The sequence below is a fragment of the Rissa tridactyla genome, chromosome 14 (genome assembly GCF_028500815.1).
Source record: "Rissa tridactyla isolate bRisTri1 chromosome 14, bRisTri1.patW.cur.20221130, whole genome shotgun sequence".
In the NCBI taxonomy this organism is placed as follows: Eukaryota; Metazoa; Chordata; class Aves; order Charadriiformes; family Laridae; genus Rissa; species Rissa tridactyla.
Genome location: NC_071479.1, coordinates 1,942,674 through 2,222,998, shown reverse-complemented (window position 1 = coordinate 2,222,998; position 280,325 = coordinate 1,942,674). Strand labels below are relative to the sequence as shown.

The following is a 280,325-nucleotide window of genomic DNA, read 5'->3' as shown; positions in this document are numbered from 1 at the left end:
CTTCATCCCAGAACGCCAAACTGCCCCAAACTGTCCCATCCCTCCACCTGCCTGGCTTGGGTACCTTCACCCCAGGGCATCCCTGGGATTCAGCCCCAGACTGCCCCATCCCCTCGCCTGCAGCAGCACCCTGAGACCTCCAGGGCAATGGCTGTTACTGGTTTCTCCCATGGCATCAAAGCGGGGTCGCGTGCCGGTCTGGGGAGCAGGGATGGAGCACCTCGCAAGCTCTTGCCCCTCCATCCTTGTCTTCAAACCCGGTTGCTGCTCTGCAGGCAGGGCCGTGTCCTAACTCTGCACTGGGCAAAGCGACAGCTGAAGCGGGGGGTGACCTTCCCACGACAGAGGCACAAGTTGTCCTTCTCCCCAACGCCGCGACAGCTTCCCACGCGTGTGCACATGCACGGACAGAGGAAAAGATGGACATCAGGTGTAGATGTGGTGCGGAGGGATATGGTTTAGTGGTGCCTTCGCAGTGCTGGGTTAACGGTTGGACTTGATGATCTTAAAGGTCTCTTCCAACCAAAACGATTCTACGATTGTGTGATTAAAAGAGAAAGTGTTACTGCTTTCTGGCAGTGAGGCCCTACGATATGAGCGAGTCTTCCTAATCCTTCGTGAGCTGTAAATTCAGCTTTAACCTCTGCTAACGAGACTTGCTTTCCCTGGAGTTTTCCTGCCTGACATCTCCTCCCCTCTCCACCCATAGTTTACCTGCTAGATATAACACTGAAGTATAAGTAAAATGGTCTTAGCACAGGCGATCCGCTCGCGGCCAGAGGGCTGAACCCTCTGAGGATGCAGAGCATCCCTCCCCTCCGCAAATCTGTGCGGACGCCCCAGAACAGGCTCCTGGTGGGAGGGGATGGGGTACCACTGGGCAGCGTGTCCCGGGGGGGCTGCTCGGGGAAGGGAAGCGGACGGGCAGGTGGGAAACGCTTTACCACCTGTGGTCGGAGCAGACGCCCGGGGGAGGGATGCTGAGAGGAAAGGAGAGAAAGGTTTCACTTCCCTCTTTTTAAGGCAAAAAAGGGGGTTGGGTTTTTTGAATCAGCATCTTGCTTCAAAGGTCGCTAATGGTTTGTTTCAAGGGCATCAACGTTGAGAACCTCAAAAGCAGAAGGAAGGGGGTTGGTTTTTGAAGTCAGCAAAACATTTCGGTGGGCTTGAAATGAAAAGGTTTTCAACATATTGCTTGGGAAGAAATTTTGGAAGTTTTTTTCAATTCCAGTCGACCTGCAGCAAACGCTTCTTCTTCTTCTTCCCAGTTGTTTGGAAATGGCAGCGTATAAAAAAAATTCCATACATAGCTCTGTTTTCTTTGAGCTTTAAAAAGACTCCCTCTAGATATTTTGCATATAATCTGGTGAGGATGTGGGAATGAAACTGGGATAAAAAAACTTAGCCAAGACTGGAAAATAATTAAATGAGCGTTTAACCAAGATCATTATTTTCCACAATTTTTATTTATATGCTAGATTGGATACAATGGTCTTGAATATTGTTCCATGCTATTACTGTGCTATAAATTATTTGAGCAAAGCCCAGCAAGGCGTCATAATGTAATATATTTTTATAGTGCCATAAAGTAATTACGCACCAGACAACAAAAATCCTACAGAAGTGACATATTTTATGCTTAAATTATAATTGCATTAAAAGTGTCTCTTCCGTTTGATGATTATAGAGCGCACATGACTGCTGTCTGCCGGCCGGCGAACAAAGAGGATCTCGCATTGAGAGTGGGGAGATGCAGCTAGGAAATATTCCTCCAGTTTTGGTGTTTTCGGAATGTTTCTGACAATCTTTGCTACCTGCCAGCAGCCAAGCTCAGAGTAACGGACCCGTTTCTTGGGTCGGTTTCTCCTGCTGCCTGGGGGATACAGTCCCGCCCAGGAAAAGCAATGTGGCGCGGTGCTGTCCCAAGAGCTGGGGTGTTGGGTTTTTTCCTTTGTTTCACCTCTCCTGCATATGAGGAATGGGCGAATTACCCCAATTAGCGTTTGTACCCCTGCCGCCTCAGCCACAAGGAAACACGACAACCTCCCTCAATAGCGAACTCAAGCCATCTTCTTCCAATACCATTTTTCTACTAATCTTGCAATGTTCTGGGGAATATTCGGTCCAGAAGAGAGAAGAACATTGTAAAATTTGCACTTGGAGACAAGGGTGCCTGTTCTTTGGTGGGAAGAGCCTGGAGCCTTGGATTTTTTCACCTGGAAGCCGGAGGGGTTGTAGCCCACAGGAAAGGTCCACTTCCCTCCGAATGGGACCTAGTGATTTTTCTTAGCGGGTGGTGGCTGGTTTGGGTTAAAACTGAGCGAGAAGCTTAGGGCAGCAACGCAGAGTGGGGTCGTTAACCCAGGGAAGCTGCAGGAGTGAGACGAGCAATGAGGCAGCGATGGTCCCATGGTCGCCCTCACGCCAGGACGCCCTTCTGGGAGCAGCCCACAGGGTGGGCAAGCGGCAGCTCCGCGGCAAGGAGGTGTGGGAGCAAACCTCAACCTCGGGAGGGCTCGGCATGTGCAAAGCAGTCGTTTCTGGTGGGGGGATAATGGCTCGAGACGGCAAGGAAATGGCTTCTGTGGTTTCAGCCCAGCTTTTCCTGGAAAGTGCCCAGCTCCCACCTCGCGACTCTCGGCTCTTCCTGCATGACTCATGCACACACAGGCTCCCGAAGGTGGGTGTTCACCAGCCTTTAAAGGAGGTGACATCTTCTCAGAGGCATGACAGGGATCATAACCAGCAACACAGCGAGGGGCAACGGCTAGAAGGGAGGATGGAGGATGCCATGCCTGGCTTTGCATCCCACATGTCATGGGACCTTTAGAAGTTACTTTGCTGCTACGTGCCTCAGTTTCCCCATCTGGCTGGGGAAAGGAAGGGAAGGAGTACAGGATCAGGCCTGAGACATTAACACTGTGCAAATACTGCCACACTCAGGAATGGTGTGAAGATACATGAAGTCCCCTTCCAAAGGCATCAAAGCCTACAAAACCTACGTTATAAATGAGGGCAGTTAAAACAAGGTTTTGTGAAGGCTGCGTTTGTCTGCCTCTGTTTCTCTCTCTGCCCTACACACCATCTATCTATCTGCCTACCTATTCATCTGTTTGTCTGTCTATCCGTCTTTGCACGACCTGCTGGTGAAATGGCTGCACTCTTCCAGAGCTGACAACTCTTTAGAGCAAATCCATACAACGATAGTTGGTGTTTTGCTAGAGAAAGGTCACTTGGGCTATTTGTACGACAGAGCCGAAGCCAACTCAATATCCTTCCTGTCTTGACATCCTTTTTCAGGCTGAAGTCCTTTCTGGAAGCACACAGAGGAAAAGCACAGAACAATCATTAGAAATATCTGCCTTTACTTCCCCCTCCTGTGCCATATCCTTCAACGTCCCACTGACCAGGGGTTATGCCAGCTGGACTCCACGCTGAAAGAAGAAGAAATGGCTCTTAAATCATCTCTACACATCGCTGCTCTCTGGGTTTACTCAACAAATAGCAATGATGTCTCCCGGTGCGCGGGCACACTCCTTAAGAAGTTGGCCAACTCAGGTAGCTCAAAGCAGAGCAGCGATGGTTTGAAAGCCTTGCCTGGCTGCTGCGGCTTCCTTTCTCTTGGGTCTTTGTCGTGACATGCCCAGATGAGGTGACACACACCTGCACGAAATGGGAGTCCCTCCGGTCCGTCAGCCTCCTTGTGCTTCCTCCTGCATCAAGCTCTTCTCGGGAACTCACGCAAGGAGCAAGAGCAGCTATGCTGCAGGCTCTGCTGGAAGAGGAAGGAGGGAGGAGAGGGCAGGGGTTAAATTCAGGCCTTGGAGAGCCAAAATATTCCAAACACAAGGCGGATGTGGCACTTCCCAGACTGCATGTAAATCAGAGACACATGCTCCCTCTGGTATGGCAGCACATGTGCACTGTTTCTTTGGAGGACCCACATTGTCTTCTTTTTTCTGTTTCAACCCACCCGGACTGAAAAGAATTTGCTCCCACCTTACATTGCATTATAGCATGGGGTCTCTCTCCCCCAAGGACTGACGGCACGAAAGCTACCTTCAATTTTTGACCAAAGGGACTCAATGGTGCCCTTTTGAAATGAGCTCCAGATCCCCCAGCAGCCCTGGAGCTTTCTCTCCCTCTGAACCCTGCCAGCAGCAACTCAACATCAGGAAACTATTCAAGGGACTGTTCCACATTAGCCGCAATCCATTTATTAGCAGCAGCCTGATGATGTCTTCCTGTGCCCCTTCCCAGGCCATGACATGTCGTCTGGGGCGCTGGGCAGGTTGGAGGTGGCCAGCCCTTCCCCAGCCCTGGGGACAGCCCGGCTGGTGGGCAGCACGCCAAGGGGCACGCATGGAGGTCCATGCCTCCAGCTGTTTGCACAAGCCCAAGTTTGCATCGTCTCGCTGGCAGCAGTGTCCTCGGGGTGAAGTCCAGTGCTACGCTGTCAGCGGGCAAAGGGCACGGGCACTGTGGAGTGTTTTAAGCAGGCAGAGGATCGATCGGGGACAGACGTCCAGGGAGGACAGACTTAACGGCCAGGGCGGTGAAAGGGCTTTCATGCACAGGACGTGGGTAGCTCCCTGAAACCTCCACAGTTCAGCTCTGCTCAGGGCTGGGTGCAAGGCTGGTCTAGCTTCTCTCTTGGGTGTCTCCTCTGGGTGTTTTGCAAGCAGATACTCGGCCCTGGCTGCGTGCCGGGACCTGCGGCTGTGGTCCATGCCGTGCTGAGCCACCGCTGACAAACCCAGCCTGCTGAGCATCTGCCCCCACACAGCCCCCAGCAGCTCGGTGTGACTTGCAGGGCACCTCACCCACCACGTAGATCTTTCTCTCATCCTCCACGTCGCCCTGGGTCCTTTCTTGCCCCATTGCAATTTAGCTCTTGCTGGAATTTTCCCCTCTGCTCAGCAGCCAGCCCCGCGACGGGGAAGGTTCTCTGTCAAGGACCACCACGCGGACGGCAGCCATCTGTAAGTGGGATCTGGGGTCCTGGGGAGGGTCCTCCCTGCCATTCTGCCGTGCATCTTTACTCTGAGTTTTGCACTGGTAAGGCAGGAAAACACCACTGCAGGCAGTGCATTTCTGCAGGGTGATTAGTCTGCTCAGCTGGTTATAGTCACTTACCCTCCAAACCTCCGGCGCTACAGCAGCACTCGGGGCAAGCAATAAGCTGTCAGGAGCGCAACATCTGCCATATCGCCCTGGAAGCGTGTCTTTTTGACTAGCATCTACCACACAACCAGAGCAGAGAGTGAGGATTGAGCCAACTCTAGGATGAAGTGGCCTTGTGTCACCCAGGAGAGGCTGGGACGTGTTGCTGTTGACTTGTCCAGTGATGCATGAGCGCCTATGCTTAAGCTTTCTTGGTTTTCCTTCCTTCGCGATGCCCCCAGTCTAGCGGAGCCGATGGTGGGGATAGAAGAGGTGGCTGAGATGCTGGGGATGATACCTGTTGTCCCCTGGCATGTGAGTGTGTGTCCCCAGGGACTGGTTCACCCTGACCCCACTCCGCCCCAGGGCAGCCCTGAGACACTGGAGGCTGCTGGAGCGCAGGTGAGGTTTGGTACCCAGCCGTGTACAAGCCCCCTCTTCCAGTGGAAGGAGAAAGGCACGAAGGCAGAAGATGGACCTGAATCCAGCAGCCTATTCCCACCAGACCCAGAGAGGCAGAGGGACTGGGGTTACTGGCCAGCTTAACAGGTGATGGATGCTAGGAGGCTCACACCGGGTCAGTACGGGCAGCAAAAGCCACCCTACAAAGGATGCAAAATGGTATTTGCAGCCAGCTGTGACGGGCTTTTCCCTGCTGGATTCACACTGAGGTTTTGCCCCCTGTCGAAGCCAGGACAGATAGAAAAGGACCCACCCAGCGCAGCCCCCGCTGCATTTTTTGGCTCTGTGATGCCCGTGCCCATCACGCAGCCGAAGCCCACAGACAGACCCAGGGCGTGTGGAGCCGCCGGGGCTTGCCCAGCTGGAGGGGGTGTTTCTGAACCCACTCACAGCATCGCGCTGCAGGAAAAACAGCTGAACCCCAGGAGGGCTGGGATGGAGAGGGCTGGGGGAGGCGAGAACACCAAAACAGAAACAGAGCTCGGAGGGAGGGAGGGAGAATGGGGGGGTCCTTGTTTTTCATCCCCAGGTGAGGCAAGGCGAGGAGGAGGAATGCTTCCCTCTCAATCCATTGGGCCCGGAGCCACGAACGCACCCACAGCCTGAGTCCCTGGGGGGGCTGCCTTCGCCCCCGAGGGCACAGGCTCGCACGGTTTTGGCTAGCTCAGTGTCTGTGGCACGTCCCCTTGATCCCTGCTCGTCAGGTGGCTGGAAATGCAGTATCTTTGGAGAGAGAGCAGCAGGGAGGTGGGGAGGAGGGAGCCGGGGGGTCCCCGTTCCGCAGCCTCCCCCATCCCGGGGAGCTCTGCAAACTCGCCTGCCCGGCCCAGCAGCCGCAGCACAAGCGGGCGACCACGTACCACGAAACCTGGCAGCCGCACAGCCCATGCTTTCCTCCCACTCACGACAAATCAGCCTTTATCTCCCGGCTAAGTGGGCAAGAGGTGCCTCTTCCGACGATGGCTGCGCGAGGCGCGCCACGGGCAGGACCCACAATGGCTCTTTGTGATGGGCTTTGAGGAAGCTTTGAGCCTGGGGAAGCAGAACAGGTTTGGCTCGCAGGCTGAGCAGAGACCCAGATCCTCTCAGGAGCCATTATCAGGGGATCTGAGTGTAAGAAAATCCCCAGCTCCCTCTGGCCCCTGTAATTTGGATGCAAGGACAGCTTCACCCGCGAGGACACAGGTAAAAGAGCGAGAAGCCTTCAGTGGGTGCTCCTGGGGACGCTGCCGGGGGCAGATTTGTTAATCGAAAGGCCTGACAGAGCGGCCTTTCGGCTTCCTACGGCAACACAAAAACATGTTGCGGGGAAGGACTAACTTCTGCTTAATTTGGAGCTGGAAAAGATCACACTCCTTTAGAGGGCTTGGAAGCATATTGATTTGACTGTCATGGTCCTAGGCGATCGTGCTGTGTCAAAGCAAGATGTTTTGATAAGACTGAAGCAAAGGAAAATGTTGAGTTTTCCCTTCAGAAAAGGAATTCCCAGGACTGTGATTTTCATCCTGGCTTGGGGGTGAAGGAGTCTGCCCTGCCCCAGCCTTTCCGGGGGACAGGGATGTTTTCTTTTCTTTGCCAAGCCCTTGACATCAAGACCTTACTTCTGAAATTCTGGATTTAGTCTTCCCAGAAGGGTCAGGTTTATTCATAACCGGGGATGCCAGAAGGCCTTTTTACTAGTATTGTAATTGTAATTGAAATGTCTGTACAATCAGGAGTCCAGAGGGAGTAGAGACTGAAGATGACCATCAAATGCCTCAGGACCCTTGAGGAAATGGGGAGATGTGGCACACATGTTTGGAGAGCCATGGATAAACTATGAAAGCCCTCGTTAGTGCTATTCTGCATCGCGCTTATGACCGTAATACCAAACCAGAGCTCACACAGGGAGGCCGTACAGGAGCAAACGGTGGTGAATGGAGAAACGTCAAAGGCTTTTTCTCCTGTAAGTGCAGCAATATGGACTCAGAGACTGAAGCCGGTCACTGCAGCTCAGCAGCTTCAGCTAACGCACACGTCTTGAGTCACAGGATGGCTTTCTATTTCTAGTTTCTATTTCTTTGCAGGCCAGTTTGTATTGCTACAAGGTTTTGTCACGCACACTCTTTAACAGATGTCTGTGTTGAGGCACTTCGTGGCCGCGCCGCCTACGTCTCCTGCTGTGCGGGAGGTTTCCACCACGCGCATGAGTGACGAAGCAGGAGGACACGCACAGCCAAGTCCAAGGCTTGCTCAGGTTGGTGCCAGGCTGCAAGAAAAAGCTCCAAAAAGTGGCATCTCCTGATGGAAACCCAAAGCAGACTATTTCCAGAACATGCCTGCCTGTTTCAGCATCAGTCCCCAAATTTTGATCGTTCAACCACCCACATCAATACCCATGAAACAAGTTTCCTAGTCCCCTTCCCAACTGCCTGTGATGTATCTGGTACTGGGATGACCTCAGGCATAACCAAGGGAATTGGGATATCTGGTTGCTCTTCGTAACATACTCACAGCCCAGAAATGTGACGGGACTTTGCTCACGGCATCGGATCCACCACTGGACCACAAGAGGTTTTGTGGCCTTTTCAATCCCATGCTCAGATCTACAACCCAGTGTGCGGATGGTTGACCTAAATGGTCATGAAGGACTGACTTAGAGATATTTGGTACAAGCAACGTCCTGGCAATGCTGAGAACTAGCTTCACTCTGAAATCTGCAAAACCTACTTCTGTGTGACTCCTGCCAAGAGAGCAATAATCCCATCTGCAAGGCCGTGGTCAAGCCAGCCCAAGCCAGGGAAGCTGTGGCCCTGTTTTGCTCCAGAGCAGCGAGAAGGTTTTCCGTTAAAGAGGCAGATTTCAAAATGAATATATTCATAAAAAAGAACATGCCACTATGGGAACCCACTGCTCAGGGCGGGTGAAATTTGCCCACGTGGCTGCCCCAAAAGGGGTAAGGTGCCAAAAGGGGGAAAGATTTAATGTTGCTTCTTTAGAAACTGAGGATTTGCAAGTGATCCTCAGTAAAAGTAACCTGGGTTTCTGTGTGTGCTGCCTCCGTTATCAGTGAAAAAAAAAGATGCAGCAAATTAGGGGTTTGTTTTACACCTTATATCCTGGGTCTTCTTCTCCTCCCTCAATAGAGCCACGCTCCTGATTTCCACCATTTCAAAGATAACCTTGCTCTTGGAAATGGATCTGGAACAGCTTTTCCAGATTCCCTGGTGGGTCAGGTCCTCTAACCGGAATGAAGCCCTCTCTTTCCAGAGGTAGAGTGCAAACATGGGGCTCGGGCTGGGAGGTGGGCCTGGGATTTGGCTGTGGAATATAAGCATGACTTGTACGTGGGACCTACTCCCTGCTCCCTGCCTGGCTCCTGCCTGGAAATGAGCTGGATCCACGCACACAGAAACTGCTCAGTCCTCCTCTGGCAGCCTGCCCAACGCAAAGAAAAGGATAAAAAAGGAGAAAAATATTTTGAAAACAGTCTGAAGGGAAAGAGCTGTGCTGAGATCAGGTTAAATACGTATTTCAGGCTCCGTCCTCCTCCCTCGCCTGGAGCCATCAGAAGGGCTCCCATTTTGGTACGCAACACAGTACCTGAACACATTCAGAGACCTCCTTTGCTGGTCCTTCCTTCCACAGCTCCAAGGTGGCCTGCATGGAAACCGTCATTGTTCTGATGTTGCCTGGATCAGGGATCTACTCAGTCAGTGCGAGCCTGCTGCCAGCCCCACCACGTGTGTCCCAACCCCTCCAGAAGCAAGGGGAAGTGCCCTCAGGAGGCAGAGCCCTGAGCTAGGACATGGCCATGGCCCTTCCCACCACCTCACCAGACCATTTCAGGTGACCCTCTGCAACTCATTTTTCCCACCTAGGAGAAGTCAACATTGATGCCGAGGTCTTTGCGAAGCGCTTTGAGTCCTACAAATTCACAAGTGCCACCGCAAAGGCAGGTACGAGTAAAAGCAGGGCTAATTTTGGCCCCAGAACTGCTCCTGAATGTTTGGATTTTGATTCGGCCCCTCATGCAACCCTCAGTTAAACTTTAAGCGATGTACAGAAGTCCTGCTGGCTTCCGTGGGACCAAAGGACACATCTGAAGTGAAGCGTGGGGTTAAATCAGGCTTTCCAAAGGAGTCTAATTGGGTTAAACATTCAACTCCCCACGAAACAGGATGTGGGCACCTGCCCGAATCCCTAAACCTTTTCCGAAAACAGGATGTGAAGGTAGCATTGCTTCACCTGGATAAATGACTTGAAGAGTTTTATGCTCAGCTTGGCCCGGTGTCTCTCCCAAAACGTCAGGTTTTCCGTTAAAGGGAGCCACTCAGGAAATGAGTGACTCTGAGCCTTCACAAACATCGGAGCTGTGTAAATAAGGATGGGTGCCCGACGGTGCCAGGAGTTTCGTGTGAGTGGCTCATCCCTGACAATGGTGGAGTGGCTCCTGATCCCACGGTGACATCAGAAGGGCCTCGTGATTTTGCAGAGCGTTTGAGACCTTGAGCTCTATCCTGCTTAAGCAAGCCTCATCTAGAAAATGAGGTTGTGGAGAATCCACTGAAAATCCCTTTGCGTTTCCTTCGCACTGAGGAAATGAGTGAGATCAACTGCAAACTCTCACAGCGAGCATGCCCTGCCAGAAATATTTGTGTTTGGACCAGCCAAGCCAACCTTCCCAGGCTGGCTTGGGAGACCAGACGCTTTGCTGTTTGACTCCAAGGGAAAATGTTGCCAGCTGCCAGCATTTAAACCAGCAGTATCTCTTGTGAGCATGAAATCAGCCGGGCGAGACATTGCGATGGGGGGACAGAAGGGGAGAAAAGGGGGCATGGACTCGGTACAGAAACCACCACGCTGAGAAACCCAGCTGTGGCACAGAGCTAGAGCGTGCCCGGGGTGAAGCCAGATGATATCAGGCGATGGGGACTGTGCGCTTCATATTACTGCCATCCTTCACCCGTTACTTGCCCTGGGAAAGGGGGCAGGAGCTTCTAAAAACCTTCCAATGCTGTTGCTTGTGATTGCCTGACCCTGCTCCTACTCCGACAGCCGGGACCAGACTGATCCATGGTGTGACCGTACGCTCTGTGCTGGATATTGCACCGGGAAGATGACTCAGTCTCGCCTGGGCACTGAGGATGAAGTTGGGTTGAATTACTTTGAAAGATGATTTTTTTTTTTTTTTTTTTTTTTTTTATGGGGTCCATCAGCGTGATTGCTCCCTTTTCCCCACTCCCCTCGGCACTTCCAGAAGCAGCAAGACGAAAGCAGATGTTGGCAGCTTGCAAGACTCTTCTTTCTGAGCCAGGCAAAAGTGACTTTGATTTTCCATCCTGTTGTAGCAGACTTTTCTGACTGAGCGCATGAGTGGATGAGGCTAATGGTGAATTTACCAAATGAGTTGGGAGCTATGGAGTCCTACGTGTATATGGATATCAAATGCCTGATTCAAACGAATATCCCATGACTGTTCTTCATAAAAACAAGAAGCTATACATGAAAAAATGTTAACATCAGTATGTTTCCTGCAAAGAGAAAGTTTCATAGAGGTTGGGTTTCGTGGGTGTACGTTGCCGACATTTCAAAATCTGCCCACAAATGTTTTCTGTCTTAAACACATCAAAAACTTCCCAGCAAAAAGTGACAGGGTGTATCTCTCTGCAGTCAGGAATGGGATTGCATCATACGTAGACATATCCAGGCTAGCTTTAAGCTAATTAGCTCCGATCCCAATAGCAGCGTTCCTTGAACAAAGCTGTAAGAGACCCAGGGCACGTATCCTGGTAGTTTCGTGGCAATCAATCACATCCATGGCACAGAGGCTGGGGTTCCCTGGAAGGCCCTGCTGATGCCACCTTGAACATTTCCATGTACCTCAGGGAAAATTCTTCCAGGTCCCCAAACATTAAAATATCAGTTGGGAATATATTCAAAATTTGTATTCAAAAGTGAAGAAAACCATTAAAAAACGAAATCTGGAAAGTCTTCCTAAATAAAAAAAAAAAAAACAAGAGCTTTAAATTTTATTTTAGGGGATGTCTCAATTTAGGGTTTTTTTCTGTTACTTGATGACGTGTCAGAAATTGTAGTGCATAATGGAAGTGTCATTGCTAACAAACGTAGTGCGGCATGGCAATCTGTGGTAGAATAAGTGGAAGTTTAATGCTCAGGGCACTGCTGCCCGGCGCTGGCTGAAGCCGCCTACCCCAGCTTCCTCGCCAAGAGGAGGGTGATGGCAAGGCAAGAGCCTGTGGCACTGCCAGCTGCAGCTGGAGGCTCCTGGCGCCAACGGCTGATGGAGATGCTCCAAAGATGCTGCTACGTGCGGGGAGTTGTGCTGGACCCGGGTATGAAACTCAGCGCAGCAGCAGCCTCCAAGTGCTTTGTTACGCAGTTAGTTAACATGAACGAGAAACTCCCGCTGTCTCCAGCCAATTGTAATTCAATTGCAAAAAATTTGCTCCAGGTGGCAATTTGGCATCTGCTTTCATTTCACCCCTTGCACTGGGGGATCGCGGGCAACGCTAATGAGTGGCTAATTTTACACATAGTGGGCCAGATCCTCAGCTCGAACAAACTAGACGAAGCACCACTAAATGCGAAGCAGCTCCATAAGCTTCCACCAGCCGAGGACCTGAGCCCTGGCTGTCCGTCCTTCCAACCAACCGCTCTGGGTTGCAACAGCGGCTTAAAGCTGCGCGTTTTGGGCTGCAGCCCGGGTCAGGTCGCAGGGTTGCTGTTTGCATCCGCAGCCCCTTTAAACGTCCGCTCTCGTGCCGTGTTATCGCTCTGGCATTCCAGAGTGCTGAGCCCTGGCCTCAAGCAGCCGGAGGAATTTGCTCCCTGAGTGCTAATTCCTTCTTTTTCCCCAGAAGAAGCCCAGGGGACGGCTCCTGTTGTGCAACGAGGATGGGGTGGTCTCCTGCCAGTCTCCAGATCTGGGCTCTGGGCTTGGTCTCCCCAGTGCATCCAGCTCTGCAGCGTGAGCTGGGTGATGGGACTGTCATGGTCCAGCTGTGGTGGGACCGGGACAAGCCCAGGGTGAAGAAGAGCTGCAGGACTGGGTGCTGTTCGTGGGCAGCAGCCTCCTCCACCCCTTCCACCCCACGGGTGCCAGGTTTGCATCAGCTCATCCATAGGCAGAACTGGGACCTGGTCTGGGGGACACGTGCCATGTCGCGGGTCCTCACTCTTATTATTCCCACCGATTTTGAGGACAAAAGGGAAGGTTTCTCCACACGGAGGGTAGCTCAGCTGCGGGACTCCTCGCGGCAGGACGAAGCTACAGCAGAGTTTCAACATGGACTGAATTCACAAGGAATAATAAGAAATTGTAGACACACAAGAGCAGTAGTTTCAAAAATAAAGATGTGGGGAAGCGATAGAAAAGCTTCAGGATGAAACCCAGGCTAATTGCTTGGGTTAGGAGGAGGTTCAACCACATCTGCTTACTGCAGGGGTTTTGTGCTGCTTCTTCCGCTGCAGTCGCTGTTGGTGGAGAAGAGCTTCGGGACTAACCGGGCTGTGGGGCTGGTGAATCATCCCGGGCGAGCTCCGAAGGAGCCAGCGAGCTTTTCCACAGTCTTTTTGTTGACAAGAACATTGTGCTGACAAAACAGCCCATTTTCCCCGGTCTAACCTCCTCCTTATCAGCCATTCGTTACAGGAGTGTTGGCTGACATGGGATCGTGGCAGACGCAGATTATTAAGTTGTTGACAGAAAACTCATCCACTTCGAACAGTTATCATCGCAGGGAGCATCCACCGCGCAGGCTGCTCCTGACAGACTCTCTCATCAGGCAGATGCCATGTGTCGGGGAGCATCCTTGAGTCGCACGGCCCCGTTTTGCCTCTTAACATATCTAAATGAGTTTCCCAGCAGCGTCACTGATGATTAGCCCTACAGGGCAATTTATGAGGGGACACAGCGACAAACGGGCCTGGCAACGCTTCTTACCTTTCCCTCCAGAGGAGTACATCTCTGCAAGGGGATAGCTATGGAAGTGGGACGGGGATTAATTTGGGTGAATGCTGTTGTGACTGTTGTGCTAATGAATGGGGAGAGGAAGGAGGAGCGCTGGACCATGCCTTCGTGGATGGGGAAAACCCACCGGGCCAGACCTGCACCTTGCCAAGGCTTCCATGGCTTTACTGACTTTGGTACAAGGCTACTGATTGCACCGAGGGGCTGAAGGCCATGCCAAAGGCCGGGATGAGAAAGCCAAAACACTCTTTAGTGCTTTTTTTCTGGACGTCACTAAATTTGTCCCCTCCTGGAAACGGTGCTCAGTGATAACAGGTTTGGTGGGTGGGCTGGGCCGGCTGGGCCACCCCTCACTGCAGGGTAGGAAGGAAGGAGAGAAAAGGGCAGGAGGAGTAAGACTTTGGTAAAATGTCCTTATTCCTGCTCCTCTGCCCGCTGGGGCATGGTGCTCCCCCCACCGCTGCTTTGCCATCCGGGCAGCTCGTCCGCTAATCACAAGGAAGCAGCAAGAACACCCCAAGCCCACGGTGCAGCGCTGGAAAACTCAAGGTTTCACTTTGATGTCTGCCTGAAAGATGAAAAGTCTTAATCAAAGCCAAGAGCATGTAAAACAGCAGACTCCAAAATAATTGAGCACTCCAGCCTTCTTAGGTAAGTGCAAACGGGAGGATTATTGTGGCATGGGTAGTCAAACGTGTATAAGCTTTAATCTAACTGGAAGAGGACGCAGGCAGCGAGACCGCGGCGGTGCAGGCTGGAGCACACACTGTACAAGACTTGCCAGAAAGTTCTACGGTCTCTCGCCTGCCTGGGATCGTGCTGGTCTCCGCTTTTCCCCTGTACTGGCTGCCTTAAAGCTGCCCGGGGCAGGGCTGCCAGGTTTGGCTGGCTCTTTTCCTGCAAGCTCTTTGCTTGCTTTGATGGTTGGACTAGATGATCTGAAAGGTCCCTTCCAACCCAGGCAATTCTATGATTCTATCATTCCCCACGAGTAGCTGGTTTTGCAAAGGGGTTTTGTCTACCCAGAGACTCCACCTCTTTTGCTTCATTTCCCTATGTTAAAGGGTTTGAAAAGGCTGCAAGGCTGAGGAAGACTTCAAAGGTTTTAAACTGGTCATTGCTGGTGGGATGGGGACAGCAGTGGACATAAGCTTCATAGGAGAATCGTCTTCCCAATGATCTTAGGACAATGTGTCTGGAATAAGGGACAACCAAGACATGCAGACGGGCCAGAGCAGTGCAAAGGGCTGCAGAAATCAGGAGGGATGGAGAGGAGGGGGCTTGCTGCAGGCCAAGCTCTTGCTGGGCTCCAGCCACATGCTTGCTCCTCGCACTCAGTGATTGAAGGGAAAACATCAGAGCTGGCCTGGCAGGGGGTGGCCTGGGCCACCGTCTCAGGTGACGACGTGGGGATGCCGGAGCAGAACCCAAACATGTCCGTTTCTCGTTGGGGCGTTTGTGTCGCGTTGGCTCCCAGCACTTCACAACCACACTCCACGTGCAAGGACACGCACTCATGGGCGAACATTTCTGGCGCGGGGAAGTTTCTGCCATCGAAAAAGTGCTTTTTCCCTGATTGGAAGAGCTAATTACTAATTAGAGAGGAAGAAGCATCACATCAATTAGATTTGCAGGTTCTTTTCTAGCCCATGGTTCTTGCAGAGAGCAAGGGAGCAGCTTCTCCTGCGAGCCAGCGGAGGGGAGCGGGGGGGATGGACAAAGGAGAGTCTTTAAGAATGAAGAGGACATGAGACAAAATGTTCTTGCTCAATGTTGTAAACAACCCTAAAGCGTTTTGAAAGACTCTGACAATATAAATTACTGAGAAACAAGAGGCTGGAATTGCAAAAGAGGAACCCAGCTGGAGAAAGGCTGCTCGCGGAGTGCCTCGCTGCCGTCCACCTCAGACACTCGACGGCCCCGGCACCGCTCCCCTCTGCCCTCACACATTCCTCTCTATTCTTCCCCCTCTCACATGGAGGACCCGCATCAAGTGCTCTGGGCGAGATGAGTGCATCAAAGCATCCTCCGGTCTCAGCTCCTGCAGCCTTGCGAGCAGCGGGAATTTAACGGCGGAGTTCTTGGCGCGGTGTTTTCCTGCTGCGAACGCTTTGGGATCGTTCCCCGCGCCAGCCCTCCCCATGTTGCAGCCAGACGAGCACGCTGCCACGGGCTGCCAGGTCCGCGAGGTTCGCCCAGCGGTGCCCGTGTCCCGCTCCTTCCCCGCGGGCAGCTCGTCCCCGTCCCCACAGGGCAGCCCATCACAGAGCTCTTTGCATTCACCATGGGGTAAACGCGCACTTGGGCCGTGGCCAGGGAGCAGCTGCTGTGCCGTAAATTCACACCTGGGTTACCTCGTGTTAACTTACTCATGTGGCCCAACCTTCTCCTGGGACGGTGGCCAGAAACAGCCACGGCAGTGCCTGCCTGACTCAGCTCGGACAGCAGGCAGCCCAGGCAGTACTACTGGCCAAAAAAAAAGCCCAAACCAGAGCAACGCTGTGATTTTAACCATGGCCTGGAGTGATTTGAGCTCGCAGGAAAGGTGATGCACGCTCCCCGAGTGCATCGGGATGCAGTGATGGCGAGAAGAGTGGTAACACCCCACACAGGCCATGCTGTGGTACAAGTTGGGGCCAAAAATCCCTGTTTTGGGGTGTGTTAACCCTCTCCCAAAGAGATCAATTGAAAAAAAACCATCCAGGGGGTGTCAGTGTGGTGAGCTGCCAGCCCAGCCCCAGCACCAGCCCTCTTCCCATCAGGGTAAATCTCAGGAGGATTTTAATTGTACCAGTGGGAGTTACATTTTCAAAACTTCCTTGAATCTGAGCTTAAATTACAAAAACAAAGGCTCCAAAACCCACTGCAGTCCCTCAAATTGTCTGTTTGCACCTCTGACATTTTAATCTGGTACCTAATGTGTAAGGCAGATGAAACGGATGAAAAATGTGAACTTCTGCACCCAAAGACTTTCTCCCAGTGCCCAATACCACCCCATGAATGGCATGAATTAAGGCTCTGCAGTTTTTCTTTGCTGTTTAAAGCAGGGGCGTCTAAGTAGAGCTGCAGGAGGAGAACGTGTGCAGAGCCATGGCATGCACATGGGGGTGGTTTAAAGCCACGTGGGGTTTCCACCTGCTGAACTTGGGCCCCGGGTTCAGAGCAAGGGGAGTCCTGCCACGTCCCTCGTCTGGAGAGGGGCGGCTGTACCAGCTGCATAAATAAACTGGAGCAGCTTCATCCACCACTGCAACACAAACAGGGCCAGGATGGCAGGAAGCCAAGCAGAGAGATAATATTTTTCTTAGATATTAGCCTAGGATGAAATCAGAGCAGAAGTATACTCAAAGAAAGTCTTGACGGGTACTAATGAGAGCTTCAGGTGAGCTTTTAAAATTTAACTAGAAAGTCGAGAAAATGATGAATTCCACCACTCCTCCCTATGATTAAAGGGTCTCAGCGCTACCCCCTGGAGAGGCACCAGTAGGAAGTGCTTTTCAGATGGATTTAGTGGTTATCTCTGCTGCTGCTTACATTACGGGAGGCTCCAGGAGAGCCAGACGTGTGGTGCCTGGAGCTCACCGCTCCTTTAGCAGCAGTGAGCCCGACTCTGCCGATGGCACCGGTGCCCACCGAGCCCTGTCCCGGCACGGAGGTCTCCACAGGGTTGGGGAACGGGGCAGGGATGCCCTTGGACCAGGCTTGTCGGAGCCGCAGGGCTTTGGGGCTGAGCCTGAGCATCCCCAAGGGGGAGAAATCAAAGTAAGGAGCGGAGAGAAGGTCTCCTCCCTGTGCATATCGCTGTCGGTCAGTCGTCTCTGCCACCCCTTGGGGCTAAAACTACCTTACGGAGACACCAACGAGGATCCTAGAGCAGAGCTGGGGTGACAGCCTGAGCGGGGCCGGGAGGCTGGGAGAGGCAAAGGGAAAAATAGAGAGAAACCATGCATTTTCGCTTCCACTGAGATGTTAGCAGTGATCCCGTGCAGGGGCATCGCTCCGCAGCCAGCCAGCGAGGCGCGTTTTGGCTGCCGTCTCTCCCCGTCAGCTTGCAGAAACATGAGCCGATGGACGGTTCGCAGGAGCAGAACTAACAAGCCAACAAATCAGGCCGCTGCCATCTCCTCCGCCCCTCTCTGTCTGGTTCAATAACAGCCGATGGGGGAGGCTCCCAGAACTGCTGAATGGCTCGATAACCAGGAGCCAAAAACATTCAAAACCACACGTCTAAATTAATTCATCCCAAAGCGTCCGCAGACAGCAAAGGGGAAGGGGGGTGGGGGGGGGGATGGGGAGGGAGGAGGTGGAGGAAAAGAAATAGAAGAAGGAGAAACAACTTGGCCTCTTTTCAAGCCCTTTCTAAAAATGCTGAAAGAGTTTGGCAATACTAATAAAAACCCTGTACAGCAGTTGCCCTAATTTCTCCGAGCGACATCACTGAGGCACAGGCGACAGGATGGCTGTGGCATGTAAAATAAGGGCTGAAAAGGATGAGGAAAGGGTTTGGAGGTGCTGGATGTCAAAATGACGGTGGCAGGATGGAGTCTGGCAGAGAGACGCCCGGGGTGGCCAAGCCTCCAGAACCCCGTTCCGATGGCTCCCAGCTCCATCTCTGGTCCCCTGCAGCTCGCCCCAAAAATCCCCCTGGGTTTTCGTGCCCTAAGCCGCTCTCCATGCACGTAGCTCAGCCCAGCGCGCTCAGCCGACCAGCTCGAGAACGGCAGAGAGGGATTTTAACATCGCCTAAAAGAAGCCTACGATGTAAGACTGTCTGCTGGAATGAAATTCAACAGAGCTTCAACGAGAGGCGAGCGAGCACAAAAGCGCAGCGTTAGTATTCCGAGCGAGGGAGCCCAGCAGCCAGGCAGGCTCCTTGCCTGTAATGCGGTGCAGAGAAAACCAGTGTGAAATCCATACAGGAGAAAAGTTTGAGACTACGCCAACTCAGCCTTGGAACCCCCTCCTGGGGAGGCGAGGGCTAAGGAAGCACTGCAAGACTCCTGCAGGCATGGGCGGAGGGGACAAGAGGTTTGGAAGTGCCACCAAAGCTGCATTTTGTGCTTAATTTCTATGAAAAAATGTCCGTCACTCCAGAGCGGCATGCTGTGTGGTCATACCCAGCTCCTCATGGCCAAAGCGGGATGCTTTGGGGCGCCCTTGAAGTTGACTTCATCAATTAGAAGATCTGGAACCACGGTCCCTTAGGAATTTCAGTCTGAATACCTTATATTTTAGGTTTCCAACATTAAACATTATGTTAGTAATGGAGTTTAGATGACTCCGTTCCTAGAGGTGTCATCTCAGACTGCTGGCTGGTTTTCCCAGCTATTCAACGATGGCTTTTCTAGGACATTGGTAGACCCAGGTACATGTTAGGGGTTGCTAATTCAAAAGGCTAGCATTGATGTTAACAACACAACATTTAAGGACATGCAGCCCGTCAAACCACCAGAACAACCAAGGTCGAAACCATTTTTGAGTCATCCCATCGAGTCTTACAGGGATATATATAAATAATTGTACAGGCTAAAGCTAACGACTGAGTGCAAACACTCCCACTGCTGCAGAACTTGGTGACATTCAGCCAAAAGGTCAGTTTTCTCATGATGGTATTTGCATTCTCCATCTACATACATTAGAAGGAAAGCAAAGGAACGGAAAGAGGCAGATGAGCAGCCTGGAAATGCTGGCAGGTCTCTGGTTTGAATACGGCCTTGTGTTTATTTTCATCCCTTTAACTGTTACAGCTGAGCAACAAAGCACCTCCTGGGGTGTTGGGTCTTTTACTCTCTCTGACCAAAAGCCCCTTTAGGGTGAGGACAACACACCTTCATGGGGCCAGGAGCCCCAGCGGAGCGAGGTGGGACACTGAGGCTACAATAGAAGACCATGCCCCGCTCCAGCTGGGGCTTGCGTTCTGGGAAGATGCTGGTGGCTCCTGTAGGGACCAGTAGAGAATGGTAAAGTAGCTCACTCAGGGCTACTTTAACTCAAGAGAGGGGGATCTGGAAGCAGAAAACTGTTAACTCGAGTTCTATTAGGGTATGTAGCGTTTTTAGGGTGCCCCTAATCTCGGTTAGTAGTCGAGGGCAATTAAAGGTTGCAGAGGAAAACTCACAGCCTTCGGGCAGGGGGCCACTGAATCCCCCTCTGACTCCAGGCCAGCTGTCTCCAGTCGGGATGAGTGAGAAACGGGGCTTTTCTCTTTTCCAGAGCTGATGTGTGTTATCGAGGGAGTGTGGGGAGGGAAGAGGTGTTAGGAAATCTCTGCGACTCACTCTTACAACTTGCTCAATCAAAATGTCCACTGCACGGAGTGTGCTACATCTGAGGGATCTCTTCCTCTGAGCCCTCCCCGAGTTGCAGAAGAGATGGCTCCAGAAGTTTCAATCTCCAGCTAATCATAGATGGACTGCCCTCTTAGTCTCCACGCTTGCATCGGTTAAACCTTGTTTCTCTGCGATACAGGACATAGGACACATCTGTACCAGGGGAGATAGGCTTAGTCAGAGCTTTTCTGAAGCCCAAGGCTTGTTCTACTAAATGGCTGTTCCTGGTGCACTTTCTGCTGATGGCTGAGGCATCTCAGACGGCAGAATGTATCTTTTGAATCAAGAACAAAAAGCGCACACGAACCCGGTGAACCATGTTCTTAAAGTCAGGTAACCCTCTTCATTGCTCCCCAGAACAGGCTGGCGTGTTGCGCTGCCTGCACATGAATTTGAAGTCCCAGTTAGGGTTTTAACTGCAGCAGGTGGCTGAGAAGAAAGCAAAGACCCACCAGAGCAGGCAAACCTGGAACATGGGCTGTGTTACAATAGAGGAGACCGACGGCGGGGTCCAGCTTGCTCCTCTCACAGGCTCCAGAAAGCATCTCCTGATGCATCTTTATGAGAGCGTGCGCGTGGGGAGACATCCCGCCCTGGCTTTGGGAGGTGTCTGCTCTGAGCCCTCAGCTAGGGGAAACCATCAATAAAGACTCAAAATAGGAAATGCCTTCAAAAAAAAAAAATTTAGGGGGAAAACTAGTCTTTGCTGATCTTATCAGAGGGGAAACGGGAATCGGGCTTTTGGGAGGAGACATTTCCCACCCCGAGGGCTGCCAAGCCCTCCCCGTGCTGCCGCAGAGCCCTGGCAGCAGCCGTCAGCAGGATGCAGGAGAAGGCCTCTGCGACATTTCTTTCAAAAATAGAGCAGGGGTTACCCTTTCTTTCCAAACTCCTCCCGGGAAGGAGCCGCCCTCTCCCCAGTGCCTCGCCGTCCCCTCGCTCCGCGCACGTTAACCCCAGGCTCGGCCCCGACGGAGGGTCCGGCTTGGCTTTTCCCCACACATCGGGGCTGTAGCCACCAGGCACTTTCGGGGGGGCAGGTCCCACTTCTCCTGCTGCTGATGGCTTCCCATACAGCCCCAAAAAGTTCAAGGTAACACCAGGGGAAAGTAGGGATGGGACCACAACGGGGTGCTCCTCCATGCTCCAGCCCCCAGCAGGGCTGTACACCAGCCAAGCAGGAGACATCCAGAGCTCACGGTGGAAGAGGAGCTGTAGCAGAAATTTTAGGAGGAATGCCAGATCCCTGCAAGTCGTCAGCATGAGACAGCCCCACGCTGCTCAGCTCTCTCAAGACAGATGTTTCCAGGTGTGGCCAGCCAAAAGCACCAGGCAGCTGGGCTACCTTCGAGTCAAAACAATGACACTTCCAGAGGTTTGGTGTCCATAGGGTTACACACCACTTCGGCAGGGAGACGAAGGGTGGCGATTTGGCAGATGACAAGTGGCAAAGTCCCACGAGGCCCCTTTAACAGGCTGAAGATCGTTTTGTGGATCCAGGCCATCTCTGCTCCTGGGTTTGCGCCTGTTTAAAAATCAATAAAATAATACTGGGCTTCTGGAGGGTGTTGTGACACTCCGTGGATGTGGCTGGAGTGTTTTTAAGTTCCTTCTCTGGAAAGAGCTCTGCAAGTGCAAATTGAAATTGCTGTTAACCTTTTCCTGGGTTGTGTACAGACCGGTTTCACTCCAGCATCCAGGGGATTCAAGCTAAGATCAAAGGGTCTCTCCTGCAAGATAATAAAATATAGTCAAAGGCCATGTTCAGATGGATTCATCACCCAAAAGAAAAGGAAAGGGGGAAAGAAGAAATCACGAGCATCCTCATTGAGTGGGTGAGGGGATGGAGGGAACCGAAACTGCAGCCAGAGAAGGAGCTGAGATTTTACCTCTGCTCTCCAGAGTCTCAGCCCAGAGCTCTGCTCTCCTGAGCATCCGTCCCGCTGCTGCCGCTGCTCCTCTCGCGGTGGGAGGGATTGCAGCCACTGCGGCTGCATCACCTGCGGGGCATGCAGCCTAATTACCAGCCGCGCACTCCAGCAAATGGCTCTGCCGGAGAAAAGTGTTATTGACTGAATAAGAGCGCAGGAAAATGGCCCGATCTCTGCGAAGGTAACCTCCTTTTTCTAAATGGTTAATCTCCAACATTAGAGCTAGTGTGTTAAAGGAGGTTTAGGACAATTTAATAGCTCATAAAACTTTATGGTCCCAGTTGAAATTGGAGTGATAACTCTGGAGCGTAAAGCTATACTTTGCTAAATGTCTCCCTTAGATTTTTTATTTTATTTTATTATTGGAAAGTTAACATCTGCTACAGCAAAATAAAACGGAACAATTTTCACTGTTGAGAGACGTGAGCATTCTGCTTCTCTTCAATCTGTTTATATGTTTATTGCTTAAAACTTTGGCGTCGATATTTTCCTTGATTATTAAGATTTCAATCACTTCAAGGAAGGGAGAGGTAAAATAAGCCAAAAAGGAGCCATGATCAATTTAACCTGTGAGCAGAATAGAAACCAAGAGGATGCTACATCATAGACATCAATATTGTCTGGAGTCCTTTTAAATTTCAATTAGTTATATGGTTCCTGGGCCAAATTTTGTCTGTAAGAATGCTACGTAAAGCAACACGTAAATCACCATGGGAAGGGAAATGAGGAGGATCTGAAAGGTGTTTGACCTCTAACAGTCCCTGTCTTGGCACAAGGTGAGGTGGTGCCTCAGTTTCCCCAGATGTCAGATGCCTCTTCTCCTCCTGAGTAGAGCCCTACAGCGGAAAGGCTCATCCCAAAGGCTGGGTGTCGTTGCTGCACTGGGACGTGGCAAATCCCTACATCTTTGTCAGAACACGTTCTTTATGAGTCCCGGTATTGAAGGAGGTATCTATAGTGCCCAAAATATTTTTTTTCCTCCAACAAGTACCTATTTGCTATTCTTTCCCAAGTGTTTTCAGCATAAATCTCCGTTCACACTTTCAGGCCACATATTTAAGGGGAAAAAATATGTTTCTAAAAGAGCCGTACAAGAAATGAACCGCTGACTTATGAAGCCAGAACAGCCAGAGCGTGAGCAAGCGATTCACACACAAAATGAAATGAAAATGTTAGTGAACTCCAGCGAAGGGCGCTCCGGCGGGGAGGGGGTCAGCGCAGCCCGGCACGGGTTCCTGCACCGCGGATCTTTTGTCCCTGGGGCATATGAAAGGAAGTTTGGGGTTTATTCAAAGGTCTTTGCGTAGAAGCCAGCTTAACTCGGTCCAAGTCCCAAAGCCGGGCTGCTGAGAGCCTGGGGGTCTGGTTTAAGCCTGGCTCTTACTTGGTGCCCCTTGCTCAGCGCATCGCCCAGTGCTTCGTCACCCACTGATGACTGGGCGCTCCTGGAGCGCAGAGGGCCAAGCTTTCCCCCTGTCGCCAGCAGTCCCCCAAAGAGCCTCCTCTGTAATTTTGTGTACTGAATCGCCACTTGGAGCGTAAGGAAGCTGTTTTGGCACGGACCTGACAAGAGCAGGACGTCGTGTACGGGCTTGAAAGGGCTCGTTCCTCCCTGACGAGCCCCGGCGCTGGTATGTCCCCGTGCGGGCTGGACGCTGCCTGGCTGGGCTCGGCATGGGAGGATCTAGTTAAAGATGTCCCTGCTCACTGCAGGGGGGTTGGACTAGATGACCTTTAAAGGTCCCTTCCAACCCAACACGTTCTATGATTCTATGATTCCATGACACAGGTGGGCAACCCACTCGCCCTGAAGAGTTGGTTCCTCCACCTTCCCCTGACGTGCTTCCCCGGGCAGATGGTGGCACGCACAGACGTCCACATTCCTTTTAATTCCTCCCCAATTTCTCCTTGCGGAGAAGCGCGCAGGTTCCCTGCCTGGCAGCCGCTTCCCGAGCCCAGGGCAGCTTTTCACAGGCTCTTTCCCAGCTGGTCCGTGATTCAGCAAATACCAGGGCAGCGGCTGAAGAGTTAAAGAGCCTCTTGTTAAGTTGCCCCCAGGGATCCCCTCCCCAGCTTCAGTCTTGGCCTTTGCTGAAAGATTTCCTCCTTTCCATGAGATGTCATTTAGGCCATTAGGGGATTTTTTGCAGGGAATAATGCCTATCCCTTACACATGGTCCCCTTAATTAGTAATTAGGATAATGCAATATTGAAAAAGCAAGGCACAAATTTAATTAGTTGTGTTTTATTAGAGTAACTAAGGAGAAGGCCCCCGGACTCCAGTGGAGGAAAGAGATCAATACGGAACATCTATTTTCACTAGAAAACAATTGCAGCTGAGGGCTGTCCGCGGGGCCGGCGTGGGTGATGGAGCGGCCGCCCCCCCGCCAGCCGTCCCTGCCCACCCGAGGGGAAGGGGAAACGCGGGGCCCGGTAAATAAATGATCGATATCTCCAGAGAGTATCTGCGTATTCTCAGCAAACACGACAGAGCAGCTAATAGGAGCTGACACATAGCTATAGGGAGATGGCTTCCATTGCTCAATTAACTAATTATCTTTTAAGCTCTTCTGACTCAAATGGGAAATAATGGTGGAGGAGCTCGGCTTTTGCATCTTTTTCCTTTTCAGTTGGTGTGTTTTGCAAGTGAGCCCCTTCCCACGGCTGCCCTCTCGTCCCCCGGCTCGCCCAGGGCCACCGACCCGGCACAGCCACACCATGGCACGGCCGTGTCCATACGGTGTCACGTCCCCACATCTCCCGGGAGCAGCCACCACCTTCATAGAATCATAGAATGTGTTGGGCTGGAAAGGACCTCTAAAGGCCACCTAGTCCAACCCCCTGCAGTCAGCAGGGACATCTGTAACTAGATCAGGTCGCTCAGAGCCTCATCCAGCCTGGTCCTGAATGTCTCCAGGGATGGGGCCTCCACCCCCTCTCTGGGCAACCTGGGCCAGTGTCTCACCACCCTCAGTGTAAAGAACGTCTTCCTCATGTCTAATCTAAACCCGCCCTGCTCTAGTTTAAACCATCGCCCCTCGTCCTGTTGCCACATGCCCTTGCAAACAGCCCCTCCCCAGCTTTCCTGGAGCCCCTTCAGGGACTGGAAGGGGCTCCAAGGTCTCCCCGGAGCCTTCTCCTCTCCAGGCTGAACCCCCCCAACTCTCTCAGCCTTCCACGCCAGCCCTCAGCTGCCAGAGATCCTGGCATGCCTCCGTGCTACCGAGATGAAACAACACGTTTGTTTGCTCTGCAAACCCTGCTCGGGGAGGGATCGAGAGAGATGTTTCCTCCTTGGCAGGGCTGGCTGTGCACGCAAACTTGCCTTTATTTACGTGCTTTCTTCTTACTCTGAAAACCTCCCATCTGGGCACAGCACATAGCGTGGTATATCAGTGCCAACGAGTCAATCAGCGGCGTAACTTTGCATGACTTAATAAAGCCGCCAGATGGTTTCCAGTCTACCTGCTCCTACCTCTGCCTCTGTTCCGCAACTGTTCGCTGCCCTTCCTGCATTCCATCAAGTACCCAGAGCAGGGCCCTGCTGTGCGAGGAACGGCAGTCGGGCACAGGGACGGCGTGCAGATACAGGAAGATAAGGGCTGGAAGAAAAGAATTATTCTTGTATCGTTTAGTTGAGGGAGAAATCAAAGTGTTGCTGGGGGTTGCAGAGCTCGGTGATGGCCACCACTCCGAGGGTCCCAGGCCGGCGGTGGTGGCCACGAGGGCAGCCAAGACCCGGCAGCACGATGCTGAGCTGGGCAAAAAATTAGACTCAAAACCACATGGGCTTGAGCGGAGGTCAGGCTTCAAAAAAAACCAATAGCAAAGATAAAACATGAACTCGCAGCCATTGATGGAGTGAAACCAGCAGATGCTGCCCCGGCCCTCGCCGGAGAGGGGAGGCAGCGACACAAAGGGAGAGGGGCTGTGAACCCAGCATCCCCGCAGGCCAGGGGAAGCGGAGCCTTTCACGATATTTAATGCTCTCTGGTGCGATTTCGTATATAGAGATCAGTCAGGCTTTGATAAGATCATAGCAGGAGGACAGGAGGAAATTGCAGTCTTGCCCAATGCTTGATCTTATGCTGCTGAACTTGCTGTATCTGGGACATTATAGTCCAGCCTTAATAGCATCATATTAAGCTGAGACAATGCAGCCCTGTGACCTTGCGATGCTTGATAGCCATACGTGCTATTTTAATGAAAAATTGAGACTTAAGTAAATGGCCGCCCATCGGCAGAGGGCTGTTAACGGGATCTAGCTCCGAGCACAGCCTAGGCCGGGGGGAGGGCAGGGGATGGGAATTGGGATGTAATAGCCATAATCATGCCTCAGTGAATGACCTTCAGCCTCCTCTGATCATGGTCCATGGTGCTCGCGGAGAGCGGAACAGGACCAGCACCCCCGGCGCTGCCGGGCTCGGACACTGGCTCTGCCTTTGGCGTCCCCCCCAGCTTGGTGATGGGCCTCGGCTCTCCCCCACCAGAGCCAAACACGCTGCTACCCCACATCACTTGGATGCATTAAGGACAAAGCACAACCGGATTCCCAGCTCCGCTCCATCCTCCCCAGTGCCGGCACCCACCGCTGGCGAGGAGGGACCCGGGGCGGCCACCCCTTCCAGGCACACGCACAGGTGTCCTCCCCCAAGGAACCGAAGCTGTAAATATTGATAAGCCTTCTCTTCCAGGGCTTTTTAATGCCCTCTGATAGTTAGAAACTATTAAGCGCACCCATCATTACTAACCTGCGAAGTAAATGCGTCCTAATGGGCAGGCGAGCTACGCTGGCCCCAACAAATCATTTCTAATGAATAGCACCTGGCACATCCATCACCCTTAAATGCCAAAGCAAATCCATCTGCGTTAGCCGCTGAAAAGAGCCAGGCAGATCTCGCCCTCCCTTTCTTCCCAAGGTAGGGGTGGGTTTGGCTTGTAACACGTAAGTGTGACTGTTTCCAATCTTTTCCCATTCCTGCAGTCAGGATCTTCAAGGCGCAGTTCTCAATAGCCGGGCTGCTCCCGCGCACAATGGCGAGAGGTCGCTGGCAGCGGCATGAAAGGTTTTAAATAGAAACCAGCGTTTCTCCCTCGCGCGCACACAATGCTTCCCTGACCCTTTCCCGACCTCACCCTCAAATCTGGGGTTCACAGCCCCAGCCTTGAACCCGGCTCTGTTTTTTCATGTTTGGCCTCTCTATTTCCTGAGGTCAGGCAGCCCACCGCTCCATTAGCATGAAGCAACTCAGGGCTCATTTGCCAAAACTGACATCCTGGGAAAGTCCTGATGAATTTATGAATTAGAGGCTACAGATGCCGGTAAAAGAATTAAGGAATTATTTAATTTTATATATATATACACATATATATGTTTTTGTTATTTGCAGGAAATCAGCTGGGATGCCGCTGTTTTATTTTTCTGGAAAGCGCCATCAGCCTTGAACGCTGCGAAGGCTGCGTCAGCAGTAGTTTTCTTTTAAAGAGGAAAAAACACATTTTTTTAAAGGTCTGTTGTTTTTTTGTTGAGGGTTTTTTTTCGTTTGTTTGGTTGGTTTTTTTTTAAAGGAAGGGCCAGAGGAAGACGGCCCGGCGAGCAGGAGGGCGAGGGAGCCGGGCCGGCGTCCCCGCGGGGTGAGGTGCTCTCACCTTGGAGAACGTGGCGATTGCAACACCGAAGCAAAGAGGTAAAATTTATATCCCATAAATCACATGTCAAGTGCCTGCAAGGAGAGGTCATTAAACAGATGTATGAGGCAAGAGGCAAAGTCCATCCATTTCAGAAGACGTTCCCAGTGTCAGCAGCTCTCCAGAAGCCTCGAGAGGCAGGGATCCAACCAGAGCAGCAGAAGCTTTCCTGATAGCCTTATTTATTTCTTCCTCTATTTATTTGATTGCATTTTCTTTATTGGAATGACTTCCTGGGCTTTCCCCCATCAGAGCCGCCCGATGGGGGGGATGCGGGACGGGAGAGCGGAGGGTAGCACATCAAACAGCTCGGGAGGCACGGAGGGATGGAGTGATGGATGGAGGCCGCCCTGCGATTAATAATCAAACCAAGAGCTTTTACTGGGAGTCATGTGGAAAATGTGGCTTTGGAAACATTTGTCTTCATCCCACAAACAACAAGTGTTGTTTCTCTCCCTTTCTTTGTTTCTCACCCCCCTTTCCTCCCTCCCTCTCCCTTTTTTGGCTTTTCTTGCCCAGATTCACTGATTAAAATCTTTCCCATCCTTTACCTGCTCCAAGTGGCTCCTGTTCTGGTTTGATTTATGCTTTGCTTATCTCAGGCTTCAGTGGAAAAATAATGACCAGATAATAAAGAGCACTAAGTAGCTTTTGAAACGACAGGGCATCCGCTGCGCGGGACTGGGTTTTGCAGGAGCGGGGAGGGAAAGACTGCGATGGCCTCGGGCCAAAGCGGAGGGAGGATAACGGAGAGAAACTCCACTCCCACCGCGGCCATGGTCCAGCAGCATCTCAGCGGGTGAAAGCCAGGGGCATCTTCCAGCGAGGGCCTCGCCAGTCCCTCCGCGACGTGCCGAGGGTCTCCAAGAGCAGACCCTGCGTTTCACATGGCAAATTGATGTTGTGATTTTCCCGGGGCTTTTGGCAGTGTTGCAGCCACTGTTGGTCCTCCTGGGGAGCCGCACGGATACACACGGTCCAGGACACGGGTTTCTCTCCAGCAGACTCACCAGGATGCTCTTTCCCACCTCCTTGTTGATGTCCTGGACAAACCCTGCCAGGGAGAGAGAAAAGCCCCATCTCCATCCTTCGGCTGACCGGGGGTGCTCAAACCCCGCAGTCTCCTACAGCCTCCGGGTCTTGCTGCTGACTCCAGATCCACGGGGCTTCTCCCACAGCAGTAGGTATCAGACTTTCCGATAGGGCTGGGACCTATAGGTTGCCCTGCCTTATTCCTTGCTGTCTGCAGGGACACAGAGCTTCACTGTTCCAGCTTTCCCCAGTCCCTGCACCAGCGTCATCTGGTTAAAGAATTGCCATTAATTTTAAGGTAGGAAGGACCCATTGTTTACTGATCGGGGAAAAAGGAATGTTTTTCTTGCCAATAAACTATTTTTAATTTTAATGTAGATCCCGCCTGGCCGGCAAGGTGGCTGCTGCGTGGGAATGGCAGGTTGTTTGCGGAAGAAGTGGGATGGCAGAGCGCGGGGAGAGGCTTGGCAGGGACAAACGCTGCTCGTCGTCCCGTCTGCCCCGGGCGACCGTGTCCCCAGCAGCGCTCGCCGGGACCAGGAGGCAGCGGTAGCCAGCCCCGTCCCTTCCCATACACATTTCCAACAAATCACCCCCCAAAACGCGCCACCCGGCTCAATCTGAAGGACAGAAGAGATGCACGCCGGGGCAGGATTTGCAGCATGAAATTATTGTAGGGGCGGGATAGCAGAGGTCCCTTCTGGCTTTAACCAATCCTAAAAAAAATAGCTGTTTCTGGGTTGCCTGCTGGCTCCTTCCAAGGAGTGAGGGGCGCGCGCGTGAGTTCATCGGGAGAGGGGGAGGGATGTCGGTTCATTTGCCCCCCTGCTGTGGCAGGGAGCCAGCCGCTTACACCTATGGCAGCACCGGAGCCCTCCCCGCCTGCACTGTACGCGCTATAAATACGTGTGCGTGACAGATTTGGCACCGCATATTCCTGTAAGTGATGTAATCTTTGGGAAGTTACTTAGCAACCGCGGAAAATGTTTTGGAAGGCTCTAATTTTTCAGTATGGTAAAATCGTATATTTATGCAGCGCGGCTAATCAGCTTGCTGGCAAGTCAGCGACGATGATCTCATTTTCTTCATCATTATTTTATGTGAATTGGGCTTTTAGCACTAAAGAGACCACAAAGATTTAATTCAAAAATGTGATTGCTTTATGTTTCCAGGGTATCATTAACATGGCATCTACGCAAATAACCATGGTAACAAACTGGTAATTAGTACATATATGGCACTTATTATTAATACAGAAACAGGACAAGTTCCAAATCAGCGCAGATTACAGTACATTATTACCATAGTAATTACCTGCAGTAACACACACAAATTGAACTAAATGGCCAATTGAACTAGAGTGAATGGCTTTTTATTCCAGTCCCTAAATAATGTGCATTCTTGGCTGAGTAGTTCAAGGTAAATAAAACTGTTTTAAATTTATTGCCAACTTTTTTTTTCTTTCCCCTTTGGTGGGGAAGGGCTGGTTACGGCAGGAGTCAAGAACTTTTTTGCCGTGCATACAGTATAATTATGGTACAGACTAAGCCATTCCTGACTGCCATAGAAAGACAAAGAGGGTAAAAGTTATTAGTTTCTGTTTTATTAGTGGGTTTATTTCTGTAATTTCAGCCGTGAAGTAATGTTCAACGTATCTAAAAGAGTCAATGCCAAATAATGTGAGTTCTAACTTCAGTTGTTCCTGCAGGGTCTTTTTGAGAGAAAAAGAGAAAGAATACCTGCATTTGGAAGAGACTAGAAAATTAGACATTTTTAAAATTATCACATTTATTCAACTAATGAAAAAACAAGGGTTTGACTTAACGCTTCCCCCACGGTTTGAGGCCTCACTATAGAAGTATTGAACGCACAAACCCCGGGTCAAACCCAGCATGTCAAACGCGCTGGGGGGAGCGGGCAGTGCCAGGACGAAGCCAGCCGCCGAAAAAGTAGAAAAGCTCCAAACTGCTTCTTGTTCTCCCCATTTTGCTCCGTTACATTGGTGCCCTGACACCTACTACAGCCCAGGGAGGGCCAGGAAGCCTCTTCCCAGGGCATTGAAAGACGCTGATGCCGCAGGGCTCGGCGGAGCCAGGGGCAGCCCTGCCGGCGGGGCGCTGCCGGGGACGAGCCCTGTCAAGGTGACAGCCATCTATCCATCCAAATATTTATCTTTCCCTTCTAAATGGAAATAACGTTTAGAGAGTGCCTTGCAAAAGAAATCTCTGCCTGGCCTCGAAATCTGCCGGTTTTGCAGCCCTGGGGGCGCGCGCCCCGGCTGCGCCGCAGGAGTGCGCACACGCGTGTCCAAGGCTCGCTCCGCATGCTGCCGGTCCTGCAGGTGCACGCTTCGAGACGTCTTTTTTTTTTTTCCTCTTTTTTTCCAGCTTTACCTCTTGAAACCGTTCTCCCGGGTTCCTTGGATGATGATGATGATATTACCATTCACTTCGTATTTGGAAGGGCTCTTTTCCAGATGATCTTTTTTGCTGTCCGGAGCCCCACCGAACAAGTTCTCGGAGTGCAGAAGTGGCCGCGGGCCAGTCAGATGAGGTGCCTCCCGACTCCCCAGCACCAGCAAGCAAGAGCAGAATTAAAATTGCAGTTATTCACAGATTTTTTTCCCCCCTTTTCCTTCTCTTTCCTCTAGACAAGCATTAGTATTTCCACTCAGACAATACCGTTCCCTGAGCTGTGCGTAGAGCAGCACTGGGCTGTGTGTCCGTGTTTTGTGATGGAGACAGGCAGGACGTGAGGCTTCGGCAGCCAGCGCGGCCGTGGAGGGCATCCTACACACGGACCTGTACGAGGGAAAAAGTGGAGAACTCTCCCCACCAGAAAACTGCTTTATTGTGCTTTTTACCCGTGCGCTTCTGCCAGGCACGCTGGAGAGTCATTGCTCTTTTATCAGGACCATCTCCCATTGTACTTTACCTTCCTCGATTCAGAAGAAAATTATTATTTTAGCAGGCGAGCATTTAATTAAGTTGCACTGTATTTGCTTTGGCTCTCACAGCGTGGAAAATCTTCTCCTTTTAACAACGATCCATTGAACGTGGTTTTCGATAAAGCCAAATTGCCTGTAACTCGGCTTTATGCAATCCCCTCTCTGTTCTGCAGGCGGATCCCCTTCTCCTCCCAAACGCCGAGCCCGGCCAGCCTCGCTGGGCTGCTCTCGCCCTGCCCGGCCATGCCAGAAGCGTCCGTAGCCCCTCCGAGCAGGCAGCGGGAGCAGCAACACTTCTCATCCCCGCATCCCGCCGCCTGCCCACTCCTCCCCCCGCACCACCCCCCCCCCCGCCTGACTCACAAACTTGCCACTTCAAATTAACACCCATTAGGGCTTATTTCCATCACGCTCTTCCTACGCGCCCACAGCAGAGCATTACCTGGGTTCAAAACAGGCTTTGAGCCTTGTTTTGATGCTGAGTTTATCCCAGTTTTGGGGGGGGGGGGGGAGGGTTTGGGGGGGTTGCCCTGATGGGAGCCGGAAGCATCGTTTTGGAGGGTGGGAGCGCAGCAGGGCTGCCTCCGCTCCTGGGCTCAGTTATTCAATCCAGAAAGCCCACGGCACGTCAGTCCTGAGGGGTAAAAGGCTCTTTTTCCTCTGCAGTGCCAACGGCCACGAGCAGCTCATTTTCATGAAGCGATTGTGAGCTGCTGTTGAGAACGGTTCCTCCTGTGCTGGCCATTTTTTGCTTTAATTTTCTCAATAGCAATGGAGGGGGGAGGGAAAAAATCCTATGGGCTTGGTATCCTCAGCTCCCAGCCCTGCTCCGCTGGTGATCACCAGGAGCTGGGACCTTTCTCAGCCCAAGCACAGGCTCAGGTACCCCTAGAGAACCCCAGCCGTCAGACCTGCCCTGAGGACAGCCCGGGAAATCATGGAATCATAGACTCATGGAATGGTTTGGGTGGGAAAGGACACTAAAGATCATCTAATCCAGCCCCCCTGCCCTGGGCAGGGACACCTCCCACCAGCCCAGGTTGCTCCAAGCCCCGTCCTTGAACCCCTCCAGGGATGGGGCAGCCACAGCTTCTCTGGGCACCCTGGGCCAGGGGCTCACCGCCCTCACAGCAAACAATTTCTGCCTCACATCTCATCTAGATCTTCCCTTTTTCAGTTTAAAACCACTCCCCCTCGTCCCATGGCTCCCCTCCCTGCTCCAGAGTCCCTCCCCAGCTTTCCTGGAGCCCCTTTAGGGACTGGAAGGGGCTGGAAGGTCTCCCCGGAGCCTTCTCTTCTCCAGGCTGAACCTCCCCAGCTCTCTCAGCCTGTCCCACAGCAGAGGGGCTCTGAGCATCTTCGTGGTCTCCTCTGGACCTGCTCCGACAGCTCCATGCCCATCACCACCACCCTGTGCCACAGCCACTGCCTCGCTGCAGCCCCTTCCCAGCTCCAGAGGCCAAACCAGTGCCCCCGGGATCCCCCCGGACCCTGGCAGCCCAGCAGAGCTGTGCACAGGACGGCACAGCCAGCCCCTCGCATCCACAGCCGGCCCGTGGACCATCCACCACCCACCTGGGATGCAACATCCCACTTTACCTTAAACACCCCTGAAAGACAGAGCTGGGCTTTATTTTCTCTCTCCCCTCCTCTCTTCTTGTTACTGTTTTGTTTTGCAGCAGTTGCTGCTGTTGCCATGCTATCTCCTTTTGTTGCTATGGATTAGTAGTGTTTTTTACTTATTTTTATGTATGTCCTGGGAACATGATTGCTTAATTTGCCCTGCAGGTTTGTAGGCCTGACAGGCATTTCCACATCGTCCCAGCGCTCACCTTATCTTAATCCAGTTCTGGGCTGCTCGCAGGGTAAATACCTGCAGAAATGCTCACTGGGAGGCTTGGGACCGGTATTTGCCCCAGCCAGCGGCCGGGGCGTGAGCGGAGGGGACGCGCTGTTCCTACACCCTGCGCTGTGGCCTCTCTGCTGTCACGGGGCTGTTTTTATCTAACCCAGAATAACAACTCAGAAGCCACCAGCGTAATGGTCTACCAAGCCTGGGCGGGAGGACGGGCTCCAGCTGTCCTCCACGGACCCCTAGAGCCCAAAGACGACACATCTGAGGGCTCCCATGAAATATGTTCCTTTATGTTGTTACAACGGGCAGCAGGATTTTGCCTCCAGCTTTTTCTGTCTCTGGAAAATCCCGGCGACTAGAGAAGGGCCGGGAGTGCCCAGGGAGCATCTGAGCTGTGCCATGGGAGAGCCTTTTGTCTCCAGCATCTGGTAGGAGCAAGGGTGTCAGAAAGAGAATAGGACCAAAGCGTTTTCCAGGGATTTTAGGGGGTTGGTTTGTGTGCTGTGGAGTCGGAACACTCAGCGTGGGGAGGGGTGAGTTCCCGAGGCCGTTTGCTCAGAGCCCAGGTCGTTGGTGCCCCACGGACCCCAGGGGCTGGTCCGTCCTTGCCGGCTGCGGCAGGGTTCGGCGGGGCTGCTCTGGGTACCCCTGGCCACCCCTGCAACGTCACTTGCCACCAGCCGGTCCAAGAGCAGGACTTGCATAAGGAAACCCCGGCAGATTTGGTGCTCCGTCGTGTCACACAAACGTGAAAGCACGAGGGGGGATCAGGAGGGATCTGCTCTGAGTCTGGCTCTGCTGCACGCCCCTCGGGGGACGGTCTGCTTTATTATGTTAAGACAGGCCTTTAATTGCTCTGCGTCTCCATTCTCCCCACATGAAATGGGGAAAACAATCCATCCTTTTGTCCCATTATTGAAATCTTCAGGGAAGTGACTTCGTCCTATTATTATTTTTGCATTTGGCTCACCACAATGGCCACGGAGCCCTAATGCGCTAATGAATATGGATGCAGGGATCGGTCTCTTGCCTTCTGTAATTAATCTTGCCTCCATCCTACTGGGTCATCTAATGAGCAATACTCAGACAAATATCCCCCTGGAGTCGTGAGCCTCGGCGGTTCCTCGGTTGCACACATCAAAGGGGAGCGGGTGACATCACGGAGATCACAGAAAACATCAAGTCTGTCTGTCTGGGGGGGAAAAAATAGCTTCTCGCAGATCCACAGCTGGTGGGGCTTTTAATTACACAAGGGCTGAGGAACATTCCAACCATAACATCCTGCAGCCTCTCCGCCACCAGACAACGCGTCTTTTATTAGCATAGGAATGTATCTTTAATAAACTGGAGGTTTTTAACTTGTCGGACGGCGTCGGGGACTGAATCCGCAGCGGTGTTTTTTGGCCGGGCCGTTGCATGGGCAGCAGGGCAGGTTGTCCCACGGCTGCCGTGGTCCCCTGCCCGTGCCGGTAGGATGCTCGCTGCTCTCCATGCACCCTCCGGTCCCAGGCACCCCGCGCTCGTACAAGGGGGTGGCTCACCGGACCCTCCACGGGCATCTCACAGCATCTTCCCTGTGGTCCCACCGAAATCCACCCCCACCCCTACGAAGACGGGGGCTGGCAGCACAGACGAGCTGTAAGCAAAGCTAAAGTCATCCAGGCAAAGGAGCGAGGCCATTCCGCAGCCTTAATTTTCTCTGCCATCAATCATCAGCGCCCGTGTGTTTGCACAAACTAGGCTATGGGGGGGCTCTTCCATGCAAATAAATTTGTTTTCTCCAATTCCAAAACTGTTGTCACCATCTTCCTCACCACTGTGTGCGCGTATATATGAATAAATGAGTGTAATTCAGCAGGGTTTGGATCTTTAGTTGAGGTTTTCCTTCGCCCTGCTTAAAGCAGCGCTGGAGGGAAGGTGACACTGAGCGGTTGCTCCACCAAGTAACAAATCTCCCGTATTGTTCCCTCTCCGTTATTTATCCTGAGCGGGTGGTAGGAAGGCAGCCTGAAAAAGCGGTCTGTGTTGCGAGGCGGGCAGCCCTGCAAATGGCTCTTTGCTTTAATCCGTGGCGGAGGAGCCCGTGGGGGCCGGGAGAGGTGCGACGCCGGAGATTTGTTCTATTGATTAACCCAGCGCCGGGACAGGAGGAATCAAACACTGGGAGTGGATAAAAGCCTGGGAGGTGAATAGGGCTATTGTCGGGTTTGGTTTGCAGGTTATTGGGTTTGGGGGATTTTATTTTTCTTTTCCCACCTGCGGGGCTGAGAGAAAGCGGAATAACTTTTCTAATATTCCTCCCCATTTCCCTGTTTCAACTTCCCCAGTTAACGCCAGAGAGACACCCCCCTCTGCACGCCAGCCAAAAGTAAGGTTTCACATTATTGCATCTGACGGCTCTCATTCCTCAGGCACTTTCTTTTTCCTTCCTCAAAGGAGGGGAAAAGAAAATATGAAAGATTTCAAAACTTGAGCACCTCCTGAGTCTGCAAAACACAGCCCCGTGTCGGGGGGGGATGCTCTGAGCGGGGGGGCGGGAGGGAGGGTCGATGGGATCCGGCGCAGCTTGGGAAGAGTTGCATTCGTTTGACATCCCACTTGCCTTGGGGCCTTGGAAGATGTTTGCGGTTTCCAATTAATCTTATTAGTTTGGAAGTAGAGGGAGGGGCGGGGAGGAGAGGCGAGAAATAAAAATAATTTCATGGGGAATTCTCTTTAATGACTTTTTAAAAACACGTAATTGAAATCGGTGCTGGTGGAAAATGTTTTAATAGTGCCAAAGACGGCTGAGGGGAAGCAGCTCATAAAAGCTCGTGTATGAGGGATGTGCTGGGACAGGGCTGAGCTGCGGCGGCACAAAGCTGCCGGGGGGGCTGGCACGGGGATGGGGACAGGATCGGGACCCACGGATGTGTCCCCGTGGCCTGGGCTCCACAGATGAGCCACCCCAGCTGCAGCGAAGCCCCGGGAGAGCCCTGCTTGCCATCACCGAGTGAGCATTTAGTTCCCTTTTGCTGCTCGCCTGAGGTTGAAGTCACAAGCCTGGCAACAGACGGCGACTCCTGCAGTTTGCCTTCGCCTCCCTCCCCGACGAGGTGCCAGACCCCGCGGGTGCGGGCGGCCGCTCTTTACCCGCTGTGGTGACACCGGGATGACTCAGGGGTGGCCTGGGGTGAGGACAGGGCTCGGTCTGGGCGGGCTCCAGCCCCTCCATCCCTGGAGGCATGGCCGGAGGAGGGACGGAGCCTTCCCATCCGCTCGGGGCGTAAAAACCTCTCTGCACAGCCATCCCTTCCCGGCCACCTCACCGGCAGAGGTGTGCCCTCCTCTCCAGCCTCCAGGCTGAGCATTTAATTGATCGGATTATCCCTTATTTACTAATTAGCAGCCTTGTTCTCAGACGGCAGGAGCGGGGGCCAGCAGCGCTTTGCTTTTATACCGGAGCAGTTGGTGTTTGACGGCGGCAGAGGCTCCGTCAGCAATTTGCCATGATTCATTTCTGCCGTGTAAAACTGAAACTTGGCACGGCGCTTTCTCAGGAGCAAAGCGACACCGCTGGGGAGAGGCAATGCCAGACTCTGCCCACCTTTTAACTTGCCTTATTTTTCCTTATTCCGCACCAGGGTTCGGTTTTCTGTGTTTAACGAGCTCCGTAATTACTGTCAGAGAAAAAGTCTGCTGCTCCATGGAGGTAGCACTAATAGAGAAGATATAACCCGAGGGGAGGGACATGACACGGACACCCAGAAGACCTGGCTTTTGTCCCAAAAGAGTTACCCACTGCAAGGACACATCCTCTCGTCTATCACCCACCCCCCTCCATCCTCCTCCACACTGCTGCCCACGCCGCGGTCCCTTGCTCAGAGAGTTCATCCATCCTCCCCCGGATCAACACTAGCTGGCTAGTGCCACTCAGGCGACTGAATTTGCGTCCCCACACCTGGGGAGAGGCAGACTACAGGATTGGGCCCACCGTGTCACCAGATGGTATTATTTTTATTCCCCCTGGCTCTTAATTAGTGAGAATTTGGGGACTTGGGGAAAAAAAAAAATCACACGGCGCCGTAGCGTCTTCCCTTCCTGCCACCCTACCAACCACCTCCGCTGAAGGACAGAAAGGAGCAAACTACGACAGAAATATCCACCCGCTGCACCTGTGAGGTCGGCGAGCGTGGCCCAAGGGTGTAAGATGCTAAAACAGCAGAGTGAAAGGAAAAGGCTTAAAGGTGTGCTGCCAGGCTGGATAAACCAGACAGCTGGGGAGGACGGACACTCGAATCCACTGACGATCCATTAGCAGGCCCTGTAAGGAGATGCGCGTCTAGCTTCTGAGCCAAAGAGCACACCTTTTGACCTATCAGCAGCCAAAACCTTCCGTGCATTACTTAGAGGCGTCCCAGGGGCACGTACAAACCAACGCCTTTCCCTCCCAGAAGCCAGTTACACAAAAGGAAAGTCTGCCCTGGGAGAACGTCTCAAAATACATGTCCGCAGGTCCGGGTTGCCCTGTGCTGGGGCTGCTGCGCGTGGAGGCTGCGAGGCAGGGATGCTGGGGCTGCGGGAGGCGCGTGGTACCCGGGACGGAGGACAAGGTGCTGCCGTGTGGCTTCATCCCGTCGGTCAGACACCGCTGGCTGCCGGCGGGCCAGGGGACGATGCCTGTTGGGTACAGCGGGGCAGGTCCTCCCCCCACCACCGCGTTCGCTCTCTTTCCAATGGATCAATTGTGTTGGGAGAGCTCCGGGCTGTATGTAGGTCAGGCACATCGCTGGCTCCAGCACTGCCGTGAGGGTATTAAAATGAACAAGGATCCCCCCTTCTCCCTCCATCCAGCTCCCCTTGGCAGAGGGCAGTTTTGGCTCTCGGCCTAAAGAAGAAGAGCGTTTCTTTGAGGCTTTGGGCTCGTTTGAGCAGAGCCAGCGTGTGTGCGGCTCCTGGACCAGCACGGAGGCTGTGCCCCGTACAATGAGCCCTGTACAATGGACAGACCCAGCGATGAGCTCCCCGTTTGTCCGCGCACGAGGAGAGCTCTGCGCCGCCAGCGGAATGGGCGACATGACCCAGTTCATGGGTTCTCCGTCAATACGGCTGGCGTTGCTCCCCCTCGGCTTTGTGGAAGGGAGGGGGCCGAACCAGCTCCCAGAGCAGGGGGATTTCTCTGCCGCGGCCCAGCGCAGCATCGCCGGGGCAGGCTGGGCAGCCCCAGGGGGGAGGGAGGGGGATACCCCCCCCCGTGGTCGCTCCCCTGCTTGTGTCTCCCCAGGAGGGGAGCAGATAAGTGAGTGACATCCTAACCTTCAACACCAGGACCTCTGGGTTTGGCCACCCAGCTTTGATTCCCCCCCCAGAAGCCTTTATCAGCCAAGGAGGAAACCCAAATCCCCTGGGAACTCAGGCTGCCCCCGGGCTCGCTGGCTGGAGGGAGGGGGAGCCGTGGTAAGAGAGAGAGAGCAGAGAAGACACTTTCTCACATAAAAAATTCAGTAGTTTAAAGCAAACTTTGCACTAGCTGAAGATTTGACCTTGTGTTCTCTCCGAAGAGCAAACAAGAGAAGAGCGAGGATCGTATTATTTTGCCTGAAATTTGGAGTGGATCAGACCCCTGCTGCTCCGAGCTCCTGCCACGAATGGCTATAAACAACACGCATTTCCGGAGGCTGAATTAAAGAGCCAGCCCGAGTACTGACTGTATTTTTAAGAGATGTTTATTTGTCCTCGCTCCCTCTCTATAAAGAGTTGCACAAGGACTTACTAAATTTTAACCCCACGTTGTTCTTGGGTAAACACTGCCCGTTACCCAACGCGAGGAGTGCTGGCAGCCCAGATAAGCTCCCGTTTGCTCAGCTCCCGCTCTCCGGAGCAGGCAGGGCTCCCGAGACGGCCCCGGCCATCAGCGCCGCACGCGCAGACCCCGCGGACCCCAGCGACAGCCAGGTCGCTCCCGGTCGCCTGCAGACCTCCAGCGGTTTTCTGCCAAAAAGTTGTTTGCACGAAGGTGGGGATGCCCTTGGTCTGCAGGAGCTGCAGCTGAGCCAGTCTCGGCTCCTTGTCCTCCTCATTTTACATTAGGGAAAGGGTGAGAAAACACGAACGCCGGCCGAAGGGCTGCGCTGGAACTCCCCAGGCGAGTCAGGTCCCAGGGAAGAGCCTTGTCCCGAGGTCCTCCTACCCCAGCTCCCACCACCACAGGCAGCTGCGGTGGGTGCATGCGCCACGGTCCATCCCTCCTGCATCCCTTCCTGCAGGCAGCGACGGAGAGCGAAACCCCGAGAGCTCCCTCCTCCCGAATCCGCACTGTCACAGCCAGGATCGCTGGTGAACACACGGAAAAGGCTAAGGGGGATAAGCACCGCATACTTTCTGCCGCCTTTGATTGCCAGGCTCCGAACAGCCTGCGCTTCTGGACCATCCACCGGCATCCGGCGGGGTGGGGAGCTGGGGCTGCACGGCTGCCGGCGTTGGAGCAAGAGCAGCCCGGAGTGACGGAGTTCTGGGGGGAAAAAAAGTGGTTTTGCTGTTCACCAGGGAAAGGCTGAATAACCAGCATGAAAAGCAAAGCCCGGCGCCTCGGCAGGAAAACCAGGCCAGCCCCCCCTGCCTTACTGGGAGCCCCCAAGAAGTCCCCACCTCCCGGTTTTTGGGGGCGTTTGGGGGTGTTTTCCCCGCCTTGGGGGGTATGTAGCCACAGGGCGCGAGGTGCTGAACGTGGTTCTCCAAAAAGAAGAAGGATCTGTGCCTTGTAGAAACATTTCTGAACTCGTGTTTGTTCCCTCTCCTGGGTCTGGGCAGAATGTCAAAGCCTGCTCTGAGCTGGAAATATTTTAAGACTAGCACTCACTGGAGACTGAAACAATGGCAATTCTTCAGCTACTGAGGCTCTTATAAAAGGGCTTTTGACACAGAGGCTGCTTAGGATTGGGATGGTTTAGGGTTTTTTTTGTAGTTGGTTTTTCTCCCGGAAAGCAGGGCGCTCGTGTCCGTGTCTGTGCGCGCAGTTTTTGCGTGTGCAAAGTAGTCTCTCGGCTTCCAGCCGGGCCATCGGTGCGAGCGCCCAGGAGGACGCCCGCAGCCCCGCGCAGACGCAGCCAGCCCCGGCGAGGAGGGAGGACGCGGGGCTGGGGCGGGATGCCACGCAGCCATGCAGGAAAGAAGACATTTGAGAGTAAATGTCAGCTTTTGCGTTTCTGAGTTTGGGTCTTTTTTTAAACACGTGGGTGGGACTTTTACTGCCCACACGAAGCTGAGACGGTTTCAGTCTCCGGGGCTTATCCAGAAGATTCACACAAACACTATGGAAAGTGTCTCTCTCTGCTCAGGAGGATGAAATTTGACGCTGCAGAGATTTTAACCCGGTATTCCAGCAAGGAGCCTCGGTGGTTAGTGTGTCATATCTGATAAAGGCTAATCAGCCCTCCTTCAGGCACCGTTCCATCCTTATTTTCATCTGCCTCCCATGCCTATTGCGTTCTCTGTGATATGTACTCACATCGCAGGCAAACCATTCTGCTCGGCGCTGGTCCTCCTTTGACACAAGACCAAAAGGCAAGGCAAAGGCTGAAAAAGTACACGACGGCCCCCACGACCAGAGCCCTTGCAAACACCCCAGGCAGCCCCCAGCCGGGTCTTCAGCATCACCTGGAAACCACCAGTGTCCAGCACCACCAGTTTGCGCCGGTGTGGGGATGGCATCCCACTGGGGAGCAGGTTTCTTACACAGACCCGCTGTCGGCTGCCTGCCCCGAGCCCGGCATCCCCTGGCCCCGCTTGTGCCGTTCCACAAAGTCTCCTCTCCTCTCTAGGTGTCTGAAGCCTCCTCACCAATTATCCCAGTCGCTGTTTGTTCAGGCGGTGTGGATTTAGCTCTCCAGCCTCGTGTGTAGTGTGTGTATAGGGAAAGATAGATTGCCGCTACTTTCCAGTATAAATCACATTCCTTACAACACTCCAAAGTAGCATTTTCAACCTCAGGGTGCTAATAGGATCCAGCAGGAGAAAGAAATGTCAGCTAAGTAGCAGGCGCTGTTTGGAGAGTGCAATGGAGCTGATCCACAGCCCCAGGGCAAAAGGAGCAATCCCAGGGCAAAGGTTAAAGAGTTCAGGAGCACTCCAGCCTACTTAATTGCAACAGGCCTCTTACACAGCGCAAGATGGATGACTCAAGCTGGGCAAGGGGCGCAGAGCGGGCCGGCAGCATCACCACCTGGAGGCACGCAGGCGGCCGGGGACCGCGGCCGGGGACCGCGACGGAGGGGACGGCGGCCGCTCCTCGCCCCTCGCTTCTCCCCAGGATGCTGCTGGATGGCAAGGTGGTCCACGCCACACCGGGACACCACCCCCGGCCACCAGCTCCGTCCCCTCCCCTGGGAGCCCGTCCCCAGCCTCGGCCGATAAATGGGAATTGATATCAGAGCGGGCTGGTGCGGCGGAGGTTTTGTTGCAAGAGCTCGGCACGGCTCTCGTGCAGGCAGAAAAATAACCGGTAGCGAGAATAACTCCAGCTGCCAAGGAAATGTTTCCTGCCCCCCTGAAAATCACAAGGAACATTTTAAGGGGAAAGAGGGGGAATCGGTTAGTGTCGCTGTTCTTGTCATTTTTACAGCATTTGTTCGCTGATTTCTTTGTATTTGGAATCTTCAGAACCTGAATGTCCCAGCCCCAAGGTGCTTCTGCTGGGAAGGCGCCTCAGATAATATTTTTAGTAGAGTTTTGACTTGTTTTTCTGACACACATCTGATAAATGTCATCAAAAGCTGATGTTTTGCATGGAAAAGGTCTTTTGCATTATTTTTTTTTTTTGATCTGAAGAAAAAAAAGATTAGAATAAAAATATTTCATTCTTTTCTCACCAATGAGGTTTATGCTGTTTCCCTGGTGATAAAAGCACAAGGCTGGCTCTTGAGACATGTGCATTTAATTCCCAGCTCTATCGCAAACCCCCGCGATGACCTTGAACAAGCCACTTAGGCTCCGATCCGCATGGGATGAGATTTTTTTCTGTTAAAGCTCCCGTTTGGCCTCTTGGGTTGGGAGAATGTCTGAAAATAAAACAGAAAAAGCCCCATTCGTTTCACACCGGCACCCCGTTCCCCACCCCATCGCCCACCCACCCCACGGGACCCACCCTGCCCTCCGTGGGGGGGGATCCATCCCCGCACCCCGAAGCCCACCCGTGGGGGTGCCGGGCGGCGGAGCGAGGGCCGAGGATGCCCTCTCGTGGGAAGAGCCGGGCTCGGCTCCCGGCACCCCGCGGGGACGCGGGCAGGGTCCCCACGGGTGGCAACGGCTACCCCTGCTCCTGTCCTCCCCCTGCCCCAGGCTGGTGGCCCCCTCCCAGCCCGGTGACATATCCCCCATCCTCCCCGGGATGCAGCCCCGCCACCGGGGCATCACCGAAACCTTTCCAGGGCAAAGCATCCGGCACCTTTTATTGAGGAGAGGGGAGAGGAGGGCGTCCTGCCCACCTGTGAGAGCAGGGATGGGGACATCCCTGCTCCCAGCCTCCCTGCCGAGGGTCCCATGTGCCACCCCCCCGCCCCCCGGCCCTGGGGGGCTCAGGAGAGGAGCAGGGCAGCGAGGACGCAGGGCAGCAGGAGGCAGGTGCCAGCGAGGCCGGGGGGCGGCCGGGGGGCACGGGGGGAGCCGTTGCAGAGGTCTGTGTCGCAGCAGTGGATGCGGACCCCCGGCAGCTCCTGCTGCTGGCAGTGACGGGAGGTGGCACAGCCGCTGGTCAGCAGGATGCCCAGGACCACTGCAAAGCAAGCACAGGGCAGGACGTCAGGGACAGGGGGGTGATGGCCGGGGTGGAGGGTGATGCTCTGCCAGCCTTACACCCGGGACGGGCCCCGTATGAAGGCTGCAAGGGTGGCTTGGATTTTTTTCAAGCATCATCCGCCCAATCCATCACCCCCTGCGGCCCCGGCCCCTCCGGGCAGACTCACCGCTCTCTGTCTTAATGCAGAACCGGTGTTTGAAGCCCTGGTGGGAGTGGGAGCAGGTGATCACCTCTGGGTTGGAGCACCCCATGTCCACATTTTTGGTGCCAACGATGATGTTGCAGCCATAACACTGGAGTCCGGACACTAAACAAGAATCATATGAACCACAACTGGATTTTTTTTTTCCAGGGGGAAAATACTTCAGCTCCATCCTCGCTGCTCTCTAACGACGGCTTTGCAGCGCTCTCTGCCTTGCCAAGTCGCATTAAGCACCGAGCCGGAGCCCGAAGCCGCCTGCCGCTTGTCTACCCACCGGGCACACGAAAATATAAAAGCATCTCCCGCTAGAGGTCAGTGCGAAATCAGAGATTAGCTCGAGCTTTCCGCTGGGATCAAATGGTGGGAACAAGGGAGCTTTGAAACAGGGTTTGTAAAGAGTAGGCGAAACCTCCCAGCCACAGCCATCACCCAGCCAGGGCTCCGTCGCTCTCCAGTTTTGCCTGTTTCACCAAATTCCTCCAGTTTCAGCTGCGCCTGCGTTGGAGGCACCACACCAGAGGGACGCTTTCACCAGCGTTGGTTTGGTTTTCTCCCTGAACGCGGCCCGGCTTTTATCGCAGGGTCTATCAGGGAGGCAAAACAACTCAGAAAGAGAAGGGAAATCCTCACTCAGAGCTAACGTGCCTGTGACCCCAGGACAGTGACATCTGTGTGTCCCCACAGCTTTGTGCTGGCGGCAGCTCAGTCCTTCCCTGCAGGGTCAGCGACTGCGTCTGAGGATTGCTTGCCCTAGACCGGCATGGCAATTAAGCCATTTCTCAGGTTTCTTTTAAAAAAAGAAGCCTTCAAAGGCTATTCATTTCCACCGTCCACAGTTTAAGGCAAAGGCGGTACCTGATCTCTGTGTTGGTTAATCACCGCAGCAAAAATCAGGTTGCATTACTATTGCCGTTACCTTTCCCTAGCTCTGAATGCCGACCCGGAGCCCTTCCCGAGGGATCCTGGCCTTCTCTGCTCCCCCAGGAGCTTCGGGGGTCGGGTGAGCCCCCTCGCACAGCCGGGCACGGCAAGGGGAGTCCCTGCCCCGGCAGGACCGGGGAAGGGGAGCCCAGGGGATCCCGGCTCCTGGTCCTCGCTCCTTACCCGCATGCCCTTGTTTTGTACAAAACGCGATGACATTTGCTGCGTCCTAAAACCCCCAGCGGAAGGCAACACACAGCTACATCTCTTGGGGCAGGAATGGCCCCAAATCCATCCCAGTAAGCCCCACTTTAGCAAGAGGGTGTGGGGAGGACGCGATCAACCGTAACCCCAAAGCAGGGGCAGATTCCACACCCCGGGGAAGGTGGCACTTACCCTCGGGAAGGACGAAGACCACGGTCATCAGCGAGAGGATCCCATGGGCGCCTCCAGGCATGCGTCCTGAGAGCATGGGGGTCGGAGGACAAAACACCGGCGTCTGGGGCACGGACCACGTCTCCTCCGGCTCTCCCTCCCGCCGGCCGTGCACGCTGCTGGCTTTTCACCTGCCAAACCCTCCTCCAGAATTCCGGGTGCAGCAGGGATTTGGCCGCTCCCCGCTTCTCCGGCCGGCCCCGTGGCCCCCAGCCCTGCGATGTCGATGCTTAATTTCTCCCTTTTCCCCTTGAGAAATTCTCCGAGTCTTTCAGTTCATGCACAGACGTGAGTGCGTATGTGCTACCCTCGGTTATTTCTGTCCTATTTCCTCTGTCCACGATCACTTCCCATTAATACTACCGTGCAGCAGCTCTTGGAGAGAAATTCTCCCTAATCAAGATTTAGTTTTAAATCCACTTCGAAATCCTCTAATTCAGTTGGATTAGGCAGAAGGGGTTTGGGGAGATGTGTGCTTTTACTTTTTTTTTTTTTTCTTCTTTCCCCTCCTCTTTTTCCTCTCTGAGCTGCCTCATCTTCATGAATGGACCCACCGGCTTTCTGTGACATATTGTGCTATTTAAAGAGAGCAGGAATAATTTTATTAAAGAGAAGCAGTCAACTAATTTTAAATCCACGGCTTGAGATTCCCTAAGGAAGTACAGCCCTGGGGATGGCCATGGGGCTAAAGGGAAAACCTGACGGAGGGAGGGGTGGCTTTGAATGTGTTATATGCATTTGCGCACAAGAAAACAGTTGCCTTAATAAAGCAGCAAGGAGCCAAACGGGGCCAGCCCCGGGTTTGCACCGGCTCTGGAGGGACCCGGTTGGGGTTGTTTGGAGGTTGGGAAGGGGGTCGGGGGCACAGCAGGGGAAAGCACTGAGCTGCGATGGCTCCGATCCTGCGGGGCTAGGGCCAGACCCGCAGCCACGCGGGGCATCGCAGACACCACCAGCCACAGGATCAGGGCCCCCAGACCCCTGCATGCTCCCCCACCGGTGTCCCCACAGGCAAAACCCCAGCTCTCGGTGGAGCTAATGGGACTTAGAGAGCTAATGCTTACTAATAAGAGAGCGTGACCGAATGCGTGGGATTAAAAAATTAAAATGACAAAATAAGCTGCTTACACAGCCCATCCAGCAACCGCCTGCTAGCAGCACCCAAAATCCCCCACCCGGGGCACCCCAGCTCACCAGGCACCTCCTCGGCCAGACACAGGGCAGGGGCTTGGACCTGATCTCCACACAGCATCTTCATTAGCAGGAACGCTTATTAATATTTCACTGGGAGGCAGCACAAACTTGTCCAAGTCCAGGCATCTACAGCTCAGGAGGGGCAATTAGCACCTGGGAGAAGTGCCTAAGTAACGCAGCTCATTTATTCAAATCACTTAAACCACCCACGGCGTCTCGCTTGCCTCCAAACAATGTGATTATAACGAATGTCTAACACAGCAAAGCCTGAAAGCCTCAGGGAGAAGGGATAAAACGCCGGAAACGGGATTGATTTAAACGCATGCATAAATCAGAGCATTCAATAAGGAGGGGAAACTAACTTTTAATCCCTTAATAAACTCATCGGTATCTGGAAGGGGCAGCCAGGAGCAGTCTGGGCTCTGGTGAGACCCCGCCTGGAGGACTGTGTCCAGCTCTGGAGTCCTCAGCACAAGAAGGACACGGAGCTGTTGGAGCGGGGCCAGGGGAGGCCCCGGAGATGCTGGGAGGGCTGGAGCCCCTCTGCTGTGGGGACAGGCTGAGAGAGCTGGGGGGGTTCAGCCTGGAGAAGAGAAGGCTCCGGGGAGACCTTGGAGCCCCTTCCAGTCCCTAAAGGGGCTCCAGGAAAGCTGGGGAGGGACTCTGGCTCAGGGGGTGTAATGCTACGATGAGGAGTAACAGTTTCAAACTGAAAGAGGGGAGGTTTAGGTTGGACATTAGTAAGAAATTGTTTGCTGTGAGGGCGGTGAGCCCCTGGCCCAGGGTGCCCAGAGCAGCTGTGGCTGCCCCATCCCTGGAGGGGTTCAAGGCCAGGTTGGACGGGGCTTGGAGCAACCTGGGCTGGTGGGAGGTGTCCCTGCCCAGGGCAGGGGGGTGGAATTAGATGGTCTTCAAGGTCCCTTCCAACACAAACCGTTCTGTGATTCTGTAATTCTACGGTTCTATGATTCTATGCTAGGGCGGTGCAGCAGCTCCGGGCAGCTGGTGGCCCTGGGGCCACGCACACCTCTGGGCACGGCACCTGGCTCCATCTGCAGACTTGTCCGGCAGAGTGGCTCCTCCGCAAGCGGCACCAGCTGGTCCTTCCCACAGGGAGCCAAGCGGGAAGCTCCTGCAGAGCCGGTTGGGCCAAGGGACAGCACGGTGCGCGACAGCCGGCGTCGGTGGGACAGGCAGCGGGACGCTGGGGTGGGTAAGAACATCGCTCTGGCCCCGCAGCATCTCCCAGGGCCATCTGAGCTGCTGACTTCGCCAGACATTTGCTTCGAGTTTATCCCGTTGGTGTGCAGAAGGCAAAGACCTTTAGAAAAGGGAAAAAAATACCCAACCTCTGCAGCCGCTTCCACGTCTGGAACCAGCAGACGTTTCTTTTAACTTGTCGTTAGCTCTGATGCAATTCAGAGAGATTTGTCAGCCCGGGGGCAGCGGGAACACGGTAGGAAACGGCCCTCCGCCCCTGCCTGAGGAAAATTTGATTAGCAAATCCGCCGGTACACTCGTGTTCCCACTTAAACCTTCGGGATACCCAGAAAGACAGCTAAACCCTGCGCGGATTAGACGGGTTCGCCCGCAAATCCTGCTTTAGAGCTCATCCCTGCGGGAGGCAGAGCTCAGCCCCCGCCCCGCGCTCCGACCCGCACCCGCCCGGGGCGGGACTTGAACCCGCGGTCTCCCACCCTCCCGCCGCCATTAGCGAGGCGGAAGTAGAAGCGCCTTCCGCCGCTGAACGCCCACGTTGGGCGAGGCGCGGCGCCAACGGCAGGAGGCAGTCCGAGAGGATCCGGCAGCTGCGCTCTGATTGGCTGAGGGCGGTGAATACATTAAGACGGCGGCAAGAAGGGCTCGTCACCGCGATTTTAACGGGGTTTTCAGGAATTTTCTACTATACAAGGAACTGAAATGAAAACATCGCATGGGGATCACAAAGAGATGTCGAAGGGAGAAGGAAGAGAGCGCAAGCTTTCTCTCACCCTACCCGCAATAAAAGCCTGACAGTGGAGGTTTAAATAGCGGTAGACAAAGCTAAGGTTCTGTGTTGTATGAAAGGAGAGAAGGTTAGCACTCCCCTTGATAAGGATGGAAGAGGCCCTAGTGGCCTATACAACACGCATACGGTTAAGGCACTGCCACCTACTTCGTGGCATCTAACCATGTTTTTCTTCAGGGCAAAAACCCTAAAAAACCCCAGCTCTCTCCAGCACCCTTCTTCACCCAGATTCTCCTTTTCCTTCAGCCTAAAAGCACCCAGCAGAGCAGAGGCCCAGGGTGACAGCTCACTTTCCCCACACAACACACTATTGGCCTACAAGCAAAGCTCCATCTCTCCTGCAATGGAGAGAGCTCCGGGACAAGCCAGCCCAGTCACCACAATTAGCTAATCCTGGCCATCAAACCACACCCGACACACCAGGCTGGACATATAGCTAAGACAGCTCATGCCAATTGCCTAGAGCACAAGTCTTATGAGGGAAGTTCTTATGAGGGAACAGGGTTGTTCAGCCTGCAGAAAAGGAGACCTAGGGGAGACCTTATCGCTCTCCACAACCTGAAAGGAGGGTGTAGAGAGGGGGATCGGCCTCTTCTCCCACAGAACAGGTGATAGGATGTCCTGGTTCCGGCAGGGATAGGGTTAATTTTTCCTGGTATTCCATGCCACATGAGCCATGCCCACCCTGAGCTGCCAGGGGAGGGGGCAGGAAGTGGCCGCTTGGAGTGGGCTGGGGCATCCAGGGTCCGGTCGGTGAGCGGTGGTTCCGTAATCATGTTTGTATATTCCTCTATCCATCTTATTGTTGTTTGCTTGTTCCCTTTGCTGTTCTGTTAAACTGCCTTTGTCTCAACCCAAGAATTTTGCCTTTTTCTTCTGATTCTTCCTGTATTAGGAAGGCCCAAGCGAGCGGCACGTGGTTCTTTGTTGCCATCTGAGGCTAAACCATGACATAGGACAAGAGGAAACTGCCTCAACTTGCGCCAGGGGAGGTTTAGGATGGATATTAGGAAAAATTTCTTCAGGGAAAGGGTTGTCAAGCATTGGAACAGGCTGCCCAGGGAAGTGGTGGAGTCACCATCCCTGGAAGTGTTTAAAAGAGAGGTAGACATGGTCCTGAGGGACATGGTTTAGTGGTAGCTTGGCACTGCTGGGTTAGTGGTTGGACTCTCTGATCTTAAAGGTCTCTTCCAATCTCAACAATTCTATGATTGTATTACTCTGTTCCCAGGTGGGATACTAGGGACTTAAACACCACCTTTACAAAGGACAGCTTTCTAGCAGATCCTTTACATCAGGGCATTTCGTTCATTTTAGGGGAAAAGATGACCCCTGTTCAAGAGATTTCCTCCTGAGAGCAGGGAAACCATCTCCCTTCCCCATAGCTCCTGGGCAGGGAATGCTTTAGCACCGCTGGACAAGCAAAGCCACTCACACCGACACCGTTACAGGGGAAGCACAATGCCAGAAAACGTTCTTGAATCTGAAGTAATACAGCAGCTTCTCCACCCAGCCACATCTTGCAACTGAAAAGTTTCACGGGCCTGGGAGAAAAAGACCGAGAAAAAAGAATCACGAAGAAATTGATTATTTCAGCAGTGACGCTCACCAAGTCTAGAGACACAGTGTCCTTTCCTGAAGGTAATGAAAAACCTCAAAAGACAGCAATATTATTAATAGCCACTTTAGCACCAGCTCAACATGAACTCTATTTTTATATTTTAAAAGGAAAAGCTATACCTCATGTCTTGCAGCTGTCTTCTCCGCTAAGGGTAAAGCAAGGCAGTCTCCGAGCAGCCACTAGAGGAGAGGTTTGTACCGTAATTGATTTTCCGTTATCAAGCACATGAGGTTGATACCAAAACAATGGATTTTTGCTTCACCAGGAACAGAACGTCCCCTTGCAGCAGAACCCTTTGGGTGCAATAAACGCTAACTCCTGGATCACCACTCGGCCTGCCCTGCCCCTTCGGCGAGGAGAAGGCAGCAGGATTCCTTTCCCCTTAGATAAAGGGCTCCATGAGGGTTTGTACTAATGTTGCCTCTGGTGAGGACACCTTCAGTTCAATCCTCTTACTTTCTTTAAACAAATTTTGACTTGAGTTATGCTCCTCTTTCCTCTCTCCACAACAGATGCAAAGCACCACGCTGCCGCTCCTCCTCAATGACTGCAGCTGCTCCACAAACACTTCCTTCTAAAGGTGTCTTTAAGGGAGGCGTCTTTGGACACAGACACTTCACATGAGCACACTCTTACCACAAACATACACATAAAATCCCACCTTTTTATTATGGCATATGGTATTTTTTTTGGATGTGTAAATACCACATGGGTATGACAAAAAGGGAAAGAAATACCAACGCTGAAATAGATACAAGAGTCATGCCATTATCAATACAGTTTCATACGATGGATTTTTCAAGATACAAAAGTCTGGGTTTTTTCCTTTTTACATTGAAATAACTTTACAGTGTTCTGTGAGCTTGCTTTATAACCAGAAGAGGAAAAAAAAAATTAAAGTATGCTGAGAACAACTACAAGCAGGATTCATTTTAATGGTTAACAGAAGAACTGTAACTTTGCTCTAGAACAGCATCTATTAAACACACGTAACAAGAGGTAAGCAACTATACAGAAGTTAGGAGGAGGAGATCTCACCACAGGAGTCAAGTCAGGGGCAGGAAGAGGGAAATCTGGAACTGCATGGTTTTATTTGGTCACAAAGTTTGAGCTGAGTGTTTAAAATGAAGCACCCTTAAAGATGCAGTACTCCTATTTAAAACAATACAGAAGCTTCCCAAGACTATAACCTACATTCTGGAAAAAAAAATAAAAATAAAAAATTAGACATTTAAAAAAAATTCCACACATCTCTAGGCTCGTGACTTAACTTACTGTTACAAAGTAGACTGGCAGCTCCTCCTTAAGCAGCAACAGCGCCCAGAAGTAATGCCACCGTAAAGTACAGTATCTTTGGGGTGTCCAATACAAGGCTGACACTTCTAACGCGATGTCAGAATGATCCATTTGTCTGCCAAAAGATTAGGCAAGAAAAGGAGACACTGCATCTTTTTTTTTTTTTCCACCACGTTGCCCGGTTCTAGCAAAGAGCTAAGACGTTTTCTTTGGGCCAAGACTAACAGAAACCACTTTATCAAATATTCTTCAGGTTTCCTGCCAAACTGGATTTATTATTCTCATGTGGTTTTTTAATTTTTTTTTTTTAAAAACATTTTTTCCTGACAGTCTCTAAAGTGATACTGGAACGTTTAACAGTCACTCTTCCACAGTTTAATTGTTTTGTCGTTTTCTAGTGCCGCTGATGCAATGATGTTTTCTGTTGGGTGACAAGCTGTTGAAATTACAACGTCTAGGTAAAAAGAAAAGAGATACAAATATTATTTACAGCAATGAAATTTGGCTCATAGCAGGCATTTCTGAAAATGCAGCATAGACAAGTTACTATTTCCTTGTAGCAGAATTACAAGCGCTTTATTCATAACTATTTTCCAACCATTGCTTCTCGTGTGAGAGGAAACACTAGCAAAAAAAAGAATTGAGAGTAAGTAGTTGGAAAGTGTTTGACAGGTTTCAAAATGCGAGAACTCTCCAGATTCTAGTTCTTTCTAACTTCACAGGCAAAACTCTCGGCATGTTACGTCAGAGACATCTAATAAAAACCCAGCTCAGTTTTTTCTTTCTGGGTAAGGTATTTCCAACATCCCATTCAATGCTTAGATAGCACTTCATCTTCAGAGCCTTGCCCTAGCCTGGAAATGAAAACCTGCTGCCACTGCCCCAACCTACAGCCCAAATCAATAGTCCTGCAAAGGAATAAGCACGCTTAAATTCCACAGCACAATTCCTTCTAGTCGGTACAGCGATAATGCCGCTCTCTCACGGGACTCAGACTCAAGCATCCATCAGGTGGCATCTCAATCCCTGCTCAACTCTGCCTTCAGGAAGAGTCACAAGCACATTTACGAACAGCAGGGCCACATCAGTCCTTACCCTTTCAAGAGCTGCAGCTTCACAAGAGGTAATTCACAATTATGAGTTGCTTAAATATCTCGACCAGTTCTGAACTCAAAGAAATCTTTTTTGTAAGCTGATGCCAAAGTTCTCACAGTGAAAGAACAAACACTTGCAATGCTCACAAAAACCCCTTCATAAAAAGGAGCAAACTCCTAGGGTTCAATTAAGCTTTAGCCAGTCAAGAATTTATGAGTCTGACAGCCAAAATTAAACATTAGAGAGAGAATGCTGAAGCTAAACCCTCATTACAAGCTGACATGAGGAATATTCCATCAATAAAAACAAAATCCTCTTCCACACCTGTGTGTCCTTGTAATTTCTGTACAATCTCTTTTGTCTGAAGGTTCCAAATATAAACCAGGTTGTCTTCTGAACCGGACACAATCCACTGGAGGGGCAGAGAAAAAACATAGTTATTTTAATCGTTCTCCTCATCTACATCTAATTGCTATTATTCATGAAACATTTCATTGTCATTATAGGAAAGGCAACTGCCAATATTATACGACTGCTTGATGCGGTTCATTCTCTCCCAGGCTCTGTTCAGCGCATACAGGCAGCAGAAAGCTTTGTTCCACCCTGAGTATCCTGGAGGAGGAAAACTAACAGACCAAAAGGTGCTAAGGTGGTTCTGCGTTAGGACTTAATCTCTGATGATCTGTTCTGTCATCCCAACCAGAACGCATCCACCTATCCTCTGATGGCTGACTGCGGTGTGGCTAGAGCAAACCGATACACAAGCAGCCACCCTCCTGCTGCAGGAAAGTCCTTTTCTACTGCCGCAGCGGCAGGAGCCTCCAATGGTACAGCGGGCCCACCTAGAGACACAGATACCAGAGCTGCTCACAGGGACTTCCTAGGACGCCCTCTTCTCCCTCCGCACTATGGCACCTGTGAACCAACACTCACCAAAGGAGATTTCAATCCCCAAACTACTCTTTCTTCTACAGGGAAAAGCAGTAAAAACTGTGCATCAGTAACAAGCATCTCAAATAAGCACTAACCTTTCCACCAGTAACAGAGAAATTTGCAAATATGCAGTACTTCTCATTTTTGTGTCCTGTGTACGTCTTCAGGCACTGAAAGCGAAGAGCCACAAGTCATTAATACAGCTGGGAGGTAGTTTTCTCAGTCACGGACAAACTCTCTTGGCAGAGCAGACTAAATATATCTGCCTGTGTTTCCCACCCTGCCAACTTATCTAGAGGATGCAGAGGGCATCTCTGCCCTACAAGACTAAACAATTCTGGGGGGGAGAAGCCCTAAATTTGTCACATTACCACAGAGAAAAAGAGCAACAGCAATTTATTGTTCAGAAACAGAAAAATGCAGAAACATAGCTTTACTTAATGTCTCAAGGCTATGCAGGTTTCCAAACATTTTTGTTTGTGTTTTTTTTTCCCCGAAAGGCATCTTTAGTCCTCTCCAATAAAGAGGTACTAACACTCTTTTCTATAGTATTCAAAATCTTAACCAAGCTGAAAAAGCACATACAAAATCCAGATCTTCCTATAAGCTTAGTTAAGTCTACAAAGTGAGACAGGACAGTTTTTACCTTTCCTTTGCTGTAGTCCCAAAGTTTAAGAGTGCTAGAAAACAACAGAAAAACAAAGATTTTGAGTTTTTAATTCTGACATTTTCCTAGTAGCAGCAAAAGTTTCTTCATAACAGAGTTCTTAAAGTCTACATGGATCACTTTAGCCTGGCTTCGGAATGCAGCATTAGTTAACCCCAAAGTATCCATTTTACTGCCATGCCATTCATATTCTCCTCCATAAAAAAGAACGTGTTTTAATATTTCCCTACACCTGCAAGTTTCTTTATAAATAATGACCAGACAACTAGGGAAACAACTGGCAGGATAACAGATTACCGTGAGAGAGGACAAGGTGTTTTGGCAACCCCCAACTCCCAGTGCATCCGAAAGATTCATAAGATTTCATTAGACATCATCTTCCTCAGGGTGAGAAACCCACTAGAATCGGGGATGGCCCTATAACTATCCCCTTTCCCTCAGCTGTTTTTAAAATCAAATCCTGCTGAAAGTAGATACAGACCAAAATACACGCATACTGCCCTAATTTTTCAACTTGCAGTCTTGCGCCAAGGTGTTTCAGGGGAGGAAGCACTGGACTGAGGCATCCTCAGCCCATTCAAGCCTAAGCCAGTGCAGGGGAAAGGAATAAGCATGCTACGGAATACAATTTGGACACTGAGTCGCTTGTTTCAGGCAAGCGCTACACTCTTGCACAGACACTAAGCAAGCCCCACGCAGGTCCAGATACAGACCATCTGTACTGATACCCAGGCTACTGCCAGAGCTCGCAAGGTAGTCAGGGAGCCTAACCTGGTTTTTCTCTGCTTTTGAAGTTTAATAGTATATAGGAACTTGTGTAGTATCATTACTACAAGAGCTAAACAGCAGCAAACTAAAAGTTTTATCCGATAGTCATAAGCACTTCAGAGTCTGTAGGGTTTTTTTGTTTGTTTGTTTTTTTAAAAATACCTACTTGTCCAAAGTTGCAGCTAGTATGTATTTGCCATTTGGGGAGAATTTCACAAAAGACACAGGAGGGTTATCATCATCTACAGTGAAAACAAAAGCAAGATTAAACAGCGCACAGTTGTATTGATAGAGAATTTCTTTTGACAATATTTTTTTGTTGTTCCACTGAAACAAGCTTTCAGTTTTGTTGTCCTTTGATACTCCAAGAAAGAGAGAGGCGTAAGGAAGGTGATTGTTTTCAGTAATTTAAGAAAAGGATATTAAGCCTTTTTCTCACAAACATTTTAAATAACCCTTTGTAACTGAACTTTCCTTCCTTGCATCAATACTTAACAGAACAAGATCATATCTCTACCTTTTAAAAATCATTATATTAGAATACATGCCATCAATTTGCAGTGCCATATAACTTGCCTATATAATGCTTTATAAGAATGTGAAGGTGTAGGGAACATATGCCAAACAGGTGGTTTCCTTTTATTAGCCATGCTCACAAGATGCCTCGTGCATCTTGCAATAAAAGTAGGCGGCTTGTGTAGTCACAGACTACTTGTTTCCATCATATCCAACAGCACAAAGCTGTAACGATAGAGTTGTTTAAACTGCTGCACAGTGAGCACCACACAGATGAATTGCAGAAAACTTTGGAAAACTCTCATTTGTCTAGCTATACTACACAGCTTAAGCAAGATTCCATTCATGTGATAGTTCCTCTTATTGCAGTAGATAGCAGGACAACAGATACTAAAAGAATGGTAAGAACACAGCAAAACAGAGCTTAGGGAAGCAACGATGCAGAATATCTATGTCACAAGTTAACAGCGAAGAACGGAACACAAACAAGAAGTATTCCTACTTACCTATCAGTGTTTTCAAGCACTGACCCGATGCTGTATCCCAGATTCGACTATTAAAACCAAACAAAAATCATCACTACCAGTTTTCAAGTCTCTGTTCTGATTTTAACATTACAAATACAAGCTTTTTTAAAATATTTTTTTTTTAAATGCAAAAGGTTTGAACAGTGCCGCAGACAAGAAATAACCACTTACCAGAGTCCATCATAGCTACTTGACACTATCAGGGATCCATCACGATTAAAATGCACCTGTAATATTAAAGAAGGGGAAAAATAACTTTACTGATGTTCACAAAGATCAAATTTTTAAGCCCCACTGAAGGTACTTCTCTTTCATTACTGACACTGCAACACGCGTATAGAAGCAGAAAGTCAACATGACATACGAGCAATAGGCAAGAGTTTAGATGGGTAACATGATTAAAATCAAGATTCTTTCCCCCACAGCTTGTCTGGCATAATTATAAAGAGGGGTGGATGTTAACTACAGCTGTTTATTTAAGCATCAGGGACCGGAATACATGTTTCATCAAAAGTTAAGAACAAACATGTGAACACACAGGTACACTGTTGAGACAGCATTAGCTGCTCAAATAATAGTATCAAATCTGGGGATAGTACCCTATAATTTTAAGCGCATGGAATTTAACCTCATATGTAGCCACATACATGTTTTAAGGTCAATTTATTCCCTTGAACTACACCTCAGAACACTGCTATTTTAAAGAATTAGTACCAATGTTTATTTGTAAGTGTGAAACATCTTCTACACACGGCAGAACCACCATTAACTGTTCCCCACATTAACACTCAAGACCTAAATCTGTATCAATCTTGCAGAAAACACTGTTCATCTCGTTCTCACTGAGCAACAAACACTGGCAAATCCACCACAGCCCATCCACTAAAATGTGCGAGGGTTCCATAATAAGAGTTAGAGCACAAAACCACTTCTCTACAGAGGTAGGAGAGGAGCTTTGCTAAACAAAATAAGTATGTTAGTGTGTTCATTTATTGGAAGGGACTTACAGCTGAAACTGGGTCAGAATGAGCAGGCAACGTCTTGAGGCACTTCCCTGTTTTCACATCCCATATCCTCACGCTTTCGTCAAACTGAAGATTGAAGAAATGCACAAGGTGGTTTAATGATGCACCTATTCAAGGCATGCAAGGTGTTACAGCTTGACTAGCTGCACGTGCCTTCCTCCAGCTGCACTGCAGCTGCATCAGAAAGCCTAAGACACAAGCACCACACAGGGCAAAAATAACAGACTGGGAACATAGCTCCCTAAACGCTTCCTCTCCGTGCAGGAAACCTACATGTTGAGGATGAGTTAAGGGCTTGATCATGTCCCCAAGCAAAGACAGCAGTGTCACTGCTTTAATTTGTTTGTGGAAGACAGAGAATCGAAATGCTAAGGGGTTGTGACTGGTACTCCCTGCTCCCGACGCCTGCTAATGTGGTTAGCATAACTAATGCTATTTTATAAGGCAAGCATCCTTTCTCTGTGACCAAGCAGGTCACATACTTGTTCCCTTTCCCTCTTTATCAGGCCCTCAAGGTCCTGTAAACCAAGTAGACAAACCAAACAGATTTCTTCTTCCCCTCCCTACCAGCCTCAAGATTCCTGGGCGCCAGGCCGATTACTCCCTTCCTCACCGGCCTTGAAGGTGCCAGGCACCCAGCCAACCTGGTGGTGGTGATCACACCATCCCAGAACATGGAAGTGTTACAGCACACAGAGCACTGTCTACAAAATCAAGCAGTTACGAGTCCTAAGGGGGAACTTGGACCAGAACTGCTGCTGGACAGTGAGACTGTGACCCCCCCAGGAGCCAGGGATTGAGTAAGTGACACGTATTCTTTCATATGACTTTCAAGTCTAGATTATGATTGTTATATTGATACAGCAAACCATGTGTTAAGATCTGACCCAATCTGCAGAGGGTCCAGTTGACCAGAAATCATACTTTGAGTTAAGTTAGAATCCAGGTGATTAGAAATTATAAGTTAAGTTGTATTAATAAATTCTGTATTATGCTACCTATAAATTGTACTACATTAATTCCGCTTGTAGAAATCATGTGTCATTCTAATTATAAATTCTGTGCTATGTTAATCGTAATATTCTGTTAAGAAAATAAAGGGTTATTTGTAACTATGATTTGGTGCTGTCATCATTCTGCCAGAGATCCCTAAAAGCACCTGTCTGTCCCCTTAATGTTGGGTGACAGGGGTGTGCAGCACTTGCTTCGCACGAAGTAAATGGGAAAATCACTTACTGATCCAGACACGATGAGGTTTGACTGAGGGTTGAAGTTGCAGCAGAAAACATAGTTACTGTGCCCTTTCAATGTCTTTAAGCACTTACCCTGAAATAAGATTTAGCAGAGTTAAAAATACAGCATCCTTTACAGACATAAATGCATTCAGATAAGCTGCATAAAAGTTAATCACTGTGCAGCACACAAAGAAACCATCTCTAACCCCAGATTTAGACGGGCAGAGGACCAGCTATAGCAAAACAACAGGAAAGAAAAAAATATATTTTTAATGACTGCAGCCAAGTTGCAAACCCTTTGGGTAACTTAAGAGAACCAAGCAGTTCAACATACCTAATCAAAATTCAACGAAATTACCCAGTTTTTATTGTAATCACAGAAAACGAAGGGGGAGAGAAGCAAAACCAAGTGAAGTTATGATAAGAAGTTACAAATAGGTTTCATCTGAGAGGCTGCTTCCAGAAACGAAGCTTGCAGTTGCATTACCGTTATAAGGCTTAAGCGCTCTCAGAAGATAACCGGGCTCCTCATGGTACCCATAAGCATCCCCCTCCTTCGAAAAGCAGACAGCACAACTCGCTCATCCTCACAGCCCATTCAACCAGCAGCTCATTATAAGCAGGTAAGAGTGAGTATTACCCAAAGGGGAGACAGTGCTTAAAACCTTACCTTCTCTCATCATAGCACACCAAGACTGTTTCTCAGAAGAACATGAGTTAATGCTGGGAAGAAGGAAGGTAAATAATAGTTTCTGCCCTTACCGAGCTTACATCCCATATTTTGAGAGTTTTATCATCGGAGGCAGAGACAAGAAGGTTGGAATCTGATGACCAAGCAACATCAGAGATACCCTAAAACAAAGGAAAACAATCCTCTTCTCAGCACTGTCTGTTCACCAGTACAGGAAAATGGAAAACACAGACTGCATATTATATTCACAGCCAAAGCATGAAAGAAAATTCAGCAGTGGGAGTTGGGAATTAATAGATTTCACTGGGTTAATAGCTCCTTTGGCACTTGTTCATTTTATGCCGAGACACATACTCCAAAAACATCAATGGCTTGTTCACATAGCTCTTACTGTGGCCACCAACACCCTTTCTTGGAATTCATAAACAGTATGCTATATAAACTAATCTGAATAAGTGGCTTCTCTTCATGACAAATGGCTTGTTTTTTATGGTCTGCGTCCCTAAGGGCTGGAGAAGAACAAGATTCTACTGGTTTTTCTTTTGGTAAATCTTCATTTTTGCTTACGAAACTTCAGCATGTAAGAAATATTAGAAAACAAAATCGAAGGGTTTGGGAGTTTGAGTTTTCTTTATAACTTTGCAGAATGAGTAAGTGTTGTATTTATGTAGGCAAACCCACAAGAAAAATTCAATCTCCTTAAAAGGCAAGCCACTCTGCTCCAGATACAAAGGAAAGAGGGAACAGGACAGTGTTACAGTTTACAGGGATTTTCACCCAAGAATGCTCCACTCAGCATCTGAGGTTGCTGTTCCCGAAACAGAGGGACTCAGAAAATGGCTAGGCAGTGTGCAAGCAGGTACTCCATTACCAGCCTGCACTTCACCCCTATTTCCAGCCTGACCCGGTATTACTTCAGCAATTCCAGTCCCGGGCTGTTGCAGAGGACTGTATAAACAAAGTAGTACAAAACGAGACTGAAGAACAAGCCTCCTGCACAAGTCAAACTAACCAAGAATGGAAATTTCTGGATGAGGAAAAGAAAGCAAAATTCTTTACAAGTAGATTGGATATTAAGAAAATATTCCTCACCGAAAGGGTTGTCAAGCATTGGAACAGGCTGTCCAGGGAAGTGGCGGAGTCACCATCCCTGAAGGTATTTAAAAGACATGTAGATGTGATGCTCAGGGACACGGTTTAGTGGTGGACTTGGCAATGTTGGGTTTGCAGTTGGACTTGATATCTTAAAGGTCTTTTCCAACCTAAACAATTCTATGATTCTATAAGTAAATTAATATTCAAGTGCACAGTAATCTCCTCATGCTTACCAGTTTATGACCAGATATTGTTTTTTCAAACTTGCCATCATACGCTCCCCAGATCTTAATGAGTTTGTCAGCAGCTGGAAAAGAATGTGCCAGTTAAAGAGATTAACAGCACTAACAGATACAGCTGTCCTTTCCAGGTGGAAAGAAACATGTTAACTACATCTCTGCAAACACTGTGTAGCTCTCCCTCCCCAAGCAGACCTAAGTGTATAAGGTAATATGTAATTGGTAAAGAATAGTTTCATACACGCCAAGCTGCAGCAGCTGAGATTACATAAACTGCCTGGAATGCACACAGTCTCCGGCCCCTTTAGTTTCTCCGATGACAACTTGGGTTTCTACTTTTGTTTCAGATAGTCAGTGGTAAAAGTAGTACCGTTCCATAGGAATGCTAAAATGCTTTTGCCCAAAAAGAACAAAAATTACACCACAAGCTGGACTGCATTAATGCCTGCAAAAATCCAAACATACTATCCATGTTAACTTGCAAAACATGCAGAGAAAAAGGATGATATTTGCCAGAGGTAGAGGTTGGAAAACCTGGATAGGGGAGAGGGGGACACTTTCAGAGGGCACTTGAACATAAAAATTATTTTTATATGGTACACTGCACTGGTCTTATTAAGGCTATCTGCAGTTAAGCCAAAGACCTAAGTCATTCCCACATCTGGAATATGTTCAAGTTACCCCCACCATCATATTCAGCAATGCTCTTCTATTGCCCTTTCCTTATATATGGATCCTCTCTGGATCACAATGTTGAAACACATTTTCAAAGGAAAGCTGTCAAACAATGTTGACTACCAAAATAATTTTAGGAAATACCAAAGCTGACGGGAAGAGGACTTGATCTACCACTTAAGAGAGCAAGTAGTGAAACACTATTTATAATAACCTTCTGCACATTTCACTGGGGTAATCAAAGGCTCTGACATACTAAACACCACAGGCACACAGGACAGAAGCACATGGCCAGTCCAACCATATCCCACTCTACAGTCCAGTCAATTAGCACAAAGCCACCTTCCTTATTTCCCAGAATTAAGCTTCTGCCTGCAGATGCTGTACACAAAGTTTAGTTTAAAAGCTTAATCTACGTCTAGCGATACAGAAAGGCACCGGGGTTCCCTTTGCACAGGAAAAGAATCCTGTGTTTGCTTTTGCCCATTTGCTCAGTAAAGAAACCTGAACAGGTGAGGGACCCTCCAACTTGGCAATGCATAGAAGATCCAGTGCTCAAAGTAACAGAACTTAAAAGCTTAAACCAGATTATATCTCGAAGACTGACAGCTTTGGTATTCCTCCTTTTAAGAAAATCATGACACTACATCCCTCCTCCATCTGATGAAGGCAACAGTAAAGACAGGCAGTTCTCCAAGGCCCACATTTGCATGTTTTAGATGAGACAAAAAAGAAAGCAATACTTACAGGAGCTGGCTAGCCACTCTCCATTAGGACTAAACTTTACTGATGAGACTGCCTTTGTATGTCCTGCTAACGTGAACTTCAGAGCATAGTTTGGTTTTACTGGTGCAGGCTGTAAGAAAAATATATATGAATGACTTGAATAAATTCCAAATTTAGTATCTCAGTGACAAGCTCTCTATCAGACTGGGTCAGTACACAGTAATGGATTGCATGAATGTTCACCATAATACAGATTCCAGCGTTTACATTTTTCCCCCCTCTCCAAATTAAAAAAATAACAGAACAAAACACAGATCCTTGCTGTCTGTGGCCAGCAATGCCTTACTGTTGCATGCACAACACCAAATCATCCTTGGTATGAATTCCATCCAAGCCAATAACAAACAGGCGAGAGTAATCCAACAGTCCAACCACAAAGTGCCTGGCAGATCAAGATCATACTCTTGGTACTGACCTGTGCAGCGCTTTTAAGCGTTTGCAGTTTTCATCCTTATCATGAATTAAATCACAGTCTAATTCCACCGTACCCCTAAAATACCATTTTTTTTTACCTTTTCACCCTTTCTGAAGGGTTCGCAGCTAGACAGTAACATCTCCTTTGAGCATTTGCAGGCTTCAAAGAATCTGAGTAAGGACTGCCTCCCCACTTTGCAGCTAAAATCACAGATTCTCCAATTCTCCATTCACCTCTAGGCACTCCAAGGATACACCCAACCTGTCTTTCTAATGCTCAAAGTGACGCGAAGTATCTCGTTAGCAAGACCTTCCACTGAAACAAAAAACCCCCTAGCATGACAAAAGAGGCTGTACTCCACTTTTTCCACAAAATCCTCAGCTCGAGACAACAGCAGAAGCAGAAACCTGGAGAAGCTCTTAATCTAAATGAGAATTCAGTTCTCTAATTCTGGTTTGCCTGTTGAATATGCAGGTAGTTGTATTTACACAGATATTGTTTGGAGCCCCACACACACACCTTGCTCTGATTGGTCGAGGAGGAAGGAGTAGATTGTGTTTTGGTGGATTCTGCATCTGGCTTCTTTTCTTCTGTTGCCATGGTTCTGAAACTGGCAAATGAGACTTATGGTGCTTGAAGGGGAGAATGAATGTGCTGCTTCAAAAGGCAGCCCTTGTCACGGAGAGGAGAACCGCACTGAAATGAAAACCTGGAAGAAAAACAGAATATTCTCATTAGCTGTCAAAAAGATTCTCAGCAGCTAGAAGAATGAGATTAGCCTAACTGCAGGTCACCAGAAACCAGTATGAAAACCCACATTCTGTATTTGTTTAGCGACACAGCAGTATTTTAGGCCTTCAGACCTACTAATGCGCAAGACCGAGAACCCAAGTCATGGCCTTTTACCACTTCTTGGAGAGCTTTTTTCCACCCTGCTCTGTTTCTAAATGGAAATAAAGCAGAAGAGCTTTTAGGTGTGGCAGGGTTTTCATATCATATTCCCCAAAATACTTCTAATAAGTACTTAGAATGTAGTAAATAGAACGGTTTGTATAAAAGGTGGAAGAAATGGCCCAAGGCCTTTTTTTTTTTTTTTTTTTTTCAGATTTATCAAGGTACAAAATACAAGAGCTTAACAAGCACAAAAAATAGCAGGCATTTCCACAGTTTAAGCCCCTACTAGATTCCTTTCACCTCGGAATTCAAGTATTTCAGTCTCGTATTTCCTTCCTAAATGGTTTGAGCATCAGATCATACCCTCCCCTGCCCGAGGCTTCCACCTGACTGAAAGCGGGCCTTGTATTAGCCTTGTTTTCTGTAAAAAAACCTGCCCAAGTGTGTACCAGTGTTGGGTAACCTCCACCACGGGTCGGCCCCATTTCAGCCTCGTAACACAACCCCCAGCTCTCCCTGGGAGGATTTGCCTCCAAAGCGTCCTCGCCACATCCCACCGCCACTCTTTTTTTCGGGTGGCAGCAGATTTTGGGGATCTTTCGCTCCTCCAGTGACCGCTGCCGTTCCCAGCATCTCCTCCCCGGGAGGGGACGGTTCCCTGCCCGCTTCCAGCCGCCCCCCCACATTCCGCGGAGAAACCGCTGCTCGCGAACACCCCGAAATTTAGAAGTTTTTTTCTAAGGGAGACCGGATTCCTCCCGCCCGGGCACACCCCCGCCCCGGGCCCGGCGGTCCCGACACACCCACCCGTTACAAACCCCCCGTCCCCGCCTGGCCACGATGGCGGGGGGGGGTCCCAAATTCCGGGGGAGGGCGGTCGAATGGAGGGCTGGGGGGGGACGCTCCCGGCCCGCGCGCGGCAGCCCCTCATGCACGCGCGGCGGCCCGGGGAAGGCGGGAGGAGGGAGGGGGAGCTCCGCGCGCTGCCTGAGGGGAGGCGGCGGCAGCGCGCGCGGGGAACGGCGGTGCGGGAGCCCGGCGGTGAGGCGAGGGGAGGCGGGCCGCCCCCGCAGCTCACGGTGACTTACCGGGGGAAAAGGGGGAAAGGGACTTGGGGGGGGCGGCGGCGGCTCCTCGACGGCGAGGAGGAGCGCGGCCGCGGTGAGGGAAAGGGGAGGGGGGACGCGGCGGCGGCGGCGGCTCCAGGGCCGCCAGGCGGGGGGGAATGTGGGGAGGGCGCATGCGCGGTGCGGGCCAAAGGCTGCACAATGCCGCTCTCTCCCGGGAGCGCTACGGCAAGGCCCAAGAGCCAAAAAGAAACGCGGGCGGCGCCTTAAAGGGGCCGGCGCTGCCTTCGCCTTAGCCTTTCTTCCCGCCCTCTCCTCCGTCACTTTACCGGGCTGAGCAGCGGTGGGGAGGAGGGTCCCGGCTCCCCGTCGTGCCCGGCCTCCGCCATGGGTAAGGCCCCCGAGCTACTGCCCCGGCTGTGGACGGCTCTGGGGGGAGCAAGCGTCGAGGGCAGCAGCAGCCAGGGCCTTGTCCGGCCTGTGATCTCCTTAGGGCCCCATCCAGCAAGTCTGAGTAGGGCTCCTCAGGTTTCCTCAGGGCCCTGTCTATCCCTGCAGGACGTGCCGGTGTGGCACAGGTTGCATCGAGCACTGGAGGACAGGTTCACAGCCACTTAACGGACAGGCATGGCTCTGCTCCTGGGTGTTGCCGTTGTTCGGAAACCGTTGAACCTGGCTGCAGTGGGGTTGGATGCCATTGGGTTGTAACGTGCAGGCCAGCACCGTTGGAAGCGTACAGCAGTACCACAGATACCGTTATGGAAAGACCAAGCTAATTCACAACGCAGTTGTGTATTTAACGTATGAGGCTGATGTATGTGCCATTTAACACTGTAGTAATTGCCTGGGTGAAAGTATATCTAAGGTGGTTCTCAGCGTGCCGCATACAAAGGCCCTGGCTCGGAAAAGTGTTTAACTGATTCATTAAGGCCAAACAGCCAATTTAAAGTTAGGCATGTGTTTAAGCACTTTTCTGGAGAGCTGTGGGGTTTTTTTTCTGAACCGCAACCCAACACCGCACAGAACACATTACAGTCTGCTTTCAGTTAAGAGGGAAAAAAAGGAGACACGTGTCATTTACTGGCCCTTTAACACAGGAAGATCTTTGGGCTCCAAAAATTCTAGTGGCAATTGAGAAAGGAAAGAAAGAAAAAAAAGAAAAAAACTGTGGTACAGTTTCTTCTCCTTCAGCCTGGAAACCCACGGCAGAATGTCTGGAGAATTAACCCTGCCGTCTAACCTCAGGGAGGTAAAACACAGATAGACTTAGAAAAGCTTCACAGTCCCCAGAACAGTGTTAGGAAACAAATCCAGTTAAGTTCCTGTTGACGATTCTTCCAGATGGTTTTGGATTAAAGTTTTAATTCTTCTAAAAAATAAATATGAAATAAAATGAGAAAGCATAATCAGCAGTATAGTGTTACATATTTATATAACTTTGCTGTGATAGGAATAGGGTATTTTTGTTTCTTTCATGTTGGAGATAAAAGTTTGTATTGTGCCCTGATCTTTTTATATATATATATTAAAAAAAACACATATATGTATGCATTAAAATCCTTATCTATACTGAGTAGTACCTCTCTGGAACATGAAAACTGTATCTTCAATGAAAAATTTATCATAATCCTAACCAATCCCTTAGCCTCTAAGTGTCCGGGATTTTTTTTAAACAAGTTTAAAGTATGATAAACTCTATTTGGCAAAGTACTTGGTCACATGCTAGATTGGGTTTTTGACAGCATGGCGCCTACAGAAAAAGGCAGCTCAGCAAGCAAGGGCATTCCTTTGGGACTGCATAACGTGAGTACCTGGAGATTTGCACGGAGAGCCTGTTGTCTTTGGATGAAATATAACTTGTTGGTTATGAGTCATCTGTAAGGGTCTTTCTTGCTCCCCCGGCCATGCCGCCACAGCTGGGATCAGCAGGATGTAGTATCTGTCCAAATTCCCTCTCTGGAAAAGAGTAGAGCTTGGCAGGCTTCTCTCTCACAAAATCTTTCATTCCATTTGGTTCAAAATAGCCTGAACTTGGTGACTTGCCAAGTACACTGGAAAAGACACCTGTCTGAGGTTTTTTGGGGGAGAGCAGCTTTCCGTAATGATGAAAGGGAAAGAAAAGCTCATGCGTGGCTCAGATTATATGGAAGTGACTGATTTCAGTGCTGCTGGGATCCGTTTGGATGGCATGAAGGATGTCAGGAACACAGCTGAGGCCATGGGTCCTGCTATGGCTAATGTATACAATTTTGTCACAGGTTCCACTGAGACCAGAACTAATCCAGTCCTGCAGATTTGATCCAAAGGACATTAATGTTTGTGAAAACGCTCCCACTAACTTCAGCACATGCTGGATCTGCTTAGACCTGACTGCTGCAAACAAGCTCGTGCTTACGTTTGCAATGGTGAGTAATAAGGCACTAAGCTTACAAGCTGTATAAGCCCATGTTTATGTTTTGGCACAATTAGAAATCTCAGTTAGGACTTTTATTTGCTTGGGCCTCTCAGCAGACAGAGGAAGCATGGAACAGACTTACCGTGTGTTACATGCTGGTCAAGAAACAGAGGGAGGAAGAACTCATGAGAGACCTGCTGCGTCTTTTAGGCTTTTAAAGAGCAGCTGATCTCTGACATATAGCTGTTTCTGTGTGGATGCTAATATGCTGCTCTGTTTTTTTCTAAATCCCAGCTACATCGCATTCATATGTTCCTTCTGGGATTTAAAAACAAACACTGAACCTGTTCCAGACTGATATTTCTACCTCCCCCACTACAGCGTGAACCTCGCTTGCATCACTGCCAACATTTGTTCATTTAAAACTAGGAAATCTTACCCCAGTGGAGATCAGGTAGATTCATTCTGCCCAGGGAGGGATGTGTACAAACACTTAGCCTGCACACAAGGGGCCTATGGAAGTTGAAGAACTTCTTTCAAAGTAAGGTCATTGTACATGGCATGTATAGAGCTCCATATTAGTAAAGACCTGTTGAGAAACAGGCCATGTTTTTGAAGAGAAAGTAGGACTTCATGCAGGATTGGAGTCCAGCAATGTGCTATAGTGTATCATTCAAAGCAAACTCCCCCCAACGCAAGTCACAGCCAAGGTTATGCATAAAGGCTGCTGATTTGAGAGCCCCAGACTGAATCATACACGGTCTGACTGCCAGACGTGATGACAGCCTGCCTCTCCCAGCCACTTCAACTGGAGCAGCAGGTTCTCAGCACTACTGTGAATCAGGAACTTCATTCTTGACTGGTGCAAATGGTTGCAGCTCCAGTGGACAGACAGGTCAATACAATTAACTCATACCCCAGAGGCAGTCTTAGTGAAATCTGAATATATTTATTACTCACTGTAATTTAGAAATCAAGATGTTTGAAAGTGTTACTATTTGGTTCAAGCATCTCTTTATCATTCTCTCCAGTCTTTGTAAGAGGGCAGGAGGAAGAGTAAGAAAACACAAAGGAATCCATTACAGCTTTAGCCAGCTGAAATCTAGCATGTTCTAGTATGTGTTAGTTTAAACTGCCAGCTCAGTAGCGCACACTATACACAAGCTTGCTCACCTGTGCAAACCACTGTGTTAACAGCAGGTGCTAGGTCACACTGAATGTGTAACAAAACCATATAGATGCAGCTATTTTCCAAATAAACATTTACTGTGGCCAAAGATATGTAGTCATATTGGCTGGGCAGTTTCTCTTCACTTCTCAGAATCTGCGGTCATGTCCCTTTCTTGTCTCCCACAATAGTTTAGGCCTTTACTCTGCTTCTTTCCATACATATAAATCTTAGACCACTGTATCCCAGCCTCCAGCTCCTCCAAGCAATGCTTCTTGCTACATCTTGATAAAAGACACCAAGGTTAGACAGAATATTTTGTGGGCTCTTCATTCCCTTCCTCTCCATTGCAGGGGAAGCCATTCATCTCTGTTTCTCTGGTTCGAGAACTGCCAATCTGAAAGGACATTATTAAAATCTACTCTGGACCTCCACTGAATATTGGCTGCCTCCAGACCAGCATTTAGGTCGTCATAAAACCTTATATTTGCAGATTAACACTTACGAGATCTTTTGGGTCTTGGATAGCTCAATTCTTTCCTGCCCTCCCATCCATTACCATAGCGCTGTGCCTTTTGGGGCTTGTAGACATCCTGGCTCCTGGGTTCCTTGTCTGTGGGCTCTGCTCGCTCTTTTCCATATGAAGAGTGAACACCGAAGAGACAAAGGTCCTATAGGCACTGAGTAGCCAGGGTGGCCTCACCGACTGCTGTGTGAAAACTCTCAACCTATAAAGTATGAGTCAGAAGAGCTGAGTCCCAGTTCTGGCTCTGCCCATGATTGTCTGCATCATCATATTCCTTCTCAGCTTCCTCTGCTGAAAAACAGGGCTCATAATATTTCCTTACCTACAAAAGCTGTTAGGAGGATTATTGCATTGTTGTGAATTCCACAGATGAAAGGTGCTACAGAAGAACAAACTGCAATTATTGTTTCAAACCTCTGCCCTAGTCCTGTCATCCTTACCTTACTGAATAACGCTTACTCAATCGAGGAAATCCTGCTGCTACAGTGAAGAAAATCATTGGTAAAGATGACTCTCTGATGCAATAAGAGCATTTATCCCCTTGTGTTCAACACCTTTCTCTGTGCCGCTGGGATGATCTGAGTCCTATTAATCCCAGACATTTACTACACGCTCTTAAGCAATCTGCTTTTTGGGCACTATTATGTCTTTATCCCAGACATGACTGTTATTGAATAAATTCTCTTTTTGTAATGTATAACAACATCCACCCTAGAGATAGCAGCTGCTGGTAATAGGATCTGGTGTGAGTTCACTGATATGTGAGGTCTCTTGTAGCCCATGGTGGCTGATGGCTGACAAAATGGTCAGAATCGCCAAATTTGCCTGCCTTGAGGCATGTGGAGCTCCCATCAGCCTTTCACATGCATGTAAATGTACAGCGTGCCTATGGTGGAAGTGCCCAGGGATGGTGGACAGAATGCATTGCCAATGCAGTATTCATACCCCTTCAGGAGCCTTCTCCACTCGTAATCACTTGGTAATTCCCAAGTACAAATACTAACAAAGGGCTCCCTTGCAGCAGGGAACTGTGGTTTTGATGGTGAAACAGGCACTGAATGGTGAGGTAAAGAATCAGCAGCTTACAGTTAGTACCTACAGCAAAGGTCAGAAAAATTGGTGCTCCAGGTTAGTGTTCCCAGCAGTCCCTGATTACTATTAAATGCTGTTGGGTGCAGTCATGCAAGGCACTGAGCGTGGCAAGTTCTCAAAAAACTCATCAGCCCCACAGAGACAAGTATCTTTTCTGCTTCCATCCACCCTTGTTTTCAAAAGACTCAAGTCCTACCCTGGACACAAAGAGTACAGAAGCAAAAAGTGTCAGTGTTTAGTACCCCTGAAAACCACTCTGGTTTTGCACAAATAATTTTTTCTTGTCCAAGCCTGTGCACAAAGCTTCCTAGAAGGATTTACGCACCACTGTGCATTAAGGGTTAAAAATAGTGCAATGGCAAGTAATAAATACACTGCAGGTGTTAGTTAACAAGGTACTAATTGGGTAACTGGAGGTGCAACATAAGACCACAGAGGCTAATCAAAAGGCTTTGGGTGAACCTGGGATGCTCCTGTGAGCTTAGGGAGGAAGAAGTAAAAAGCTACTGCTGTGGTCTTCCATTTTATGGAAAAGCTGGCATTAAGGTACCCTGGAACAGGCAGACTGTTTTATCTTGTCTGTAAAACTAATATGACAAAATCTGTTTGGAAATTAATTTAAAGATTGCAACTATCTTTTCCTCAGTCTAAGTGCTTTTACTTCGGGTGAGGTACCTTGTGCTTGAATCATTCTGATTTGATTTCCCTGTACTTCCTATGGCGCTTATTCAAACTGCATGAGCCAGCGCCTGTTTGGCTAAACCATTGTCTAAACTCACTGCCTTGCATAAAGGTGGCTTTAAGGATCCCTAGAATATGTTTGCTTTCCTAGTCCCTTGGAGGGTGCAGCTGGGTTCTTTGAGTGCAACTTCGCAGACCTACAGGTAGGTGTTTGAGTGACTTGGATTTTGCAGTTTGAAAGCTGATAGTGGTGAAATCTCTGGGGACAGTTTCCCATGTGAATTGTTTTGCCTGCTCAGGCTGATGCATAATGAACATAACAATTTGGGATGAAACTGTCTTACACTCACCCTGGGTGAGATAAGGAAGCACAAGGTGTAGTTGGAGACTGCATTTGGGTTGCAGCCTCTATTGCCAAGCTGCTCTTGGAAGTGTATTTGCGGTGAGGATCAAACTCCAGTTTTTAACTTGTACATATTCACTGTGAGGTGACTCTGCTCTACCAGCTCAAAGGGCTTTATGTTCTTGCTGGGACCCTCCCAGCTTCTCTTGTCTCTTCCCCTTTGCCTGCACTCACCCACTTTGCTCAGCTCTCCTGTTGTGGTCTCTGCGTGTCACTGAGGTTGCTAAACGCTCTGCGTTATGAGCCCCCCCTGCTCAGTTCCTTTAACTCTGCCAAGTCTTATATTTGAGTCAACACACTTTTTTTGTTGCAGGAGTTTGTCTCAAACTAAAATATAAATATCTTTAAAAATGCAACTTTCAGATTCTGGTTCAGCTGAAAATGAGTCTTCAGAGTGAAAGGCGTACATTTTCCCAAACGTCCATAATGAATACTCAGCTGATTACTCCCTGCCCCCTCCCTTAGAAAGCTTCAGCCTGCCAATTTTTCCCGGCCCCCATGCCTAGAGCAGCAGCGGGTTTCATTTAGGGGCTCTTTGGTTATGCTCATGATTTGTTGTCTGTGTATGTTACGGCATTCATAAATTTATACCTTGCATATCCATGTGGAACAGACACGTACGGGAGCAGGACAGTGTGTTCAAAAGAATTGACCTTGTACCCTTCAGCTCTCAAATGCTTTGATATTCTTTTAGAATCGGCTTGAAAATGGCAATACAGCAGATTAATGGTAAAAAGTGCCCCGCACTTAAAATCCAATCCTTCCTGATACCTCTGGTATCTAGGACCCTTTTAGGCTGGGTGAAGTTCAGGCGCCCTTTCAAAGGGATTTCCTTGCTCAGTCTCACAACATGGAACATATGATGACCAGACATGAGGCAGGTTTAGTGAACACCAGCTTGTGAAGTGTGGCTGTCCCCCTTAAGAAGACCCAGAATGTACCTTTTTCTTACTGCCTGTGTGATCTGTGTTCCCGCCAAGGCCGTGTGCTCTGGGTGCAGAGGGCACTGAAGTGGCTTTTAGGTACCTGATGGCCAAGTCAAAAAGGTCAACTTGCAGGTGCCTGTGGCAGGGGGAAGCCCAAGGCACACACTGACCAAGTGTGGGGTTTGGCTGTACGTGCAGATGCAACTTCAAATGATGTCTTACAAAGTAAGTATGTCCAAGAGCCATATGCTCGACACTGAGTGAGTTTCTAGTTCCTGAATTCACACAGGCCTTGAAGCCGGGTGCAAAAAAAGCGCTTTTTCTTGGGTTCGGTTAAGGTATATGCACAACTTTGGTTTCATCAAGGCAGCCACAAGCCTGGCTAAGTGGAATTTTCCTAGGCATCTGTCCTCTTGCCTGTGCAAAACCCAGTCTTGCTGTTTATATCAGACCTCCTGAGAAATTTTGGTCCCATTGGTCACGTTTTTCAAAAGCTGATCTTCTGGAAATAAGGTCTTCTACTAAAACTGCCTTCACCTTATGGTTACAATAAACTGACTTATTAATTGGCATCACCGCGTGGCTGTCTGTGTAACAGGCAGCGTGGCAGCCTCTGCTGGCATATGTGTCCACAGAGAAATCCCATAACTACTTATTTTATGTTGGTGCTCTAATGTTTCCCCTGGACTCGTTTATTTTCCAACAGTTCTATTTTTTTTTCCTTTGCTTTTGTGCTGCAGCAATTTAATCATATTTGGGGTTATAACAGCATCTTTTTTTTTTTAAAAAACTTCTGTTTGTATTTGTAGATTTGCTCTGGGATATAGGCTGTGTTGGTCTGTTTGGGAGTGTTTGTAACAGCACTCGTGTTTGTTGATGCTCTTATGGTGGGTGTGTTTGTAAAATTCATCTTGTTTTTATTGTATACATTAGATTATTTTCCTTGTTGTTTCTAGCAGTTGACAATATTGCAAAACACACTAACCAGTGCAAACTACATCAGGTTGTGGTTTTTCTTGATGATGTTGTGTTTTGTTTTTTTTTTTACCACTTACTACTCCAGCTTGCATCGGTGGCATTCTATTTTTATTGCGGCTCGTATTAGTTGTTGCGTAATAAATGTGAGAGCGCATTACCCAATGCAAACCGCGATTTAAAAAAAAAAAAAGGGGGGGGGGGGTGTTAAAAGCAAAGCAACTCCCGCAGTTGTGATTTAAAACTCGGTGTCCCGCAACACGCGTGACCCTTTGTGGGTCCTGGCGGCGGAGCGCAGTAGGATCCCCACCTTCCCAGTTGCACTTTTAAGGGCTCTTGTTGTACCTTTAGAGCCCGGGCGGGGAGAGGGGAAGCCGGGATCTTCCCCGGCAATGTCTGCCCGGGGAGGGGGGACCCGCCAGCCCCTCAGTCCCTGCGGGTTTTTATCGCGGTTCCCCCTCCCAGGCCACGCCAGGCGTTCTCCCCGCCGTAAGAAGGGTCTTTCCCCGCTGACCGGGGCATCACCCCCGCTGTTTCTCTCCCCTGCCCGCCGGTCCGGGGAGGGAGCGGGGGGACGAGGGGGGGACCGAGGGGGACCTGCCGGCTTCTGGGACTTGTAGTCCGGTGGCCAGCGGCCGCCCCTCCCCTGGCCCGGCCCGGGACTACCGTCCCCACATGGCCTTGCGCCCCGGCGCATGAGCTCTTGGGCGCCTTAGCGCATCTATTATACTGCCTTGCCGAGGATAAAAAGAAGAGCAACTGGAGGGACTATAAGGCAAACGTTGCTGGAGCTGCCGGGGCAAAGTAATCTATTTAATCTTTCCCTTTATTTGTTAGATGCTTGGGTGTGCATTGCTAGCACTGGGACATGGTTTCTGGAGGGAGGGGGGCTGGTGGAAAAGGGGGAGGAAAGCAAAACCCACTTGGGAAAGGCCAATGCTGATTTTTTAAATTATTTTTTTAATTTTTTTTCTTCTTTTTCCCCTCCTCTCTTCTTCTGTTCCTTCTTCTTGCCAGAGCCCCGTGTCGCTCCCGCGGCCCCGCAGCCTTTGTGCGCCGCCACAATGCAACAAAGCGCGGCGGGGCTGCCTGCAGCCTGGCCATTGATTTCCTCCCGGCCCCGCCGCTCCTGCCCACCCTTTTCTTCTTCTTCTTCTTCTGCCGCTTCTTCTCCATCTTCTGCTCCCCCCCTCCCCTTCTCGCCGACCGCCCCAAGACGCCCCGGACGGGCTCAGCCCCGGCCCCGCCAAGCCCCGTGTCCCCCGCGCAGGAGGGTGGGGGTGTGTGTTTCTTTCTTTTCTTTCTTTTTTTTTGGTTTTTTTTTTGGTTGTTTTTCTTCTTCCCCCTTTCTCGCTCGCTTTCCCTCGCTCGCTCTCTCTGCCCGCCATCTTTTGAAAGGGAAAATTAGGGGCGAGGAAAAGGAGGGCTGCAGGCGCCCTTAAAAAAAAACAAGGAGGGAAAAAAAAAAAAAGGGGGAAAGCGCCAAAAAAAAAAAGGGGGGGGGGAGGACGGCACACGGAAGGGGGGGACGGCTAGACAGCAGCAAGCCCCCGCTGCCGGCGGTGCGCGGCTCCCCGACTCCGGCAGTGGCGAGCGGCGGGGCTCGGGGCTCGGCCCCTCGGCGAGCGCCGGGCTGGTCCCGGCCATTTCCCTGGGCCCCCGCCGCCGCCCGGGTCGCTAGTTTGTGAGCTGGGAAAAGGTCTGAGCAGGCGGCATATGACGCGCTGAAAAGTGCGCGTTTCGTGCCTTGTCCGTGTCCGCATGCATATGTTTGTGTTTGTATGTATATATACAGCTGCTTTGCTCGTGTAAATATCGGGTGTTTACCGAACTTTCGCCAATAAATGGAAACCACGGGTTCGTTGCCTAAACTTGATATGCTTTCTAGGTGTAAAAAGAAACACAGATCACAGATTTATATATAGAAGTGTCACGCTATAAATAATGCTACCGATAATAAAATGTAAAACTTCAAAACTCGGCCGTACTTTTCCTCCGTTTGTACTACTTGTTTGCTTTTTGCACCTCCCAGGGCGCTGGGGATAGAGCATTATTTGTAGCCTGCTTGGTTTCACTTTCAAACAAAGCTGCAGTGTTCAGGTCGCAGATCTGTGCGCGTCTTTAAGCTGCGTGGTTCAGTCGTGCAGGGTGTTAATAGGGAATGTGTTTCCTACAGAAATGACTTTTCACAACGTGGAGCATGCATTCTGTAAGGTTCACGCTAAATGTTTTGTGACAATCCTGTAGTGTGGATATATCTTAATGTTGATGTCTTCGGGAATCAAAAGTTACTAAAATAAACTTTCTTGGATAAGCAAATATGATGGCTTCACTAATACTTTGAACGTTTATATATATATATATATATTTTTACATCTTTAGTTCCCTGACATTAGTAGATAGTTGGTTAGGGGGTAACACAATTAGCAAAGCACACCTGCTGTTCCTTGCTGGGAATAGAGAAGCACTTTTTTTAATATGCTTGTTAGTATTTTTAATGCATTCAGTATATGTCAGGGGTGCCTCTAAATTAAACTAGAAATTTAGATTTAAAGAAGAAACTGTTGTCTTTAATTCACACAGTGGTAAGTCAAGGAATTAGAGGACTTGGTGACTGCTGTATGTGCTGCAGTATATGGGTGAGAAGTGCAGAATAAATATGCATCATCAAAACAAACAAGAAATCCCCAAAGCAGTCTGGTTGCTGTACAAGCAAAAAAACCCGGTCTGTATTGCTTACAACTGCCCAGCCACTTCGGTGTACTGTAAATGCGAAGTCCTGCCTCCTAATCTGCAGATCACAGCACTGATGGGCTACTGTCTGTCTGTCTTTGCTAGCACAGAAGTTTACAGAGTTCTTAGTAATACACTGGGAGGCTCCTGCTGAAACAGAGTTAACTCCTGGTCTCCAAGCCTTTACTTTTGGAAAGAATAAATGCTAAGATTGTATATTTCTTTCTCTTTAGTCCACAGTGGTTAAAAATACTCACTCATGTATGTATTTAGTGCTTTGAGACAATGCTTAATAAAAGGGTTGGGCAGAGGGTAACAGTCTTATTCAATGTTCAGCATAAGCTTGATTGCAATATTGTTTTCTCTGCTCACTGCCTATATGGCGCTCAGTGCTGAGAGAGTAGCTATTCCAATGAAAGGCTTTTTAGTTTTAGTGACCTATGCATGCAGAGTTTAAATTAAGAAAGAATGTATGTGCAATGTAAAGGGTCTGAATTTTGTTCTCAAAACTGACTTTGGGGTGTTGGTTCCATTAACTTCAAATAAAAACTAGGTTCCATCACTTCTGGAAATAAAACAACTTCTGTCATTTAAGCACCGAGGTGTTTTAAAAACCTTTAGTTCTTGTCATTTAAAAAAAAATCAGAAGAAAAGCATATTGAAGAAGTATGGTGTTCCAGCTCAGTAAGCATGCTAGGCAGCAGTGCTCTTTCGCTGTCTGTCTCTGGAGAAGGCTGGTTGTGTTAGTGTCTGCAAATGTGAGTATCTCAGTAGGCTTCGTAGATAGTGTTTCTTTGCATTGTTGTAACTGGACTGGCTACAATGACTTAAATCACAGTTCTTAACAGTCCTGCAAAATGCTTATTTCCTGAGTTAAGAACCATGTGTTCAAAACTTTATCCTTCGGTTATTTCCTAAAATGGTGGGGAGTCTAACAGAGGTTCTTGCTGTCCCCAAACCATGTCTGCAGGACAGGAATCCAGCCTGCCTGACCTGAGGGTCTCATAGAATGGTTTAGGTTGGAAGGGACATCAAAGACTATCTTGTTGCAACCCCCTGCCCTGCCCTGGGCAGGGACACCTCCCACCAGCCCAGGTTGCTCCAAGCCCCGTCCAACCTGGCCTTGGACACTTCCAGGGATTGGGGCAGCCACAGTTTCTCTGGGCAACCTGAGCCAGGGGCTCACCACCCTTACAGCAAAGAATTTCTTCCTAATATCTCATCTAAATCCAAGTCTCTTCCCCTCTGAGCCTCAGTGGGCTGAAGGCAGTGCACACAGATAAAGCAGTTTGCCCTGGTGAAGGCTGAGGCTTCCTGTAGTTTTTACAGACACATCTTTTAATTGGTACAAGTTCTGAAAGTTGCTGTTTAATATTTACCTCTTAACTTGGGTCGGGGGGGCACCTGTGCAGTGGGTTGTTAGTTGCTAGCTAAGCCCTGCTGCACTCCTAGAATCTCTCTCCTTCTCCCTGGAGTAATCTGGGAGCCTCATCACACTCCTTGACAGTACAAACAACTCAGGAGTCAAATCCCTCTCCTCTGTGGTAGCTGAGTGATGTAGTGAGGTCTCATGTTTCAAAGGCTTAATTACTTTTACAAAATATATTAACTCTCTGTCTACTTTAGTAAGCTATCAGGTGCTTTCAGCACAGACAGAACTACACTTTGCTAAATAAATGAACAAAGAGTGTTTTGCATCTCAGTGTTGTTGATTGTTTCTGTTTAATCCTGGTTGCTCTTTCTTTGCTAATTTGCAAAATTCATTAATCCGCAGTGGGTTTCCCAGTCATTACCATGAACCGTATGTTTTGTTTTGTTGTGTGTGTTGGTTTTGTTTTGTTGGTTTGTTGTTTTTTTGTTGGTTTTTTTTTTTTTAAAATTGCCACATTATTCTCCAGTAACAGCCCAGAACACCATTGTAAGCAACAGAGTTCTGGGAATTAGGAAGGAGCCATTGTTTGCTGCACTGCTCAATGAGCTGTCAGGACATTTTGGAAGATGCGTGTGTCTTGAGCTTTTCATTCCACAATATCTTACTGTGACATAAGTGTGTTTTTTGTCAATCATTAGTGCTTGTTGGAGGTGAACAACTTTCTTTGGGGCACACTAACTCTTTAACCCACTTGTTGCTAAAGCCAATGTCAGAAGGATTTAAATTCTTCTGGAGGGCAGTGTGGAAATTCACTGTAATGTGCTGCTTTTTCTACCAGTCTTTATTCCTTCTCCCATTCTTACTGATAAGATACTGACTGAAGAAACACTCGCCTCTATTTTAAATTCCATTCACGCCTTTCCGGGCCTCAATCTCTCTCCAGCTTGAGTCTGATAAGTAGACACCATCACGCCTGGAAGTATTTCAGCAACATAGATAACCTGGGCAGAGGAGACAATTTCTTTGCCTCGCTCCTTTGCTGGGACCAGGGCTCAACACTCTCCTCTCCACCAGCAATGCCACAGATGTAGCAAAGACAGTCCAAGTTGAAATTTCTCTGCATGGGGGACCAATCTGGAACAAAATGCCCTGCCTGAACTGATTAAATTTCACTTAAACTTTGAGATTCAGACCCAGTTCTGATTGACACTGATCTGCTTTGGGAATGATCCTGTTTGCTCCTCTCGCTCTTTAAAAAGAGAGAGGCAGAGACAGAAAAGGATTGCAGTTTTCCTTCCTGGCCTTGAGAGCTGTTCCACTCTTGAGGTTTACACTTGGAGCACTTTTCAGACACGCTGGTATCCTCGTAGAGGATTTAATGCACTGAGATAAATATATGAGCGGAGATGCACTTTGTGTGACTGATTTGCCTGTTGTAACCAAACCCAACCTGTATCGAAAGAAAGGCACACTTTTTCCTTGTGTAACTTTGTCTTTTCAACTGCTCAACTTATCCTTGTGTAACATTATGGAGGGTGCCTGGTTGGGGATCTCGCCTTCTTGCCGAAATATGGCCATGCAGAGATAAGTCTGTTTTCTAAAACTGCAATGGTCAATAGTTTTGGCTATCAGCAGTGTGGAGTTTGCAGTACTGTGTGACTTTGCTGGGAGGGGATGTAGGACGTAGCAGCCTTCTTGCTTACCAAGGCTGGTTTATGAAGTGAGCTGTACTGTGGGCTCTAGAGAAAGTGATAGACTGAGCACACGAGTATTCTGTACGGTATGTGCAAGAATAGTGAGTATGTATAACAGGGAATGCTGTTCCTTATTGGAAAGCATTGACTTTTGCAGCTTCTGTGTTGGTGTGACAGTTCCATTTAACACTATCTCACAGATCATAAAGTGCAGCTTCTCAAAATGCCATGTGAAAGAGGGTACGCTCCCTCAGGTTTTTCCTGGAGTAAGTGCTTGTCTGAGTGTGGGTATTGTGCTGGAAGTGTGTTCCTTTCCCAGACAGGAATAAGCCACATGGGAATAAATTAGGATACTTTTGTCCACACTGTCGTGATCGTACTTCCTTTGACTTGAACTTCATCCATATGCAGGAGCTTTAAGAGAGGCTTAGGGCTTGTGTGTTGTCACTGGGCAGAAGGCTAAGCTGTGGGCACTCTCAGCAGGAGCTGTGCGTGGGGAAGCTGAGCTCCTCCTGTTGGGAGCCTGTCTGTCTGCCCCGAGCAGTCCATGGAGAGAGCAATGTTCCTCTGAGCGTGTGGAGGCAGACCACCTTCCTCCCTCGGCTGTGTTAGGCAGTAGGGAACACCTTCCCCTCTTCCCCAGATTAGCAGCCTCTGCTCCCTGCATAGGGAACGGTCACAGACTCCAAGATCCAAATTTTTCCCTTTCTTGCAGACTGTTTGGGAGTTTAAATCAGATGCATAAACTCAGGCAGTGGGAACTGCACTGATGCCCTCTCAGAGAGCGACAGCAGCTCAGCTGTCACAGTTTATTCACACTTTAGCTGACCTGCAACTTCCTTGCATAGCTGAGCAAATTTATGGATCTACCCACCCTTAGCAAAATCAGCGAGGCACTTTTCATCTGAAATAGTAGACCACATACAGCCTTTTGCGCTTGTTTGGCTATGTCTGCTTTAAGTTAACATGGAACGATGTGCTTGTTCAAAGACAAGGCACTGAAATTGATTTGAAAACGGATAAAGCTAAGTTGGTGCAAGCTGGTTAAGGGAATGTGTATAGGAGATGAGTGGTGGTCCCAAATGGGAGGGCTACCGCAGCGCAACAGTAACTGCTCCTCTGGCGGCTAAGCTGCAATAATTAACTTGGTGGGTGCGTGTACTTACTCTGCCCCATTACCAGGTATAACATTACTGTGGCTCGGTTAACAAGTAGTATATTTATGCCATGGTAATTCAATCACTTTCATTTCATTGTTCATCCCCTTAAACTGACTTGATTGTCATATATTGATTTAGGTAGACTTTGCTTGGGAAACTTGCAGTGCCATAGCTGTAAACCCAGAGCATGATTTAAACCAGTGGCAGCTCATCTGTTCTTGCTACACTTGTAATGTTTTTTGCCCTAAAGCAAATCTGTTCTTTTTCAAAATCGTAACTTTAATAATTTTAATATATAGAAATAAATTTAAAAACTGAGTAGGAGAAAGCGTTGGAGCACAAGAAGTGTGCGGGGAGGTGTCTGTTGATGGAGGAAGGTATTTTCTCTAATGAATCACTTTGGTTCTACTATGTACTGTGAGATGCTTCTAACAAGTTAACATACGGGTCTGTGTCTGTTTATTAGAAGTCTGTCTTCTCTGTCAATGCATGCATAGAGCTGCCTGTAAGGATAACATCTGTAGCACTTGGCTATATATCAACATTATTAATATCATTTACATGTAGTACTGGTGATGTAAGGGAGAATCGAAGTGTAGGTTATTAGGTACACAGAGCAGAAATCAATCCTTTAAATAGGTAATACATAGGAATTGAATGCTATTTGCAAGGGCTCTGTATTTTATACTGTGCTCAGAGTACTTTTTGTACTTAGTTTCATTAAAAGGAGGTAATCTTCCTGTTATGCATAGCTTCTTAAATTCAGTTGGAAGTGGAATTTGGCTGTATCTAAATCCCCCTCCCTAACAGGTGTCATGAAAGACCTCTTGGGTGTTGTGGTTTATCTTTTAGAAACGTGTTTAAAGAGCGCTGCAGTATGGGGAATGGGATAAAGCACATGGCTTTGCAGTTTCTTCAAATGACAATTAGCATTGTACTTAGTTAACTGTTTCCAGAAACCTAAGTTATGGTATTTGAACACCTTGTAAATATAGGTTCCTCTGTGTATTTGCTTTTTTTCCTTAAAATTTGGTATAACCATAACACTGAGAAGGAATTAATGTATAAATGCATGGGAAAAGACTAATGACTTGTAGACTGATGACTTGTAACTAATTGTAGATGGTAGTAGAAATATTCATATCCCCATTTTACAAGTGAGGAATTGACAAGCCTACAGTGTGGGGTGTCAAGAACTGAGCTGATGTGTCAGCATCCTGTTCTGTAGCTGTCTTTTTGTAATTCTTTTTGTAATTCTGCAGGTATAGCAGAAGCTTGGAGATGCTCTGCCCAGCAGGGAAGTATTCAAGCTCTTTGTTTGTTTTTGTTTTTCGCCTTTTCTTCAAAATGCTTCGTGTCCAATAATCTCTTTCTTTTTTTTCTTTTTTTTTTTTTTGAAATCAAAGTGCAGAGAAAGAAACAATCATAACAAACCTGTTGTGGAAAGACCGTGTGTAATTTATTCACTATATGCTGAATCAAACTGAGTGAGTTTGAGGGTTTTTTCTTACACTGCAGAAGTGTAGAGTACCATATGCTGATTAAAAAGGGGAAGGGCAGACTCTTTCTCAGAACACAAATGTTTAACTGTGCAGATCACATCCTTTAAAAAGCAGAAAAAGAGAACCCTGCGAGGGTGTAGACGTACAATAATCCCATTAGGAGTTCTGAAGCCTGAGCGGGTATTGCCATGTTATGCTTTAATGGGTGTACCTAAATGCTTCTGTTTGCACGTATCATCTGAAACTTGGGTCAGTGCCAGAGTATGTTGTTTGGTTTGTTTTTTGTTTTGTTTTTTTTTTTTTTTTTAAAAGAATTTAACTGAAATAGGGTTTGCTGACCTGAAATTGGCAAAACTGATTTCTGGGCTCACAAGATGAATCAGCAGTAGTGTCATGCTTTGGAGGAGTTTGGCTGTAAAGTGATAGATGAACTGAGGGGAATTAGGAGGCAGAGCCTTGAAGGAGATGGGTTGTGGTACTGACCTGCACAGTAATTATTTTTAGTTTTTCTTTTTAAGAGCATTGCCTCTTTCCCCCTTCCTTGGCCAACTCTCAGGTAATCATGGAGATTCCTTTTCTTGACTAAGCTGCCATTTATTTTTGTGTAGTGCTTTAGGAAACGTGTTGAAAGAGAACAAGGTCTGCATGCTCTTGCACACTTTACTTTTGTGCAATAGGACTTCTCTAGCTGGGATCACGTTCTGCAGCAATCCTGCAGTGAGAGGATGTATCTTCAGGGCTGGGTAGCGTTGACTAGATCAGCTATCATAGCTATTGTAGCTGCAACAATGGGAGCATCCACAAGTCTGATCCGTCTGAATAGACTCTTCAGCCCCAGATATCTAGCATTTAACCTCCTTTGTCATTTTATCTCTCCCTAATGGACAGCTAGGGAAGGGGTTGACCAAGGTAGAGGGGCCAAAAGGTGTGGAGAGCGTTCAGTTTGTTTCTGTCTTTGCCTAAACCTCCCTTGGAAAGAGATTTATCTTGATTGACCAATTAGTTGTATCTTGTAGGGGATAAGTCTGCAAAACCCTCTGTGGAGAGGCGCTGAGCCACAGAAACTGTGCAACTTATCAAGAAGGAAAAGTTGCTTAGCACTTTGCAGGATGGGGCTTGAAGTGGTTACTGAATCACAGAGGAGGACTGAGCTGCTGTCTGTGTTGTGGTTTATACCATACTTCCAATGTGCCTTCAGCCATGTTCCTGCCTCCCCTAGGTCTCCCGCCCCCCCTACTCCTGCTCCTGACATGTTGGGAGCTCGTATGGTATGTGGCTACGTGCCATATACCTTCCCAGCTTCCTTTTTGCCTAATGTCAAAGGCTGCAGCGCTTCTGCTGCACGTGGGCTTTTGGGAGACTGCAGTAACCCCAACAAGTGGTGGAAATTGCCAAATAAGCATTCATTCAATGTGTTACAGTGCACTAGATAAGAGAGGGTATATGTTCAGAAGCAGGTTCACCTGATCTCCTTTCTCTCTAAACCTTGACTGTCTGGCTTCTCTCTGGCTCTTCCCCTGATGATGAGGTGTTCTGGGTTCAACCCTGTGGGTCATGCAAGGTAATTTCATTGCATCTCCACCTTTCCCCTCTAGGAAGAAATGGCACGAGCAGACTCTGCCCAGGCATGTGATTCTCCCAAACACTTCCTTTTCTGTGCCAAATCTCTGTTATGAAAGTAAAGGCAGAAACAGCCCAACACTTTTTTTTTCACCCCCATTGCCATAAAGATATATTTGGTGTATCTTGTTGCACAACCACTAGCATTTTCCTGTGATGCACCTACCCATTCCATCCTGTTGATTTGACTCTGTCTTCCCAGAGTCTTGGTGTGCAAGCCACCAGGTGCTTTATGTACTCTGAAACCTGTTCATAGATGCTTATTTCCACTGCTACAACTAAGCATTTTTTAACATTTTCATTATAGGTCACCCAGTTAATTTGCTGAAGTACTTCCTGGAAGATTTTTTGCAAGTGCAGTTCACTTTGTTTCAGAAATCTCAGTCCAATCCTTACTGCAGAGTCAGGTCTCAGAGCTGGCTGAACTTCTCCAGTCAAGAATCCAACACAGAGTAAGCTCTTTAACCACTTGCTCTTTTTCTTCCTCCTGTAGCCTTGTTAACAAAACTGTGTGTCACTCAAGAGCTTGCAAAAAACCAACATATGTCCGAGTTAAAATTTGCCTCCATGTTTTCAGAGGACCCCAAAAAGTAAGGCTGCAAGAAATGTCCAGAGGTCATTCTGTCCTTCTCCCCACTCCAAGACAAGATCAACCATATCTAATCCGTACCAAGGCTGGTTATTTAAACTGTTCTTAAAAGCAAATTCAAAGCCTTGAAAATGAACTTGTTACAGTTTGAAACATCACTCCCTGCACTTAAAACTGCAGCCTTTAGAGAGCATTTGAGCCCCGTATGATTTGCGTGGTCCAGGAGGTATGTGACATGCATCTAAATTCTTGCTCAGACTTGATCAGAAGGTGCTTCCTGTGGCATTAGCAACTTGGTGACAGAAATACTCAGGCCTGTAATTATCAGAAAGACCATTTTATTTGAGGTGCCTAGAATAGTGCTTATAAGAGTCCCCAGTGCTTTTATAGTCAGGATAAAGTGACTTTTGGGAACCCGTGAGTTTGAAAGCATGATGTGAGACATCTTAAAGCAGCCTGATTTGCAGGGAGCACTGAGTATGCATCAGAACTGAAGGCCCTTGAAATTACCAGTTACTTCTGGCTGATTCTTATCTACTGGTTAGGAACCCACAGGCTCCTTACTGAGGAAACACCTGCTCTCACAATAGCCAAGGAGAGACCAAGGGTGGGAAATCCATCTGCATAATCTGATGAGCATTAAACTAACCAAGTCAAAAGCCAAGGAACTGACTTAATCTTCTGTGATCTTTTCCCCCTCCCTCATGCAGAGGTAAGTTAAGGACACAGTTGCATCTCCCATTCTCAGGATGTTATTGGGGCTGTGCTCAAAATAATATGCATGAAAAGCAAATCTCTGATGTGTGGAATTAATGATGTGGGAGACAACGAGGACATCTGAATGGACTTTTTGGAGTGCAAAGCTGCAGTGTGCCATAAGGGCACTCAAGCCAAATTCCCTTTTCCTGCAGTGAAGCCAGGTGCAAATGCTTCATCCCCAGGTCTTGAGGGGGTGGCATATTGTGTAGAGTGTGTGTGTATCTGCCAGGGCAGTGTTGGCTGATAAAGCAATTTGTCTGTCCTCAAGTCCTGGTCTCAAATCGCACATCCCTTGTATGTGAAGAGAACACCCTTGCTGACATGGAGTTAGTAGGTAGTGAAAGCTGCCTGAAGTTCAATTCCTGTATGGGTCCATGAAGGGAACAGAAGGCAGAGTAGGAGCAAAAGGAGGACATCCACCAGCTTTGTTTCTTTCTGAGGAGCCTGGAGCAGGGGTGGTGTAGCCCTTACTTTCTACAGCCATAGAATGAAATGAGTACAACCCTCAATTAATAATCTTATCTGACTTTAAGGTTGTGTTGAGGTGCAGTAGTGCACTAAACCTCTCCTGCAGTTGTAAGAAAGTCTGGGCAAGATGATCATGGGCCTACTGCTTCTCTGAGATATGGGGAGTAGCATATGGTGGCAGAAGCTTCCAGCTATTGCCTGTTGTCATGAAAAAGGGTCCAGGCGTCTGCCTTGGTGGCTGTAAGGAGCCTGTGTGTGGGAGTAATGCTTGGAGCAGCAGCCTGAGGATGCCTGCTCCAGCTGCCCTGCTGCCTCAGTGTGGTTCTGGCTGCTGGCTCCATCCAGCCTTCAGAAGGGCTCAGTCGCTGCCTTTCTCGCCTGTGAGAGCAGCACTGCTTCCAAGGTGCTGTTTCTCTGATGGGCTGGCTACTGAAACGGGGGCCAGGCACTGGCTGGGGCTCAAGACTCCGCTGCAGCCTTGCTGGGTGGCCCCGGGCAGGTCACTTCGCCATGGTGTGAAGCATGAGGTGTGACCATCAGCTCTTCTACCCTGTGTCTGTAGAGTGCTAAGTACTGAGGGATTCTGGTCTCTGCACAGCCTCCATGTGCTACTGTAATGTAAATAATTATGTGGAGGTAAAGATGAGGTCAAGGAACATCTCTTAAACTTGATAATTTTCCCTGATGGGAAGATTTATATTTCTCCTTCTGGCTGGGCTGGAATTGTGCCAGTTTTGGATCGGTGTCCAAGTAACCATGCAGAAATACTATACCAAGAAGGGGGGAAAAAAAAAAAAAGAGTTGCTGGGCTCACATGCTAACATAAAGCTTGCTACCTTCTAATTTTGCAATCAAAACAAATACCATCCTGCACTGCACGAACAGCAGCAAGGGAGTGAGCCATCCGTTAAATGTTCGGCACTGCCAAAGGAAGTGGCAGAACCGTTAGCTGAAGCAGCAGGCTTACTGGCACAGTGCACATTTCATGGGGCTTTATAGCTTTTTTTAAAATAGTCTCCACCACTGCAGACAGCCTGTGGGCTGCATCAGCCGAGTAAAATGTTATCCTGCTAGTACTGGGAATTATTAACATGTTTTCTCCATGCCAACTGTCTCTCCAGTGACTGACCCATGCAAGCAACTCAATGAAAGAAAAGTTTAAAAAAATAAAATAAAATCCTTCCAACCTAGCTGGTTTTTGTTTTGTGGGTTGTGTTGTTTTTTTTTTTTGATGGCTGGTTTGGCTGAGGGATGAGCCAAACCCTGTAGCTTTGCTGGATACCACACTGAGGTTGCAACTTAGCACAAAAGGACAGACTTGAACTCCAGAGAAGCAAGATTTATTTGAGAATTTGGGTTTGGGTTTTGCTTTTAATTATCGTCTCGGACTAGGGTGAATAAGAAGGAGGACAAATGCACAGTGTGGGAAGCAGCGTACGCTCTTCATGTGTGACAGCGAAAGGGTGTACTTTAATTTTGTAATAGCAGAACTCTACATGTGCAGCCAGAAAAATCAAGAAAACCTTCTGTTACTTGAACGTTACAGGTCTGAGAAACAAGATAAATAGCAATGCAAAAATTTAAATTTAAGAAGTTTCTACTCTAGGGTAAAAGAAGTCCAACCTTAGGCCCTCACTGGAAGATGCACATGATATCTGTGCCAAGGCTGGTTTTGGCAGCCTTTGTTCCAGGCTTGTGCAGTACCTTGTACAGCAATGCTCTGGTTCACAACTGAGGTCCCTAATAGTTTAAGTAGTTATTGATGCTAATACGGTTTCAGTAGATGCTGAAGTGCTTAGATTAGAGCTGTATGTTTTGATTCTACTTGTCATTATGGGACAATTTGTGTAAGCTTGCTTGTTTTTTGTGTGGGTGGCTACTTAACTGTTGTGTTGGATGATTTGTATGGTAAGTTGAGATGTCAGATGGTCATGGCTCTCACTTTCCTCATTTGATAAATGAGGTCTGACAACTGATTCCTCAGGCAGGATTGTGGCCTCTCTGGATTCAATGTTATATGTTCTTGGACATTTCCAAATCATTTGCACCCTTGGCTTCCAGATTCCTCGTGATCCTGCTTTTTACATTCTTAAAAATAATATTATTTTGAAACTTCAGAAATAAAGGAATGGATGAAGAAACAAATTTTTAGTTTTAAAAAATTAAGGAATGATCTGATATCAGACCAGCTTCCCCAGCATGTGATGAGGAAGCTGATGGACCAAGGGCTAAAAGGGTGCAGTGAGGCACATGCACATTAAAGCTGCATTTATGCTGGGAACAGATACTTCCAGTGCTGCTGAGATAGCCCAGGTAGCTGTTCCTGTCTTTGAGCTGCAGGATCCAGCGTTTAAATGACAGTGGTGCAAAGAGGTTTGAGGTTTGTAGCCACTTTTAGTTGTAATAACCAATGAGTTGGAGCATGCAAGTTAAAGAGGATCAGCTGTCAGAGGACTAGCTGAGTTGGCTGTCATGATTCTGCCTCTCCTACTTTTGGTAATGTTCTTAATTAAAATCCTTTCTGAGTTGTGTCACTGGTGACTGTTACATGCTTCTCTTATGTGGACTGTACGAGCCTTGTTTAAGCTTAATGATCAAAATGTGCATGTGAAGAGGCAGTGCGTGTCCCAGGGAGTTTGCAGGCTGACTGGGTGGAGCAGATGAAGACAGAAAGGAACTATTGCTATCACCATGGCCCAGAGGAGGAGCTGTGGTGTGAAGATACTGAGCACCTTGGCTAAGGTCAGAGAGGGAGTTTGGGAGAGGTAGGAGTTAGATCTGTGTTTTTTGAATTACAGTTGCGGGTTTTAACAAAAATTACCTTAAAAGTCCTTATCAAATGCAGTTTAGCATCAGGAGGAAATGAGGAAATTGAAATGAAAAGAGAATCGTTGTATTTAACCTTAGGTTATTTAAAGGGAAGACTTAAGTTACACAGCATAGTTTCAAACTTGTGACTGAAAAGCTGTATAGCAGTGGGAATTGCTCTCTGTGGGTGTTTTGTTTCCTGTCCATCGTTGCACTGGATTCAGTTTGTTAATCAAGAAGACAGCAAACAAAATGCTTCAGTGGTGGTCACCAGGGGCCTGCAGTCAGCGTTGCATACAATTGGCTGATGGCCTTGGGGTCTGAAATCCCTGCAGAGGGCTGTCCAGAACCAGACTTGAGTGAAACTTCATAGTTATCTTTTTTTCTCCTTTTTAATTCTTTGTCTATTCCCCCACCCCCAGCCTTGATATGAAGGTTGCATTTGGCAGTATTTCTGCCACTGCTTTGAGTTGATGGAACATCAAGAGAAGATGTTACCTCAGTTTCTTCCAAATCTAAAATCCCAGGTAGCATCCTAGTTTTGAAATTCCTTGCCCAGAGGATGCCAGCCTCCCTCTTGGCTGCTTGGTGATCACCAACAGCAGCACGACCAGCATGATCAGATGAGAGGGCTGGGGAACAGAGACTAGTCCTTTTTGAACTACTAAGCTGGGCTCTTGAGTTTTCAAAGAATAGGGAGCAGAGTCTGCTGCAGAATGTTTGTACAGACCTATTTTTGTAAAATTCCCCCAAATTAGGTATGTGTTTACTTTTTGCCATCATCTAATCAGCAACTCAAAGGGTAAGTTGATGTACTATATTTAGTCCACATATTCAGTAGAGATGATTAGGGGTGTATCAAAGAAGAGGTGTTTTTTTCCTGAGGATTTCTTAACACTCTCTACTTCCTGTATTACTGCAGCTTCTGCCTCTGCTCATGTTCCTTAGTGCAACCAAGAAACATATGTCAGTGAGAGTATTTGTGTGGCTTTCTGAACGTACTTGAAATAATTTGCCTCTAGAAAGTGATTGTGGTCTGTTTGCCATGAGAAGAGTAGTTGCAGTCCTGATGTGAATTGAAATATCAAATGTTTATGGAAGATGACATAGCAAAGCTGTTTACCATATGGTATACAAGACACCGTGATACTAGACCTTTTTTTTTTCCCTGGAGCTTGCTGGGAAAAAAATAGAACACAATTATGCAATTTGTGTATTCTTCTGCATTTCGTATGTGCCTTTAGGAGAGAGCATGGCAGTGCTCGCTTAGCCAGGTCATGGGATATAGATATATTATTATTTATATTGAGCCTGTATCTTGAGACTTCTGTACAAAACTGGGGGCTCAGTTGGGGACATGTAGTAAGGGTAATAGTAAGACATTCATGAGATTCACAGTGCAGATCACTTCAAGCTAGGATATTTCTGGTGACACCTTTCATTCACAACTGTTCAGAGCACCTCCCTCTGCCATTTCTTTTATTTCTCTGTATCGAGGTCCTCTGACAGCTGTCATCCACTCTTGATTATGGGATTTTAGATTAACCACTGCACCAGCGTAGAGACTTGTAAGCTGACTCGGTGCCAGCAAACATGGATCTAGTGACAGTGCAGTTAAGTTTACATGGAGCTCCAAGCTATGGATTTACTAGCATGGATCAGCACACTTCTAGAAATCTCTGCGTTACATCTTGACAGTGTTCCCTGACAGTATTTTTATGCTACCCCATGGGTTTTCTTTGCACAAAGATGCTCTCTCAGCCAGATAGAGCAAGAACTAGTCCTGTGAAGCTTACTGACTTTCTGCAAGCTTTGAATTTGGGAATTGCTGTTCCACGGTCTCTTGGGTCTTGAACCGTGCCCATCATCAAGATAAAGCGTGTTACAAGGGAATGAAGCAGATGGGGTAAAGAGCCTGAGTTAAGACACTTCTGCTTTTGATTGAACATGCCTACTTCAAGTAAGTATCTGAATTTATACGTTGTCCTCTTCCTCTCGTTTGATCTAGGTTGTATGGTTGGACCCTGGAAATGGGATGTCAGTCCCATTCAGGGAGCATAAAGGAAGAAAGAAAATCTCCCAGTTGCTGCCGCTGTGACAGCGAGTGAGAGCAAGAGCAGGAAAATGTCGACAGTCACATCAGCAATCCAGGCTCCTCAGGGCCCTGTGAATCCGCCACCTCCGGAGGTCACTAATCCTAATAAGCCTGGCCGGAAGACAAACCAATTGCAATATATGCAAAATGTTGTGGTAAAGACCTTGTGGAAGCATCAGTTTGCTTGGCCTTTCTACCAACCCGTTGATGCAATTAAATTGAATTTGCCGGTGTGTATCTATCATCTTCTGCTCGGTATTCTGTTCTTAGAAAGCTTTGTGTTGGTGAGATCAGTTTTCTGATCGCTGGATCAGAATGGTTAGGTTGCTTTTGGGAATTTCCTTGAATGCTCTTAGATTCACTGAATTAGAAGATGATATCTTTCAGAGCTGGAGAGGTGCAGGTCTCTGAAGGAAAAAACTATTTCTCACTTAGTGAGGGAAGAGAAGAGCGCACAGGCGAGCTGTCTTTGAGCATCTGAAGCATAATGCTTTTTTTGTGGCTTACCTCTGGTTACTTTTAAGTGTCTTTACCCCTTATCCTGCCTCTGTCCAATTTGAGTGAGAGCCTTGAAGCCCACGCTCTTCTCACCATTTGGCGTGGGGCTCAATGTAACTTGTTTTTCCTACACACATTGCTTGATTTGCCATTGAATTCTGTGTTGAGGAAGACAGGAGAAGCTAATTACCGAGGGTACTCTGGAGCTACATATTTTCAAATGCTGTGTTGGAAGTAGAAATAACAACAGTTGCATTTACCCATCTACCTCCTGTGTCTGATTATACGTACTCTGACCCTGTCAGCCCAGGTAGTACAAGATAAAGCCCGACTATTCATAAATGACTAAGTGCTAGCCAAAAGAGTACAGCACTTAACACCTGTATAATATTTCTCTCTAGGTCTGTGCTCTTTTGTTTCCTGTTTTTGTGAATTTAGTTTCTCAGTGAGGCATTCTGAAGTGGTTTTAGGGCAGGTTACCAGAAAATTTAGAGGAGGAGTCAGTTGGAAGAGTAGTTGTCTTCATGTGTGTCCTGCATCTGAACAAGCCCAGTAGCCAGCAGGATTGCCTTTTCGCCCCTAGCCTGCCTTGCCTGGAAATACTGCTGTCTCGAGTCGTGCTTGAGGGCTGGGCTCAGAGAGCGGCCAGTGGCCATACGTGGCTTTGTGCACACGTGTAGCAAGAGAGCTTGCTGCTCTTCTCCAGAATGAGAAAATGACAGTGTACAACCCGGCACGCCTGGAGCGTCTCCAGGCTAATCACAGCCTCTACAGATGCTCGAGACCAGCCCAGAGAGAAACTGGGTTAACGTGTGGAAGGCTTCTAAGGGCTGACATACCCTTAAAAGAGACACTGAATGTTTTAGCACAGTCTTAGCTGGTGCTGGCACTGATGAATTTCTACAAGGGCTAGAGACAGTCTTTTTAAAAGGGAGGCAGAAATGCTGTTTCCCAAACTGCAACCAGTTCACCGTTGAGCTGAACACCCTGCCAAAGCCAGCGCTGACCCCGCTGCCATGACTTCTGGTCCCATGCGAGCATGAAGCGCATCGCTGCGGCGTTAATCTAGCTGCCAGGTGTGACACCCCTCCACTCTGCGGCACCTACAGCCTCCTAAGAGGTGGCAGGGCTTCATACAGCTTCCAGGGACCAACTGCTCAGGAAGCATGTTTTCCTCCACATACTGAACTTACTACCTTCCCAGTCCAGCTGTCCTTATAAAAACCTGCTAATGTCCAAGTAGCCGCGTGTGTGTGTTTGAGCACATGTTGGGGGGGAATTGTGGAAGGTCAGTGGTTGTGGAAGGAGTTCTGGTGCTTTGTCAAGTCAAGTTCATAATAACGATAGACTAAAGGACTACAAATCAGAAAATAAATGAAAGCAAATATTTGCACAAAAATTGGGGATTGTGTTTTTAGGGAGGAGGAATGAGAAGAATGCTGGGACTAGAGGGAGATGCGAACACCACTCTTTCTGCATTTCAGGAGATGTAATGTCTTTCCTGTTTCTCCTACAGGATTATCACAAAATAATAAAAAACCCTATGGACATGGGCACGATCAAGAAGCGCCTGGAACATAACTATTACTGGAGTGCTAGTGAATGTATGCAGGATTTCAACACCATGTTTACAAATTGTTACATTTATAACAAGGTAAACAGCGCAGACAAGCATTGAGCTGGGGCAGTGCCTAGAAAAGACCCACCTATAAGCGTTCTAGTGCAGGTTTTGAACAGAGCCAGTGCTCCAGGCTCTCCTTGCAAGGATTTGAAATGCCACTAATTGCAACCACATTACTTGAAATGCACAAAGCTGTCTTTGTGCTGAGTCTTTCTTCCCCCAGACTAGTTAAAATGGCAAATGTGCCTTTTAATTATAGATAGATTTCTGCTTTGGAGTTATGTAGCAATTTTTAACTCCTTTTATTTCCAGTTAGGAATTCTTCAAGGTGAGGTAAAGTTTGTGCAGTGCTTTGTGGGGTATTAGTGCTGTGTATTTCTCTGGCTGTCTAGGAGTAAATACTATCTCTTAGCAGCAGAGAGCAGTTCAGGAAGTATAACTTTGTTCTCTGCCTGTGTCTCGTCCATACTTGCATACCTTTAGATTGCTTATTATTATTTTGGGTTTGGCTTGTCTGCTGTTTTGTTAAGGTTATTAAAAGCCTGTATTCTTTGTATTATGTTTTCTACAATGGTTTGTCATCATTGACCCATACTGGAGAACAAGCTGAAATAAACAAATTAATTAGTTTGAGCCACAGACTATGTGTTTACACTCTTCTCTTGGACCTGCTGGCAAGCAGAGGAGAACAACTCATCTGTTCCAGTTTGCTGTTTCCACGCTGTTGCACAGGATGCTAGTTGTCAGGCTCCTACTGGAAATCCTGATAACTCTCTGAATGCAGTGTACTCAGAGGCTGTAATTATTGCATGCTAGAGCAGAATAGAAGAGCAGGAGGGTAGCATGCAAGGAAGGAGAAAAGCCAGTCTGTTTATTGTTGGAGTCTGGATACCATCGTTTATTTGAAGGGCAGTGTCATTGGGGATTTCAAAACCTAATCTTGAACCTCTCTGCTTCAAATATGTGGATGATAAACAGCATGGGCTTATATTCTTCATTCTGTAGCCCACAGATGACATCGTCCTCATGGCCCAAGCCCTGGAGAAGATATTTCTGCAGAAGGTGGCCCAGATGCCTCAGGAGGAAGTCGAATTATTACCCCCAGTTCCTAAAGGCAAAGGTCGCAAGCCATCAGCAGGGACACAGAGTGCAGGTATTAACCTGATCCAGTGACAGTAAATGTTACGAGTCTGTTGCTGAGGCCTGACCCACCTTCCAAGCTGCCTGGCTTTGCGACTGGTGGAGAGGCTAGGGGTGGGGAGCATGTAGTCTAACGGTTAAAGCAGTGGAGGAAAGTGTGAAGTATCTAGATAGTGTTTACCGAGTGTTTCAGGACTTGTCTGTCTTAACACCACTCTGCATTTGTCATACAAACATCTTACCATCTGTGACTTGTCCATCCACTGAGCACTTCAGTGAGGGAGGGCAATGCTGTTGCTTCCCACATGCAAAAAAGAAACCAAGGCAAGAATAGGCAAGGTAGTTAGACAGGTCAGTCTGCTGGAAGTGACAGGCCATGGCGTGGAATGCCGTGTAGACCTGGATTTATACAGCTCGCCTAAGGTCCTGGCAGAAGTCTGACACAGCAGAGACTTGGACTTAAATCTTGTCCATCCTGTAAACACCATATAACATTTCTCTTTTGCACGCATGGTTGCAACATCACAGAATAAAGTTTGATCAACAGAAAGGATTTATTAAGCCATTGCAAAAGGCTGTGTAGACCATTGTTTAAACTAAGTTTAGTTCAGCTTACTTAGAGTTGATTTTTAAATGTATTTAGGACTAAAACGTCTGTAAGTACAGTAAAAGAGTTCATAAAAGAGCTTGTGTGGGTTGAATTAAACTGTTGCAATTTTTTTCTATAAACAAGGTCTAATTGTTGCTCCGGGAAAGTCAACTGTTCCTCTTTGTTTTCACACACCTCAGGTGCCAAATGGAGCTACAGCTTCATCTCAGCTCAGACAAATTTGTGATTATGTGTCTTTTCAGCATCCTTTAATAGAAGTTGCTATAAAGACATAGAGGAGTGTTGCTACTTTGGTTATTAGTTACTAGATTTGTCCCCCTTAACTTTACACTAGTTGGCAGTTCAGTTCTTTAACAGTGCAGGTCTAGCATAAGAGACATTCGCCTGGCTATCAGGAGATTTAGGCTCTATTCCCAGCTCTGTTTCTTTCACTGAATAACTTGAGGCAAATCTGAAGTGCTTTGGACTCTTGGGTGTTTAGCTGGCAGTAGGGGAGTGGTTGTTACCATTTGTCATGCATAATAAAAACACTCCCAGATTGAGGTCTGTGCAGGACCGCGGCTGTCCAAAAGAGCCGTCTCCCTCTGTTCGCTCTCCTTGAGCTCCTCTCTTTTGCTGAGCGCAGGGTAGCTCTTAGAACACCCGAGGGGTGAGGACTGTCCCAGAGCAAAGCTTGACGTATTTCGCTTGTATGTGGTTGGCCTAAACCTCATGGTACAAGGACTTAGGTCAGTGATTTCTCACTTCTTGTTGATGATCCCTGGGTAACAGCACCAAGCAGATCACACTGTGTCCTTTGTGCTCTTCTTGTGGCCCTGGACTGGGAGCCTTTTGCCAACCCCATGATTACACAGTCCAGCGGCACTAGTGTCACTTTGTTCCCAATGTCTTGTGGGCACTTGTAACCATCAGTACATTGCAGTGTGTTTTCACTTTGTCGTTTGAAAGGAGCGCAGCAAGCAGTGGCCGTGTCTTCCGTCTCCCCGCCGGCCCCGTTCCAGAACGTCCCTCCAGCCGTATCCCAGACGCCCGTCATTGCTGCCACCCCTGTGCCAACCATCACTGCTAATGTCCCGCCTGTCACTGCCCCTCCTGCCGCTGCTCCCCCTCCGCCTGCTGCTCCGATAATGCCCGTGGTGCCTCCTACGCCACCGGTAGTCAAGGTAAATGGAGAAATCCACCCTTTCCTCTTCAGAAGGCAATATTGCTAAACAGTGCTTTATTTTCATCCCCTCACTGCTGGTTACGTGCATTCCTTCTCTTCATATTTGGCTCCTTGCCTTTCTGGCCATTGTTGTCCCTTTGGGGTGTGCTCCAAGTGCTTGCTGTCAAGTCTGAGAGGGTTGTGAAAAGTTTTGCTAGTTTTATTGCACCCCAGCTAAGGTGATGTCAACTGTAATTGTTCCAGTTCAGCTACAAGCTCTCATCTGACCATAGCCTTAGCCAGTGCTGATGCTCCATGAACTGGAAGGCTGTTGGAGGCTTCCCCTATTTCGCACTATATAGCCCCAAGCATCTCTTCCCTCTGTAACTGACCCCCTAATTTCACTGGGGCTATTCCTTTAAGGTTTGCAGACTCCAGCACTAGGAATGTTCCTCTCTGCTATAAACCAGTTCAAGACAAGCCTGTCGCTCCAGTTGGAGGAGACTGATGTTGCCTGCAGGTTTTGGGTGCATTAGCTCTGTCTTCCTTACTGAGTAATCTTCTGGGAGTTGCCATTGGTGTTTCGCTATTTACTATGCTAATTTATGGGTAAATGAAAACATTGCTCTAAATAATTGGAATTTTCCTGGCAAGCTGTGTATTGCTTTAAAAATGATGAAAGTGTAGCTCAGAGAAAGCTTTTTTTTCCCGCCCCCCCCCCCCCCCCCCCCCCCCGCCTAAACTGGGAAATTAACTGCTGCAGTATCGGTGTTCTCTGATGTGAGGTTGCATGGGCCAGCAGAGCCACAGAATTGTTTTGCTTATTTAACCCTATAGTTTGGGAATTATGAGAGAAATTGTAAGTCAGATCTTCTTGCAGCTAAGCTGTCCTCTTTAGAAGTCTGTCTCATACTTCAATTTCTGTCCAAATATCTTGCTTCTGAGAATCAAATTTAATTTTAAAACTCAAGGATGAACCCAGAAGTGAGTTTGCCAAATACACGCTGCAAAGTCAATTCTGCTTGGGATTTACTTAAGATTTCCCTTAAATTTCCCTAAGGAACCTTTTGTTTCCTCTTTCTCTCTCTCCCCAGAGAAATAAATCCTTCATAGGAGCATGAGAGTGAGCTGACTGGACAGTCACGGCTTGAATTTATGGGAGAGAGGTTTTATTTGCTTAAGGCAAAATCATTAAATTCTTGCTCTTGTCCATAATAAGCGATCTACCTTAGCACACCCACTAGATACAAGGGAGTGAGGGCTCATGGGTCTTTGGTGATTAATATGCTTTGGTTCAGAACTTATAGCCTGATCCTGCCACTGGGGACTCAGACATGTGGTTAAGTTACTGACACTTACTAAGTCACGATGCATCAGCTGAGCTGCAGTAATCGACTGGGCGCACTCCTTTCCCTTGGCAAACATGAGGTAAGAGTCCTTAGTTTAAATCTCAGTGAAATACATAGAGCTAACACATTTTGCATCATGTCTGGGGTTGGGTTGGAGATGTGCAAATGGCTGGTTACTGTGGCTCAGATGACATGTAGTAATACATTGTGTTGTAGTCATTGAATTGTGTGTTGAAGCCTCTAGTCACAAGTCCCACTTATCCCAGTGAAATAATTGTATTTTCTGACAGAGGACAGGCAGATCTCAAAAACAGGGATGAATTGAGCTAGGTTTCTGCTACCGTAGCACAGGAGTTGGCCATGTACTCATGAGGCCTGTCCATCTGCTGTTTCAGAAAAAGGGAGTGAAGCGGAAAGCAGACACGACAACCCCCACCACCTCCGCGATCACTGCCAGCCGAAGCGAGTCGCCCACGCCCCTCTCGGACCCCAAGCAGGCCAAAATCATCGCTCGACGAGAGAGCGGTGGCCGGCCCATCAAACCACCAAAGAAAGACCTTGAAGACGGAGAGGTGCCCCAGCATGCAGGGAAGAAGGGCAAACTCTCTGAGCACCTAAAATACTGTGACAGCATTCTCAAGGAGATGCTCTCAAAGAAGCATGCAGCCTATGCATGGCCCTTTTACAAGCCTGTTGATGCAGAGGCCTTGGAATTACATGACTATCATGATATTATCAAACACCCCATGGATCTCAGTACTGTTAAAGTACGTCCACATTTACCACCTCTTTTGCAGGGTGTCACAGCCCTCTGGTTGCAGAGGACTGTCTCCTTCTGGGGGAGGGGGAAGGGACAAGGGTGGAAAACTGAACCTGTTGGATATCATCTGGATATTTTTTTTTTTATTTTGTTTCCTTCCCCTCTCCTTTTTTCCCATAACCTGGGACATCTTTTTTTCTGCGCTGCAAAGCAGACTGTACGATGGCATCCTCTCCTCTTTGTGGATAGTCCAGCTATTTAAACTTGTGTCCTTGGGATTGTGTTGCACTCTGAGAAGAAGAGGTGCAGTATTCCGTAGGATTCGATTGATAGTATCCCATTTCCAGAAGCTGCTGCCTGCCTACTTGTTGGCATGATGTGTTGTCCAGATAGGCTTACGCTGAGCAATTCCAACCGGAACATGATGATCGCCTGGTACTTGGGGAGGGGAGGAAATACAGCGATGCTTGTGCGGTTCATGCTTGGCTCTTCAAGAGTTTAGCTTAGTATGGTACAATATTAAAGGTGTTTCTCCCATTAGACTGGGAGGTTTCTCTGAAACCTAAATATCCATGGTGCAAAGCTGTGGCTTTTTTTCTAGTTCTCATCTTCTGCTTGTCAGCCGGCCATTGGAATCGGTGTTGGTGGAGGTGAGACTTTCTTCCATGTGCGGGAAGTACTTCTGCCAGCTTTCACTAGCATGCCAGAAGTGTTTTGCTGCCATCTGAGGCAATGCCTGGGACTGTCTAAATGCCCAGCTGACAAAAGGGCAGCTGCGTTTGTCATTCCTTTCATGTTCCTTAGCAAATCCTGCGTAGTACCTGGAAGCAGTATGTCGTGCTCTGATGTGCCATGCCATTCAGCCATGATGCTGCAAGGGTTCTTACTACAGCTGCAGTGTTTTTATGAGTATTTTAGTTGCATTATTTAGTGGTGAGAGAATAGTTGTCATGATCTGTGTGTTGAGGATTAGACCAGGAGTTACCAGTGTCTGAGTTTTAATGGCTGTTTTGATGCTACGATCCTGGGCAAGTTTCCCCACAGCTCTGGGCCATGGTTTTCCCAGTCATAAAATGGAGATAATAATGTTTAACCTACCTCACAGGACTGTTGTGAGGACAGATATCTGGAAGGCACTATTTAAGTAGTAATTATTATTATTATTATTGATGGGGTTTTTAGAGACAAGACTGTCTCTGAGTTGGCAAAATCATTGGAAGTGGGTTCTGGTGGAGCTAGGCTTGGAGACTGTTCTTCTGAGCTTGCAGTGCTCTTGCTTTGTTTACAAAAGCCAGTGCAACGTAAAGTATTTTTAACTTGCAATTAAGCTGGGCTGTGTTAAAGATGTACAGCAATTTCCTGGGAGGAGAAGGGGGCAAGGCAAAGGGTGAGCTGAGCTGCAGGCAAGAAGAGGGAGCCTGAAAAACAGTGGTAAAAGCAGAAGAAATGGCTAGGTTGGATATGGTAGTCTGCAAAACTGGCTACCTGACTTTAATGTTCTACCAACAGAGGAAGGTCCCAGTGTTTTCTTGCATAAGTTTCCGCTTTCTCTTGCATTTGAGTGTGGATGAGGAAGGAAGAAGCTCCCCTCAGTTTTGGGAGTGGAGTGCATTTGCCACCCTGCTGATTTTGGATGCCCAGCGCTGAAGGCTTACTTAGTCCTCGTACGTTGTCTTAATTGTACGACTTGCTATCAAGGTCTGCTTGCTTCACTTTGCATTGGAGTTGCTCTTCTCCACCAGCTTGGAGGTCCATCCACATGGCTTGGCCCATGCTTATCATAGGCTACATGTCAAAATCTGTTCTAAGAGTCTATAAACTGGCCAGTAGCTTTAAAGGAATTTCGAAGTATGTCTGATTTGCAGAAAAGGCTGAGCTGGGAAGAAGCATCTCTTCCTGAGTGCAGTTCTTCTTTTTGTTATCACATTAGAGTGATGAAGTGTTATTAATAGCCTTTGCTCTGGTAGTCTTGTGAACACAAGTTGTTAGATGATCACATCCTAGTTGAACTCATTCAGTTACTGGACTGACTTTAGTGGGACTGCCAGTAAACCCAGTCCTTTCAGCGCTATTATCAGTCATATTCCCTTGGCTTCCTGGAGATGCTGTGAGTCTCCAGAGATACCTGCAGCCTGGTGGATCAAGCCCTGGGTGAAAGCAGTAAGATTAGAGATGGAGAGAGTGAAATCGTGACTCTATCAAAGCAGGTATTTACACGTCTGATTAGGTGCCTTGTTATTGCAAGAGATTCTGTGCTGTGTTCTGCAAAATCTAGGTGAAAAACTGTGATTTCTTGGGTTGGTGATTTTTTCACACTTAAATCTCTTTATAGTCATAACTTCATTCTTTTAAGAAGCATACACCTTATTGCAATCTCTCTGCAAGTGCAGGTGATACTCTACCTCTGTACCTTACAGGTAGGTAGGACCCAGGTAGGAGAGAAAACTGTAGACTAGTGTAGGACAGAAAGCTGGTCTCCACTGGAGACCCAGTAGAGTCTTTTGCATGTAAAGACTCTGGATTTGTCTTTCCACATGGTAGTATTTTTCTTAATAAACTTGTTTGAAGTGCTGTCTGGTATTATTTTTTATGGAGTGTTTTATTGTCATTGCTCTTGGCCCGTAGATCATAGTGTGACTTCTCTGACATGCAGTCAATAATACGTTAACTGCATGGAACAGAAACTGCCATTTGCAGGCAGTGTAATTCTCCAGTGTCAGGGGTTTTCTGTGTGGCTCTGAAAGGTTTTAGATTTAATTCTGCACAAGTGACAATGGCTGTGGTAAAGAAGCGCATCTAATGGATTTCAAACTAATCTTAAAGGAATTATGTAAGAAAGTAAAACATAAGCATTGCTGCAGCTGTAATAGATTCCCCAATACCTGGTTGCTTGTCACTGGTTCTCTGGTTATATGAGGTTTGATTTTCTTCAGAGAATATCCTTCATGTCCAGGAGCATTTTTTTTCAGGCTGTGCACCCTGCAGAGGTGTGCTTCAGAAGGATTTGGGGATTGTTTTCTCTGTGTTCATGTGGAGGAGGTAGGTTGGCTGTCGTGACCGTGCTGGTGGCAGGTGAGAGGTAGAGGGGCTGAAGCTGAGCTTGTTGCAGGAGGAGCAGAGAGCTGTGCTGGAGAGCCATGCCAGAGCCAGGACTAAGAGGGGCAAGAGCTGAAGGGACAGCATCTGGGCACATCTCCACCTCCATTCTCTGATGGTCATCACAGAGGGAGAACTGCTTGGAGTGAAAAGAGGAAAGAATGTGAATGCCTGAGAGAGGGAGGCAGAGGTATGGATTACACTTTTAAGAGGCAGCAGCCCTAATTCTCCATAGTAGGTGAAATGCTTGCTATGAAGCCGCAGCAGCACTGTGCTTCTGCTGCCCTGTCCCCAGGCAGGCAGAGCCCACTTGCAGTACATTCACGTCCCCCTCTCTGATGCTGGGGAGCTTCAGCGTGCAGAGAGGCAGGGTGTTGTGCCTGTGATGGAGCTGGAAGGAACCTGGAGCACCTCTTCTCCCACTCTGTCTGCTGGCTGCCCGGTCACAGCAGCAGCAATGTGGGTGTCTCTACCTTTGGTTTGCTCAGTGGTGAACAAGCAACAGTCCTCGCCATGCGAGAGGATTTATACAAGGTGTTTACTTTTGGAAGAAAGTGCTTCCTCCAGGGATCTAACTGTGCTCACTGGTTCATTTCCTTGCAGTGAATTGATGTGGTTTCAGAGTGCCTGAGTTCAGGGTCTTGGAAGCGAGGAGACGTTCTGTGGTGGAGTTTTCAAAGATTTCTTTAGTTGCACCTATTTTAAAGTACAAACACAGTTTCACAAAGCAGCTGCTCTTATTGAGACAGTTTCTGTAAGGTACAATTAGGCCTCCAGAAATCAGGCTAAGTACTCATTACCTGGTAGAGATGGAGTTTTCTCTGCTAAAGTCACTGTACCTGTGTGGCCCTGTCCCTCGTCAGCACCTGCCTTGATGCTGTGCCCAGGGCATGTGCTTTCAGGACAGATTGATGTCCAGTTCAGTCTTGAAGATGAGAAAATGGAAAGAGGACATGTCAGGTCTTTAAACAAGTGAAAGATTGCTGCAACAAGGGAGGGAACAAAGTTTTCTCTGCATCCTCTGTGGGCAGGTCAAGGCTTACCTTAGGGCAAGAGACACATTACATATTAGGAAATTAATTTTTGCACATTAAAGAATATTAAACAATTGATTTGATTGCTGAGGGAAAAATGAGATTGCTGTGGTAGATACTGTGTAGGGCAGAGAATGGACTAGCTGGCCTCCTAGCATCTCTGCCAAGCCTGCTGGCTGACTCCTGATATGCAATTGTAAATGTAATAACTTTTTTTAAGCAGCTGGATATCTCAAAGTGAATTTGGAACCGAAAATATTCCAGCCCACCAATATAAAGTCCTTTTTTTTTTTTTTTCTTTTGATAAGTTAATTATTCTTTCTTTCTTTACAAGAAAACAAAACAAAGCAAAAAAAAAAAAAAAAAACAACGCACAGATTAAAACTGCTGGGCTAGAAAACTGTTGGGTTTGGATGAAAGCAAAGCCTCAGACACTGAAATGTATTTCATAGGTAGTGATCAGCCATTGAATGTGCCAAACAAATATGAGTGCGTCAAAAAGGTCTTTCATGCAGTAAGACATAATTTAAAATAAATGGACTCTTTTGTTTTAATGTATGCTTTGCTTTGGAATTGGCCTGAGATGCTTGTCAAACAAGGCCAGCTCTCCTTCAAACAGGAGAAGCACAAACCTGTTTCCCTTTCCATCTTTGTACTGTGGCTCAGAGGCTTTCTCCTAGTTTATTCACCAAGAGAATGAAGTTCCATGAGGAAAGGTTGACAGATGTCTGGCTGCAGTGCAGCAGGGAGCAATGCTGCAGCAATGTCACCACCCTGCATGCAGGTCCCTCCGAAACTGCATGCCTGGAGGAGAAATTCTGGCCTATTCAGAACAAAAACAGTTTTAGGAGTCATTGCCGTTTTAGGAGTTTCAAGATAGTTACAAGGTCTACTGTGTAGCTGTGAAATATCAGTAGCCTCCGTTAAACAAATGGGAATTTTGCTTGCGTTAAGGCTTCCAGTGTGGGTTACAGACCCAAAGCGGCCCTTGCTTTCTCCTTGGATGGGGGATGTGTCTCCTCCGATGATGTTTGCAGCCTGTCTGCCAGTCAGGCCCTTCCCTTCACTGGGGGATACAGGTGCACAAGACATACAAAAGGAAGGCCTGCAAGCACTTGGCAAATAGAGAATTTCTTTAAACCCAGCTCTTTTAAATGCAAATGAAATCTAGCGTTAGCTTCTTTTTCCTTTCAGTAGGAGTAATTGGAGCTAAGGTTTTATACATAGTAGTAATATATGCATAAAATCAATTAAGTTCTAGGAATGCTATGAAGTGTTCTCTAAACACAAGCCTTTCAGTCACAAATGTCAAAAGAAATGGATGAAAGTGAGAGCTGAAAAATCAGAGAATGCAACAAGGTACAAATATTTAGCTCCTGATACTTATCGTCACTACACTAGAAAATAACGTTATGAATAGGTTCATAAAGGGTGAATTCTGTATCCACTCTCTATCAGTTGGACTTCTAAATCAAGAGTAGGTGGTGTAGTTTAACTGTAAATGCCTGTCTTGCTGTAGGAATCGCCAAGCAAAAAAAGACAGAGTTCGATGGTCATGCTCTTTTCTGCCTTTTCAGATTTACAGTTCAAATATGCCCAAGCAGCACATAGAAATACACACTTAAGGTACTCCTGTAATTGTAACTTGGTTGTTGCTGACTCTTGCCCTTCCTGTCCATGATCCTTGTTTACGTTAGCTTCTAATCCAGCAAGCCGTTTTTCTAAATGACTATTTTCTAATAGAATGTGGAACCTGACAGATTTATATAGTACTACTTAGCAAATGAAAACAACCCAAATTTAGAATCTTAAAAGTGTTTAAACTGTTACGGAGCAATATCAACTTCTTTGGTTGTCTGGTGTTTGTTTGCTTGCTTGTTTTAAAAAGCCGAAACTCTGAATGTTATTTAGGAACCAATAAGCCAGATCAAACTACTGTTCTCTTAGACAAATGTGATTTTTTGAGGCTGTTCTGAGCTGTCTCCAAGATGCACGTGTCCTCCATGCAGTTGCTACAAATGCCTTTTGCTTATGGCTTTTTCTCCCCTTTCCCTTTGGCTTGTTTGTTTGCAGAAAAAAATGGACAGTCGGGAATACCAGGATGCACAAGGTTTTGCAGCAGATATTCGGTTAATGTTCTCTAATTGTTACAAGTACAATCCTCCAGACCACGAAGTGGTAGCGATGGCCAGGAAGCTCCAGGTAAAGGTGTTGGCAAATGCATCTTCCAGAGTACACTTAGTTCAGCTGCAAGGTGTCGATTCAAAGATCCAACTGTGGGTCTGCTCTTGGCACCAACAAGGGAGAGTCGGTGATTCCTCCAGCCCTCGGAAAGAGCCATGTTCTCTGCTGCAGAACTGAGGCGCTCTTCACATGGCATGGCCCAATGCCACGTCCTGCTCCTAAAATGTTATAATTATTGCTGTATAAAGTAGTGGGAGAATTTTCTTGGGCTTACAGAATATGTATGCCCATCTGTACATTATTATTTACTTGTACAGCACCTTGTGTAGTGCAGTAAGACCCTGACCCATGGTGGGATGTCTGGTGTGTTTAAAAGGCCAGTGTGAGGTCTTCATGGCTGAGGCTCCTTTTTTAACCAGTTTTTCCCCCTTTTTGTAGGATGTCTTTGAGATGAGGTTTGCAAAAATGCCTGATGAGCCTGCAGAGGCCCCACCTCCACCTCCACCAACAGCACCAGTGGTGAGCAAAAGCACAGAGAGTAGTCACAGCAGTGAGGAAAGCTCTTCTGACTCAGATAGCTCAGACTCGGAAGAAGAGCGAGCAACTCGGCTGGCAGAGCTCCAGGAGCAGGTATTGCAACGGCCAAGCTGTGTGTCTGTGTCTGTACAGTAGAAAGGGTTTAATTTTGTTCTTAAAAATCCCATCTAGGCTGAGATGTAGCAAAGCAATCGCCACTTCTGCCAGCGAAAGGGGAAAAATGCTTAACTGAAATAAGTGCATGTTTGATGTAATGTTAATTTTCTTCAAGACAGCCATTCTTGGTGCTGATGCTCTGTGCTTCCTTCTGGGATCCCAGAGTATGAATGAAGGTGCAGACAATACTAGGGATCTTGGAAGAACAGAGACCTCTGTTTTGTGTGAGAGCTCAGGCAGATGGAATCTGTCACAAGCTTCCTGTGCGATACTGTCCCCCTGTACCCCGTCTGTAGAAGTGAGATGGTTTGACTGTTGGTGGTTGCAGCTTAATTTTTATTTGCCCATATAAAACAAGAATGATGTTTTCATTTGAGTCAAGCGCTGCATACTTGCACTGCATTTTTTAAAGAATTTCAAATCAAGCGCAGTCTTCTGAGTTCAATCACTAGACTGCTTGATCACTGACTTTGGGATATACTTACACTTTGGGATCTAGAGGAAGGGTGTGAGGAGGTATCAGTCATCTTACTTTGAAGTCTGATTTGTTTTTTCACTGTTCTCTCCCAGCTAAAGGCCGTCCATGAGCAGCTAGCTGCGTTGTCACAAGCGCCAGTGAACAAACCAAAGAAAAAAAAAGAGAAGAAGGAAAAAGAGAAGAAAAAGAAAGATAAAGAGAAGGAAAAAGAAAAGCACAAAGTAAAACCCGAGGAGGAGAAGAAACCCAAGGTGGCTCAACCACCAAAACAAACCCAACAGAAGAAAGCCCCAGCTAAGAAAGCAAACAGCACAACCACAGCTAACAGGTAAGAGCATGCTTTTTGCAGGTTGCCTCAAGGGGAATGCCAAGAGCTTCCAGCCCCAGTTCTCCTGTCCCCATTGAATTCCTGGTGAAGCTTAGTTGTCAGAGCAGTTAATTCATATTTGAATAGTGTCCTCATTCCCAGACAACTCCAGAGAGTCTTTAAGTTAGAGCTGGCAGTGGAACCATCATATTTTCACTGTCCAACTCTCTTAGAAATCCTTGCCTGATCACTTGTAGATAAGATTTTGCTTTCTGCCTTTCGCACAGCCAGCAAGAACATGCCGTTTCATTGCTGCCCTCCTGCTGCTACATGGTCTGGTTGTCATGCCTCACAGGGCTTAAAATATAATGGGAATAGAACAGCTGATCTCAGATTTCTGAACTTTTTCAGAAGTTGTGGTGCTGTTCAAGCCATCTGGCTAGAGGTTCAAAGCAAAGAGGATTGGGAGGTTTGTTACAAGGGGGCTAGAAAAAAAAAGAAAAAAAGAGTTCATTGCTTGTATATACCCATGAATGTTTCCATACTTGCCAACCCCCTCAGGCAGCCCAAGAAAGGAGGCAAACAGGCATCTGCAACCTACGATTCTGACGAGGAGGAAGAAGGTCTGCCCATGACCTATGATGAGAAACGACAGCTCAGCTTGGACATCAACCGCCTGCCTGGGGAGAAGCTAGGCAGGGTGGTGCACATCATCCAGTCACGGGAACCTTCCCTCAGAGACTCAAATCCTGACGAGATAGAAATAGATTTTGAAACGTTGAAGCCCACAACTTTACGAGAACTGGAGAGATACGTGAAATCTTGTTTACAGAAAAAACAAAGGAAACCGTTTTGTAAGTTACCTCCTGGGGCACATGTTCCTCCACCAGCTCTTGGGCTCAGCTTTGGAGTCAGGGCATGTGTGTTGGAATTCTCTTATCCAGCTGTTGGGTGTGCGATAACAGGGATTTTTAGAGGTTCTTTTCTCCCAAGAAAATGTACAGAAACTTTCTGTTTTTCCTGTTTTCTTCCCATGATGTCATGCTGTGGAGACCTGGAGGACTATTCTGTTCCTCTACAAGACCTGTGTGATACCTTTATTACTTATCTAGAATCTAGAAGGCGCTATAAAGGTTTCAGTCTCATTGTGTTAGGTATTATGTACACACATCTGGAAGGATCACTTTCTTATCTTGAATAGTTTAGCATCTAATTAGGAAGGAAATAAAAAGCATGGTTGGGATCCAGAACACCCAGGGGATAAATAACTTGAACAAAGTTACCTGGGCAGCCTGTGGATTCTGGGTGTGAGTTATATATTCACCCCAAAACTGCTCGTCCTAGGTGGCTTGATCACCATGTTACCCTCAATCTCTATCAGATCAGAGGATTAACGTTAATGCGCTGACAAGTGTACGGTTCAGTATGGGACAGACTTTTCTCTGTGCCTCATCCACAGAGAGTGAATTGTTGTGGCCCCTTGAGAGTTCAGCTCCAGCTGAATAGCAATGGGATCACTTATCTGCAGTGGTCCTGGCTCAGTCCATCTCCTTGTGGGTTAAGAGGGAGTGGTGCTGTTAAGAGTATAGCACAATAGCTACTCACAGCTCTTGCAGAGCACCTCCATTTCCTCATCACAGGACTTTCAGGTAGGCCTGAGCAAAGTTCAGACTTTGACCCTTCTTTTTGCTTTTTAATACACTGCTTTGGTGTGTTTGGTTGTTTTTTTCTTCCTGTGTCCTTTGCTGTTGGAATAGCTCAGGAAGAGATTTTCCAGACTGGTTAGGAACAAGAAGCATCCTTTTCTTTTGGGACCAAAGCGTAGAGTAACGCAGATAACCTCAGATGTCTGTCCATTCGCTCCTCTGAGACTGGTACATGCTGGGCTGGCAGACTGGTGTGCCTGACCCCAGCCGGACTCTCCTGCTGTCTGCTCTCTATTGCAATGCTTTGTTTTCAGGGGCGCACCCTCTTAGGACTGTGCTTTCCAGATTATTATTTTTTTTTTTTAAATAATTTCTTTAAAACTGCACACAGACATGTAGGTATTTCCTTGCTGGATCAGGCAAAATGTCTGGCCCCTGTCTTGTACTTCTGATACTGGCCAACACCTGTGTTCAATTACTCCTTCGGAGGGATATTTCTTCTACTCAGAAGTATAAGCATTGCCGGTACTTCTCCCTGTTTCCATCCTAACGGATGCAGGTACATTCTTGTTGTCTGCCAGCCTTTGCCTCAGTTGGTTTTTAATTTGTCCATTTTGTTTTATACTTAAAGCAATATAAAACACAATAGATTGTTGTGTTGAGGTATCTTAAGTTATAACGGCAGGTGCTTACTTCTGACAACCTTTAATGGGACACTTTATTTTACAGGGCAGAAAACCCGTGTAACAATTCTGTAATTACAAATGTGTAACTATTGACCATATAACTGGCTGGTAAGTAACCTGTAACTACAAGGTTATTACATGGATATTTCTGTTTTCTAAAATACTTTCCAGAAGGTCTTTCTTAAAAAGTGCATATTACAGGATGATGGTGATTGGATGATCTAGCCAACTTCATGTGTTGTCCTCTATATGGGATGCGTAGTTGCTGTGCGGTCCCTGCAGAGTGGTTGCACAGATTTACATGCCCTGTAAAATAGCGGTGTCCGCTCTTTTTCGCCTGCAACCACGCAGTTTCAGAAATTGTACATTCCTCCTCCACAGCTGCAAGTGGAAAAAAGCAAGCAGCAAAGTCAAAAGAAGAGTTAGCTCAGGAAAAGAAGAAAGAACTAGAAAAACGGTTACAGGACGTCAGTGGGCAGCTAAACAACAACAAGAAACCTGCAAAGAAAGGTAATGGCTTTGGGCTTACTATGTTAACAGTGCCTGAAAGATCATGTATGTAGATAGACTTGTCACTGAGGCAAAACTACTGCCTTTTTCTAGTCTTGGGTTTGTCTCTGTGACAGTTACCCCAGTTGGTCACTGGTGTCAGGGCACAGCAAGTTACTGGTGGGCACCAAGGTACTGTGCGGGGGCTGCTTTGGCCCCTGTGGAAGCTCTCCTGGGTGGTAAATGTGAGGTGTCTTAGAGGCACTTCATCCTTCAGAGGGAGGAGGATCTTCTCCTCTCTGTTAGCCTGGCCAGGACTGTGCGTACAGGCCAGGACCACAGGGCATCTAACATGATTTTTGTCCTTTGTGGGATTAAAAAATGCCCAAGCCCCCATGTAATGCAATGGTGTGGAAGATGGTACAAAAGGTTCTTCCAGCACAAACTAAGCTGCTTCTGGCTTCGCACAAGTCACAGCGTTTTCTTGGATTCAGAGGTTGCACTGAAGCATGCAAGGCTACGGACATTGCTCTAGCTCTGCACTGTCTCATTATGAGCACCGCAGGGTTGTGGAGAACATTGACCTCCCATAGGACTCCTTTGCGGATCCCAGGCTTCCGTGGTCACTTGCAGCCTGAGAAACCTTGCCACCCACTGACAGGACAGGCTTCTTACAGCAAGCAAAGGCTGCAGGTAAAATAAGCTGCCCAGGAAAAAGGAAGCTGTGAATGAAGCCATGGAGGATGAGGGCTGTGGGCAAACCTTCTCTAGTTCAGTTCCTTGCAAGTAACCACATCGCTGCCTTCTTCCCCGCAGAGAAATCTGGCTCAGCTCCCTCTGGAGGCCCTTCCCGGCTCAGCAGCAGCAGCTCCTCCGAGTCCGGGAGCAGCAGCTCCAGCGGCTCCAGCTCGGACAGCAGCGATTCGGAATGAGTTACGGACATTTACACACAAAACACAAAATGGACATCACCCTCACCGATGCTCTGCAGTGTTCCTTTCTCTCCTTAATATACCGCTCTTGTTCCACGGTGTTCAGGTTTTTTTTTTTCTCTTTCTCTCTTTCTCTGACTTTTTTATTTTATTTTTTAATTCAGTGTTATAAAAGGTATCTTCCATTTTTTTGGGGGTCGCTCTTTTAATAGGTCAAAGATCTTTGCGTGCGTGTGTGACTAGACTTTATGACAAATAGTTCCCTTTGCATAAAGTCTCTAAAATACATTTTAACTGAAGAAGATTGGTTGGAAGTGGAAGAACTTTGAACTCTTAGCAGGAGATAAATAGAAAGTTCTGCGAGGTTTGTAGTACATTTCCCTCCCGCTCCTTCCCTCTCCCCAGAATGTTCTCTTTTACTAAGCCTGCCTGGCTCACACAAGGTAAAAAAGATCTTTTTTTAAAGAAAACTCTGTGAAATGGTACTGTATCTGAAAGATGTTAGCTTTTGAACTAGTTGGTGTATTTGTTATTAGCACTAGTATTCTTAATCTCGAAGTCTACAGTGTGATGAAAATGTCAGATGCTATCATCTTTTTACATAAAAAGAAAAAGCAAAAAATTTCTCATGTACTGTGGATTGCTAACATGCTTTTTTTTTTTTTTTTTTAATCTTGGTAGAGGTGTAGGCACCTGTTCAGGAAGGTATTTAAGCATGAACTTAACTTTAAGCACATGAGCAGTAGAAGTGGTTGCATTTCGTGTTTTTCCACTCAAAATTTTCATTTTTCTTAGGGACGCATTGGGAAGAAGGGAGCAAGGGACACTCACGTTTCTTGGGAATGTTATTTTTAACATCAAATAGATAATTTCCAGGAAACTGACACACTCTATGAAGGTTTTCATTTAATTGAAAACAGTTTTTGGCTGCAAGTTCTCAGCTGGACCTCAGAGTGATCCCTGTAGTGACCAAGGCAAGTCATGTGCTCGTTCTTAGACACATGCTTAAGTACTTTCTCCATGACAAGCACCTCAGTCTGGGCTTAAAATAAAGAAGCACTTGAGCTCCAGCTGAGGCTGAGCTGGCAGGGGAATTGGAGAGGGATGTTGTGTGTGTTTGGTTGGTTGGGTTTTTTTTTTCCCTCCTTATCATTTCAGTAGTGAGCTCCTAGAAAGGGAATGCTACTTCTGTGTCGTGCAGGGTTCCAGATGCTGAAATGCTTACCTCAATAAAAAGAAAAAAGAGGGGAGGGAGAAAAAAGAAGAAAAGAGACATTTTTTTTTTAAGGCTTGCAATTTTTTGATTCCAGCGTAGTATTTTGACCTGCACTGCTGCAATACACTCTGTTTTCACTGTCCCTAATTTCGTGTATATACAAATACTTTATTTATTAAACACCATTGGTCATTTAAAACTTACTAAAAAAAAATAACAAAAGCAAAGCTGCATTATGCAAACCAGCAGAAATTCAGACTTTTAGCGTGGTTTGAACCAGATTAAAAAAAAAAAACACAAACGCACGCAAAAACAAAACCACCAACAAAAAAGCAAATAAAAATGAGACTTTTTATTTAAATCCAATGGACTTTATAGCTACAGATGCTACAGTCCAGTCTGTTGTGTGTCTGGTGCTCTGTCATGTTCAGTGTGTTCATTTTTTGGTTTGTTTTCTCTCTTCTTTTATCTCTTTTCACCCCAGCCCCCTTTTTTCCTTTTTTGTACAGATTTGGAGACGTACAGGTAGATACAATTTCTTGATGCAGCACATTCTTATTTTCTCTGTAATATTTCCAGAGGTCTTTTTCCCTTTTTCTTCCCTCTTTTTTTTTTTTTTCTCTTTGTAGAACAGCAGCTTTTTTTCTTTTATAATCCAGTTTTAGGAAAACACCAGTTCTATAATGATATAAAATTTGTAATCTGAGGGGCAGAAATGTATTGTAAATTTTTAACTTCTTATTGTAAAGAAAAAAATATACAAAGTTTAACAGAAAGTTATGCTTTTCCCCCTCCCAGACCAGCCCCTAAGGCTGCCTCTCTACTGCGAGGTAGCCCTAAAATTCACCCTGCTGTGGTCTCTAATAATGGTTTGCCAGAGGCTCCGCGGTGCAGATTGCACCAGCTTTTATTTTTCGCGTAGGTTTGTGGCCCTGGAGGACTCCTCAGCCCCAGCACACGATTTTCGTTGCATGCTTAGCCTCCAGGAGCTGGGACGTGTGGTGTCTGGGTGATGTCCCTTTGCTGGAAAGCTGGGTGAGCAGAGGGACAGCCTGTTATTAGCACTCCATGCTTTGCACTTCTAACTGCATCCACACCCAGCTGCCAGTCACTTACTGCCCGGCGACTGAGGTTTTATTAGCTAGACACTTATGCGTCTGTCTTTAAAAAAATCTGTCTTTCAAAGATCAGCATTTCAGAGTGTTCAGATGTGCGTCTCCTAGAGCTGATGTACCCCTGTCCGTGTCTTATCTGTGTAGTGATGATATCACACTCTCCAGTTTGCTGTAGTGAATTCTTTCTTTTTTTTGCTAAGGGCTGAGAGCGCGATGCTGTGTTGCTGCAAGACACGGAGTTCCTCCTGCAAGTTGCTGGGCATCCTTGGCTCGTTTTGCAATCACCAGGGGGCTTGGTCGGTTGGCAGGAGGCTCTCCATTCTTTGCAGATAGTTCCTGTAGTATTTGAAAGTGGATGAACTAGGGTGATTCTTACTGAAATTAATGATTTTTCTTTTCCATTCACAATGGAGTTATTTTTAGTTCCTGTATTTTCTTTAATTCTGCCCTTAAAGTCTTCACCTGGACAGATCCTTAGTAATATATTTGCAGAATTTGCGATGAGGAAATGTATGTAATATACACCCAATTAAGATCTTAGGTTTGTTTTGTTTTGTTTTTAATGGGGTTGGGTTTCATCTGTGTTTCTCCTGTTGTCTGAGACTTGTGTTATCAAAGCCAACTAGGATTTTAATTAAAATAATTTCAACCAATTCAACAGCATGACAACTTGGATAAACAAGCTCCCAATTTTCCCTGCTTGAAACCTTTTCCTGCGTGCATTAACCTGAGCTGTGCCGTTGATGGGATGTGGTGGTCGCTCCTGTGGAGAGCAAACCGCAGCCAGTGTTGGAGGCAATAGCAGCCTGCCTGGCAGCCGTTCTCACTGGCATCACCGCCAGGCAAAGCCCGGGGACCTGGCTCTGCACCGTGCTGCTATCCTCCGACATTGGGGACAACCCCGCTGACCACGGCCCAGAGTACAGACATTCCTCCAGGACACGTAGGTCTGTCCCACTGAAATCAGTGGAGGGGTTAGAGCCAAAGGGTTGGGGACCAAGTGTGAAGCGATGGAAGGGACCTGGCCTGAGACTGTCTGCAGCGCTGGAGGATCCCTATTTTACTTGGCACACCTGTCCTAGCTTGGGCATTTGCAAGGAGAGCAAGCAACCAAAACCACCAAGGAATATGAAGAACCACCTGCATATCTTTGACATACCCAGCTGCGACCTGGGCTACCATTTAGCGGCAAACTTTGTGTTCGTGGAAAGTAAGTTGTTCCCTATGAAATGGCAGTTCACAGGAGAAATCCATTTTGGCATGACCATTTCAGGAAAGAAATTGGTGACTCTTCATTTCAAAATGTTCTTACGCTTTTTCATTTTCACATTGTTTGTAGTGCTCAGTATCTCCCGACATGTCAGTAGTGGTGCCTCTTGTATCTCCAGATCAGAGTGTCTCCAGGAAAGAAGAGGTGTTTTCAGTTCATAGTAAGTAGCAGCAGCCCTTAACAAGTTGGAAACTGAAACAACAGAGCATTTATTTAACTTTGTATTGCATGACATGTCAGTACAGATGTCATGAAATAACATTAGAATGATTAAACATATAACATTTGAAATAACATTTTTAAACTTAAGAATAAAAAAAGATTGACATTTTTATGGTAGAATTTTTCTTGAACGAACAAAGTTTAACTTTGTTTTCCAGGGGAAGCTTCACTGAAATCAGTATGATTTCGTATGTATACATACACACAAATAGTTTTATTGAAACTGTTTTTTCTGTGGAATTCCTGTTTTGACAAAACAATATCTGACCAGACCTATTATCAATCAACCAGCATTACTGCACCTTTAAAAACTGTGCTTAACTTTTATCTGATTGTAAGGTCAGCCTGTTTCTTGGCATACCATCAGATGTAGGCTCAGTGGGACCAGAGGGAGATCCGCATCCCATGGGCTCAGGCCCTGATCCATCTACTGAAGGAATCTGTTGCCTACAACAGTTTTCTGCTAACCAAATGTTGTCTTATACAAAACCCTTTCAGTTTTGTATTGATGTGATTTTAAACTTTCCTACCGACAGGGTTTGTAACTGTAGAACTGATATTTCAGGACGATGTAACTGTTGTTTGTGAGTGTGTGTATGAGATGCACGCACCCACACATACGCAGGCACGTGTGTGCGTGTATATATACACGTTAGTTACCCAGTGAGGTCTCTTTCCATGTTCTCTATGTGGTAGAAGCAGACTGCAGTTACCTAATCTAGTTCTTTCTCTGTTTTGGGGACTCTTAGACCAGTTTTTAATTTTTTTCCTTGTTTTGAAAGGAATGATGTTTTTTAAAGTCAGGGTTGGAGCTAGGGGGAAGGGATTGGGGCATGACAAAGAAAAACCACAACCTTTTTAGTACTGGATTTTAAAAAGACATACACTCAAACTCGAGCAGTTACCACTAGGGCTAACTGTGGACAGGCTCTGCGTTGTTGAAGGTAAATTTAGGGCAAGGATTCATTATACTAGCAGCATTATCTTGCTTGTAAAACAATGAGATGCATTTTTTTAAAGAAATGGTATTTGCATATCTTTTTAAATGTCATTTTTAAAAATAAATAAGCCACCAGCTAGGATTTGACACAGGCCACTTAGAACTTACCCCTGATACTGGCATAACCAATCCAGAAAGATTTGTTGTTGTATTTTTGTTTTGTTTTGTTTTTTTTAATATTTAAAAAAAACGTTACTTTTCTGTATGATGTGCATGCAAATTTACAGTAACTCTCTTTCTTAAAACTTTTTAGTGCCATTTCTAGTATATTCCTGTAAATGTCAGTTACTGAAAAGAAATGAGTCAATGTAAGTAGTTTAGCTTGTTTATTGCAAATTGCTGGCCTCAAACACAACAGAATTAAAAAGAGTTAGAAAGTAATCTTTGATGTTACTGGTAATCATGGACCCTGGTCCTGGGGCATTTGTTTTGTTTTCATAATAAAAAGAAAAATTGTTTTGTGTGTGCAGTTTGATCCCATATTTTCCCCTCTTCTCTCCCTTTCCCTTTCCTCATCTCCTTTTCCAGGTGTTGCACTTGCTGCAGTTGAAAACCTGTAGGGCTTTGATCGAGCGGGCAGTTGAGTAGCGTTGCTGAGAGACATACGTAAATATACGAGGAGTCCTAGTGCCATGAGTAGTGAAATAATTCGGAAGTAATTCTGCGAGTCCAGCGGTTAGTGCTGGTGGAGTGCCACGCTAAGGGGCAAACTGCCTTCGGAGCAGAAGGCAAGTCTGGGGCACTGTCAGCTTGGCCTGGGGTCTCTGAATCACGGTCCAGTACCTGGCATTGATGTGCTCAAAATACACTTTTCTGTTGGGGAGGAAAACACTCGGGCTGCTTTAATGCACCAGAACGGACAAGGAAGGACTTCTTGCTCTTCCTTAGAAGCCTACAATCTGAAGGGGTCTTAGTTTATGTGAAAACTCTGTCCAGTTGAGGTAAGTTCAGCTGAAAATGGAGATGGACGTTTCACCCAGGTTTAATGCTGACTACTTTCAAGCCGCCAAGACCTGAAGGAACCAGAAGGAATTTGTCACTGTGCTGGCCCTGCAGGTCAGCGAGCTCAGGGCAACTGGGACGGGGCAGACTTGCTTGGGAAAGGAGCGGGGGCAGAGTGGCTGGTTGCCTTCACAGCAGAGCCTTGACATTGTTGTATGGCGGCCAAAATCTATTCTGGTCCCTGGAGAGGGTTCAGGTTGGTTCTGCCATTCGGCTTCTCAGATGCATGACTGATGGTTTATTTATAAGGTAGGGGTTACAACAACCAGGTTTCCCCAGGGTTAATCTTTCTCTAACCCTGTTCCTTCTCACTGCGTTTAAAAGCCACGATCTCTCTAAAGTTTCAGCAAACCTGTTTGGCTTAGCTGTTGCATCTGTAGCTGTGTGTTGTAGCAATGATACCCCCAAAGGAACAGTCTGTTCAACCTATCCTTTAAAAATCTCCTGTGAGGCCATTGTGCCGCAGGAGGATGTTTTCTTTAGCGTTGGCTAGTGAGTTATTGGTAGGTGCATCAGGCAGTGCTGCTGCTTACAGACTTGGAGGAGGCTGAGGAGAGGCAGAACACGCACCAACACTGGTATGGATGGAGGTTACTGTGTGTGTGACAGCCAGAGGTTCTCCTCATCCCAGGGTTCACCGCTAAGACTTGACAAGGGCTGCTGGCCTGGGAACCTTAAGGAGCCGCCTCTGCGTGGGGCCAGGCTTCAGAGGTGAAGTGTGTGACTTTGGAGAGGCAGGTTAACCACAGCCCACCAGTAACAAACGTAATTCCCAACAGAGAGGAACTGCCCGTCTGCAGAGCTTTCCCTCCTCCCCCTGGGTGGGGACGGGGAGGGAGAACAGCTGTAATCCTCACGTGTGCCAAAGTGATTAACGTGCAGAAGCAAACCAGCGGCTTGCGATGATGCGTTCAAATCATTTTAATGCACTTTATCCAAGAGGCTACAACAGCATTTTAAACAAGTGCATCAACACTACACAACCGGCTTACGGAAAGCTCCCTCCTAGCAGCTGCTCCACAACCTGCTGTGACTAATAAGGACACACAGATACGGAAAACAATAGTGTCACATTGACAGAGAGATGGAAGAACAAGTCACGCTCCTCCTGTACTGTCATGTCTCAATCCTGGAAGAATTTATGCACATACTTTTTATTGTATAGTCCAATTAACACTCTTCAAATAACTGCATTTTGGTTTACCAGCCACATAAATAAAAACTGATTATACCCAAAATAATCAACTTTCTCACTGAAATTAAAAAAAAAAAAATTTACTTGTTTTTTCTATAAGAAAAGTAAAGAAAATGAACAGCTGGTTTTGGGGATGTGCTGTTCCTTAAACTCCCAGAGTTCGCCTGCTCCCCTGGGCTGCTGGAAAGGTCCTGAGCCACCTCTCTCCTGCCTTTCGGGGTTGCTTCCACCGGCAGTTCCAAGGGGAGCTCTCAGACCGGCCTCCTGCCCCTTCCTATGGATCATCACCCCTTCCCTGGGCCAGGCACTGCTGCCCCAGGTGGGTCCCGCATCCCAGCCACGCTCCACCTCAACACCATGCTCCATGCGGGAGCACCGTCGCCGCGGCAGCAGCTGTCGGAGTCCCGCTGGTTTTGTCAATCTCATTTGTTGGTTTTCCCCCCAGTTGAAATACATCCGTTCACCAAAATCTTTCCCACCTGGAGCGAGTCCTGGCAAGACGAAGAGGAACACGGCGCAGGTCTGCGAAACACTGCGGTCCATCAGCAGGTTTAGTTTTATGAGCACACACACGAAGGTACCAAACATCAACACATGCATAAATAGTACTACGAAGAAAAAAAAGAGCTGCCTATGGTTTGCAGTGCATACACGTGCTACGCATCAGCGCTGAGGAGGACGTCAAACCTCTACGATCTCACGTTAAAACAGGTATGTTCTGCTCAGCACGGGGAGTTCAGCGGACTCCGGTGCGTGTGTGGTGGCGTTTAACCCACCCGGGAGAGGTGGCGAAGGTGATTCTTCACTGTATTAAAAAAATAAATAAATAAAGTGCTTGATAAATGCAGAAGAGGTTTTAGATAAATGTAAGTGATGGATGTGCCTAGTTTTAGGCGGGTAAATAATCCATACTGAAGTCAACATCAAACACTGATTCGCTCAAGTGCAGCCTGTGCGCGGGGGGCTGCAGGAGGACGGAAAGGGCGTCCTTAAGCCCAATGTTGCACTTTAATGCTGGACCCTGGGCGCGTAATTAGCACCCCTGGAAGCGGTACTGCTGTGTTTTCAATACAGCTTTAGGTGCTGGCTGGGCTGGGTTTCTCAGATCGACCTTGCCTTGAGCAAGTTGGGAAACGCCCTGAGAGCAGTCTCTATTCCCAAGAAGCACAATCCTAGTATTTTTCCCTCCTAAAACCCTTCAGTTAGTTGAAACAAATGCTCCCAGATGTGACTTTTAAAATACACGCACCGAATCTACTGTCCAATCCGAATTAGAAGATAAAGCCTTCCAAGCTACCGCGTGCATTAAAACTCAAACGCAAAGCCAACGTCAGTAGGCTGTTTCCTTGCGTAACGCTCTCTGGGGGCAGGCAGGTGCTGCGCAGGAGTTTCCTCGCGTCCCGTGGCAGGAGATGGGTGTATTTACAGTAGTTTTCTTCCTGTTGCTCTCCTGGGGCTGTCCCTCCCTTTCAGGTGGCTCCTCGGCGATCCGTCCCCAGAGCACGGGCTGGGGATCGAGCAACATGAAGGGAATTGGCTCCATGACTCCAGAGCTCCCCCCGTTACTTCCATGACACCAAATCATGGCATCAGAGAGGGCCCTTTGCTTTGCAGGGAACAAAACTGCAGCGCGTCCTTCCTGCCTGGAAGGCTCAGATGAAATTCTCAATCTATTCTTTCCCCCTTATGACAAATCACTTCATTACCTGGTTGTAAGAGACCACTTCCAGGGCAGTAATTACAGGCAGACAGGGCGAGCGGAACAAGTTAACGGCCGGGTAGTTTTGTGGATCAACTTAAAATACTTGCCTCAATGGAAACGGATCCGCGCTCGCCTCTCCCAGCAGCATTCGCAGAGCTTTGGCAATGCACGAGGGCCAGCCATAAAAGCACCTGCTGGGGCTGGCTCCCGACTGCCGGCGGGTGTTCCTCACGGCGCACTGCCACTTCCAACCAACACACGGTCCAGCACGGACCCTGCCAAGATGCCAGGCAGCAAACGCAGGCTCAGAAGTTCCCTGGCGAGGCTGTTTTCGTTACGCACGCTCAATAACATGCAAAATCGGATGCTACCAACAGCGAAAACAAACGTAAACTCGCGGCAGCCATTCTGGGCCATCCCGTCCACGCTGCTTTAGCCGCAGGTCTGCGGTGAGGATGGTGGAAACCCATCTTCCCCCAGCTTGGTGCGAGTCTGGTTTGTCTCCACATGTGGATTTCTAGTGTGAAACCACCCCAATTACATAATAGCGCAAAACTTAGATTGCCCCGTGTCCCTGGAGACGTCCAGCTTGTTTTTGTCCCGCACCAGGATGGCTTCGTTGCCGTACTGCGAGTACCACATGCTCCGGCTGCGGCTCAGGTAGGTGTTGGGGGGGGCCGACTCCAGTTTCTGCTGCTGCTGCTGCCAGATGAGCAGCGAAGTGTCCCTGTACCGCAGCCGGGCATAGCCCTCGGACAAGGCTTTTTCGGGCAGGGGCACCCTCCCGTTCATCACTGCGTCAGTCATCTGCGCGAGGGGGGCTGCAGAGACGAGCGCTCCTTCCCAGCAGCTCCAAAATACGCCCCGCTGGGTCGGTCTGAGTCGAGGGCTGCTGCTTCGAGCTCAAGGGAGAACATCCCCAGGGCCCCACGAGCCGTTGGTGGGTGTAAGGACCGCTCAGGAGAGGGAGCAGGGACACGCGCGCCCAAAAATCACACCAGGCAGCCTGGGCTTGCTTAAATAACAAGTCAGGACTTCCGAAGGCTCATCCGGCGGTGATGCCGCTACTTGTTTCATCTTGCGAAGGGACCACATGCACGTGAGATGCTTCTTGTTGACAGTCCGTGAAGTATCTCAACAGGCACGAGGGGCAGCTCCGCGGCGGTGGGCTCGGTCTGCAGCCGTCCAGGACGGGCCGAGCGGCTCTGGATGAGTTTTCCTTCCCTGAAGACTGGATCCCGAAGCCGTAGGGCGGACCTAAGAGGTCACCAGCGCCCAGGCCCACGCACGAGCTCCCCACCTCTGCTGCCTGCCGACGCCAGCCTGACGGAGGGCAGCTCAGCGAGCCACGGCCTCAGGGATGCAGGAGAAGATGCCGCCTCCGGCCCCGGGTGTGGTACCCAAGCCGGGGTGCCCGTCCCCTCCCGACAGCACCGCTTCGGGGCTTCAACCTGGGGGGGACACGGCGGGGGTCACCCCGAGGCCTGGCAGCGGGGGTCCCTGCCCTGCCAGGGCCCCTTTCCCGGCACCACCGTGCCCCCCACCTCCCGCCGCCCCCCCCCCAGCGCCCCGAGCCCTTCCACCGGCACCGCGCCCCCGCCCACGGCCCCCCCCGCGGGTCCCCTGCACCCTCCTTGCCCTGCGCCCCCCCCGCGGGGCACCCCCCACCCCTACGGACCCCCCCCCGAGGGCTGCCTGCGCCCCCCCGCCCCGCTGCCCGGCCCCAACGTGCCTGCGCTGCCCGGCCCGGCCCGGCCCGGCCCCGGCGCCGTTCCCGGAGCAGCCGCGGAGCCGCCTCCCGAGCGCATCACGGCGGGAGGAGCCACAGCCGCGCCGGGGGGGCCGCAGGCCGGGGCGGGCTGCGCCGGGGCACCGCAGGGGGCGGTCCCCGGGCGGGGTGAATGGGTCCGGGGCACGGCGATGGGGGTCCCCGAGCGGGGCGGTGGGTCCGGGGCGCCGCAGTGGGGTCCCCGGGCGGGGTGCGTGGGTTCGGGACACGGCAGTGAAGCATCCCGAGGGGGGTGCGTGGGTTCGGGACACGGCAGTGGGGGTCCCCGAGCGGGGTGAATGGGTCCGGGGCACGGCAATGGGGGTCTCTGAGTGGGATGTGTCGGTGTGAGGCACCGCAATGGGGGTCCCCAAGCGGGGTGTGTGGGTCCAGGGCATGGCAATGAAGCACCCCGAGGGGGGTGCGTGGGTCTGGGTCACGGCAGTGGGGGTCCCCGAGTGGGATGTGTGGGCACAAGGCATGGTAATGGGGCTGCCCAAAGCGGGTGCGTGGGTCCAGGGCATGGCAGTGGAGCACGCCAAGGGAGGTGCGGGGGCCTGGGACATGGCAGTGGGGGTCCCCGAGGGGGATGTGTGGGTCCAAGGCATGGTAATGGAGCTGCCCAAAGCGGGTGTGTGGGTCCGGGGCATGGCAGTGGGGGTCCCCGAATGGGGTGAATGGGTCCAGGGCAGGGCAGTGGGGGTCTCTGAGTGGGATGTGTGGGTGTGGGGCACCACAGTGGGGGTCCCTGGGTGGGGTGTGTGGGTCCGGGGCACAGCAGTGAAGCACCCCAAGGGGAGTGCGTGGGTCTGGGACACAGCAGTGGGGGGTCCCTGAGCAGGTTGAATGGGTCTGGGGCACGGCAATGGGGCTCCCCACGCTGGGTGTGTGGGTCTGGGAAATGGCAGTGGGGGTCCCCAAGCGGGGTGTGTGGGTCCAGGGCACAGCAATGGGGCTCCCCAGGCTGGGTGTGTGGGTCCCACGGGTGTCAGCAGTTTGAAGGGACGCCCAGCCCTGGGTGTGCAGAGCCCCTGGCATTGTACATGGGGCGTGGGGCTGAGCGGGGGGAGGCTGCTGTTGCCCGCCCTGTCTGGCGGTGCCCCCGCAGAGCCTCTCTCAGCGCTGCTGAAGGTGCCAGGGTGGTCCCAGCCCTGGGGTTTACAGCCAGGCTGAGCGTGTCGCTGCCCAGTCTCCGTTCCGGTGGGTGACTGGGGTAGCAGCTGTTTGTGCTGGGAGGGCGCGTGATACCCTTTGTGCCCCTTCGCTTGCCGCGGGCACCCCAGTGGCTGCCCATCGTGGGCTGAAGGCAGGTGGGGGACAGCCCTGTGTGTCCTGACAGCCTCGTGCGACCGTCGCTGTGACAGTGGGTCCGTCTATAGGGTGGGCTGCCTGGAGAAGGAGCGCGACTGAGCAGCGCCTCCTCTGCCCCCGCTCATCCTCACGGCCTGCTCCTCGGCCCCACCGTCCCCTGGCAAGCGCAGTACGAAATATGTTTTGAAGAGAGCCGTGGGGCTTGTTCTTTTTCTGATGATGCTAAATTTAAGCTCTCAATCTTCTTATCTCCTGCGAGTGCAGTGCCATCTAATCTCCTGCTAAGGACCCGATACCCTTATCCGTGTCAGAGCTGCTGGAGGAGCTGCTGCCGTTCCGCCTGGCCTTCGTGGACACAAACAAGACGCGGTGGTTTACTTCTGTCAGATAGAAGACACGCTGCAATTCCCCGTTCCCAGGAGAGTTAGACCAAACACAAAGGAAAAGGAAGGAAGAAAGGGAAAAAAAAAAAAAAAGAAAAGAATGAATACACTGTTAAAATGTTTACTATCAGAAATGTCCTGACTTTGCTGCTTAATCCGCCTCCCGCTAGCACGGAGGAGCCAGCCCAGGCCCCACCTTATGGAAGCCGCAGAACAAAATGCAAAATCGTTTAGTGGAACCAGATTTCTGTTTTTGGCACGGATGAGGTGCCTCGGTCCCCTCTGAAAAGGTACCGGTCCTGTTATCGTCAAGCTCCAGAGCGTAACAGAAGCAACGGGGTGAGTGGGGGGGTTGCCAAGATAAGGCAGGAAGAAGGACTGGGAACTGCAGACCTGCAAAAGCCGAAAACTGCCTCTGACCGTCTGCTTGACCCTTTGCCACGAGTCCCCCAGACATCTGCCAACAGGACCCTTCCCAAATACACCTTGGAAGCAGCGGCAGTGGAACGGACGAGGTGAAACCCTGGCGCTGCCCGGCCGATGCTTAGTTCCTCTCCTCCTTCCTCCAGGGCAGTCTCTGGGCCTGCTTGGCTTTCCCCGTACCTCTGCTGTAAAACACGGCTGCAGCGCGGGCCGCGCTGGGCCTTTCACCCCTTGCCAGCTCCTCAGGACCGCGACACCCTGCGGGTCTATTTGATTCCGATGTGAAAGCTGCCAGGGGTGGAGCACGGCTGGGTGGTGAGGCTGTGCCGGCAGCACCACCATGGTGTTGGGAAATGGGTGTTGTTTGTATTTAGCACGGTGGGGGCATCACGGGCCCCATAAATGAGGCTCTTCCACAGAGAAATGCGCAGGGAAGTGCCGGATTTGCTTGCCTAGTGCCCGGGTTGGGAGCCCTTTTCCAGCGGAGCTGCGCTCTCAGGCGCTACCCACCAGAGTTAGCCTTTTCCAGGTTAAACAGAGAATATTTTCGGCCGCCTGCCCCCATCGCACCAGCAGAAGAAGAGAATCCAGTTCATCCCTGCTGCCAGCATCGGGCTGCGTCGGGTTGATTTACGCGGCGGTCACCGTCACTGCCTGCTCTGGAGGCGACAAAGGGGTAGGGAGAAGATGTCAGCTCTCCTGGCGGGAGCGCAGGGCCCTTAGCGGGAGGATAATTAAAACGACTATTGCAGGGTACAAGTTGCCTGGGCAGGTAGATCAGGGGTTTACAGCCGTACATGAGCCAGACAGAGAATTTTCGGCTGTACCCAGTTTAATAGGGCAGGGCTCTGCGGGGTGATCCCTCCCTCGCTGACAACCCGGCCGAGGAGGGTGTTTGCCGAGTTGTGACTTGCGCGGGTTTCCTAAAATAGTCGGTGAAAGGAGATCACGGAACCCGAGGGCGCACTGTAAATGGCACGTAGGCTGCAGGGGTAAGTGCCGACAGCTGGTGGTGGTGCCCGAGCTCCGCTGTGACACCAGCTGTGATGGCTCCGGCTCTGGGGACCCCGGCTCCAGCCGGAGACAGGTGTCCAAGTGGCTGCTGGCGGCCAGCAGCGGGGCTGGGACAGGCTGGTGCACGCTTGGTCTAATCCAGAAGGTGGCAATGGCAATCCATAGACGCTGGCTGGCTTGGAAATGGGGATTTCTTGGTGGCATGGCCCTCGTATTTAAGGGGTATTCACAGATGGCTGCTCCAAAGAGGCAGTGTGGTGGCTGCTTCTCTGCACGTGCTGGCCGGGGAGTCAGCTCTTCTCCTAGGAGCAATACCAAATGTTACAGAAAATGGGGAATTTGCTGTGAAATGTGGCCATTTCCCGGGTACATTTTGGTTGATTCGTAAGGTACAATCTCCTTGCACATGTTTGTGCATTTAAGTTTCTTCTTTCCCCTTTCTCTCTCTCTTTCTTTCTTTCTTTTGTCTTTCTTTCTTGCTTTCTTTTTCTTTCCTTCTTTCTTTCTTTCCTTCCTTCTTTCCTTCTTTCTTTCCTTCCTTCCTTCTTTCTTTCCTTCTTTCCTTCTTTCTTTCTTCCCTTCTTTCTTTCCTTCTTTCTTTCCTTCTTTCCCTCTTTCTTTCTTCCCTTCTTTCTTTCTTTCTTTCCTTCCTTCCTTCCTTCTTTCTTTCCTTCTTTCCTTCTTTCTTTCTTCCCTTCTTTCTTTCCTTCTTCCTTTCCTTCTTTCCCTCTTTCTTTCTTCCCTTCTTTCTTTCCTTCTTTCTTTCCTTCTTTCCTTCCTTCTTTCCCTCCTTGCCTTTTTCCCTCTCTCTCTTTCTCTTTCTTTCCTGAATGACTGGTTTTGCCCATTCCACACTGGACTGTGATGTTACGTTCCCAACTGGCTGCTGCTTCACCACCCATGTGTCCCCTCGCGCCCCTCCGCAGCGGGACCCCCAGGCTGGGGGGGCTGCCTGCTGCCCTGTCTCCTTCTGCAGCCTTCCCGAGACATTTGGGGATGAAAAAGCATCGCGTCCCTTCCGTCTCCAGCGCGTTCAGTCACCTCTCGGGCTGCTCTCAGCCAAGAAAGTAACAAAAGCACGTACAGCCGAGCCCGGTAGCGGGGAGGAGACGCTCCGCGCTCGGTCCCCAGCAGAGGGTAGTGTCAGCCTCTGCGTGAGGGTCAGCAGCCTCAGCCACGGCTGGCTGTCCTTTCACGGCTGGCTGTCCTTTCACGGCTGTCTGTCCTGCCACGGCTGGCTGTCCTGCCACGGCTGGCTGTCTGTCCTCCCATGGCTGTCTGTCTGTCCTCCCATGGCTGTCTGTCTGTCCTCCCATGGCTGTCCGTCCTCCCATGGCTGGCTGTCCTTCCACAGCTGGCTGTCTGTCCTCCCATGGCTGTCTGTCTGTCCTCCCATGGCTGGCTGTCCTTCCACGGCTGGCTGTCCGTCCTTCCATGGCTGGCTGTCTGTCCTCCCATGGCTGTCCGTGCTTCCATGGCTGGCTGTCTGTCCGTCCTTCCATGGCTGTCTGTGCTTCCATGGCTGGCTGTCCGTCCTTCCATGGCTGTCCGTCCTTCCATGGCTGTCCGTCCTTCCCTGCCGGGCTCTCCGTCTTTCCCTGTCTCTCTTGTCCTTCCCAGCAGTGCCAAGGGGCAGGCAAGGGAAGCACCAGCTTTAGCACAAAATTCAACCTCTTTGAATTTATGCAAGCTCCCTTTCAGCTTCAGGCACGTCCCGAAAGCAGCGCCCAGGTCCTCCCTGCGTACCCCGACCTGGTTCAGGACATTTTCGTGTTGCTTTGGCAGGGGGCTTGGACTAGACGGTCTCCAGAGGTCCCTTCCAACCCCTACCCTTCGGTGATTCTGTATCATCTGCAGCTCACAGCCCACAAGACTCTGTGCTGGATAATGCTCTTCCCTGAGCCTTGCCTTACAGGTTTGGTGTTTTGGGTCTGGTTGTTTTTTTTTTTTTTTCTGCTATCAAAATATCTCTGCCATCAGCTGCTTTGATTGTTGCAGAGGCAGGTGAGAAGTGTCCTGGCTTCACCACCTCCCACGCAGAGCCTGGCTTTGCAGCTGCAGTGATTGCTCCGAAGTGTCCAGGGGCCAAGTATGCTTTTTATTGTGCAGTAAAAACGCCAGGCTGTAGCTAGCAGCTTTAATTATACACACAGAATAAAACTCCTCTGTTGTCCTCTACCTACAGACCTGACCTCACACGGCAAACTAGCACAGAGTCAACCAAAATTATCCCTGGCAGGATTCCACCCCGGTCAGCAGCCTGGTGAGTCCTGCCCAGCGGGCGCTTTTGGGAGACCCAGCGGGCGGCCAGAGAGAAAAGCTTCGCAAAGAGCTAAAAGAATGCGAAAGTTATTCCCAGAAATCACCTCTGCAGGGTATGGGGAGCTGCGGCCTGAAATCAGCCTGCTCCCGAATGTAGCTCCCATTGCGGGATCCGGGCGTAGGGATGCTGCTCTTGCGTCACACCACACTTACCCATCTCTGCCAGAGGGGCAGCGGGCACACAGCCGGACCCGAAACACACCGAGAGCCAGCCACTGGGCTAAAAGAAGCGCTGCCTTAAAAAAAAAACCAGCCTACCAAACTTTCCTTGGAATATTAATTGTTTTTCATTCTTTGGAGGGATCCTCCTTCCTACATTGGAAATGAAAGATCATGCCAGTAGAGTCGCTCTTTCTTCTTTATCTCCACTTGGCTGCATTTGGAAGAGATTAGTGTTGCATTTGTTTGACATCCAGGTTAATAGCTTCCCTTCGTCCCAGTCTCGGCTTCCGGTTTTGGCTATCTGGAAAGCCAGGCTGGAAATTAATCGGCAAACTCTGGGGAGAGGATCTCGGAAGAAAACTCAGAACAGATTTGGAAAGAGGCTCTTCTAAACCGTGCTGATTTGGATAGAAGCCACCAGTGAAAATTAGAGATTTTTCAAGAGTTTGCTGCCAAGGAGTTAATGGCTGAGAGTTGAGGTTTTTAATAAATACACTGGTAATTAATTATAGGAGTTGTCTTCATGTTTGAAAGTCAAGGAATACGATCGCTTGTTTGGGTTAAACATCTCCCCTGCAGCATTTGCAACCCAAACATGCGATGTTGAGTGGGAGCGCGGTCAGACAAAGCAGGGTCTTGTGTGCGAGGGCAGCGGGAGGGTGCAGAGCCCCGGGCCGGCTCCTGCCTCTGCCCCCGGGCAGCTGGGGCTGGGGCGGTGGGGAGATGGGGGGTACCCGGGGGAAGCGGGGGGACACCCCGCTCGTGGAGTGGGGATGGCAGCCGGCGGGGAGAGCCAAGCAGCGCGCGGCGGCTCGGTTTTCCCGGAACAGGGAGTGAAGCAGCAGTGGTGGAAGAGAGCGAAGGGATACAAAAAGCGGGGGGGGGATTTTAAAAGGGGGAAAAAAAATCAAAAAAGGAGAAAAATAAAAGGGAGGGGGATAAAAAAGGGGGGGAATAAAAAAAGGAGGGATAAAAACGGGGAAGAATAAAAAAGGAGGAAAAATAAAAAAGAGGAAAAATAAAAAAAAAGGAAAAATAAAAAATGAGAAAAATAAAAAAAGGGGGAAATAAAAAAGGGGAAAATAAAAAAAGGTAAAGAAAATTAATAAAGGGGAAAAATAAAACGGGGGGGAAAAAATACTCGGGAAAAGAGCCAGGGCAGCGCGGACACAGCCCGCCCCCCGCTCCCAGCCCGGGCTCCCGCAGACAAAGGGGCGGCGGGGGCGGACCGGGAGCTCCTCCCGCCGGCCCGGGGCGGGCGGGGTGTGTTGGGGGGGTCTCACACCCTCGGCATCGGCATCCCCAGCGCCAGCCCCGCAGGTGGGGGGGCTCCTCGGCGGCAAGTTTCCTCGGGGCAGGGGGACGAAGTTGCGCGGGGGCGGCCCGGTTTCGGGGTGCTGTGTGTGTGTGTCCCCCTCCCGCCCCTCTCCCCGCTTTGTTCCCGGGAGGATGCAGCGCGCATAGCCCCGGCCGAGCCGGTGGGGCCGCAGCGGGGGCAGGGGCAGCCCTCCGCCGGAAAACTCCGCGCCGCCCCTCTTCCTCCTCCTTCCTCCTCCTCCTCCTCCTTCCTCCTCCTCCTCCGCAGAGCCCCGGCGCGGAGCGAGGCTTCCCCGGGCGGCGGGCGGCGATGGAGCGGGGCGGTAGCGGGGGGCCGCGGTGCCGAGCAGCCGCCCGCTGCCCCTGAGCGGCGGCGAGGAGGAGGAGGAGGAGGAAGGCCGGGTTGTGCGAGCGGACCGCGGCCATGGAGGAGTGGCGGCAGTGCGGCCGCTGGCTCATCGACTGCAAAGTTTTGCCCCCCAACCACCGGGTGGTCTGGCCCTCGGCGGTGGTCTTCGACCTGGCGCAGGCGCTGCGGGACGGGGTGCTGCTCTGCCAGCTGCTCCACAACCTCTCCCCCGGCTCCATCGACCTCAAGGACATCAACTTCAGGCCGCAGATGTCCCAGGTAGGAGGGGAGGGGGGGGGACAGGCGGGACACCCCCACGAGCACCCCCTTTCCCTGGGTGCGGGATGCAAAAGTTGGTGGGATGCGGGAGTGCGAGCGGGTTTGGGGAGGGGGTGCGTGTGAGACCGTCTGCTTAACGCCCCCCCCCCCCCCCCAATGACTGCCTTTCACGCCCCCACGACTGCTTTTCAGCCCCCCCGGTCTGTAGCTCCCGGTTCCCCCCCGGGTCGTGCCCCGGGCCGGGGGGCAGCGCCGGTGGGAGCGGCGGCCGCCAGGGAAAGGGCTCCGGGACGGAGGAGAAACCGCTCCCCCCACGGGAAAGAGGGGAAACGTCCCCCTTGTGTTTACTCATCGCGAAACAAAAGCAAATAATGGGGCCGAGAGCAGGAGACGGGATTACTCCGGGTTTTTAACGAGGCTTTGATCCGCTGGAGGAGCGGGCGGCGCTGGGGGGGTGCTGCCCTTGAGGGCAAAACTTTGCCTACGCAGACTAAAAGCAAAATAAGCAAGGAAATAAAGGGAAAAAAAAAAACAAACTAAAACCCCCAAACCCTGGTGCTCTTAAGGCCGCTCCGGAGCAGGAGCGCGGCCGTGCGGTGCCCGGGGCAAGGGGCAACCGGGGTCCCGGTTCGGTGGCCCCCGGCGCTCGCTCCCATCGCCGCTCCCAGGGCCGGGAACTCGGCAGCTTTAGGTGTTCCCTCCTCGGAAGCGTTTCCAGTTTCTGGTTGTTTTGGTGGAAGTAGGCTCAAACGAAAGAGGAAAAAAAACCAAACGCAACAGCCACCCAACTCAGGTGGGTCTGGGTTTAAATGCTCTGCTCGTGTTTTTTGCAAGCTGAGCTGCACCGCATTTGCATGGGAATCGGGAAGTGAAATCAATTAGAAACGAATGAAATGGGGTACTTTGTCCTTCCTACCTTGCAGCTTCTGTGTCGACAAGCAGACAGTTAGACTTGTCTTTTATTTTTGAGCAACAAGGGGTTTTATTGGTAAAAGGGGAGGGAAATTTCCTGGTAGCAAGGGCATGTGAGACTCTGTTTAACTTTAGCCAAGCATTCAAAGATAAATAATGTATAATGTTAACATGAGTTGTGGATTTGTGCTGTGCGAGCATGCTGCTTATCTGGCAAGTGCCTTTCCCTTCTTCCACCGGAGTTTTGTTCCAGGGCAGTGGTGTTTTTCCTCTGTTGGGCTTCCTCATACCCCCCTGTGCCAGGGGGGCTGCTGTGGCTGAGGACAGCTGGGAGCCCGGAGCTCCCTGTGAGGTGTTTGGGCCCAAAACTTGGAGCCACGCTTTGGGGGGCAAAACGTGTTTTTGCTGCGCGCACATGGGCGCGAGGATGTCGCCGCTCGCTTGCGGAGTCAGAGACACCTTGGTCCTGCAGACTGGTGGGGTGGGAAGTCCCGACCCCATGGTGAAAACCAGGCGGTGTCAGCTCTGGTGCTGGCGCAGAGTAAATAACAGCACGAACTGATGCCTCTTCCCGGGGTGGGACGATGCTGCGAGATTTCCTCTGAGCTTTCCAGGCTATAAACTGATCGGGCTGTCTTCCGTAGAAACTGATGTTTCCAAATATAAACTGTCACGCTGGAGCTGTAGGTGTGCGGGGACTCCCGCTTTCTCAGAACACGCTGAGAATGGCATACTATGTATTATTTTTTGTCTTTTAAGGAAATATTATAGTCGTACAAACCTAATTTCGCTTCGGTATTTGCCCTGTGGGGAACTAAGAATGGGGTTAAACCTGGTAGCTGCGATGTAGGGAAGATCCCGGTGGCAGTTTGGAAAGGGTGCTGTGGCTACCCTTGCCGAGGGCAGGTGTTGCTTGTTGGAGGTGAGAGTTTACAGCCCAGCTGTCCTTAATGAAATTGCTTTCTGGCTGCTTCCCTGGCCTTGGGAGGAGCGTGGAGGGGCTGAAGCGGGTGGCTTTGGGGGTCCCCTCTGTGCAAACCTGGTCGTTGGCGTGGGCCGGCGCAGCCTGAGCCCGTGGGGACGCGCGGAGCCTGGCGTGGGAGTGGATGCTGTGGCGAGGCTCAGCCGATGCTTGTCCTTGGCCAGGCTGGGACCCAAATCAGCCTAGACTTGAGTCTTTATTTCTTGCTCTCGTGTATTTGGTGTTTCTCTGGCAATTCCTGAATTTGGGAATCTGGCTTCTCCCCCTAAAGGCAGGAGGTTACTCTTTACCGTCTGTGCATCCGCGGCGCCGGCAGCCCGGGGTGGAGGGAGGACAGGGTCTTAGCCCAGCCACGGTGGGGACAAGTGTCCCCGCAGCCCTTGGTGAGAGGTTTAGTCTCTCTGGGCCAAATTTCAGGAGAAGAGTGAGGAACCCGTGTGTGTCACACAGCTGCGATGCGTTCAGGCACGGGGCGAGGGATGCGCAAAGGCAGAGTGTGCCGAGCAGCTTCAGAGGTCATTTTTGATGATAAATGCACATTTTGCCTGGCTGGGCTGGCTAACCAGCCCTCTGCCTTGCTACAGAGATGACTTTTTTATTTTTCAGTCAAAATGCCAGGGGGCAAGACACTTGTGCTAGACTTGAAACACCCAGTAATACTCTGTCATCCACCTGCCTCGGTGAATTAAATGGGGTTGTGCAGGTGTGTAATGAGAAACAGATTTTTGCCCGAGGTGAGCATCGTTTCAAAGGCTGGAGGTGAAATCGCATCTCTCGGCAAAGAAACGCCTGAAGATCCAGACACTGTTGGGTGTTTGGTGGGTTTCGGTGTTTGCTTTCTCTCCTTTTTTTTATCTCCCTCCATGCTGATTTGTTTTTCTGAAGGTGTGCTGCGTGGTGAGGCTGGAGCACCAGGTACTGGTCCCAGTACAGCCCACCCAGCCGTGGGGGAGGCTGTGGGGACTCGTGCTCCCTGCTGTGGAGGTGAACTGGCGTCCCCATCCTCCTAAAACCTCCCAGCAGGGTTTTAGGCTGGTGAAATGGCCAGGCTGGCCACAGCAGTAGTTTACTATTTGACGTTTAAATAAATAAATGAGCAAAATCGCCTCGTTAGGTTGGAATCTGAAGTTTGCTTCAGTTTGATGCTCAATTGCAGAGCGCCGAGTCTGGCCCTTGGTGGAGCCTGGCAGGGTGGGATGACCCAAAGCTACTGAAACTCCACGGAGACTGACAAAATAAGCAGGAAAAAAAAAAAAAGTCGTAAAGCCCAGTTCTCTTCCGAGAGCCGGTGGACGTGAGGACAGTTCTGATGAGCCTGGAGTAAAACTTCATTCCTGCTAATTGCTTTTGCTGTAGAGGCTGTTTCTGGAGAGGTGGGAGGCGGGATGCGTGTACTTGCCCTCGGTACTTATTGATCGTTATGTCTCTTACCGCGATGGGGTGTTGGGGGGTGTAATTCAGGCTGGTTTGCCGGCCAGCCGCGAGAGCGTGATGCAAAGAACATCTTTCCTTGCGGATGGCAGCAGATGTAGCACCGTGGAGGCTTGCGGTCCCCGTCCCCAGCTCTCGGTACAGCGTTTCTCCCCCATGTCTGTGCGGAGCCGTCTCCAGAACCCCGCTCCTCTCCCCGCTCCCCTGGAGCTGGCGCCGACTTCCAGTCCTCCGGCACCGCGTGGTACCCCTGCTCTGGCATCCCGAGCTCCTTTTTGGGAGTAGGGTGGGGATCTCCCAGCTTTTTTTCATCGATTATTAGGTTTGAATCGTAATTTTGTTAAGTCTCTGGTCAAATACAAATTAAATGACTCTTCACGTGTGTTGCACCGTGGCGAGGCATAAGAAACAATAAGTGCAATAAAAAAGTTGCACGTTTGGGTGAGGTTGATATTTAGTGGTGTGTGTTCTGTTTGTTTTTTTTTTTTCTATTTATTTTTGCATTTGCCTTAGATAAACTGAATCGTTCCCGATAGGGACTTGGATGTGTACTGACGTTGGCAGGGAAGCTCGGGAGAGCCCTGCTGGGGGCTGCTCCCAGCTCACACAACACGCTTTGTGCAGGCAGGTCTCCGGGCGGAAACCTCCCGGGGGTGGATCAGTTGTGCTGGACACCTTTGCGGGTGCGGGATTGATCGGGGAATTATCCCTGACAATGGCAGACTTGGGAGCTGCTTGCAGGGTGCCAGGTCACTGTCCTTTCACCGGCACCCTGGTGTCTAGGAGACCTGGTTCGACCCCGTGGTGCTTGTGGTGGTGCCGTGGAGGGCCGTTTAGAAACGGGCGCCTCTTGGAAAAGTGCTCGTGTCGCTGGTGTCTGAGAAGCAGGAGGGAAGCCCCCATCCCTGGAGACATTCAAGGCCAGGCTGGATGAGGCTCTAAGCAACCTGATCTAGTTACAGATGTCCCTGCTGACTGCAGGGGGTTGGACTAGGTGGCCTTTAGAGGTCCCTTCCAACCCAACACATTCTATGATTCTACAAAAGCCGGTGTGCAGGGTGCCACGGGGGCTGGCAGCATCGCCAGCGTGTCCCAGGGGTCTCAGCCTGCTCTCCAGCCCGGCTCCAGGAGCGTTTCTGCTCCTAAATCTCTGCAGCTGAAGGAAGTGTGGGTTCCTTCAAGGGAAAACAACTAAGAAAAAAGCAATAACCCCCAAACTCCTGTCCTGTCTTCCCATTGCCCCGTCCTGGCTGTATGAGCACCTGTGTCAGTGTTCTCTGCCGTGAGGTTGACATTGCTCCGTGTATCCAGGCGGATGGCGGTTGGTGCCCACATCAAAGCAGCTGTGCGCTCCTGGGCCTTGATCACGCTGTTTGGTGTAAGGTGAAGACTCCGTTGGTATCATGTTGCGTTCACCCATCCTTTAAGGTTGGCCTGGAACACTGCTAAATATCTTCTTTTTTTTTTTTTTTTTCCTGCTCCAAAATCTCCTGGATGCTTGAAATGAAGCAGGCACACATTTAACGTGTGTACTTGTGTGTGCGCAGGCTTCAAGTTAGCAGTAATGGTCAGCTCATTAAGGATTCTTATTCTGAAGCGTATTGACATCTCTCTGGAGATAATCCATCTCGGTCTGCGGTGCCTGGAGGTTTTATGGGGGCTCTTGAGACTGATGAGACTCGGCCAAGGTAATTGGCGTGATGCCGTGGCTGCCCACCGCTCCCTCCTGCTCTTATTAAGGAACGCCGCAGACAACCGGCGTCCTCGATTGATGGCTGGAACGCCCGACACGCCACCGAACTGTCAGGCGTCTTCGTGGCTGTTGTTTTCTCTGAAGGATGGCGATAATTCGGTATCAAAGTCCTATTTATTGATGATGTAGGCGCTCGTTTGCCATGACAACTGGGAGCAGGTGGTTTGTAGCGGCTGCTTCCCCCAGGTGTATGGGAGATGAAGGCACGCTGGCGTGTTTGGTGCTGGTAATTATTCACAAGGCTTTGGGACTTTTTAACGTGCCACTTGAAGGCTTTATAGCTACGATGCTTGTAATTACTTCCATATGTCATGATAGCAGTTACCTATAATTCAGTATTATCGGAGCTGACTGGGTAGGTGGGTTGTTTGAACAAGGTCTGTATCGCTGCCCCTGATTTACCCTGCTCAGGTCCTCTGGCTTCTTACTTACTCTCTGCTGCTTGAAACCGAGAGGTCCGTTCCAAAAACGGCTATAAAAAATGGCCTCATTACATATCACTGTTTACTGTGTCTCAGTGACTTCCCGTTCGGATGTGCTGAGCCTTACAAAGGGGAAAAAAGGTGCTCTGTCTGGTACGGCCGAACCCGTGAGCTCCTCACTAATAGGAACCGGTTTCAGTCTTCCTTCCCAGCCCCTCTTCGTACCTCCCGCGTGTCAAACAGCACCCTAAAGCTCTGTGTTAGCTAGAGGTAGTGCCCTCTTTTTTTGCTGTTTGGTGAGGTTTTAAGATATGACTGAACCTGCAGCTGAAGGCTCATATGTATTCTGTCGGGGCAGAAGGCGGCGGAAAGTGTTAGATGGATCCTGCTACTGTGCCAAGAAGCATAAAAAGCGGTGAAAACTTTCCCCCCTCCCCTTGGATGATTGACGAGAGTTAAATACCTGCATTAAATACCTAGCAGGGACAAAGTCTGGAATGAATAGATGCCTTTTAAAAACGCAAAGCCAAAAAAACCCGGTCGATTTGGTCGCTTTTCAAGTTGGGACCAGGCTTGGAAGCTGCCTTCCATCTCAACAGCATGTTGATGAGCTGTAAAAGAAATGTTTGGCTTCTCCATCCTTCCTGGTGGCGATGCCTCGCGCTGGGTGTACCGCCAGCAAACGGGGGGTGCCCTGTTGCTTGGTCCCTCCAGGGGGAAACGGGCAAATTTTCGGCAATGGCGCTTGCGATGCTTTAATTCCCGTGGCTGTGGTAGAGGCAGCTGGGTGAGGAATTAGGGCGGCAGAAATTTGGGCTACACCGAGCAAGGTGTGTGCTGGGGATGTGGTTATGTGGAAGGGTTGAGCATCACCACCTGGGCCGTGCCCTGCGGGATGGGGCCGACCGTCACCCTGTGTCGTGGCTGTGGGAGCCCCCGGTCGATGCCGCGGACCCTTTCCTTTCTTCAGCTCATCTGGAGCCAGAAGGGACCCGGTTCTTGGCGCTGACAGAAATGTTGCTTCAGACTGACCTGAGGGCAAATTTTTGATCTGCTTCTTTGTCACTTCTTAAAGAGACAAACTTTTTTTTTTTTTTCCCCCCCAGCCTTTGAGCTTTTTCCCTGCGATACTTCTCCGTTTGATTTCCTCCTCAGCCTGCGTTTTCAGTAGCGTCTCAAATACGCTCATGCCACATGTCCCAGCAGCCGGGGTGGGAGCAGCAGGATCCCCTCCGTGTGCGAGCGAGGGGGTGGAGGGCTTATCGCCCGCGCAGGGTGGGCGTGCTGGGGTGGAGAGGGTTAGCGCGGAGCGATGGTGGAGGCGGGTGGGTACAGCGAGCGCGTGGCAACACCTCTGGGAGGCAGAGACTGGCGCTGCTTTGGTTTTTAAAGCATGGATCCACCTTCTTTGAGTTGCACCCAGCTTATTTTTATTTTCCTCCTGCTTCCCCTTACCCTTGGCATCAGTTGGTTTCCCTCGGACTCGCAGCGATCTTAAGACGAGTCCCCGTGGCTGCTCTCCCAGCAGCCGGCCCGGCTTCCCAGGTCTCTGATCCCACCCGAAGACTTGCTCTGTTGCCGAGTCCATCTGTCTGCCCAGCTGTCCGTGCGGCCTCCCGGCACCCCCGGGGCTCACCGGTGCCGCTTGGGTGAGCGCTGGCCCCAGGCACAGCCTGGTCCTGTCCCTGCCGCCAGCCTGCCCCGAGTCACCCGGCTCTCCTGTCGGCGTTAGCCCCAGGGCTCGCATTTGGGCACGTCCTTGGGGTGTTACCCGACAGCAGCCTCCCGGGTTGTGTCCCAAAGCGTGTCCCGCTTCCTTATTCTGAGCTGAATTCCCACCGATCCCCCTTTTATGCGCAGGGGGAAGGACCTTCTTTTACAGGGCAACTGTTAATTACAGTCTGCATTTGACAACTTCGAAATCGGCGTTAATGAAATTACTTTTCCCAGTGTTGTATTTCCCCTGCAAGAAAAAGCCTGGAAAAAGGTCTGTTTCTAATAAAACTGACATTTCCACCCCCCCGCCCCCCGCCCTCCCTTCCCTTCGTGTTTTCTTTGGTTGCAGCTCAGGGCTGTGCTTCATCCGATGATACAACTCGGAGGCAACCACTCCTTGCCCTTCGCCCTCGGGGACGGCTCGGAGCCTCCCAGGTTTGCTGTGGAGGGGCTGGGGCTCTCCTGCCTGGCCGTGGCTCCGCGCAGGTGGAGGGTTTTTGGCCAAACCAGCCAGCAAAGCACGCAGCTGCCCGTGTAATTAACTGTGCTGCTTGAGCACCCCCTGCCCGCGTCTCCTGCGGCTTGGGTTCGTGGGTGACCTTGCGACTGCTGAGCCCCGTGATTGCGATCTGCTTATTCTCCCGGGTGTTTTGCGCTGCTGCTGCTTCTGGGTTTGACTGGGATCCCGCTCTGGACCAGCTCAGCCCTGTTGGGTCCAGTCCGTGTTAATGGTCAGGTTTAGCTAGGGTGACCTAACCTGGAAGGTTTTCACAGGGGTGCGTCTGTAACGGGTCATTGGACCATCCGAGTCCTCTCCTCTGCTGTCAGAGGACGTTCTTGCTCTAGCAGAAGCCAGGACTCCACCACAGAAAGAACTGGAAAAAATACGGGTGTGGGTGGGTCAGGTTGCTAATCTGTGTGTAGGCTCAGAGCCCTGTTGCTCTGCAAAAAAAGTCAGTTATCCCCAGGAGAAGTCACTGAAGTGTAGTTAGTTTATTGGCCATCGGATTTCCCAGCCTGTCTAACAAGTCCTGCAGAACAAGTTTTGGAACATCTCTAGTTTTAAGAGCCCTTTTCTTCTGAAATCCCCGAAACAGTTGTTTCAACCTGATGGGAGGGCTGCAAGCCCTTTCCCGTCAGGGAGCAGAGGACAAAGGATGCCGCCGGCCCATTGTCGCCTTTCCGTAGCAAGAATTAAGTGAAATCTCTCCTCCTTGTTTCGTAACCCCTGGGCCTGCCCCGGGGTCTGGACAGCGAGGATTCAGCTGGAAGGTCCTCCTTCGCCTCCTTGGAAAGCCACCAGCCTGAGTCATATCCTGACTGGCTCTGCTCCTTTGGCTCCTGGGTGGTGTGATCTAGCGAACTCCCCCGTCCATAAGGCTCTCCCGTGGTAGAGACCCAGTTGAAAATCAGCTTTTGTTTGCTGTGATGCCTCTTGACTTCTCAGGATGGAATTTGCCAGGCTTGCTGGACCTGGGGAGCATCTCCCACCTTGCACGGTGCCCTGCGCACCCTTGTCAGGAGCTCCGAGCTCCTCTCCCGGTCCGTGCTGACGGCTGACCGGGTGGTGAACCTGCTTCGGCGGAGGGGGATGCTGACGGCTGCCTTTGGATGTGATGAGAGTGACGGTGGCGAGGTCAGGAGGGATTCACGCCGCTCTGGGGCACGTTGTCCACCCTTTGGCAGCAAGCTCCGTGCCATCCACGGGTATGAACGTTTTCTTTGAAAGGCAGTCACTTTCCCAAAAGCCTAATTGAGTTGAAAATCAGACGCCTTATTTAAAAAAAAAAAAAATAATAGCGTAAGTGAAAATTTTAAGCCAGAACAGGCTTCAGAATTGAAGATTGACTTCTCCTCTGATTACCTGCTCCCCGCTACTCAGAATCGCTATCATTTAGGATGCGTACACACCCAGAATTTCTTCTGTAAAGCTAAACAGGGCGCTCGCAAATTTCCTTCAGGGTAAAAGAGCCGTGGAATACGTTCCTGATGCTGCTTCAGGTCTCGGAAGGGCAGGAAGGGTAGATTTGTAGGATAAAAAGGAAACCGTGGGGCAGCTGCCTGCGCCTGCCCGCTTCGGGGCTTAGCTCCCTCTGATAAACCCCAAACCAGCGGGGTTTGATAAACGGGGAGAGGGAGAAGGTTAAAAGGTTCCCATAGAGGAAATGTACTCTTTTTCCTCAAGCATACGCTTTAATACTGGCGGAGGGGGGAGTAAATTGGCCCTTTTATAGCATTCATATCTTTTGTTGTGTTTTATAGTGGTTTAGAGCTAAATGGAACATCTGGTATTTGAAAGGGGCTGTGGAGGGAACAGAGGAGGCTTGTAGATGAAGAAGGGGAGGAGCGGGAGAAGTGATTTGTGTTTACTGCTGCAAACACAGAATTATCTGTGAAATCCCCCGAACTCGTGTGCGTCTCCGGCCGTGGGGAAAACAGACGTGCGCTGCAGCGGTGAGGGGCCGGGAGCACCGTGTCCCCCGTCCTCGGCCACGGAGCCGGTGCAGGTCGGACCTGCCGATGGGACGAGCTCCGCCGTCCCTGCCGGAAACCCCCACGGCTTGTGCGGGGACCCATCGGCGCGTCCTTGCTGAGCACCCGTCCCCCAGGCTGCTCTGAAGGGGGAACTGCTGTATAAACTGGTTTTGCTTTCTAGAACGGGCCGTTTGGCTCCTTTTGGGTTTGTCAGGTACTTGGAGTGTGGGCTGGGAGCAGCTGTGTTCATGCAAGGATACAGGTCTTCCCTAAAGGGACCTTTAAGGGTCTCAAGGGACCTTTAAAAGTCCCTCCCAACCCAACACGTTCTATGATTTTTTTATATGTATGTGTGTGTATATATATATATATAAAAATATTATATTTATATATATCTCTCCCGTATTCCCATATATATATACACATTTATTTATTTTTTTATATATTTTTTTTTTTTATATATACACACATATAATCTCTCCCATTCTTGTTGGTTCTGCCAACGAGCCCAACCTCTCCAGAACAGGGCTCTGCTTTAGAATATATACAAATATATATATATGTATTTAAGAGCTGGAGTGTGTTAAACCCTGGGAATCCCAGGCTGGATGGCATGTCTGCCAGGCAGGAAACGTGAGCAGCGTCGGGGCAGACCTGTGTGGGCATCGAGACCCTTCGCATTTATGGGAAGCACTTTCTCATGTGAGTGACCTTCCAAGAAAGTCTCTGGTAAGCCTCGGGGAGGGGAGGAGACAAAAAAAAAATAATAAATAAAATAAAGACAAGTCTCATGTCAGCTGTGGTAGAACTGTGACTTTAAACAGAAAATGAAACAAACTTTTCTAGTAAACCCAGTGAGGTACTTCGAAGAGTTTTGTGCTTTTTCTTTTTTTCCCCCCTTTATAAATCGACTTCTACTTTTTTTTTTTTTTTTTCTATCACTGCAGCAGGGTTTTGGGATGTTTCCTGGGAGCTGCGGTGGAGCAGCAGCTGCCCCACACAGCCTGGCTCCAGGCTCTGCCCGCTGCCCTCAGGGCAGGCGAACGGGACGCGGGGCTTCCCTTCGGTGCCACTTCTGTCACCAGATGCTCCCTCTGCCCGGCGAAATGTGGCTTTGTAACTGGTGGTGTGACACCAAACGAGGCGGGGTTGGGCAGAGCCCCCGGGGTCTCCAGCGGGATGGCCACGGTGGTCGCAGAGCGCTGGGTTTTGGGGGACAAAGTGTCATCGCGGTGCTGGTGGCAGCCTGCGGCTCCCGGCTCCTGGGTGATGGCTGCAGGACCAGCAGCTCCGCTCCTGGGGACATGCGCGGTCTCGCAGGTGGATGCGGGTGTCTTTTAGCCAAAGTGTTGGTTTTCAAGCAGCAAAATAGGCCTAAGAACTTAATATTGCCAAGGGGTTGGGAGTGCGGAGCCAGCCCGGGAGGAAGGCTGGGCATGCCGTCTCCTTGCCCAGCTCAAGGCTCCTTCCGAAAAGCTGGATTTTTCCACGTGGAGTTGCAGGACATGAAATGTGAGTGTTGCTCTGAGGTTTGCCAACTTGCCCTGGCCGCACTGGGCTGGTCTGTGCCAGGAGCTGATATTCCCAGGGAATTATCCCAGTTCCACCTGCCCTGGCTCATCTCCCCGGGACCGTGATTCACCGAGCATCTCGCCGCGTGGGTCATCTTTTGTTTGTGAAACCGACGGGAGATGCAGGAGAATGTGTTACTTCAGCACAAATATTTTTACATTAAACTGGAATTTTTTATGTGCTTTCTGAAATAATTGAAAAAAACCCAACAAGACAACTAGGATCTTGCCAGTGCGAATGGTCTTGCCCTCTGCATTTTCACATTAACAGTGCCAGGGAGCCGGATGGCATTGGAGGTTTGTTGTCTAACTTCGACCTTTTGTCGTATGTCAGTTGAGTTCTGGTTTCTGCAGGGGTAGGGGATGGTCATCTGATGGAGTGAGGACATTTTCAAGGGGTTTCCCGGCTTTAATCCCTGCCGCTTCCCACCTGCTTTGCCTGGCGCCTCTCTGCGCGATGCAATCGGTGTCTCCCTGATGAGAACGGAGCCTGGGAAAGGGCGAACGTGGTCAGGAGTCCTGAGCTATGGGCAGCAAAACCTGTTCCCGGCACCGGGAGCGGCGGCTGTGGCCGGAGGCCGGCGAAGGAGCAGGGATGCAGCCGAGATAACGCAGCCCTGGCTGGGAAAAGCGAGCTGGGACCTGCAGAAGTTCGGCTCATCCCTTGCTGGAAGGCTTTACAGCCTCGGGGTGCGCGTCCCCAGGCTTTACCCCCGTGCAGGAGCATTTAAACGTTTTTTTTTTTTTCTTCGGGGTGACAAAGGTTAGAAATAAATTTCCCTGGTATTGACAGCTCGGTTGTCTCAGGGAGGATAATGAGGAAGCTTTAATGAAGCTACAGTATCTGCCTGAGAGTGGGGTTTTTTAGCCAGGTTGTTGCAAGAAGCATTTCTAATTAGAGAGAGATTTAATTCCAGATTTTTTGTTGCCACCCCCCGCCCTCCCCCCCCGCCCCCCTTTCCCTCTTAATTATATTTGCTAACGTGTTTAACAGCTTTCCCTTCAGAAAAGAACAATTTATTCAAAGGTCATAAATAGATTCTGGCATTAATTACTCCAGGAGCCACACTGGGCTGCACTGGAGAAATCAACTCCGTGGGGAGCGCTGAACCTTTCGCGGTTGGCTTTATCTGTGGTTGGAAAGACTTTGTTTGCACACACACCTCAACAGAGACACACACCCCCTCAAAAGAGGGGGGGGGGGGGAAGGTTATTGCATCCACGTTTGTGCCCAAATTTTTAAAACCCATGGGGATGTCATCGCTAATTTCCCCGAGTCTTTGGAACAAGGCTGCAAATCGCGCCTTCTCCCTTGGTCCCTTGTTTCACAACGTTTGGGGGGGTGTTTTTATCAATCAGTTTTCGATCCCGTCGCTGCTATTGATGGTTTGGGGCGCTGCGGTGGGGGAGCGGCCGTCCCTCTCCGCCGGCAGAGCCGAGCCTGCTCCGCTTCGCTGCCCGGGGGCTGGCGGGGCGGGAGGAGGGGACCGAGGCGTCCCCTCGCTGCCAGACAACCCCCCGACAAACCCTCAGCCCGGTGCCCAGATCAGGTTAATAGTTTTTTTTGTAACCTCCAGATTTTGGAGCGGCTGGAACATCTGTTCCAAGCGATAATAAAGCGGTGCTGAGGGGGAATTAGCATACAGCTGCCAGGGTGGGCGAGAGCCTCTATAGGAAAAAAAAAAAATAATAATGAATTTATTGATGGAAGATGAAGCCTCATTGCATTTTCATAGTTCCTGGTGGTTTTTGGCAGCGTGAGCAAAATCCGTTCCTTTGCAATGGGAAAGGACAGCGCTGTGATACGGGGCTCTGATGTACGTTTAAGCCTCCAGTGTCCTTTGTTTTATCATTTCAGCCCTTGCCCAAAGCCAAGAATATTTCTGCTGCCTTGGGTTCTTTTTGAACGTTTCTCTGGCAGGGTTAAATCCGCCAGATGAGTCCCGTTGCCCGGCTGGAGCTGGGCTCGCTGCGTGGGGGGAAGTATTGGAAACCTGCTGTGGGAAGAGCTCTGCTCCCCTGGGTGGGGGACGCTCCATGCGCGGGATCCAGAGACAAGCATCTCACAGTGGACTCCCACGGTGTGGGGTGGCCTGGCCCTTTTTTTTTAAGGTTGCCACCTCCGTCCAGGGCTGGCACCTCTCTGCATGCTGGGATTGTGGGTGAGGACCAGCTCAACATGCACCAGAAACCGGGGAGAGGAGAGATGTGAGGCTGGGACCCACCTGAGCAGGAGAGGAGCTCACCGGGCTGGGGACCTGCTCGGCCCTTCTCCGCCGCTGCTCTGCCACTCGCGGCTACCCAGGACACAGGAGGGGATCTCGTCAGACAGCAGCTCCGTCACAGCTGGAGCGGATGCAGAGACAAATTGGAGGTGGAGGATGCTTGGGGTGAAGTGGGGAGTGGGTCCCTGCCGTGGCCAGCGGGTACGTGGTACCCAAACCGGCTGCGATGCTTCAGCCCATCCTGCTGAGCATCCGAGGGCCGTTAATAAAGGTAATTTTGTTGTGACTTGGCTCTCACTGGGGTTATCAGGAGATGCGGGTCTGTGTTGGCACTGCTGGCCCCTCTCCATCCCTCCTCGGTCCTGGGGCTCGGGATCCCGCTCACCCACCGTCTCCCGCGCGGGTCCCTGACCTGCAGCTCGGAGCTCCCGCAGGTATCATCAGTGTTAAGTGATTTTCTGTGACTTTTCTTCCCTGGTGTTTTTCCAGAAGATCCAGCTCCTGGAGTCCTGTGATGGGAGAATTTAATTTTTTCCTTAAGGGAAGACAGACACACAGGCGTGGAAGCTCTTGCTTTCATGACTTCAGGGAAACGCATGAAAACACGATTGAAGTGCTCTCTGAAGCCTCATAGGCTTAAAAGCGAATTTAAAATGCCCAAGTTTTAAAATTTAAAAAGCAGAACGATTACTGACGAGCGAGTGGGTGATATTCTGAATTCCCCTCCTTGTAAAATAATACAAAAAATAAAGCCCAAACCATCCCACATTTGGCTTTGGGCTCCACCAACAAAAGCTGACTCGGTGAATAGTGTTGTCTTTTACATACGTGGGGGAAAGTAACCTTACGCAGGGTTAAAGAGCTGGTTTGGCTGGGTGTAACTAAAAGGAATGAGAGTAAAACTTCAAGAGGTGAAAAGCAGCCTCGTAATTCCGTGGGGGCAGAGAGGAGTTTGCTGAGGACGGGGCCGTGTATTTGCATGGGTGTGAAACCTCCCCGGCCGCGGCAGAGGGAAGGATTTCCCCCCCCACCCCGTAGCCACCAGGTTTTGCATGTTCTCATCCCGGGGAGGAGAAGAAAAGCCGTGTTTCACTGCGCTCGTGCAGACATGGAAGGAGGAACTGCTCAAATCCCCTTTCTGAGTGTTTCTTTTTTCCCTATGATTTGGAGTTGTGTGTTTTTTTTTTTTTTTTTTTTTTTTGAGAGACGGCTCTCCTAATAACAGTTTAATGGTGTGAAAATCCTTTATAATAAAGACGAGACATCAGGTAGTGTTATCGCTCCATAGAAACCCGTTATTCACCCGAGCAGGGCTGTTATTAGTCTGATTCCGGTAGAGCAGGAGCAGGAGGAGCTCCCTTTGACGGAGCATGGGAGGAAACTGGAGACAAAAAGGGGTATTTAACTTGTCTCTGTGCTCAAGGTAATTTAGTAACTGCTTGCTTTTGTCTTTGTCACGTTAGCAGCCAGGCTTTGTCATGGATTTGAGTGCTGGAGAAGAAATGTAGAACTTCTCCTCCCTCCGCCCACTTAGTGTTTTACTCGAAAAAACTGGGGGTAAAAAAATGCCTTTTGGTGATGGTTGGCCATCCCGCAGGGGCGAGGGCAGCGAAACGCTTCCTGGCTCATTTCTTTCTTCGGGATTTAGCGTTTTCAGTGTCCATTAGGCTGAAGATCCATCTCGGTTTCTTGGCTCTCGGTGCTTGTTGCGGCTGCGCTGGGAGGTCGCGGCGTGACGAGGGGTGACGGGGCCGGAGCCGATGTGCAGCCCAGGGTTTCTGTCGCTGCTCCGGCTCCAAGCTCTCGCTCCCTGGCTGTTTTGGCATCATTATTCCTGTTGTTCTTCGGGAAAAACTGTTGCAGAACTCTTCCGTGGGTGGCTTATGGAAAAACAAAAATAAATCACACACAAAAATGAGGTGTCGGTAATACAATTCTGTGGGTTTAAGGAAACCATTAAAAATTAAGACAGCGCTTGGTTACTGCTGAGGGCTTGTGTGTGTGCTGTGGGCTGCTCCCAGAGCCTGCCACTGTAGGAATCCCCTTTAGCAGGGGATACGAGTGCTCAGAAACCCCCCCAGACAGTTCCATGTTATTATTTGCATTACTTCTATGGATGGATGTTCATGGATATTGATGGATACTCATGGACGCCGAAGCATAGGCTGCAGTTGGTACCAGGCCGATTTGCAAATAGAGACCCTCATCCTTAGCAATAGGTTATCCAGATAATTTGGGAATAAAAAGCACTGAAACCTCATGATAAGCTGAGAAGATCCGTGGGGCAGAGTGGCTCGCTGCCCCTCCACCTCGCTGGTGGCTGGGGTGGGGCAGATGGGCTGTGATTTTTGTATTCAAGTATTTGGTTTTTTTTTTGTTTTTCCAAAAAGGACCATATTGCCTGGTTTATAGTTACCCCTCCAGCCTAAGCTGTGCTTTTTGTGCATGGCTGCGCAAAGGCAAGGGACAGAAGTATGTGTGCTCCTGCTCTTCCTCCTGGCTCTGCTGAGCTCCGGGGGCTGGTGGGCTCGGGGTTGGGTGGTGCTGGGTCCCTGCGCACTCCAGCGTGGTGGGATGCTGCACTTCCCTCTCCCATAGACAGTTGCACGAGGGCAAGGCAGGAGACGTGTCTGACTTGGGTCTGCTCTGCCCTAGGAAGTCTTGCTGGTCTTGTAAGGTTGACTTGGGGGGAAATGGTGACGCCTTTGTGTGAGCAGAAGCCCCAGGCTTAAAACGTGCATCCTCTTCCAGCTACAGAGAGCTTGGGAGAGCTCTGCACATCCCCACTGCGTGTGTGGTCCTCAGCATCCCTTGGCTGGATGCTGCCCCTTCTTCAGGCTTGCCAGCTGGGCCAGTTGGGTGGTTGCTCCCTGACCTCCCAGCCTAGTGGAGGTGGCAGCTGGAGAGGAGGTTCTGGCTGCCAGAAGAGAGCCGAGCTGGTTTTCTCAGCCCTCCAAAGGGTTTACGAGCAGATTTGTGGCTGGTTTGGTCAGCAGTGTGGGGCACAGTGACGGACCTTAGAGCTTCTCATGGAGGAAATGGTGTCGTTAAAGCATGAAGTGGTGTAAGGTTAAATCCAGTAATTTATGGATGCCGTGTGACTGTCTGTCCTGCTCAGTTTGCTAACTGAAGAAAGTGCTGCTGTTTTCCTGGCTCTTTTCCGTGTTGTCCGTGGCTAAGCGTGAGCATCGCTGTTCTCAGCTCTCACGTCGCCGTGTCTCCATCAGGTGGGCTGTGGGCAACGGGGAAGGAGGGTGCGATCCTGGTGACTGCGTAACCATGAAGTCCTCCTCTGTGGATAGGGATGTGTGGTTGACCAGACTCCGTGGCTGGGTAGGAAGCAGCTGAGACCTCCTTCCTTGTGGTGATGAACAGAGACCAAAGTTCAGAAGTTCAGCATCTGAGTTAGACCAGAAGCTCAATACCAAGGAACGGTTGAGATGGCTGGAAACCAACCTGGAGCTGCAATTTTTTTTTCTGACCGTGGGTGGATTTGCGTCATTTTTATTTGTTGTTCCTTGGTTTATTCAAGGCAATATTAAGAAAGTTTCTGAGGATTGAAGGACTTTGTATTTGGGACTGGAGGAGGACTAAAACCTCAATTAGGTCTCTTTGCTCCCTTCTGCCTGGCTGGGGAATGGTGCGTCAGAAGTGTGTGTACATCCCTGGGTGCAGAAGGCCAGGCACGCAGAGCGGGTCAGCTGTACGTAGGATCTCGGTCTGTGCTCCTTGATGGTGGCCCATAAATTGTTTGACTTCATGATTTTGGGGTCTAAGCGTGTGAATGTCTGGGGAGAGCCACCATGGGCCGACGTGGGGGGGTCTACCTCTGCATTTCAGTCAAGTTATAAAATCAAAGGTTGACAGGCTTTGTTCCCTGGAAGGCTCCGTTACTCATCCGACAGCAAGGGAGGCTGTGCGACGCCTTGGCTTCCCCATCCTCTTTGAGGTGTGAGCCCCTTGCCAGATGTCCGTCAGACAGATGTTGGTCCCTCCTCAAGTCCTGGCGAGCGAACGCTGCTCGTGGTGGAGCGTGGTCCAGAAAAAGTCACAATGTGCTGCTTGAATGCAAGCAGAAGTGCTGGGTCACGATGACTCCACGTGAAATGTTACTTGCGCTCCCCTCCCTAAGGGCACTCGGTGCCTGGGAAGCCTTTGCTCTCTGGCGCTTGGGGAGGCGCTGCTTTGAATAAGAGCTTTTTGCATTGAAAGATACACCTTAGAGAAAGATGTTTTATTTCCCTTGGTGTTTACGACCCTGTAAAATATTATGTAGCCTTCGTTTTTGTTTTTCTTTTTTTTTTTTCCTTTGTATAGTGTTGATTGCGGAATGCAGAGGAGCAATTTATTCCTAACAGCGCAGCCTAATACGTGCCACAGCCATTTTCACAGGAGCCAGACCCGTCTTAACGTTTGCTGTACGACTTTTTAAAAAGTATCGTGCTGGCTTCTAAACAAATGTTCTTAATAACTTCTCTGTTGGGCTGCGCAGAACCGAGTATACGTTAGTCTGACAAAAATCTGCGTGCTTGTTCTTGCACCTTCATTCAGTGCTTGAAAAAATCTCCGCAGGTTTTACACTGTGTATGTGTTATTGGAGGCAGTTGCTAAGAGAAGGATTAATTTAAAGCAGAAGGAAAGTCACTTTGCTTCAGTTATATGTGCAGCTGAAGTAGTAAAAATTAACTTAAATTGGGTGACGCTTAGGAAAATAGGATAGGGTTGCTGCCAAAAAAGGGGAAACGAAGAGTCTGTGTTTGACTGCATGTTGACGCTGTCTTAACCGTGTCAATAAAGTAACTGTAATTTATGGGTCAGTGAGCTTTTTTAGGGCCACCGCCTATTCGGATGTATCGATCCTCTCCCATTAGGAGCTCCGAGTATTGTCCTTTCATGTCCGGGTAATTTTCAGGCCACTAAAGCTGGGTGGGTGGCTTTGGAAGGGGATGGAGCTGAGCAGCTGAGCCGAGGGAGGAATCGGATGCTGCTTCCAGTTCCCCTCCTCACCCTCCTGCGGAAATCCAGCATTAATGGTCCAGCCCAACACCTCCCTGGGGCCTTATCTCCCTGCTCAAGTTGTACCAAATTAATTAGACCAGCACAGCAAAAGCAATGCGACCTGCCCTAACGCTCCCTCCTCTGCAAACGCAATTACGCTGTTGTACGGAGTTTATTTTAGATATTCCAATTAGAAGAGTAAGCTTTGCTCGTATACGCTGTCTGGTGTAACTGTTCATGTCTGGCTGGTAAATACGTCGTTAAATTCTGTTTCCAGGGGAAATGCTTGTCCTAGCAAAATACCTGCGTTTGCCTAGACACGAGTCAGTGCAGGGATGGAGAGAGGAGAAGTCGGGTCCCAGATATAACTGGCTTTTCTTGTTATCCCACAGTGAGAAATTCCAGGTTGGTTCACTTGATAACTGCAGAATGACAGGGGTGTTAGTATTTGTGATGACGTGCACGTGCTAAACTTTAAATGAAATAATTTAACAGGCCGTCGCTCGGAAAATAAACCACCCGCAAACCAACAAAATGTTCTTCCGTATTTTTGGTAGAGTAATACACATCCCCGCTAGCGCGTGTTAGCCCCTCAGCTGGCTCAGAAAGGAGGACTGGCCTTGGAAAAGACTGAGCCAAAGCTGGAAACTCTTTGGTCAAAACGCACAGGAGATTTTGGGAAGATTTCTAAAACCCTCTCTAGGCTCAGATGCTGGCTTTGAGTCCACCCCTGGCGTGTTACTGTAATAGAGAAATAAGCGGTATGAGCTGCAAAGAGTGTGATGTGGGCGTTAAAGGGTCCTGCTGATCCTCTTATACTCCCCAAGCGTTAATTTATATAAATATCCAGAGCCTCATTTCCCGTAATCTCTGGGATCTGTTCTCGGCGGTGGCTCTTATGAGCTGGAGATCTGACCTTTTTAAGCAGCTTTACAAATTAAGTAGCCGGTAGATTAATTTTCTGTAGCCCGCTTTCATCATGCGAAAGAGGGATGGGGCTGAAGTGCTGCAGGAGCTGCGCCGTGCCGGTAAAATTTGCCTCTTGAGCTTGGCAAGGAGGGTCAAATGTTCCAGATAAGGTAAAACAGTCGCATCCTCGGGGAGAGATTTAAAATAAACTGGGTCAGAAATGAAGCTCCCCTTCGTTTAATTCAGCTTAAGCCTTTCCCCGAAGGGAATAAAGGTCACGGATGGGGATGCACCCGAATCCAGAAAGGTTTGGAGCCCGTGCCGTGACTGCCAAAGTTTGATGCAAAGACATCTTTGAAACTTTCGGCGCTTGGGACTGCAGAAAGATGTCTTTAGTTCCTTCTGGCACCAAATCTTTTTTACACTCTGGGAAACTTCGCAGCACAGCGTTAATTTTGGCTGGAGTCTCTCATTAAATTGCACTTTGGAAAAATAACTTGAAATGGAAAGTGAATTTCTTTTTTTTTTTTTTTTTTTTTTTGTAACATGTTTTCTTCCCATGGTGTGAATTGGGATAATTGACAAGTCGTAAAACTAAAGCAAAATAAAAGATGGCTTTCATGGCACTTGCCTTCTCCCTCCTTTCTTTCTCTTAGAAAAAAAAAACAAAACAAATTCTGCTTTTTCCGAAGCATGCACGCTCTGGCGTTCGTTTTGCTGGGTATCCACCTAGAAATCCAAAACCGAGCCTGCCCTGGTGCTGAGGGAGACACTGAAATGAGGGGGGAAAAAAATAAATAAATCCGCTCTGTGTAATCTGTTGGAGGAAGAGGGAGATGACCGCAGAAGAAAGGCAGCGCCGGGCTGTGGGCAAGGGGCTTTTCTTGGTTAGTTCTTACCGTGAAGGTGGTTAAGGAAGAGCCAATATCCCCTGTGACGGTTTGGTTTGCCGGGAAATCTGGGAAGCACCGGGATCCCTTGGCATCGTGCAGGGAGCGTCTCTGGGCGGAGGCTGGCGGGGCTGGAGCATCGGCCCCACGCGGGTTCTGTGCCACGCTGTGGGCACCGGGGGGGGGATGCGCCGGGGGGTCCCCAGCCGGGGAGCGGGACAGCAGTGGCATCGCCCACGGTGATTTTTATCCACTTGTCCCAGCGTCTCGTAACTGTCCAGCTCGTTGCATGGGTCAAAATATGGATTAGAGGGGCTGTGGGTTCCATGTGTGCTAATGGATTTAAGGGACTGGCTCCTGCCGCAAGGGGTTTAAATTGGGTGCGTAGACACTTTGGAGGTTGTCCTTCTGTGCCGTGTCAACTGGATGGGTTGAGGGGTTTTGTTTTGGTGTTACTTTTTTTTTCCCAAAAAAGGCAAAAATATCAGTTTTAGCCATGGACCTGGGGCCGGTGAGGACAGGTGGCACCTGCCGTGGCTCAGAGCAGAGCATCCTTTCCAGAACTGGGGTTTCCTTTCGTTACCGTGCCAGCTCCGAGGAGTGAGGCCTTTGCTTCTGCTTTTCACCTGGCTTTCTTTACAAAGCTCGAGTGATTTGGAATGATGCTTGATATTCTGTAGTAAGGAATTAAACCCTTCTTTTCTCTCCAGCAGGGAGAAACACGCTTAATTGAAATCATAAAGGTAAAATATAGGCTCTAATCTTAAAAACCCAAAACAACCAACATCACAGTAACGCCAATGGCCTCCCCATCCTTCCCCTGATCGAAGTTAATTTTGATTTTTATCTCATGCATACACTAAATATGATGGTTAACCTTCAGATTTCCTGTCGCAGGCTCCCAAGCTTTGTGATACTTACAGTTAACTATTCAGTTAATTAATTTCCTTGCAGTGTTGAAAGGGAGAGGAACTGATACCCTGAATGCAAATCACAAAAGGCAGTACGAGTGCTTTAGGTAGTAAGAAAAATGTGTGTTAATGTCTGTGTTTGTGGATGGGTTTTCCTTTCCTGATACACAGGAATGGATTCAGTGCTATTATGGGAAAGCCAAGTGGGATTTTGGGACCTACTCTGAAGCCTGTCGAAGTCTGTTGAAGACTCATGGGGGCTTCTTCTGATGCCTGGGAAGTTCTGAGTACCCAGTTGTGGGTTTATCGTTTGAAACGCTGACATTTTCTGTTACTGGGAGGTAAAAAAAAAAAAAAAAAAAAAGTTAAAATGCAGAGGGGTGGGGGGGGTTCATCCCACCTAGTGTCTCTCCGCCTCAGCTTCCCCTTTACACTTCAGAATAGGTGATTTGTTAGCTATTTTCTCCTGGGCACGGCTGGTATGCAGGTGATACTGGGCAGCAGGGGCTCCGCCGGCCAGCGCGGCCCCTCGGCGTGGAAGGGAGGTGGTGTGTCACGTCCACGGCTCCAGCCTCCTCTGTCCGCCCCCTTCTTGCTTTATAGAAAGCCATCGGGTTGGACAGGCAGGGCCTGGTGGTGTTAAATCCGTGTTGACTGTTCCCGAATGCCCATCTTGTCCTTGGGAAAGGGATCCCAAGCAGGACGCGTTCCAGAACGGAGCTGAAGCTCATCAGCCTGTAGTTCCCTGGGTCTCTCTTCTTGTTCTTAAAGATGGGTTTAATGCGTGGTAGGTGGTACTACTAACAAATATCTTAATCAAAACCATGCAGGCGGTTGCAGTGTGCATGAAGCTGGAGGTGTCCCTTTCGATCTCATCTCGTTTTGGCGATGACAGAGGCTTTGTACAGCACAAGCCGCTCGGGCTGGAATTGGTCCGGCGTGTGCCAGCGCTACCAATGCTCCCGCTCCTTGTCGGGGGGTGTCCTGCCTCGCCTCTCGTGAGCGTTAGGGAAATGAGTCTTCACAGGGAACGTGCGCACGGAGCCCCAGGTCTGGTTTGGCCGTCCTGCAGGCAGCGATGCTCAGCAGAGAGCTCTGGGGGCTGCCATGTGTCTCTCGGTCCCTGGATCCGACACACAAGCACTAAAGCAGTTTAGCTATACATTATTTTTTCCTTCCATTAAGATTTTTTTTTTAAATAACCTGTTTACCCAGGGCAATTTGCTGTGCATTGCACACGTGTTAGCATCGTTCTTGGTAGGCTGTCACCTTGCAGACGGTGCTGCTCCCTGCTCCTGCCGCTCTGCTTCAGCTTCATTCTCTGCAGAAGGAATTTGGAGCTCGAAAACTTGATAAGCCTCAGTTAAACCATGGGTAAAAACAAAAACCCTTCCTGTTCTCCAGCTTGCACTGTCTGTTCACATCCTTGGTTCTTCCCAACACTGAAATGCAACAAAACGTATATTATTTACAACCGAGGAGATGAAGAAGCCCCGAGCGGCTCCCGGGGCCTCGGGGCTGGCCGCCTGTCCATTCTCCATCCCCGAGGACAAGCAGCCTCCACGCACTGGCCGGCCCCTTCATCGGGTTCAGCTCCTGCCTGTATCAGCAGATGCGATGCCAGGAGGCTCGAAAGAGCTGGTCTGCATTGGGTTACTCCCTCCAGCTTGTAGGTCCTGTCGTACAGAATCGCAGAAAGGTTGGAAGGGACCTCTGGAGAGCATCTAGAACCTGCCAGAACAGGTGGCACAGGAACGCGTCCAGGCGGGTTTGGAATGTCTCCAGAGACGGAGACTCCCCCACCTCTCTGGGCAGCCTGTGCCAGGGCTCTGCCACCCTCAAAGGAAAGAAGTTTTTCCTCATGTTGAGATGGAATTTCCCATGTTCCAGTTGCGTCCGTTGCCCCTTTTCCTGTCACTGGTCACCACTGAGAAGAGCCCCATCCTCTTGCCACCTGCCCTTTAGATACTGATGAGCATTGATGAGATCCCCTCTCAGTCTTCTCTTCTCCAGGCTAAAGAGACCCAGGTCTCTCAGCCTTTCCTCATCAGAGAGATGCTCCAGTTCTTGATCATCTTCATAGCCCTCCGCTGTCCCCTCTCCAGCAGTTCCCTGTCTTTCTTGAACTGGGGAGCCCAGAACTGGACACAGTACTTGAGATGTGGCCTCAGCAGAGTAGAGGAGGAGGACCTGCTGGCCACACTCTCTTTAATGCATCCCAGGAGGCCATTGGCCACAAGGGCACATCGGTGGCTCATGGTCAACTTGTTGTCCACCTGGACTCCGTGGTCCCTCTCTGCAGAGCCGCTCTGCAGCAGGTCAGCCCCCAACCTGTCCTGGTGCGTGGGGTTATTCCTCCCCAGTGCAGGACCCTACACTTGCCCATGTTGAACATCATGAGGTTCCTCTCCACCCAACTCTCCAGCCTGTCCGAGTCTCGCTGAATGGTGGCACAACCTTTCTGGTGAGAAGTTTTCTTTCTGAAATCCCTCTTGCATGGAGGGTTTGTGGTGCAGGTCTGTCCCTCCTACCTCTTTCCAGCTGCCTGTTCATCCCACCTCCCCTTGCTGGGAGCTTGTGCATGGAGGAGCACGATGCATGGCCAGCCCAGGAGCACCCCCACGACCCCGTTTCTGTTGCTTTTGGGGGTGAAGGTGGTGCTGAGCTGCTCTGAGACGGCCCCATCTGTGTGGCACGGTGCTGCTGGTGGGTGCAAAGCCTCAGTGTGCTGCCACAAGGCAGAGAGGCATCGGGAGACCCATTAAAAGCAGATTGTGGGCTTAATCTTGCGAAATGCAGCTTGATTTCATATGCAGGTCTGCATCAGTTACCCGTAATGTGAAAAGTAGTGTTCTGGTTCTAATTACTACTTTAGGAAGAAGCTGGAGGACATCTTTCAGCATCATTACCTGGTGCCATTAAGCAGACTTTTCTGAGTGTTTGTTGTCTGCTTCTAATAATGCCATCCCGGTCCCCAGTGTGACGTTTGGGAACTGTTTTTCACCGAACCCGTTGTGAGCCACTGGCCTGATAATTTTTTTTGTTGTTGTTGTTTTTGTTCTTAGCAAGGCTTTGCGAGTAGATAGCAACTTGGGCAACAGTCCAGGAAGGTGTAACGGTGTTGGGGTGTAACGGTGTCAGGGTGCATGTCAGCAGCCGTCACCGTGAGCAGGCTGTCTCCATCTTCTGGGGTGCGTAACTCTTCTGCCAGCACCAGCTACGGCTTCAGGTCCCTTCAGTACTGGTCTGGAAGCTGAACTATCATCTCCAGGTCTTGTCTGGAGCACAAGACTCTGCAAATCTCAAACCCACAGAAGTTTGCGATTGTTCTAGGCCATAATTTCCTCCCGTCGCCGATTTAAAAGGTAAAAGCCGCACCGAATGCGGCGTTATAAATATTTTTCATGGCTGAGTTTTTGCTTTTCAGTCGTGCTTTCCCCCTGCGTGCTGCGCTGCTTCGGCTCGGTGGGATGAGCGTGTCGCAAAGGTTTCTTTATTCGGTGCTTCTGCCCCCTGGCAGGTAACCCGGCACCTCTTGCAGTGAGCAAAATAACCCATTTGGTTGTAACTTCTGAGGCTTTCTGAAAGGGAAGTGAATCTAATTGGAAGCGGGTCACCCAAAAATCTTGACTGTATGGAGAAAAACTGCACGTGCCCGTGATGCGTGGGTAACGCGATGGCATCCACACGGGCTCTTGCCAGGAAAGTCTTCGGGGTGTTGGCAGATCGCATGCCATTGGTCAGATGGCAGAACTTTGGAAATAAGATTTCTTGGGATGTTTTAATACAGAAAAGCAAACGGTGTCTGCAGTGAGACTGGTGTGTGCCCTGAAATGAGGATGTGCTTCTGTCTAATGGTGGCAGCTCTTGGATCCAAACCATCCCCGAGATCAGCTCAGGCATGGTCTGGAGATACCAACGGGTGTTTAAAACTGTGGGCTCCTGTGGGACTCTTATAAAATTCATATAAAGGTCTTGAATTCGACATATGTGCTTTATTAGTTAATAATAGGTCTGTTTTGACAGTTTTTCGTAAATGAGATTGGAGTCGGCTATCGCAGGCGCCTACCTCAGATCCCACCCCGTGGTTCAGTTCTGCCTCCAAAGTCTCAGAGCTTGTCTCTTCAGCATTTCGATAGGGCAGCTTGGTTTTAAAGAGACAAATAAAAAATAAGTTCTGTGGATTTCTTGAACTAGCCCAGGCTCGCAGGGCGACCGCCTGGAGCTTCCTCTCTCGGGTCTGGCCCCAATGCTCGACGTGACAGGGCTTGATTTCCTGACTTGGCTGCTGTTTACTCATCTCGGAGACGTACCGTAGCCGTTCTCATCGCTGTCCTGTCAAAAGTTCATCACGGTCTGGTTCCCTGCGCCAGCCTGAAGAGCAGGAGAACAATGACTGCTTGGAAAGTTCTCCGTAAGCGTATCATTACAGTGTAATGCTATATAGGGTTACGCAATTCCTCATTTTCTGCAACAGCAGCTGAATTCTGTGTTATAATTTGATTGTCATGGTTCAGGTCAAGTCCTGTCTTAAAACTTTGGCCAAAATGTTTTGAATTTTCTTTGCTGAAAACTCAGTGCGTGGGAAGGTATCCCATTTCTTGATCAGCTATAATCTTTTTTTTTTTTACATATCCCTCCTTTTACCTATGGGCATGCTTTAAGAGTGATGAAGTGTGAGCCCCGGTGAGGCAAACATGAGTTTAGGACTTCATGTCAATAGTAAAAGCCAATATATCTCCCTTTTTTTTTTTTCTTCTCCTTTCTTAACCGAGTTCCCCTGACAGAGCTGCATGGCTTCCAGCGAGAGGAGAAAAAGCCTGGATTTAATGAGCGTGGAAGGGGACTCTCCATTAAGGGTGCCAAACGTGGGCAGATTGAGCAATCCTTCCAAGCTCTCCAGCTCCCAAGCTTCATGTATTCTCAGATCTTGTTGCTTGCTAAAGCCAAGCCTGGATTTGGCAGTCTGCTGGTAAATGCACCGCAGAGACAGCCCAGATCTGGGATGCCGGAGTCCAAGGCTGTAACCCTGGATTATGTGGGAAAGTCAAAAAAACCCCACCCTTTTGTATTTGCCTGTGATGCTGAGGAGCCTCAAAAGGTCCAGCTGGGTTTCTCCTCTAACGCATGGTGGTGGTATCTGGTGGTCTTCCCACACTGAGCCATAGCTTGGGCTGCAAACAGCCCCTGCTCCCTGCCCTGTTGTCCCCCGTCCCCGTGGCCAGCCCCATGCAGCTCTGGGACGGGTCAGGACCTGCAGAGAAGCTCTGTGTTTGGTTGTTTTTTTTTTTTTTTTTTTAAACATCTCGATGCATATGGTTATGGAGAGGGTGTCTGGAAGAGCCAAGTGTGTGGTCTGACTCTGTTGACTGGGTCGTTATGGGTTGGTCTCATCTGAGGGATGTAATGCAGGACTCACCTGGGCGTGACCACCACGCTGCCAAGGATGTGGCAGGTCATTGGAGCAGGAGAGCAGCCAAGGAGGGATTTTGGCATAACACAAGGGCATCTTTCAGCTCAGAGTTGTCCGGCGTCATTGGGATGTGTTGGTGTCCCACTGCCCTCTTGCTCTTCCTTTATTTAGTCTGTGACTCTGTATTCTCCACCCAGCTCCCGGAACGCGTCGCTGTTGGGGTGGGTAGCAAAGGAAAAGGGGTAGCGCTTCTCATGGATTCATTTTATATCAGCAAGAAGATCCATGGCTCAAAGGAGTGCTGTCCTCCGTACAGGGAAACCTGAAATTCCCTCTCTCAGAGGAGGAGTTGGTGAAGACCAGAGCTGTCAGAGAGAGCTGTGCCCACCAGTTTTTGCAAGAAGCTCTTGTTATTCCTGGGAATGGCTCTGCAGATCTTTCTTCGAGACATGCTAAAAGATAAATCTCTGAAGTACAATCCAGCCGCCTGATGCGGTGCAGGGAATTTGATTAGGGTTTTCTAAAACCTCAGTGGCAAGGGTTTTTGGTTGCACAAACCCCAAACCTGTAGTTGGGGTCTGGGCCTGTGCTGAACCTGTTGGACCTGCTGGATTTTGGGTGTTTGGGCAAAAGCTCTGGGCCGTCCAGACCTTAGATGTGTGAGCAGAGAATTTCAGACCCTGTAAGCATCTTTGATAAAGATACTCCCAGGCATGGCAATTAAAGCCCTCACCTTAACGATTGTTGCTTTCTCAGGAGAGCCCTATGTCTGCAGACCTCGGCGGGCTCCACAAAGGAGGGAAGTACTGTCATCGGCTGCAGCTCCGCCGTTTTCTTTGGGAAGTTCTGGCTTCCTTCCGCTCATTTAAAGCCCCCGCGCGCCGCTGGGTGACCCTCAGACAGATGGACACTGAGCGGCCGAGCTCTGCTGAGCCGAGTGCTCCCGGTGGGGCCACCCGTCACCATGTGGGCTCTGCTGGCTCGTTGCATGGGCTTTAACGAGCCTCTCCTGCTGTGCCACCAGGGAGGGCTCAGCCTGTGTTTTTAAGCTTCGCAGAATCATGGAATGGTTTGGGTTGGAAGGGACCTTAAAGAGCATCTAGTTCTACCCCCTGCCCTGGGCAGGGACACCTCCCACCAGCCCAGGTTGCTCCAAGCCCCGTCCAACCTGGCCTTGAACCCCTCCAGGGATGGGGCAGCCACAGCTTCTCTGGGCACCCTGGGCCAGGGGCTCACCGCCCTCACAGCAAAGGATTTCTTCCTCAGATCTCATCTAAATCTCCCCTCTTTCACTTTAAAACCGTTATCCCTCGTCCTACCACTGCTGTCAGGAGTTTGCCTTGGAGGATACAAGGATTTGGGCTTTCCTGTGATCTCTTTTTCCCTCCTGCAAACTGGGGGATGTTACTCGATCCTTGACCCTCCTCCAGCCCCACGTTATCATCTTGGGCTCATCAGCTGCCTGATGGGGTCTTTATCCACGCTTCTGGATTTATTTTTTTTTTCTTTTCCATTTCTTTCTCTTGAAGCATATGTAATAGAGGAAATGAGCCTGGCCGTCCTTGGGAGGAGTTTGGGGTCAGCAAAACTTTCCTAGGGTTAAATAGGACAAGGTCCCGCAGTGCTGGGCTTGGCGAGGTGACAGCAGCCCCGGGGGGGATGATGCCGCTGCCCTCGCACGGGCCCCTTCTGGAAGCAGGGAAAGCGCGGATGCGGTTGTATCCTATACACCTCCCGTGCACGCTTCAGTGTGTCACTGAGCATTTCTTCTGCATCTCTGACTAATTTGGATTTAATCGTTTGACCCTGTGCTCTGCCTCTCGCTCTTCCCACGTTGTCTTAACGTCTGCCACCTCGGCGGTGTTTGCCTCTGGTCCTCGCCTTGTTTCAGAGGGTCATGTCTGGTATGAAATCCGGGAGCGCTGCTTGATGTTTGTGCCCTCTCTAAGCTGAGCGCTGCTGAGAGCCATTCCTCTGCCTCTGGGGTCTGCCTGGGACTTCAGTGTATTTAATACATTACTCCAGAGCTTCCCCTTGGGTTTTTTTACTGTTTTTACAATTTTATGTGTATTCTGGCTTCCAGTTCAGCAGCGTAATATTGTTATCTGAGAGACCTCTTCCCTCTGAGAGCCCGTACAGCGTGATGGGAGGTTCCTGTAAGGTAACTGGGAGCAAAATATCTGCTTGACCCGTGCGAGAGCCATGACCGGCAAAGATGCGAGGACGGGCAGGGGCTGGAGCAGGGCTCGGCAGCCTCCCCGCTGTGCTGCGGAGCTGCCAGTCCAGCCTCCTGGCAGCACTGCCTTGCTCCGTGTTGGGCTCCTGCTGGGCAAGGTGGGAGCTCCCGGTGAGCTCCTCTGGGAGGTTTGGAGCTCTGGCTGGTGCTCTCTGCTGGGAAGGACCTTTGCTTGCTGCAGCTCCGGGTTAGCTTTCCCCCAGTCCTCCCAGTGATGTGCTACGGGCGTTTGCTCAAATAAATGGCTGCTCTCCCCCAGGTACTCTCCTAGGGCTAATCCTTGCTTGTGGGTGGACGTGAGGAGAAGGAGAAGCTGTGGGGAGGTCAACGCTCATCAGCATTTCGGGCTCATTAATCAGCCCCACTAAGTGGAATTTGCCCAGCCCGTGAATGCTCTGTGATAGGAACGTCTTTGAAATGGGGGGAAATAATAGCACTAAATTGTTGGAGAAATAATTTCATTCTCCACTTCTCAGTAGATAAATCTGCTGTCCAACAACCCGAAATTTAATCTGTCCATCTAAAGTAATTGATGAGCTGCGACATGAATCCAAATGTGAAGGGGAAGGGAGATTTTCTGCAGAGATGTTTTGTATCGTTTCTGCGGCTGCTCCTTTGCACCGGAGACAATGGGGCGAAGCGCAAGAAGGAACAAAGCCACGGAAGACTTGGTGCTGCTGGTGGAGGGAGATACAAGCTCCAGTTGCGCTTTTGACTCTTATTACCGCTCCCGAAACTCTCCCGGGAACACCTCGATGCGGAGGCGAGCGAGACTGGGCAGAGCCATTTGGGGAGATTAGATAAAGGTGGTGATTTGCGCAGTTTTAAACACAAAGTTGTGTTGTCTGCAGCCCTGCGGTTCCTGCTGGGTACTCGGGTGCTCTCGGACTTTCTGCTCTTGACTTTGGAGGAAGCAAAGGGAGCTTTGATGCTCCTTCATAGCGCAGGGGGAACTCAGCACAACTCGGAGATGTGTCCTTTGGCTTCCTCGAGAGGTTTACGCCATGGGATACCCGATTCCCCGCTAATCGTTGCAAATGATGTGTTTTCTCAATGAGAGACCCTCCCTTCCCCCTTGGCGAAGGCTGTGATAAGCAGATGCTCACAGCTCCCTGACAGGGACTTACTTTTTCGCCTGGTGCTTTCGAGCCGTGCCGGCAGCGAGATAAGAGGAAATCTGACATCACGCTCAGGAAGCGCTAAAGAAAGTTACTTTCGTCATTCGTCAGCGGGGTTATCTCAAACGGTGAAGCTGCAGCATTCCTGGCATGCTGCAGGGCCCGTTTCCAGCCCAGGGCTCTGGCCGTGGCTCAGCGCGTGGCCGCTTGCCCGGAGCGATTGTCTGCTCCTCCCGCAGCACCAACCCCGGCCTCTCCAAAAGGCCCTTTCCGAAAAGCCGTGAGCTGTTGTTGCATGATCCTGCCCTGCCAGACAAACCCGCTGCCCCCTTGCCTTCTTTTCCCTACGTTTTATCACATTTATTAAATGTTTCTTGTGGATGCCAAATGGCCTCAAGTTGCGGCGGGGCTGGAGTGGGGGGGTTTAGATTAGACATTAGGAAAAATTTTTACACTGAAAGGGTTATCAAGTGCTGGAACAGGCTGCCCAGGGAAGTGGTAGAATTGTCATCCCTGGAAGTATTTAAAAGACAAGTAGACGTGGTGCTTAGTGATACGGTTGAGTGATGGTTTTTGTCAGTGTTGGGTCGATGTTTGGACTCAATGATCCGAAAGGTCCCTTCCAACCTGGATAATTCTATGACTCCCAGGCCTTGCACCTCCCTCCCTTGTGCTATCCCAAATGCAGGGACTGGGGACTTGTCCGATGCTTCCAGGAACATCCTCCAGATCCCACCTCAGGCACTTCGGTTGTTGACCAAAGGCTGCTGCATTCACCAGCTTTTCATCTGCCCCTTTGCTGTCTCCCTTGAGCAAAGCCGCTCTGCTGGGAGGCTTTCCAGCCTGCCCTCATCTCTGCCGAGGCGGGGGGACGGTTTCCAACCTCACCCCAAAGTGCTCGAGTAGCCGGGTCTTTTCTGGTGAATTTGCATCAGAAATGCCCGCTGTCTTGTCAGCGCAGGTGCCGCGGGCGCCCAGTCATATGGGGACTGCAGGGAGGGGCGGTGGGAACTGAAATGGGGCGTGAGGAGGAGCAAGGTGCTGAGCAACCCCCGGAGCTGTCGTTCCCAGCTGCAGAAACATCCAAGGGTTTCCACATCCCACACGGCAGGAGCAGAGCTCTGGGGTGGCCGGGCCTGTCCCCGCTGAGCTCCTGGTGTCCCTCTGCAAAGCTCTCGGGTTGTCCCTGTGCAGAATTATCCCAAGGATCTGGGGTTATCCCAGGTACCAAACTGTCCCTTTCTCCATTGCCACCAGAAGCTTCTCCGATGCGTTTGTGTTTAAGGGCAAGTCGCTGAGCTGTGTTGAAAGCTTGGCAGCGATCCCCCTTCTGTGCGTAGCGATCATCCAAGGAGTCTCTAAACATAGTGAATTCGATAAAGCAAATAAAATAACGAAAATCCTCTTTTAAAAACAAACAAACAAAAAAACCCAAAACAAAACAAAAAACAAAACAAAAAAAAACAACAACAAAAAAACCCCATCCCACAAGCCACTGAGGAGTTTCCAGCGTGTCCCAGGGTGCACCATGGTGGCTGTGGTCCTGCCCTGGCCGGGGAGCGGGTTTCTGCTGGGCTGTGGTGGGACAGGCTGGGGCCGAGAGCGGTTTATTCACCTTACGGCGTCACAGAGTGTTTAAAAATAAGAAAAGCTGTTCCGAAACTCGGCGAGTGCAGGTGGTGGGGCCCTTCTGCCGGGCTGTCACCGCTGCCTCTCTGTTGTGCCATCTCCTTGCTTCCCTCAGAGGGTCAGGTCAGAGCTGACCACAGGCTTTTCTCATCTACCGGAAGGTTTCAAGGTATTTTGTTTTACCAGGTGATTTTCTTGCTCCCTGGGGTGCAGTCCCATCCCTGCCCCCATTGACTCTTCCCTCGAACTTTAATTTCCCTCTCCAAAGTGCCTTGGATGGAGCTCCCACGCCGGGGATTCATGGCATGGCCGCGTTCACAGCCTGGGCACTTCTATGGTGGGAGATACTGGTATTCACGCAAGATGGCGCGGTCTCTGGGGTCTCTTTCCGGATCTGAGCATCCTGGTTGCTGGTGGTCTCTTCACCCCCGCCCCCCGCCCTGCAGCGATGGCTGGTGGGTGCCGAGGGCGTTCGGGGTGCGGAGGAGGATGATGGCAGGGCTCGGGGTGTGCGGTGCTGGGGCTCCCGCGCTGAGGGAGACGCTTCTGCGCCGGTCTCGCTTGAAATGTATAAATGACAGCATTGATTTTGGGCCTGGCAGGTGGTGAATGAGCCCCACGGAGAACATTGATTTCTCTCGCTCTCTCTTTCTTCTGTGGAGTGTTTACTCGTCCAAAGGTGTGATTGACTGGTAAATAAAACGGCCTGGGCACAGCTCATATTCAAGTGTAGCTCATTTGAACGTGGGGCCGTTCAGCAGCACCATCAAGCCAACAGTTCCTGATCTTCCATCAACAGCAAACCCGCCTCGAAACGCGTGTGAGCAAAAAAAACTGAAAGAGGGGAGATTTAGATTGGATATCAGGAAGAAATTGTTTGCTGTGGGGGCAGTGAGCCCCTGGCCCAGGTTGCCCAGAGAAGCTGTGGCTGCCCCATCCCTGGAGGGGTTCAAGGCCAGGTTGGACGGGGCTTGGAGCAACCTGGGCTGGTGGGAGGTGTCCCTGCCCAGGGCAGGGGGTTGGAACAAGATGCTCTTTAAGGTCCCTTCCACCCCAAACCATTCTGTGATTCTGTGAAAAGCGCATGAAGGTATTTTGCAGATTGACGAGAGAGAGAAATAGTGGAGGAGCAAATTGTGCCACCGACACCCGCGCGTGGGTTGTACGCTACTCGTGTGTGAGGACTGGGGCTAAATCCCACCTACACTTGTCATCCCAAGCGATGGCTTTGCTTGTGGGCAAGGTGGTGGCCTGGCTCTGCTGCCAGCTCCTCGCCACTGGAGCGGGACTGTGGTGCTGCTGCCTCCGATTGTGTTGTTTTTACATCAGGCCTTTGTGGCAACTCTTTAAATAGATTATCCGATTCTTCCTTGATGCTTGTCATCTGCCCGCGCTCAGCGCGTGGTGGCAGCGCCTGGTGGCTCTTCGTAGATGTCACCTGGAGTCGCGAGAAGGGCAGTGGCACTGCCGCGGGCCCCTTGTGCTCATTTAGCAGCTGGTGGCCTGATGGCTTCTAGGTTTGAATTGGATGAGCACAGATAGCTGGATGCAGCTGATGCCGAGCAGCGTGGCTGGTCCCGGCCTTCCTCCCCAAGGCCGAGCTGAGAGGAGGGAAGCTCAGCCCAATCTCAACCCACGGTGGGGCCGGGGCTCCCTCCCCGTTAGAAACGGAGTCAGGATGAGGCATTTGTTTGCTGGGATGTGTGATCCTTCTGCTGTCCTTCAGAAACGGGGTACTGTGAACCGTGAGCTTTTCGGGAATTGGAACCACAAAGGCATCGTGCCGAGAGTTTGGGTTTTCACACCCGTCGGGGTGTCTTTCGCTTGGCTGAGCGTTGGTGCGGGGACAGTCCATCGTCCATCATCTTAAGATGATCTTTATCCCTTCCAACCTAAACCATTCCACGATTCCCTGAGCACTTCAGCCTCCGTCGCTGCCCCAGCCTTGGGATGAGCAGGAGGGGGAGCGGGAAGCAGGGCAGTTGTGCGGAGGAAGGTTTTGCCTCTTGCCGTGTGCAATTGTGGCTATAACCTGTGTCATTAACTTTCAAGACTGGAGGCTTAAAAGGATTTAAAATATACAACGTGCTAGAAATTCGAAATCAGTGAGAGTGCGACGCAACAGCAGCCGGTTTGCCCAGGGTGTAAATTCTTGCGGAGACCCAGAAGATAAAGTTACGAAATAACCCGTATCGGCGAGAGAGGTTGTAAAGCAATTCCAAAAAAACCTCCCAGTCTAGACAGATTATATTTACCGCAGTGTTTATGTGAGATAGAGGAATGCCCTAGAAAAACAGAATTGTTTTCAATTTCTGCCTCCAGCACTTGCTTGTCGAATGAGAAGGCTCTGATGTGATGGGAATGTCCTGTGCTGGGGGCGCTCCGTGGGGAGGGGGCTGGAATGGGGGAGAAGGGTAAAAGGTTATTTCTCTTTTTCTGTAGGTAAATCAGCCTGTTGTTAATGAGGTGGTCTCGCTCACCCATCGCCACAAACCTCACGCATAACCCCAAGTGCGATGGTGCCGACAAGCTGCATCGCAGTCGTGTCTGTAGAGATACAACAGCCCCAAAGACACGGCTTTGATTCTTTTAATTAAATTAAGCTATTTTGTTTTGCTTTGAACTCTCGGTGAAGTTTGCAGGCAGTGTTCTTGCATGGTGCTGGTGTGATGGCAACTTGGGGAGCTGAGATTGTGCCATGGGACAAAACCACACTGACCAAACCCACCCAAGGGCAGCTTTGCATCCCGCGCCTGTTTATCACGTGGGGATGATTCACCCCTTTAGTAGCCTGATTTACTTACAATTCTAACATGTTTGTTACGTATTTGGGAGGAATTTGCTGAAAAAAAAAAAGAAGAGTTGTTTAAAAATACAGCAATAAATGGAAGGTATTTTGTGGAATAGCGTGAGGATGCAGAAAGAAGTGAAATGAATTGGCTTGCTCAGCAGAGTCAGTCTGTCCCGATGAAGGACGTAGGTGATGCCGCCGCAAAAACGAAGCCAATTTTTATGCTCCTCATCTGTGCTGCCAGGCGTCACCATTGGAGCGAGACCGTCTGGAGTCCCCAGGCTTCAAAATCTCCAACGCTGGCAAACAAATGACCAATTATCGCTATAGGATTTTCTTGAAAGAGAAACGTAACATCACGCTGCCAGTTGAGCTCTCTGAATAACCAAGGGTGGTCCCTAGAGGGGGGAGATTTCTGCCCCTTCCAAGGGGCTGAGATGAAAGATGAGCACAGCTCTGTGGGAGCAGCCCCCGGGATGGCCCTGGGCGGGGGACCTGGGCCGGCGCAGGAGCAGCTCCGGTGGCCGAGCCTCAGGACCCGCGACTGGACACGGGCTGGTGTTTCACGGGGCCATTAGTGCTCCTGGTGTCTGGGAGGAGCGAGGAGAAGGGAGCTAATGTTACTTGAATAAGTCGTTAATTGCTCCAGACCCCAAAGTGAAAAAACCATCTCATTTCCACTGTCCCAATCTCTTGTTTGGGCTGTGTGTACGGACGTACAGCAACGCGTCCAACAGGCGGTGTAACCTGTGTCCCTTCTGCAGGCAACCACACGGGATCCTGCTGGAAATGGTTAAAAGCTCAACACTGGGCTTCTGTAGAACATCAGCTGTAATTTATATTTGGCTTCGACCTTGAAAGGGAAACGTCCTGGCTTGAGTTTTCCAGCCCTTCTGCGATGTTACCTTGTGTGAAACTTGTTTTTGAAAAGGGCGTTTGTTTCTGGTGCGCAGCTGAGAACACAGGAGCCCTCGCAGGGCACCAGGAGTCTGACATCTTCAGTAACAACAAATAAACTAATGCCTGGCTTTTCGGTGCAAGTTTCTAAGTCCCTGTAACTTGTCTGGCATGCGAGTTTAACTCAGTAAATCTCAGTTAAAATTTGTGCCCATCTTGCTCACTTTTTCCCTCCCTTTCTTTTTTTGTTTCCCCCAGTTTCTCTGTCTGAAGAACATCCGAACCTTCCTAAAAGTGTGTCATGACAAATTTGGGTTAAGAAACAGCGATCTCTTTGATCCCTTCGACCTCTTCGACGTACGGGATTTCGGAAAGGTAAGAGTTACTCCTGAGCTGTTGGGAAGTGATGGATGTAGCACTGCTGGCACCGGGCATTTCTCCGGAATTGTGGTGCAGATTTTGGCTGAAAATACCAAGGATTTCTGGTTCTCTGAGCAGCTTCTGTGCCCTTAACCCACGTGTGGGGCACACGTTCCCTTGTGCTCGTGGGGGGAGTATCTAGTGGTTGATTCTGCTGTGTGAAGAGTGATCAAGTGTTCTTCTTTAGATGACAAAGCTTCGGGAGGCAAAAAATGTCTTTTTTCGGGGGGAATCACAATATTGTACCTATGTGTTCACAAGAGCAGTTGGAAGAGGCTGCAGCCCTGGGGACCGGGTGCTGCGCTGGGGTCAGGACTCTGGATCCTGGCTGGGTGATGGGGACAAAGCTGCACCATCTCCTTGCCCGTGACCCCCCCGTAAGCCCAGCACCTTCAAACCAGTGCTGAGCATCACCCCCCGCTCTGCGTAAACCATCCCGGGGGCATTGCACCCGGCAGCACGTGTCCCTCCGGCAGCGTTACACACTGTCCCAAGCCTGGGCCCAGGTCTGTACCAACCCTGTGGCAACGACCCTTCGTTCAGAAGCGCTTCTGGTTTTACCCAGGGGTGGGCGCAGACCCTGGGGGGGGTGGTCAGACCCTGTACGGTCCTTCCCCTCTGTGCACGGCCGTGAGCAAAATGGCTTTACCAAAGTGGCCATCGTTTTTGTAATGTGGCCACTGAGTTTCCAGGGGGGTCGGGAAGTTTCATGCCAAGGTGACGTTAGTTCCCTGAGCGTTTCTGGAAGCTCCGTTTGGAGGTCGGTGGTGTTTTTTTTTCCTCCCAGCAGTGTCTGGGTGCTGGCTGTGGTTGTGCCATGTGTCACCTAGACGGGAGAGCAGAGAGGGGGTTTTTGTGTTCTGTGGTCGTCGATGGGTGGCACCCAATGCTGAACCAGACCCAGCTGCGAGGGAGGAAAATCCTACGTGATTTTGACAAGCGGCTATTGTTCTGGTACCCTCGCTTTTGACGTGAACAGCATCAGGGCTGTGCTGTTACTCTGATGGATACCGGGGCTCAGGGAAGCTTTTACGCAGGACAATTGCTATATTCTTCGGTGGAAAAGGTGTTAAAAGATTTATTAAAGCTTTCTATTGTTTTACTGCTTTCGAGCTACCAGGCATAAGCTGCTGGAAGGCATCTTCTCTTCTGACTATCCAAAGAGTAGTTTTTTCACTGCTGATGGGGATATATTATTTGATATTTATTGCCTAATTTATTTCTGGACCATTATCTGGAATGTGCAATTGCAGGGGCTTGTTTTATGAGTTTTTTTGATTTATGAAATACAAGGCGGCTTTTGTTGTTCTGGGAATATGAATGCACAGAAGGAACCTTTTGGGCTGGGGAAAGAACTGCCGCTAATTAAAATGCTGCTTTATTGTCACGTTGTCTCTTGCTTTGTGCTGTTTCAGATTGCCTAAGACGCCTCTTAATAGAGCCGGGCGTTAAACACTGCTGGAACGCGTCAGCTGAACACAGTTTGGTTTCCTTTTTGGTGTGGTTAGGGAACAGCTATTCCCTCCTCCTGTTCACTTTTTGGGGGGACGTTCAGGTTTGTGTCAGGGGAAGGGGAGATGACTTGCCGTTCCCTCTTAGCCCATGATAATTTAGCTTTTTAGGAGACTTTGGGGAAAAAAACAATTGTCATAAACTTCTGAGAAATCCACATGTACTTTTTTACCCGTATCTTGCTTATTTTCACGTGCGTCGTCATCCTCAAACAACCTTACAAGATGCGTGAGGCACCGATTCTCTATACAAAAAACCTGGTTGATCTTTTCCCAACATAGGTTTTTATCAGTTTTGGTGGGGCTATCAGCTGCTCAGGTCTGCACCACCCTAAATCCCTCTGGAAGCCTGTCAAAACATTCCCATTGTCTTTGCCACCGTTCATTCCCGCATTCTCCTCAGATCTGTGTTCAACAGTGGCAAAGCAAATAAACAGGGAAAAAGCTGCTGTCGACCAAAGCGCCGTTCGCTTTGAGTCACAGCGAGAGCAAAAGGAGTCTCTAAGCCACGTTCCCACTGGCCAAACACCGACTTCACACACAAAAAATTCTTCCTGGAGCTATTCATGACTTAGATCAATAGCATTTTTTGGTTATAAGGCACTCAGGCCATGTAGGAGACTTTTCTGAACGGAGCACAGCAACAAACAGTCAACCATTTAATTACATAGAAACCTTGGTGGGGTGGCGTTGGGTCTTTCCTTTCTGGATGCCGCTTGAGTAGTTCTTTCTCTCCTCCAAACCAGAAGGCCAGTGAGACAGCAATTAGTAATAGCGTTTGGGTTTGCTGCAGTGTAATTACCGAGTAGAAAGGCTGGGGTTTGTGTTTATGTGGTGCCGACCTATACGTAAAGGCCTTGTCCTTTGGAATCCGCAGGGTTTCTTAGCGTCAGAACAACACTAGTGCTTTAGAAGAGGAAGAAAATCCGCATCCCTCAGTCTTGCCGTGACCAGCCGTTATTCTGAGAGCGTTTTCCATAGCTCCCTTTGGCTCCTGAGCCAGGGCTTCAGCAAGGAGGAGCTGCCGTAGGATCGATGGAGCCTCCTCCAAAGGAGCAAATGTGGTTGGGGTCCAGGAATGTGGGGGGTTTATCCCTGGTTTTGCTACTTCCTTGAGTTTTAAGCTTGTGAAATTACTGCTTCTTTACTGTCACCAGGATAACAGCTGGTGAAATGGGATCGTGGACCATGTGGGCTTCTCCGGCCGAAATCCCTGTGGAGCTGCAAAGCTCCATCTTTGCCTCGGTGGGATGTCGGGTAATTGGCAAGTGCCGGCCTTCGCCAAATAGATGCGTCATGTTTCTTGTAATCTGGGTTGCAGTGATTCCCAGTTACCCAGGGGAGTCGAAAGGCCAGTTTAAATTGCTCACAGTCAGTTCCGCCCGCCCCCCCCCCCCCCAGCCCCGATGTCCAGTTGTTGAGCAATCCCGCAGTGACAACGGCCTCAAGTTGCACCAGGGGAGGTCTAGATGGATATTAGGAAAAAATTTTTACGCTGAAAGGGTTATTAAGCATTGGAAGAGGCTGCCCAGGGAAGGGGTCGAGGCACCATCCCTGGAGGGATTTAAAGCCAGGCAGACGTAGTGCTGAGGGATACGGGTTAGTGCTGGTTTTGGTCAGAGTTAGGTCGATGGTTGGACTCCATGATCTGAAAGGTCCCTTCCAACCCGGGCAATTCTATGCTCTGTTTCCTGATAGAGGTTTCCAAAAGTGACCTGAGATGCTGAGCTGCATTTCTACCTGTGCCTCTTTAAGACACCTTAAAAAAAATAATATTGCTTTCTACAAGTCTGGCACTCAATTTTTTTTATTTTTTAAAATCTTACCCCTTTAAAATGACTCAAAAACTGTCTGTAATCTCCAGTGCACTTAGCAGAAGTGTTTCCTCGTGGCCCTCTCCCCCGTACAGGACACAGAGGCAGCGCAGCGTGCGGCGCTCCCAGGAAGAAAACCTCCATTAATATCGTCTCGTCCCTAATTAGGGCCTGATCTTGCAGGAGTGAGCGCTGGGGTTGCTGTGCCGTACAGCCTGACTCCTAAAAAAGAAATAAACTAAAAAGCTAGTGCCCATGGATGGTGTGCTGTTGCACGGTACTTCATGCACATTTAATAGCAGTGATAGTATAAAATGTAACTCTTATTGGACTTGCTAATTTATTGGCACCAGCTATAATGAGATAAAACGTACATAAATATGGATTAAACTATCACTCTATTAGTCAGCATGATGGTAGCAAGGTTCATTAAAGGGAGTTACTCATTTTCAATAACTTGTAGTAATGTACTATTTTATTTTTTTTTTTAGAAATATAGTTCAAATATTCATAAACCTGTAGAGCGTGCCATTTATTAGCCTCCCACTCCTCTGCGCTCTCCCGACGTGTATTTAATTGTCCTGAATTTCTTCTGAAGTTTCTGCACTGTTCGGGGAAAAAAGGTTTTTTGCGAGACAGGGGTCTGTCTTCCCCTGGCCCACGGATACGAAATGATGCTGTTCTAAAAATGAAAAGGGGAAGCAGCTCATGGGTCAGCTGAAAAATGAGGAGATACTGACACTGAGATGAAAGCGGTGTTTTTCACTCGGTTGGTTCTGGTCCAGAGGCTGGCGAGAACTGCACCAACCTCGCAGCTCGAGCTCAGAGGAGGGGGGCCTGGATCAATCCTCCCTCTCAATTAATTGGGTCCGCCGAGGTCGGCTGGCATGTGTGACCCAGGGGTGGCTGATGGAGGGCTTGTACATGGCTCGTCTTGCGTGTCTGAAGCGCCAGGGAGGAGACGTGCGTGGTGGGAGGGTGGCCCTGAGCACGGGGCCAGTGGCTCCTGTGGCTGCAGCAAGAGCTGCCTTGATGGTGGGAGAGGACAGGGGAGATTACAGAGTCATAGAACAGTTTGGGTGGGAAGGGACCCTAAAGATCATCCAGTGCCACCCCTGCCCTGGGCAGGGACACCTCCCACCAGCCCAGGCTGCTCCAAGCCCCGTCCAACCTGGCCTTGAACCCCTCCAGGGATGGGGCAGCCACAGCTTCTCTGGGCACCCTGGGCCAGGGGCTCACCACCCTCACAGCAAACAATTTCTTCCTCAGATCTCATCTCAATCTCCCCTCCAGTTTGCCAAAGAGGGGACAGCCTGGTGCTATCAGAGTTAGTGGTAGGTGCCCTGTATAACGCATTTGCTCTTCAGAGTAATTTTTGGTGTAAAAGCGTCTCCTTCTTCACGCCTGGGTGCGTATGGAGCACCCTTGGGAAGCCCTGGGGGAGCCGGGCTGTCCTCACCGGGTGCTGCTGCAGATTTCTCCCAGCCTGTGCTTGGAGAACCTGCGAAACGAGAGGTCCCACCTCACCGGCCATGGGGACGGGGAGAGCTGCGAAGGGGCTCAACTGCCATCGTCCCCCGTCCCTCTCTGACACCCTCCCCCCCCCCCCCCCCCCCCCCCCCTCTTGCCCAAGAGTCAGAGAACTGGGTGTTCCGCCTGGTTTCAGGTGGGAGGGTGGGGAGCGTTGTCAGAATTATTTAAGGGATTAATAACTGAGAGTTGGTGGTTTGTGTTTCTGTTTCTCTGCTGAGAATTCCCCTCCCTCCATCATTGCTAACTTCACCTACAAGTCAATATCCCTACGGCAGTGTTTTAAAGGGTGCCCTTTTAACATATTTGAAGGGGAGAAAGGGGGAGATTTGTATGAAATAATATAGGTAGTTGAAAATTGCAAGGCTTTCGGGTAAATGGCTGCATTTTGGTGCCATAACAAAGCAAGCTGACGTGTGGGAGCAGCTCTCCGACTCCCATGCTTGACTTTTTTGGCTTTTTTTTTTTTTTTTTTTTCTTCCTGGCCTTTTGTAGCCGAGAACAAATTAAAAGCGATGCATTTTTGCGTTTGCACCGCTGAGTGCATGAAGCGATGGGGGGCCGGGTGCGGAGGGGAGCGTTGCAGCGTCCCATCCCCGGCTGTGCCTTGCATCCGCTGTATTTACAAATCCCCGGAGGACCGGGCGGCCGGACAGACCTTCCCTTGTTGTGTTGCTCCGTGCCAGTTCCTCAGATGGCTGCTGCGCCGGGCTTGGATGTGTGTCAGGAAAGGGATCCTGTCGCAGATGAAAACATTTCTAATTGCTGTGTAACTCGCACAGCGCGTGTGCGGCGGGCGGGGTGGGGAGTGAGAAGAACTCTCCAAAAGAAGGGCATATTGGGTTTGTTGTGTGTGGTTTTATTTTTTTTTTATTCCGGAGAGAGCAGTCGAGTAACCGGCCTGCAAAGAGAGATGTGTGTTTGTGTGTGGTTGCGTGCAAGAAACCAGGAACCCGCCTAACCCCTTGCCTGCCCGGTGCTTGCCGTCAAGTTGTCCGCACTGAAGAAGGAGCCGCGGGTGCCCATGTTGTCCCTTGCGCTGCCCTCCGTGTCCTGGGCAGAGCAGCACATCTCCCGCAGGGCGATATTGTGCTTTATGGACCATCACCACACCATGGAAGCGACCAAAGCGCTTTGCTAACAGGCTGAAAATTCATGTGCAACTTGGCCGCTGCCCGCAGGGATGTGCCCAGAGCCCTTGGGTGCTGCAGGTCCCTCCCCCAGGGAGAAGCCCCAGCTCTGGGAAGTGTGTGAGAGCACGGAGAAGGCAGCCCTGCCATCGGGGATGTCACCACCTGCCGGTTGATGATTGACTCCCCTGCTGCTTCCAGGAGGGTGCGGGTGATGTTCCGTCCTTTCTGTGCTGGCTGGCCTTAGGTCAGACGGTGTTTGGCCACCCGTGTTTTAAATGGCCTGGCTGGAATTGTACTGGAGACTCGCATATTGGGATGAACGCCACGCAGGCTGGAACAGCACGGGTTGGCTGGGTGTTTTTTTGTTTTTCGCCTCCTTTTCAAGCTTGAAGGTCTGTTTGGGCTTGGGGCTGCTTGTCTCACGCTCCTGCGTACCCAGCTCTGTGTTGCCCAACCCTGGTGCGGGTTGGTCTCAGGGGATGCTGTCGGACGTGGGGTGATGCAGGGACCCTCCTCCCATCCTCGTGCTCTCGGGCACCGTGAGGACATGGGCTGCGGTTCGTGGGGGGCTGCCTCGGCAGGTGCAGTGTGTCCAGCAGATGTTTTCAGCCGGAACGCTAAAAGTATGTTACAGGAAACCCTGACGCTGAACTTCCCTAAAGCACAGGGCAGATGAATTACAGATTTCTGCAGCTAGTCAAGCGTGGACCAGACGGTGCTTTCTGCTGCCTAGCACCGTGCTGCACGCAGGACTCTTATCAGTGCGGTTTTTGCTGAAAGATGTGGTAGGTGCTGCCACACCTCTAGTAATGTACGTTTTTAGGCTCCAAATCCTGGAAATTTCTCCCTGCTTGGCTATGAATATTGCCCTGAAGTATCTGGTGGACTGTGATCTTCCTAGCTGCCTGTCACAGTTAATGTCAGAAGGGCCACGCTGATGTGTTTTGTGGTCTTAGGGCTGGTGAGATGTTGCATGGCTGAAAGCAGACACCACCATTCGCCCAAGGTCTCTCTCCGGTTTTCGGGGCTGGATTCTCTACCAAGAAATGCTTTGCAGCATCAAACCTGCTCCTGCGGTTCCTTGGCCTGGAGCAATCATGGAATGGTTTGGGTTGGAAGGGACCCTAAAGATCATTAGTCCCCCCCCTGCCCTGGGCAGGGACACCTCCCACCAGCCCAGGTTGCTCCAAGCCCTGTCCAACCTGGCTTTGAACCCCTCCAGGGATGGGGCAGCCACAGCTTCTCTGGGCACCCTGGGCCAGGGGCTCACCACCCTCACAGCAAAGAATGTCTTCCTGATACCTCTTCTCAATCTCTCCTCTTCCAGTGTAAAACCGTTCCCCCTCGTCCCGTGGCTCCCCTCCCTGCTCCAGAGTCCCTCCCCAGCTTTCCTGGAGCCCCTTTAGGGACTGGAAGGGGCTGGAAGGTCTCCCCGGAGCCTTCTCTTCTCCAGGCTGAACCCCCCCAACTCTCTCAGCCTGTCCCCATAGAAGTGCTCCAGCCCTCCCAGCATCTCTGGGGCCTCCTCCGGACCCGCTCCAACAGCTCCATGGCTTCGGGTTGGTTGGACACCCTTTGAGCCTTTCCCGGTAGAAGCTCGGCTCCTTGCTGAGGACTCTGTGCACCGCTGAGCAGGCGAGGACCACCATTGCAGTGGGAGTTACCACTGTTGGCAAAGCTGCTGTGGTTTTTGGGAGTGTGGAGAAGAGGTGCCGTAGGGTCTCTGGGACGTGCACACGGGATTGCGAGGTCTGCACCCTCCATGGATTCCGGAGCCCAGTGTCCCAACAGGGCAGACGAAAATGCCATGTCCCAGCAAGCAGTTCCTGGGCTGGAGCAAGAGCAGGAGCTGGGTGGCCCATTGGCGTTCACTGCAGCAGAAGCTTTTTAGCTGTGCTGTGGCAAATTATCTCCGCTTTTTCCCCTTCCTCTCTCCCCTACTTACAAATCTGGTCTGTTTATAAATGCGCAGCTTCTCAGTGGAACTGAAAGAGCCAGAAATGTTCATTCTGGGAAGCTTTGCTTTTTTTTTTTTTCCTTTTTTTTCTTGGCTCCTTTCCCCGGTATTTTTCCAAGGGGTCACATTAAGGGGTATTATGTTTCAGATCAAACAAGTATGGGCAGGATCTTTCGTAACTTCCATACTCTGGATGGGAGAATTCTGCTGTTGGGCCTTAAATCGCGATTGAAGTGCTTTAATGTGGAAGGAATTGAGGTATTGATCAGGACATGGATAAATGCATATCCTTAATGTGTATGAAATTGATTTTCCTTTACTTTCTTGATTTGTCTGAGCTCTCCTTGTGGTAATTTTAGACAAGATCGGGGGGGAAAAAGGATTTATTATTTTTTTCCTTGAAAAACCTGAGAGTGGTAAAACATTTACAAGTCTGTGCCTTGGAGAAAGGGGGAAGGGGAAGATACCAGGCTTTTTTGGGTGACCCAACAGTTTTTGCAGATTGTTTGAAAAATGCCTGGTTTCATTTGAACCCCCTGAGATGTTTTTCCTTTATTATGTCTTCAGACACTTGAGACTTGATACAGTGAGCATCATCGTGGCTGAAAGAGGTCAACAGGCAAAGTCAGTCTTTGTATGTCTTGGTGCTCAGTTAGTGCATCTGCCGTTGCTTGAGCTTAACTGTTCGGTGTGTGTGTGCTTTGGGAAAGGAAGGAAACACATCCCAGGTAATATCACTTAAGGGAATCTTGGAATAAAAGGGATTTTTTGTTTTATAATGAGCTCTTCTATTTCTTCATTAAAATCCTCTGCAGATTTCTCTGCCCCTTGGAACTGCAGCGTCTGATGGTACTGTCCCAAGGGCAAACGCTTTGGTTACAAATAATAATTAACATTTCTTGAAACAGATTAACATGTGGGTGTAATCATGCTTTGGCAGAATGGGCAAAACGTGAAACTATCAGCCTGAAAACAATGTCACAGTCAAACTCCGCAAACCCCAGTACTCAGGGTAGTACTCGGCATCTTTCCTGTGAACCAGAAAGAAAAACTGGGGGGAAAAGAGCTCCTGCGGGAAATTGTGATTCTTCTTGGGGCAGAGAAGAGTTGGTACAAGTTAGCACGGGGAAAATCCACCCCAGGACACAACCATCCCTGTGGCGAAAGGAGCCTGGGAGTCCGTGTCCCAGGAGAGGGGACAGGACCGGGATGCTCGGGGGGAGATGGGCTTTGCTGGGGGATCCCGCAGACCCACCGGGCTCCTGCTGGACCCGCACTTTGCGTTTGCACGGTCACTTATTGCAAGAGAAATGTTAATGTTTCACAGCAAATAAACAGTGCACACGCAAAAAAACCAAGTGTTGAAACCTCCACGTCTCAGCAGAGCGTGGTTTCAGCGAGGTTTGCTGTTTGCACCCCCATCTCTCGCCCGGCCTCGGTCTCTTCTGAGTCCCCCGTCTTTGGAGAGGCGTCGGGTCGCTGGGGCTGTGACCGGTGGGTCGTGTCCACCTGCAGGGACAGCTTTGGCAACCCAGGGCTGCCCTCGCCTGGGGGCGGTGGGGAGGCTTCTCATCTCCTTCCCATACTCCTTCATGGGGGAAAGCAGAAGAGGGGGGGAGGAAAAAAAAAGTTATCATGGACTATTTTGTTCCGCTAGCTGTCAGAATGGGCTGCTTGTTTGCTCTTGGAGGGCTTCCACATGGGGTGGTTTTGTTGTTCTCGGAGGTTTTTTTCTCCCTTCAGAAATTAAATATTTCTTCAAAACCTCCCTGCACGCTGGGGGTTTCTCCCACCTGCCCGCCGCAGGCTGGGCGCAGCGTTGGTGTGCACACACACGAGGGATGGAGAGGGCTGGAAAACTTGGTGGGAAGTACCCTGGAGCTGCCGGACGGTCGGTCTGTCATCCATCTGTCTGTGTGCAGGGGCTGTGCTGGGAGCCAGACGGGGAGCCAGGCACTGACGCTGCATCCGCAGTGCTGGTAGGCAGCAGTTTGCTTTGAATAAGTTTAAAAAAAGCTTCTCTCTAAACATCACAGGTGAGGCTGGGATGACCAAGACATCTGAAAACCAGCTTGTAAGGGCTGTGTAATTATCTCAAGTATCAATTTCCCTTTTGGAAAAGTGTGAGTGTTACTCTTGGGCGCAGATGCCTTTGGCTTTTCCAGCTCGTGCAGACCTTTTCTCCCCTGGTTCCAAACCTGGTGCCGCAGGGGAGATGGGACGAGCGTGGCCGTGCAGCCCTTTGCCGTACCGCAGTGGGACAGAAGGGCTCGCTCCCCCTCCGTGCTTTGCTGCTCCACTTAATGGGCCTCAGATGGTGATGCTGCCGCTCGTTCATTTACGCTCTCAGTCTTAATGGTGTGCGTGTAAGTGAGACATGCTCCTCTTCGACACCCTTCTCTTCTTACTAATTACGTATCAAAGCATAATCATGGTAGCAAGAAAGCAGCCTTAACGCACCCTGGGTAAAGCTGATGAGATGGACACACCACACTTAGTTGCATTTGTCAAGCTTTTCTATTCCAGGCCTGTTGTGAGTAATTTTAGGAATTCTTGAGCCGGTGTGGACTTGGTAGATGTTTGCAGTCATTCCTGCTAATGAGTAAGGCTTGTGTGGGAGAGGCTGACTTATCTGTGGTGGAGATTTCTCCCTGGCTAACAGATGGTGGGGATTTCACAGCCTGTTACTTAAGTTTTGAAAAACGTGGTTAATACTTCAGGGGAAGGAGTGACGTGCCAATGGGTTGGAAGTAACGCGTAAATCGGAGCCGGCAGTTTGCATGTTCTGGGGCTTGGGATGATGGTGTTTCCCGTCCTAATCCTTGGGCAAGAATTCATCTTTTTCTCTTAATGTTGATGCTAGCTGCTGATGAAAAGCACCTTCTCCACCACTCCTGCTGTAGGGGGGAGCTTATTTCAAGCTTCCCACCTCTTCCATTTGCCAGCTCCAAGGTCACACTGACTTTGGGCAGCTCTGGAGCATCTACCTCACTTGAAGCACACGAAGGGTCTCAAAGCTGCAGCGTGATGCTCAGTTGCTCTGCCACAGGCTGAAGCTGGAATGTGATGGAGCCGTGAGGACAACTTAGATAATGTACGGATTTGGTGTTCTCTGAAGAGCTGGTGTAGATGTGGCCCAAGGAGCAGCAGTTTGTCCAGGTCCTGCAGAACGGTGATAGTGAAGCAGTGACAGACCTGGCCGTCCTGTGCCCTGACCTCCTGCTATCCCACGTCCTTTGAGTCCTCTCGTTGAAGACAGTTAATTACTCATAGGAGTAGGGAGACAGTTCCACAGCTATCCGCGTTGTAGGGTCCTTGGAGATGCAATGGATGTCACTAATACACACCGTAATGGCTCTCATACAGGCCCACTCTTCTCTCTCTCACGCTTTTGTGAATCTAATTTAAAATATAAATATATATGGAGAGAACTGATGCAAAAGTGGAGCTTTGACAAAGAAAAGCTTTGTAGAGTTTTCTCAAGGGGAAAAAAAGAGGAAAGATTCTCCCCCATACACAGACCTTTTGGTGTCGGTGCTACAAGTGTGCCCTGAGAATTAAATCAGAGCTGGGGGTGCTGGGAGGATTTTGGGTGCAAGCGCTGGGCGTGCTATCGGGAGTGTTCCCCTGTTATTCTGGACACATGCAAAAGACAAAACGACTAGAGATTGTGCTGGAGGACTAATTTCAAGGACGTGCTTGGAGAGCCGGGGTGAGGGCCAGCGGGCTGCGGAACATCGCTGTCTGCTGTCCCAGCGACGTACCTGAGCCTGATGGGGTGCAACAGCTCTCCGACGGGAAAGAGAAACTCGGTCTTCCAAGCCAGTGGACTGTAAAGATTATTGGAAAAAAAATAAAAATTGAATGTATTTCTTTCATGCGGAAATAGTGAGTTAGTCCCTGTACATAGAGATTTATCAAAAGGACCTCTGTGCTCCAGAAGCAGAGCTGAGATCACAGTTGGTTGCAGATGTGAATGGAACTGGCCGAGTCCCGCTTTCAGCAGCTCTGAGTAACCATTGTACAGCGCCGGTCCATCCCGAACCCCACGCATCAGTTCTGCTCCCAGGCTGTCTTTGCAGAACCCAGATTTGCACAGCAAATTAATTTTCCTTTAAAAATGAATTATCCAGCTCCTGGACGTAACACGGCAAAGCTGGCTGCGAGGACTCTGCCTATGGGCCCCCCAAGGTGGGACACTGGAGACCGGCAGCGAATGGAGTCCACCAGTTCCCCGGAGAGGCTGCTCCAGCGGCCAGGGAGGTGTTAGGGATGGATCCACCAGCGTGTAGGTCTGTTGGGTTTTATTTAGGTTTTCACCTGGGACGTTTCATCCCATTGTAGTAGATGCTGGATGGGAAGCTAATTTTAAGAATTTTCAGCTAATGCGACAATTTGGGGTGTTGTGATTTTTGTGGACCTAGATGATAGCTCCTCTGCAGGAATCTGATTTTTGGGACCGAGTGCTCAGTGGGGTTAGACTTTTATGATGTCTTGGATCGTGCACAGAGATTTGTTAGTCGCTAGGACAGCCTGTAGCAGGACCTTGAACTGAACGTTTTGGCCTGGAAGGGGAAAAAGCCCCATTGACCTTAGTGGTGTTTTTGAGGTAAAAGAGGAAGTCGTGTCAGGGTCGTTAGCCTGTATTTGACTAAATACGAAATTTTACTGAAAAACAGACGTGCCTAGAAAAATCTACGGTTGGGAAGTGGATGAACTTTTGGTTTGAATCCAGCCTGCAGGGAACCATGTGAAGGACTCTTGCCTCGAGGCCTCGCTTGACTCCGTTTGTTTGCTCAGCCCGTTTCCTCCATCGGCCAAGGCCCAGTGTGAGCGCTGCCGCCCGCCCTCCCCCTCGCCTTTTTTGATAATACTGTTCTAATTACTGGCGTGTGAAGAATTGACTCTTAAAATGCCTCTTGGCGGATTCCATTTGTGCACTGATGAAATTTCCCCTCGCTGCAGTCTCGCCATTAGCGCCGGCCGCGTTCAGCCCGTCCTCAGATCTAAACTTCTCCTCCACCCTTCCCAGGCGAAACTGGGACACGCTCGCTATCGCATGGGTTGGAGATCATGAATGCCAAGGGGAGATGAAAATGGGAAGGAAAATGAGGGATTTGGGGGAGGATGAAGGGTTAACACTTGTCTGCCGGGGTCCTGCTGGTGTGTGTTTTCACAGGGCAGTTTCTCCTGAGGAGCTGCCAGATGTCATTTTTTTGGGGTAAACTGGGACAGCCAGGGGTGGCTGCGGGTGGAAGGCTGAAGCTCAGCTGGTAGCTCAGCGAAGGGCTTGCAGGAGGGCTGTGGGGCTGAGGATTCTGGGGAGATCGAGCTCTGAACGTCACTTGGAACGGGGATGTTCATGGAACTTCTTTGCCTGCATGTGGTCGCGTCCTTTGCTTTCTCACGATGGCCGTCCCTTGCTGGCCCTGCCTGGACCTTCTGCTCCCTGGCTGGGTGCACGGGCGTGCAGCAGCCTGTGCCGTCATCTGTTGATGTTACAGAGAATTCAGGGTGTATGACTTATGTGCTCTCAAAGTGGGTTATTTCTTTTAAGAACGACGCCACTATGGGGTTGTTTCTAGAGGCCTTTTTTTTAAGTGAGTTGGGAGCTCTTGAGTAATGCTTCAGGCTTTTTCTGCAGTTACGAGGGGCTAAAACCTTGAAAAATAAAACTGAAAGCTCAGTTAGCAAGTAATTGCAAGGTTCCCGGGACTGAGGCTTTAAGAAAAATGTCGAAGAGGAGGTTTTCCTCCTAATGTTAGAGACTGGGCAGTTTTGGACCATCTCCTGATTCCAGAGCGCTTGGGGTAGGTCCATGCAGCGGACTCAGCTGTGAAGTTACAGGTTGCTTCTGCCTGGGTTTCTCGCACCCCTCCGTTTGCAGCCCGGGAGCTGGACCAGCAGGTCCTGGAGCGGGGAGAGGGATGGGTTGGAGATGTGTTTTTCCCCGGGGCTGCGTGTGCATTGGCCTCCCCGTGGCAAAGGACCTGGGGACTGGGCTGGCCTGAAGCGCTGGTGGGTTTGGCTACCATGAAGTCTTCTCCTTTATCATAAAACCTCCCAGTTATCCTCCCTGCGGGACAGACTGTGGGCTGCAGAGGCATTTGTCTGGATCCCAGTTGTCTTTGTCCGAGGAACTGAACCAGCAGGGAACCAAAATTCATCCCAATGGCGTGGCTTTCAGTCCCTGCATAGAACCCGAACTGGCGGCCAGGCTGGGCAGCGGAGAGGACAGAGCCGTGGTGTGCCCAGTCCTGCAGATGCCTTGGGACTCACCAGGGCTGTGGGCAGCCTCTCCCACCTCTACAGCCCTTTTCTGGTACATAAAAAGGTTTAATTGCCCCTTGCAGATGCTCTTGGCACAGCCCCGGCTTCTTCTAATGTGCCGCCTCTTGGTGAGTGGCTCACAGGAGAGCAGTTATCCTTCAGAGGAGCAACAGAGCCGGAATGTTCTCCACCTTATCACACTGTTTTGTCAGCTAATCAGTTTTAACCCTGATAGGGGGAGGATTTGAAAAGCAAGGGAAGGTGAAGAAAACCTGCCCTGGACTAGGCGTAGGAGAAGCTGGCCGGGGACGTGCCAGGGATGGATGGTTGGTGGCCAGGGATGCTCAGCTTTGGGCTTCTTGTTTTCATGGTGGCAGGGACCTTCAAAATGCAGGGAAGGGGCAGTACCAAAAGCCCTGGAAGCAGCAAATGGGAGAGGCAGCCACTTGGGCTGCAGGTGGTGTTGCTGGAGAAGGCTTTTGGAAAGCAGAGTGTTGCTGTGCCGGCGCCAGGAGCTGTTGGGTTCTGTGAAGTTCCAATTCCACACACCATGATGTGCAACAAGCACTTCTGTTTGCACCGCGTGTTACGGGGGGGTAAACCAGCCAAAAAACGTGTAACTTCAGGCACTTTTCTCCTCCCAGATGCTTCTCCGGCTCTGTCTTGCCACGGAAAGGCTTCTAAAGAGGTAGTGATCGATTAAAATTAGTCGCAGCGAGTTCCTGTTCGTGTAAGCTGTCTGAAGGATGAGCAGATCTTTAGATTTTTGTGGTTTCGCTCCATTCTATTTCTAGCTCCATTAAATCCATTTTTGCCCTATTCTCTTCTGAAACATAAATGAGTAAATGCCATAACAAGGGCACGCTTAAGGAGAAATGAAGCATGACTATAAATATGAGTGACCCAACTAAAAGAAATGTCAGATAAGAGACATTACCCAGTCGTGTTCATTAAGGAAAGGGTATCAGGGTGCAATTTAGCTCCCTGGTTTTACCTGAATTTTTAGTAAAGCTGGTCAGAGGACCCATGGGGAGAGAGATGCAAGATATGCAGAGGGAAACTTTCCTTTCCCGTGTGTTTGCATTCCGGGCAATACAGCAGGTGAAGTGGAAGAGGGATTTTGATACCAATGATTGTCCGTGGTGCGCTTAGTATTTTGGAAAAAAAAAAAAAATTCTATTTGCAGCATGTCTCGACGTGGTGCTTCTGTTTGGCGAAGGCAGGGCTGTTTGCTTTTCTGCTCCTTGGCATGCGCTGAGCAAACCTGCACCGAAACGTTTGCAAAGTGCCTAAAATTTTTCACCCTGTGCTGTTTGGAGCCTGACTTGAAACATGGAGCCTCGGGTCCGGAGGCTGGGTGCAGGAATCTGCCACCCCATCGCCCAGCCCTGCGCCGCTGCTTTCTGCTCCAGGCACAGGCGTGAAAAAGGAAAATATCCAGAATTACTTAAGAAAACAGAAATGTCTTGGAGACGAGCTCATGTCTCGTTAAGGCGGCTCCTGTTGCGTGGGGCTGGGCAGGAGCTTCCCGCAGGGGGATGGTGGATGCCATGGTGCTTCTCAGGGCTTCGCTGCGCCTGCAGACGCGTTGCCACCAGCCCCAGCGTGTTTCTGCCTGTCCTGGTGTCTCTGCTCCTGCCCCTTTCCCTGCCTGAAGCTCTCCAGGTATTCGCGCAAGCATGGCAATGCACCCAAATGATGTCAGGAAGAAACAGCAAGGATAGAGAAATCCCTCTTTGTGGCAGGAACCAAGCAAGTGGGGATTTATCTTGGAGATTAACTGGGTGGTTCTTCTCATTTTGCTTTTCCTGCCACGAATCTCAGTTCCCTGAACCTGAGAGAATTGCTCTACAGGTCTGCGCCACCTGGGGCAGGTGCAATAATAAATCCATTTTAAATTCCTCTTTGTATTTTGGAAGGACAGTGATAATTCCCCTGGTGCTGAGGCTTATTTTGCTTCGTAAATACCTGGGTTTGAACGGTTTCCTTTCTTCCTTCCCTTGCTCGGGGCTGCGGTTTCGGAAAGCTCTCTTCTGGAGGAGGTTTAGCGTGTGCACACACCACGTGTAGTCAACAGGGGCTGAACTTCAAAGTGAAGCATGTGAATAAATATTATCCTGACTTGAGGCTACTATTTATTCTTTTTCTTCCGAAACAAAACAAATTCATACATGCCTTCTCAAGACTTGGAATTAATCGTTCTCCGTTTTTTGTTTTTCTTTACCACCGTGGCGATGGCAGCACTTTAGTATTTACACTGCTTTGCTCAGATGGTGACCTTGTCTGCCTTTCTCAAGTGTATGGATTTTGATGGTTTGCAGCCATTTTTTTTTAATTTTTTGGGAAAAATACTGTAGCCAGGGCCAAAATCCTTTGTATTTGCTTGTGTGGCTTCCCTAGGCCACCAACAGGCCAGACCCCAGTGTGATGGGAAAGGCCAGGAAGATGCTGTCAACCCAAACCTGAAGCCTGGAGGATCAGGAGGGTGTTTGCTTCAGGGTCCAGGAGCTGAATGCGGGTTGTGCCAGGACGAAATAATTTGCTGTGGGATTTGCTCCCTGGAAGCGCCTGCAACAGGCAAGTCCTTATGTCCCGGGTGGCCAAAAGAAACCAGTACATTTGGCCCCATCTTTGTAGGGCTTGACTTGCGAAAGGTGTCGAGTGCTTGTCCTTTGAAAAAATGAGCGTGGTTAACACTGCCCGAAGCCATGCAGCCGAGTCCACCAGGTCTTCGGATGCTCTGTAGCCTCCTTGTGTGGGCGAGAGCCGGGGTGTTGCTGTGGTATCACTGTCCCAGACGTGCCCGGTTCAGCTCCCCTCCGCAGCGCCGCGCAGGGAAAGCCTTCATGCATGGAAAATAATAAAATAAAATTATGCCATCAAATGTTTTATGTATGAGGAGGCACGGGGCTGTCAATAATCCTCCATGTTTTTTAATGCGAACTCTCTCTGCGTTTCTGCTAGTGGCTGATGACACCAATTAATTTTATTGTTTGGAAATAATCTTCTGTGGTGTGTGATTTGCACGGCCCCAGCCCTATGCTTTCTAATGATTTCTCTATTAATTTCACTGCTGCCAATAAGCTGAAGATGCCTTTCAAGTGGAAAGGGAAACATGACCTAATACCATGGATAAAATATTAGCAAGAGCAAATTAAACCCCAGTTAGCAGTGTTAGGACCTCAGTTGCTAAAGACAGAAGAGCTGCTGAAGCGTAGCGGTGAACAGAGCGCTGCACGTGCTGCGTGTGGATGCAGTAACTTTTTGAACAGCTTTAAAATGCACGTAAAATCAGTTAATGCTCCAGCATGATGATTAATAGCTGCTCCAGCCGGCTATTCCCTGGTCAAAAAAGAGTTGACCCTGATAAATTCAATTTGTCTGCCTCCCTGTGTGCTAGAAACGGTGCGGCTGGGCCTTTTCCACTTTCATATTTCTACTTCTTGCCCTGGAGATGGGTCTGGCGAGAGCTCTGGTGCAGCGTTGCCTTTGCCATGGCACCTTTGCCTACCCCTTTGTCATCTCCCATCTGCGCGTCAGGACGAAACTCTGCGGAGGAGCTCCCTCTGTCCCCCAGGACAGCGGTGATGAGCGGGCGGGTAGCGCCATTTATGTTCCTGATTTTCAGCATCACAAGCCTTGTGGGTGTCCTCAAAGCCTGTCCTTTGGTACAATCCGCACCCATCTGGCAGAAGCCCCAAAAGCAGGATTTCTATGCCAGATTTGCAGTGCCGACTGGGGTTGATGACTTGGGTGCTCGGTGATCTGTAAGTCCTCCTTTGCAGCTCCTGGGTGCTAGCAGGCGTGCGTCGAGGGGCTGGGAGAGGAGCTGTGGTTTACAGTAGTCATCAGCCCTAGTCAGGGTGAAAATAGAGCTTTTTAGTAATGGCATTGTAGAAATATTGAGGTGGATCCCGCTCAGGCACTGCCGCACACGAGTAACCTCGTGGAGTGCATCTTTACCTTCCAGCGAGCCTCACCGGCTGCTCCGAATCTGTCCCCAAACCAAGGAAATGAGAGGATTAAAATTATGATGAGGTCACATGAAATTGTCCTTCTTCAGCCCTTGGCTGGAAGTCTGCGCTCGTGGTGTGGCTGTCGGCACGCTGGCGCTGGGGCTGACTTCATCCGTTTCCTTCTGAGAGGAAAAAATGTTCCTGTAATGCACGAAAATACCATCACATCAATATTGTCAAAGTGAAGCAAGAAAGGGGAAGAAAAAAAAAATCAATGCAGGTTGTGACCGAAATATTTATGTGAAGATTTGTATAAATATACAAATATTTATTGCTTTAATATTTTAGTTGCTGTGCTGTGAAGTTTTGTGGCTCTCGCGTAGAAATATGAGGCAAAAGAGTTGGTAATCAAGGATATGGACTTCTGGGCTGACGGCTTGGGGAAGGATGAGGGGCTGGAAGGTCGGCAGGGAGCCGGATGGTTTGTGGTGCGGAGGCTGGAGCCGGGGGAGTGCGGGGGCTGTGCCGGCTGGGGTTGGAGATGGGGGGTTGGAGATGCGCGGACCTTCTGCTCGCTCTGTCCTACAAACGTCTCGTTAGATGCAGGTCATCGGGCAGGCGTTGGGCTTTCGTACACCGCAGAGGCGGTGCTCCCCTTGGCTGGAGTCAGTGCCGGCTATTTGATGTTGAACGGTAACCTGCAATTCAGTAATTTCATTTTTCCCTCCACATTTTTAATGGTGAAAACATACATAAGCACCCAAGTTTGCACAGAACTGGATCGTGACAGCATGGGCAGGATAAAATAATATAATGAGCTATATATAAAAATATTGTCGGGTGTTCCGGGGAAACCTTATAGCAGCCTTCCAGTACCTGAAGGGGGCCTACAGGAGAGCTGGAGGGGACTTTTTACAAGGGCATGTAGTGACAGGACGAGGGGTGACGGCTTCAAACTGGAAGAGGGGAGATTTAGATTAGATATCAGGAAGAAATTTTTCATTGAGGTGATGAGCCCCTGGCCCCGGTTGCCCAGAGAAGCTGTGGCTGCCCCATCCCTGGAGGGGTTCAAGGCCAGGTTGGACGGGGCTTGGAGCAGCCTGGGCTGGTGGGAGGTGTCCCTGCCCAGGGCAGGGGGTGGCACTGGGTGATCTTTAGGGTCCCTTCCACCCCAGAGCATTCTATAAGTCTGCGAGTGGTGGGCTGATGCAGGCAGCGTGTCTGTGGTCCTGCCACCTTGTCCCTTTCAGCAAGGACATACTTGCCCTCCTGCTGCGCGATGGGGTCCCTCCAACCACCTGCCTCCACTGTCACGTTTTCCAGGGAATGCCATTGCCATGGCTCGGGTATGGGGGATACCAGCAGAAGTGCTGGTGAAAATGCAAAGCGCTGCCCAGGCTGCTTCATCTGCCCCACGAGCTGGCTTTGGACACTTTAGAGGTCTTTGAAATGGGGATAAAATGCTTACGGTGAGATCAAAGTCTGCGCATGAGATTTCTGCTGGCCTTGGGTTTCTTTGCACTGGGCTCAGGATTCCGGAGTGAAGTCAAGCCCTCCCGGAGGGTGAGTACGAGCATGAAGCCACTTATGGCTCTGACTTCTCGGGGGCAGTTATCGAAACTCAGTGCCTGCTCTTTTCTGAGCTACAAACAAATGGAAGATTCAATTTTTTTTTTTCTTTACTTTTTTTTTTTCTTTTAAAGAAGAGAGACACCAAAACTTCTCAAAGAAATTGGTTGTCAGCAAAAGCAAAAAAAAAAAAAAGTAAAACCCACCCCAAAACCCACCGTGCTTGCAGAGTCATCGGTGCCACCCCCCGCTCTGGTTGCGTCCCTCCTGCCTGAGCAAACCCGGGCCAGCGGCGTGGGCTGGGATATCTGCTCCTCCGTCGCCGCCGCCGCTGTGAAGGGAGCGTGCCAGCTCTGGTTCATAATTAATAGTTTTCCAGCCGGATTCTGCTGGGAGAACAAGGAGGACATTGAGAGCGGGGCAGTGCCGCTCGGCTGCCGCTGCGAGAGCCTGCGCCTTGTGCCTGCTCCGATCACCTTCCTTTAAACACCCAGGGCCCTGGCAGCCCTCCCCCAAGGAAAAACTACTTTAGGCTAAATAGCGTTGTAGTGCTATGGTGACATTTTTCCCCATGACATTTTTCCCCATGACGCTTTCTTTTCTTTTCTCTCCCTTATGGGCTCTAATCTTCCCCTGTGATAAGAAGCGAGGAGTAATGGAGCTATTGGCCTTTTTAAATATGTATGAACTTCTCGGGAAAGCCGGAGAAATGAGGAGCGATGGAGACAGATAACAGATGCGAGATGGTCTCGCAACCATGTCATTTGACATGAGTGGGTTGGGGTTTTGCGGTTGGTTTTTTTTCTTTCTTTTTTTTCCTGGTGTCCTAAGTCATTATTCATAGGCAAAGCATAATGTTTCTGTTCTTTTCATGTATAGGTTATTATTATTATTATTATTTTTAAAACGAAGGCTGTATCTGGGGCACAGCTGTGATTATATCGCAGAAAGCTGATCGTGCAGTTCCTGTCTCTGGCTTGCTGGGTTTTTTGCTGCCGGCAAACAAAGATGTTTTCTGCCTCTTGTCGGGGTCAGGCTGGATGGCGACTCAGTGGAATGGGCTCTGTGGGCTATGACAGACCTGCGCATATATATATTTTCCCTACATGTATATATTTGCCGTGATGGTCACGTTTGGCTTCTGAGAGTCGGACGGGTCTGTCCCGTCTCCTTCATCATCTTTGTCCCTCTGAACGCGGTGGGGCTTTCGCTGAGCCGCGGGGCCGGTGCTCCGAGTTGCTTCCGTTTGCACTTGGCGTCGCTGGTGAAAATGTCTTTGTGTTGTTCCCAAACGGTGGCAGGAAGAGCGGCGGTGTGGATTAGCTGTGCCAGGGTCTCCCCCCTGCGCGGACCCCCTCATGCACACACAACAGGGCAAGGCAGCTTTCTCACTGCCCTAGCAGCGCTGGCAGCCAGCGGGTCACAGCAGGGCACAACGGCGCGGGCAGCGTGGGTTTTCCCATCTTATTTATTTATTTCCTCGAAAACAACCTGTTAACTGAAAACGCTGCTAATTTTGGCTGAAACGCAGCTAATCGCTTTGTCTGAAAAGTTAGATTTTGAGAAGAATTAATTTCATTGTTTTCACGCAGCGTGCTTTTTTCTTCATTTGAAAACAAGGTTATATTTAATCTACGTTTTTTTCCTTTTTTTTTTTTTTGAGAGCTTGAGAACTGATCCACCCGGCACTGGGGAACTGTACCGAGAGGAACAGCGAGAGCAAACCCCGCTGGGGTCACCCTCTCCTTCCCTCCCACTGCGCAGCCATCGCATCCCCCCCAAAAAATGAATTATTCAGATGATGCTGCCAGCGCAGCGAGGACGCCCCTTGCAGCCACATATCTGCTGGGAAGGTCACCTAAACGGGGTGACACCCGCTTTTTAACTGCCCTTTGATTTCACGGTGTGCGGTTCACAGGATCACAGAATGTTGGGGTTGGCAGGGCCCTCTGGAGATCACCTCGTCCAGCCCCCGGCCAGAGCAGGGTCACCCAGAGCAGGCGGCACAGGAACGCGTCCAGGTGGGGTTGGAATGTCTCCAGAGACGGAGACTCCCCCACCTCTCTGGGCAGCCTGTGCCAGGGCTCTGCCACCCTCAAGGTAAAGAAGTTCCTCCTCATGTTGAGATGGAACTTCCCATGGTCAAGTTTGTGCCCGTTCCCTCTTGTCCTGTCGCTGGGGACCGCTGAGAAGAGCCTGGCCCCATCCTCCTGACACCCACCCTTTCAGTATTTATAGGTGTTGATAAGACCCTCCCCTCAATCTTCTCTTCTCCAGACTGAAGAGACCCAAATCCCTCAGTCTTTCTTCATCAGAGAGAAGTTCCAGTCCCCTCATCATCTTCGCAGCCCTTGGTTGCCCTGTGCAAGCAAAGATTACTCATGAAGAGAAGAGTTAGACCACGGGGGATGAATTTCTTGCTCCGTATGGCCGTCTCCACGCAAGCGTTTGCATGATTAGGTCTTCTGGTGTTGGGAATGCACCAGGAAGAACAGGCCCCGGTGCTGGAAGTAACTGGTGTAGTCAGGCGGGTGTCTCTGGGGGCTGAACACAAGCCCGTGGCTTGGTCACCACGAGGGATGCTAAAGGAGCGATGCTGGTGGCTGGCTGGAGCCAGGGGATTCACCGAGCTCGTCTGTCTCCTGGAACATCCCGGCTCCTCTAGAAGGGCTAAACCCCATTCCTGGCAAGATACGAATCGCTATAGCACATCTAACATAAATTTGTCACCGTAATACATATCATATGCATTGATTTTATTTTTGCTGGCGAGGTAGGAGCAAGCTAGCGAGGTAGGAGCTTGGAAAAAGAGGAGAACAGGCAGGGATGCCATAGGATTTGCTTCCTGGGAAGGTGCTCATTAGAACAGGTCGGAATTACCCAGAGTGTGATGATAGACGATGTTCCCGGGTGCTGTGCAGCGCTGCTGCCCCCACTTTGCGCAGGGGTTGCGTCTGTGATGGGAGCAGGGCTGGCTCTCAAGCACGGGTTTGATTTGCTTGGCTTCTTTGGACTCTGGACTACAGAAAACGCGGCGATAATCGGCCTTCAGCCCGGGCAGGGGATCGATACAGCTCAATGCAGGGGTTCGGCTGGCGGTTTGTGCTTTTTTCAGAAAGACTTGGGGAGAAAAGATGCCGTTTTAGAGAAAATTGCTGCATTGCCTATCAACTGAAAACAAAAGTCTTTTGTCCTGTCAATCATTTGGAGGCTTTATCTTGTCAATCACCAGGAAAATGTTTCCTTTTCGCTTCTGCCAGACTCTGCATAGACCTGGTTTCTCCTTCATTTAAACAAATAAGCGTTGGGGGCGGGGGCTTTTTAATAAAAAAACCGATACAAAATAATTAAAAAATTACATTTGAATGCTTTATCAGTATTCAAACTTGAGAGAAAGTAGTAATGCAAGTTCGCGTGTGTCCTCCTGTCCCATAGCTGAACCCGGGTGATGTCCCAGACTATCAAATAGCGCCGCGAGGAGAAGTGTCCTCATTTTCTCCTCCCCTCTGTACACGCATGAGGGTGTTATATCCAGTTCCTCGTGCTAGCATGTTACGTACGTGTTGTAAAAAGCCAGGGTGTGTTTAGGTATATCGCACTCCACTAGTTGAGGTGCAGTAAGGTTTGTGTGTATTAAGTGACCCGGCTTCGTTAGCAGTCGCTGCAGAGGGAGGAGATGCGAAGTCTCCATCGCTCTGCGATTTCCAAGCTCCCCCCCGCCGGTGGGTCCCCAAAACAGCGCTGCACCCATCAGTCCGGGTGAGGCCGGGGTGCAGGACCTGCACATTAATCTCTTTGCCAGGTGTCTGTAGGGCCATGGAGAAGCTGTGAGGGCTGGAGCACTTCTGTGGGGACAGGCTGAGAGAGCTGGGGGGGTTCAGCCTGGAGAAGAGAAGGCTCCGGGGAGACCTTCCAGCCCCTTCCAGTCCCTAAAGGGGGCCTACAGGGAAGACAGGGAGGGACTTTTTACAAGAGCATGTAGTGATATAACAGGGGGTAATGGTTCTAAACAAAAAGAGGGGAGATTCAGGCTAGATCTAAGGAAGAAATGTTTTACCCTGAGGGCGGTGAGCCCCTGGCCCAGGTTGCCCAGAGAAGCTGTGGCTGCCCCATCCCTGGAGGGGTTCAAGGCCAGGTTGGACAGGGCTTGGAGCAACCTGGGCTGGTGGGAGGTGTCCCTGCCCAGGGCAGGGGGCTTGGAACTAGATGGTGTTTAAGGTCCTTTCCCACCCGAATCATTCTACGATTCTATGATAAAGTGTATTTCCCAAACACGAGCTCTCTGTTGATGAATTCATTGCAGGTCCTGACCATGGCTCTGTTTCTGCAATACGTGGACAATGTCCCCGATGGTCCCATTTCGGGGGCAAGCTGCCCTGGGGGCTGTTCCTTGGGGCGCTTTGCTCCCCTGCCCTCAATGCTCCTCCAACGCCGGCCGTGCGGGGATGCTGGGGCGGACCTCGGGGCTGGCTGTCCGGCCCGCGGTGGGCTCAGGAAGGAGGGAAGAGGCTGCGGTTTTATCCCAGGAGGAAACCACAATAACGCTGCGTGCGCCGGGGTGTTTGCAGCGCCGGATGAAGCGGCTTTTGTCGTTTCCTAGCAGGCTCCTGAGCAGGATTCGCCATAGCCCTGTCTGTAGGCTGGATGTTGTGGCGCGTTTGGAATCGCTTGTGGCTTTTGTTTTGTTCGCGAGAGTGAAAGACATTTTCCTTTCCCTTTCCTCTTCCGTTCCCTTTCGCAAGGCGGTTTTTCTCCCCATCCTGCGCTGCTCCGCAGATGGGCTTGGGACGAGAGCAAATGTCCTGCCAGGAGCCCCAAGGTCCGTCTGTCCGTCCATAAGTCGGTGCATGGCTGCTAGCACGGTGGGTTGGGAGCCAGGCACCAAACACCTCGCATCCACGTGTTTGGGATTTATAGAAATGCTGGCGCACTGATGCCTTTCCTCCTGCTGGGGAAACTTGTTCTCCTGCTTGAGCTGGAGGCCCAGTGAAGCTCCAGTAGTTCGGGTCATCTCGTGATGCTCCCGAGCGACACAGGGCCCCCATTGCCCACCCCGCCTGGTGCCCGAGGCTGCAGCGAAGGTCCCTCTCCAAGGAGCAGCCCTGCAAAGTCATCAGGTCTCGCTGCTTCAAAGCCTCTGCTGCATTTGCCGTGGTCCCACAGCCGGGCCAGAACCGGGGATGGTGTTTTCCAGCGTGGCCGGGGTGCGTGTTGGTGCCGGCCGGGGGCTGATGGCCATCTGCTCGCCTGGCTCGCTGGGCAAAGGCTTTTTCCTGTCAACAGCTCTCTCCTGGGGCACGGCGCCACGTCAGGAACTGGTATCATTGTTCTCAACAGCCGCACGTTTCCCTTTGCAGCCAGCTAAATGTATAAAGCTGCCAGATATATGAAGCAGTCTCTCGGCCCCCCTTTGAGCAGGACACCTAAATATTGCTCTTACTCTGTGCCAGGGCTTTTATGTGAGGTTACGTGACTCAGGTGCCTTTGGCCGACGGTCCTTCGCCAAGCCAAGGTGAAATACTTGGCAAAGAGGGACACCTCTTTGTAGCAGGGAAGCATGAATCATCCCTGTTAAGCGTTTAGTTGCAAGCTTTTTTTCTTTTTCCACGACCCGACATCGTTTCCGCTGCTCCGACCTTGGATGCTGCAGCCACTGTCGGTGCCGGTGCTTTTCCTGGAGCAGGGAGGGGCCAGCACACAGTGCCCCATCCCCATCCTGCGGGAGGGGATGCTGCAGCTCATGGGTGGCATGGCCCGGGGTCCAGTTCACCCTCTGGGAAGACGCAGCGTGCCGATGATGCTCTGCGTCCTGAGATGATGCTCTTCCTCTGCTCCATTTGCTTTCTCTGCCCCGTGGCGGCTCTGCTGGGAGTCTCGGCTCTCCAGGGTTTTACATCAGCTCTGTGTGTTTTACCCCTCTTCTGTTGCTAAAAAGAGTTATTTTCAGAGCGCGGAGCAGCCTGGGCTGGCTCCTGGATGGACTAGAGAGTAGGACCAGCGCTGGTGATAACCCACCACCTTCACTGCACATCTCTATTTTAAGAAGCCTGTCTCATTCCCAGAAATTATCCTAATTCTTTACACATCAGTATTTCATAAATTCCAGGGCACCCATCCCCAGGCAGGCGAGTCGGGACTGGGAGAGCTGTGGTGCGAGGATCCTGGGGGTCCCGTGGGATCCTGCCCTGGCACCCGTCCCCCCACCCCCACGCACGGACAGATGGGACCTGGCATTTCCTTTCCTTTCTCTGGATGCAGAAGGTCTCTCTTATCCAGACTTTTCTTAATGGGAGACAAACGCGAGTCACTCTGGTGGGTTCCTCCCCCCCGCCCATATCAGTCTTTTTTTTGTTTCTTTTCCTTCTGAACCGTAACAAAAGCTTTAGTGCGCTGGGACCAGTAATGAGCTTTGCTTTTATTTTCCGAGTAACTCACCTCTGAAGCGTGTGTGTGCCGGGAGGCTCCCGGGCCGCGTACAAGAGAACAGCCTTAGGGCTGAATTTGCATTTCTGCTACGTAAATTCAAATTACTTTCATACATCAAGTGATTTCACTGGTCAGAGGATGGCTTTGTATCAGGTGGTGTTTGGATGCTCGGAGGCAGGGCCGGGGAGACGAGCTGGCTGATGACCCCCACCGGGCCGCCGCCGCCAGCTCCTTTGCAAACTTAAAAAATAACCCCAAATTCGGAGTGCGACGCGCGCCTCTGGGAGCGGCTGCGTCCTCGGCCCCCGCAGACACCTCGTCTGCAGCGGGAAGTGTCTGATCCCCGCGCCGGGTGTCTCTGAAGCTGCGGGTCAAGGGAGTGTGTGTGAAGTCCCACCTGGGTGATGCTTTCATCGTCATTGCGCCTTCTTGTTAGTTTATTCAAATCTTACTTCACTCTTTTCTTTGAGCGTAACAATGCCTGGTGGTTACCGAGCGATCGATTGCTGTCAGCCCAAGCCTTTACTGTTGGCTTTTATTCTTGGTAATAATAAAAATGAGTAACTTTACATCGCTCGCCTTTCTTCCTCGACTATCCTAAAGCTTCATACGAGGGGCTGGTCCCCACCGTGGGATGACGCTGCCCGCGACCCGAGAGACGGGGGCTGCTCCTGCTCTGTGCAATGGATGTTCCCGAGCACCAGGAGACGCTTTGAGAAACACGTGGGCAGCCTCAGGTTTGATGAATAAAGGCTCCCGTCTCTCCCCACGGAGTTGAGCCTTCAAAATAAGAGGAACAGATGGCTTTGAAAGCATCTCCCTCATTGACAGCCAGGTTTGTTGCGGAGCTGATAAAACACAGGAGGTCACGCTTGGTGGGTGCGTGGTCATCCTGGGTGATTTTCAGTTTTTTTTAAAGACCTCCTCTCTTTCTCAGTGCAAAAACTGGGACATTGGTGTCACACATATCTCCTGCTTCATCCCATGCCGGAGGTGATGTGGTCCCAACGTTCACGTGGGGCGATGCTGGCCAGGGCACCGCAGGCTGCGCAGGGCATCTCTCAGAGGTTTTTGTTTCATATGAAAGCATTTCTCACCCTTCCTTCTTGTTTAACGCGAGCTGGCAGAGGGTGTCAGCTCTGGTTTGAGCTGTTTCTCAAGTGTTTATTGAAATGTCGCTCTTCCTCCCACGCATCTCCTGCCGACAGCTTCGCACCTTCCCGCTTAGGTGGGAAGGGCTCCCGAAGTCAACCGTCGGGCAGGGAAGGGAGGATTGCAAATGGTATTTCTCGGATCATGCTCCTGGGGGCAGGCTAAGAGAGTTGGGGGGGTTCAGACTGGAGAAGAGAAGGCTCCAGGGAGACCTTAGAGCCCCTTCCAGTCCCTCAAGGGGCTCCAGGAAAGCTGGGGAGGGACTCTGGATCAGGGAGGGGAGCCATGGGACAAAGGGTGATTTAGATGAGATCTGAGGAAGAAATTGTTTGCTGTGAGGGTGATGAGCCCCTGGCCCAGGGTGCCCAGAGAAGCTGTGGCTGCCCCATCCCTGGAGGGGTTCAAGGCCAGGTTGGACGGGGCTTGGAGCAACCTGGGCTGGTGGGAGGTGTCCCTGCCCAGGGCAGGGGGTGGCACTGGATGAGATCTTTAAGGTCCCTTCCAACCCAAACCATTCTGTGATTTAATGTGGTGCCACCAAGTTTTCTCCAGCTGGATGGGCAGGTACAATTCGGTTGCAAAATGGCATTTGCCACCCGCAAATTGCAGATCTTGAGGCATCTCCTGAATGAAGGGGATCTTCAAACTCGGCCTTGCACACCTGCAGTAATACAGGGCCTCCCAGGGCAGAAACAAAACTGAAGGAAACAGTTTATCCTCCAGGAAATTACGGTTTGCAATTTGATAATTGACCCCATGATGGGCTCGTGAGTGACGGCTGTGTTACGGGTTCCCGTGGCTCTTTGCAGCTGCCTTTGCGTTCTGTGCAAAATCCTTTCCTAGCAGAGGGCTGGCACTCGTCCCCTCCTGCTTTCCAAGAGCCTCGCTGCCTGAAACCACTCGGAGGTTCATTACCCACGTGAGAAAGCTGCTGCGCGGCTCATCCTCCTCCAACAAGTGATTACCTCCCATGGAGCCGTCGCTAACGAGGAGAGGACCGCGCATCTTCCATGACTTTGGAGGAGGAAGATAAAATAAGCGCCAGACAGAAAATCAGCTCCTTGCTCAAACTCTTGGTCATCTCCGCCTCGTCGCTTGGGTTTTGGTAATCACTTTAATTTGCAGTTGGGGGTTTCCTGGCAGTAGAAGGATTTTTCAGTGACTGTCATTTTCTTTGTTACTTTCAGGCTGGTTGTTTCAAAACTCATTACCCTTGGCATTTATTTACCAAGGCTGGAGGCAGCTTGCACCAGGGGCGCAAAATGGAAATTGATTTACGGCGACGGTGTGTGATATAGAAAATGTCAATTTTTTTTCCTTCTCGAGTCTATAAATTAGTTTTGATTCCAATGAGGTTTTAAACTATACTTATAAATCAGTTCCCAAGGAGCTGTGCGAGGCTGGGAAATGGAAGTGGTTGAGCAGCAGCCCTGTCTCACGGCGTTGCTGATGCAGCTTTATTCTGGGGCCGCTCTCCCACGTACGGGTGCAGGGCTGGGCGAGTGCTGACGCCAGGCGTTTTGTGTGGGATGCATTTGGGGAAGGGGTTTTCGGCTGGGGAGAAGAACCATCTGCTTAAATACAACCCTATCCTTAGTACATCAGTTAAAACATTAAATAGGCCCAAGCTTTTAGGGTCTGAAATAGCTTGTGCTTTAAGGAAACAAGTCCCACGTTGAGTTTTCTGGAGAATATCGACGCCTCAGCGCTCGCCAGCCAGCGGACCTCTACGAGGCCTTGCCTCAGGCTGTGAAACCACTGATGGGTTTGGAAATTCGGGGTTGTTTGGACTTGCAGTCTCAGCACCGGGAGCGCTGGCGCCCTGTGAGCAGCTAATGCACGGGAGCGCTGCCGGGGCACGGCTGGGACGGCTGATGTGCAGGAGTACCGGAGGGAGGGTCGGGAGGGAGGAAATCCACCTTACAGCCGCTGTTTCAAATGGTTTGCTTTGCCGTGCCGTGGAGCGGGATGCGGAAACCTGTGTGGGCAAACATCGGGGTAGCTCCTCGCCAGGTGCTTGCCGGGTGCTATTGATCATAAATAGAGAAGTGGTTAACAGGGTGTAGAGAGAAAAACTGTCCCTTCGTCACCCTCTGCTGTGCTAGATGGCCAGGACGTGTGGCTCTTCTGCCCAGGGCCTCGGGGAAGCAGCAGGAGCGATGCTGGGAGCACGTTTCCATAAGCTCCCCGCTCCGCTGCCCACATGTTGGGTTTCAGCTTATGGAAAGAGAGACAAATAGATGCGTTTTCCGTGGAGGTACGGGAGCTTTTACCTGCCAGGCTGCCTGTCTCGCCCGCTGCACCAGATTGCTGCTGGGATAAACTTAGTTCAAGCTCCGTCGACTGCAATATCGTTTGTACATCTCGTCGTTTTGAATCGCCGCTCCTGTCTTTAACTTTTGCTGCTCCGCCGTCTCTCTCCCCCAGCTGAGGGGCCTTGACAGCTTCCCTCGCGCACACCAGTGATTTGTCGCACGCTTTGTGAGACTCTGTTTTTTCTTCCATTTTTGTACCTTAATTGTGACATTAAAGGAGCTAATATAGACCCCCACAAAGGCCCTGCTGCATCACCCCTCAGCTGTCTGTGCACCCCAGAATCCTTTCATAGGAACCTCCCATGTCCTCAGTCTCCTCCGTCTTCTAGATTAAGTGTTTCCTTCTGCTCGGCTGAGAAAACCTCATTCAAGACGAGATACGCGAGTGCTGAGTTTGTGGAGTTTCTGTGGAAATCCCTGGCATTCACGCTGTGCCGCGTTGCTGTAACGAATCTGTACATGCCAGAACACCTTGCAAAGAGGGGGGGGAAAAACAATTTTCCTTTTTCTTTAACAGGCAGAAATAGTGATGCAGAGCAGGGATTGCAATACGGAGCTCGGGTTTTCTTGGGGAGCCAGAGCCTTAGTTTGGGGAAGGATCCGGGTGCTGGGCTGCCAGTGCAGCATCCTCCCCAGGGCTGTGCATCTCCCGTGATTGCAGGGTTTCCAGCTGCACCGGCTTCCCGTCTATAGCTGCTGCCTTTCACAGCACGGACACACGCGGGTGTCTGTCTGCCCAGGCAAGCTTGGAGGCAAGTTTTTGGTTTTAAAGTAAGAAACGCTCAGGGAAAGAGCTCTCAGGAACTGCCACGTGATAGAAATCCTCGGACCCAGACAGAAATGAGTGCTTTTTTTCCCCCTGTAGTCAGACTCGTGATGGACATTTGTGTGCCAGACCCGGCCTGGTTGCTGCCTGAGCTCTGGCACCGCTCCGGGAGCATGTGGGGCTGCTGGTGCCTCTGGGGATTCCTTGGGGACAAACCCCACCGAACCTGGCACACGCTGCCGTGGCTCCGGGTTTGGTCCTTAATTGACCTGCAGGGCCCTGGAACACCGAAGGGAGATCAAATCTTGTTCATATAAAAAGCTAAATGAGTTTTGCCAGGGCAGTGATGGAGGGAGCACTCACCCCGGCTCTCCTCTCCGTACGGGGGCTGCGGGCACTGTGCTCGGTGGGGGGGGATGACAAACCCTGACACCCCCCGGGGAACCTGGGGGTCTCACCGAGTGCCCCCACGCTGCAGGAGGGACGCGCGCAGCCCATTGGGCTTTTTCAACATTTCTTCTATTCCTGTTGAAATTCTGGTTTAGCTCCCTGGGTCGGAGCCGGTCGTTAACTTGAGGCCGCGCTCATCGTGCTTGGGAAATTTCTCAGCTTTACTTGAAACAAAACCCTCGGGCCAGCTTGCCGCTGAGTCTGGTAGCCCGAGCGTAGCCCGGTGCTTGTGTCCTTCCCTGGGCTTTGAAGTCGGTCATTTGGGGCCTCATTAAATTTCCCACGGTGTTGTGGGGAGCCCGTGGGAGAAACTTTTTAGATGTGGCGAAGAGCAAGTGTTTCCCGCGGTAAAGAGGGGGTGCTGCTGATGCTGCGGGCGCACTGCGGGCATCCAGAGGTCAGGGCTCACGGGAACCAGGGTTTGCTGACCATTACGGGCTCGTTCGTGTTGCCTGGCCTGTCCTTGCTGCCTTCTCCGCCTTCTCGATGGCCAGAGACAGATCTTACTGCTCTTAGCTTTGCTCCTGCTTGTGGAGCCAGGCTTGAGCAAGGCTGGTGAAGGCTGGGATCATCATACAGCAAAACCTCAGGAAATCTGCTCCATCCCAGGCCCTAGGGGACCCCATGGAGCCAGAGCTCAGACTGTCAGAGCCCTGGCAGAGGCTGCCCAGAGAGGTGGGGGAGTCTCCGTCTCTGGAGACATCCCAAACCCGCCTGGACGCGTTCCTGTGCCACCTGCTCTGGGTGACCCTGCTCTGGCAGGGGGTGGGACTGGATGCTCTCCAGAGGTCCCTGCCAACGCCGACATTCTGTCATTCTGTGTGATTCTGTGATTGGATGGGCTAATGACCTGGGTACTGGCTAACTGGGTAGCTAACGACCGCAGCGTCAGCTGCTCTCATTTCTGCTCACGGAGTTCACTGGAAAAAATATTTTTAACACAATACCTCACAGAAGGTGACAAAGTGATTTCAACTTCATTGGTTTTTCCATTTGCACAGTCATTAAAAGGCCAACGGCGGCGGAGAGAGCATCAGCCCCAGCCATTAGTGGAGCCTGTTTTCATTCCCGTACGGTGACCACTGGTGCATCCCTGGGGGGGGCCGGTTATCTCCGATGACAGCAGGTTGCCACCCGTGTCCCCACCTTTGCCGTCCTGCCTCATCTCCCACCCCGCCAGTATTTATAACCAGCCAGGAAGCCTGCGAGGTTATCAGTGCCAATATTTCTAGCTGGTTAGGAGGAAGAAAGGCATTTTGTATATGTGTGAGGGTGTTTGCTTCACTTTGGGTTCATTGAGCAAATGTTGGTGATTTTTTTTTTTTTTTCTTTCTAATTAGGGAGGTGTAAGCTTAGAGCAACATTGAAGCAGATGGAGTTGATGACATCACCCTTCGTTTCACTCCTGTTAGTGCAGATTAACTACTTTGGGGTAAATCCCGAAGAGGACCTTTTAGGCTTAAACGGCCCGGTCTCCAGCCTTTTCCCATCCCTTCTGTCTGTCCTGTACGTCTGCTTTGTCCTATCATTATACCTTCGCTCCCCCCAGGTGCGGTGCCTCCATCACCTGCTGCTTCCAGACACAATCCCGTAAAGCCTGTAGCTGTTTCTTGTGCCAGATAGGAGCAGCCAGACCATCCCGGGCTTGCGGGGAGGTGTTGAGGGCTGGTGGTCCCCTTGGGAAGAGCCATCGGGATCGGTGCTGGTGCAGGACCAGAGCCCGCAGCTCCGGTGCTGAGCGCTGCGGAACCCTTTCCCAGACCTGACCCCACACCTTCAATCCACGTAGAGTTTTGTAGTTTTTGGTGGTACCTTCTGTCAGCTGCGGCTCTCCCCGTGGTACCAGACCCTGCAGCACACCCTGCCTGGGCTCCCCGCTCCCCCCAGAGCCCCTGCCTCTGCTCTCCCCCATCATCCCTGGGTGGCTCTTGTTTATTGATCCATGCCAAAAGTTGGAGCATCTACACCAAAGAGTCTGTGACTCCCGCTTGGTCCCAGCCTGACGTGCTGTCCTTGCCTGTCCCTTGGTTGGGTCCCCTGCCTTTAGCCCGACTTGCCACTATATTTTATATTTTCCTCCAATCATTCATGTAAGCACACCAGCCAGGGTTCAGGTGTGCGCAGCTTTTTCCCCATGGCCCATCTAAAGCAGCGATGGTTCGAGATTATGCCCAAATCTCCGGGCCAGCGACTGTCCCCCCGCTCTGCCCCCGCCTTGCATCACAGTGCCACTGGGGGACGGTGGCGGGACCCCTCGTCCCCTGGCAGCGCAGAGTGGGCTGCGTGGCTGCCGCCGTGTTTTCCAACCCGCCTCGGTCCTAGCGCTGCCTTGCACCGGGCGCTGCTCCCGGCAGGAATTCGCTTTATCTCCCTGGCAGCAGATGAAAAGCCGTGGCCACAGGATGTGTTTGTGCACATTTTGCTGGGGAAAGCGAGGGGAGGGGCGGGCGCGGAGGCGGGAGGGAGCCAAGTTACGCTCTGGATCCTCAAAATTCTTTTCATTACTATCCCCCCCCCCCCCCAAAGAGTTAAAGCTGTTTTTATTCCCCCCTTTCTCCAGCAATGCCCTTGGAGATTTATTCTGCCTTCTCCAACAACAACACCCCGGCATCCCGGCCGTGGTGCGCGGCTCAAGTGGTTGGCACGAGGGCGAAGGCTGGATTGCCAAAAGCAAGTGCTCTTCAACCCTGCGACTCGCTTCCCCCACAGACCTGGTGGTGCAATGAATTAATGCACTCCTGTTTTCCCAGTGGGAATCTGGACGAGGGCGCAGGAGAAAATATCTTACACAGTCTGTGTCTCATCCTTGGGCTTTTATTCCCCCTTTGCCTGGCCGGGGTGCGCAGAACTGCCCGCTCCAAATTAGCAAAGCCCACGGTGCTTCACACCGTCCCATAAGTGCTGAATATAATAAATATTACTTAAAAATACAGCTATATATAACGCCCATTTCCCCTTTGTACAGAGCTGTGTTGGATCGTAGCTTTATGCTTTTATACCTGCTGTTCAACGCTCGTGCATATAAATACAGCTCGGTTTTTCTTGGCGGCTCCTGGGGATGGCTTGGCTTCATCCCGGCCTCGGGGCTTCCAGCATGGCGCGTGCTCATGGTTTGCTCTTGGCCAAATCGCTCAAGCTTCTTTGGACCTTCGGTTTTTCCACCTGAAAAACGGCATTGACGATTTGCAGGGTTTTTTCCAGGGGTTTATTAATGGCTGTAAAAAGTTGGGTGCTGAGATTTGCTTGGAACAACAGTGCTAATGGTGCGCAGGACCGAGCGGGGTGCGTGTAGGACCTTTTGTTCTGCGGAATAGAATCACAGAATGGTTTGGGTGGAAGGGACCTTAAAGATCACCCAGTGCCACCCCCTGCCCTGGGCAGGGACACCTCCCACCAGCCCAGGTTGCTCCAAGCCCCGTCCAACCTGGCCTTGAACCCCTCCAGGGATGGGGCAGCCACAGCTTCTCTGGGCAACCTGGGCCAGGGGCTCACCGCCCTCACAGCAAAGGATTTCGCACTCAGATCTCATCTAATTCTCCCCCCTTTCATTTTAAATCCATTACCCCTCGTCCTATCTCTACAATCCCTGAGAAAGGGTCCCTCCCAAAGCGTTTTGATTTCTTTCCGTGCTGAAGGCAGAGCAGCTCGCTGCTCTCTGGGTGGAAGCAGGTTGCTTTTGACTTCTGTGCACCAGCTTTAAGGGATCTTTTCAAAAGCAGGTTTGCTCTTATGGAGGAACACACATGTTCCCCCAACTGCTGTACTGGGGCTTTTCTGCAGGTAAAAGCCCATTGGTGTGTGCCACAGGGCTGGAAGACCCTGGGCTGTCAGCGTAACAGCCCTGATTGATGTTTTTTACGGATTTCCCATTGCAATGCCCTGGTCAGCGTGTGCTTTTTGTGCCTCATCGTAGAGGCTGCCCATGTCTCATAGGTGCCTGCCCCGGCTGCAGCCCCAGCCGAGGCTCAGCGAAGGAGCCTGGCCCGGGTACCTCCAGCTGAGCCGGACTGGTTCCGAGACAGGTAGAACCTTCTCATCTGTCCATCCCATTTAGATCTTGTTGCCCATGTTTAGTGCAGATGGTCCATTCCTGCAGCGCTGCTTCCCTCCGGCCATCATTTCGCTTAGGCCGGTATCCAAGGAGAGGCTATTTATTCCTCTGTTTAAATTTATGTACAGTATAAACCATTGTGTCCCGAGCTGTTTATGAAGCAGAGAGGCACTTCCTCTTCTCATTTCTCATTTTTAATCAATGGTTTCTGCTTACTCACCAAGAGCGAAGCCACGGAGGAATCATTTCTTTTCCTTTTGTCCCTGATTAAATTCAGCAGCCCTTCTGCAGGTACCGAGAACCAACCGGTGGCACGGAAAAAGCAACAATTTCCCTGCGCGGCTGCCTTTGGAGGGGATCAGTTGTGCCATTAGAGGGATAAAGTAAAATCAAACCGCAGCAGCAGGGTGTGTTTCTGGTTCCTGGTGTGGTTTCTGGTGCTGGCTGACGCCCGGCTGCGGTGGGGCTGGGGCTCTGCAGTCCCATTTCTCACCTCCCGTTCGCTTTGCTGCTGAGCTCAGCCCAGCGCTGTCCTGGCAGCAAAAAGGCAAGATCATCTTGAAATATGAATTGTAGAGTGGTTCAGGTTGGAAGGGACCTTAAAGATCATCCAGTGGCACCCCCTGCCCTGGGCAGGGACACCTCCCACCAGCCCAGGTTGCTCCAAGCCCCGTCCAACCTGGCCTTGAACCCCTCCAGGGATGGGGCAGCCACAGCTTCTCTGGGCACCCTGGGCCAGGGGCTCACCACCCTCACAGTGAAAAAATATGAGCCCTATCTGCATCCAGCCAGGTGCCACTAAGTGTCCAGATTCCTTTTGACCGTGGCTTTTAGGTTGAAGGACCGTGTGAAAGCGTCGCTCTCATTGAATGCAACGTGCTAGCAAATAGTCAAAGCAGTTGGTGTGGGGTTGTCAGGAGGTGATGCAGGGGACAGAAGAGGGTGGCAGTGACTTTTCGTGCTCGGCAGGTAACTGCTGTGGCTTTGCATCAAAGCTTATGCTGTCAGGGGTTTCACTTTCATGTCCATGAGCTTTTCCACACACCAAGCCTGAAGGCTCAGCTGGCTCTAACCTTGGTGGGGCATCAGCTCAGTGTGGGTAATTAAGGTAATTTTCGCTGTACTTAATCGATACCGGGAGACATTGATCCTGATCAGCCTGGCGGGAGTGCCCGGCAGGGATGGGAAGCTGGTGGCAGTTCCACTGTCCGTGCTCCGGTGTGGGAATGGGGATGTTTCCATGCTTATTCTGCATCGTCCGCTTTGCAATAAATACCTGCAAACTGGAATGGCCCCGCTGCTGGTGCCAGAGCGGGACCAGGCAGGGCAGCTGCAGGCCTCTGCGCGCAAATCAATACGGGTCTGCAGAGAAGGCGAGTGCAGAGCAGACAAGGGGGTGACAGCCCCCTGAAACGGGGGCTCCAGCTTGCCGTGGGACGCCAGGCTGCAGGGACGCGGTGGCTGATCCGTCAGCTTCTGCTTGAGGTCGGTGGCGGTGGAAGCCTGGGAGTATTTCCCCAAGCCAGTCCTGCTCCTCCTCCCCGCGTGACAGCTCTTTTGGGGCAGGATGATCCTTACTGCGGGTCCTGGGCCCTCTCTTTGCCCGGGTTGTAGCACAGTTCACGCTTTCTCTCCTGGCCTCCAGCCTTCACACCGCCCAGCGCCGGGCAAAACCCCACCTCCCCTTCGGCACCGGTCGTCTGGGGTCACCGCTTTCGCGGAGAGGATGCCTTTGGAAAGGATGTGATTTTGCTGCGTTTGCTAGCAAAGTTTCCTGTCGAGTGTGGTTTTTCTTCCTTTTCTCCAGCCTCCAGGGGCTCGGCTCGTTTCCTGCTCAGCAGCTCGGGGGGACCTGGTGGCACGTGGATGTCCCCGGCTGCCGGCCCCTGCCAGCATCAACAGGGGACCTGGGGGGGTCAGGATGTGTCTGGAGAACCGGCTCCACCAGTTAGGATGGCTATTTGATTTAGTCTGTTATTTAGGTTTAATTTATAAACTCTTCAGGGAGGATGAAATGGCTGCAAGATTTTCTGGTGTTCCTTCGTTCCCTGCGAAAGGAAGAGAAAGTGTGTCTAATAATAGCTGCGTGAGGAAGGCTGTACACAATAAAGACATTATGAAAAATATTACGCTCATCCATATTGATTCTTGCTTTGTTTGCTAGCTAGTTCCTTTATTACCCTGGCAGAGCCATGAGCAATGTCAGCCCAGGCTCAGCTAATGAGCAAACATCAGATGCTGTCAGTCTGGCTTGAAAATTCACTTCCACAGTCATTTTAAAAATAACTATTTGTAATGGCTGCGTGGAGCCGCGGTGCTTTCCAGGGGAGCTGGTCCGGCACGGAGAAACACGGTCCTTAGAAGGAGGTTTGGTCTGGTTTCATGACGTCGTGGTCCAAGTGAGACGGGGAACGTGGCTGCCCGGGGGTGGCACATCGTGGGGACGGTCCCCGTTGGCCTGGGGACGGGGCTGGACTGGGGGCAGCCCCCGCTCTCCTCTGGACTCAGCAGAATCCGTGCCTTTTGCAGGAGGATGGCTGAGGCCCGTTAAACGGGATTAAACGTTAATCCTTCCCCAAGTTTTGCAGGTCATCTTTATTCAGTGACCTTCTCTTAAGCGATGCGCTTCCCCCTCCACCCCCCCCCCCCCCCCCCCCGTAAGGAAATGTTTGCAAGTCCTTCGTTTATTTTAAATTGACCCCGGTTCCCAGTAGCGAGGGCTGGAGTTAGCCCCAGGGTCTCTGGTGGGAAGAGATGTGGGCTGTCACGGAGAGTGATGTGCATGGTTTTTGAATACCATTAATTAATTAGAGTTTTGCAGCCCCTTTTCCACGCTGGAGCAGCAACTCCCTTCATTAGCAAGGAGATAAACGCTACCGCCAGCCGGCACAGTGCGGTCCCAGAAACCTTCCCGGCTCCTTGCTGGAGAGCACGTTCTCAGCTGGGACTAGATTTACAGTACCATCATGTATTATTCATCCGAAATAATACATATTCTAACTCTGCAATCGCGCAGGGCAAGGCAGAGGGGTGTTAGGGATGCCTCCAACCTATAAATCCGAACGTTCAAAGCATTAACACGTTTTCTACGTGTTACGTGTTTGGGGGTACACAGGAAGCTGTTCCCCTTAGCAGAGAGCGAGGGATGCTCCCAACATGAAGTGTTTTGCAAACAAGCAAGGCAGCATCTCGCTGCAGCGAAAGGCGCTCAGGTGTTCAGCGTCTCTACTTTTAACAGGAGAAATGAGTGATTTGTGCGTTTTACACCAGTTCTGGTCTGGTCTGAATAGAGCTGCTGGGGGAAAAAGGTGAGAGCTTAAAGCCTGAGGGTATCTCGTTGAACTTGAGATCAGGATACTTGCTTTAAACGGTGGTTATACCCAAGTTACAATGAATAACTAGTCGGTTACTAAAGCTGCGGATCTCGTTTGTCAGTGGGGTTATTTCCAATTGGGGGAGCAGAGAAAGGGGGAAGAAATTAAGCTTCCAAAACCCACTAGTATTTAATAAAAAAATCAACTATCTATTAAGAAAGCCAATGGGGTGTGGAACTTCTTAAACTGTCAATTTATGTTAGTCTTATTATAGTAATTGATATTAAAGAAAAAAGCGGGTATTGTTTATTTAAAAGCCACGTTCTTTGGCATCGTGAAATCTTTGTATTCCCAGTAATGTTGCGCTTACCCCTAGGTCTAAATTACAGCCTGGAAAGCCCTTTTCTTTAACTTGAGTAAATAAGATTTAGCTTCTGTGCGCTATCTACCTGTTTCTATGGTAACCACATTTTAGTGCCAAGCGATCTGCTTGGATTCGGCACCGCTCGGCTCTGGCTGCGCTCCGGCCTGAGCAAGAGCGGCAATAAAACCCCCCCTGAGGCTGGGGGGCTCACGGCAGGTGATGCCTGGAGAAGCCAAATTAAGGGGGTTACGGCTTGTCGGGGTGATGCTGAATTTGTCGGATCTCCTAAAGGCTGATAATCAGGTTATTTTTTTTGCCAAAATGAGGATCTCGCCCCTGCCCGGAGGGAAAGAGGAGATGCTCTGGGCTGTCATCTGCGCAGAGGGAATCCTGATGCTCCGTTTATAAGCGTACGTGGGACGTGGAGGGATGGAGAGCCGGGGGAGGATGCGCCCGGGGTCGTCCGTGATGCTGCAGCGAGCCCTGGGTTGGATCCTGGCGGAGATGAACAGGCTGGAGTGGTGCTTGTCTCGGGGTTCCCATTGCAGCTTTGGGAGAGCGAAGCAAGCCAGAAAGACTTTCCTTTCATATTTGAAAAAAATTATTAAAGCGTAATTATGTTCTTAGACTTGGATAATGAAACATCTTTCTCCGTGGGCCTTCGGGCCAAAATAGATGCATTTTTAATCTTATTTTTTACAGTGCAATTTTTCACGTCACAGTTCTTCTTCTATTCGTATTCAAAGCGGAAAAAGCCGTGGAATATGATGATCATTTTTAAAACCTCCAGCCTATTTTTGCTATGCTTGGGATTAGATAATGCAACACGTGTAAGGGTCTGCCCTGGAGACAGGGGTGTGGGTGGAAACCATCAGATGGCTGAAGGCCGGTGGTCTCTCTGGTCATCTTTCTCTGATATCAGCGATTATGGCACAGAGACGTTTCAAGCTCTAACGAAAACCGGAGTGGAGGTTGGTGTTAGCTTATTTGGTGGCTGGATGTCCCATGGCGACAGTTATGGTCTTTCAAAGCCCATTAAATTATTTCTGTAATCCCTTAGATTGTTATTTTCCATAGAATCATGTGTTGGGTTGGAAGGGACCTTTAAAAGGTCATCTAGACAACCCCCCTGCAGTGAGCGGGGACATCTTTAACTAGATCAGATATTTTTGCTGCTTTCCAGCCATTTATCCTCTCCCTTCTCTTCTGTGCCGCGATTTGTGCGATGGTTGGAGCAGTCTTGAGCCAGCTCCTCTGCTGACGGTGCCGTGTGTGAGAAATCAGAGTTATCTGCTGCGGAAAGGGGCTGTGGCAGCGCAGAGCAAGCTCGGTGGGGAAATAAGTGCTGTATCAACTTAAGGGACCTCGATCTGTGCATGCACACCGAGCTGTTGACGAGAATGAGGATTAATAATACGCCGCAATGATAAATTTGGAGCAGACCCAAGGTTTAGCGGGAAGGACTGCGGCCCTGGGAAGAACTGTTCCCGGCAGCTCTTTGGTGATGGAGAGCATCAGCCGTGACGTGCTGCGAGCCACCGCCTCGCCCTGCATCCCTCCCACCCCTGCGGGAAGGTGCTTGGGGGGACATGGGACAATTCCTGCCCTCAGCTGGGAGGGGGAGGTCGTGAAAAGGTGTGAAAGGTTTTTTCTGTAAAACAGCGTAGCTGGAGACTTCCCGCAGGCTCCTGCACGTCTGGGGGTTTCTGCAATAGAAGGTGTCATGCTCTTCATGCGATGTGCCCGCCGGCTCTGTTAGAGGGGCACAAGGAGCAGAGAAAATGCCATGCTGGCCGCGGGGTCTCACTTTTCATCCTGTTTTTTATTGGTATTTGGCTTTTTTGTTTGCACCACCCCTGTGCCTGTTCCTCATTTCGGCTAAAACCACCTGAATGACCCGTGTACCCGCCCTGGGCTCCGGCGACCCTCCCGCCTGCCGCCAGTTCAGAGCCTGGTGCTCACGAATGGGGCAGAAACCGAATCCCAGATCTGGAGGTTTTCCCTTCTTTCTGCCTCAGGCCCTTCTGTAATCTTAATGGAAAAAAAAAAAAATCCTCCCTCCCCATCCACCTATTCTTTATTGGAACTGCTAAACAGTCATTTTCAGTGACTTTTTAATAAAAGGATGTCTGTTAAATGAAGCCCCAGAGAGCTGAGCTGCTTTACAGGGAGCTGTTTCAACTTGTTTCCATGCCGGCTTTTTAATATAGTTTAATATAGTTTTGGTCCTTTTTCTGCACAGTTTTTTTCCCCATCAAAACTTACTTTTTCCACTCTGTTGTCTTACCGTCACGCAGCTTTATGTTGGCCTTGGGCAGGGGAAGGGCAATGGTACATCCGTATTTACATCCCAAATGCAAATTCATAAGTGAATCGACTCCGTCTGGGTGACGAAATGTTCTGAAGTTAAATTTCTGGGGATGAATGGGCTTGTAACACCACGGCCGCTGGCCTAACAGGTCGCACTTCCTTATTTATTTATTTGTAATTTTACTTATTTTAACTTTGTGGTGGAGCGCATCCCTGCTTTTGGACAGATGTGTCTCCAGGCACCCAGCAGCACAAACTAAGGCAGAAGCGCAGCCGTACCGTCAGAGAGAGCAGCCAGAGGAGGGATGTGCATTTACACGGGTCTCCTGCTTCCCGGCCAGGGGCAGCGCTGGAGCTGGGGGTGGCTGGAGGACAGCACTGGGCTCTCCGGGATCGTCTGGGAGATGCCCTTGGAAAGAGGCGCTAGGATGTCTGTCTGCTTTGTGAGACTCACAGAGAGGCCTGGCCGAGCTTCCTCTTCCAATGCTTCATTTAAACTCCTCTCATAAGCTCTGGGATGTGCATTTGCGTTTGGGGTGAAAACCAACGGAGTCCGTGCTGTTCCGGGTGGTGCCAGCCAAGACCCCTTGCCATGGTGTGGGGTGGCTGTGGGGTGACAGCTGGTGGCTTTGTGTTCCGGCAGCTTCATTTCTCACACGGAAAAGGTGCCCTGGTTTCTTAGGAAGGGCAGAAGAAGGGTCCTTGTATGGGCTGGAGCAATCCAGGGTGCCACTGGTGGCCCTGTGAGCGGGTCCGGGCAGGGAAGGGGCCAAGGGCACCCGACAGCTCTTCTCACCACAGGGTGGTCCAAGGAGGGTCCGGAGGAGAGCTGGGACCTGCCCGTCCCCTGGAGCCCATCTGGGACCATTTGGCAACGGTTGTGCACGGGAATGCTGTCAGGAGCGAGATGGGATCGTTCTGAGCGCCGTCCTCTCCAGAGCCAGCAGTGCCCGTAGGGGCGGACGCGGCCATGCAGCCACGCATGGGAACGGTGCGGGGTTTTCTGCTTCCCCCGGCACTGTCTGGGTCACGCTGCAGGAAACCAGTGCAACTCCACTGGTTCAGCTGGAGCTGGCTCGAGTCGGTTCATTTGCCTGTGCCTCATTCTCCCCATGGATTCCCCTTTCCTGAGGCTCCCTTCTCATGCTGCATCCAGTGACTCCCGCAGCCCACCAAGAGCATCTGGTGTCTGTGGGCACCCATGGGTGCTGAGATGTCCGTCTTCCTCACCCCTTAGGTGGCTTTCCAGGCTTCTCCTGGAAATCCCATCCGTGCCCGATAGCTGCTGCAATCTTCTCTGACAGCATCATTCCCAACACCTCCCTCTGGGAGTAGGTAAGGAAACGGAAGGGGGATGGGATATTCCCTCTGCCAGCTGGATGTTTAATTAATTTAGATGGCTTGCATCATGAAGTTATCGGCTCGGCTCAGGGGTGGGGAGGTTGGCCCCGGTAGCTCTGCTGGAGTCACAGGGAGAGGCCACACTGGGCGGTACATGGTCCCCGTGGGAAATTCCCATCAGGATATCCCCAGGGATCAGCAGGAAAGCGGCTGCAGGGCCGTAGGGGAGTGAAGACATCAATGACGGCGCTCAAGAGAGTCACTGAAACATCTGCAGGTCTGTGGGTTTAATCGCTTTAGACGTGTCCCATCCTTTGTTCATGCACCGTGGAAGTATTTTTCTGGTTGGGGCTGGCATGCTGTGACCCCTGTCCGGGGCTGGGATGAAGAGATCCCATGTTTTATGTAAGATCCTGTATTTCATACGGGCAGGGGCTGTGTGGTGCACGGCACGTGCTGGTGCCAGGGCAGGATCACCTGCTGCCCATGCTGGGGCTTCACTGGGATAGGTTGGGATGAGCCTGGCTCAGACCCGCTCACAAAGTGTCTTTAGATGTGAATAAAGAGGGTGAGGGGCAGCAAGTTGGGATGACGCTTTTTAATGGAGAGGTTCCCCTATGAATAGCTTCGGTAGGCGATTAATGGAAGTCTTAATAAATGCTGAGTTGTTTCGGTATAGGACCCATCAGCTTGTATCCACGGCTTCACAGATACCAGTGCCACCGCCTACTATCGCGCTTGTGAGCATTTATTACTGATAGTGCTCCACGGCTGTAGCGGAATAAAGCACTTTATGAAAAATACATTAGTGGCGCCTTTGTTAGCAGAGCGTTGCCTCGGTATTCCCCGCTGCGATAGCTGGCGGGGGCATTTCACCGGGTTTTCCCTCGGCGCGGTGATGACAATTCTGTATTTCTCTCCCTCTTGTCACCTGTCAGCCTCTCAGCTCCCTCCTCCTCCTCCTCCGTGTTTCCCGGGCAGGGCTGCCGTCCCAGTTCAGGCTGGGAGCAAAGCGGGGTCTGGGGAGATGGGACTGGGCCATATTGGCCAGGGAAGGGCTCCAGGTTCTGGGTCTGTGGAGGACAAGGAGGAAAATGCTCGTAGGAGATCCCAGCCATGGGGTATGTGTCTCAGGTGATTTGGCATTTTGGAAGGTTTTTTTTTTTCCATTTGTTCCCTTTTCTCTGCGGTCTTCTCCATGGGCATCCTTATTCACTGTCCCCCTTGGTGTCGGGTACCGGGCAGTGTAACGAAGATCCCCTGATAAATATTGCAGAGGAGCTGGGGCCGTGCCGGTGTGGGTTTCCTGGTGGCAGGGAGGGACAGCCCGGGCTACTGCCAGGAACACCCTCGGGGTAAGTATTAAACCCATCGCCCCACTTAAGGTCCGGCGAGTGGTGTAGAGAAGAAAGCCCCGGTCCCGGGTCGATTAAATGATGGAGGGCCCCGTTTATAGCCCCTGTGTTCCTGGCACGCCGTGCTTGCTCAAAGAGCTGTGTTTCCCTGCACGCACCAGCTGGAAAACAAGTCCCATTGACTGATGGCCACAAGCTGCCACGCATGAGGTTCCTCCACGGCATTCGAGAGGCACCACCGAGTCTGGACCCCGCTGATGGGAGGAGAAACTCAGTTCTCGTTTGACCTTCAGGGTGCCCGTGAACGCCCCGAGGAGAGCCCAGGTGCCCGCTGATTTTATCGGTTGACGCACATCACCCCGTGGGGTGGGTTTTCCTACGAGGTGTGTTGGGAGGTGGGGTTGGATGGATGGGTTCCTGCTCAGCTCAGCCTGCCCCAGGGTCCTGCCGTGGGGGGAACACAGGGGTTTGGTGCTGGAGCGTCTCAAGCGCAGGCAGCTGCCCGTCCTGCCTGCATCCCGCTGCTGCCCTCGCTTTTCCACCTCCACCACTGCGGCTGACCAGTTGTACCACATAAAACCTCATTTACAGCCAGCGAGGGAGAGAATTTGCTCGGCTTAACGTTTCCTTTGCGAATGTAATTTCAGAGCGGGGAATGCCTGCATAAATATCCATATATTGTCTAACCGTCCTTTTTTTTCCTTTTAGTCGCTCAAACATGTGATTTTATTCCTGCAGCTGTAAAGCCAAGCGTGCGAATGTTAAATTGTTAAATAAGTCAAACATAATTATTCAAGTACCCAGCATAATGTGTTTCAGAAGTGCCGAATCTGAGATACAACACAATGCGCCCGGGTAAACGCTTTTGTGGAGATTGTACTCCTAAGGGGAATGTCATTTTGACAAGAATATATTTTCCCCCCCTCTCCCTTCTCGCAGCCCGGTCTCGTACTGTCTCGATGCTGTGGTGGAAGCCTCATCCAAGTACGGTTCATCTTGATGTGGAATTATTCAAACCGTTCAGATCCATCCCTGTGGACCGGTTTGCTGCGCCGGCTGATGAAACGATACCGGTGCAGCTCGATGCCGAGGACCCGACGTGAAATGAAAGGTTTTTCTTCTGCAAGGGTTGGCGGGAGCGGGTTATCTTTTTGGTAGTGCTATCAAATGCTCTTTTTCTGTAGTCCCGGCACATCATCTACATCTGGTCAAAATATGTCGTGGAAAAAAAAAAGATGTTTTGAACAAAAAGCGTCCTTTATAGCAGATGGGGGAAAAGGCATTAAAACCCCATTTTCAGGGACATTTTGGGGCCTTTTTGTCCAAAAATGGAAAATACTTTGTTTGGAAGTTTGTGGATTCAAAGGAAACGTTGTCTTTTTTCTTTTTTTTTTTTTCTGTTGGACAAAACCAAAATGCTTATCAATATCTATCCCAGGAGAAAGCCATTTCTTCTTTTTGCTGGAGATAAATTTGGAGGTTTATGCCAGGCTGCGCTTTTCCTCTGACAATTTCAGCGGTTGCTGCCGTTAAACAGGTTATTTGCCGTGTGGATTTTCATAGTGCGTGGTTTTGGCCACTGTCTCAGCCCCGTGTGAGGCACCTGAGCAGGGTCTCACCCTGACCCGGGGCTTTTTTGGGTTTCTTGCTATGTAAATTGCCGTGTGGTGACGAGCTTTGCTCGTTAGCTGCGGTGAAGTCAGTAAGGTTTCAACCTCCAAGTTAAATGTGCTTTCGCCGGTCTCACTGCTAGGCAGAGAACGTCAAGAGAGCCAACTAAGGACAAATACTAGTTTCAGAACAAATATTAGTTTCCTGTTCCCTTCCCTCGCTACAAGTAAGTACTTGTCAGACGTTTCCAGGAGCTCCACTGGATGGAAACCAGCTTCACCTGCATTATTGCAAACTATCTCAGCTCCGGACGGGAGCTCCAGGGAGACGTTTTCTGCGAAGCTCCGCTGCTGGCCTGCTCCTGCCCGACGTGACAGCAGTTATTTCTGCAATGGTTGCTCTGATCTCATCTGCAGATTTGCATGAGCGGCCTTTGGGATGCAGTTTTAGGTGTTGGCTTTTATTTATAACGCTGTCCAGAGCTCTGCAGCCCTGCCCTTCTGGGACCAGTAATTCCTGTTCCTTTTTTTTTTTTTCTTTTTGCTGTGTTTTCTCCCGCCGTAGCCTGTCAGTAAATGCACGACGTGGCTGCTGGGGACCCTCCGTTCCCTCTTGCGTCATCTAGGGCGCGCATCCATCCTGCTGCAAAATTGATGACCTTTGGCAACGATGTACATTGAAAACCCGAGCCCGTGGTCAAACCTTGTGGTCCGTATTGAAGTGAACCTCTATTAACACAGAGATAAAGCTCTTTTTTTTCCCCTCCCCCTGCAATCCAAAGCTGACCACGGTGCCGTCCACCCGCTCTTTGTCTCTAAAGTCTGATTAAAGGGCTGGAAGAAGGAGCATGTGGTGGTTAGGGCCGCGTTTCCCTCTCCCAGGCTGAACGTGTGATTATGTGTGTGTATTTTTGGCATTTCTTTCCTGTACCGGGGCTGGAGCTCGTTTTTTTTTACAGCCCATGCGATTTTAACGTTGCGTGTTGAAATTCCTCGAAGCTTCTGGTTTCTGCGTGTTCCACGCTTGCTCAATCTGTTCCTATTAATTTTTAAACGCTCGCGTTTTAGCAGTAGATAAACAGCTGGTGACACTTTGGGAGCCGCACCGTCTCATCCGAGGAGCTGCTGTATCTCTCCCGGCACTGCACGCCGAGCCGGGGGGAGCGGGGGCTGCGCCGGGACCATCGGGATCTTGTTCCCTCGGGATGTAAGTGCTCCCGGAGCCATGTTTCCCGCCCGCCGTCTCCAGCAGAACCAGGGCTCGCCAGTGTGCTTCTCCTGCTGTGTTAAGCCATCCTGATGCACTGCGGGTCCTAAGAGCGAAGCTGAGCTCGTGGTGGAGGATCCAGCTGGGGAATCTGCCTGAGCATCTTTGACAAAGCTATTTACATTCCTTAAATCATTGACTGAAAACATCACGCCTGACTCTTTCTTTCCTTTTTTTATTTTTTCTTGGAGGCAGCCGAGATCTAATCTATGGGGCTTTTTTATTTTATTTTATTTTTTTTTTAATTTTTTTACAGCTGTATGGATTTGTTAGGTCTGCAGGGACCCTTAGATCATGTTGTCTCGCCCTCTGTACGGTAGTGACCGTGGAAATCCATCCAGCTTCCCTTCCGCCCTGTAATTTGTGAGCTGTGACCGCGCACACCCCGCCAAGGGAGCCAATATTTTGGATATCTTTTACTGCAGTTGTTTTACACGCCAGTGCGCAGGCTGCTGTGGGATGCCTGTTTCGGTCACCCACATAGCTGTAAATGTGCTGTCTGCAGAGGCAGAGCGAAGACTAAATTTAACATAGTCAGTCAAATCAAAGCACTTTATGGGTATATTTATCCACCAGTATGTGAGGAAGGGAGGTGGTTTCTATCAGAGTCTCTGGAAAGCTTCCTTGTGGATTCCGTCTCCACCAGCCCCAGGCTCCCGCCTTTCTGCAGGTGTGAATAGATTAATTGACACAATGGAATTAAGCCATGGAAAAAATGTGGCTGTAAGCGTCAGAGTGGCACGGCCAGCGTGTGCGGTGCCATCCTCTCCAGGGATGCCCTGGGCTCTTCTGGAGATCCCAGTACGGGAACTGGTCTGCCAAGGGGGTGGGAGGGGGCTCTAAATAGCAAGTCGTGTTTGAAAACCTCTGCTGGTGCTTCTGGTTAATCGGGGTTTGGGGGAAGTCAGATTTTGCTATTTTGAGAACCATCCTTTGAGTAACAAATCAGAGGGGAACCGAGGGTTATTCCTGCAGTCAGAATATTATTGATGGAAACGCCTTTTTTATTTCTGAAATAACATTTATTTCTGGAAAGTGTTTCACCAGCAGCTTTTCAGGAGTGAAGCAGAATATATACAAAAATGAAAAAGAATCCTTATATCTCGTTCTGGGGAGGGCAGGGAAGAGGAGGAGTAGCATCTGTACTGCGCACGGCCGTCTTGGCTTCCCTACTGCATTGCACAATCTTGAGACTCTTCATTTTTTATAAACCATAAAATAATTGCAAAGAGAGCAGCTCTTGGTAGTGTTTGTAAGCCTGGCGGAGCCGTCCTTTCCCAGATTAGCCTCTTTCTTTTCAAAGGGTTCTTGCAGTTCCTGGGAAGTTGGGCAGGAGTTGTGCAACGAGGAAGAGAAAACCATCAAAATCAGGAGCACGTCCCTCGCTCTGATACTCAACCCTGGCCCCTGCCTGTAGCTCTCAGGCTGACAGAATAAGAATTTAAATATTTGGGATTTTTTGTCCTCCCGAATGCTGCAAACCAACAGAAAAAAAGGTCATAGAATCGTCTAGGTTGGAAGGGACCTTTCAGATCATCGAGTCAAAGTGTCATCGCTGACCTCGCATCAGGAGCTGGGAATTTCTCCTCGCTGCTCGGAACTGCTTGGAGACATCCTGCTTTGGTTTCAGCGCCATGAATGAAAAGTGGTTTAGGGAAAAAAAAATACCATGTTTTATGTTGAGAAGGGAGAAGAGCGCGGTGCGTTTCTGCTTGCCTTGCTGCTGGAAGAGTCAGCTTTTTTCCCAGTGAGATCTGTCCTCAGCTCCCCCCGCGCCGCAGGGCAGCCGGGACGTGGCGCGCAGGGCAGCCGCCTCCTGGCCTTAGCTCTTCCAAGCAACTTGGTTTAGTTGCCTGTTCCTCCAGGAATCGGGAATTTAACAGAGTTGTTTTCCATGTCTGCAGGGAAAAACCCAGAGGTGACACGCTGGGGACAGATAAGAGGTGACGGAGATGCAGGGCCAGGGCAGCAGCGTGCTGGTGGCACATCGCTCCGGCTCAGGGGTGCGAGGCGGCGGAGGTCAGTGGATAGAAACAGGCAGGGACACGTGTGCGAGGGATTTCTCCTTATTGCCTGGCGTGGAGCATCTAAAAGTTCAGTCAGAGTAGAGCATCTGGCACCTCTGGGCTTTTTTTTCCCGTCTTTCAAGAGCAGTAAATTCCTCGTGATGGCTTTAGCGTGGAACCGGACAGCTCTGTATCGGAAAAGCCTGTGCTCCTGGGGCTTTTAATTGATTCTCGATAGCCTGGAAAAATTAGGTGGTTGCTTGTGATGTGAAGTTTTCCGTGCCCCCTGGACGGGAGGAGGGAGCGACGGGCACGTTCTCCTGCCTGCCTCCGCGAGCGGCGTCCTGCGTCGCTCCTTCCTTGCCTTGGAGAAACCTGGGGAAGGGGAGGTAATCGCGGCCGAATCTGCAGGACTGGAGGGCTGAAGTTCGTGTGTCTGATTTTCCGGACTTGCTGGATGCTTCCAGAGATTCACAGAGTGGTGCAGGCTCTGGGTAAAGGATTCCCTGCTTGTTTATGTGCTCAAAAGTGGATTTGTGAGATTTGTGAGCCTCTTCAAGCTGATGGAGGCAATGCTCTCAGGAGGAAGGGGTGGGTGCTCTCGCTTTAAAACAAGTCAGAACCTGAATTAAATGTTTCCCGAGTCTGGAAAGGGAGAAGTTTGCTTCCTTGTTGCCCCACAGTTGAACTGCTGCAGCGTGCCCGGGGTGATCTTTCCAAAGGTTATTAGTTACGTATGAAACCAGGACCTTGCGTTTACACACGATCTAAGATGAAGCCGGGAGCTGAGCGGCACCGAGCAGTGTCTCGGCTTCGAGAGCAGTTTTCAGGGTCACGGAGCAGCCCCTGGTGACGTGATGGGCTTCGGCTGCGAGTCCAAGTGTCACCAGGGGCTGGAGGATCGGAGATGCTTAGCAGGCGTGTTAGCGCCGGTCCCAGGCGGGCTGAGACCTGGCTGGCTTTGGGGAATTTTGCTTGGCAAGCCGGCTTGTAATAATAATAAAACCCCAAAGTTTACAAGGAGCTTGCCTCCTCTCTGGAGTCCGGGAGAAGATTAGGGTTAATGAAATAAAGTTTATGCTTGCTTTCCTGCGCTTTGCTTCCTACCGTTCTCCCTTTCTCCTGAGTTGTTCCTGCTTGAGGTGAGTTTGGGTTTGGGGGCATCGGGGCCGGGATGTGGGCAGCACAGAGCCACAACTCTCTCCGGCACCAGCACCCACCAGCGCTGACGTGTTCCCTGTGCATGTGGTTCTGGAGGTCGTCAGCTCTGTTTTTTCCAGCAGATCAAGTTCTTCTGCAGCTTTCTTGTCTTCTGGGCTTCCTCCCTGCCCCCCCTTATTTTTAAACTTAAAGCTGTGGAAACTGAAGTATTTCATCCAGGTGGATGGGCGCCCGCGTGGAAAGCTTGGAGCTGCAGGTGGCTCCGTGCGTCTTGGCTGCTGGCAGAGCCTGGAACTGAAGTGAGCCCCTGGCCCAGGGTGCCCAGAGAAACTGTGGCTGCCCCATCCCTGGAGGGGTTCAAGGCCAGGTTGGACGGGGCTTGGAGCAACCTGGGCTGGTGGGAGGTGTCCCTGCCCAGGGCAGGGGTGGCACTGGATGGGCTTTAAGGTCCCTTCCAAGCCAGACCATTCCATGATTCCATGATTTTTATTCAGTGAGATGGCGAGGCTGCGCTCTGACCCTCCAAGCCAAAATCCGCGGATGTGTTGCAGGGAGGGACAAACCTGCCTGTGGTCTGCTGGGCTTTGGAACTGCTCCTGCCTGCCTGGTGTGGGCATCCCCCGTCTCTGCTACTGCTCTGGGGCTGGAAGGGATTAAACTTCATCGGAGAAACACGTGTCTGGATGCCGTGCCCGTGCCAGGGATCAGGGGGCTCTGCAACATGCAAAGAGCTGGCGTTTTAACACTTTTTTTTTTTTTTTTAATACTGTTGTACTTTTTCCTTTAGCAGCTGGAATAAAGATGAAGGAAATAAGCCACAGAGAATTTCAAGCCCCCTCTCTTCAGTAGGTAAATTGCCATTGTGCAAATGGATTGCTTTCATATGGATGCTTTCGTGTGAAATGTTCCTAAACCTCTCTTTTTGCGCTCCATATGTTTTTCTCTGACCGCCCAACTCCATTTCAGAGCAGGGCGGAAATGGGAACTTAAAGGTATGTGAAAATCTGTAATATTTTCTGCTTACATCCCAGGCCTTGATCAAAGGGGATTAAACTTAATGCAGACTTAAGCCAGTTTCTCGGAAGCAGGTTTGGTTATCCGTGTTTTCCATCTGACTAGCTGTCTTTTCCATCTGTTTCGACAAATCCGATCAATACTGGGGGGAGGGAGGGATGCTTTTGTGGGAGAGCCTCTCCTTGCAGCGTCCCTCCCCGGGCTGGGGGCTGCGGGAGTGCATTGCGATCCCCTTGGCTGGAACTCACTCGGGTCCCTCCAGGCAGAGCCGATTAAACAGCCGAGAGAGCATCGCTCCGCTGCCGCACCTCTGTGGCCTCGCTTGGCTTGTGGCTTTTTAATTTAGAGCCCAGTCCAAAGAGAACTTCATGTCTGGGGACACCTGGTGAGGACACCCTGGTCGGTGTCCTTCCACCAGCCTCCGTGAAGGTGTGCTGCCCGTTTTCCACGCAATGCTTGCTCTCGGTGCAAATACCCCCCCGGGAAGGCTTGGGTGGCTCTTTTGGAGTCACGAGATGAGGGATTTTGCTTAGATGCATGACTTTGGGCATCACGAGTTACGACCGGAGTCAGAGAAAGTCCCAGAGCAGAAGGAGGGGATGGGGTTGTGGAGTCGATGCCCTGCAAGTTGCGGGGGAAACTTAACTAAAACTCCTTGAATTCAAACGTTTAGCAGGAGCAGCTGGTTTCTGACCAAAGTTCAGCCTGTCAGGGTGTTCCCCGTGGTGTAAGACAAATGCCTCTCTGCCTGCAGCCGCTTTTCGTAGCGTGATGGCTTGGCCATCCTGTCATTCCTGATACTTGCATCAGTGCTCTGGAATCGGGAGTCAGCTGCGGGACGCTTTCCCCTGAATTTTCCTGCTGATTATATCCGTGCGTAGCAGAGATGGGATAATTATAACCACCCCGCTTAGCACAAGGTAGGCTCCGAGCCCTGGGGGCAAGACGGAGATGCTTTCCTAGGATCTCCAAAGCCTGTAGAGATCCAGAGCAGCAGGGGCAGGGTTTGGACCGCCTGGAAACACGACGGCTCGGTGAATGCTGCTCTCAGCCGGCAACATTTCTCCTTTCCTTGCATGGAAATGATTCTGCGGGTGTTTTCTTCCGGGTGCTCAGATACCTTGGCACAATGTGTCTTTGTGGTGGCTCGGTCCCACGTGGCGACGCGAGGCGATGCAAGCCGAGCTCTGCCTCCAGCCTTCCCTGCCCCAATTAGCCGCCGCGGCCAGGGCTTTGCAGACCGCCTGCGTAAATCTGTTTACCAGCGTTTTAAGCTAATTAGTATTTAAGGGTTGTTTTCTTTCCGCCTTCCTCCTCTGTTCCTGCTCCTCTCTAAGCACGAAGGGCCAGGTGCCCAGCAGGTGTACGTCAGCACGGCGTGGCGGCTTCCAGCAGAGACTCGACCAGTTTGCACGGGCTGAGGTGGGAGCCGTTAGCATCCGCGTCCTCCTACGGGTTTCACGGCTTCCCACGCCGGAGCTAATGCCTTCAACATCTTTCCTGCCTGATTGTCACTTCTCCGCGAGGAAGGGAAGGCGTCTCTTTGGCAGCAGATCCCTTGCAACCCTGCAGCGCAGGCTGGACGGTGGCCGTCATTTTTGCAGAGCAGGAGGGCGTTTCGTGGCCTCTGAGCAGCTGGGCGTGTGCAAGGATGCTTTTTCTGGAAAAAGCAGGAAGATTTTAGACGGGAAGAGTGAGTAAACTGTGGGGAAACTATTTTCAATAAACGGTGACTGCTCGAACTGGCACTTGAGGGCCTGACTGGGGCTTGGTTGAGTTCCCTCATCTTGCTTTTAGGCATGATTTTATTTGGAAGTGTAATTGCATTTCTCCCCACTACTGTGGGGGCTTTGAAAATGATGCAGGATGGTACGGCCGTGCTTTCTGTATGCTTTTTTCCGTGTACCAACACTGGGCAGAGCTGCTGTGTTTCGTTTGGGCACCTCGTTAGTGCTCAGTGGTGGCTGATGACCGTGGTGTTACAGGAACGCTGCAGGAGCCTCCCCTGGTGTCCCACGCTCAGCCCCGCTCACGTCCCTGGGGCTGCCCGAGAGCCCGAGATGCATCAGTGGGAATCGGGGTGTCTTGGGAATATCAGCAATGTTGCGTATGTACTTGCTTACAAAAAGCAAAGGCAGGCGTTTATCCCTGTGACAACAACCCCGTAGCACCACATCGTGCGTCTTGTCCAAACCCGGGGAGGGCTGTGTGGCCAGGAGACGCGTTGGGCAAACCTGCTCTCTGCCATTCGGGATGCTGGGTTGGACGTTGAGAGAAATGGGCCATCCTGGCCTTGTGTGCCACCCTTACGCCCGGCCAGCAACGCTTTTCTTCTTTCTTCTTTAAAGGGGGATTGATTCCCCCTACGTGTTTTCGGGGTGGGCTGATGGCAGAGCTGCCCACTCGATGTGCCTTCGCTGCCATGCCCGGCTGGGGAAGGGGACAGGTTCAGCCGTGCCCAGCACCCTGCCGCCGCACCGCTCGGCTCCGTCCTCTGCTGCTCGGCATCACTCCGGCTGCATTAGGCATCCACTGCGATGTTAACAGGGAGCAGAGGGAAGGAGCCGGCTAGGCTGGACGGAGCAGAGAGCCGCGTTGGGGCACGGAGGTGAGGAGCTCCGGAGCCGTGCGGGTGCCGATGGAGCCATCGCAGCCATCCCGGGAGGTTCCCTTGGTGACTGTGCACTCGCCTGAGTGTCTGCTCCGGTGACCTGAACCAAACCCCTGCTTTGGTCAGTTTGTTTGTGTCTTTTCCCCGCTCTGTCTTCCAGGAAAGCACAGTTCCCTGGCTTCATTGCCTTTTGTTTCCCGAAGGACACACTTTTGTAGCCAGCTCTTCTCACTCTTACAAAGCTATGCAAATGAACCCTCTCCAGTTACAGGCTGCATTTTTTTCTAAAGAGGCAATTTTGTAATATCCTCGGTCCGGAGGAAGGCAGCCAGTCCTCAGCTCGGACTCAGGCGTTTCTGGGAATCCTCCTTGTCTTTGGGCATCCATCAGGACGATGCTGAAATCCCAGCTGCGATAAAACTGAAGCTCTTAGTTTCTTCTCCCTGCTGGTTTCCTTTGCCCAAATAATATTCCATTATTGCTCTAAGCAAAGGCAAAATTTGACTGACTTGTGCTTCGCAGGTCAGCAGAGCCAGTGTATGCTGGGACGCACTGGGATTGCATGAGAAGTGTGGGGTCATGGTGCTGGGGAGGTGACGCAGCCCCCCCGGGAGTGGGGGAGCCCCAGGAGGAGACGGGGAGATACTTCCAGAGGGACAGAAATACAAGGACAGCTCTCCAGGAGGCCCCGTGAGTCACAGACACGTGCAAGTATGAATAAAATTAAAATCTCAAGATCAACGGGGGGAAAACATTGCATCCTTCTCCTCCACCTTCTGTGAAACTTAAGGCAGGACAATTCCTCCTTTAAAATCGGACTGGGATGGATATCCCACGGTCTGTCCCGTAAGGGCGTTTGTCCGACTGCCGTCTCTGAGACCAAACGATGCGCTTTCCGCCGCCCATCGTGCGCCGCTGTGGAGAGCGGGAGCATCCAGCCGGGCTCGTGGTTAATCCCACGTCCCTCTGATCCTTGGTTTCCGTTCCACGCGCTGCCGCACGCCAGTGCTGAAATAGTTTCGCTTAATATTTAATGAGTGCTGTTCCATATCGTGCAGAAATGTGAGATTGGCTGGTGTTACCTTAAACCCCGCAGTTGTGGCACAGGCTAATGACTCATTTCCAAATCAGCCTTCAGAGGCGCTAACAAGCTTCTCCCATAAATAGGTTTTGGATATCAAGGCTTTTCATTTTCCTTCCTTTCTTACGCTAGCGCTTAGCAGTTGCCTTATTCCCCGTTATTTGCGAGTTCTGTGCGAGCTGATGGGGCCAAGCGGAGGCAGGGAAGGCGGTGGGGGTGCAGGGGGGCGTTTTGCGGGAGGAGGACGTGCAATCGCATGGACTCTCACCCCAGCACCTCCCGCCGAGCACTTGGGTTTTCTCTGTTTAGCAGCAGCGCCGGGTGCTGGCGGACGGGCTGCGCGTGGCGTTCCCAGCGGTCCTGGGCACCCTCTCGCATTCCGCTGCCGAGGGCGAGCTCATTCCCCCGTCCTTCGCCAGGACCTTTGCAACAGCGCCGAGTCTTGGGTCTCCCTTGCTCAGTCCCGGTGCTGGGGGCGTAAAGATGCGATTTCAGGGTCTCTTCTGTTTTCTTGGCCGAGGTGTTTGCAGAGGCAGCGTCTCTCCAAGCCCTCGCATTGGGGCAGGCTCGTCCTGTCCCGGCGCAGGGGACACGTGTCCCCAGGCGGGAGGGAAGCGGGTGGCAGTGCGCAGGGTGTGTTTGCAGCAGGCACGGCTCAACCCGTGCCCCGTGAATCCCCGCCGTTCACAGGAAACTGGTTCCTTCGTTTCACCCAGAGCTTCCTCCGGGCCGTGCCCTGACCTTGGCTTCGTCTCCGTGCTTTCTCCAAGCCCGCGGTGTCTGTGTCGCCCAGCGTGGTGGCACCTACCACGCTATCGGGTTTGCCCCAAACTAGTGGCTCTGCTGAGCGTAGCCCTCGCCGTGCCCTCGCCCTGTGCCCTCATCGGCACCCATGGGTGCTGCTGAGCTCTCCCTGGGGGCTCAGCTTGCTGCTTCGAGTGTTTCGGGGCCATCAAAGGCAATCTCTATTACATTTTTCAGCAGGCGCTTTCTCAGTTCGTGTCGGATGGCTTTCGTGTTAGCTCACTTGAGAAGCTGCTTGGGTTCCCCCCTGCCCCGGCTTTTCAAGCCCCATCGAAGCCAGCTCCTCACTCCCGTCATTGCCTGGCTATCGGATAGTGATAGTAAAAGTAACCGAACGAGACAGCAGCTCAGCAGCCGTGCCGGCGGAGAGAGGCCATTAAGTAGTGGAATAAGTATTTACTGCTGTTGTAGCAAAGGAACTTGGCAGCATAAAGCAAGCGCTGTAGTTTCAGGGCATTAATTTCTGCACTGGGAGCCGTGGGCGGTGCGGGGAGCGGCACGGAGAGACCGAGCTCCGGCTTGTTTGCAGCTCTCGGTGCGTCTGCGTGACGGGTCGCTTTGCTTCTGCCCTCGCATCGTCCCCATGTCCCGGGGAGCCGAGGGACCCTGCTCCGCCGTGGCCCTGGCTCGGGGTGGGATGGGGACATCCGTATCACAAAGGGGACACACGGAGGAGTGCAGATACCTCCTTACGCACAGACGTCGGGGCTTATTGCCCCCTAAAAGATGTGTGATGGTTCCCTCTGATACCCAGCTGCACTGTAAGAGGAAAAGACAGATCGATGTCTTTAAATATGGGAGAAGGATGTGTGTGCGTCTGGGAAGCTTATGGTGGTGTGATACCGTGTAGAGCTTTTCTACCGGTAGCTATAAATCCACGTGAATTACTCCTTGTCAGGGCATGGTGCTGGTTTTGCAATGACTGCCCACTGCTGTAAGGCGACACGATAGCAGACATTATGCCGGCTCCAAAGATCTCCAAATAAACATGTTAAAATGGTACGAGTCCTGTTCCCACTGGAAATCAGCAGAGGCGTTGCCAGTGACTTACTGTGTGCAACCCCCAACACGTAATGTGGCCGAGTCATGGGTTTAATGCAAAATAATGCTGGATTTAATAACCCTCTTTTAAAAAAGACCAGCCAAACACATACAGTGTAATGGCAGCGGTGCTTGGAGCAGCCCATGACAGCTAACGGACCTCACGGCACAGCGGTGCTCTGGAAGCGGAGGGGCTGCCCGGAGCCCTGGAGTTATCCGAGCCGCGATGCAGAGCCCGGGCTGTAAATCAGAGCCGCTGATGGGAGTGGGGGTGATTTTACAGTGCCTGAGGCTCAGGTCCAGAACCTCCTTTCTCTTCCCAGCATCCTGTTCCTCTCCTCTTTTCTAATGTAATTTATCATCTGGGATTGATCTGGAGATGGAGCTCGCTCCCTGGAGAGCTGCTGGCAGTGCCAGCGGCACCATGGGGCGCAGAGGAACCGGGAGAAAATCCTTCTTCTCCCCTTTGCTCCCTCTCTGCTCCCATGGGGGTTTTCCCCCTTCTCTTTGGCGATGACCGTTCTGCATCAGGCCAGTTTTTGCCCAACTCCCAAAGCTCCCCAGGAGCTTTGGGCGTTCATTGCGTTTGCAGTTATGGCAGGTGATGCTTCCCAGCACTGCTGGGGTGGCACTTGCTGGTGGGACGGGTGCTCCCCCAGCCGCGTCGTGCCTTTCCCCCTCTTGAAGCCTTGGGGACGGTGAGGGGGTCAAAGACATCGAGCTCACTTACACCCTCGTTATGCAGAAGTGGGACGCAGTGCTTATCAAGTATGGACTTGTGGGGGTCCCCTGAGGACATGGCAGCCACAGATCGCAACTGCCAAGGATTTCCGCATTGGGACGCGGATGCTCCGGGCTGCCTCCCCGCTGCACCCCCAGCGCGGCCCGGCTCACCCTGCCCCGAGGTGCCGGGGCCCCGGGGAGCAGAGCCGTGGGCATGGGGAGCGATTCTGGTGCCCAAACGCCGCATGGACTGGCTGGGAGTGTATTTTAGACCTTTTTAGGCGGGTCTGTAAAAAATTCTATATGTATTGCAGCTTTTCTTTGGGAAATGCTCCTGTGAAGGCAGCCTTGCTGGGGAGTCACTCCTCCCCAGCGCCTTGTAAGGGAAGAATGCAGAACTCCGGTGCGTGTTCCTCCGGCTTTCTCAGAGGAGGTTTTGGGTTTGATAAAGGTGCTTTCGCCTAAAGTGCATCTCTGATGATGGGCTCTCGTTAGAGGGCTTAACCTCATTATCTTGAGAGGTATAATCGCTCGTCCCTGTAACACAGCAGTAACCCTAACGCGGCCTGACACGGGGCTCTGAACTGTGGCTAAGAGGTCTTGGGGACAATCTGTGTCAGATGTTCACTTGAGATTATTTTAACCCTTTGCTACTTCTATCGCCAAGGATCCCTTTAGAAAAGGCAGGAGTGTGTAGGTCCAGCCTGCCTCGCTGAATTTGAGAAGCAAAATCCAGCTTGTACCTGGTTTTCCTGCATCCCATTTGCGGATTGGAATAGCAGCCCAGCCCCGGAGAGGCACACGGTCCCAGCAGCCCTGGCCAGCTCTCCACCGATCCGCTGTTTGGGCTTTAGGATGATATTTACTACATTTACTACATATTTACTACATCTTTGAGGCCATGGGAGCACCCCAGAGGGGTGCTGGAAGCTGAGCAATTCTGTTGTTCTCCACCTGCTCCAGCAAATGTTTGCTTTTTGTGTGGTTTTTTTTTTACATTTCTGGTTCTTCCATCTCCTGTGATTTGATGGGTGCTCTAAAGCTCGTCTGCAGCTCCATAGCAACGTCCCAAGTTGCTGATATTTCAATAAATCAAAAGGGACTGTCAGTCAAGGATCCCTGGAAACGGGTATTTGTTGGAGGAGGGAAGAGGCTTTCCCATACCTCCATCACGGAGTTCCCCATCTGTTGCGTGGTCCTTGTAGTGAAATATGGGGAGAGAAGCCTGCCACGGACACACCGTCACGGGAGAACTTCCCTGGCTTTGATTTAAAATCCTTATCAAATATGTATCAGCCGAAATCCGCTCAGCTGGTGCCTCTCCGAATGCTGCACATCAGCAGACACCACTCCTCCCCAGTGCATTGCCTTTCCCCCTGGAAAAGGGAACGGGAGGCGAAGCCGTGGCATCCCCAGGCAGGAGCTGCGGGGGAAGCTGTTCCGGAAGGCACTGGAAAAGCACAATCCAGTTGTCCAAATGGATTATTATTTAATAGCCCTCGTCCTCAGCAGCCAGCTGGGTGGATGTGGTCCACCTGAGTGGAGAGAGACCTGGGTGTAGGAAATTCAAACCGATTTGGTCCCATAACGGGGGCTCTGCCCTCCCTTGGCATCCTAAGGACATAAATCACTGCGGTCTGATTCCTCCTGCCTGGCCAGGGGCTGCCGCTCTCCTGCCGTAGCCATGTACAGCGGCGCTCTTCTTGGGTACCGCGTTGTACCAGGAGATGTTGATTTCAGGAATCCCCAGTACCGTCTGTGGGATGCTGCGGGGTGTCCAGGGAGAGGGCTGGAAGGCAGCTGTAGGTTTAACGTGTGCTGCGCTCGCTGCACGCGTGCTGGAAGGTCTTGCAGGTTTATGCACTAGGAAGAAGCCCGCGTGGAGCACAAATAATTGATCCGGAGTGAGCAGGTTGTGTTTTGTGCCGGCTCTCACTCTCAGCGCTTGGCTACACTGACTTTCCAGGGCTGGTCTAGCTGTGGGGTTGAATCGTCGGGGGGGCGTATGCAAACGGAGGAGATGGGAGGCTGGAAACTGCTGGGGACACTTTGGTTTGCAAATACGGGATCCTGGTGGTGCAGAGCCCCGGCTGGGGGTGTGTGCGTGCAGCTGGGTGGAAGGTGCTGGGAAATGCCCGAGGTGGGCAGGGATGCTGCTCAACACGGGGAGAAGAGCAAACACGAGCTGACCTCACCCCCCACTGCCACCAGTGGGAGCAAATGCAGGGCTCCCCAGCACCACGAACTGGAGGCGACTGGGTGAAATCCTGCTCGCTCTCACGGCTGCTTTTATTCTAGCAGCCTTGTCCTGGCACTCTTCACATCAGTGTCTTTACTATTGGATGCCGTTATCCAGTTACGAAATAATTTAGCCAGCTCGTCTGTGAATTTGGGGCCAGGTTTCTGCTCGCACAGAGGCCGGGGATGTTTGGCCTGAGGATTTCTTTCGCCTTCCATGAGTTTCGGGGCGAACCAGAAAATTACTCCGTGTGATTTCAGGCTCTGAAACCACCTCTGTGTGCAGAGGTGGAAACATGGAGGTCTCTGCCCAGACTTCTCGCCGCTGTGCAGAGCTCCTGATTTGCTTAGAAGCAAACATTCGTTTGTTCTGGGAAAGCAGGAGCTTGCCGGGGCTTGGGGGGGGCCGGGAGCCTGGCTGTCACCCCCCGGCTCGCTCGGGGAGCTCTTCGCACCCAAAGTGTTCTCCAGCCCAGTTTGTTTTTTCAAATAAGGAGAGAGTTTATTTGAGGGTTTTCTCGATGCACAGAGATAGCATCAGCAATAAACAGTGCTGGAGGAAACAGAAGAGCACTAAGCGTAATCATTTATTTTTTGTTTTGCTTTAGTTTATTTTTAAAGCCGTAATTCCTAAAAGAGAGTGTTGGTAGTAAGGAAAAAGAAGAGTGGTGGATTTCTTGTGGTAGTGGGGGGGGGATTGGTGTGGTTTTTTTCTGTTCAAAAATCCCAGTTCTTTACTCAGCCAAGTTTCTTGCCAAGTGACCACTGGATATCAGAAACCCAGTTTGAGAGTTGATTTTATTTTTTTTCCTCTTTTTTTTTTTTTTTTTTTTTTTAAATTTTTCCCCATGAAGTGCAGAACCCGGTGCCTTTTTAAATCAGGGTCTCTATGAGAACTTTGATGCTCGGCCGCTGGAATCATGTGCACGGCCCTCGTGCTCCGTTTCTGGTTCCCTTGATTCATGGCTGCGAGTTATCTCCTTGCGTGAGGCCGGCTGGTGGGTGAATGAGCAGCTGGGTGGTTGGATTTAGCTCCTGTCTAAAAATACTGGAATGTCAGGAATGCAACAGGCATCCCTCACCTCCGCACAGTGGGACCACCAGAAATTTCCCTTTGCAGGTCGAGTGTGGAGAAAGTCTATCTGTACATCACCCGCACCGCACGCCTTTGCAGCTCCACTTCTGGCATCTTAACGTCAGCGGGATGTTATATATAGCTTTTTTGCTTGCACGCCGAGTGCCTGTTTCTTGGAGGAAATCACATTGAGAAATGGGGGAAGAAGTAATGTTAAATCTGCACAAGCCCCTGCAGTTCAAGCCCACAGCCCTCCTTCTCCCGGAGGACAAACGCACGGATAAAAGTAGTTTTCCCAAGGAGCGCGTTCAAATGACTGTGCTAAAACCCTCTCGTCTGCAGGATGCTGTCCCCCGGCATGGGACCGGGAGAGCCCCTGGCACTACCCCGGCCGGTGCGATGCCATGACACTCGGCCGGGATGCGGTTTTGGTCCTTGGAGCCTTGAAAAGTGTGGTTCGGGGGCCCAGCACATTTGGAAGCTGTTGCTCCTGGCTCCAGGAGCACTTCCAGGATGCAGCACTTCTGCCACTTCCCAGTCCTGAGCAGCGGGTTCGTTTTAAGGGGGGAAACCCGAAGGCCTAAGCTTATGAAATAATCAGCATAAACCCAAAGGCAACAGATACCCCACGGCAAGAAATCTTTTTTTTGGTTATACCATCTGCCTTGGGAAACGAAGCGCCTGCATTTCCAGGCTGCCGTAAAAGAAAGGGGAGGTATAAATCACCAGCGAGCTGTAATTTCAATTAGTGTTGTGTCTGTATTAGTTGCATTAATACGTCCTCGTATTGCAGGAGGCTCAGATGAGATCAGGGACGCCTTGTGCCGAGCGCTGCGTGGGTGCGGGACATGGTGGGTCCTGCCTGGCCTGATGGAAAACGATAGCCGGGAGCGGCAGGAAATATTATGGGGTTTCTCAGCGAATAAGGAGCCGCTTTACAGGGAAAATGAGACACAGTTTAGCAAACACTTCGGGATTGACTTACTTTTAAGAATGTCATTTAATCCTGTTGAAATTGAGAGGATTACTTCTCCTTAAACGCATGCTTAAGCACTTCCCTGGCTGGGGGCTGGCACAGGAGCTGTAAGAGGAGCTGGGCTTGCGTTTGGCTTTTCTTGCTCTTGGCTACCGCCTCAGCGGGAGTTGTTGTTGGAAAAAATACTCCCTGATATTGGGGTAGTCTCATTTTTTGGAGGTGCTCTCCAGGCTCTTTGTACCTGACGCCTCGAAAATGGGTCGCTTTGCGTGGGTTACCTGAGCATCGGTGTGGGAGCCGAAGCGGAGGCAAGCGCCCCTGTGCGCACCGGCTCGTCGCTGGAGCCGGCTGCCAGGCTTTGATGTGCCGGGATGCTCGGCACTCGGGGCTTTTCATCAAAGAACAAAGCGGAAAAACCGTTGGCGTCGAGAACAGGGCACTTTTCTCTTAAATTTCCCTGGAAGTCAAACCCTGCGGTATAACTGTCTGATTCATAAACTGATTTTTGTACTTTAGAAGTCTAATAATAGATGGCGGAAGAGATGCATTCAATCAGTCTGGGACTTCCCTGGGACTATTTCAAGCCCCGTGGAGGGGGGACGGGGGGCTCCCCAGCCTCCGCACACTGCTTGGGCTCGGCGTTTGCAGGTCCCGCTCGCCGGCAGCGATGCTCAGCTGTGACGAGCCCTGGAGCCTTTCATGGATGCTGATGAACTCAGTCCTCTCCCAGACTGGGGAGAATTTTAGAGACGGGAGGCTGCGGCACAGAGAGATTTAATAACATGCCCGAAGTGGTCTTTTAAGTGGTTGGCAATTTTGGGTGTAAGACCTGATTTCTTCTGACTCCCAGTTATGTTTTAACCTTTTTTTCCGCTGTTGCTGCTCAGATTGTTTCTAAAGGCAAAGGCAATCTCATTTAAAGATGCAGATGGAAATGGCAGCGTGCGCTGGGAGGGACGTGGTTGGCGCGGAGCTGGCAGGGAGGGCTGCCTTCTCCTTCCAAGGGGGCTCAGCCCCTTCGGGTTTCTCCGGAGCACATTTGCTCATCGAAGCATGACTTTACCAGAAGCCGCGGCTTTTCTTGATGCTTCTCAAAGCCAGAGCAAAGGAGGGACCGGCCAGGGGCAGGGGTGTGAGAGGGACTGGGAGAGCCAGGCTGGCTTAACGCCTGTCCAGACTGGAGGTGGGAATCTCGCCGGCTGGCGCTGGGAGCGTGCAGCTCCCTGGCAGGACAACACGCGGCTGAAGCATCTTTGCCAGAAGCCGCCAAGCTCTCCCCGTGCTGCTTTTTTGTTAGATTGTAATAAAATGAAGAACTTCACTGCATTTACATTTGCAGCACTAAATTTCTGCCTGAGAAAGCTTACAGTTTCTTTTCTAGTCGCACAGTAATTATGGGCCCTAATCAGTGGCTCCAGGGCATCCCTGTAAAACCCGGCGTGGTGGTCTGGTAGCCATCCAGGTGGGCTCTTGAGAGAGAGAAATAGGCCAAAATGTGCTCATGACAGCAGTAGCAAAAGTAATGCTTTGTCTAATTAAAAAACATAAAAAATCCCTTATCCACGTCCTCTGCTTAGAGGGAACTATCAGGGGCAACATCTTAAAAACAAGACATGGAAGGATGCTTTGGTAAGACCCTATTTTGCTCGAAGCATTGCACGGGGGCAATCCGAGGCGCGAGGAAAATCCCCTCGTGCTCTGGAGCTCCTTTCTGCGTTGAAACTCCTGTTCCTGCCACTTTATACCAGGGAGAAGCTTGGCCAAGTTTTGACATTCCCAGAGTCTCGTTGGCCCTGTTGAATAATTCAGCATCTCCGTTCTCCGCCTGAAAGCCAACCCCTAAATGCCAAACTGTGGCAGCTCCTTTGTTGCTGCCCCGGCTTCAGGTCCACCTGGGGCTTCGCAGCCGCCAGCCGGGCTGGAATTCATGGCAATGCTAAAGGACAAGAAAAATTAAGGGGGATGAAGGCTGCGGAAGTGTGGAGGAGGAGACGGGGTTTGGAGCAGGAGGAGCTCGGGCTCCAGGGCGGTCCTGGGGAGCTGCCTGCGTGCATCCCCCTAAAAGGAGCTTGGCGCTTGGCTGTGTGTCTTGCAGAGGGGAGGATTTGCATGAGGTGTTGGGGTTTGTGCTCCTGGAGAAGAGCCGGGGGCCCCGGACAGCAGGAACCGCTCAAAAAGTCCTTTATCTGTGTCCTGGACGCTGGCATCTCTATTCATTCCAGTGGACGGGAAACCAGTCCAAAAATAATAGGTTTGTTTTTTTCAATGTAGCTTTGAAATGATGAATGTGAGCAAGAGTAAAACGTTGTCCCTGCTGACTGCAGGGGGGTTGGACTAGATGGCCTTTAAAGGCCCCTTCCAACCCGACACATTCTGTGACTCTATGTTTTATATCCATAAGGGTCTGAGACCATTCTGTGTTTGTCTTCATTGAAAATTCTGCGTAGCAATTAAAACTTCCATCAAAAACGGGAGTTTTCAGAGGAAGCTGGTGGCTTTACTGTTCCCGATTGCGACGCTGATGAAAATATTTCGTTGTTGAATCACTTCTGGCGGTTTTCTGCCAGAACAGGGCGATGGTCTGCACTCACCTCTGACAAACCCATGATGCATCTTTATTGAAATGCAAGAAGTCAAAACCACTCAGTCTTGGCAAGTTTGCCTCAGTAAGGTCATTTTGGTGGGGGAGGGAGACGAAAGGAGTTGTAAACCTTTTGTAATAAAATACAAAGCAGGAGGGTTTTTTTTTCAGTGGTTCTCAGTGTTGCATAAAACCTATCGGAGCAGGTCTGGACGTTAGTACGTGAGCGTCGGGTTGGGGTTTCCTCAGATGGCGCTGTTAAATGGGTACCTTTATAGCTGAGGGTTAAATGTCTTTTATGCGCAGTGGTGAAGCCAAAAGCAGCGTTTGCGTTGATAGTGTCCTCCGAGCCCCGATGGTGACGTCCTGTGGCACTGATGGGGGGACAGGAGCACGTCCGTTTCAGCGGGTGTTCAGGTCCAAATTCCTGGCTGGGGGTCCTCGAGTTCCCCCCAAACCTTCCTCTGTCTTCAGTAAGCACACCAGCATCTTTTTCTCTCATTTCCAGGTGATCTCTGCAGTATCCAGACTCTCCTTCCACAGTATTGCTCAAACCAAAGGAATTAGGTAAGATGCTTTCAATATGATGCTTTAAGTAACGTTGCTCTCTCTCCCTATCCGGATTCCTAGTATTTAATCACATCAGACTCTCTAGAAGCATTAATATGGCTGGGATATATTAGGGTTAAACAGACATCAAGGATGCAGGGTACTTGAAAAAGCACCTCACCGGCTGCTCAGGAGTAGTTTACAAATGAGTAAGTGGGAATGTAAGGAGTCGTGCGCAGTACGTGTGCCTGCTGGGGAGGGCGGCAGGGCAGGATTTCGTGTCTCTGGCTGGACGTTTTGCTCAGGTCCCCTCCGCAGGGGCTGCGCAGCCGAGGACGGGGATCCCGGGAAAGCCAGCAATTCCCATCCCGCGGAGCTGTGGTGTCACCCCCCTGTCCCCAGCCGTCACCTGCCCCGCTCCCCAGTCCCTGCAGAAGTGCCTGGGTGGCCTTTCCGTCACCAGCAGCTGGGAAATTCCTTCCTGGCTTTATCAAAGGCAGGTTAGTGCTGAGCGGGTAACGGGGGTTGATAGTTAACCTGGCCCTGGCAGGCAGGGTGGGCTGCCCGGCTGCGCCGCTCCTCCTCCTCTGCTCACTGAAGGGGCAACGGAGAAGGAATTAAAACCAGCAGGCAACCCTGTTAAGCAGAGCTGTTATCCTGGGCTTTGTTCACTTCCCTGCAAAATCGGTTTGCAATTGGTTTTCTTGTTAGCGTGCACTATTGTTAGTAATCTGGCAACAGCATCTCATTAGGACCGCAGATAAAACTGGGAAGAGTTCTCAGCCTAAAGGACGTTTCCTCCGTTTTGGGGTTTTTTTTTGGGTTGTGTTGTTTTCCTCAGCTATAAAACACGTTGGCTTTTCCCCACAGAACGTGTCCTGCTGGTAATTCTGGTCAGGGCGTAGCATGTCATCGGTCTGCGGCTGCATCCCAGGGTGCGGGGGCACGGGCTGGATGGGGCCCCTGCCTTACTTCCAGCCCTGCCGCCCATGCCCACCACCCCACACCACCATTTTCATTGCTTGAACTTATTTTCCCTGCCTTAACTGCACTGATATTGCTGGAGGGGAACAGCTTTTCACGTGTAAAACAAACTCGGAGCCTTCCCAGCTGTTAAACCTGACAGATCCTACCAGGACTGGGGGGGGAGATTCAGGGGGCGAAGGTTTATAAAGCACATTGAGGAAGAAAGACGTGCTGTAAGCTAGGGTCAGTTTATTATTAAGGATAGCCCTGAGCCCTGGAGAAGCCTGCAGTGATAATTTTAAGGGAAAAGAACATCCAAGGTGTGTGGAGGCGGGGAGCAATGGGGGAACCCACGTGCACAAGCCGCGGTGCCTTTGCAGGGGCTGGGTTTGAGTCTCGGGGCACGGCTGGAGGAGGCTGCAATGTGTCACCCCTGGCAAAGCCCTTCCCAAGGCTTTGGGGAGGTCCTGGTGGCCCTTCAGAGGATGAATGAGCTGGTGATCCTCCGGGAAGGCTTTGGCCAAATCCCTGGAGTTTCTGTTGAGGTCTCCCGCTGCCAGGGATGGGATGGGCGGTTGGGCGATAGCTGGGATCCAGGGACTCCACAAGAATAGCTCTGTGCTATTCTTGTGGATATGTGGCTTTTCCTCGTTCGTTTTACAACCAGCATTTATGGTTCCCACTAAAATCCCTTATCTTGGAAGCCTTTGGCACCATAATTACACAAGATTAGCACAGAGCTTAGTGGGTCTTTGCTTCTAACTCTGTTTTCCTTCGTATTAACCCTGCTCCTCCTCCCTGTCGCCCGCTCTGCAAGAACAGAACCTGCTGTCCCTCTGTTAGCTGGAAAATACCCCCCCGGGGGTGTCCCCTCCATCACCGCTGTCCCCTGCAATCAGAGAGCCCTTGCTTTGTCCATTGCGGCACGTTTTTTCCTTTTAATTAGATGATTTCTTGCTACGCCCTCACAAAAGCCTCAATGACAGAAACTAATCTCAGATAATTAATTTAATCTGTGAGAACCAGCAGCAGCTCCGGCTCCCCGGAGGGACTTCAAGCCACCGCTGCCCCTCGGCTCACTGGGGTCCCCCCAGTGGTTGGGGTCCCTCCCCCAGAGAAGATGCTGCCATTGAAATAAACGGGAAGAGTCTCGTTGGCTTCGGCACGGCGCTCAGAACCAGGCTAAATACAGCGCAAATAGGATGGTCTATGGATTGTGCGCTCTTCAGCCCGAGAGCGTGAGTGTGGCTCTGCTCCAGCCCCTATTTGGGGCTCTAGGAATCAGGATCACACAAATTAAGGATCCAATAAATCCCAAAGCCTATTACTTGTCCTTAAATAAGTTTCATGGCATGTAGAGTAGAAAAATAAAAATCAGTCTTCTGTGCTATTCAGTGAAAAAATAATAGCCTTTCTGTCTAATAATTCCTGGCTACATGAACCTTGCCAGAGAAACCCCGTCTCACAGGGTAGATCAGATAGCTATCGGGATAGCTATGCTGAGATGACAGAGTGTTTCTTCCAAAGAAACAAGCGACAAAACATGGCAAAAAAAATGATGTTGAATGCAGTGTTTTGTTTGCCGCGCGCTGCTGAGGCTGGGCTTAATCTCTGTCAGCTGTAGCTACAGCCCGGGCTGCGTCTTTCCTCCTCCCGCTCTCTTCTAGTCCCGGTTGCAGGTTTCCGAAGTCCTGCAGAAAAGCGTCACCCTCCAGACTTCCCTCCTAGCAGGCGATGGTCTCTAACGATTGCAAAAACAGATTTCTCTCTTGCACGCGGCTGTGCAAACAGCCCAGACAATGTTTCCCCGCTAATTAAAGAAGCCACGTGTAGTTGCAAGGACCGCGACCACGGCACTGGGTTATTTTTTGGGTAGCGCCCCATGTATAACAAGCCCCTCGATGATAAGAGGCTTATTGGTGCCTCCCAGAAAAAGGCATATTTTCTCTCTTTAATTTAGGGCGTTCAGAGGAAAGATGCTGTTGTGGATAAAGGCACACACTGAAGGGAAAGCGGACGCATGACACTACGTTGGGGTCTTGGCTCTGCCCCAGGTGCCGTAAGTGGCCCTGGGCGAATCCCTTAGTTTTTTGTTTGATTTTCCCCTCTCGGGAATGGGGAGGTGAGAGATGCCTTTGTTCACCTGGCTCCCTGGGGACCAGCCCTGCCTTTTGATCTCCTTTGGGAGCACGGGTTCTGCGGTAATGGGGTAATACCCTTTTCCGGGGGTTTTCATCCCTGTGTTGTTTTACAGGGCTGTATGTGGGCACAAAGAAAAGATCCTCATTGTGTAGCATTGCCCCTCAGCGGAGGAGGGGGGATTTTTTTTTAATTATTTTTGTTTCTCATCCTTTCCTCCCTCTGCCTGGAGGGCCGTCAGCAGTCGCGGTGTGGAGTTACCACCGTGCTCCTTGCCCGTCCGTGGCTGTCTCTGAACAAGGAGCCTTTATTTCACAGCCAGGACGCCGGGAGTTTCCACCGCAGACCTGACTCGCGGCCCGTTAAGTCCATTACCCCATTTCTCACGGTGGCGGGCACTGAATTCTTCCCGGGGAGGCGAGAGGGTGAGGGTCTTGCAGGAGACAGAAGCCACGTGGTCGGGCCGGGGGGCACTGTGCAAAGGTTCTCCTGTGCTCTGGAGCACGAGTTTTCATTCTCTTTCCAAGTTTTCATTCCCTTTCCAAGTTTTCTCGAGAAACTCAGCTCTCTGGAAGGCAACGGGACTTCTTGCTGTAGGTCCTGATAAACGAGGATGGTTTTTTTCTTAAAGCTTTTTTTTTTTTCCCCTTAAAGCTTTCCTGCTGCAGCCCTGGCTGTTCTCCATTGCCCATGGTAGATCCTGGTGTCTCTGGGCTCCGGCTGTGTCCACCTCGTGCGAGCCGGCTCCACCGGCTGAATGGGAGCTGCGAGCGGAGGGGGCTTGTGTTTTTTCATCTCCCCGAGATATATGTTTTTCCTGGAAGCAGAGTTTTGCAAGCAAAGCAGGAGGTTAAGGAATATTGGCTCGTGCTGCCTGCATGCATTTTTAATGCGCGCGCAGTGAAACCATCTGAAAACGGGAAGGAGTTAGCATGTTCAAAGACCTTTTACTGGGGCCCTTAATCTAAGTAAATCCTTTATATATGAACTGAACCTCTAAGTGACTTTCTTCAGGAGGCACTGCAGTTAATAAAATAGATTTAAAAACGTTTGCAAATAGGGAGGAGGGGTGAATCCTCTTTGTCAGGCGGACGTTTTCTCCTGCCGGAGCGTCAACGGTGCTTTGGGGGGGTGGTGGGGGGAAGGAGAAGGGGATGGTTGAGCTTTTTCCGGGCTGGGGGCTGTGGCAGGACCCCCTTGTGTGGGTGGCACAGCTCCCTGGGGCAGCAGGTCAGAAGAACAAGTGACATTAGTTTTCCCTCCAGGCAAACACAGCGAGGCCAGCCCATCATCCTGGGCTGAGGTTAACCTTGCATTTAAACAAATAAATAAATAGAAGCCAAAATGCGCATTTTTCTTGGCGTTTAAGGTCTGCAGGTCGCATGCCCTGAGGTGACGGAGTGGATTTGCTGGCGGTGGAGGGCAAGCCCTTGGCTGGGAGCTGCCTGTTGCCTGCCTGTGGCTGCAGGGCAGGTTTGATCTCGGGGAGGGGTGAGATGCTTCGGGAGGGGGGACACGCTTCGGATGCCTGGGAATCCCCTGAAAGTCCTGTACATTAGGAGTCAGGATTTGCTGTTTTGCTTACAGGAGGCTGGACACATCGGTGAAGGGGAAAAACCCTCCAGGGCATGGGCTGGTGCTGGTCCTGATGCTTGTCTGACCCCCTGGGTGCCCTCCACCCCCCTGCGGATCCCGTGCCGAACGGGTGTCGGGGACACGGTGCCCACTAGCACCCTGTTGGGTGCGGACCACCATCCAGGCCATCGCGTCTCCGCTCTACAACGCAGATGGGCAATTGGGAGGAGAGAAGCTCAAGGCCGGGATTAGCCCAGGTCGCAGCCGGGGCAGTTAAATGAGCTGTACCTGCATCCTCCCACGGGGGAGGGTTTAACCCAGAGGAGACTTTCCTCCTGCCCTGCTTTGCCTGCAAACCCCGTGCCTTGCTGGTGAGGTTCAGCACGGCTCGGTTTTGCCCAGGTAAACTATTAAAACAGACTGACGTGCTCCAAATGAGGTTTGCAGCGTTATCATCCCTGGAGTTTCTGTACTTACGGCTTGCCAATAATATCAGGATGTGTGTGTGGGTGAGAGGGAGGAGAGATGGGAAGGGAGAGTCACAAGCATCCCGGGGTTGTAATATCACCGTGCTGAGCGAGCAGCATTCCGGAGCCCGCAGGAGAAGGGCAGAGGGGGGCAAACCGAGCTGGACCCCCAAGCCCCTGCCCTGCAAAATGTGCCTGTCTCTGCTCCCAGTGTGTCTCATTCACTGGTCAGCTCTCTTGCTCTGGAAATTCCTCCACGCTTCATCCACCAGTTCAGAATTAAACGTGGGGTTTTGTCCAGATTTCATGACTTTATGCGTTTCCCCGTTGGAGTGACCCCCACTGCGGTGTTGGGGTACCCTTACGTTTGCAGCGGGGGTGACCCTGCGAAGGAGACTGTGATCCTGCCCCCAAAACCCGCTTCCGCAAAAGACGGGATGGCACAAGCCTTAGTGTAGCTGGTCAAGGAGACATTCCCCTTGCCACCCTGGAGGAAAGAAGGGAGATAAGGGGAAATCTTTTATGGGATTTGCAAAGATTCTCCGTCAGGATGGGGGCTGGGTGCTGCTCAGGTTTGGTCTCTGCTCCCCCCGCCCCTGGGGATGGCAGCTCTGCACAGGAGGCGGATCCAGCCATGTGTGAAAATGGCAAGTAATTAAAGTTGCTAACGATTAAGTCCTCAAGTGTCTTCTGGTGAGGAGGTAGTTATGGGACCTTTTCTCCTGTAAGGCTGGTTTTACAAGGACTGTTTTATTCATTGCCAATGTGTTCTCTGTAATTGCACTTTGCCCATTATTTTTTTTACAGCCGTTGTGTATCCATTTTTGCGTGCTGTAAGTGTTGCTATAAAATGGATGGAGAAGGCTGTGGAAGGAATCGGTGTCTGGAAGGGTGTACGGTTGCTGAGCAGTGCCCTCCTGTGCTGCAGGGAGTCTGGGACTGGGACCAGCCCTGGCACTGGCCACCATTGCGACCAGCACAAACCCACAGGGGCTCAGCCGCAGACCCCGCAAGCGGGAGGTCAAGGGGAGGTGGTTTATCGTGACATGGACAGGCCTTCTTTGGGAGTGACTGTAAGGAGTCTTCCCTTGTCAATAAGCAGGATCCTTGACTGAAAGCAATTGCTTTCCAGCTAAAAACCTTTTTAACACGTTTATTTTGGCAAGTATATATCCTCACAGACTTGCTCCTTGGAGAGTCTGAAAAATATCATTGACATATTTTCCTGTGCGGCTGCTTTGTAGGCTTGGGAGATGCTGAGGTCACCCCGTAAGCATCTGCTAATAAAAGCCAAGGCAGTTTCTCTCGCCCCCTCCCCGCCAGCAGCTTTGCTTAATGGAGGTACGGCCCTGACACGCACAGCTCCGCTTCATGTGGAGCTTGCTGGGTTTGGGGTGCACCCGCCTTGTCATCACTCATTGACATTGTCGATGTCAAACATCCCTTGGGGCTCCCTCTTGTATCTCTGGCCGCCCTTGCGCCAGTCCCACCTCTGGGTGCAACAGCAAGGCGTAAACATCGTTCTCTCCTCTTCAGGGTCAGTGTGTAGGTCGACAGTCAAAGGTGCTGGAAGGGCCTTTCTGAAATGCAGTCCTTGCCCCAGGTATGGAGAAGGGCTTCAGGCTCGACTGGTCCAAAACAGGGGGCTCAGAGGTGGGGGACAAGGGAGGACACGGGGCTGGAGGCACCACCATGGGCTGTGCCTGGAGAAAGGTCTGCTCAGGTGCTCTGGGACGAACCATGTCTCTTTGCACCCCAGCAGGGAGGAGGGAGAACGCATCTTTTTGTGCCTTGTGGACCCCAGAAAGTGCTGCTCAGCCCCGGTGGTCTGTTTAGATCTGGTTTACGTTGCACAGTAGGACCCGCTTGGCCGGGACGTGCTGGTGGTGCTTTCGTGCACGCAGCCAGCAGTGCTGGCGCTGCTCTGGAAGCAGGCAGAAAGATATATTTAGGTAGATATTTGTTTTTATTGGCAGGCGTTTCATAGGACTACAGCGGCTCAGGTACAGCAGAGAAACTGCTGCTCCGACTGCTAAAAGATTTCCTTGTGCTGCTTTGCTGCAAGTTAAAACCAGGGAATTTTCAAGGGTTTTGTTTTGCCAGAGTTGGGCCATTGCAGAGTCTTGTGGGGAGGTTGTTAAACACCGTGGGGTGCGTCCCAGGTCTTTGTATCCTGGCGGTGATTTGTCTTTACGCTCCCCGGGCGAGCGGTGCCGTCCCCCACCGTGGACGGGTGTTGAGCTTTGACCAGTTTGGCTTTGAGCAACCTGGACTGGTGGGAGGTGTCCCTGCGTGGGGCAGGGGGGTGGAACGAGATCATCTTTAAGGTCCTTTCCAACCCAAACCATTCCGTGATTTTCAGCCGTGGCACTTTCAAATCTAGTTTTCTTCTGACTCAGACACCAGTGCCAAATCGTTTCCTAGGGATTGGTTGTGCTCTTACCCTAAAGGGTTTGGTTTTTTTTTCCTTTCTTTTTGAGAAAGATATCTCTGGATTCCCCTTTTGATTTTATCCATCTGTTATCGGCAACATGGAGCTGAAGTGAAGAGAAAATCATACCGCTTTCTTGAGCAAAGCATGAGAAGTTTTTAAAAATGCGATAATGTGTTGAAACATAAAATTATACGAGCTGTTATTTTCGTGTCTCATAGTCTCCAGAAATACTTGGTTCACGTTTGAGCTAAAGATAAAGCAGGGCATGCAGCTAACCCTTGGGCACTGAGCAACGCGCTGTGCTAAATGCTGTGAGTACTCTCCTGCAAACCCATCATCTTTGTGTTATCTGATGATGTAGTTTGCTGCTTCCCCACTGAATTTCCATCAGAATTAATCTTGTGAGAATTTTTGCAAGCTCCAGACCACAAATAAAAGCAAATCATAATTTTTCAGAGGACGTGTCTAAAATTTGGCACAGCATGAGGTGCTTCTTTCCAGAGATGAGTAATGTAACACAATAGTATGATTTTAATTAAATTCAGCAGCTTTTGGTATGCTCCGATGTGTCTTGTTCTGCAGGAAGAGAATTGATTCCATTCTGCTCTATACAAATGGCTCTTGGGCGTTAAATTATATGGTTTTCATCCATCTCGCTGCACTTTACCATTACCATGCCCTGACACTTGTTCCCATTTCGCAGATGGGAACCAAAGCTCAGAGGTGCTGCCCGGGTCAGGAGCGGGGCTGGAGACGCAGCTCCAGGTCCCCTCTTTGCTGGTCCCTGGTCAGCTCACTGACATCTCTCTGTACATCAGTAAATTAAATGCTGCTTTAATCTGCCTAATCCCACCGAAGCCGATGACAAATGCATTTTCAGTTGTGTGTGAACATCTTGCAGAACCACGTGGTTTTCTTTGAACGGCCCCAGGAATGCTGTGCTCGTGAAAGCGTGATGTCGTGCCCAGTGGACCCACTATGGATCCAGGGTAGCAGAACCGATGGCTAACGGGGGACCCACAGGGACAGGGTGATCCCATGCTCAGGGAGTGACGTGCCATCCTGGAGGACAACAGAAAAAGAGAAGGTTGGAGCTATCAAAATGACGTGCTACAAACAGCCAGGATCTGAGCGCTTCCCCTGGAGAAATGTATTTTGGAATTGCAGCAGCGTTAAGCCTCAGCGGTGGGACAGACGGACTGGTCGGGGAGCAAGGGAGCTGGAGCTGCTGCTGACCCCCCACCCAAACTCGCATGGAAAGCACAGCCTGAAGCCCAAAACCTTGGGGAAATCACAGACTCCCGTGGGGTTTCTCTGTCTTGCCACGATGCTTTCTTCAAAACGGGGTTGTCGGAGGATCTGTGCACCCAGACGCGGGTTTTGTGAGTTACTGGAAGGCGTAATTACGGTCCGTAGGTACCATGCTATGGAAGCATTTTTCTGCCAGGTCCTGAGCCAGGAAGACTCGACACGGCCCCGTCCATCCCAGCAGAGCCGTAGAAGCTCCTTTGCACCAGCTTGTGGCTCTCGTCTTTTCCGTTCATGAAGAAATCCCTCACAGAAGAGGCAGCAGATGGGAGCAGCTCAGGTTTCACGGATGTCACATACTCCTCCTGCTTTTTAAAACGCTGAAGTGTGATCTCTGGACTCAAGAAAATGAGGGGAGATTGGCAAGCTGGCGGTGGGAGGCTGGAGTCCTGCTCCCGGTAAGGGACGAGCCACCAAACAGCCTCCTGTGGGTGTTTGCACAAGTCATGAAAACCTCCTTGCAGATCTGCCCGACAGACGGTCTCCTCCAAGAGTGGCCTCGGATGGGAACAGCTCCTTGGGATGGAGGGTGACGAGGGGACGTTTCCACCCTGCCTGCTTCTCACCGGGCTTTCTGTTCCCAGGGCTGGCGTTTGGCCCCAGGAAATCAGAATGGAGACAGACAGGGAAAATAGAAAATAAATCACGCCGGATCCTCCCTGCTCTGTCACATGTGGATTTGAGGCTAAGATTGCCCAGGGGGGTTGTAGGTTGCCCAGGGAGGTTGTGAAGGTTGTGGCTGCCCCATCCCTGGAGGGGTTCAAGGCCAGGCTGGATGAGGCTTGGAGCAACCTGGGCTGGTGGGAGGTGTCCCTGCCCAGGGCATGGGGTTGGAACAAGATGATCTTTAAGGTCCCTTCCCACCCAACATTCTGTGATTCTAAGATGCTACTGTACAAAATTATCCGAGTAAAACTGACCCATTCCTGACCCTCCGTATTCTCTGTGACGGTATTGCAGAGATGAACAGCCGGCTTCCGTTGCTAGGACGAGGCGCCCAAATGCTGGAATATGTTCATAAATAAATAAATCCTGCTGCTTATTGCTGTTAGAATTGCAGCCTACCTGGCTCTTCCCATTAAATAATTCAGAGGCGAGAGCAGCCAGGCAGCGCGTCGGGCTGCGCCTTCTCCCCGCGGAGAGGATCGCTGCCTGTGGGGGCGGCTGATGAGGACACGGTGTGGGGTGGACCACGGGGGCATCCCGAGTGAGGGGTTTTGCACGAAGTGCCTGGTGAAATATTAATTGTCTATGGCCCGGTGTGAGGTACCCTGGCTGCGGACTGCTCCTGCCTTCCCTTGTGAGAGCGCGTTGCCTTGGCAGGGTGCTGAGCGTGTGCGAGCTCTCCGACCCAGAAAGTAGCCCAAATGTTTTGTAAGATCAAGGGGGTGCTTTGCGTCGCGTGTGGAGAACGATCGTCTGCTGTAAGTCTTGTCCTCAAGAGGAGAAGCTCGCTCTAAACTCCGTCACAAATTACTTGGTCTTTCCTTCTCTTTTAGTCTCTAAAACAAACACATCAGATCAATCCGACTTTCGTTCTCTTCTTTGATCTCTGGAAGCGATGCTGTTGAGTGCTGTGGGGTTTGTCTGTGAAGAAGTCTACTCTGGGAGGTTTATTATCTCTAAGAAGCTGTTCCAACCGTGTTTGATGTCGATGGGGCTTTTGCTCTTCATCGGAGCGGGATCAGGATTGCTGCAGCCCGGGCGCGGGCTGGGGGGATGAATGGCTCAGCAGGTGGTTCTTCATGAGGGTGGAGCAGAAAAGGAAGTCTGGTGCTTAACTAATGATATTAAATAAGAGATACTTTTGAGTTGAATTTAAATGAACTGGGATCTCTCCAAACCTGTTGGTTTCAGTGGACTCAGAATACTCGTTACCATTGGGCATTCCCAGCTTTAGCATTTAATTTGGAGATCTGTAAGAATTTCACAGGGAATTGGTAGCTTTTAGATTCCTTGACTTCCAAGGTTTCTACTCTTCTTAAAAAAATAATGACATACAAACTGGTCGCAAACAACGTGGTTGCTCCTGGGGAGCTCATGGCTGGAGAACGTGCAGCACCGTCACCCAACCAGGTGGAGATGCTTTTCCCCGCGTGGCTGGACCAAGTTGATAACCTGCATGAAGGTGTCCAAGTGCAAGTCCTCTGCTGGACCTGGACGTGCATGAGAAACGCTGGGTTAAAATTTCACCCAGTTGGCTTTTCTTAAGAGTTGCCTTGACGTGGATCTGGTGGGGCAGGAGGGAGAGCAGGGCTCTCCTCCCCCGGCCTCTCCCCACCACGTCAAATCTGTTTTTGCAGCCAGTTCAAGTGGAAAATGTCACCCTGCGAGGAGCCCGACCCACAGGGGAGCCATGAAGGTGATCTGATGGGAAGCGGCAAAACCAGCAACACGGGGAATAATTGATGGGACAGGGCTGGTGGGCAGCTCACCCCGCGCCTCCTGCCAGCGCCGCCCTGACCCCCCCCGCGAGTCTAGGTAGAAAAGCGTTTAATATGTTTCTCTGTAGCTGGCTGCTGGAGGTTCATCCTCATCAGCTCGTTGCTGGAGGTTGCGTTCAGCAAAGAAAAATAACGTAAATGGATATATAAGTGAATTTAGGGCAAAAGTAGGGAGAGATAATAACGGCCATAATTAGTAGGGCTAAATTAAATTATGTTGCTGCGTGTCGGGCTTTTGGTGAAGAGTAAGGACCGTTCGGGTGAGAACTGCCCAACGCTGCATGGTCCCAGCCCCAGGTGGCTTGTCTGGGGGCTGGCACCCTGTTTTGGAGAAGGGGAGAGGAGCTGCGGGGAGATGGCAGCTCCGCTCCCACAGCGGTGACGCGGGGACACGGGGAGCCTCTCCGGAGGCACAAACAAAGGGCAAAGCCAAGGCTTTCTCCAAAAATCCATTCTTCAGCTCCAGAGTTCAGCTGGCCCATTTAGTAATCCACTCCTTGGTGTGACTTTCCTTCTAATTGCCTTCTGAGCATCCTTATTTAGCCATTAGCTGCCATTGCGGAGATGCAGGCTATTAATTCCTCCCTGCCCTGACTTTCACTCCGGTCCGTTACCGACGGTCAAGGTGAAGCGGGAAGGGCTGACGGAGCTGCCGTCTCCATGAAACTCTCATTAGAAAATATTTTTCTCTCTTTGCTGTCTCCTTGTCTTACATGGGGGGGTTTATCACAGGAACTGATTACACTTCAAGCCCAGATTTACGGTTGGAAATGTGCGCTTGTGATTTTAATATTCTTTATGGCTCTTTCACTTCTTTCTTTCTGGCACGGGGAGCACTGGAGAAGGAAATAGTTAGAGATTAAGAGCAGAAGATGCATGTAGAAGAAAGGGAGTTGTGCCTTGTGGGGTTTTTTTATGATTATTTTAACAAGTGGTGTTTAAATAGAGGTCACCTCTGATTTCTCGTTCCTTGCCGGATCCGTGCGGGATGGTGCAGCCCAGCGGCAGCAGCTGCCGTTCCCCGTCGCCCGTCGGAGCTGAAGCCCCAGACCGGTTCCCGCGATGGGCTCAGCCACGTGCACCAGGAGCTGGTGGCTTTTTTTGTCTGCGCTTCACATGGCTTTTGTATTTGTCACTAATGCCCAGGGGACAGCCGGGAGAGGAAACATGCAGACACGAATGTTGTGTGAAGATCCTGGGTGCCTGCTGGTCTCTCACTCCACCCTCGCGCTTTGGAGCTTCTCTCCAAATTGGGCTTTACCCCCACACCTCGCAAACGCGTGGGCAGCTGTTTGTGCCAGATGTTGGGGTGTCGGGATGCTCGCCCAAGGGCACCTGCCGTGCAGTGAGACTCTGAGAGCAGGGACAGCCCCGACTGCTCTTCCCACCCATCGCTCTGCTCCCACCCATCGCTCCCCTCCCTCCCGCGGTGCCGCTTGGCTCATGGGCATGGTCCGACAGCCCAGCCTGGGGGGCTCCTCGGTTCCCGTGGGACGGCATCTCGAGCGGAGGCACGGCAGCCCCGATAAGCTGGTGGAGTGTGAAGTCGTCCCGCTCTGTGAGTGGGGTCACCACCTCGTCGTGGTTTTAGTTGAACTCACTGCAGATTTGAGCATCATTTGAAAACGCTTGCTCTGAAGCTGCTCCCCGAAGGGAGGGTGAAGTAAAGCAGGGGAGGGAAGGCAAATTAATGCTAGAGACAGGATCCAAAAATAGCAAATTCGGGGGCTAGCCAGGCCATGTATTAAATCTTTCAGGAGGGGCAATCTGTTGTGAAATGGAGGGTGGGAGGGGAGAGGAGGAAATTGCTCTTGAGGGCAGTTAGAAGTTCACGTGTATCCTCAAACCAGGACACTCACCCGCAGCATCAGCATCCCCTCCCGTGCGGCTCTTGGCCCGGGGACCCCCAGCTGCGATGCCCGTGGGGTTCGGGGCGAGCTGCCCGGCTGCAGCCCCTGTTCCCGGCGCTCCGGCAGGGACAAGGCTTGCTGTGGCCATGGAATCCCAGCCTGACGCAGCCAGAGTCGCAAGGTGCATCCAGCCCCAGCAGAGCCGTAGCCCGCTGTGGCTCCATGCCAGCAATAATACATTGGGTTTAATTAAAGCAGTATTTTTCATCTCCTTCATACATTATTTGGTTATTACTTTGGAATGAGCCAAGGAATTCTTGTATTCCCCCCACTCCCTCCCTTTCCCTTCTAATCTGCTTTTCCCCCTCCTTCCTTTTGCCCTTTTGGTGTCCTTTCCCTCATCCCCAGGGTTTTTAACTTTTTTCGGCTATCACAAAGCTGTTAAGATGAGGGAACCCGGGGTTCATAAGGATTTATTCATTCTGGTGGGATTGGCTGCTTGCAGTGGTGGGAGATGCCAGTGGGAAGCGGCTCGATGTTCCCCAGCCGCATCCCGGCTGAGCAGGGCAGGAGCTCGCAGGTAGAAAGGCTCCATCACGGGTGGAGGAGAATTTCTCTGTCTCAACGAGCCCAACACCGGGCTTGAATTGGGTTTCTACTGAGTGGTTTGTGCAAGCAGCGGCACAGCGGGGAGCGACGGCTCAGACCTGGGGTCTCGGAGACGCTGTTAGACAATGCAGCTCCTCACTTCAGTGCTCGGATGGTGCCTGGCGGTGAACGAGCCTCACCACCTGCTTTCTTGTCCTGCCATGCCTGCGGGAAGCAGCAGAGATGATGTCCTCCTGCGAGCTAATGCCTCAATAGGAAAAAATGTATTTGCAATGAATATTTTGTTCCGAAACATCCCCCCGCTCTGCTCAGCGGGATGCTCGGGGCCGGGCTGAGTTCAGCTGGGGCTGCAGGGGATGTGCCGCGAGTGGTGAGACACACCAATAACACTGTCATTCCTCTCCTCCCCCAGGCCCTTCCCGTCGGAGGAGACCACGGAGAACGATGACGACGTCTATCGGAGCCTGGAGGAGCTGGCGGAGTAAGTGGCCTCGCCTTGTCACGGGGAGGGGCCACGGAAAGGGAAAAGCTGCAGTGTAGTTCCAGCAAAGTTGGATAAAATTTGACAGTGGGGCTGGGAGAGCCGGGGCCGGCTGCTTTGATCCTCGTGCCAGGAGATTTTTGTGCTCTTACGATAGTCCGTCTTTTCCCATGTCGAGCCCTGGGAGACATCACTTTTAATCGGGTTGAGTTTATGAGTGGCTCAGTGGGGGGCGAAGGGGGCCAAGCCCGCCGGGAGCCCCTCCGCCGGCTCAATCCCGTCCTTCGCTGCAGAACCCCGGGATGTAATTCCTCCTCCCAGCCGAGCGAAGCCGAGCCACTCGCGGGGACAGGGATACCCGTTGCTAACTCAATGCTGGACACCCCCCCTTACGGTCTTTTTGTGGCCTCGTGGGTGCTGGCACGTGGGTCTGTGTCCCCCACGGGTGATTTTGGACCACAACAGCCGGCCCTGGGCAGTCCCTCGCTGCTGGTGCGGTGGCATGCGGGGTGATGCTGCTGGGCTTTCTGCCTCTGTATTTATCTGGGTCTCTGGTGTCCGCGTTTTGCCGCCCGTGGTGATGATATAACAGGCTTAGAAAAGCAACCTTGAGCTACAGCGTGCACGGTGAAACGCGGGCGCTATCGGAATTCGATGGCAGCGTTCCCGTCGGCCAGGGTTTTGCTTATGAAGCGCCGTCTGTTTCATAGGGAGGGAAAGTCTGTACGAGTGGATATGTGGCTTTATACAGTTAAATATTATTGTTCCACAACATAAATAATAAGACTCCTTAATCCAATGAGTTCCTTATGGCTTCAGTTATTACAAAAGTAAATCATAAATTACTAGTCGAAGGAACGGAGTGCCCTGGAATCCCCCGCTCGTGGTTTGCTCCCAGCAGCTACAGTTTAATAAAATTTCAACTTATAAAGGGATCCTTTCAAGAATAACATTTTTTCCCCCCACTCTCCTAAAGTTCTCAAAATCCCTTTAATATTGGCTTTTTAAAATTCCTGATTCTCACACATAGGCGTGCTTTTAATTGGAGAAAGGTGTGAAGTCGGCCGTGAGCGTTGGTGGGGATGGCAGACTCTCTCCTAGAAATTGGGGTTTGGGGAGTTCGGTGAGCTCGGAGCAGGTTATTCAGCGTTGGAGACGGGTTCCCAGCTTTAACTGCTCCGCTGCCGGCGGCGCAGCTCCCGCAGGGTGTCCGGGTGGAACCTTCCCAAGCTGTTCCTCGGACCTTTGCTCACGGCTGCCAGTCGGTCCCTCCGTGAGAGGGGCTTAGATGCCCAGATCCTGTGCTCAGATGACTTAGAGGTTTATTTCTTATTGATCGCCCTGTTCTCTCCCAGATGGTCTCCAACTCCTAACTTTTCCTTTTTTCCCATTCTTTGCAAAATCCTCTTCTTTACGTCTTTAGTTGGGCCCACTGGGGAAAAGGCATGTGTTAAATCAGCATGGGGATATTGTGCAAATGCCTTCATCCCGCCGCAGCCAGGTTGTGCACGGAAACACAACCCACGGCACGGAGACGTGATTCCCCCGTAACTGTAAAAACCCCAGGAACGCCCCAGAGAGCCCCAAAACACGAGTGTTGCTTCTCCTGCTGCGTGGTGACGCATCAGCAATAGCCCCTCTCTCTCCCTGGGACAAGGAGCGTCTCTCCGTGCCAGACAAGGAAACTTTCATTGGAAGTTTGCCGGTCACAATGGTGCATACTGGGCACCGATGCTGGGCGCTGGCAAACAGTGGGGCCGCATGAGAAGGCTCTTTCTTAGCTGCTGCCGATCTCCAAGCGGCTGAACAAGGGCGTCATTCAGGCCCTGGGAATGATTCAGTCCATCCAGCATCTTTGCATTTAATATCGCTGACGATCCAGCAGCCTTGGGAGGATCCGAGTGCATCCGAAATGCTTTCTTGGAGGCAAGGAAGTGATTTTCACAGCCAGCAGTGAAATGACCCCACGCGTGGAAGGAACCGCCATGGAACATCACAAGCGAGTGCAGCTGGAGAGACACCTCCATCTCCAGGGGCTTTTTCCACGTTAACGTGGCACATCTGGGCAGCTCTCCGAGTGATTGGTTTTGCCCTTTGGATCATTTTGGAGGGATGCGTGCTCCTGTTCATAAAACCACCGTGAAACATGGCAGTTGGAAGGGCCCAGCCTGCCGTCCCCGCTGGCCTCGAAGGGTCGGGGTGCAGGTGAGGAGAGACAACCCCTGTGGGCTCAGCACCGCCGTGTCACCCCCCAGGAGAGAGGAGGCTGTCTTTGGGTGTTGTGGCGCTGTGATAAAAAACCCAGGAAAAATATTGAGCTGTTTCTAACAAGGCATTTTGGGTGCTGGTAAAAGTGGGTTTTTCTGGAGAAGGCCATAATGCTTCATTTCAACCTTAAGTATGTGAACGGAGCGGTTTGGTGTCCCCCCGGTTTGAGACTTTGGGTGAATTCCTGTTCTGCAAAGCATTCGCAATACAAACATACTGATGGCAGAGGCGCAGATTTGGGAAGCAGAAGGAACCAGGCTTTGTCCCCGCGATGCTCTGAAGAGCGAGGACCGTCATCCCGGCAGCGAGGTCCCTCCCGGCGTGGAGGAGCGATGGCAGCTGGGGACAAAAGCCAGCGCCGCGGCTGGGAGCGGGTCAATGGCAGCGCCACGAGGGCCGTTTGCGTGTGCTGCAGAGAGAAGCCGTCTGCGGGCAAGCGCGGGGCGGCTGCGGGGCGCCGGTGCGTATAGCGGGTGTTCATGCCTTGGTGAACCCATTGTGCTTTCACCTTTGGGGTGTCGCGGAGATTGTGCTGGGCTGCAGGCAGCTCCCCAGCGCCGGGTCAGCCGTCCAGCGGATCATAGCAGATAATTGCCTGGAAACAGCTATTTATTTTAAAAAAAAAAAAAAGAGCGAAACCCGAAAAAACAAAAGAACAATTGGTGATGGAAAGGGGAGGGGAAACTAAAAGGGTATCAGGGGAGCTAGAAAGTTCTCAAATTCCCCGTCCTCAGCCCGCCGGCCCCTCGGTTTGCTTTGCCATCGGCCAGATGGCAGCTTGCAGAGAGCCCGGGCAGATGGCGAGGGCTGGCCAGTTTGCAAGCGGTGCCTGATCAATACTGGGACGCTTGTCCTCTGCTGCCTGATTTATTTCTGTGTGCCCTAACAAAAGTGTTGGGGGGAGTGGTGTTATTTCCAAACCTTTCACGGTGGGGAAGGGGAGTTGCAGAAGGTCTCCTGCCTGGCCTCCATTTCTCAAGCGATGCGGCGCGTGTGGGCACAGACTCTGCCAACAGCCTGTCTCCTGCCAAGAGCTTCTTCCTGAAGTTTCTCCTACTTCTTTCACGGCTGTCACCAGCGTTGCCTCCTCGAATCTTCCAAAATAGTGATGTGATCAGCAGAATTTCTGGGGTGCATTAAAAAAAGTAATGAATAGAGGAGCCAAGGTGAGATGATAAGTTAGCTGCCACTTTTCTCATTATTTTTGCTGTGTTGGAAAAACCACACATGCCAGCCACTTAAATAAATGGCTCCGTGGTACAAGGCACTCGAGCCATAGCACTTGTAAACGTGTCTTTTCTTCTTTGTCACCAGTAAAGATTTTTATGCGTCCTCCTTGTGCCATCTGTAGGATCCTGTTGGTTGCTATAACTGTGTGAGGCTCCTTCTTGGGATGGTAATGTTCCACTTTGGATGGGGAATGTAAGACCTGAGTGGAATAGATGGCAAAAGGCCTCTCTTGCTATTTCCAGACGCATGGCTCCGTCCAAGTACAATCTGGCTAATTAAAACCCTGCAAGATCTGGAGTCCAACGGCTGCACATCTTGCACTCCTTCACCCTGAAACCCAAGCCTGCCAGATGTGCTGCAAATACAGGACTCCGCTTGTCCTCGTCTGACGGAGGCCGTGAATGAGGGGGTTGGTCGGATGAACCGTCTATTTATAGCTGTAAGTGCAGAGTAAGAATGAGAAAGTGGAGGATTACTGGGGCGAACTGGAGCCTGGCAGCTGCTGGGCAGCTGTCTCAGGGACCCTGCAAATGTGCGTCCAGCCTGGACCCGGCGGTGGCTCCGAGGTCTTCTGACTCTTAACCTCAGCCACAGGGCTGGAAATTTGGGTTTGTCTTTTGGTTGGCTTATTTTAGCTCCTTCTCTCTCCTCCTGCTCTTTCTTTTGCTCTTCCTGGTGGTTCTGGCTCTTTCATCAGCGGAGCGAAAGCAGCGCTGTGGTTTGGACGGGGTTTTGGTGTGGTGGGATTGCCCCGAGGGCCTTGCTTGGGCTCATCCTGGAATTCTTGAGACTGGTACAAACTCATCAACTTCCCAGAGCAGCTTTTATGGATGAAGAGGTCCTTCAGTGGCCCTTGAGACCTGCAGAGCTTCCCCACTTACCCTCCTCATCCACGGTGTCATTGCAAACGTGGTGTGCAGCATTCCTTCATCATAGTGGACCTGCTGCAGGTTATTTATCAGGGCATCACGGGTCCTCTGTGCCCATGCGCTGGTGTGGGCAGCCCTGTCTGGAGCTCATCTTCTCCCAAAGCCCAGCTGCAGACTGTGCCCTCTGCTTTGGCCAAGTGCTGAGCTCTGGTGGGCTGGCTCCCAGTGGTGGGAACGGTGGGACCAGTGCCTTCACCCAGGGCGGGGAGGTTCTTCCTCAAACTAACTCAACTTCGGCATCCTATTGGGGAAGATTTCGTTAAAATTTGGCTGTACTTAGGCAACCACTGGAGGTTCCAGTGGTCCTTGAGGAGGCCCCCCGCTTCTATCCCAGCTCACTCCATCGATGTCCCTGTTTGCCCCTTACTCCAAGGCAGCAGCCCAGCCTCGGTCCCTCTGTTCAGGGAGCTGCTCCTTGGCATGGCTGCTGCCTGCGTGGGAGGGCGTTTGTACGGAGTGGGCATTGCCAGGGAGGAAGAGCTGAGCCAAATGCATTGTTTTTGCCTGAAATTGCCTTAGATATGAAAAGCTTTATTCTTTTTGCTTGGAATGAGCTTTCCTGGCTAGGCGAGATGCTGCCAGCCCAAAGCTGGTTACATCCTTCCTAATAACAGTAATTGCAAATGCTGGCGTTAACTCTGAAGGGTGGATAAAATCCCTATCCGAGACCCAGAGCTGTCAACGAATCTTCTCATCCAGGCAGTAGATCGCAGGCTCTGATACCCACGGGTAACTCGCAGACTCTGCTGCTTTTATTGAAGGAGTAAATTGCTTTTCTTTGTGAAGAACGAGGTGAGGATCTGGCCTTCCCTGCTCAAGTTGTTCAGTCTACGCGTGACATGCTTGGGCTGCTGAGTTTATTGCCTCCCACAGCAGGGGACTGTGCTAAACATGGAAAATACCCGCCCCACTTTCCTTCCCTTTATGGCATTTAAAATTTAGTGTGTTCTTAGGTTGCCACTGGCTGAAATCATCCCGACGCCCGTTCTCTGTTTTAACGTCGGGGAGGGTGCATAGTTTCAACTCTGGCAGACAAAATGCGGAGACCGATGAAAATCGATAGGCGCAAAGCAGCGGCATCGGCAGCCGTACGCACGCCGGCAGAGCTGGGCTGCTCGCGGGCTGCTCTGGGAGAGGCTAATCTGCACGTTTCACTGCTCTCCGTAACTCTGGCAGCCTCTGGTGTTTCTCAGAGATGTTCTAGGAATGTATTTCAATAAGTAAGGGTCCGCTGGACATGGTTATTGTTTTAATACCGCCACAGCTGTCGGGGTTGAGCTTCTCTAGTGCCTCTCCCCTGAGCTCTGAAACGGAGGTGTCTTTCTTTTTTGTTGCGTGCTCTAGTGGCAGAGATTGTAGGTTGGTTGGTTGTGGTGGTTTGTGTTTTTTTTTTTTTTTTGTTTGGGTTTTTTTTTTTTTTTTTGATGTGTGTATGGTTGGACTCGATGATCTCAAAGGTCCTTTCCAACCATGAAGATTCTATGATTCTATGATTCTAAATGGCCCCAGGACAAGGCAGTTGTCCCTATTTTTTGCCTGAGGCCAGAAATGGGAGATGGGAAGGGTTTGTACTGGTGTTGATGAGCAAGAACTAGGGCCTTGGCCCCTTGGTGAGAGCAATGAGAGCATCGAGAGGCAGACGTGACCCCCCATGGTGGGTGCAGTGTTCGTGTCAGATGGCCCTTGGCAGCTCTATGGCCAAATTTGCTGTATTGTCCCTCAGTAGGTCTTTCTGCCCCTTTCCTGGTGGCCCAGAGGAGCTCTGGGCAGGGCCAGGCTGGGCCAGGTCTGTGGGACACCCCTCCTTCTCCAGGCTCGGTCCAGGCAGCCCGTGATTTAGCAAAACCTCCTCACCATCCCACGCTGCCGCCTGGGTTTCTCACAGTGACGTCCTGGTGCATGCCCGTCCGCGGTCCAGGGCTCGTGTCTCCTCGGTGGGGAGAAGCAGAGGGCTTGTCTGGGCTCGGGTCCCCGTGCAGCAACAGGCTCGGGACGGGCGATGGTGGGGTCTGAGGCTTGGATGTGGCTCCTGGTTGTGCTCGTGTGCAGGAGAGCAGGTCCAGGTGATGCTGGGGATGCGGGGCTTCCCAGGGACACCTCGAGGTGCTGTCGTCTTCTTCTGCACGTAGCCCGAAAGAGTCGCGGAGCACTCCCGGTGCTGGTGACGAGCAGCCGTCACGCCGAGCGGGCTCTGCTCCGGCAGCAGCCTCACCGCGACACTCGCCGTGGTCGTATCGCACCAAGCCGGGCACACGCTGCCGACATGAACCCAGCCATACGTTTCCCAACGACCCTTGAGCCAGGGAAATGATGTATGGAGAGACAGCCAGCCATCCGAGAGGTGCGGGCGGGAGGGGAAGATTAATCAGGAACCGGGAGTTACTCGCTCTGGATAAGGAGCGGAGCTGAGAATATAAATATTGGTACAGATAATAACGGTGACGGCGACGCTTGGGAAGGGGAAGATGGATCACCAGCTATTAGTGGGCATTATTACAGCAGCTGCAATGCATCACTCTGGAAGAATGGGACGGATACATCATGCCAGTGTATTTATTTAAAATCCCCAAACTTTTATTAAATAAATCTGTTTTTAAAAATGGAAATAACTGCATTTAGAAAAGAAATAAAGCCCAGTTTTGCAGACAGATGTGCTCTCCTGCTCCATGCCTGTATGTAGAGACGTCAAGTATTTCAGTTTGAGTACAGTTTTACACCTAAATATATTTGTATGTAATTAATACCCATGTTGAAAGAGGCAGCTCGTAAAATATGTGAACGCTGTTTGATATTCCAGCGTTTCACGCTGTCCCGATCCCATGGGGGTGACTTCAGTGGGAGCCGTTAGCAATCAGCACCTGTAGATCTAAGCGCTAAAATTATTATTGTTAATTGGTATTTATTATGGGTTGAATTTTCAAAAGTGTTGTAAGACTTAGGAGGCCCCGGGGGGGGTTAGAAAAGGCTCAGATGACAATTAAGTACCAAACACCGTCACCTTTAAATACAAGTCGGGCACTACGCCTCGGTGACACCGTTAAAGCCTGTGCTTGCAGGGGCATCTCCTAAGAGATGTGGCCAGTTTTGAAAATGTGACTTTTTTGCTGCTTAATTGATCTCTGATGTAGATGTTATTACTGGGCTCCGCTCAGCACCGTGGCTGAGCATCACCGAGCCGAGCGTCTGGGGAGACTACCTTGGGCTGATCAGGAGAGTCTAAAAAAAATCACCCTGATGCCCATCAGGGCAGGCGTTGTGCTTCATGGGAGTTGGTGCATCACCAGGAAAAACTGGATCCGGAGGTTTTAAACCTGGACGTGGTGCCGGTGGCCAGAGGGAGGATGGCTCGTGGCTGGACCTGGCGGGCTGAGCTCTGCCCGAGGCTGGTCCAGGCGCTGCTGCGGGTCCCTGCACAGCCCCGGGAGCTCGGCTCGGCCCCGTCACGCTTCCCCCCCTCAATCTGGGATGCTTCTACCTACTGTGCGGAGCCAGCAGATGATTATTTCCTACCTGCGTACTGCTTTGAATGGACGTGCTCCTACGGCAGTTTTGGGGGACGGAGGAGGGTTTCTTTGGCGTAAGTAAGAAAAAGCAAAAGCAGACAAGAGTGAGCGCAGTGCTTTAAACACGCCAAAACCCAACCCATTAAAATGTGTTCTCCAAGTACGATGTGGTTAAAGTGACAGGCACAAGAGCTGCTCCTGAAGAGGAGAAGCAGGAGCTGAACAGGAGGCTGCGGGCATCTTCGGAGGCAGGTGGAGCCGGACGCAGCATGATGCTGGACCCAGTCGCGTGCGGTGGCTCAGATGGTCCCCATGGGACACTTGGCCGGCGGGTCCGTCTCGGCCGGGCCGATTAGCGCCGAGCAAAAGCTCCGCAGGGCAGAGCTGGCAGAGCACGGTGGCCTGGGCACGGCAGGCACGCCTGGCACGGGGCTCCGAGCTGCTTCTTGGCTGCGATCCCCGCTCGTGTCGAGCAGTGTTTTGCCTTTTCCAGCCCCCAGCGAGCGGAAAGAGATGTACAGCGGGTACCGACCCGGGAAAAACAGAGACTCCTGATGCAAACAGAGAGCGTGGACTGAACATGTCCATGAGAAGGCTCTGGGGAGACCTTATAGCAGCCTTCCAGTCCCTAAAGGGGGCCTGCAGGAAGGATGAGGAGGGACTCTTGATCAGGGAGTGTAATGATAGGATGAGGGGGAACCGTTTCAAACTGAAAGAGGGGAGATTTAGATGAGATCTGAGGAAGAAATTGTTTGCTGTGAGGGTGGTGAGCCCCTGGCCCAGGGTGCCCAGAGAAGCTGTGGCTGCCCCATCCCTGGAGGGGTTCAAGGCCAGGTTGGACGGGGCTTGGAGCAACCTGGGCTGGTGGGAGGTGTCCCTGCCCAGGGCAAGGGGGTGGCACTGGATGCTCTTTAAGGTCCCTTCCAACCCAAACCATTCTGTGATTCTATATCAATGCTGTGGGCCAGGAGGATTTTCTTACTGTCGTGGTTGTCCTCCCTCCTTGGTGCGAGAGCAGTTGTTGTTTTGCCTGATCAAGTGAGGGTGAGCGTACCCTCTTTATTATCACTAAATCGCTCTCCTTCTCGTTCCAGCGAACATGATCTGGGGGAGGATATTTACGACTGCGTCCCCTGTGAAGATGAAGGCGATGATATCTATGAAGATATCATCAGAGTGGAAGTTCAGCAGCCCATGGTAACAATTTATATGCGTGTTTTAAAGCTGTGCCTCGATGGGAGGGGAAGGGAGAGGACTCAAATAAATAAATGAGTATCTGCCAATGACAGGTGATGCTGCGGGGAAGCGAATCGCTTCGCATCCTTCCTTGAAACTGAGCTGCCTCGTGAGAGGTAAAAATAAGCCGAGCTGGGATGGCGCTGGCCCGGAGGGGGTTCTCCGAGGAGTTTCCCAGCCCATCCTGTCATCTGAAGGGGTTTGGGGAGGAGGAAGGGAAAGGGGGAGCTAATAAGCTCTAAAAGATAAGCTAAAAATAGTGATTTGCTGCTGAGCCAAGGCAGCATGTGTCAGTTCAGCCCTTTCTGGGGCGGGGGAAGCGCGGGGGCTCCATCAGCCAGATGTGCCGCGTCTGCCACCGGTATTTTTAGATCGGGGCGAGCGCTGACAGATCTGTGCATGCAGGATCCGGCGCTTGTTTGTGCCCGCTGCCGCCTGCCTGCCTCAGGGCAGGTAGACGTTTGCGGCGGAGCTTCCTGGGGCAGCGGGGAGACCCGTGTGGCTTTAGGGACAAGCAGCTGCCCCCCTCCCCGTTCATCATCTCTAAAAGCCCTTTGATGATGGGAACACCCGGGTGTGCAGCATGCACAGCCTCATGGAAGGACTTGCATTAACTCCAGGGGCGCTGGTGGAAGTATCGCGCTCCCTGGATGAGCCAGGGAGGTGCTGGTGGCCCTTGTGTCTCCCCAGGGGTGCTCACAGCCACCCTCATTACCTGCATCCCCAGCACCGAGGAGACGGGCTGCCCTGGCTTCTGCTGATGCGGAGCTGGAAGGGACCTTTCCACCAGAGCATGACCTTCCATATTTTCACCCACGCTCTGATATCTGCCACCCCCAGGCTTTGTTCAGACTCTAATTACTCTCTCCTGGCTGCAAACGGCACCATACATTCCTCCCCATAACAAAGCAGGATCGATGGACAAGTTTGCCGATGGATGAAATCCCTGGAGCGGGGTGCGTGGCTGTGCTGGATGAGGTGCTGGGAAGGCAGGACTTCACCCCACGGAGCCTGGCAGAGAGCCGAGCTGTGCGGCAGCGATGCCCACACGCTGGTTTCTCACCCATCCCAAGCCTGGCTGCAAGTGCCACCAACACCGTGATGGTGGTGGTTGAGGCATTTCATCCCTTAACACCTCGTGTGCAGCCTGAGGAGCTGCCTGCGCACCAAAAACTCGTCTGGATCAAGGAGTTGAGTGCAGAATATTCCCACTGATCCTGCCAAACGTTGCTTGGACACCGGTAGCAACGCCAAAGTCAGCACAGCTCGTTGGCCACCACTGTTTTTTTACTGTGTTGCCATCAATTGCAGAAGCCACTTGGCCCACGATCTGGCCCTTGGGAGGGTTTTGGTAGGAATCTCTTGCATAAAAGGCAAAAATGGGGGAAAGCTCCTACCATGTGGGTGCCCTGCAGCCAGGGTAGTGCAGGATTAGGGTCCATGGAACTGTCGATTTTTTGCTGTCCCCTCCACAAAGTTTTATGTTTTCTCAGGCACCGCTGAGCAGTGAGGGAGGCAATGGCTCTGACTGCCTTTCCTCCCCTTCCCTGAGCAAAAGAGTCTGTTTTTAATATGAGCATCCACATATCTGCCTAAATAATGTCTTTTTTTTAAGTTCTGTCGCAATAGCGAGTGTGTAATGCTAACTGGTTTCTTGTTATTTCTGCATGCTTCAGATTAGATATATGCAGGTAAGACGCAGTGATTGCAATATTGGTTTCCATCCAGCTGAGAGGTCTGAGCTGGGAGCGAACGGGGGTGCACGGAGGGTGTCCGTTCCTGTGCACGGTCGTTAAACCTGATCACTGAACCCCCCCCACCGAGTTCAGAGACCGCACTGGCGAGGGCAGCACCTCCCGACACATGTTTCCAGCTCCGCTTTCCAGATGTAAAACCAAGAGAAGCGACCGCAGGAGTTGGGGCTTTAAAGAAACACGCGTTATTATCAGATTTGACCTAAAATCGTGAGAATCGGCAACCCCGGCAGGGGCTGTGTATAAGTAACATGTTATTTATGACCCATTTAGGCTCTGTTGTGAGTTTCATCTTAACAAAAAAAACGGGGAAACCCATTTCTCTCTTACAAGAGAGCATTTCTCTCTTATTTATTCTTTAGCTGATGGTCTTTGGTGAAGTAGCTGTAATAAATGCAAAAAATTTAATGCTTGCCATGTTGAAACGTGTTAAACAGTACAGCCAGGGTTCCTTCCTAATTTTTGGGGATAAAAATAGTTTCCTTTAACATAAACCAGTAGCAGCACTCCCCTGACTATCCAAACTTAACACTTGTTATGAATTTGCCATCAGTGAAGGCTGAACTGGAGCTGGGCTCCACCTGAGCGGGCTGCTGGACCCCTCTTCAGGGTATCTGTCCTTGCGTTATTTTTCCTTTTTCTAGAAAATGGGAATGACAGAAGATGACAAAAGAAATTGCTGTCTGCTAGAAATCCAAGAAACGGAGGCCAAATACTACAAAACACTTGAAGATATAGAAAAGGTAAGAAGCGAGCCATCTTTTCTATACCGTCGCCTTCCACATCCTGGCTTGCTCTTGCATTAATCTCGCTGTGTTGGTTCTCGCTGCGAGAGCGGGCAGATGTGCTGAGGCAGGATCGATGCGTTCACATGGAAAATTGGAGGGAAAGGGGGATGCAGAAAACCCATCCTGACAAGCACAAATGTGCAGCCTGGAACTGTCGTAGCCAAACAGCATATTTTTTTTCTCTGATCGCTGCGTATTGGAAATAGGCTGAAAACCATCCCGCTGTGTCCCCCTTAGCCCCGGGTAAGAGACTCCCGCTCCTCGCTCAGGCAGGCCGGTTTTCCCGATAAGAGCCATATTTGCAGATATCTTATCACTTTGATTGCTGCGGAGTAATTTCTTTATTCTGCGTGTTTTTCGAAAGTGCTGAAGCTGCGCTGGCTTGTCATTGAAACTAATTGGATTAAAAGTACCATTTTGCTGCTTGAATTCATGGGTTTTAATTGGTTTTGATAAATTATTGTTGGGCCTTTCTTCTAAATAAAAATAAAAACGAACACCTCAGCAAGAGAGCGGAGTCGTGGATACGGCCGGAGCCTGGAGGTTGTTTCTGCTCCAAGGAAAGCAGCGGGAATGAAGAACAATAGTGAAAATCATGCTGCCGTTTCCAATCACCCGAACGCTTTTGTTTCCTCCCCTTTTACAATTATTTGCCTCTGTCTGCTCAAAGTTCCTGCAAAGGAGCGGTGAGCAAAACCGGCACGGTGGAGTAGCATTTCCCATTTTCCGTAAAAATTTACCAATGTACATGTCATTTGTGTAAAGAGCCCTTGTTCCTTGGAAACAGCCACAGCCCTTCTGGCTCTGTCTAAAGGAAGAGTTAAATTATCGCTTTAATATCCATTAAAAAGGCTTGCGAAGGCTTAGTAGGGTCTGACGGCGTGTTCTGGGTAGAGGGTCCTGTATTGGATGCGCCGCATCAGGGTGTTCTTTCTTTTTTGTAGTTACAAGTCATGTAGACGTTGCTATTAATATGTATTTGTTCAGAAAGGCATTTCCAATGTAATCACATCATCGGCGCTTTTTTCAAGGGCAAAATTCTAGGGAGATAATCCAAGAGCTGAAAAGATGCTTCCGAGCTTTTTCCCAGCTGCAGCCCAGGACTGCGGCGAGGGGAAGAAACCGCACGCGTTTAAATCCCCCTCCGGCGGATTTAGCAGGAGAGAGGGGTCTGCGCCCCCCGGCCGGGGGTCCTGCACCTCCCCGCGCCTGGAAGGGGGCCATGGGGAGCTCGGGGCAATTCCGGGGGGATTCCTGGCTCCCTCATGGGTACCCAGCACAGCCCAGTTTTGACAAACGCATTGTCATTCGTCTGCCTTTCCAAGTGCTTAAATTCATTAAAACCCGGCTTCCCCCTGCCCAGGTAAACGCAACTGGTAAAGCAGGGAAAAATACCCCCCTTGCGCAAAAAAAACCCTTTCTCGCTCCTCTCCAGTATTTCAATCCCTTTTCCATTTACCTCTTGCAGAACTACATGAACCCGCTGAGGCTGGTACTGACTCCCCAGGACATGGAAGCTATTTTTATCAATCTGGAGGTAACGGCGTAGACATTGCGGTTTAAATCTTGGTTCTTTTCGCGGCAGCTCAGCCGCCTTCCTGCTTAAGAGAAAGCTTTCCGATTTCGCGTTAGATTTGTGCGTTCACCTGTGGAGGTTCAGTCCTTCGTGTGCTGCGGAGCTTGGCCGGGTTTAGGAGATGTTCTTTAACACTCGATTTTAGAGGTGGGGATTATATGAACTCTAAGTGAGAAAACAATTTTATACGGAGGATGTTCCAGGGCTGGGGCTGAGTATTTTAGCTGTATTTAGAGATGGTTTGGGCACACCGTGATGGATTTATTTCTACGCTGGCTTGCACGGCTTCTGGGTCGGAGCCTGCCCATCTCCTCCGCTCCCTCCTGACCTGCAAAAGGGACTTTAATAGACATGGAAGTCCTGGGGCATTTATGACTGTATAACCTCCCGGTGGAATTACACCCTGGCCATTTAGGGCTGCATCTCACTAGAATGACTTATTTTAAAAACGGCTGAAAAGAGAAGAAAAAAAAAAAAAAGAATGACTGCCTGATTAAGCAGTGAATGTGCATTTCTTTAGGCTCTGTTTGCCCACTCGCTTTGGATGTGTTTAAAGTATCGATTGTTTCTCCGTTTTAGGACCTAATTAAAGTGCACTTCAGTTTCCTGAGAGCCATCGACGTCTCTATGATGTCTGGAGGAAGCAGCCTGGCAAAAGTGTTTCTGGAATTCAAAGAGAGGTAAAGGGAACTTCAGGCAGCTCCAGTTTTAACAGATTGGTGTTAATATTTGCAGGGCCCATCGCAGAGTTCGGAACAGAAACGCCCGTCGCAGCAGGCCAGTTCTGTGTCCTCCTCAGCTGGATGCTCTCAGGCAGCTGGAACACAGAACCATAGAATTGCCCGGGTTGGAAGGGACCTTTCAGATCATGGAGTCCAACCATCGACCTAACTCTGACCAAAACCAGCACTAACCTGTATCCCTCAGCACTACGTCTGCCTGGCTTTAAATCCCTCCAGGGATGGTGCCTCGACCCCTTCCCTGGGCAGCCTCTTCCAATGCTTAATAACCCTTTCAGCATAAACATTTTTCCTAATATCCATCTAGACCTCCCCTGGTGCAACTTGAGGCCGTTTCCTCTTGTCCCATGGCCTGTTCCTTGGGAGAAGAGCCCGACCCCCCCGGCTACCCCCTCCTTTCAGGGAGCTGCAGAGAGCGAGAAGGTCTCCCCTCAGCCCCCTTTTCTCCAGGCTGAACACCCCCAGCTCCCTCAGCCGCCCCTCACCAGACTTGTGCTCCAGACCCCTCACCAGCTCCGTTGCCCTTCTCTGGACCCGCTCCAGCCCCGCAGTGTACATCACCCAGTGCCGACATTTAAGCAGCCAAATCCAGCCGCAGCCGTGCCAAGTGGCCCAGGGGCAGAGGCTGGGACATCTGCTCTCTGAGCGACCCGGCGAAATCCTGTGGCTCCCGTGGATGCTTGTTCCTGCGAGCCCCTGTCTGCACCCGGACTCTGCTGGGCTCGCAGATCCCGTATGGGACCAGCCGTTCCGGAGGCTGAGCATACAGTGCAGCTGCAGGGATGTATCGGAGGGGATAAATACGGGAATGCTACAGTTACGGCAAGCCGGAATGGAATAAAACCTCACTCGCCTTCAAGGGTTTTAGTGTGGTCATCTCCTGCCGGCAGCAGCGGGGCTCTGGGGGCCTGTGATGTGGTCGGGTGGCTCCTTCGCAGGGGAGAATCGCTGCGCTCGGATCAAAGGGATGGCTCACTCTAAAAAAATAATCACCTCTTTGGCGCTGCTCTCATCACGTATTGCATGACGAATACATGTAAAAGTCGCTTTCGCAAACAATAGATTCTGTGTTTTGGCAGCTGCAAGCAGGAGTACCCCAGAACACAAAGATAAGGTTAATAAAAGCCTTTAATATCCTTAATACTAATCAAAGGCCTGATTCGTTGTGGAATCGTGCCAGGGTGTTATTTCGCTGTGATTAAACCAGTGTCTAGACACAGAAATGCCATTCCGAAGTCAATAACTCCAGAAATACCATCTACATTAATAATACACCGTAAGGTCGGCCATTCCATCATCCACAGCGCCTCTTTCTAGAAAGGGATTAAATTAAAAAAAAAAAAAAAAAAGTTTCCAAAGAAGAATGCAAATAATTTAAAAATACTCATAAAACTCACTTGATCTCCTAATTCCTGGCTCGGCTCCGTGCGTGCCGGTGCCATCCCCGGGGCTGAGCGGTGCGCGCCGGGAGCAGGGAAGGGACAGGGGAGGAGTGGTGGCGGTGGCGCCGCTCCCCAGGGAGACGCGCGTGGCGGTGCAGGAGCACGAGGCCCGGGTTTGGGCTGACAGCCTGTAAAGAAGTGTTTGCTTGTGTTCGTTTGCCGGTGGGAGCTCAGCAGAGCGCTCTGTGGCTGATGGGTTTCGTGCAGGCGGGTGACCAAACCAGCCCAGTTCCTACGGGAGTTTGCAAACAAGTTTTTGAAGGGCCTAAAAACCTTCCTGAGAGGTGAGTGGAGGAGCCAGACCGACGGCTGCGAGATCGTGAGGGCAGCTCTGGAGCTACATCCAGCCCGTGGGGGGCTTGGGGACCTCAGCGTTGTGGGAAACGGCTGCTCATGGGGAGTTGTGGCTTGGAGAAGACCCCAAAATTGGGCTTTCAGGGATGAAGAGTTTGGAGCAACCTGATTAAATAGGCAGGGTCCTTTCCTATGTCGGGAAAGACAATATCGCATTTTACAGCAAGGAACTTGGGGTGCAGGAGAAGAAAGGGAGCTCATCAGCTCTCAGACAGCGTTGTCCCACCAAAAAGGGAATATGGACCTCCAGAGTCCCCGCTCGGTCCCTGTATACAAGACCTTCCTCCATCAAATGTGTCCGTGACAAATAGCTCTCGCTTCCTGGCGCATCCTCGGAGACATCCCGACCAAATGATGTATTGCTCCTCCGCTTTGCAGAGATGTTCTTTTGGAAGGAAACAGTTTGTAAATCTCTTTCTCTGAAAGCTGGAGTTTGAATTTATGCTCCTGAAGCCTCTTTGAAACTCTCCGCGTGCTGGCAAGGTAGATATTATTGTGCACATTCAGAAGTTGTCAAGGGGAAAAGGCAGAAGAAGAATCTGTGTTGGCTGGTGCTGTGCCAGGGACCGCGGCTCCCATAAATCTCTCTATTCAATTCTCCGCCGGGGTCGGAGAGTCCCACGTTTACAGAGCGGCACCAGGTCAGGTGCACCCAGATCGTCTCCATCGAGACACGAGGCCCCGGAATAATGGATGAGTTGCAGCGTGTGATGGAGTACGTGTCTTATCAGCCGCATACAGTTAACGGGAAGGAAGGGGGGGAAAACCCAAACCTGTCATGCAGGATTAATGAGTGAAATGGAGGAAAAAGGGGGAATCCACAGCAAAACCGCTCTGTTTGTGTCAGGTGTTTAAATTTATAGCCCAGGGTGACTATACAGAGCTGCACTGTGTTTCCAGAGGCTGTGACAACCTTCTTTCCCCAAATTACCCCTCTTGATCCCTCCAGGTCCCTGTGGCCCATCCTGCGAGGAGCAATGATCTTTCCAAAACGTGTCCTTGGGGCTTAAGGGGATTTGAAGCCTCTCGTTCTCTGATGTGATGCAAATTGTCACCCATGTCCGTTCTGGGCACTTCTCAAGAATCAAAGAGTTTCTTGCCTTCCTCCTTAGTTGGTGAAATATGCAGAAACCCTCAGGGAGAGGGGCACACATCAGAATCGGTGGTGGCAGTTGTTTTTTGGGCTGTGAGCAGCTGTGACTTGGGAAACGAAGGTTTTTTGGGAGATGAATACATGGGCTTCAGCGAGCTGCATTGGGAAGCGCTCTCAGGAAGCGGATTTTTATTGTCATTTGGTCTTGAAGCGCGTCCCTGCTCTGCCCTCCGCGGGCCCTGGGGCTAACGTGGCACAGCCGGAAAACCGGCACATGGCCATTGGGGTGGCACGGCGCCTATCGAGACATGGAGGGGATTATGGTGATGGTGTAGCCACAAGGAAGCCGAGGTTGGGTCGCAGAGGTTCAGCGCTTGCCCCCTCCTTATGTTTTAGTTAATCCGCAGACCCTCGCTGGGGTCGGAGCTGCTCCTGGGAGAGATGAGCTTGGGCAGGGATGGGGTCCCAGCTCTTCCCTGTTTCTTTCCATTTTTGGGCTGTCGTACCTGGGATGCAGGTACCTCTTGTAGAGCTGCTGGGTAACCTGCTCTGAGAAAAGTCTTTCAGTGCGGAGCTGGGTTTCCCTTTTTTTTTTTTGTTTTGTTGTGGTGCTCCAAAAGCACAGCTCTTGGGGAGCGGTGGGTAAATACCTCGCACTGGGGAGCGGAGGGATGAGCCATCGTGTCCCCAAAAACCGGCTCTTCTGGCCACTCGGCCCCTTCTGCTCTCCGTGAGCTGAATCACCCCCACGGGCTCCAGCGCTGGAAACTTCCAAAGATTTAAATGTTAAAGAGCCATGCCGTAAAAGAGTGTTAATACTTTGCTAAGCAGTTATATGGGGGAATAGCTGTTTGCCTTGTCCTTTCCCTGTATATAAGGATATATATCTTTTATAACAGGTTATAACTGCCAGCAAGTGTTTCCGAGTAAATTTGTGATTTCCCCCTCTGCAGGCTGCTGATTTACGGCAAGTACTGCAGCCACATGGAGTACGCCCAGAACACGCTCAACCACCTCCTGGCCAACAGGGAGGACGTCAGGCAGAAGGTGGAGGTGAGCGGGCAGGGGGCATCGGGGCCGAGAGCTGCCCACCTCCCTTGTCCCAGGTTTCGGAAGGATTTGCCGGAGCTGAGAATGGCGTGTTGGGAATGTTTGACGTAGCAGGAGAGGGGAGGGATGTGAGGGTGAGTCTGTGCCGCCCAGAGAGGGAGCAGAGCTGGGGGTTATCTTGTCCTGATCCCCCGCTTGCCCCTTCATCTCCCCAGCAGACACGCTCTCTGTCCTTCCTCCCCGGAGTTTATCCAAAGTTAAACCAAGCCGGGTGACTTTATTTGAGTGGGACTGTGGACAAATTCCTCTTTGAGTCATGCAGGGAGACCCAAAGGCTCCGAGCATCCCTAAGCCAGGAGCCAAGTGGGTTTCCAAGGTCACCGCAGCACCGGGGACAGTCAGAGGCGAGCCCGGGTCCCCAGGCGAACACCCGGATCACTCCCATCTCCTCCTTCCCCGGCGTAAAGGCTTAGTGTAAATAGGGGCTGAGCCAGATATTAAGTAAATCAAAAGGAGCCCCAGAAGGGATGCACTGTTTGCGCTGCTGTTTTTGCCCAGCTTTATTTCCCGCTTTGGTCTCGATGCTAATCTGAATTTGCCGGGCTGTCTGCGCACATTACCTCGTGTTCTGCAAACGCTCTTTGATTTTCCGTGCGAAGTAGCAACCCAAAGCGGGGATAAAACTGCATTTAATCATTTTTTTAAAACGTGTGCTCTGGATCTTGCATCAAGCCTGTGGCTTGTAGCTCCCGGTTGCTCCCGTGATTTTCCTTTCTCCCCCTCCCCCGTGGCAGCTCCGCTCAGCCTCCTCGGGGGGGGCACGCAGGGGGTCTGGGTCCGCGCAGCGGAGTCACGGATCTAAATGGGTCTGGGCGAAAAAGAACAGTCGCAAAACTTCCTGCGATCACATTAGCTCATCTTAATGACTTAATGCTTATCAGCGAAGCCACAGCAACTGCCTGCGTGCTTGCTTCCAGCCCCTCGCAAATAAAATGCATTAGTTCAAACCATCGAGGAGGCGAGTTAAGCTAATGCGTTTCATTTGACATTTCCCGAGGTCTGAGAGCATCCGTGTGCTCCCCTAATGAGCAGTATCTCATTAAGCTGGAGGAGCTCAGTTGCATGAGAATGTCTGTATTTTAGGGTCCAGCCCCGGTGTTTTATTCCTCTGCGGTGGGGCCCTGGCACCGGCCGGGTGCGTGCGGGGACCACGAGCCATTTCTCATCCAAACCAAGTTTACGGAAGCAAAACGTTACAGTCACAGGACATTTGAGGCTTTTTCTTGGGGAGGGGGGGGAATGTTGTTTTCCCCCAGCTGCTTCACCACTCCTGTATTGATTTCTTTAATAGGAATGCACACTGAAGGTTCAGGACGGGAAATTTAAATTGCAAGATTTGCTGGTGGTTCCAATGCAAAGAGTTTTGAAATACCATCTCCTGTTAAAAGTAAGTGTTTCAGCGTTGGCACTTCTCTCCAGCTGCCATCCTCGCTGTAGCATTTTTCGGCTTTTACACTGGAGAGTGAATTATTGCCAAACGCAGGTTTTTTTTTTCCCCCTTCAAATGAAATAATTACTAGAGCTACTTAACACGACGTAATATTTGTGCCGTCTCTTAAAGTACGGTGACCTAGGGTAATTCTGCACTTGTTAGCCACGAGAGGCGGTTAATGAATATAAAATAAGCTTGCATATAATCTGATTATGTGTGAAATTCCTCCCGTCAACTCCGTGTAACAGATCTCTCGAGCACCAGCCGCTTGCTTGGCATGTTCCCCTCCTACGGCTGTGGCCGCAGCCACCCGCCCCGGCGTCCCTGCCACCACGCTGGCACCCTGTCGTAGCCTGCCCGGTGCCAGCAGCTTTGCTGGCATGCCCAAACTCTTTATTATTTTTTAATTTTTTTGCAGGAGCTGCTCAGCCATTCATCAGACCGACCAGAGAAGCAGCAGCTGAAGGAGGCTCTGGAGGCGATGCAGGTACAGGGGGGCGAGAGCGGCGCTGGGGCTGCGCTGGGCTCGGGGTGGACAACAGAACCCCCCCGCTTCTGTACAGCACAACCCCCCCGCTTCTGTACAGCACAACCCCTCCGCTTCTGTCCAACACAACCCCCCCGCTTCTGTACAACAGAACCCCTCTGCTTCTGTACAGCACAACCCCCCCGCTTCTGTACAGCACAACCCCCCCGCTTCTGTACAGCACAACCCCTCCGCTTCTGTCCAACACAACCCCCCCGCTTCTGTACAACAGAACCCCTCTGCTTCTGTACAGCACAACCCCCCTGCTTCTGTCCAACACAACCCCCCCGCTTCTGTACAGCACAACCCCCCCGCTTCTGTACAGCACAACCCCCCCGCTTCTGTACAACAGAACACCCCGCTTCTGTACAACACAACCCCCCCGCTTCTGTCCAACACACCCGTAGATGGAAAAACCATCCCACAGCCCGAGGGAAGGCGGCATCTCCCCCTTTTGGACAAGCGTGTGTATATTGATTGCCATTTGATGCGATTGCCTCGCAGCAGATCTGTAGGCATCGCGGTTCTCTTCCTCCTTAAGCAGCTGGGGAAGCTGGTATTTGTTGACAAGTTACGACGTTTCACTAATTGCTATTGTGTGTAAAGAGGCTGTGCCAGATTCGGCTCTTGTTTTTTGCTGTGAGGGATCTGGAGGAACTCCAGCCCTATCAGCAAGTCGGGGAGTACCGGAGAAATGGGAGCGGAGCGTGGCCGGTGTGCGTGCGGAGCGTTGCCTGGCACTGGTGGGGAATCCTTTCATCATAGAATCACAGAACGGTTCGGGGTGGAAGGGACCTTAAAGCCCATCCAGTCCCACCCCCTGCCCTGGGCCCACATCTCCTACCAGACCAGGTTGCTCAAAGCCCCGTCCGGCCTGGCCTACATATATATTTTTTCTATTAAGGGGAAAATGCTCTTTCCGCAAATGAAGACTTCTGGTGTCAAGGTTTTGCTTTGCCTAAAGTTTTTTTGAGCTTTCAGCTGAAACCCCCAAGATCTCAGGAAAACCATCAGCAACAAAAAATAAAATCATCCAAATGCTTTCTGACTGGGATACGTGTCCTCCCCCCCGCACACTCCCACCGCGGGACCATCGTCAGCAGAATCTGAGTCAAGGATGGTCATTAACTCCAGGTTTTCTCTCTGGAGAGCGCTGCAGGCTTCATCCCCCCGCTCGCTCCCCTCTTCTCAGGTCACTTTGTTTTCTACCTCTGAGCCGCAGCTTTTGTAACGACACGGCGTTTCCCAGCCCTTACGTAAGTTGGGTGACCTTTCCGGCCGTTATCCCTGCGAGCCCGGGCACCCAGAGCCGATATGTAGGTCGCTTTAAAGTTAAGGTTGTTTGAAGGACGTTGCATTCGCAGCCCGCTGCTGCCCAACACATCTCTGGGGCCTCAAACGAACACTAAACCTGGTGACAGTTGTTAAACCCTGCTTATGGCCTCATAATACGGCACCCACCGATACCACCGCTAATAAATACATGTATATGTACACTCCGGCTGAACTGCAGACTCAGCATTTTTCTGGAAGAAGCTGCCAATAGTCATCAACCAGGTTTCTCTGTTTCATCTCTCGCAGGAGAGCGCAGGTGCAGTTCAGACCACGCTGGGCTCGGCAGGGGCATAGGAAGCCACGCAGTTTGGTTTTAATTGATCCGTAAACCAAGGCTTAGCTTGCAAACAATGTTTTTCATCGCAAATCCAGCCTTTCTGTCTGCCGTGCTGGTTGGCGGCAGACGTTGCTGCTGTCTCGGGTCAGAGCCGTGCAGGGGGGTCAATAGAGCTGCGTTTCCCCAAGGGATTCACCTCCCTTTTCTTTTGCTTAGGTAGTCGTTTGCGCAAGGCAGGGGGCAGGATTTGCCCCAAAAAACCTGCACATGGGCGTATTTGGTGCAGATAGAATCAGAATTATTTAGGTTGGAAAAGACCCTTGGGATCATCGAGTCCAACCATCAGCCCCACTCTACAAAGTTCTCCCCTACACCATATCCCCCAACACCACATCTAAACGACTCTTAAACACGTTCAGGGATGGTGACTCCACCACCTCCCTGGGCAGCCTATTCCAGTGTCTGACCACTCTTTCTGGGAAGAGTTTTTTCCTAATGTCCAGCCTAAACCTACCCTGCTGCAGCTTGAAGCCATTCCCTCTTGTTCTATCGCTAATTACCTGGGAGAAGAGACCAGCACCAACCACTCTACAACGTCCTTTCAAGTAGTTGTAGAGAGTGATGAGGTCTCCCCTCAGCCTCCTCTTCCTCAGACTAAACAGTCCCAGCTCCTTCAATCGCTCCTCATCAGATTTATTCTCCAGGCCCTTCACCAGCTTCGTTGCCCTCTTCTGCACTCGCTCCAGCACCTTGAGATCTCTCTTGTGTTGAGGTGCCCAGAACTGGACACAATACTCCAGGTGCGGCCTCACCAGTGCTGAGTACAGGGGGACAATCACCTCCCTACGTCTGCTGGTCACACCATTTCTAATACAAGCCAGGATGCCATTGGCCCTCTTGGCCACCTGGGCACACTGCTGGCTCATGTTCAGCCGCTTGTCAATTAGAACCCCCAGGTCCTCTTCTGCCGGGCAGCTCTCCAGCCGCACTGCCCCAAGCCTGTAGCGATGCATGGGGTTGTTGTGGCCCAAGTGCAGGACCTGGCGCTTGGCCTTGTTGAAGCTCATACGTTGTACCAACCCTCCACCCGAGTGCGCAGAGCCGGGTGATGGTGGGGGCGAGACAGGTTCCCGGTGAGATCCCCCAGCCCAGGTTTGCACGTTGCTGGTTCCAGTCGGGGTTGACCCCAGGGCTGCGTTTCGCCTTCGCGTAGAAGGTGGCCTGCTCAGCAGGAGGGGGCTGAGCTCAACGCTCAAGCGTGGCGGGGGATGCTGCTTCGTAAGGCTTTTGCTTTTGTCGTTCTTCATAACCATCCCTGCCACCGGCCCGGTGGGGTATTTTGTGATGTTATAAGTATTGTCACGTAGATTTGCGATTATCATCTGTGATTAACCCTTCTTACGTTGGGAAGCTGAGGAAAGTCTGAGCCGGAGGGGATGTCTTAAAAAATCCTGTGTTCGGATTTAATCCAAGCTGACAAGAGCTATTGTTGAGGACAAGGAGGCAGGGAGCAGATAAGAAGCAAACAGGCACAGAAAATATGCTCCGAAGGGTGTAAGAAGTTGTTTTAGCGGAAGGGCTAGGGTTCTTTCTCTTTGATGGGTCAATATTTGGGGAAGCAAGGAATTTTTCAGGGCAGAACAAGCTCCATTGAGTGTCTCCTTATTTTACAACGTAGCCTTTGTGTGGTGGGCGACGTTGGCCCAGAAGTGTTGGAGATGGGGATGCTCTTGCGGGGTGTCCCCAGGGAGGATGGAGCGTGGGCATCCCAGTGCTCTCCCAGCTCAGGCGGGATCCGGAGCAGCCAGGGAGGTCGGCTGGAGGCAACTGAGGCAGAGCCAGGTCAAATACCGTTCACAGCTAACGTGCAGCCGGGTGTCCAAAGCAGTTATTTTACAGACGTGGGTGTTTTGACAGCAGAGACTGGCTCACAGCTTTTGTACCCGGGGGGATGAAGGGAATTACGGCGATGGAAGCTGGGAGGGATGGATGCTGCTGGGGCAGGGGGTGCCTGGCTGCTCCTCCTTCTCCGGGCTCTCGCCAGGTAAAAGCCCTGGGTCGGGATGGCTGTGCTGCACTGGATTCATGCATTGCCATCTTCTGGGAAACGGGAAAAATTGCAGCGCCTGCCTGGTTCAGCAGTGCAAGTGCAAAAGAAGGCCGTGTTCCCTGTGTCCCGGGCTGCTGCTGGAATCCTGGTCTGAGGACAGAGAGGAGTGCGGCTTCAGGGAGCCGGGCTCGTGTGTTTTCTGCTTTGGTTCAGGTACTAGTTTCATCTGGAAAATAAAAATCAATATTCACTTTTCTTTTAAGGACTTGGCCATGTACATAAACGAAGTAAAGAGGGACAAAGAGACTTTAAAGAAAATAAGTGAATTTCAGAGCTCTATAGAAAACCTGGTAAGTTGGAAAATCCTCTTGTTCCCAACTTTAATTTGATTATTGTTAACACATTTTCTGTGCAATTACTGTTGAATCTGATGTGCTTCCCAACAAAGATCCCCGTGTGTTCTGACACTCCCCCGTCATTGACGGTGTTTTTGTTGATGGTCCAGAAGTGGTTGCTACGTTCCAGAACTGGTTTGGGTGTGATGGAGGGTGGCTTCGCTTGGTGGTGTTACACTGAAAATGTTTCTCCAACTTTTTCTTACATTATTAGTGTGGGGGGAGCCTGGGAATTCCCTAAATCGGCTATCTGTCTGCTATTTTAAGTGGGTTTTCTTTTGCTGTTAAGAGGACAGAGGTTAACTGGAAGCGCACCAAGGCCCATTTTAGGGAGAAGGGCACATGTAATACGCACCTATTCCCAAAACCTCACACTTTAAAGAGAATCTCACCCTCCAAACTCCGGAGGTACCAAACGCTTGGTCCCATTATCGTGCATCAGCTGACCCTGTGCAACCCACCACCCACTTTAGCCCCGAACAAGCCCATTAATTGGATATTCAGTGGCAGAGCTTCAAGCTAACGAGCTTTTCCCCCCATTAGCCGGGGGGTGGGAGGGGAGGGCTGGTCAGCTGTGGGTGCAGCTGCTCTGCTGTCACGCTTTATGCCGGGGTAATGCAATCTGGGGGCTGACACCTGAGATGCTTCAAAAAGGGCTGATGGAGGGAGGTGCCGGGGGCTGCCCACCCCCAGGGCTCCCTGGAGGGGGCCTGTGTGCGGGGTGCTTTAAGCCTTGACTTCATTTGAAAACAATGAACTTTTAATCGAAGGTTATTTAACAGACGGAGACAAAATCCTTAATTTTCAGGAGAAACCTGCAAAAATTCTCCGGTGGGTTATGGGCCATTGCGGCTCACAGGTTTTGCTTGAAGCGGTCATGGTAATCCTGATCTGCGCGAGCAAACGGATATCGTGCTCCACAAAAATAGGAATGTGAATGGGGGCGTGAAGCAGCCCCTTCCCCTCCTTGCCGCAGCCAGAGGGCAGGTTTGGCGCGTGGGAGATGAGGTGTTTGCAGAGCAGTCGCTCCTGTCTGCAGCTCAATCCCACGCACGTTCTGCTCGGTGTTTCCTTTCATTGCACCGCGCGGGACGTTGTGGAGTGGTTGGTGTTATGTATACAGAGCCCGCATGGCACAGCAATGAAATAATTACCGACTATACACACAGCTGTGTGAAATATTTATTTTCCTGACCGGCAGTGATGCTTCACAATGTTTTTTTCCCTATGAGAACTGTGCCGGGGACTGATTCCCGTGGCTCAGCAGCCGTCCTGCACCGAGCAACGTTTCCAAGGGCTTTTGAGCTGAAAGACAAACTGCCCAAACCTGTGGGTTGGGTACCAGCCTCCCCAGAACCTCCAGTCTTGGTTCAGGATGGGAACCAAAACTACAAGAGCCCTGGTTCTGGTTTTGTAGAAATTGCTGGAAAATAGCTTATTTTGTGGGGGTTTTGCTTTCTGGATCCCAAACCTCGCAAAAATGCTTCGACGGTGGAGCCTTGCCCTGGGATGCTGGTGCTGGAGCGCCGGGGATCTCCTGTGGTCCCATTCGTGATGGGATGGCCATGCTCGTGCGCCCCATTCCCCTTGGCGAGGGCGATGCTGTTCCCAGGAGCGTCGGCAGCTGGAGGCAGGTCTGGGGGGATGCCCCCAGCACACCCTGCGATCCGGGCGGGTTTGGGTTTCCGTCGCCCCGAAGCATCGCCCCAGCCCTGGCTGTGGGTCTCAGCCCTGCTTTGCTTTCTGCAGCAAGTGAAGCTGGAGGAGTTCGGGAGGCCAAAGATCGATGGTGAGCTGAAGGTCCGCTCCATCGTCAACCACACCAAGCAGGACAGGTGAGTCGGCAACGGCGCTCAGTTTTCCCCAAACTAAATGTGCCTTCGTTTGGTGATTCCCCTCCTCCTCATTTATTCAGTTACTGCCTGGAGTCGCGCTGACAGAAACCAGCATCAATGTGAAATTACGGCAGGGTTGGAGCATTGAGCTGCCCTGGCTGGGAAGCCCTGCAGAGCTTTCCAAATATTTCTCCTTGAATGGGGACTTTAATGAGATGTTTGACTGGGTGGCTTGTTTATTTGCTTGCTTTGGGCAGGTATTTGTTTTTGTTTGATAAAGTGGTGATCGTCTGCAAAAGGAAAGGCTACAATTACGAGCTGAAAGAAATTATTGAGCTGCTCTTCCACAAGATGACGGACGACCCCATGAACAACAAGGACATTAAGAAGGTAGGTGGATGGGGGATTAGCTCTGCTGGAGAACATTTTGGAACTGTTTGGGCCAGTCCTTGGGTAGTACATTCTTATTAGCCTTTTAAAATAGAAACAGAGCTTGCAAAAAGCTGGAAAATAAAACACTCGGCTTTCAGGGCAGCTTTACAGAGCGTTGGGAAATGTTTATTAATGTGGGGCTGGGCTTGATCCTTGACCCCCGTCCTTGCCAAACAGCCCCAGAGAGGCTGGGATGATGGGAGTGGGGAGAGAGGAAGCTGCTCCCTGCTTTCTGGCCCGCCGGCAGCGAGGGACGGGGCAGGGAGCGAACGCCAGACGGGGCGGAGAGGAGGGCAGGGAGGGAGGGAGGTCCCTCTGGATGCTCTCGCTCCCACGAGGAGCGGGGTGGAGGAGCCTGGGAAGGCAGCGTTGCCAAAATGGGCGCTCGGAGCATGGTTACCACTGAAGGAACATCATTTTGCCGGTGGTTTGAGGTTTAGTCTGCAGGTAGAATCCTCCCAGCTATCCACTTAGCCAAGACCCATTAGCTTAATCCACTTACCCGCAACGGGAAGAGGTATTGTACAGATGGGATAAGTGACGTTTGGGTGAGAATAGCCAGTTTTGACACTTGGATGCTGAAGAAATGCTGCTAGTTTTGTGTGTTAATGAAATATATTTCCACTTTGCTCTCCTATGCTTTCTAGTCTCATGGAAAAATGGTAAGCAAAGCACACAATTTTCTCTCGTGTTTTTCTGTGCCGTGTTGTAATGAGACAGGCCGAGCATATGTGCAGTGGGCAGGTCAGATGTTCCTCCTGGGCTGTCGGTTGTTGTCAGGGAGAGATATAACGGCTGGGGAGGATCCACTGGAGCAGAAAAATCTGGGCTCTCTCATCTGCCACCATAAAATGCTGTTTCACCCTAGTGCACAGCGCCAAGCTGGTTCAGGCGTCATTAGTTGTGATGTGTTAGAGAAACACGGAGCTCTTCCTCCTTCCCTGCTGTTACCTAGGGAAAGGTTCAGCCGCCCTGCAGGAGATGGGCCGGGGCAGGCACCGAGAGCAGTTATTATAAGGCCTGAACGAAAGCGCGGAGCGTTTTGCTGCTTGGGCGGTGGGAGCACAGCGGTCCGATCGGCTCTCTCCTGTTCTCTTGCAGTGGTCATACGGCTTCTACCTAATCCACCTGCAGGGGAAGCAGGGCTTCCAGTTCTTCTGCAAGACGGAGGAAATGAAGAGGAAGTGGATGGAGCAGTTTGAAATGGCAATGTGAGCATGAGTGTCTGCTCCAGCCCTGGCGCGCGGTTGCCAGGCAGGGGGGAACAGTGTCTTGGTCCAGTAGGACACTGGAGACCAGCTCTGGTGGCCAAGCCTGTGATGGGGAAGCTCGCGGGGGCTTGCTGGGGGGAGCCTGGCTCCTGCGTGGAATCACCTACCCTGAGCGTCCGCATCACAGCGTGGGTGGTGCATCTCTGAACTGACGCCTTGCCACGGCGTTGGGGCACGCGTGGAGCACCGGGCTGGAGGAAGGCGTTTTTAGGAGGAGGGCTGTGCTGCGGGGAGCCGGTCCCGAGCAGAGCGGGAGTTGGCCCTGGGTTGGGCTGTTGATTGACTCGGGCAAGGGCCGGATCCGTGAGCATTGTCCCAGGGGAAGGTTGATGGGCAAAATCCTCCCTTTGCACAGTCAAGCCCTGAGTCTGCATTCCCACTGATTTCGTGTCTGTCCGTGCGGTTTCCAAACTTCAACTGAAATGCAAACAGCAGCTGCTGTGACTGGTCACGGGTGCAGCGTGGCTCGTTAGGGACGGGTTGATAACCCCCCGGTCCTTTCCCTTAGGTCCAACATAAAGCCAGAGAAAGCCAATGCAAATCACCATAACTTTCAGATGTACACATTTGAAAAGACTACCAACTGCAAAGCCTGCAGGATGTTCCTAAGGTGAGCAACATCCACCCAGCTTTTCTCCATCCGCATTAAAACACGGAAAGAAAATCTCAAAGCTGGGGCTGAATTAGGACTTTCTGACTTCTTGTTTTGCACAGAGGAACCTTCTACCAGGGCTATCTCTGCCCCAAATGTGGAGCGGGGGCTCACAAGGAGTGCTTGGAGATCATTCCTCCCTGCAAGATCGGTGAGTTATTTCCCATCCCGAGCAGCGTGTGCCAAGGAGGTGAATGCGTGTGAACGATTTGAAAGAGTCGCTTTGTAAAGCACTAATGTTTGTTAATGCATAACAAAAACCTGAGCACCTCCCACCCGCCTCCCAGGGCTCTAATTCACATCGGCTGGTGGTTAAAAAACCAAACCAACTAACCAAAACGCCATGTATGTCAGAGGATCACAGCAGCTCGGTGTGGGATGCACCCAGCCCTTCTGCTGGGGGGGCGTTTGGGAGAGATGATGAGTTCTTCATCAGAAGGTGTTGGTTAGCGAAAGCGGGAGGGTCCGTGCCAGGAATCACATTTCCAATGAGGAGAGACCTCATCTCCAGATCCCAAACGCCCCATAGTACAGCAAAAATTGGTGTCCTTGGTCTAAATCGGGCAAACCTGTGACTCGCCCCTGCTCGCCCGGGTCAGAGCCCTGGCGCTGCTCAGACTGTCACGGGGTGGCTTCGGGGAGGTTTTGGGAGGGGAGTTGAGGGAGTAAGAGCAAAATTGCAGAACTTTGTGCAAGAGAGACAGTGTCCTTGTCCGGCTCCAGTCCCTCCCTGGGTCTTGCCCACCCGGTGCAGAGCAGTGACTCGTGTGACCTCAGCCTCTGCTTTGGGCTTCCTCCATCAAGTTCAAGCACTGATGCTGGTTTATTGATACTCACAGCACCAAGAGAAACAGAGAATGGGGTTTTCTGCCTGTAAAGTTAACCACCTGTTTCACCATTTCTCTTGCAGGTTCTTCAGCAGACCCGGTACGTTGTCTGATGGCCCTTTTACCCCTCAGGCAGAGCCTGTATGCGTGCCTGGTCCGGGTGCAGGCGGCTCGTGGGACGAGCCAGCACCAGCCTCAGGGGGGGTCCCAGCAACCCGGGGGCAGGGGGGCAGGACTGGTGACCGATGGCCTCTTCTCCAGCCTGAAACTGGCCCGGTTTGTGGAGCACCACAGCCCTCGGGAGGTGCCAGCACCCAGCTGGGGCGAGCACCACAGGCTGGGACGTACCAGGGAGGTTTCGGTAGAGGGTTTCTCATCCCAGTGGTGAGACTGCTGTGTCCTCATGGAGCCTTTTTCCTCTCTTTTTGCAGGATTCCCTGAGTGCTGGACCTGGTAAGGACATTACTGTATTGCAGGAGGGTGGGTAGAGACGACGTCTTGAGTGTGGCTGCAGGTGGCCCTAACACTGAGCACGTGGGAGCCGGGGGAAACTCCTTCCGAAACCAGAAAGGAGCATTAGTAGCTGCAGAAGGGTCCTATGCCGCTCTCGCAGCCAGCGATGGGGCGCTGAGGTCTCTCCTGTCCCTGTCCCCAGAGCAGCAGTCGGGTCTCCAGCGGGAAGACCTGGGTCCTCCGTGGGCTCGGCCCCCGCCTGCTGCAGCCACCAGCACCGCGGCGGGTTTTTGGGTGCCTTCGTGCCCCTGGCTGCTCTGCCGTGCGGGTGAAGCTTCTGCACGTCGCACCAGTAACGGGGGAGAGCCTGGGGAATCCAAGGCCAGGTTGGACGGGGCTTGGAGCAACCTGGTCTAGTGGGAGGTGTCCCTGCCCAGGGCAGGGGTTTGGAATGAGATGATCTTTAAAGTCCCTTCCAACCCAAACCATTCTGTGATTCTATGAATTTCCTTGTGCCAGATCATCCTTCAAAGCAGACCAAACGCGTCCTGGCAGGGCGGCCCGGTGCCGATGGGGAGCATCGTCTTCCCGGTGCGTGTCCGATGTGCTGCAGGGATATGCGGCTCCGGGCGCTGCTCTCTGATGGGGCCGTTTAGTCCTGATGATTACTGCAACATTTTTTCATTTTTCCTTTGCTTAAAACCATCCTTGACAGAGCATTGGGCCTGCCCTGCCCATGCTCTGGCTTGAAGGAGAAGGAACAATTTGTTTTTGTGCTTTTTCTGATGGAAGGAAAGCCAAGCCTGGCAAAAAGAAACCTGAATCAAACGGGTGGTTAAAAAAAGAAAGCACAGAGTGCTCTTACTGGGCAGGGAGAGGCAGAGGTGGGGAAGCGTTTGGAAGATAAACACTGTGGTTTTAGTGCAGCTTATTTAACGTGCAGTTGTTTGCGAGACAGCTGGACTTTGGCTGCGAGCTTCAGGGGCGTTTGGGTCCCGGGTCTGGCTGGAATTCAGGGGAAGCCGAGTGTTCGCTGGTCCCTTTTGCAAGCGCGGGTGCCACCGCTGAACCTGGCGGGTTTGGTGCCGGCCAGGCGTTCCCTAACGAGAGCCGGTCTGGAACAGCCAGCTTCACGTCCCGGTGTGGGGCTGGGAGTCGGAGCTTTGGCCCGGCTCGGTCCTTCGTGGGTTCATTTTTGCCCAGGGAACTCAGCCATCCATGTAACTGCAGGGGCCAAGGCCATTCTCCGTGGGCACTGTCCTTTCTGCTTTCATGCTTTCTGCCCCCAAATCCCGCTGGTGACAACTAGATTTGTGGTTCACAGGATAAGGAACAATAGACTTCGGGAGGGGGGTTTCTGTTTTGCTTTTTCTTACGTGGGACAAGGTGCTGAAACTGTTTTCCATCCGTTCCAGGTCCTAAAATGGTGGCGGTTCAGAATTACCACGGAAACCCAGCCCCCCCTGGGAAGCCCGTGCTGACGTTTCAAATTGGGGACGTGATCGAGCTGCTGAGGGGGGACCCCGACTCGCCGTGGTGGGAGGTGAGAGCGGTTTCCCTTGGGAAATTCCTAGGGAGTTTTAAACCTGTGACTTCTGCATCGTCCCTTTTACTTGGGGGCTTTCCGGGAGCCCGGGAGCCGCAGCGGTGGCCGTCCCCATCCCTGCATGGCAAAAACGGTGCTCCCTGATGTCCCAGACTGACACCCGGCTTGGCTTTGCAGGGGCGGCTGCTGCAGACGAAGAAGTCGGGTTATTTTCCCAGCTCGTCGGTAAAGCCCTGCCCCGTTGATGCGAGGGTAAGTGCGGAAGAGGAGATGGAGCCGGGAATGCCTGCGGGTGCCGCGGGAGCATGGGGACGGGTGCTGGGGGCTGTCGTGGGAGGCGATGCCCGTCGCTCTTCTCAGCCTTCTGCTCGAGACCTTGGTCCTTCCAGTAGGTCCCTGGACCTTGAATGAGGCCTTTCACTGTGGCCGAATTAGCGAGGAAGTGGATCCGTCATCCCACGGTTGCAAATGTCTGGTCAGCTTAGTCTCAGCCCCGTTGCCGAGGTTGGGGTTGGTGTGACCAGGTCCAGACGCCATTCCTTCCCTGCGGGGCTGACTCGGGAGCAGAGCACTCGAGATCAGCCACAGGACGGGAAAACTGCACTTTATGTATTTTTTTAACTGTGTTTTGGAATGCTGTCAGCCGCTTCCCAATTAAAAAAACGCTCAGGTAAATGAAAAAATACAGCTGGGAGGCTGAGAGCGAGCCGCTCAGCTACAACACTGCCCTCCGCCGCCCCAGCCGATAATTCGGAAATGGTTTGGCAGACGAAAACCCTCCCGTGGAGAGGAGCGTCTCGCACATGATCTGCAGCCTGAGGAGATGCTGGCTCATCAGTAATTAGCCGTGTTCTCTCTTTGCAGCCTCCCAACAGCCGGCCGCCCTCGCGGGAGATAGACTACACGGTGTACCCATGGTGAGTGGCCCTGCCTGCTGCTGGGCACGGCCTTCCTCTGGCCGTAAAGATAGATCAGCCTTGCCTCCTAATTGTTCCTTGGTGAGGAATGCACTCTAATAACGAATGACGGATGCAGGTTAGCGATGCTTTGCATCCCGCCTCCCCCGTGGGCATGGGGCAGCGGCTGCGGCGGCATTTGGGTGTTGAAACCTGGTGCGGCCATCGCAGCGTCGGTGGGGATTTCTTCACTGATGGAGAAGGTCAGAGGCAAAAGGGGAGATGCCGGTTTCTCTTCCCGTTTTCTGTGCCCGGAAAACCATTTTGGGAGGAAGGAAGCAATTCCTGCCGTGGCAGGAGAGGCTGCGCTTGGCTGGCCGCCTCCTCCTTCCCTCCAGCTCCAGCCAGGTTTGCAAATTCATGAGTCTAAATTATCCCAGCTGCCAAGCTCTCGCTGAAGCCTCGTTTATCTGGGGACTGGTTCCCAATTAGTGGGATTTTCTAGGCATAAGGTACTTCAAAGGGAGGAGGTTGCGCTCTGCTCAGTGGCTGAGCACTGGTCTCAGGGCACTTTTCCTTTCTTCTCGTGAAGGTTTGGATGGGACCTGTTTCTCTACTTGCCTTCTCAACCTTCATGCCTTTAAAAAAAATACGTGGGTTTTTGTCTAAAACACGCCCGTTTTAAAGATATGCATTAATTTTTAGTTAGTCAAATTAATCAGTTAACCTCTGGGCGCAGGTTCGCAGGGAACATGGAGCGGCAGCAGACGGACAACCTGCTCAAGTCTCACGTCAGCGGCACCTACCTGATCCGGGAGCGACCGGCTGAGGCCGAGCGCTTTGCCATCAGTATTAAGTGAGTAATATTTAATTTAGTCATTTAGTATTACTCGCTTGCAGAGAGGAAGACGGGGCTGGAGCCACTGGCTATATTTTCTTGAGTGCCTTTGCTACCATTTGCAGGTTCAACGAGGAGGTGAAGCACATCAAGGTGGTGGAAAAGGACAACTGGATTCACATCACGGAAGCCAAGAAGTTTGAAAGCTTGCTGGTAGGTTTTTCGTAGCCCCTTTGAGCGCGCGCACCATCCCTGCAAGTCACGCAGAGGACGGTGGAGACAGCCGGGTGCCTCTCTGTCCTTCCCAGGAGCTGGTGGAGTACTACCAGAGCCACTCGCTGAAGGAGAGCTTCAAGCAGCTGGACACGACGCTGAAATACCCCTATAAATCTCGGGAGCGCTCTACCTCCAGGACCTTCACCCGCTCCCCAGGTAAAACCCAGCTCCGCCACGGGAGCGGGTGCTGTTAAGCTCGTGGTGGAAAATCTCAGCCTTTCACAAGGTGCAGGAGCACCGTCAGGACAAAGGGATTCACGGCTTTGCTGAAGGGCTTCAGCCCCCTGATTCATAAACAAGTCTCCTGCTCGGCTGGTGGCGTTTTGAGGACGGGTCTCAGAGGAGGTGGCGGGGATCGAGGGGTCCAGCCGAGCTGGGGCTGCCAGGCATTGCTCCTCCGAGCCCGTGCAGCCTCCCAGGGAGAGCTTTTACTGGGGGAGGCTGGTTTCCCTCCTATGTTTTTTTTCCCCCTGTGCTTTGGGGGTGGTTTGCCACCCCCTGGGTCCTGCCGGGGGGGCAGGGGCAGCCCGTTCACCTGCGGGTAGAGAGCGGAGATGTGCCGCCCCGTTAGCGAGATGTATCGTGTCTTACCTGCCCACGTGAGGTTTTGGTGCATGTGTTTTAACGGATCCGGTTCCAGTTGTGACTCGTGGTGGTTTGAATCCCGGTGGGACTCCTTTAATGGAGGCGATGGGAGAAACGGTAAACAAATGGAAAGCAAAATATGCATTAGCGCAAAATGTTCCATTTGGCCTAAAAGCCTGAGTGCAGAAGTAGCTACTTTGGGGGGGAAAATGCATTGTTAAAAAATTTTTTCCATGATATATTTTAAAAAGAATACCGAAGGAAGATAAAGTTTTTAAAAGTTGATTAAATATCCTTTCGCATGAAATAGAACCCTAGGATGACTTGGGAGCCCTCACGCTGGCTGCGGGACTGCGGCCGGACCTGCCACTGGCTGTCCCAGCTCCGAGCCCCTACGCAAGACCCTCTGCATGCTTTGCCCCCTATTTCTCTGTCGCCTTTTAGAGCATTGTGCGTTACAATATATTTTTTTTTCATTTCCTTTTTAATGCGTGTTCTGCCTCTTTCTGTTTCTCTCTAACCTCTTTGCAGCCTCCTGCGCTTCCTACAACTTTTCTTTTCTCAGTCCTCAGGGCCTCAACTTTTCTTCTCAGAGCTCCTCCAGTCCCTTCTGGTCAGGTACCAGTGCCGGAGAGACCTGCTGCCTTCCCCGGGCTGCAGCATCCCCAGCTTGAAAGCCATCGCCAGCGGGACCCGCGGGGTCCCCGCTGTCCCTTCGTCACCCACAGGCAGTTGAGGGGGTCCCCAGTGCTGCCCTGGGGCACAGCCTGGAATTAAGTTAATTAACGCTGTGGCTTGGCTGGAAGCAAAACGCACTCCCCCCCCTCTCCCCAAAATCAAGGCAGGGAGGAGACGGAGTTGTCACTATTGGAGAAAGGGGGCTAAAATGAACGAAAAAAAATGAATCCAGCGCATTGGGATCTCATGATGTACTTCAAGCTCGACCTGCTTATCCCGTGTGTTTCACCGAACGAGCATTGGCATCACACCGTCTTCCAGCCCCTTTCTCCTTGCTGGACAAGGAGAACATCTCGATGTCCGGCAGCGTTTGAGCTCTGGTGTCTGCGGCTGCTCAGGAGCCCCTGGCTGGGGACACGGGGGGAACCTGCGCTCTCAAATGTGCTTTGTGGCTCGGAGAGCGCGGCGGCGCTCTGGTCTTTGAACCCCATTGATTTAAATGCCTTACAGACCGGTGTCCGTTTGGCAGGGATCAGAGCAAAACCGTGCCAGTTCATGGCTTCCCGATTAAGCTTTTACCTTTCGGCATTTTCTTTAAGCTGGACAAGGAATATCATTGGCAAAGCCACATGTGCTTTCCTTACTGACGTGTTTGGGAAGAACTCTTAACTTTTCAGGGTATCAGAACATAATTCTGGGAATTTGGGGTCCTTTACCTGCACACCGAGGTGTCGCAGAAAGTAATTTGTGCAGCAGTGGGCTCTGAGCAAGCTCCTGATGAAAGAGCTGAAAGCTGCCGCGATTCTCGCTCCGTCCCCCAGCCTGGCGAGGATGGACGAGCCCTCCAGTGATTGCACGTTTGTGTCTGGACCGTCTCCATCGCCATCCTCATCTCCTTCCATCCCGAGAGCTGAAAACCTGGGCAAAGCTTTTCCTCAAACTTAGTTCAACCTCGGTTTGCAAACTTTTAAAAGCTAAATTAATCTTCCGAAGTCCTGGGGACAAAAAAGGGGCAGCTTCACCGAAATACGATGTCCCTTCAGGGTGGGGGTGGGGTTAATTATTTTTTTTCTTCTTCTTTTTTTTTTTTGCAAACTTCAGAGAAGGTGCATTTTTCTCCTCCTCTGCCCATCCCATCCCTCCCACTGTTGCTCTCCATCCCTCCTTCCCTCTGCCCAGTCTCCAGGGCAGGGAAGCCGAGCGCTTGTCCCTGCCTTTTCCACCCCCTGTCGCTGCTGCTCCTCCTCCCGCCTCCCCCGAGCATCCCCTGCCTGAAGCGATGGAGATCCGCGGGGCTGGGGCCGTGCTGGTGCTGGCGGAGGCTGGGTCGTCCACAAGGCCACGCTCCTCACCAGCTGTTGGTCAGTGTTAGCGTTCGCAGGGTGGTTTTGCACCTTTTGCTCTGTAACGGGACCAAGTTTCCAAGAGCCCTGGCTGCTCCCCGGTGGGGACAGGAGCAGGGAGGGTACGGGTTAGCTGCTTGTTCCTCCTCATCGCAAAGCGTCCAGGTTTTGCTCAGCATCTCTAGGAGAATCCAGTCCCGATAACTCTGTTTTTGGTTTTTTTTTTTTTTTAAGTAGTTTTAAATGCAAGTTGATTTGTGAAATCTTTTGACAAGGTGGTCCCGTTGGGTGCTGGGAGCTGTGTGGCGGCCAGAGCTGATATTGATAGTGGAACAGGATTTTTCCGTGATTTCATTGTTAATAGCGTGTATTCCTATGAAATCTTTAATTTTACCACCTTCTCACAAAGGTGCCCCTTACCCCAGCGATCCCCACCAAGCCCCTCCTGTGCTCTGCTGGTCAGAGAGGGGCTTCCCAAGCCCATGGACCTGTTTTAAAGCCCATCAGGAATCCAGTTTAACCCCCGACAGCCCCAGGCCTTGCTGGGCTGAGCAATTCGGATGAGGCCAGCCCTGCCGTCCACGCGGCTCCAGGTCGTGGTGTTGCAATGGGAGCCGGCGCCAGGGTGGAAGACCCAGGTTGAACCTCAGGAAGCTTTCCCCAGGCTTCGGCCGGTGCCACGTGGCGGGGCAGCTCCCGACTCCCTCTGCTTTGTCCCCTCGCAGTGTTCACCCCCCGGGTCATAGGGACGGCGGTGGCACGGTACAACTTCGCGGCGCGGGACATGCGGGAGCTCTCGCTGCGAGAGGGCGACGTGGTGAAGATCTACAGCAGGATTGGCGGGGACCAGGGATGGTGGAAGGGGGAAACCAACGGAAGAGTGAGTGCGTCCAGATAATGTCCTGTCCCATCTCTGCAGCGCCCGGTCCTCCCCGGCAGCCCGCTGTCAGGACAGCAAAGGGCAGGGGGACACATCCCACTCCGTCTTACTCTTTTCTTGCTCGTCTCACGAAACCCACCGCTCTGTTGCTGTGTGACAGCGACACGCGACACAGATGGGAGCGTGTGGTGGGCAGGCGATGTCCGAGTCTGCTCTTCCTTAAACCTGCACGCGGGGGATTTATGCAGGTGAAAGGCTCAGCATCCCGAGGAAAAGCAGCAGGCTGATGGCTCGACCTGGTGTCCCACATAGTTTGTGGCACTGGGGACAGATTCTTCATGCCCTGACCCCTTATATATCGCGTTCGACCCATGTGTCCAAGGCGATGTATAGTAGCTAGCTCCATCCCAAATTAGGGTAGCAGCTGCACTGCTTCCCCATCGCCACCGTGCGTCGGGATGTGGGCATCCGTACAAATGGCTCACCGGGAACAGCGCGTGGTGGCAGGGGAATAGTCCCGGTGAAAGGGCAGGAGGGTCCCTTCAGCCCCCCAGTCCCCAGCTCACCTCTCTGCTCCCCCGACAGGTCGGCTGGTTTCCCTCGACGTACGTGGAAGAGGAGGGGGTGCAGTGACTGCGGGGATGCCTGATGGAAAGTCGTCGAGCGCCCAGAGCCAGCCGCCGCAGACCGTGCACACTTGTCCCGACGCCCGCGGCTCCCCGCGGAGGAGCCGCTGCCGGACGCCTCCAGGACGGCTCTCGCAGACTCTTTAGCAATCCGTTCCTCTGTACAGTCTGTGTGTGCGCGCGCGTCGGGGCTGCCGCCGGCCTCGCTCCTCCTCCGTGTATAGAAGATTGACGGTCTGTGGGATGACGTTCGTGTAGCAGCCGCAGAAGAATCCCGGGAAAGCCGCGCTCCCCTGCATGGACAGAGCTGAGAGACTCTGTGCGGTGCCCACTGGAGGATGGGGTCCAGCCCCCTTTCAGTAAAGGTTGTTTTAAAAGCCACCGTGGTGATGGTGGTGGGAGGGTGAGGCTGAAGGTTGGTGCCTGGGTGTGCCAAGGTTGGGGGTTTCGAAGGGAAGGGAGCGACTCAGCCCCGAGGAGACAAAGCGGAATCCCCCGCCATGCTGCTCGGGTGGGCTCCCCGGGTCAGGATTTCGGCAGTCTCCCTGGCAGCCCTATGGCTGCAGCCGGGGTGAGGGGACAGAGCAGGGACACCGGACCCGGGAGGAGGCACTGGCTCTTGCTCGTCTCTGAAGGACGCCAGCTGTGGAACCAGGAGCGCGTTTGGACCATCAGACGTAGGCTAGAAGTGGACCTCCAGGCCAGACAGGGGAGGAAAGAGCCACTTGGGCATCCCAAACCTGTTTTCTTCACAACCACCTTCAGCCCCACCAGCCTTGCTGCGGGCGGAGGGGGCAGCCCCGGGTGCAGACTGGTCCCACTGGTGAGCAGGAGGGCTCAGCGCCTGGCGGACTGGAGAAGTGCTTTGCCGCACGAGGGTTTTTGGAGGCCACCAAGGCACCAGGTACCCGCAGAGGAGTGGACGGGACTGTGTGTCCGTGGGTCTGTCCTGCCTTTGCTCCCAGATCGGTTTTGCTGCGGGCAGGACCCCCCGCCCCGAGCCAGGCTGGTTTTTCTTGCAGCCGTGACACATCCCGCCTCACTGAGCTCGGGGGGGCGAACCCACCTGAGTAAGGGCTTTGGTATCGACTCCCGATGTCTCCCGATGAGTTGTGAAAGCATCTCGTCGTCCCCAGCTGTGTGCACTTTGGGGGGGCTGGGAGCGTTGCCCCCTCTCTTCCTCCCACAGGCTGTTACTGCTGCTGCTGTCAAGTAAAGGTCCGTCTGTCTTGGCATTGCCACTGTGTCCCGAGCACTGTCCGTCCCAGTCTGTTCTTTCCGAAGTTTTTCCGGCCCCGTGGTTAGTAGGCAGAGCTGCCGGGTGGAAATCTTGGCCGTCGTCTTCTGCTGGGCGCTGCCTTTCCTCCCCAGCTCCGGAATTGCCTTCCGAAGTGCAAATACGAACAAATACGTGTGTGAGTGCGGGGCAGGGAACAACTCTATCCGATTTCTGAGCCGCAGGAGCTGCCCTCCAGCCTCTCCGAACAAGTGGCATTTTGAGCTGGTGCTTCCACGCCCTGACGCTGTTCCCCTGGGACTCGGAATGGTCCCGCCGTGGAGCGCCGTGTCCCCGGTGCGGGTTCTTGGCGTCGTACTGGGAGGCGCCAGCGTTGGGTGGGTAAGCGGTGCTGCTGCCCTCAGTCCCTGGCATGGGGGTGCCCCGGCTGCATCCGAAGCCTTGCTGGAGATGGAGCAGCGGTGCCCTGCTCGGGATAATAAATGGGAGAGTTCGGGGCTCTCGAGGAAAAGGGAAAGATAGTAACTTGGAAATCAAACGTCGTTGCTCAGTGACAAGCCCAGAGCCGCCCAACTTTGCTGCCCGTTGCTCCTGGAGCCCCGCGGGTGCCCCCCCTCTTGGTGCCGCGGGGGGAGCGGGATGGGGTGGGTGCAGCCGGGGCAGGTGCCCTCCGAGGGTCTCGCTCTGCGAGGGGACGCGGGGGGGCTCGGGGCTTTCCCAAGGTACTGTTTGGTGCTATCCTGTCCCGGCCAGCCCCTCGGCCTGCGCTCGAGGGGTCCCGTTGGCGAGGGGAAACTGGGGGGTGCAGCCAGCGGGGAGCTGGCAATGCCCGGCTCCTCCTGTCCCCCCCTCCCCAATTCCTGCGGCGGCGGAGCTGAGGGTGTATTTAGTGGGGGGGGATGAGACGCACACACACGCCCGAGACAACCTCACGGTCGCTCATGTTCTGCCTCAGATCCTAAAGCCTTACGTGACCCTCCTGTTTCATACGGCCGATTTTGTAAGGTGGCTTCCCCTCTGGAAGAGCGCGTGCTCCGGCACCGGGACCGTGTCTCCCACCCCAAAGGGATTCCCGCCCCCCCCGCGCTGCCCTCCCGGCCCTGCCAAATCCCCTTCTTCCCTCCGGAGAGCTCTCCCTCTTGTGTTTACTGTTGTAAGAAACTTGTTAAAAAGATTGTTTTGTTTGTAAGTAATTATTCAGCCATTTGCCACAATATATATCTGTGAATAAGAAAGGGAAATGTTTGGGTTTGTTTTGGTTTTTTTTTTATGATGGCAAGAAAATTGTATATATATTTTAGTTCATCGCAGATCATTCAAAATCGCAATGGGATATGTTGGAAAATAATATGTAAATTCCTTGGGTTTTTCCTTTGCACTGCACTAACTGGGGTAGGGCGGAGGGGGTTTAAAGGTAAAACTGTTTGTTTATGGAATAGTTTATAGCTGGGAATTTGGAAATCATTTGGAATAGCTTGTAATGCTGGAATAGAAACTTTAGCTGCTACTTAGAAACCCTTTTGCATGTGGTTTTTCCAGACCTTTTTTAAGTTACAATACATCAAAGTAAATTCCACAAGGAAAAAAAAAAAAAATAAAAGCGTAATTTTGCTGATAGGTTTTTTTTTTTTTCCCAGCCATGGTTTTTACTGTGCCGGAGGGCTCGGGCTCGTGTGGGGTTTGTTGTCACTCAAGCCCCTTTGGCTGCGCTGGGGGGGTGGCTTGGCCCGTCCAGGGGAGACGTGTGCTCACGGGGACGGATCCTTTCCGATCGCTGCCGTGAACCGTGAGTGTTTGTACCCTTCCGAAACTCAGCGTAAATCCTTCCCAGAGTGCCAGACGTGGCTCTTGGCAGCCAGGCGCTGCTGGAGCTGCTGGAGCCCCTTCTCCTTGTTTCTGGAGCAGCTGCTCTCGGGCAGTTGCTTTCCGGGGGCTCCTCTCCCTGCCCGAGCAGAACCGCTGCGGGGTGACAGAAGGACCGTGATTTTCCACAGCTTTTAGTCACTCCCGAGTATCATATTCCAGAATCCCACTCGGCCCCGCACGCAGCAGCGTTTTCCAGGGCAGTAAAAGAAATTGCACAGTTGCTTATGAAATACCTGAGGCATTGGTGGAGGTTTCACCGCAGAGCAGGGACAGGAGACGCCACTGTGAGCTGCCGTGTCATTTAATTAATAATAACTTTTTTCTGCTCTCAGAGTCCCCAGTGCTTTCTCCTTCTCGCTTCGACTTCCGCGGGGTCAGCAGGAAGGGGCTCTAGCAATGAGCAGAGGTGTTTTACTCGGAGAAGCAGGACACGAGCTGGGCACTAGCTAACTTTTGGATGCTGATTTGGCAAGATGCTGCTGGGACTGGTAGTTGGCCTCGGCCAAGGGGATGACGCCCGCCTGGGATAAACCCTTTCCCCGTTGGTGCTGCTCAGCCTAAGGGAAGCTCTCCAAAATACCAGGTTTTGGTACCTGGGTGCTCTGCTGCTGCTG

At 51.0% G+C, this 280,325-nt stretch overlaps 5 protein-coding genes, 1 long non-coding RNA gene and 1 other non-coding gene across 18 annotated transcripts; 4 read left to right on the top strand and 3 right to left on the bottom strand.

Moving 5' to 3' along the window:
- Positions 1-42,287: 42,287 nt before the first annotated feature.
- LOC128917621 (ly6/PLAUR domain-containing protein 1-like) lies at positions 42,288-45,159 on the bottom strand. Its single transcript, XM_054220965.1, has 4 exons — positions 44,671-45,159; positions 43,318-43,458; positions 42,801-43,127; positions 42,288-42,414 (listed from the first exon to the last, which is right to left on the bottom strand). The coding sequence occupies exons 1-3, from the start codon at positions 44,744-44,746 to the stop codon at positions 42,931-42,933; spliced, it is 414 nt and encodes a 137-aa protein (XP_054076940.1). The 5' UTR covers positions 44,747-45,159; the 3' UTR covers positions 42,288-42,414; positions 42,801-42,930.
- A 2,797-nt stretch (positions 45,160-47,956) lies between these two features.
- Positions 47,957-48,084, top strand: LOC128917738 (U6atac minor spliceosomal RNA). Its single transcript, XR_008469343.1, has one exon. It is a non-coding gene; the product is annotated as a U6atac minor spliceosomal RNA (small nuclear RNA).
- Positions 48,085-50,176: 2,092 nt separating this feature from the next.
- On the bottom strand, positions 50,177-63,568 carry WDR5 (WD repeat domain 5). 2 transcript variants are annotated; one of them, XM_054220257.1, is made up of 14 exons: positions 63,478-63,568; positions 62,015-62,204; positions 61,042-61,150; positions 59,614-59,687; positions 58,357-58,446; positions 57,596-57,685; positions 56,342-56,425; positions 55,506-55,561; positions 55,314-55,360; positions 54,458-54,533; positions 53,503-53,536; positions 52,952-53,026; positions 52,248-52,335; positions 50,177-51,282 (listed from the first exon to the last, which is right to left on the bottom strand). In XM_054220257.1, exons 2-14 carry the CDS (start codon positions 62,093-62,095, stop codon positions 51,182-51,184), a joined length of 1,005 nt encoding a protein of 334 aa, XP_054076232.1. In that variant the 5' UTR covers positions 62,096-62,204; positions 63,478-63,568; the 3' UTR covers positions 50,177-51,181. The 2 variants fall into 2 exon arrangements, with proteins under 2 accessions (XP_054076232.1, XP_054076233.1); XM_054220258.1 differs by lacking the exon at positions 63,478-63,568 and adding an exon at positions 63,197-63,392.
- A 2,146-nt stretch (positions 63,569-65,714) lies between these two features.
- On the top strand, positions 65,715-107,727 carry BRD3 (bromodomain containing 3). Of its 8 annotated transcripts, none has more exons than XM_054220250.1 (14): positions 72,316-72,426; positions 82,011-82,155; positions 82,838-83,004; positions 88,336-88,652; positions 90,437-90,574; positions 91,547-91,694; positions 93,240-93,454; positions 95,180-95,551; positions 101,748-101,876; positions 102,297-102,488; positions 103,122-103,357; positions 103,898-104,190; positions 106,050-106,178; positions 106,974-107,727. In XM_054220250.1, the coding sequence occupies exons 4-14, from the start codon at positions 88,452-88,454 to the stop codon at positions 107,087-107,089; spliced, it is 2,169 nt and encodes a 722-aa protein (XP_054076225.1). In that variant the 5' UTR covers positions 72,316-72,426; positions 82,011-82,155; positions 82,838-83,004; positions 88,336-88,451; the 3' UTR covers positions 107,090-107,727. The 8 variants fall into 8 exon arrangements, with proteins under 8 accessions (XP_054076228.1, XP_054076225.1, XP_054076226.1 ...); XM_054220252.1 differs by lacking the exon at positions 82,838-83,004 and adding an exon at positions 79,844-80,068 and having other exon boundaries at positions 72,320-72,426; XM_054220251.1 differs by lacking the exon at positions 82,838-83,004.
- A 6,093-nt stretch (positions 107,728-113,820) lies between these two features.
- BRD3OS (BRD3 opposite strand) lies at positions 113,821-117,259 on the bottom strand. Its single transcript, XM_054220260.1, has one exon. The coding sequence runs from the start codon at positions 116,616-116,618 to the stop codon at positions 116,349-116,351; it is 270 nt and encodes an 89-aa protein (XP_054076235.1). The 5' UTR covers positions 116,619-117,259; the 3' UTR covers positions 113,821-116,348.
- Positions 117,260-119,159: 1,900 nt separating this feature from the next.
- LOC128917543 (uncharacterized) lies at positions 119,160-123,602 on the top strand. Its single transcript, XR_008469295.1, has 4 exons — positions 119,160-120,372; positions 122,496-122,625; positions 122,709-122,799; positions 122,896-123,602. It is a non-coding gene; the product is annotated as an uncharacterized LOC128917543 (long non-coding RNA).
- Positions 123,603-124,557: 955 nt separating this feature from the next.
- VAV2 (vav guanine nucleotide exchange factor 2) lies at positions 124,558-279,442 on the top strand. Of its 4 annotated transcripts, XM_054220560.1 has the most exons (28): positions 124,558-125,139; positions 160,677-160,793; positions 225,119-225,177; positions 239,364-239,432; positions 248,457-248,559; positions 250,997-251,095; positions 252,609-252,677; positions 253,296-253,396; positions 257,299-257,398; positions 258,747-258,842; positions 259,306-259,374; positions 263,339-263,425; positions 265,220-265,305; positions 265,563-265,695; positions 266,839-266,948; positions 267,517-267,618; positions 267,723-267,811; positions 268,571-268,587; positions 268,919-268,940; positions 270,356-270,483; positions 270,664-270,738; positions 271,351-271,403; positions 272,122-272,238; positions 272,346-272,433; positions 272,529-272,652; positions 273,613-273,699; positions 275,828-275,982; positions 276,568-279,442. In XM_054220560.1, exons 1-28 carry the CDS (start codon positions 124,936-124,938, stop codon positions 276,613-276,615), a joined length of 2,607 nt encoding a protein of 868 aa, XP_054076535.1. In that variant the 5' UTR covers positions 124,558-124,935; the 3' UTR covers positions 276,616-279,442. The 4 variants fall into 4 exon arrangements, with proteins under 4 accessions (XP_054076535.1, XP_054076532.1, XP_054076533.1 ...); XM_054220557.1 differs by lacking the exon at positions 273,613-273,699 and having other exon boundaries at positions 124,559-125,139; positions 268,919-268,967; XM_054220558.1 differs by lacking the exon at positions 273,613-273,699 and having other exon boundaries at positions 124,561-125,139.
- The last annotated feature ends 883 nt before the right edge of the window (positions 279,443-280,325 follow it).

Excerpts from the sequence above, each read along its gene's own strand:
- LOC128917621 (XM_054220965.1), bottom strand. The coding sequence starts at position 44,746 with ATGCTCTCAGGACGCATGCCTGGAGGCGCCCATGGGATCCTCTCGCTG. Across the intron at positions 43,459-44,670 it reads GGTCTTCGTCCTTCCCGAGG|TGTCCGGACTCCAGTGTTAT; the intron begins GTAAGTGCCACC and ends ATTCTTGTTTAG. Across the intron at positions 43,128-43,317 it reads CTGCATTAAGACAGAGAGCG|TGGTCCTGGGCATCCTGCTG; the intron begins GTGAGTCTGCCC and ends CTTGCTTTGCAG.
- WDR5 (XM_054220257.1), bottom strand. The coding sequence starts at position 62,095 with ATGGCAACAGAAGAAAAGAAGCCAGATGCAGAATCCACCAAAACACAA. Across the intron at positions 61,151-62,014 it reads CCTCGACCAATCAGAGCAAG|CCTGCACCAGTAAAACCAAA; the intron begins GTGTGTGTGTGG and ends TTTTTCTTACAG. Across the intron at positions 52,336-52,951 it reads TCTCTGTTACTGGTGGAAAG|TGGATTGTGTCCGGTTCAGA; the intron begins GTTAGTGCTTAT and ends CTGCCCCTCCAG.
- BRD3 (XM_054220253.1), top strand. The coding sequence starts at position 88,452 with ATGTCGACAGTCACATCAGCAATCCAGGCTCCTCAGGGCCCTGTGAAT. Across the intron at positions 90,575-91,546 it reads ATTGTTACATTTATAACAAG|CCCACAGATGACATCGTCCT; the intron begins GTAAACAGCGCA and ends TTCATTCTGTAG. Across the intron at positions 106,179-106,973 it reads CAAGAAACCTGCAAAGAAAG|AGAAATCTGGCTCAGCTCCC; the intron begins GTAATGGCTTTG and ends TCTTCCCCGCAG.
- BRD3OS (XM_054220260.1), bottom strand. The coding sequence starts at position 116,618 with ATGACTGACGCAGTGATGAACGGGAGGGTGCCCCTGCCCGAAAAAGCC.
- VAV2 (XM_054220560.1), top strand. The coding sequence starts at position 124,936 with ATGGAGGAGTGGCGGCAGTGCGGCCGCTGGCTCATCGACTGCAAAGTT. Across the intron at positions 270,484-270,663 it reads CCGACTCGCCGTGGTGGGAG|GGGCGGCTGCTGCAGACGAA; the intron begins GTGAGAGCGGTT and ends TTGGCTTTGCAG. Across the intron at positions 272,434-272,528 it reads AGAAGTTTGAAAGCTTGCTG|GAGCTGGTGGAGTACTACCA; the intron begins GTAGGTTTTTCG and ends TGTCCTTCCCAG.